Below are 286,560 nucleotides of genomic sequence, written 5' to 3' on the forward strand. Positions count from 1 at the left end.
TGCTAAGAGTGAAAGGAATAGACTGTTCAGTAAAGATTTCACTCTCTGTCAGCCTGGCTACAGTGCTGAAGAGGAACCTGGGGTTGTTTTTATTTTCTTCTATTAGTGAAGAATAATAGTTTCTGGCATTATCAGGGGGCTTCTTGTATGTAACTAGACTATTTTTCCAGGCTAAATTTAATATTCTACATTGGCAGAGCACCACTTCCTTTCTAACTTACATGAGGTCTGTTTTAAAGCATGCATTTGTGCATTGTACAATGAGTTATCCTCCTCTGTTTAACTATCTTCTTTTTCCGAGCAGCGACAGTGTCGAGTGTGGTACACAGTGAGGCTGCTGTACTGTAAACAAGACAGAGTGTCCTCCACCAAGCAATTATTACGACCTATGTGGTCGTTTTAAAGATTGAAGACGCTGACCTCTAGCGGCCGCATAAATAACGACCGATAGAGGTCAGGTAGACCTGCTACGTCTGTGAAGTTTGTGTATGTAAATGGTTTTGCTTATATTCTGTAAAGTAATTGTGCTAAATCTCTGTCATGTAACCCTAACCATCCCCCTTACCTTTACAAGCTCTGACCAAATGGTCGATTCGGTCGTTTTTACCACATACGACATAGTTTGTCGTATGAGTTGGAGTAAAGTTTTGATCGCTGTCCAGAATTCGACTGAAATATTGGCTGCTCTAATAGAAGCGCAGAGAAGCATTCAAGTTCACAACTTTGCCAAGATCTGTGGTGACAGAGCCTATCTGAGACAAAAGGTTTAGGTGTCAGTAAAGAATGAGTGCAGTGTCATTAACTCTCCCTCCCCTGAGTGACAAACTTTTACAGAAATAGTATCATCAAAGTGTTAAATCATTAAATAAATAACTCCGTTAGTATCTCAAATCCATAAAGTTAGTGGACACAGTAATAGCTCTCAATTATTCTGTGTGTGTGCATGGAAACTCCATCATATTTTTCAAAAAATTTTGATAGCATTTGTTAGATCCTCTTCACCTAGTTGTAATAGAAGCTTAATTTGTATTAAAAGTCTGTAGTTTCCAAGTGCAAGCATCATCAGGGTTATTTTCTCAGGGTTGACAAAGCTCCTCTAGAATGTGTGTGTGTTGTTGTTGTAAGGTATATTGAATAATATTTTACATAACTGTCACAATTTGTGTGTGTAAGTGCCACAGAAAGCTTACCACATCTTCTGAAAAATACATTTTGAGTAAGGCAGCAGACCTTGACGAGCTTACGCCACCACTTTCTATTTCCTGCTATTCTTCTCAAAATGGATTGGGCCATTGGACGTAGTAGTTGACAATAAGCTCTTTACAAAAGCCCTGACTATGAGTTTCCTTATTACCCCACCAAAAACAAGAAGTTAATCACACACACACATGCACACGCACGCACACACACACACACACACACACACACACACACACACACACACACACAGAGAGAGTATTAACAAATCAGCCACAATATATAGACTGTATATAGAGATGGATGACATGACATCTGCTCATGACAGTAAAGCAAAATCATCTGGATCTCTCCCTGGTGGCTGGCTTCTCCAAGTTAGTTATAATCACAGTGTAATAGTGTCTTTACACCATCAGAGGTTAAGTTAGCACTGTAATATGTCCAATTTAAAGTGCTGTGAAAAACAAAATCAGTAGCTCAGTTTGTGTTGGAGAGGAGGATACCTCTGAGACTGATTCAGAGGTAAAAACCTCCCAAACGATGAACACTGAAGGAATTCTTACCGGGACGAGCTAACTGCAATGGTGGTGAAGGCAAACCTCCCATGCAACGACAAAACTCAACTCTGTCTTTTGCTTTTGCATTGATTGAGAGACCCTTTTGGAGGAGCTTCATGCGTTTCCACCGCAATTATCAGGGCATTAAACTGAGTTCCTGGGAAATCTTTTTACTCCCTTCACAAAAGTACAGGGAGCTTTGAGGCAGAGTTTTTTGCAGTGCTGAATATGCCTGATTGGTTTATTTCTGCCGGTTAAGATCCGCTGCTTTTTTGATCAAGGTGGAAATTCAGGTGAAGAGCATTCGGGAAGAACTTTTAGTTCCTTGAAAAAAGTTGCTTGGATTGAAAGTTCCAGGTTCTTTTGGTCAAAATGTGAATGTGTTTTTAAAAAGGCTGACATGAATGATCATAAGAATGCTCACCATTGTGAGGAGGATGCAGTTTCCTTTTTAATGGTTGCAGGACCATTGTAAACTGAGAACTGGATTTGGCTCATTGTTTTCTTATTGCTAATTGTGGAGCTTGTCATACTGAACACATTAACCACTGGTTTGGTCTGGCATTCATGTAAACACATTGATGTTCAACAGCTGATTTAGCAACTGTCAACAGCAGTGATGTTTCATTAGAGAGAAAAGGAAAAAACAGGAAGAGAGGAAAGCAGATGTGACACAGTGTGTGTGTGTGTGTGTGTGTGTGTGTGTGTGTGTGTGTGTGTGTGTGTGTGTGTGTGTGTGTGTGTGTGTGTGTGTGTGTGTAAGAAATGGTATCATACTCTGCCAATGGCCGGAAATGTTCAGTTCGACATCCTGTCCTTTAACTTTCCAGTCTGTTCCTGTATTGTTTTCCAGTGAATTAATTTTATGGCTTGAATCTTTATATCATCCTCTTTTAATGCTTGGTACTGTTGAGTCCAAGCTCATTACGTAAGGAATGAATAGGCATGTTTAAGGTTTGATTTGGTTATTTCTTACATATGAGTAGAATTTGAGGCTAATCAAACATCTGATTGTCCATGTGACAAACCCTGGCAATACTTTCCTTTTGCTATGATGTTTCAAACCTGCATGATCATTATTAAGCACCACAATATCCAACCCATTCAATTTATGAGTCAACTTTGGAGAAAAGGATGATAAACAATTCATATTGGGTAATAATATGTGTTAGTGTCCTGTTATGGATATATGGATCACAGCAGTGAAGGTCCACTGTGAACTATCACCCATTCTGCTCTCCGTGTGCTTTTCCTTTCCATAGTCTGCCAGCTTCCTGCCAACTTCCTGAGTCTGTCTGGGTTACAGGGTCCTAAACAACTGCTGACCTCCATTGTAAGTTACTCCCTTAGCAAATAAAACTGAAGGACGTCCGGCGTTGGGATAGGGACAGTTCACTGCTGTAGCCATGGATGTTGTCCAGATGTTTCAGGCAAGGCCAGGGGCCCATTGGATCACATTTTAAATATTAGTCTTTCCTTACAGGAAATATTAATAATAATACAAAAAATAATATAAGACTTTGCCAACACACTTTTTTCTTTTCTTTTAAAAACCTCCAAGGTGTGTTAAGCCTTGTTTAGCAACAAGGACTGGAAGCAGGGAAATGTGAAACATTTTAGCCTCTGGTTAATCAATACTAAGACCTCCTGTTTTATTTTGAAAATTGTGTTTACGATTGTTTACTGTGAATTTTTCTTCCTGTCTTTGTGTAGTTTTCCTCCAGTTTTCTGTTGCATCTGTGTCTCATTTGTCAATTAGTCCCCGGTGTATTAATACCCCTGTGTGATCCTTTTTTTTTGCCAGAATGATATGTTAGATATTGTGCTTTTCTGGACTCCAAACTTCTGCCACCCCCTTTTGGATTTGTTTGTTGAAATTCTAGCTGATGAGGTTTGTTTTCTTCACATGAGAGGAGCGGGATGATAAGGGAAGGATATGTCATGACTGATAAGGCCCAATCAGGAAGCGGATGTGGGTGTCTGCATCATCATTTGCTAAAACACACTCCCAGAAATATTCAAATTAAAAGACATTAAGATGTCTTCACCTGAGAGAAAAACTAATGTAGAAGCACTACAAATTAAACAACTTAATTGTTGAATATGAGGCAAGTAGGTGGCAAAATGCTCGGTGGTATGAACAGTGTTTGTATAGACTGATAAACACATTTTCATTATATTAATTATTTTTCATTATATTGCTCACCACACCATTGTTCCAGTAGTAACTCAGAATTCTGAATTTTATAAATACATGCGAGGGACACAATATTAGGATTCTGAAAGCTGAAACAAATGAAAGGAATTAGAACTTTATCAAAATAATGAATTATGAATGTCCTGTGTGGGATTGTTGGAATCAACTTAAGAGCATAAGTTGATTCCAACAATCATTTGTTTTAGCTGCAGTTAAGTTCCAGCTGCACCCCATCTAAACCTCAGGTAAGATATTAACAGAAAGTCCCCCACTACTCGCTATGAGGACAGGCAAGTTGGTAAGAAGACACTGAGGAAGACGAGGGGACAGAACAGCAGCTTGAGGTAACACTGGGGAGCTGAGCAGACACACTGACAAGGACGCCTGGAAGCACAGAGATTAAATACACAAAGTAGGCAGGGGTATTTTGACAAAGGTGAAACACATCAGACAATGACAAAAGCAGGAAAACTAGACAATGACAGGAAGTAACCAGCCAACAGGCACACATCGTTAGTGATATCAACATAATACAGGAAATAATAAGACTTCAGAAATTCCATAACAGGGGCAGATCATGATATATCTGACCAATCATATTTATGCCCATATTCAATGATCCAACTGCTTGTTGAATGCTACTCTTTGAATACCACAGTGATCCTGCCACTCTGTTTTGCAGACATAATTCTGCCCGATCCATTACCTCCCCATTACCATCATGATCTTCTGATTGCTCTTTGTCTCCGAATTCCCACCTCAGCTACGTGCTGTTCCCCACATATCTCCTATCTAAAAAAAAAAAGAAGACTTTTCATTTTAATTTTGAAAATAGAAAATTACAGTTTTCCTCCTCCCATACCGTGCTTGTTTGTTATTCCCTTTACATTCTACAAGGTTACCATCAGACACCCTTCAGCCCATAAAGCAATTACTGGTAATAATGTTGTTGCAGATCAGTTTATTATTATTTACATTCTGAAAAATCATTGTCCACCACCCATATGAAACATCTTAACTCAGCTGAGTGATGTTGAACTGCAGAGGGAGCCATAGAGCGTGTTCAGAGCCTGCTGGCTCTCTGTGTCTGTATAGTGCTTTTAGTAAATATAGATTTAAAGACACAACAATAAACTAAAATCCAGCAGGGCTTCATTTGTATACATACAGTTGCGCAATGTTAATATTGACCCTATTATCTATTTGAATATTTTTTATATATATATATATATGATTTTAGTTTGTGTGTGTAACCTGCAACAAAGCTATTTACTAAATAAAAGTTAATTCTATTGCTTACTCATACAACTTGCCTTAACAATATAATATGATGTACAATACATTGGAGTATAATAGAATAATAATAGCTTTACTCTGCAAAAAAAATTGAAAAGATTTCTTCCTATTTCTGCATTGCAGTACTGAAATATCTATATCTATATCTATATCTTATGAAAATAAACACATGATACATAAAGTAAACACAGAAAGTAAACACTGTTGGCTGTGGTCCTATGTACCCACCACTCCTAAGTACACTCCACTGAAAGGCAGCTGAAACAGTACTAACTCTGACTGCAGCCTTATGGACTTTAAATAACACAGAAAAGGACTGCAGCTGTAATTTTAAAAAAAAGATACGTTTAGAGTGAACTGATTGTGGAAATAAAAAACAATACTGAACAACAGTTTAAATAAATTAATTTAAATACATCATGTTCTGAAAGGAGCTACTCGATTTCTTTCGGTTGGGGGTAACAGTCATGGACTGTGGGCTTCAAAAAGTTGTTGTAGGTGCATGCGTGTCTCGGTAAAGAGCTCTTGTCAGCAGGACAAAAAGCTGTGATGGGAGTTTGAGTGTCTCTCAGTGTCTAGTTTACTCAGCTACGTTCACCACTTACACTGGCTTGCTCACACACACACCAGACATGCATGATTATTGCTCAGCAGACATAAACCTCTCAGAGGATGTAGGCTCTCTACTCTCTCCTTCAAGTGGACACGTTCTTTTCTGGAGTACAAGGAGGAATGTTAACATATGTACACACCTTTTCTCCCTTCATCCCCATTTCTCTTCTTTTTCTCATAGTCCTTTTCCTCTGTAGACATATTTAGGAGATCACATCTCAAAGTTCTGTTCGATAACTTTTCTATTTTTGACCAAAATTCTGTTTGTTTCAAAATGAATTGGTATAAAGAAAGTATCACATTTCTCTGAATGGATTTAAGGGGTTTAAACACATTGAACTGTCCTGATGCTGAAAGTGCTCAGTGGTTAGTGAGGAGACCATGGTGATTGTTAAATGTGTGCAAGTGCGCACATGTCTAACAAATAAACATTATACTGAAGGACACCATTTTACCAAATGTATGATGATGCATAGTGGAGCTGCAGTCTACCTGCTGAATCATTACACATGTCAAATGTGATTGTGATTGTAATGTAGTCTCTCTATTTGCACGGTTGAGGCCTCTTGACATCTCTTTCTCTAAAAGTAGAAGTCCATCTCATTCTGCCACACAGGTTTATAAAAAACAATATTCTTCTGTCTTGTGCAGATTCGTGACAGGGTCTAAAACACTCTCACCTTGTAAAATGACATTCAGGTGTAATTTGACAGCCAGTGGCATATCACTGTTTGTGAAACTGTAAAAAAAATAGATTTACAGATAAAATATATCAAATAAATATTAGTTATTTATAGCAAAGGAATCATTTAGAGAAAACAACGTGCACACACTATGCAACAATTATGTTGTTTCAATGTTAATCTTAATAAAGAATTCTTTTGTGAATAGTGGAGCTTATCTCAAGGTCCATTTAGTAGCTGTTATTGGAACAACAACCAGATGGGATGTTTTTGAAGCAGAGTATTCTAACTTATGGGGTCGTTTTAAAGACCGCAGACCTCTAGCGGCCATGTGCATGACAACTGCTAAAGTGGTCAGGGCCGGACCTGGTAAGTCCTTCACATTTGCTTATGTTCTGTAATGTATTCGTGCTGATTCCCTGCCATGTTACCCTCAACCTCACCATCTCCCTTACCTTTACAAGCTCATCAACAATGCGTTGGTAAAGACAAATGCAGACAAACGATGCTCTGAGTGCCTTTGTGGCTCACCTCCTGTCACCGGTAGAGGCGTTATTTTAGGAAACGTTTGTTTCGGTCCTTTTCTCAACACAAACATCATAGTTCTTTGTATGAGTTGGAGGACTTGTTGGTTTTGGAGCTTTCATATCACAGGATTTCCATCAGATGAGGATGGAGTTTGATATTTTGGGGAAGACAGCCGCTAGATGGACTTTGAGGTGAGACTGTTTGTTACAACCAGCCTAGGGGTAACCCGAGCGCAACATAAAAGTCAGAGATGGAGACAGCATTTGCAGTCAAAACAAAAGATATTTATTTTCAATATGGTATTTGGTTTTCAGGGTGCGCACAGCCAAAACAACAAACAAACGTCTCTTTTAATGAAACTTACTTGCCTATCAACAAAAATTGAATAAAATAAAATACAGGATTCTTACCTCTTATTCTTAATCCAGTCCATTTACCTGCCTCCCAAACATTAAAACAGGAGCAAATGGTTCACAAAAACAAAATGGCTGCTCACCACTAATCTACCAGGACTGCTTTGTTCAAAAGTTTTATCTAACACAAAATCTAACAAAGATTCAATACACTTAAGAATACAAATTCTAACTAAATGTAGGTGTCTTCACTGCCCATAAAATGAGGCAATGTATTTTTTAAATTCAATATTAACTTGCATGTATTGATCCCCTCTTTGTAAATTCCTTCTTCAGTAATCCAGTTTATACTTTAGGTGTTTCATATTCTTCTGAAGAAAATGTTTTTTTGAAGCCAAATGTTTGAGACAAACTGTAGCTCTACTCAACACAGAAGAAATGATGACAGAAAATATTTTACTTTTATCGCTGAAAGAACGTAATATTATTCATAATACTAATGTAAAGGGGAAATAACGTAGAGAAAATATTTTAAATGAAAGAAGAAAGTCGTTAATGGTTAGACCTGCTTAGTTTAACTAAATGGTGAATCAAAAAAAATGGTTCTATCATTGATCTGCTAGCAATGTGGATTCAGATCAGTGTCCAGTCAATACTAAGTTTGTAATAATGGGGCTGTTGTATGTCCAGTAAAAATCTCTCTAGCACATAGTTAATGAATATGCCTGGAGTGGGAGCTCTAACTCTGATAGTACTCGCGTTACTACTGTGACATGACTGTTGTTCACTTTTGTACAGTCTGTCAGAAACATGCTGCCTTCTAACCTTCTCTTTCTCTGTCCAACCTCCACCAGCATGCACCCAGAGCCCAACCCCCAGCATTCCTTCATCTATTAATGTCCTTTCCTGTCTCTGTGGCCATCACTGTTTTCACAGTCCTTTACCGGAAACTAAACAAATTAACACTGCATTGTTCTAGCCATTACATTATAGCTGGAAACATCAGTGCAGCAATAGTTTCCTGAAACCCCACATTAATAAGCAGAGGACAGAGGTGCGTGTGTGTGTGTGTGTGTGTGTGTGTGTATGTGGTTTTAGCTTGTATGAGGTCTGGCAAAGTCTGTATTCCCTGAGTTTCTTACCCTATTGTCTCTGTCTGTTTATCCACTGCAACTAATCACACCTAAGTGTACTGATTTTTTTTACTTCGTCCTGCTGACTAAACCTATCCAAGGCACTTTTCAGTGAAGGAAGAATTAGAGCCAAAGCCAATCAGGATCACAGTGAAAATATATTGTCTATAAAAAGAAAATCCTCTCCCGTGCCGACATAACTTGATGCATTAGCAGCATCTACGCTGGACTCTTTAAGAACTGCCATCGTTGTTTACAAGAAGTCACCTCTCACTGCCGTCACACCTAAGATACAGGGACTCTTACTCACAGCAACACAATGCAAGAATTGCTCTCGTCTTCACCCAGGGTCCCCCTACAGGTGGGAGGCATAATTCACTACCGTAAATATAAGTTACGGTTTGAGCCTTCCCATGCACAGTGGTGCTCACATGCATTTAATCCGGCAAGTTCAGAAGCCAAAGAACCATGTGGACTGACGAGGTAGAGTAATGTTACAGGATTTTACATGAATATTTTTATATATACATTTATTTGCTGTAACATTGGAATTTTATTTTATCACAACATACATTAACTCAAGACACTTTACATAGTTAGGTCAAGACTTACAATATTACAGAGAAAATCCAACAGTTCCCGCAATGAGCAAGCACTTGACCTTTTAACAGAAAGATATTTCTAGCAGAGCAAACATAGTGTGGGCTGCCATCTGCCTCAAAGGGTTTGGTTGAAATAGTGTAGTAAATGACGTGGTGTGCTGGGGAAGGAGGTAGAGGAGATTGGAATAAGTGATTGTACCTGTGGGAAGCAGGGTTGGGTACCGGTATCTGGTGACGCATGGGATACATTTGAAAGCAGAGGGATGTATGGTGATATTTGGCCTAAAAATTCCTGCATGTAAAAACCATGCACATACATACAGTATTGAACAAGAGCACAGAACAATATCCACCAGCAAAAAGGCGAGAGGCTGAGACGAGCGCAAACTCGCCATTCCCTATTTGCTCGCGCTGCCTCACACAGGAACATTGTCCTCAAAACCTGCTGGCCATCTTCACATGCCGGCAGCGCAAAGCGGCGTGTGAACAGCACCCACCCTAGAGTATCCCATTATATACACTGCTTTATCCATTAAAGCTGCAGTCGGTAGGATTGAGAGAAGTGTGGACTTAGTCTCAGAATTCAAAATCCAACAACTCCTGCTCCCTCCCCCTCCCTTTCCACCGCACTTCGGTTCTGCCCCCTAGCTCCTCCCAGCCCGCCGAGCCTGCGCAGGCTACCCTGTCAATATAATATTTGAATCAATTGAAGGCATTACAAATATATTCATTTGAAGTAATCAGATTCACTGGTTCAGTACTGCAGATGCAATATCTCAAAGAAAAGCATATCAAATTTACTGAAGTAGACAATGATGTCATATTTTCAATCTTTATTTTGCACATGAATAAAATAGAAAGTAGGTGTGCTGAATATTACTTCCTCAGCTGTGCCCCCAGCAAAGTCAGCATCTTTGTAGAGAAACAACATGAGTATGTGAAACTGATTCAGGAAAAAATATTCCTCCTTAAAAATTACAAAGTCATGATTATCAGTGTCGAACAAATGTGTAATTACATGCTAGTTAACTTTTAATGCTTGGTTTCATTGTGCATTTTACTTTTCCTCATGGCCAAAGTGGAGTCTTTCTTCGGGAAAACACACACGGGAACTTCACCTTGTCTTAAAACGCTGCTGCGTTATTGACAGACACAGGAGATTACACATAGAAAAATAAATAATTTGACAGGCTGCTCTACAGTGATGAATAAATACGTAAGTGATGAATGTGACTGTAGCCACAGCTGGGAATATCGACACATACTTAGCATTTAGAATAGCACTGGATCCCACACTGGTGATAAATAGTGATGCTTACTAAATAGTATGACACCGAATGAGTAACAGGATTCCTCATCATTGAGGGCTCAAAAATGTTAGTGGTGTAACTCAGTAGTTTTTGTCCCAAAACAGGATGGCACTATAAGATTTTGCATTGATTTCATATACCTTAATTCTGTTTCAAAGTTTGACTCACATCCAGCACCACGAATTGATGACATGATTGAGCGCCTCTGCAAAGTAAAATATCTGACTACCATCAACTTGTGCAAGGGCTACTGGCAGGTGCCCCTTGCTGAACAGTCCAGGGAGCTGACGGCCTTTCGGACTCCTTGGGGGCTGGTCCAATTTAAAGTCCTGCCATTTGGGCTGCACGGCGCTCCGGCAACCTTCCAGAGGCTAATGGATCAGGTATTGAGTGGTTTTGATGACTATGCTGGTGCTCATCTGGATGACATTGTAATTTACAGTGCTACTTGGGAGGAGAATCTGCACCATCTGAAGGAAGTCCTGGAGCGCATTCATTTTGCAGGCCTTACCATTAACCCAGCAAAGTGTGCCTTCGCCAGGCCTGAGACAGAGTATTTGGGCTTTATTACTGGCAATGGATTGATCAAGTCGCAAGTCAACAAGGTCAATGCCATGGAGTCATGCCCCCAGCTTCAGATCAGGAAGCAACTGAGATCTTTCCTGGGGATGGCTGGCTTCTATCACCGGTTCATCCCCAATTTTTTAGCTAGAGCTGCTCCACTCACAGATATGACCGAGCAAGGCATCCCAACCAGGTTCAATGGATGGAGGAGGCAGTAGCAGCATTCACGTCCAGTGATCACTGGGTAAGAACCCAGTCCTTTATAGCCCTGACTTAAAGCAACCCTTTGACTTGCAAACAGATGCCTGCAAGAGAGGTATTGGACCTGTCCTGCTGCAAGGACCACCGGAGGACCAACATCCTGTTGCTTTCATCAGCAGCTAGCTGTTCCCAAGGGAGCTTCGCTATGCTACTGTGGAGAAGGAAGGCCTTGCAATCAAGTGGGCCCTGGACTCATTCAAGTACTACCTAGTTTTGAAGGGGGGGGAGTATGTAATGGCTGCTCCAACAGCCACACACTGAAACACAAAACATGGTGGTAAAACTTCCTTTGTTTTGGTTACTTACTGATTTAGCACCACACACAAAATGCACAAACATAAAATAACCACACACAAATGTTAGTTATATACTCACTTTAATTTGGCCACACTTTTATCTATTTGGAGTGCACACATTTAGTCAACTTTCTTTGTCAATTTTATTATGAGTTTTTTTTATTTATTTATTTTGTGTGAAGTAATGCAGTTTTCTTTGAGTTACCAGTTCCGGGGGTTGCTGCTGGAGCTGCCTGGCTGTTCATCCAAAAGGAGTCTCAACTGCATTCAACCAGCATTAATACAGATTGTTGCCAGTTGGACCGTACCATATTGTTCTTGTATCATGGGGAGGGGCTATATTTCTATTTAGTTCTTTTCGGATTTATATCTTCTTCACTAATTGCGTTTTTGATATGTTTATTTTCAGTATAACTACACTGACATTGTTCTTGTTTATTGTTGTTAATTTAAATAATTGTATATTGTATTGTATTTTTGTCTCAAGCCTTTTTGGCATTTGTTTATTTTTGCAAATATTTGCAAATTTTTTCTAGAAACCACCTGTGTCTCTCTGCCTTGACTGCTTGGTCCCTGACACAACCGCTGGTCCAGCACAGATTTACGACTGAAGTCATGTTTTTTTTTTTTTTCTTTCCTGTGGCCTGAATGTTGGCATTAGGTGTGAATGAGTGCAAATAGAGGTGTAACAGGACAAGGATGTGTTGGAGGACAACATCAGATTCTGCAGACGATTAGCCCTGCCTTATTCATATATAAGGAGCCAAGATCGGGCAGTTGAGAGGCACACAAAGGGGGAAAACTCCCCCCTCTGTCCCAACCAACCACAACATCCTTTCAACATTTTATCTTGTGCCATATTCGTGGCTTGGTTGTATATGGGAGTTGGTAGGGGTCGATTGTCATTTTCCTTTTACCAAATTTTTTGGTTTGTTGTCTAGGCCTTTGTCCACCCTAAAGCTGAACTATTGCTCTCAGTTTTCTGGTAAAGGATTTCATGAATAAATACTGCAGTTAACATCAAGTAAGCTGTTCACTGTGGCTACTTGGGACTTGGGGAAGATGGGCGCTCATGTTGTGTCTCAGCCACCCCTAGACGGAACATAATAGTAACGCGTCTCCACCAGCTAGCTCCTAACTTCAACTCTGGTTGGTTGGCATGTGACATTTGCCTTAAGGTATGTCGTACGGTACAGTTACATATTGCAGTTCCAGGTGTAGCAGAGGAACTGTGGCAATGACAGACATGCCATTATCCCTATTATACGTTTGTGTTCCATGAAAAGGATTAAAAGGTTAAAATTATATATATATATATATATATATATATATATATATATATATATATATATTACTTTATTCCAATTATTGACATATTAATATCCTTAATGTTGTTGATAAAAGTGGGGCTAACTGTATGTTCATTTCCACTCATTAAAAGTCAATACATTCTTATCCTTAACAAAAAAAATATTTGTAGGGCTAGCTTCAATATTCTGAAGCTAACAGGTAAATGTGTTAAGAAGTACAATATTTCTTCTGAATTGTCTTTGGAACAGTACTTGTGCAAATTAACTTGATAACGTTTCATCACCGGCACTGGTAACAATGATGTCCTTAGGGGTACCAGATTCTAAAATACTTTCATGGGTAATTTGCATTGGAGGACTTATTGGTTGATGATTGAATTTTCATATCTCACAATATTTTAAACCTACATCATAATTTGAACAAGACAATCAGTAGCCGTGTCTTTAGTGTGGTATCTATGACTACAACTTGGTGACAAGGCACAGGCTTGTGAGTGGGATTGACTTGAACTGATACTTTTGACTTTTTGGCACAGGGTGGTATGAACGACTTATTGTAATAACATATGTATGATCTGCATGTCTTTGGCTTGGCACTTGTAAAGCAAAAAATGTCCTGTGTTCACGGCTGTGGGGTAAAATGCCCTTGTACCAGTGAGGGCAGGACCTGGTGGCATGGATTTACATGTCCTCCTGGTGATGACTCTTTCCAAGTAACAGGTGTATTAGGGTGAAGAACTGTGGGTTTACCCAACATAATCCCTGATCTATGATAACAGAGTGATGTGTTTCACAATAGGAATCGCTTTGGTGTGACCAATTAAGGCGGCTCTCGTGAAACTTTCGAAGTCAAACTCTGCTAGTGACATACATTATAGTTGACCAGCCCCTGCTAAATCATTCTTCTTTCTGCATTTCTAACACCGTTCTGTGTTTCATTATGGTACATATAGAACAATCCTGCATTGCATGAATTTCCTTAAACCATCAATGATCTTTGAGCCAGACAGCAATCATTACACTGGCTCTGGTTTGTTTACCACTGCAGTGGTGGTGGTAAACAAAATCTCTTGTGCCAGAGATAGCCCTGAGACTTCCAGACTTTAAAACCTCACAAAGAGTGTGACATCGCCCAGCTTGCTGCAACACAAATGTCCTGTACCAAATCTCTCCTGATCAGGGCCCATTGAGTGGCCATGTCCATTGTTGCAGTAGGACAGTCTCTGGCAGGACAGAGGGACAAAGGCTTGTCCTTATGGGGAATAACCCAGGACACAAACATCTGATTAACTGTTCTGAACCCTGCTGTCCTATTCACATAAACATGCAGTCTGGACTGGGTACAATGTGTTGAGCCTTTGCTCCTCCCCAATGACATGATGTTGTCCCATAGGCTTATCCCCAAAACATGACAAGCTGTAATGGCTTCTAAGTACAGTTTAATTGTAAAAATCTGCCACTTAGTACAACAACGACAGTGAGTAGAGGAGGCCCTTGCACTCTGAATGGTATCAATAACCTGTGTGGGCAGGCCTGCAACGTCAGTATGCGTTCTAGGTAAGGTGGTTTATCTATTTGCACACCTGGGACAGAAGATCACTGCATACAGGAAGAGGCCACAAATCACCTACTAGAAGCTGTATTATTTGTGATACCCAGTGCTTGGATGACCACTGTGGTGCTATAGGGATTAATCACCAACCCTGCAAGGTGAAGGGAGCTACGACTGCCTCGCCTTATCTTTGATCCTCCTGTGTGTGGAGAGTCCATTCTCAGTATTCTGATCCAGCTGCTTTTTAATGGAGACAGTTACTTCCACACACTTGCTGAACACCCATGGAGCATATGCAGACTCTTTGCATACCTCAAATGAACTGCTGCCCAGTGGGGGAATCTTGTCAGATGTACCGGGGGTCTTCATCTTGTCTTGTCAAAGACAAAGACTAATTAACCTGACAAACTGAGACATGAGGGGAACATATGGATGGCATTGCCCTCTGCATCCTCACAGCCCGATTCCCCTTCCAGGAACTCCTCAGACAGTGGAGGCATGTCCGGGCACCATGCTGAGTTCTGAGTGCTGATTGAATTACAAATGAAGGAGCATGTAGCTGAGGGAGCATGTATAGTTTCTTCAACGATAGGATGGTAGAATTATTTGGGAGGGGTTGTTGTTGACTGTGATAAATTGAGGGGTTGTCCCCATTGCACCCTGACAGGCATGGTGTAATTGGAGCTTCCTTAGTTGTCACACCAAAGTGACCAGGGCTATTTTCAACAAACTGAGCTGGCCAGCATGCACACGCTGCAGGGATGTAAGCCAGATGTGGTCATAAAGGAGTGATAAATGTATCATTCTGACAAATTTAAGTTCAATTGTATGTAGTAATTGTGAATGAAATATAGACAGTTGTGGTTGTGCTGTTGTTACCATGACAATGAACCACATTAAGTTTAAAAATAGATGGACGATCGATGGACCAATTCAGTTACATTTTATTATATTTTTTTAGTGTATATTACAACATACACTATCTTAAGGCAATTAACAGAGAAAATTGGAGACCTTAAATAGAGAAAATCAACACCTCCCACAATGAGCAATAACTTGGCAACAGTCGAGAGATGAACCATATAATAACAAAATAGAACATTCGTTAAATTCAGTTTGTGATTATTTTCTGGCCAAATGATAACTCTGTTGGAGGTCGATAAATATTCATCCATCCATCGTCTACCGCTTTATCCATTTAAGGGTCGCGGGGGGGCTGGAGCCAATCCCAGCTAACATTGGGCAGGGTACACCCTGGACAGGTTGCCAGGCCACATACAGAGACGGACAACCATTCACTCTCACATTCACACCTATGGGCAATTTAGAGTCTCCAGTTAACCTAACCCCATGTCTTTGGGGAAGCCAGAGAACCCGGAGAGAACCCATGCATACACGGGGAGAACATGCAAACTCAAAACAGAAAGGCCCTGGTTGAACCGGGAAAATATAAAATAAATATTCAATTCAATGCACTTTACATAGTAAAGGTCAGTATTACAATATTAAAGGGAAGCCCCAACAAATCCCACAATGAGCAGCACTTGGCGACTGTGGATGAGCAAAAAACACCTTTTAACAGGAAGAAATCTCTGACAGAACCTGAGTCAGTTCTGGGCGGCCATCTGACTCGAACCGGTTGGGTTGAGGAGAAAAATGGGGGAGAGAAGAAAGGTGGGCAGAAAGAGGGGATAGGAAAGACAGGAGGAGAGAAGAGAAGAGAGAGAGAACAGTTGTACAACCGCCGTGTTAATCTCTACCAGACTGATACTTATAATTCTGGAAATAATACTGACACTAATAAATGCAATGATGTTATTATTAATAATATTAATGATAATAATGACAGGTTTGGATCCTGCAGCTCCTGAGTGAGAGATACACTAGGAGAGAGAGAAAACAGATTTAGTGACATGTAAGGTAAATACATGGGGGCAGAGAGAAAGGGAGAGAGAGAGATAGGGAGAGAGAGAGAGAGAGAGAGAGAGAGAGAGAAAGTTCCCCCAGTAGTCTAAGCCCATAGCCCTCTAACATGTTCAGCTGGTCATGGCTTGTGTGAGCCAAGGTTGGTTTATAACATTTATAACATAACTTTAATATATATCATGAATTTCAGCTCCTTTCCTAAAAAAATTAGCATGTGGTTTATGTATTGTCCCCCCTTCAAAGTTAGTGATCTGATACTGTGCAGGTAGTGGTCAGTGCCCTTTTGAAGATGTTAAGGGCTTTTACACAGACACCTTGTTAAAAAGCCTGAGTTTTATAGTTTTATAACAGTGGAACGTTTGACAGGTTTCGACTTTCCAGTACACAACCATTTACGTAAGGAGATTTCCTTTTCATTGTTTCTGAAATCACTTGTGCTCTAATAGCCGCTTAATTCAGTCGGATGTTTGCAACATTTGGCCATAGCTATTTATTATCAGTGTGTGTGCCCTGCCAGGGCAGCTTGTTTGAGCAGCTAATTGTGCAGATGGACTCTATCTAAATTGGATGGTGAGGCAGAAAATCCTGTACTCTTTTAACTAGCATGTGAATACTTTTAAAACCTCGCTATCTTCCATTTGGATATGGCCTAATTGAAAAGCAAATAGTACACTTGAGTGCACCCATGAATCGGTGAGTGATATCTCCTTAGCTGCCAGAGGAATGAATCTCTCCTGCCGGCCCCCTTGTCCCCTCTCCTGTTTTCCATTGCTTCAAATAGCCTCTCTCATGCATTATCTATTGAAACATTGTTTTGGGGATTAATGTCTCAATGTGGATCCTTTTCACACACACACACAGTAAGTGGTTTCTGGGACAACTCCAGTCCTCACTGTTGACTCACCATATGGGATGCTGAACAAAGGCTGGCAGATACACTCAACATCCAAAGTGAATGTGAAGAGGGAGAAACTAATTTAAAACAAATGGATGATAACGGGTCAATGAAATAATTATAATACTGAGTGTTACTTCTTATATTGGAGGAATATAAATGGGTAGCAGGGTTTGGGTTTATGTAGTATATTGTGCAATATCAACCAAATGTTAAATGATTAGCTACGCTGTAGGACACTAGGAAAGTAAGCCAATGCTACATATGCTTGTGTGCAGGGCCAAAGTGGGGCCACTTCTCAGCCTGGGAGTTTCAGACCCAAGACCAACCCACTTTTTCCATGGTGGTGGAAATTGAATAAATGAAGCAACAGTTGAGCTCTCACTATTGTGTACTATCGTGAATCATTGTACCATCATTGATGGTACAATGATTCAATATTGTTCCATCTTACAATAATTCTTTTCAACTCTCAGTGTTTGATTGCATGTATAATTAAAAACAAACAGGTTACATATTACATTAAAAATCTAAACACAAGAAAAGTGATCACACCTGTCATTTTTTGGGCTTAATGAACGATAAGATTATTGAAGAACCTGTGTCTAATGCAGCATGGCTCCAAATGGAGAGTAACTGTCTGAACAAGTCAGAAAACACAATGTGAGACTAAAGATGGAGAGAATACAAGAGTCAATCAGCAGGCTACTGAAGCTAAACAGAAACAAAGCAGTGGTAGGGAGGAACAGGAAGAGCCATACTACCATCAACTACCAATAACAGAAGGAGCAGGGAAGAGCATCCTCAAAAAAAATACAATTTAAAAGACCAGGTTTATCTGTGAAGCTGAGGCAGAATCCAAGAAAAAAACCACGGCTCACAAAACAACACACAAATGCAGAGACCATGAAAAGAAGCTTGTTTGGGATCATGTCCACCACATCACAGCTTTGAGTGGCCATGTGTGCAGAGTTTGGATTTTTGTCAAACTCTCTTTTATTCATCAGACTTACAAAGAGAAGGAAGGTTGTGTCCTTTTTATGCACCATAATATTTACTTAAAATTAACAAAAGCTTTTTTCCCCCATACTACATACTAATTATAAGCAGGTTAAATAATAATGTGTTAAAAAAGGGACAATACTGGGTATACAAAAACAATGTGTATACTAACAAGCACTGTGCATAGAAAGAGCTGCACATAGCCGCAAGACATGAGAATAAATTGTGAATGACAAGACAAGGAGGACAGTGTTTCTCTCTGTCATTCTGTGATGTCTTTTACTTTTTATAACAAATGTTTGTAATGTGACTAACAAATCGTTAGTCACATTACTGTACTGCTCAGCCTATGAAAACTAATCTTTAACATCTACCATGCATTTGGAAGAGCTTTCTTTAGTCTTTTGAAGCTTTTGTTTATTGGTTAATATTATGTACACACACACACACATTTGTGGCTCAGGTGTCGTCCACTAACCGGATGGTTGGCGGTTCGATCCCGGCTTCCCCCGGTCCGCACGCCAAAGTGCCCTTTGGCAAGACTCTACTGCCTCTGACAGCTCTTCCAGCAGTGTATGAATGTGACAGAAAAACAAAGTAAACGGCAGCGCTGCATGAATGTGTTTGAATGGGTGAATGGGACTGTAAAGCGCTTTTTTGAGTGGTCAATAAGACTAGAAAAGAGCTATATAGATACAGTGAAGTTACTACATTTGTAGTATTTGTTTTAACATATTTGTCATTTGAAATTTCTCAAGAAAGTCTGAAGCCGAGTGGGATGACACACACGCCGGATTAACTGGTACAGAAGGCTGTTTTTTAAGACCAGGCCTGACAGCTGGTTTGGACTGTGGAATAGTTTGCCTGAGGTACTCGGGACTCAAAAATGAACTCACTTATTTAATTTGTAACTCATTTATCTGTTACTTTGATGTGCTGCTTTTATCCATTACTTACCATTACTTTTAACTGTTTCATGCGTTATTTTATTTTTTGATACTGATATTATGATTTCTCTCACTTGTTCTTCTGAGTGAATCACTCAATGTTTTCTCTTAATATACATTAAATAAAAATAAAATTAAATGTGGCGCAGAGCAAGGGGATGGTTGTGGACCTCAGGAGGAAATGATGGAGGTGGAAATGGTGGCGGGACACAATCACCTATTCCTTTAACAACAGACTGGACAGGAAATGCAACACTGAGGCTGTGAACATGGAGTGAAAGAACAGACTTTGCCTGAGGAAGCTCAAGGTTTTTTTTGTGAGCAGCAACGTGTTGCAGATCTTCCACTAGTCTGCTGTGGCCAGTGTAATATCCTCTGCTGCAGTCTGCTGGAGCAGCGGCATCAGAGCCTGTGACCCCACAAACAGAACACAACGATCAGTGGTTATATATATTTAGATTTTTACATTCATAAAAAATGAATGTCCAACTGTAACATTGGTCAGGTGAACCAAATGAATGTAATAAATTGCACAAATGATACCTGGGTATAAGCAGCACAGTGACCTTTAATGGGAGGTTAATTGCGCACTCTTTTCCTCATGGTGCTGTCCATTTGTTATTTTAAAAGTCCAAAAGACTGTTTGGTCCTGTGGTCTGCTACAGAGCACATGGGTCACTGTTTGTTCTCTTTCTACAAAAATCAGTGCTCAGGCAATGACGGGGCCCAGTCTTACGAATGCTCATTAATAATCAGCACTGGAGGCTGTGTTCTCCTTGGCTCTCTATTTCAGTTTCTATGAGGCTTTGTTAGCATGATGTTTTGAATAAAGACATTTCGCAAGTGTAGCAGAGCATCCAATAGCCCTCGCACTGGATTGCTCTATTTCTGAATAATGCTGCTGCTGGAGCCATTTCACACTCGTGAAGGTAATCAAGTCCAATCATGATTCTTTGGTTTTAAAATCAAACCCCAGTATCAGGTCTACTCTTAATTTGTCTAAATATAAGGCCCCTTTTAAGGGGCTTAAAAAGGCCAAAACAAAAAGCTGACATTGGGCGAGATGCGGGGTTCACCCTGGACAGGTCGCCAGCCTACTGCAGGGCCACATACATAGACGAACAACCATTCACTCTCACATTCACACCCATGGTCAATTTACAATCTCCAATTTACCTAACCCCATTCTGCATGACTTTGGACTGTGGGAGGAAGCCAGAAAACCCGGAAAGAACCCACGAAAACACGGGGAAAACATACAAACTCCACACAGAAAGGCCCTGGTTGGTTTGAACCAGGATTCAAACCCTGAACGTTCTTGCTGTGAGGGGACAGCGCTAATCACTACACCACTGTGCAGCCTCTTTGACTAGTCTCTTGACTCACCTACAGTACTGCAACAGCAGATATGTTTTCTATAAAAAGTAATTACGATATGTTGTTAATTTAGGTGTTTGGCAAGAACCTTGATTATGAACATAAGTAAAAGGTTCACAGACTGTATGTTTATTTTTCACTTAGATATGACGTGTTGCAGTTTAGTTACTCCAGAATGAATGTGTCCACCTGGGTGTCATGTTCACATAATTGCTGATTGGAGCTGGAGCTGTTAAATACATGTGAGTGTACACTTTAAAACTGAAGACACCAAAAGACGCTGGACGCTGTACTCTGCCGTCTTACTTTATAAGCGTGGGGAGGGCAAACAGTTTCACAGGAGGGACTCAGATGCACTAACATGAACATGCAGCAAGATCTTATACGAAACCAAAGAACAGAGAAGCTCGGATCCAACACGGGGACTGTCCTTCAATGTGACTTCATTCTCTGCTCAGGGCGCCGTGTGTGTATGTGTTGTTTAATGATTTGTTTATGCATTTGTGTTGGTGGACACCTGGCATAAATTATTTCACTTTGGAATTTTTTACAACATAGACATATGGATTTAAAACTAGCTTTTGGACACAACTATGTTAACACTTCATGCTCAACCTACAATATCTTAAGCTGACTGATCTAGTCCTCTGCTGACTTGCTTCTCTAGCTCCTGGGTGGTTTGGGGAGGGACACCTTACAGAACCCCATGTTGATCGTCTGGCCTCATTGCTCTGGTCTGTCGCATCCCCGACATAGCAGACAACCTTCAGTGTGTATAACCTCCAGGTCCTGGACTTCTTGATGTACAACTTGCCGTACCTGGCATAAGAGAAAGGATGTCAACTAAGTGAAATCTTCATACCTTACATTGAACAGTACTACATTTCTTTATGAAATGCCATCAACACACAAAATCTCCACCATGCATTTTGTTCTCATTACAAAAACAAAACAATGTAACTGTATTGCTTTGACTCCGAACCTATAACTTGTTATTTATTAAAATGATAGGATTACTTATAACACAACATTTGAGAATTCCTCCCAATGTTGATGAATTGAGTCATCATCCTTATTCTTGGCTTGTCTGTGGATGTGGTGATTGTAGTCCAGGCCAGCCTGGTTTCATTCTCCTCCAACGATGACACAGACTCTGTCTCCTGATCAGGACCCCATGTATCATCTTCCCAGTCAATACTGGGTAAGAAAGAAAACATTCAGAGAGTATTATTCACGCAACATAGTCATTTCCTGAAAAAATAATTTTACTATTTCTCACAACTGCAATGAAGACACCCGGCGAACACACAGGCAGCGTAAACTACAGATTACACATAAGCCGGGTCCAGGGTGGGTAATTGGGAGAATTCCCGGTGGGCCACTTAACTTTCACTTCACTTTTGGCGACTCGGAAAAAAATGCAGCGAGGACACTGCCAAATGTGCCAAACTCACAGAATTTTTTTCAAGAGGACAGACACAAGTGTCAGCTGGTAAAGAGAGATATAGGCCTATTGATTAGCAGTGTAATTAGTAGGCTAATATCAGACATTATAGTGTTTTCAACCTATTCGGAAGCAAAATGTCAAATTAATTAAAAATATTTGCCTATTTGTTTGGCCCAATATATAGCAAATCACATAATTTGCAAATATTATGCAAATATTGATTAAAAAATGAACAACCTCAAGCTTGATCTGTGTATACAGAAAAATTACCTCTTAATGATTTTTTGTAGCCTTTGAGCAGCAGATAAGGCAGTCTCCTGTTGTTAGTTTAAAAATGGAATTATAACTTATCAACCTATACTTGAAGTGGGATATTTTTTGTTTACTTAGTGCAATATTATATAACCTCTATACATTTGTTGAAACATATTATAAATAAAAACTACACGATAGTAAGAGCTCAACTGTTGCTTCATTTATTAAATTTCCACCACCATGGAAAAAGTGGGCCGATGTTTACTCTGTTTACTCCTTGCGGTATGCAACCTCTTTTTGTTCGTAGCTGTCTTAAATGCTGTCTTTCTTTTGCAACTGAAAGCTGTTGTAGGGACTTTTTCTGCCGTTCTGCAACTCTTCTTCTTCTTTAGTTTAGTTTAGCTACAGCTTCAGCCTTGTTTTTTGCCTTGTAGGAGACTGGTCAAGCCCCCCAGTGTGTGGTGCATGAGCAATCCAATCATTTTCTTCGGGCCAAACTTTCTGATTGGACATATAATTCATACATTAATTGCTATCGGTATGTTACGAGAGTTTCAAGTAATATGACAGAATATGCTTCTTAAATTTTTTTAGATACTCCACCTTTAAGGTTGAAATGAATATACAAAAATAAACAGCTACTGTTTTCCCACTCATTCTATGTACCTGTGTTTCGTCAATTATGTTTGCCACTGATATTTGTCTCTATCAATGTGTGCCTCTCTGTTTCCTCCTCAACCTTTCTCCCCCTCCTCCTCCTCTCTGTGTCTGTGTGGCTGCTGGCGACACTAGTATCGATGTAAGCAATGTTTTCTCTCATTAATTTATCAGCTCGGAGGAGGAGGGAGGCCTCAGTGGGGGGAGATAATGGCTTCCATTTGGCCAAGGTCAACAGTCAACACATTCCTCAGTCGTTCAAATATAACCACACATTAACTTGTGTGCACCAATACCACAGGAGTGGTTGCACACACACACACACACACACACACACACACTGAGAGCTACTAGATTGCAGTAACACTGTCCTGTCAATGAGGGTTTCATTCTATTAAAGAGGTAATACTCTGATCCCTGATCAGAAAATCACTTGGATATAAGAATGGTTAACTTCAGATAACATCTACAGACAAATAAAAGTACTTTACCCAGATGACCCCGGATAGCTGTGTCTGTTTAGGAGCTTAAATGTTGTTACCTGTCAAATATTTTGAAAATGTATTGGCTCAGTTCTTCAGAGTTGTAATCAGATAACAATATTTTTGGTCAGGATAATTGTGAAAGGGTTTTATGATCCTCAGAGGTTAGAGAATTTATTTTCAGTTAACAGAGACATCTGTATAATCTTTGAAGATATCTGAGAACATAATAATCAGTAAACCTGGCACACTACTGTGCCCTTAAAATGTTCCTGTAATTTACTGCTTAATGGTTTATACATTATAGAGAAAATCCAGACCAACAGGAAAACACAAGACAAACTCACAAAACAGAAACTGTAATTACAAAGTCAAAGACATGACATTACCTTCTACCTTAAAAGGTATGTACCTGCTTGGGTCATTGCCAATTGGATGGATGGACTGTCTTTCTTTTCATCAAAAACGAAGGGCTCAATGTCAAGAGTCTCTTGAAGCCTTTTGCCGCAAACTCTGCAAAAGTTCGGCCGTAGGTTTTGAGTGACGTTTTTGCAGTAGTGAGTGCAAAACTGTTTTCCCCAGTTGGGTGCCAAATGAAGGTTTATGGTGCATTTCCTTCCTGTTAAAAAGACAAACAGCGCATCTGTGCAATCATTAATGATTCTTGTCGATAGCAGGTACGTACCTTTTCTGGTAGAAGTTGTTGTGAGTCCCTACTTTCTGCTGTGTTTTGTGGGTTGTTGTTGTGATTTGCATGTCACAGGCCATCATAGAATATAAATGATCATGTTGAATGAAGATAAAGCCAATGCGGAAATATCTGAAGCCTGTATTCTCTGGAATCACCAGCAAAGGGTGACTCCCTGGTTGCAAAAAGAAGTCAGTTTCTATATAAGTTTATGAGAAAAATGACTACCTCTGACTTGATTTATAACATCAGTAAACCTTTTCATCTGGACTCTATGGTCTCAATGGCTGATTTTAAGTCTTCTTCAATATGGCGTGATGTTCATTTTGTAAGTTGTATTTTAATTTAGAGTAAAAAAAGACAATAAAGCACCATAGCATGGATATAGCTTGATTGATAGCTGGTCTGTCTAATCGGTGCATGGTTGCAGGTGTAGGTGGGCGCGCAGTGGACAAGCTCTCAGTCAGACCCACCCCAAATTCTATATCCGGTTTCAAAAATCCTTCAAAAACATGGAGCTGGTCATAATGCGAAACTTGAAGCTTCAAAACAGTAGTTTGTGACAGTGATGTCACGGTGGTCTATAAAAATGGATGCCATGACAGCTCCCTGATAGCATTTAATCGCCTGAACAGAACAAATAAACATTAACACGATTTATTTTAAATTAGAAGATAATGAAAAGTCTGTAAGTGTTTTACGGACATGTCTATTATGAACAGTTTGCAACCTTGCAGATAAATTGATGAAAAACGTTTCCTCATATATTTGTGACAATGCTTTTCTCTGAATACATATTTACTGGGGACAGTGTTACCTGACATAATGATATTAAATCCTCCTAATACACAATTAAAGGGCCTTTCTGAATGCCACACAACTGTTCAGATTTACCAGGTTTTCTTGATGACTCTGAGTAATGAAATTACCCAGCATTTGCCATAGTCTCAGTCACACATTGACATTTATTGCCAGAAATGACCCATGATTTTTTGTTTTCAAAAAACAACTAAAAAAGCCAATCAGGGTGTTTGTGTGCGTGTGCGTGTGTGTGTGTGTGTGTGTGTGTGTGTGAGTGTGTGAGTGTGTGTATGAATTGACCTGATCAGACAGGCACTCCGAAACCAACCGGCTATCTGCTGAACATTTTACCCACCAACTGTGTGCGCTATTCCTCCCAATGTTGACTTTACCCTGCACAATTTGTGAACCATTACACAATACAGAGGCTGAGATCAATGTGCATACTGTTGGTTTTGGAATAGTCTTGTACATGTGAGGCCATTGACACTCAGTAATGCAACTCAAACAGGTTGTGGGAGCAATGAGCTTTCACCTTTATAAATGACACACATGGTTAAAATGAGTTTTCTTTCATTTCCAAATCAGCCCCATAAGTCACACTCAATAACTACAATCACCACTTATATTAAAAAGTACTGTGAACATATTGTAAGACCATCAATCAGTGGCCTGCTATCTGTCTGCTGTCCCTGCTGTTCTGAAGGTTCACTCAATCATTAACCTAATCTACTTACTGAAAAACACCCACTCACAATGTCTGCATGAGAGCTCAGTGATAAGCTATTTGAAGATGAAGGTGGTGATGGGACAACGATCGACATGGACTAAACTGTTTGCTAATCTGTGGCTGCCTTTGATTCCTCGAGAAATCAGGAGGCAGGGAAAGAGCAGAAGGAAGAGCAGCAATCATTAAGTGGGAAATGTATGTATCCAGCAACATGTGTCCCAACAGCAGATTTTAAACTCATTTATTTGGACATCATCACACTCAGTTAAAGGCAGCTTTACCATTAACTGTCCATCAGAGCAGTTTGGGGTTCAGCATTGGCCCGAAGGTAACGTTCTGGTTATCTGATGTCAGGTGGCTGCTGGAGTCACCGGACATCCATCAAAGCAAAATAAAATTAAAACTAATTAATAAAACTAATTAAGTGGATGTGCACATAACAGAAATCAGGTTTTTTTTAAATGATTAGTTGGTCTTGTTCGAATATCCATAGATAGAACAGGAGCTGCTGCCAACAGGCTCCAGAGTTTCCTTCACCAGTCAGAATCTGCTGTTCAGGTTATGGATTGCTTCGGTAAGGCCCCCATGTCCAGCAGGCAACTTGAAATAAAACAAGACTATTTTGGTGAATTATAACTCCAACATTTGGATAAGTAGTGTTACATTTTGAATTTGAAAGATTTCCCCGGGAAAAAAATCATAAACTTATAGACTTTGATGTAGTTTAACATTTAACTGAGTAATTGATTAAGTAGTTAATATTATTTTCACACTGACTGACTATACATAAAGTTATTGACGCATCAATGATATTAGGCTAATCCAGTACCATAAATTATATAATATATAATATAAACCGTGAAAGGGGGCCAGTTAATTGCTATTAACTGCATTTACTTTAACTATAGTTTGCAAATAATACCATTGTTTTTTTAGAAAAGTTTTAAATATGTTATACTTATATTTGATTTGTGCTTTTATCTAAGAAAATAATCTAATTACTTACTCTATCATGGCTTTGTATCCTGATTTTAATGCCTAAGTAAAATGAATCAGTGGTCAAAAGCAACATACTCAAAAATCTAAAACACTTGCTTGGTAATATTGTTTTAAATTAAACTGGATTTTTAGTTAATGGGATAAAATATTCAAAACTATCAACAGGATCTGATTAAACAGTGGGAAGAAGGGAAATGAAACACCCAACATGTCAGAAATACTTTTACTGAATTCAAGCAAAAAGTCAAGTGATTTATTATTCTGTATAATTAAGTTGCAAGATAGTAAAACTACAAAAATCTTTGAACCCAAAGTTTACAAAAATGTCAGGACAAAGTCATAGGCTATACTCATAAAAAATGAATAAGAGTGTACACAAAACACATTTCATTCTCATTTAAGAGTGGATATATATACTGAATTGTTACACAAGCAGCCTGCGTTACCACTTTTTTTTTTAAATAAATTTTGTTTCCCAATGTAAACACAATCATTTTGTATTGGAAAAAAAATTCTCAGACTCAATATGAACTTTATGTAATTGTAGGCTACAACCCTTGTTGTGGCTATTTATAATATTATAGCCTTTTATGTCGATTTATTGATTTGTTTGAATTGATTTTTATTTTCATAATTTGCCAATAATTTAAAACATAACCGGTAATTTATCGATTTCCTTTTTTCTGTAGCTACAATTTCACAAAATAAAAAATAATGAATCACAATCAAATTCCAGCTGATCCAGCTACATCCAAAAGTGACACATTTATTCTCACCACAAAAAAAACATATTATTATCATTATTATATTACCAACCAAATCATAATTTCGTGTGTATTGATTTTAGAATGGAATATTACATTTTAAGGCAAAGGCATATATACTCAAGAGCGTTTTCAGACGACATACAGTACTATTCATTTACAGTGGTCGACATAACATAGTGACAATCAACACGACTATATACTTTATGTACAAAAAGACACGTCATGGAGGATGGTACGGTGGTGTAAACTTGAAGTACATGTCACGACAGGAACTACTTTCTTCAGCCTGTCCACGCGGAGCTGCGTGAACGGGCCCCGGTGTGTTTGGCCTTCGTCTTCCAGGTGCCAATGTCCAGGGGCTCCGGCGTCAGCGCCTCAGAACTGCGGCTGCCGCGCGCACTCGTCGTCGTCCTCTATGTCCAGCTCCTGGTCCGTGTCGTCTGACACGTCAGAGTCCAGCTCCGTGTGCGCGTGCCGCGGGGACACGGAGCGTGCGCAGCGGTCCGCCTGCGCATGCTCGGAGGCCGCGGGTGTCTGTCTCCGCCCGGGGCTCTGCGTCCCGCTCGGCTCGGCCGCGGTGTTACCCCGCCCGACGGGACTGTCCTCCTCCAGCTCCCTCTTGCCTCCCTGAGGATTCTCCTGGTGGGAATGGGACACAGGGGGTTTCGTGGACTGGTCGGGACAACCACATTTTAACATTTATCTCTGGTGTAAAAAAAATAAAATAATAAGAATTGATTTGTCGTCTCACCTGTTTCAGTCTTCGCCACTTCGCGCGTCGATTTTGGAACCAAGTTTTAACCTGAGAGACGAAATTAAAGGAGAAATGAATTATGCTCCTCTTGTCAGTTTTGCTGCCTATTTTTTCTTATTTATAAATGAAGATAAACAAACAACAGGGAGCACACGGGACAAAGTCACGACATGTTACAATGATGATGAAGCACAGTGGATTGGCCTCCACGTTAAAAGTGCTGGGCCGCCGGTTAATTGTCTAAGTGGGCTAATGGCCAAGTCAAAAATGTTTTTTTTTTTTTTTTCATTTTTGAAGTCAAAATGTGGAAAGGAGCCAAAATCCCGCTCCAGATGAATTTCTCATCATGGTCCTGATTTGCGGCAGTTATTTAACCAGCGCGAATAAGAATCTTTTTTTTTATCCGAAATTAAATGATTTTTTCGTGACGGATTTCAGTGGGTCTCTTGGATTTAGTCAAACGTAATTATTAGGAATTATTATAAACTTCCCAACGACCATTTTGTCGCCAAGACGCACACACGTCATTATATCGGGCCTGTTGGCCTGCAGCGCAGGGCTACGCGCATTTCTAACCAAGTTAACTGGTGCGAGGCCCTGGTTAAGAGGTGGATTTGAATTGTCCCTAACAGGTAAAGCAGCAGACGTTTTCATTTGTACAGTTTTCCAAATTGCGGCCAGTTATATCAATTGCTGATAACTAATTGGCGCTTTCGTTGCTTTTGTTGCGAAGTGGATAATCGGGTTCGGAGGGAGAAAACGAAAGGCACTGCATTCATTGCGTAAGGGGCATTTTAGCCGGGCGGGGAGAAGACGCCGACAGAACAACGATATAACAAATGGGAGAATTGCAGCAAATCCGGGATGTGCGGAGGACGCACACGTCGCCTCGCGTCATGGACGAAGGCCTGGGTCCTCTGCTCACCTGTCTCTCGCTGAGCTGCAGCATCTTGGCCAGTCTCTTCCTCTCCGGCGGCGAGAGGTACTTCTGCGTCTCGAACTTCTTCTCCAGCTCAATCGTCTGGTCGTTGGAGAAGCGCACCTGGCCGCCCTTTCTCTTGTGCAACGGTCGCTGGAGGAAGGGGGTCCACAGCAAGGGCTTCCCTTCGGGGGAGAGAGGGGAGAATGACGATGGAGTTAGTCAGAGGCAAAACTTGAGGTTCAATAACTTGATTCATTTTTTTTGAATCATCCAGGCCTCCCGCCTAAATAGCACATAAATAAAACCCTTCAAAAAAAAAACCCGTAAACAATCGACGGATAGTGGACGGACAGAAAATTTAAAAAACAACAACAAATAAAACATGGAAAAGCAGATCAGATCATGCAGACACTGTCCCCTGAGAGCGCACGCTGATTTATGGTTCATTCCCACATTGTCTCTCAATAACCAGTTGCTCTGCCATCCTCCTCTTCACGGTTCATTATAATTATATTATAATTCCATGTGGGGATCAAAAAGTGAAGAGTCGCGATGGGCTGCCTTAATGGCCGGGAAGCCCCCCCCCCCCCCCCCCCCCCCCCAGGCCCGCTGCTGCTGCATGCTGTCTTTTAAGGAAGGTCGTGACGGAGTGAAAACGATGGCCAAATATCCGCTGCATGTGCTTCCTGCTTTGTGGCGTGATTATAGGCGATGGCATCCAGCAGACACCCACGTCCCCCCCCCCACTCTCACTGACACAATATACATGTGCTGCGGTCGAAACTGCTGTCAAAGACCTTCTCTCTCTCTCTCTCTCTCTCTCTCTCTCTCCCTCTCATCTTTCACCCTGTTTTTATGACCTGATTTATTCTGTTTTTTTGTTGCCGTGTGTGTGTTTTTTCCCCATTTCATTTGTAGAGGACCGTGATGTCCTCTGGTGAATCTTAATAAACATGGTGTTTTTGAAAAATCAAAAATCTCTCTCTCTCTCTCTCTCTCTCTCTCTCTCTCTCTCTCTCGCTCTCTTTTTCCAAAGGAAGTTAGCTAATCCAGGCCCATGTGATTTGTTTTTCTCGAAACAGAACAACAGAAGAAAGAAGCCATCACTTTCGGATTTCATCTGATTGTGTTCCTTTAGTCCTCAGAGGAATGCACCGATCCAGTTGGAGGACTGACCCCGGTTATTAGCCCGCTCAAATGAATCAACTGTACACCTTTACCTTATATGTCTGCTGAAGATCATTTACCCCCCCCCCCCCCCCCCCCCAGACGACTTTGATTTACCACACTTTGCTTCACTTCGATGCAAGTGGAATAATCCTGATAAAAACAGATGAGGGGGGTCCATGTGAACACATGGCCCCGCGCTCTGACGCATCACGTCACGTCGTTTTTCTGAGAGGATTTTCTTTCTTTTTTCTTGTTGTTGATGTCGATGTGCCTCTCGTCGTCTCTTCATGCGTGACGCTCGTTTACATCACCCCGATCCTTCCTCTTTCTCTCCGTCTCTCGGGCTCCTCTCTTGCGCCACCCCGCTGTGCCCGGCGCGCTGCGCCGCTGGCCCGCCTCGGTCTTCCCCCGCCGCCCGCCGTGAAGAGAGTCGGCCACATCCCCGCCGGGCAGCCGGAGGAAGTGCAGCAACATGTGAAAAACGGATCCCGGGCTATCAGAGGCCGAGTGTTTCCTGAATACGTCTGTATTGAGGATGTCGATAAAATAATCAGCAGCGTGCAGCGGGCTCCCGAGGAAGCGGCTGGCCGGGGTGAGCCAGGAAAACATTCAACAGCTTCTGAAACCAGATTTACTCCTATCGACGGGCTCGCGGCTTCCGCTGCGAACGGAAAGGGCCCAGCTTGATCAGCGCAACACAGAGTCCGCCTGTCACACACACACACACACACACACACACACACCACAGGGCCACAGGCAGACAAATATACCCCCCCCCCCCCCCCCCCCCCCCCCACACACACACACACCACCATCCAAAAAAAAGAAAGAATCTGAACCAGTTAACGCAATTTCTGGCCCTATAAATACTCAACCGTCTCCACCGTGCGCAGTTGGAGCACTACATTTGAAACATGGCCTGGCAGATTTTTTTTTTCCCCCCTCATCTCTGAAATCTTTAAGGCTTCTCAGCAGATTTTCAATAGAGCTGGGGTCGTGATGGACGGTGCCTCAGCTCCGAATCCGAATCCGCGCGCGCAGACACACACACACACACACACACACACACACACACACACACACAGAGAGGGGGGGGGGGGCAGTGAAATAACAAGTGATTTAGAGACCAGATAGGTTTTAGTCACCGGCTGACTTGCTGCTCTGATGTTTCAGAACAATGGGAGTCAGGAAGACGAGTCAAGGTTGCCATGCACCCCGCGCACCAGCCCTCGCCCCTCGCCAGCGCCAGCAGCAGACCGAATGGAATGGAGAAGCCTGCTGCTATTGTGGAACCCACACACGTCTGTTACAGAATCACTCGTACACTCGCGCGAATCAGTCACAACCGTTCTCCAGGGTTGACATGAGCCGGAGACTTAAAGTTGGGCGCACAATGACTCCATAGTGTTTGTGCAGGCCTCATGTAACCGTGGACGGCCGCGAGCTCGATGTGCATGCATGACCAAGCGTGATACACTTATGCAAAATGGTTTCGTTGGCACTGAAACGAAGCTTGTGGGGAAAAAATAAACACGTACAGTGTTTAAAGTGCTCTCACTTCATCTGTGCAGGCCTGCCTATTTTTTTGTGTTAACGTGTGCTATATACACGTGCCTATCCATTTCCCTCAGAATAAAATAGAAAAATATCCAAGGCATGATATAAATGAAATCAAAATATACACTCGTGAAAAGTGAAAAGACAGAGTGCATAAAAACAACAGCTACTGACAGTGTCATGAGGACAACAGTCTAGACACGGAACTGGGGTCAAACTGGAGAAACGCAAGACACGATTATGTTGTCCTGGGCAATTTCATAAATGACATGCACTGCGGAGAAGATCCGATATCTACATGTACACCCCCACACATAGGACTTTAAAGTCGCCCGTGAGTTTTACGCACGTCATTTGCCCAACTCACCGAGGGGATCGCGCCTCAGCAGAGCCTGTGCGTACTCCCCCATGGAGCGGTGGTGCTGGTGGTGGAACGGGTAGATGGGGCCGGCGAACGCCCCGGCGGAGGCGTACGTCGTCGTCAACGTCCCGGCGGCGTGGTGCGACAGTGCCGGGTGGATTGGCGTGGGTTCATAGATCGGCGTCCGGTACGGCGAGATGAGACTCGTGAAGGATGAGTTGGGCGACGCCAGGGTCGGCGTGGGGACAAGCGGCGCGGAACAGGAGGAGGATGAAGAGGCGGAGGAGGAGGAAGGAGACGGAGAGAAGGTCGTGGAGGTAGTCCTCCCGAGAATGTCCTCGATGTAGAAGGGGGTAGGATGAGCCGGCTGGATGGGAGTTGGTGCGTAAAGCGGGACGCTCATGGTGCCGCCGCTGTGAGCTGGGACTGAAAGCTGCGTCGCTCCCCCGTCTCCAAACAGTCTTCCTCTTTAGCGACAGTCAAACAGGACGCGTTTACATGCTACCGACCACATGCAGCAGATGTCAGTCTTCCGACTACTCTTCGCAGACCAAAGACAGCACCTCTGGGTTAGGAGACCGTTAGAGTGCCGTGTCCATCAGGCTGCGGCGGCGAACAAGCTGGCACTTGGTTCAACTGTTGGAGCTGTTATCTCGCTGCAGGCGGAGGAGGAGGGTGGAGATAAGTGCACGGTCAACTTCCTGCAGGTGGACGGCGGCCATCCCTGATTGGCTTACTCGCCACCGCGATGGAGCCACAGTGAACAGATGACAGCGGAGAAGAGATTCTAGTGTTTCAGGAGAATCAGCAGCACACAGACACATTCAATTATATAAGAAAATAAAACAAAGGAATGAGAAAGTCTTTTTAGTATATCTGATAGATGGATAGATAGATCTTGTAGTGAGTTTGTTGTGTAGAAACTTCTACTATAGCTGTCTAATGAATTCAGAGCAGCATTAAATGGAAACATCACATACAGTTAAAAAGTAGCTATACTTTAATAAAATGCATTAAGATGCAATATACACCACATGATGCATAATGTGAATACTCAGTGATAATAAAATAACAATTCTTTAACCTTAAGTCAATATCAAGGTGTGCGAGTGTGTGCGAGTGTGTGTGTGTGTGTGTGTGTGTGTGTGTTTGTGTGTATTGGGCCCCTGGGCACCGACATGTAAAATGACGCCTCGTACCCACAACTTTATTTGGTGTTCTGTTGTAGGTCGACATTATTTTGTTCATGCAGAGAGCTGATATACAGGCCACAGAGCAGAGCCCCAACCTGCTGCAAGCTGCAAAAGAAAAAAAAATGAACAAAATTAAACGATCACATTTGTGACCAGACTCTGTTACAGTAGATATTCTACATATAAGACTCAGAATCAATGCATTCAATGACGACATGTGCAGGCTCGCCTTTGATAATAAACAAAATGTTTTGAACAGTCACTTTCTCCAGAGGCTCGGGTGCCTCTTTTCGGTGGCCCCTTTGTCCTTGTAGTGTTTTAAAAACACAATCAAATAAAGTGTGAATAGGTGTTTCATATTCGGATTCCATGCCCTTTACATTATAAACACATTGTCTTTAGCTGTGATGATGGACTGCATGCGTTTGAAATGCTGGTGGACGGGGCGCCTTGAGAAGGGTTGCAGGGATCTCACAGGTAGTTCACGACCTGCATCTATCTGTAAAATATCCACGAGGTGTGAGTTTGCACTGCAGAACACGGGGCGCAGAATTGTCACAAGAAAACAGACAACAACAACAACAACAACAACAACAAAAAGCCCCGCCCGGGTGACATGACCCCAGTGTCCTCGGTGCTGCCCTCAGCGGTCTCCATACAAATGGCTCTTTGACTAATCAAACCGTTTAGAGTGTTATCTCACGAGGCAATACAAGTGAGCTGCATTTCACAGGCCCGGCGGCGCAGCTGAATGGCGAGTGATTAACTCATGATTTGAATGTTTGGAGTTTTCCTGTAAAATCCGACTATCAGTGCGACGGAGGTGATACATTTACGATAGGGCCTGCTAATGCAAATCGCTGTAATAGCTCGCGCTTATCTCCTCGCACACGTTTCCGCACACCGTTGGACAATAACCGCCGGCTCGTGTTTCACGAACGCCCGCCGTTACGCGCGCGCCACGCGTAAAACAGCCAAGCGCGTAAACGGCCATCTCCGCGTTTTGTGGCCAGCTCAACTCGGTTGGCCTCGTCGTGTGCAGGGAGCGCGGACTATTGCTGCTGGCTGATAAGCGTGTGGCCATAAGAGGAGCCGATGGCTCGATTCTCGGACGCGTCTTCGGAGCGCGCGCCACTGCCGGCCAACTTTCTAACGGCTGTAATTTAGATAAAGTGGACTCGGAGAGCAAACAGGGATACGCGCAGCCTTGAAGACATGAAAGAAGTCCCCAAACGGGCCAATGTTTGGACCGAGACAATGATTACAGCTCATTGATCTAGGCCAGCGTCCCGTGGCGTCAGACTGCTGTCCACAGACGATTGATAACTTCACGGGCTGCTCCGTGGCAGCTGGCGCCATATATCTGTCTATTAACACATATTTGTCTATTAACTATATATATATGTATATAAACATATACATATATATATATATATACACACACACACACACACATATATATATAAACATACATATACATAAACATATACATATATATATATAAACATATACATATATATATACACACACACACACACACACATATATATATAAACATACATATACATAAACATATATATATAAACATATATAAACATATATATATATATATATATATATATATATATATATATATATATATATAAAATTGTCTATGATCAAATCCAAAGAGCCTGCCACGGTTTCTCGGTGTCTGCTGCCCATTACACAAAGCTATCCCGGACAGGCCTATATAATATCATAGCCCTGATATTTCGGTGATGTTTGATAATGTGGGACATGGCAACGCATTCTCAGCCCACGACGAACCATTATATAGACCAGCATCCTCTGTTTCTCCCTCGTGGCTTCCATAACAGCAGTGATTTCATAATTATGGAAGTCAATTACTCTCCAGAGGGGGAAAAAAAAACTGAACTAAAAAGTTTCGCTGTATAATTATAATATAGAAACAGTCTAACTATTACATTATTAACTCAAATGACACGGTTTTTGTCCTTAGAGTTGGGTGACATCATGTGATGTGCAGCACTCACTCCAGGCCTCATCAGGCAGTGACTGACAACTGTTTGTGCAGAATACCGGTCATATGGCACAGGTGCAATTACTAACATTAACAATGGCTCAGTTCCATTTAGTGTCCCACTAAATCATCTGACCTGTTATTGTTACTGATTAAACCTGTGCCTCTCCTGCTATGACCTGTTCAAATGTCTGCTGCCCATGCAAAGACCAAATCATGACATAAGGTACCATGTGAGGTTGTGCAAGATTCTGACTCAGTCCTTTATTTGGACATGAAAAGTATAGGCCTGAATTTGACAAAGTATATCTTTTTGTTTAGTTTCTTGAATTTTTTGACATGCCGAATCAGAATTCTCATAAAGAACCTTAAAACCTGTAACAACATAAATTGTCCTTTGCTGTTTGATACAGGTACAGGTTGGCTGAAGTTACTTTTAAAAAAAACAGCTCTTCACTTCAAACTGTTTGATTAAAGGAAAGAAACAAAGAAATATGTAAATAAAATAAATAAAGTTTTTCACAAATAAGACATTTTATTAGTCTCACTTCAATCATTGTGAAAATACAGAACAAATGATATTACATAAAGTCTACATACAACATTGCTGCAACAACATTCAGATGTGGAGCAGATAAGAAAAATAACTGCTCTACACAGTTTTGTATTGGAAGAAAAGATTCATTTAATTTGCATATGAGATTTTCCCCCCCCCCGACCATTTCCACACAAACTGATGGATATATTTCTGCTTGGTGAGGAATGAAGATAAGGTAATATAACGGAAGTCAATATTTCTGATGCTCATCAAAACATCAGAACATTTATTTTAATAAAGAAATTCTACAAAAATAAAGAAATATTTTAAACCTTCTCACCATAAATCATGAAGTTATGCTATTTTCTCAAAGTTTTGTTTAATATACACAGTTAATCTGTTTCATGCGTGTATTGCAATGCAGTCTTTCCCAACACATCCTAATCATTCTCGGTTTTAAATTGTGATACATATACTGTATATACTTTTGCTTTCTATTACCTTGCTCTTTAATAAGGGGTGATTAGCAAATGAAGACAGAGGCTGGAGTTGGAATGAGGTTGCGAATTTCAAATCTAGAATTATTTACAAGTGTAAATAAACTTTAATTGCAGGAAAGGCAAAATAATGAGACTAAGTCCGTGAGTCCGCCCAAAAAATTATGTTACAATCTTATCTGTTCATCACATTTATAATAGACACACCCTGAAATAAGCTGGAGAAACAGTGAGAGACCTACACTGAGACCTGCTGTTCTCTTAATTGAAAAGCCAGTCAGGTGAGTCATGCCATGTTTTCAGTCTGTGTGTTCCTTGGATGGTTTTGTTCCCGTCTCTGACTCTGAGCAGGGCTGCAGCGAGCGCAGGACATGCTCCAGTGTCCACTGGCCCTCGTGTAAGGCATGCTCCTCCAGGGTGAACTGGCCCTGCTTGGTCCTCACCAGCTCCTTCACATGTGCACAGGATGACAAAGCTGCAGCACACGTGCGCCGATTATTCCCACAATTAAGTGTTGGCAAGCTGATTTCTGATCTGTTGGTTTAGTGTATTCATTTTTCCATAACTACGTTGAGGAGGAAACTGAATTCATCTCACCTTTCCCCAGGTCATCCACCAAGCTTCTGACATAAAATCCACCACCACACTCAATATCTGTGGAGGGAAACACAACAGCTGTGAGTTGTTTTTCATGTGTACTTACCATAAAGAGAATATGGAGAAAGCAGGACATTTCATCCAAAATGGTGTAGAAAAATGTCAGTATTCTATAGCCGGAGAAGGAAATACTTCACAATGCAACATGTACTAACCCAGGGTGAAGAGGGGAGGTTTGAACTCCTGCAGAGTCAGGTTGTACACAGTAACTGGTCTGGCAGGTTTGGCCTCAACCTTGTGACCTTTCTGCAGCAGGACAGACAGACGCTGACCGTCTTTCTTCAGAGCCGAGTAGCTGAAGTGACAAAAATCAATAAATCACACCATACCCAAGTTGTAGGTTGTTTTCAGTTGAAAAGAAGGCTTCACAGACAAACATTCAAGTCCCGCTAGCAGCCTCTAGAGGTTGCATGGTTCACTACACCAAAATAAACAAATTGCAGCACACTGGATCATTCAATAGTTCTTTCACAGTTAAGTTGCCCAAGCCCCAATGACTCTGCAAACGGCTTTACATTTGAGATAGTTCACAAATTTTTCTCACATGAAATCTCAAACATGTTTAGTAGCATAAAACATTATAAATATAAACAAAAGACAAATTTACATAGACCCTGAATGTTAATTCATTTGCATGACACAATGAAACAACACTGGCTCTGCGGAAATGCAGCATTTACCCTTTTTTCTTCAAGGACAGTTAGCTGCTGTTCTTGTCTGTGAAAAGATAAACTGGGTTGCAACCAGCAGTTAAGTTCAATCAAACCATTAATCTTCCGATTAATTATAAAAATGATCATGTTCAAACATCTTGGTTTGCCCAATAAACAGAAATATTAAGTCCACTGTCATAGAATGCTATGTAAACAAGCAATTATCCATTACAACCTCTCGGCCAACTTAAAGGTGACATTATGCTCATATTCAGGTTCATAGTGTTAATTTGGGTTACCCCTTGAAAAGGTTTACATGCTCCAAAGTTCAGAAAAGGCATCAGTGTTCTCATACTGCAGCTCCTCTTTTCACCCTCTGTCTAAAACGCCTGGATTGTTTTTAGCCCTCCCTCCCGATAAACCCCAGTCTGCTCTGATTGATAGAGCAGCCTTTACAATAGAGCAGCCTAATACATTTTCCCCTTTAGACACACCCACTGAAGAAACAACTCAAACAATTGGCGACTCTATTTTGAGGAACGTGAAGCAAGCGAAACCAGCGACCATAGTCAAATGTATCCCTGGGGCCAGAGCAGGCGACGTTGAATCCCATTTAAAACCGCTAGCTAAGGATAAACGCAATAAACGATATGGTAAAAATAATTATTCACGTCAGTAGTAACGACATCCGATTATGCCAATTGGAGGTCACAAAGATGAATATTGATTTGGTGTGTACTTGTAGCAATGTCTGAATCTGTAGATTTCTCTGGACCCTTGCCTGACTTTTACAGTGATGACATGTATAGCCGCATGTCATCAATAAACCGCTGTTTGTCGAGATGGTGTCCAGATAACAATGTGGGCTTCATAGATTACTGCTGCACCTTTTGGAGAATTCCTGGTCTGATGCGGAGAGACGACATTCATCCTACTTTGGATGGTGCAGCTCTCATTTCTAGAAACCTGACTCAGTTACATAGATGGTCAAACTGATGACATTTCAGAACTGGGACCATGCTTCTCTGCGCTTCTATTACAGCAGTCACCCCCACAATACCCCATAGAAACTCTGTCTGCCCAACCACAATAACTATCTAAACCAAAAGTAAATAAAGGAGGTGTGATTCATACAAACCTTATAAAGATCAACAAAAATTATATAAATGAACTTAAAAATAGAACAATAAAATGTGTATTATTAAATATTTGGTCACTCCATCTAAATCTGTTAGTGAATGATCTGATAATTGATCATCACATTGACTTATTTTATATGACTGAAACATGGCTACAGCCAGAAGTATATGTTAGTTAAAATTAATCAACACCTCCCACTTACAAATAATACTCATATTCCTCGGACCACAGGCCGACACCAATTGTGTCTAATTCACTAATAGACACAATTGGTTTTATTAAGCATGTGAATAAACCCACTGTTTTAATCACACCCTCGACCTCGTTCTGACATATACGGCATAGAAATTGAAGATCTTATAGTATTTCCTCAAAACTAAGGCTCGTTTGGGTTAGGGTTCACAAATCACGTTAAGTTTCCTCCACATTTTTCATACAGGAATGAGGAATAAGGTGTTTAAGGAAAGTGACCTGAAATGACTTCTGCTTGACATATGTAAAATACAAAAACCAAAAAAAAAATAAATTTTATAAAAATCAATTTGACATTTCAGGGGGGGCGGGGCGCCCTCCCAATTCAATGGTAGGGGAACCACTAATATTAGATAAGATTAATTTATCTCTATTAACACGCTATGTACCAAAGGCCTTTTAGGTGGCAGTAATTAAACCTCTGCTCAAAAAGCCAACTCTAGACCCAGATATCGTAGATAACTATAGACCCATATCAAATCTCCCTTTAATCTCTAAAATCCTTGAAAAAATCTGTTGCTAACAGTTATGTGACTATTTACACAGGAATAGTTTGATTTTCAGTCAGGATTAAGAAAACATCAAAGTTCAGAAATAGCACCGCTGAAGGTTACCAACGACCTTCTCATGGCCTCAGACAGTGGACATGTTTCTGTTCTTGTCCTATTAGATCTTAGGTCTGCATTTGACACCATTGATCACAAGATTCTGTTACAGAGACTAGATAACATTGGGATTAAAGGGATAGTTCAGTGTTTTTGAAGTGGGGTTGTATGAGTTACTTATGCATAGTTAATATGTTACCTTATGGAGATGGGGATCAGCGATGTCAGTTAACGGAGTTTGGAGGGGAAATGGAAGTAGCGTAAGTCTGAATCGCACTGTTTTAGAGGGGACCACCGAAAAAAATCTTTTTCACCACATTTTAAAATGCTTACCTTATTGTACGCTGAAGGACGTTTTGAAAAAAACATGCAAACTTAATAATAATATCACTGCATTTGTAAGTGTGGTAGAGATTAAAACAGCGGTTGTAGAGCTGTTCTCTCTCTCTCTTTTCTCCTCTCCCCCTCTTTCTGCCCTACTCTCCTCTCCCCCCCATTTTTCTCCTCACCCCAACTGGTCGAGATAGATGGCCGCCCACAACTGAGTGCGGTTCTGCCAGAGATTTCTTCCTGTTAGGCACTTGGCGACTCCGCAGTCGCCAAGTGCTTGCTCATTGAGGGATTTGTTGGGTTTTCCCTGTAATATTATAATATTGACCTCACTATGTAAAGTGCCCTGAGGCAATGTATGTTGTGATTTGGCAATATACCAATAAAATTGAAAGGAATTGATTGGCCAGCTGGCCCAGTCTGTTGTGATTGGTCAACCAGAGACGTGGAGATTCTCAGATTGCAGGCGGGGTTTCCCCAAACGAGCCTTCTGTGACATAACAATAAGAGAGACATCTGAACCAGCTGTTCAGAGCCAGACTGTAGGGTTTAGCCAGCCTACTAAAAAACAACAGGCTGTTTTTTTTCCCCCAGTTTGCGGGATGGCAGGCACCCCAGATACCAAACTTTATGTGCACAAACACAGAAAAGGTGATTTTTGCATAATATGTTGTCGAAACCAGCACCTGTGTGGTGCAGTCTGCACCATTTTGAGTTTTTGTGTTTACAATACTTTGACCTGATGGATGGGATAAAAACAGAGAAATCTGTGAGTGAAACGGTTTACTATTACACACAAGTGTAATTGTCCCAGAAACATTTTCTCAGATTGGAGGCCTTACTCACAGTGGAGGAACCTGCATGATGTCACCAGTAAAGGATTTCAGCTTCTCCTCAATGTCCACCCTGGTTATGTGTTCTGTTGTAAAAAAACAAACAAACTGCAATATTCTGTTCATGTTCCAACAGAAATGGTGGCTTGGACGAATACATTACAGACCGAACAGAACTGTTAAGATGTGTGATTTGTGCTCGCTGTATTACCAAAGTCTTTCTCCAGAACCATTTTGCCAGTAGCATCAAGCGTGTCAGTTGCTTTTCCTAGTTCCCCCACAGCAACATATTTCTGAAAAATAAACACACTTTGCTTTGGCCTTGTGAAAACCCTTATCTATAAACATCACCATCAAATGCTTCTAACTTCAGAAAAGTGTGTGTAAATGACCTGTGTAAAACATGATGAATGCCTCCTGTGCGTATTCTGGTGAATGTGCACGAGGATAGCAAATTTGCATAATTATCGCACCAAAAATATCATTCATGCCTACGCTTCCTGCCCCAGGTCAGGAAGTATGACAAAGGCTTCAAAGAATAAAAAGAAAGATAGATACAAGTCCTTCTTTCACACATCAAAAAGCAGAGCTGTTAATGCTCAGTCACCTATGAGTTTCACTGAAATTAAGAAAAAATAGTTAAAGGGCCCATATTATGCCCCCTTTTACACAAGTTACATTGGTTTTCAGGTGTGTGAACTACAGGCCTTTGCCATTCCATGTCAAAACACCTCAAGGATCAAGCCACACAGCACCCTCCTCTTTCTGTATAAACAGCCCTGTGAGACTATGGTCGATTCCAGTACTTTCCTGCTCACTCCTCGCCCCCCTCCCTTCGTGTTCCGCAAAGCTCCTCCTCGCTCCTCCCCGCGTCTGCTGCCATGACAACAGTCGCACGTAACAAGGCACAAACATGACGTAGAGACCCGGGAGGCCCAGCGAACACGTTCTCCATAATTACACACAGAGCACAAGGGGCTGGGCGATAGAACGTTAACGACATCCAGGCCGCGAGTCTAGCTCCGCCGCAAGCCGGCAGCCGCGACCGACCGCCGGGAGCCGGGAGCCGCGACCGACCGCCGGCAGCCGCAACCGAACGCCGGCAGCCGGGAGCCGCCGCAAGCCGGCAGCCGCGACCAACCACCGGCAGCCGCGACCGCCGGCAGCCGCGACCGACCGCCGGCAGCCGCAAGACGGGAGCCGTGACCGACCGCCGGCAGCCGCGACCGAACGCCGGCAGCAAGCCGGCAGCCGCGACCGAACGCCGGCAGCAAGCCGGCAGCCGCGACCGAACGCCGGCAGCAAGCCGGCAGCCGCGACCGAACGCCGGCAGCAAGCCGGCAGCCGCGACCGAACGCCGGGAGCCGCGAATTGTTTTTCCGCACTTCAAGGGGGTAGGTGCTGCTCAGGTTGGGGGCGTGGTCACCCCAGTAGCAGGAGTCAACTTACGTCACTTGAAGCCCGGGCTGTGAACGGCTCGTATACAGACCGTCTGCACAATCAACCCAAACCACGAATCAACGACTCATTGTTTTCTTTTCATTCTTCGTGGGCTGGCAGACACCCCAGATAACCAAATATACGTGGAGGCAGGCTGAAAAGGTGCCTGGAGCATAATATGACCCCTTTAATTAGGAAAATTTATTTAATTTTTTGGAACAGGCAGCAATAACCTCAATTAAGCGTTTCCAGTAGCTGCGGATCAGATGTTGTTTCATCACGGGACACAAAGGAAACGGCACCAAATGGAGCCCAAATGACTCCAACTCCCAGAATGCACCACGGCTGTATTCTCTGTAGGGGTCCGTGGTACAATCCCGAAACCCGCCGCTCATTGAACAGATGGGCTGGAACTTATGCAAGTTCCGGACATTACGCCAGGAGAAGCCCAGTAAACAAAACCCTCTGTCCCCATCTTTAACATTGCTCTCCGGTACTTTCAACAAAGGATGCAGACGCGCGTGGAACCAGGTCCCGCAACTCATCCCCCACCTCACGCCAAAGGTTAACACACCGCAGACCCCACAAAAGGAAATGGCTGACAACAAATTTTCCCCCTTCTTTTTTTCTTCAGGTCAACCTCGCAGGCCCTTCGCTGCCCAACAAAGTCTGCTCAGCCGCTGTTCACTCTGCTACACGCCGAGACAGCAACAACCACTCCACCAAGTGCAAAATCGACCGTCACTAGACCTAGGAAGCAGGACGGATCGTCAACACAACAGATAGTTTACCTGACATGTGTTTATTATAAGAGAATCTCACGGACCTCAGAGTCTTTATCTGTGTTGCTGTCAACTGAAGGACAAGAGTCAATTTTTAATGCTGCAGAAACCTCTTCATGGTATTTACTGGAATGCAAATTTTTGATAGCCACGTGTCTGATCAGTATTGCATTTTATCTGCCAGAATTCAGACACCAGCACGTAACCTGCTGAACAGTTGCATACTTGGTGATGAAATTACAATATCTAAACTTCACACCGGTGCTCTTAACCACGTGTAAAGTTAATCTGCACTGTTAGTTAGCTTTGCCATTGTGTGAGCATAGTGGGTTACTTATAAAACCTAAACAAGACTACAGCCCACGCTTTGGTCCTGAATGTCTCAATGATAGGTCCACCATGCGGCACACATGCACACAACCACACACATGCACACGCATTCATGCACACACACACACACACATCTGTAGCGCAGCATTGGCATGCATCAGGTTGGATTAGCGGTCGCTAACAACACCTAGCCTATGCGGCCCACACAAACACCCACTTATATCAATTCATGTGGTTTGGTGTTTAGCTTCTCTTGTATCGTTATCAGTTTAGAACTGAGATAAATGATAGATTTGTATTATTATTTCATTTTTGACAGTGAAGCATGAGATCCCCCTCTCCACCCTCCAAGAACTGGGAGTCTCAGGCTCGGCACTCTTCCTGTTCGCATCCTACCTAAGGACTGCACTTACAGGGTTACTTGGAGAGGATCTGTGTCTGAACCCTGCAACCTCACTCCTGGGGTACCTCTGGGCTCTGTTCTGGGCCCCATCCTCTTCTCTCCGTACACCTCGTCATTAGGCTGTCATTCGGTCACACAGCTTTTCCTACCATAGCTATGCAGATGACACCCAACCCATCTGGTCCTTTCCAAAATCTGAAACCTATGTGGCAGCACAAATTTCTGCATGTCTGACTGACATTTCTCAGTGGATTTCAACACACCACCTGAAGCTCAATATGGACAAGACCGAGACACTTTTCCTCCCAGGCAAGGCGTCTCCCATCAACGACATCTCCATCACAATTGAGAACTCTGTGGTGACTCTGCAAGGAACCTGGGTGTCACACTGGATGACCAGCTGTCCTTCGCTGCCAACCCACTCCTGCAGATCCATCCTCCACAACATCAGGAGAAACAGTAGGGGAAACACAGTAGAGTACTGAACACTTTGTTTGCACTGTTGTCAGAAATGTTCAAAATGTCTCAACTATGACAATCAGTATTAGTCTTAAAAATCCAATCTGTGCAGCCCTTTCAGAGATGCGCTGGTAGTAACAAAGACTCCAGAGAGTTCAGCATCCTGGGATCTCTGTCCCTACACTGAAAACCTCAATCAGAGCTGTCATTCATGACCTGGTGAAGGTAGTTGGAAAATTAACAATTTTGCACTACTGCCATGAAGTTCCATTTGGCAAATTGGTCAAATGTTGTTAGTAGTGTTCAATATCTTCATCTTCATGGTATGGCTGCATTTTCTGGCCCTTCCACTGGGGAACGTCACCAGAGTGGAAGAGTGTGCTGCACCAGAGGCCTCCTGGTAGTCTTGTCTAGGCAGAACAGGTTGCGGTGCTGATTGACTCTGCAGTGGATGTTTGGAGTGTTCCATCAGCTGCTGGCATGCCCAGCAATCTGTTTGCACCTCCTGCTGGAACTGGGTGAATTGATGCTTGATTGTCTTCCAGCGATCTTCCTAGTGATGCCTGTCTTGCTCCCATTTTGCCTCCCTGTCCATTTGCTGCTGCATCAGGCCCCGTAACAGATGGGAAAGTTCAATCAAAGTCATCACTGCCTCCTACTGGCACTACTGCGACTATTTGTAGAATAGTTTGGCTCAAATGTCAAAAGAAGGTGGTAGGTAAATTCAGCAGATATCCTGACTCTTCAAGGTGAATGATTATTTACAGTGATCTCCATTACATGGATAACTTTATCAAAATCAAAGAAAAAAACAAGGACAATAACTCTGAAAATAAACTCATGAAAACTAAAACAAAAGGCACTTGTTCAAGGCAGCATGGCCTCATCATGTCCTCCCTTATTTAAGAAACAAAAATGCTACTGAATAAATAGGGTGTTCAATTAACACCTACACTCCTTCAGTCCATACCAGCATTTACTGACACAGGGACTTTAATACAATAAAATACAATTGTGATTTAAGTCCTTTCCCAAGCTCATTACATTACTACATCACTATCTGAAAAGTTAAGTATGTAAACACATTTTACTAACCAACAATAAACTATCGGAATAAACATTCCCACTAAAAGAAGAAACCCTGCACCAGTTGGTTTAACCTGTGATGTCAGCAATGACATCACCAATGTCATAAAAACCACGAAATTCTGGGCGGGCCTCACTCAAACAAAAGACCTACATGGTGGCTCTGAACAAAGAAACTAAACAATTAAACAATCTCCAAACCTGCAACTTAATAAAGACAACTGAAAGTAACTTATGGCTGCGTTTGCTTTAACTTACAAATGCTTTGATGTGAATTTTAACAATGCTAACACAAACAAAGTAAGTGAAGCAATGTTACCATAGCAATGGTACATTATAGCAAAATGAACACATGTAGAAAATAATATGATAATGTGCAAGATGACCTGATAATAATCACTATGCCGGAAATTGTTGCTACTTCACAGCCTGACAGTATAAATATTTTCCGGAAGGATCAACTGGTTTAATTGTATGTGAAGAATGTGCATCACTACGTATGGCATTAAAAGGCTAGTGCACACTATCATTAGCAGACATCAACCCAACGGTGAAGCAGGGCAAAGGGAGCATCAAGATTTGGGACTTTTCCATCTAAGTGGAAATTAATTTCAGAGTTTATGAGTGTATTTTATAGGATAATCTCAGGGTGTCTGTCCACCAGCTGAAGATTGAGAAGACATTGGTGATGCAGCCAAGGGAATGAAACGTGGAACTAAATCTAATAAAGAACGACTATAAACAAATAAAATCCATCTAAATGCAAGGGTTCGCCAGCACTTTAATTGTTTAATGGAAGTTTTCAAGACATTTAAGATTATCATTGTTTGTGTCTTAGCATCTTAAGTGCTTGTCTATACTTGTGAGTGAGATGAAGATCTGATCACATTTATTACCAATTAAATGAGGAAACCAAGTTATTAAAGAAAGATTCACATAGTTTTTCTTGCCACTGTAGTTTTGTATAGCATTTTTACTTTAAAATCAGTGTAAACAAACCTTTGAACCAGCTAACATGGTGCTGAGCATTTTTGTGCCATTTCCAACACCGACAACTGAAAGGAACAGAAACAGTATTAGTCGTGCTGGCACATCCCTAGAGGAGGCACTGTTCATTACACCTAAAGACAACATTGTACTGGAGAGACCAAACAACATTTTGCTTATGACATTTTTTTATAATCTTGCAGGTAGACAGCCTGGCATAGCCAGACTTATACTCAAATGAGTATTAGTCTGGGACCTCTCGGATCATTTTCAATTTCCAAGAGGCGTTACAAACGGACGCAGCCGAATCATGTGACGTTTGTTGAACGACGCAAAAATAATAGACTAGAGCGTGCAGAGAAGAGATGCCTGTGATGATGATTTCACAATGTCTGTGAACCTATGTTGGAGAAATTTGAAATTACATATTTTTTATTTTAGTTTGATGCTATCCACTTTAGTGTACTATACTCTACATGCTTTAAATTTCCAAGGACTTCCATCACTTCAAAAGCTGTCCTGGCAATGACACAGAGATTGACATTCATTTTGCGTTATTTCGTTTGCGTCATTTTTTGATTAGTAAATAAAACACATACAATTTATGGCACAGCTGTTGGATTGTATAGTGTAGGTGTACCCAGAGCCCTTGAGAGAGAGAGAGCAGCGACATCTCCATTCACTCCAATGGACCAGTTTTTTTCCCAGCAATGGCAGATCATGGAGCCTCTCAATAGTTCCCAGAAGTGAGCAGCAGCGCATTAGAGTAGCAGCAGAAAGGAGTCAATGGACCATCTGTGTTGCACTTATGAAGGGTAAGATGTTTAAATAATCAGATTGTACATTATCAGCACATCTGAATCAAATCTAAATTCATATTAAATCATGTAAGTGGATTATGATTTATGATGATTTATGATTCATTTATGATTTAAGAAAATGTATTGACTAACTACCTAGAGCAAGACATGTCGGGCTGCTTTATTGTAAATCGATACATTTATTGACTGCTAATTACCAAAAATCGAAAACACACAAAAATCGAAAACACACAAAGAGGCGACTAGTCGCCTCTTTGTGTGTTTTTGGACCGTTACATCAGCAGAGCAGCTCACAGTGTTTCCCCACTCAGTCTGTCACCTGGCATCGCACTGCTCCAGTGCTCCTTACGTTGTACGTAACTGAATGAGGATGTTGCCATTAGACCTTTTTGGTAACCTTGTCTGTCCTGTTTTTGTTGAAACATTTTATTGATGACTGATTGGTATGATTACTGAGACCCACCAAACTTGATTCTCTTTTTGAGTCCAAGTGTTTACCACTATGGTGTTGTGAGCTGAAAACTTCTGAGCAAAATGTATTTATTATATTTACCAAGTCCATTACCTATCCTGATTTAGTGGATCTTGCTTTTAAGGACTGAGGTATTTGATTGCACCCTTTTGATTGACTTCAGGCTGTAAATATTGTTAAGAAAAATTTGATGGGAGGATTTCACCAGGTCCTCACAGACTGGTTTAATAAGGACCTTCTTAATTGAAGTTGCAGTTAGGCCTGATGAAGACTTATTGTTGTACTCTGCGGTTTGTTATTTCCCCGCACTACGCCGGAGCACCTTTCTTTTTGAATTCTAATGTTATCATTAAGTATATGTGACCGTGATCTCTGATGTACCTGCCTCCTGGAAATATAATAAACCTTTTAACATGTGTTAACAAGCGTTTGAGTGGAACCCTCCTTTAAAAAGCTGCCCCATCACAACCCAGTCAGGGCAGGAGTTACACCAGTCCACTCACCTAACACCCCGCTGGCAGCACTATCCAGAGTCCCTCCGTGGCCCAACTTCAGGCTCTGCTTCTTTCTCTTTCGGGGGTTCGGGTTTTTTACACCAGCTTCTGAAAGACACGACACACACATTTCACTGACGGCTTCAGCAATTGAAAGCAGACTTGTTTTCTTGATGCTGTCCTCTCCCGTTACCCTTGAGCAGAGCCTCTTTGAGCATATTCAACACGTCTGCAGACGTAGGCCCTTGTTTTTTATGAATGGCAAAGAGCCCATTCAAAGCCTGCAGTTTAGACAGCGAACTAGTTAACGGAGCCGCACTGTTGCTTAAGTTCCCGGCCATGCTCCTTTCTCTCATCCGGCAGACACGCTTCTTCTTCTTCGTCTTCTTCTTCTTCTTCTTCTTCTGCTGCTTATTTGCCGACTCGTTATCATTTACTGCCCCCTACGGGTTTGAGACGGTAAATGTTTTTGAAACTACGCGGACCAAGATGCTTTGCGCGAAAATACACTTCCTAGTTACTTATCGTTTGGCTTCCTGTAGCAGTCAGCTGTGCTGGCTAAACGGCGCAACAACAGCCAGGAACCTATTTGTGCTGAGGTCTGTCTTTTTTCTTGTCTGAAGGTATTATTGTTATTAATGTTATTGTTATCATTATTACTGTTCAGGAGAGCTCTAGTCAAACACTCACTTCATTTGAATAATAACAATTTGACAGCCTTGCGCGAGCTGTTGACTCGTGTGGAGATACTTTAACGATAACGAAACTCCCATTCAGAATTTGTCAATAACACTATATCTTACTTATCTACGAGATACATGTTTTTTAAATTGCAAGCAAATTAATCATCATAAGCTATACTCTGATTCGGCAAACATATGATCCATCAGGCAGCCTTGTTTCCTTAAATTTCTCTTTTTTCCCCCGTGTGTTACACTGCTTCAATCCGAAAGCAAACATTGGTGACAAATCCGTTCCTAAAGGTAAAATTGATTATAAATGTTCTTAATCCAATCAAATCGTATAATCCGTATTTTACCACGGTTTCACTAAACACTGCAGTAACAGGTTTGCTGCAAATGATTATTTTCAATATCATTTCAGCCGTCTATTATTTTTTTTGATTCTTCCTTTGTTGAGAATTGTGCATCAGGATTCCCTATATTTCACATTTTTGCTTGGAATGACTTCAAGAATTAATCAATTATCAAAGTAGCTGATTGTTTATTTTCTGTTGATTGATTAATAGAGTGATCCTCTCTGCTCTAGTTTGTCAACAGGTCAAGTCCAAGAGGAAATAAAGAAGAAGTGATACCATTTGCATCTCAGATGAAGAGGATAGACTGCTGACCCCAAATGGAGGAGTTCAGGCGGACGTACCTGCGACTGTGTAAGGAGGGAGGTGTGGCGCCCCAGGAGAGTGTTGTAGCTCAGCTTCAGGAGAACAGGGCTGCTCACAGCTCCAGGTTGGACCTAAGTGGAAAGAGCCTGTCTGTGGATACCTGCTCTGTGCTGGCCAGGTCCTTCCAGACAGACACCATCTTTACAGAAGTGTGGCTCAGTGACTGCATGCTCAGCGAGGAAGGTGTGTAAGTTTTCAAAGTCAGACAAACCGCCTGTATGTTGCCTGATATATTGGTAGTTGATTAGTATAAAAGTAATACTAATTAGCATACATACAATTACAAATAGATGCCTGATACATCTCTTGTTTTTCTGTGTGGTATACCATTACTAAAACTTGGGTTGACTGTTACCCTTTAAAATAATTCACTGTAGTGTGGTTACTTAGTACTGCTTGTGACCTTCCTCCAAAAACTGCCTGAAGTGGTTGCTGCAAACTCATCAAATTTCAATTAGTCTGACGTTTTTAAGGGTAAAACTTGTGTTGCTCTATTTTGTTCTTATCACAAAATCTAATTAAAAGACTTTAAAAACAGCTCATAAAAATATAGTTTCATATTTACACCTTAAACAGGTGGACTGTAGTTTTTATCAAATGTTTCTCAAACAGGAGGAAATTTATCTCGGACAATTTTTTGCAGTGGATTAATCTACATTTTGTCCTCTGGTCTGTATTTCCAGCAGCAGGACGGTGTGTGTGGGACTGGGTCAAAACAAACTACAATGTGTGTGAAGGAACATGTCACACAGTGCAACAGTGTGACTGATGTGTTTTTATACATTTTTGGAAACAATGGAGCTCTATATTGTAAAATACGATTCAATTCTGTTTAAATTTTATTGTATTTGTATAGCGTCAAATCACAACATAAATTATCTCAAAGCACTTTACATAGTAATAGAGACAATATTACAATGTTGTAGAGAACCCCAACAGTATATCAGGCTTTGGATACACGAACAGTACTTATTGATAGGACACATTCATCATGTCAGTGCTGCACATGAGATTTGATGACAGTAACTATAACATGTGTAACAGCATCTGCTTTGTGTGTCTCCCAGGTGCCAAAGTTCTCCTGACTGGACTGTTTGGCAACACAACTGTGAAAATCCTGGATCTGAAGGTGCCACCTGCCAAATTAGACTGATGACTCTCTCAGACACAGATTTTTTATTTCATAAAATGTGTGTTGATATTCAAATAATGTGAAATTTTGTTCACAGGGAAATAACCTGAGATCAGGAGGGGCTGAGGTGTTGGGAAAGTTGTTGGCACGCAACCAGAGTCTGCGCAGGTGAGAATGATGCTCTTCATTTCTCAATATTGTCTGTCGCTGTAACACAACACATGTATATTTACAGTGTAGAGATAAAGGTTGAACCCTTTAGAATGATCTGGTTTTCTGTATTAATTGGTCATAAAATGTGATCTGATCTTCATCTAAGTCACAACTATAGACAAACAAATGTACTTAAGCGACTAGCCCTCAGACAATTATCATCTTGAGTGTCTTTATAGCATTTTATCAATTAAACGTTTACAGTGACTCATAAAAAAGTAAGTGAACTCTTTGGTTTAATAACTGGTAAAATCTCAAACCAGCTCTTCCAGTAGCTATGGATCAGAGCTGCAGTGTTCAGGAGGAGTTTTGGACCATACTTACTACAGAGCTGCTTCAACATGTCTGTTGTCAGGACGTCTGAAGTGAACGTCTCTCTGAGCTCATTCAGCTCCTCTGTTGTGTTAAAGTCTGAGCTCTAAGCAGGTGGATTCTCTCAGTTTGGAGTCGTTCTGTAGTAGATTTACTTTGATGTTTCGTGTCATCGTCCTGCTGCTGCATCAGCAGCTACTACTGATCTTCAGCTGGTGGACAGACACCTTGACATTATCCTGTAAGATACACTGATTAACTTGTATTTGATCTAGTTGTCCCCTTGATGATGTCGAGTTGTTAAGGCCATCACTTTTCGGATGATGTTTTCATGTTGGTGTGCAATATTCTTTTTACACCACTTTTACTCAGTGGCGGCTGGCTTCATCTGACCCACAACAAATAAATAAATAAAATACATACATACATTATTCATATACATTAGGGTTAGAACAAAGAAACAGAAACAATTTTTCATCCATTGTGGAGCGACCAAAAATTTGAAGCTGTGCTATTAGGAGGGGGATCTGAATTCTGGCTTTGGTTTGCTGTAGTTGGGTGAGAGTGATTTGCTTCTCTGCCAGAGGAATGTGTTTCTTCTCTTTCTGTTTCTCATTTAAGACGTTCAAAATGAGGGACTGACTGGACATGTAACAAGGGATGTAATTTTTAGACACACTATTTTTAATTGTGTGGTTTTATTAAAATTAAGTGATGAATGAAAGTTACAAATTTAATGTTTTTTATTTGATATTGAGATGTTTGGAGGATCATTTCAGGGGGACAAAACCCTTTTTTTTAACCTTACTGTGACCGAAAGCCAAATTTGAATCTGAATTAACCGTATCACTGAAATGGCTAAAAATGTGGTGCAAAATATATTAAAAAAAAAAAATTAAATGAAGTATGAATCCACCCTTCTGCTGAAATCAGAATAATCCATTTAAAAAAAAAAAATCCAAATCCCACCAAATAGTGAAGGTTTAGTTTTTGAACAATTGAAGGCTCTATCTGGATTAAAACCAAGATTAGATTATGTGATCTAAAACAAATCCATAATCCATTTTTAGTTTAGTTAACAACCCACTTTCAAGATTTGATCCAATCTATTATCCAAAATCCTGTCGGATAACAACTGGGCCCATGTTTAGCGGTACCTTTAAAATAAGCTGAAAACCAGTCAAAAGCCTAACTACTGAGTTTAATGGTGTATGTTGCAATTTACACATTTTCCCATTATTACTTCAAGCACTTTACCTGAAGTTAACACTGGATTGAATTAATTATTGTTTTCAAGCTGCCCATATTGGCCTCATCATTTACATGTATTTGTTAGTTTAATTCTTGCCTATGTAAGATGATCACTTGGTCTTCCCTTCGTAGTAGAGTTAGATAGACTTGAGACCCAAATGAATCATATGTTGACAGATCTACTCATAGCTCAGAATGGTCAGAGGTCAAGAAATAACTTGACATTGCAACGGTGATGTCCTATTGGCATACATAATCAACATGCTAAAAACCTCTAATTGGTGTTTGCAGGCTGGTGCTGGAGTGGAATGCATTGGGAGTGTGGGATGAGGCCTTCTCACTCTTTTGTGAGGGTTTGGCCTCCAACAGCATGCTGACGCAGCTGGACCTGAGCAACAATCAGATCAACCAGCACGGAGCATCTGAGCTTGCTCTGGCACTCAAACACAACACCACGCTGGAAGTACTAGGTGATTCACAATGACATCAAATATGACCCTTTCACATTGTCTGTAGTCTACAAGAAATTGTTCAGCATTAAGTTGCATGATGTTGCTTTTTTATTTTTATTTGACAAGCTCTGTAGTGATGTAGAATATAATGCCCACACTAAGCTGCTAATCAGTTAGTTTATTAGTTCAGCCAGAAGACTCAGCTGTAGTGTTCTTTGGTCTTTGAAATTAATAATTTTGGAAAGAATGTTCAGAATACAGCTGAATGCAATGATCTTTCATCCTGTAAAATTAGTGCCGCAGTAATAAAAACCCTCCATGGATAATTTTCATACAAATGCAAAATCTGTGCATTAAATAAAAAAAAACAGCCAGCTTTTCTGTTTAAATAGACATTTCTGATAATAGCTGGAACGGCTGGTTTATGTTTCCTCCTCTTTGCTTTCCGTTTCGCTCCCGCTCTGCCCTGTGCGTGGCTCTACGTTACCAGGAGTAACGAAAGTAGCAGTGAAACAGAGAGAAACTTTCTGAAACAGATACCAGCCATTGTTATTGTCACTATTGCGCTGGTCCGTAGAGATTTAGTAATTAAAAGTACAAAAAAGGCAAGAAAAAGACAAAAAAAAGAGGCAATCACCTTCGCCTATTAAAGCGGGACTAGGGGATTTTGGAAAAAGATTTTATTTTTGACTGCACTGGTTGGGGCGGAACTGGGTATGGGAGACGGACGCGCTAACCACAAGGCCAAAATCCCTGAGTCCTAGCATCTGATGCTAGCACATCTTTTTAGGTGTCGGGGAATGATGTTTACAAACTGCAAACAGTGTTGTGTGGTGCAGTCTGCACCATTTTTTTTTAAATTTACAGAGCCACTGCTGCATAGAAATAACTGATATTTTTTTCCGGCACAAAGACCGTGAGGAATTTTACAAAAAGTGTATTGGCTTAAAATCGCTTACTGCGCCTTTAATACTAAAAACACAGTTTTTATCAGAACTGCAGAAAACATTAACACGAGGACAGGAAACATAAAGAGCTTGATTTTCTATCACAAGATACAATTTTAACTCGCATGAAAAAATTATAATTCTTTTGTGTTTGGTTCTGTCATACTGACATTGTTACTGTTTTGATGTACATACATTTCCATGACTGAATGGTGGTCCACTCTAGTTTCTCTTATTGACTGTTACTGTCTGTTCACAGACCTGAGGTGGAACAACATTGGTCTGCTTGGTGGCAGGACCCTCCTAGAGGCTTTTCAGAAAAGCAAGTGCGTTGTGCAGCTGAAGCTGGCAGGGAACAATATTCCCAGTGACACACTCAAAGCACTCGGTAGGTCTTTTATTCTGAAGGAATAATAATTAAAGCTGCATCCGTCAATGTATCTGTTACAGAATGGATTCACCTTATATAATAACTTACTCATTACTCATTACTTGCCTCTCATTACTGTGAAAATCACAGTAGCATTATTATAATTTGTATCGATTTTGAAGGTTGTAAAGTGATACCTCTTACGTGGATGCTGTTTCGTCTGTACCCAGGTTTCTCTCTCTTCATTAACCACAATTTTTCTTTTGTGATTGTTTATTTAACCCTTTCAGAGCAGACTGCAGGGCACAACTCAGACAGACAGCACACCCTGAGAGAGAGCCACAGGAAGACCCAGGTCCTTTGCAAAGAGATCCAGACACTGAAGGACAAGAAAAGCAACCAGGTAACCTTCTCTCCTGTAGATTGTAGATTCATCTGATCCAAATGGGAGGGAGGAAACAATATTTTTCTTCCTTTTAATTCTGATCTGGTTCATGTTCATATTTACTTTACATTAATGAAACAAGGAAACATGAAGTCAGATGATTTGACAGGATCTGTAGCGTAACATCATTTTGATTGGCCCTGGTGCAATATTATTTTGGGCCCCCCTCGTGCCCCACACATGAGCACATGCTCATGCGCATACACACGCATGGACATACACAACCACTCCAGACAATCACAAAGCAGACAATCACTATATTATCATCAAACCTCCAAATAGCTGATGCCATACAAATCAACAGAAGGTTAGCTTAAATGGTAGGCTATGTTAATAAGCATAGAACAAATAAAAGCACAGCAACTCATTCTAGGACTAAACAGTATGAATGAATGCACGGCACCTGATGACATAAAACTTGTGGCCACCAGGAGGCATCGGTTAGAATGCACTCCAGACAAGATGTTCCTTTTTACTCTTTATTATAGTTAAATGAGGACGTGTGTGGTTGGGTTGTTTGCACGCACACATATCTCAAAGGGAAACTAAACAACGGGGAACAGCATACACTTTCAATGCGTCGTTAACGGTAACGTTCCAACACCGGCACTCTCATCTGAACTTTTCACACACTGAAGTTCGGCCGAATCCCTCAGCCAGCAGGGGAGCATAGTCCTGATTGACTGAGACAGGAACGTTTCCTGTCCGCGGTACTCATCCTTCGTCACAGTAGTATTGTGAGGTCTCGACCTTACTATGTAAAGTGCCTTGAGACGATGTATGTTGTGATTTGGCGCTATAAAAATGAAATTGAATTGAATTGAAATTGAATAACTCACAGTTGCTCCTGCTCTCATTCAGTACCTGAGCCTGATGGAAACCATAGACAGGCAGCAGGGGGAGATAGGACGCTCCAACAGGTGAGAGAATATAGTAATATGTTAAGTAATTTGCCATAAACACGGTTGTATAACTCTTAGGCATGATCTCCAGGTCTGTCTTTAATCCTTTATATTTGCATTGGAAAGGAAATCTACCTTGGGAGATCTAGCACATTTTAATGCATCTTCATCACAAACAATGTTAACATAAACACATACTGTTTATAGCATATATATTAACATATTTGTAAGAAAATCTATTTCTGTATCCATGACCTCATGGCAGTGATATTATTACCTACCTTGTGTTTCATAAGGTCGACTTCCATTCAGATAGGCCAGCTCCAAGAAGCTCTGAATGAGAGGAAGTCAGCTGTCAACTCTCTCACTGCCAAGTAAGCATTTTATCTTCCTTTATTCCATGTTCACGGTACGAAGACCAGCACAGTCTGGGTTCTCTGTGTAATATAAGGGACTTTAATCAGCACTCAGTCAATACATCCCTCCATTATTAACACTGCTTATCCTTTGAGGGTTGTGGGGGTAGAGCCCGTCACAGCTGATATTGGGGAGAGGAGGGGTACACCCTGGACAGGATGCCAGTCTATCACATGGCTGATATACAGAGAAATAATCATTCTCACTCGGTTAACTCCAGTTAATCTACATGTCTTTGGACTGTGGGATGAAGCTGGAGTTACCACAGAAAACCAACAGATACAGAAAGAATGACCAAAAAACTCCACACAGAAAGGTGCTGGTCGGGAGGTTCAAACCCTCCTTCTTCTTAATTACTTTTCCTACATGAACCTGAAACATGAACTACTGCAGTCATTGTGTCTTTTTTTTTGAACCACAGACCAAAAACCAAAGATACATAATTGACTATCATATATGATGATGAAAAACAATTTATTTCATTTGAGAAGCTGGAATGACCAAAGCGTCAGCGTTTTTGCATGAAATGATTCTTCGATTATCTAAATTGTTGCTGATAAATTTTCTGAGGTTCTATTAATCATTAGAGCTCTAACTATTACTCTGATGCTTCTATGATTTGATGTGCAGACTGCAGATGACGGAGGCAGCTCTCGCCCTCTCTGAACAGAAAAATCACAACATGAAAGAATTGCTGACTAGAGTGAAGGCTGAGAAAGAAGAACAGAGGGAGCAACAGAGTAAAGAGAGGAAGAAAGAGCAAGAGGTAAGGCTGGAAACACAATTCTCTCAATCAATGTCCTACTGTGGTGAGAAAACACTGTTGAGCAGTGATCGGTTTTAGAAGTAAATGGTATGAGTCTAATCTAATAAATAATCAAATAAAGTGTTATAATGATTATGTAAATAAAAGCTACACTGAGTAATCTACCTTTGACTTCAACATGCAAGAATATCTATACACTGTCACATAAATCGAAAGTTATGGATGTAACTACGGTTCTATGAATCCTGGATGACCGCCAGAAGCAGTGATATCTTCCACCTCGCGCATGCGCAGGTCGAATATTAATATCAACAAAGTCACATGTGACCTCGGATGACCCCCGGCTCAGGTATAAGTTCCGGTGTCATCATGAGATCGTTTCTTACATTATCTTCTTGCGGGTTCACGAGATTCTTAGTGACTCGGCTGAAAAACCACGCCCAATGGATGCGGGGTGGCAACGGATTGCAGAAATCTAATGATAGTAGGCACAAAGCAGTGTACTGGATCCTCGTTTTCAGCTGTACACCACTCAGAAAACAGCTTCTACCTGTTCTCATATTGCAGATGGGTAGAAGGCGCTCTGGCATTTAAAATAGTACTTTTGACAGGCCCTATGCAATCGCTCAGCAGCTGGTCGGTCCCTGCAGCGGCCAAACCCAAAAAGGCGGCAAGGGTCGAAATGCAAAATATGACCCCTCAGTTGAGACAAGAGGTCTGTCCTGTCTGGAAGGTGCCAGGGTGTCCCGCAGCATAGCCTGTGCAGCAATGAAAACCAAGTCCTGGCAGGCCAGATGGGGGCCACCAGAAGAAGCCTGTGGCCCTGATAAAGCACCCTGAGAAGCGTTTGGAAGATCAGAAGAAACGGTGGAAAGGCATAGAGAAGTCCCTCCGGCCATGCATGAGCCAGAGCATCATGACCAAGAGGGCTGATCGTCTCCATCAAGGAGAACCAGAGGGGGCAGTGGGTTGACACCTCCGAGTCAAAGAGGTCCACCTCCGTTCTGCCGAAGAGACCCTAGATGCTGTGTACCACCTCTGGATGAAGTCGCCACTCCCCGGGTGGAGGCTTGTGACAGGAGAGGAATGCAGCAACCTGTTTCTGTTCTCCGGGTAGACGCATCGTCCGTAGGCTGGTAAGGCGTGGGCAGCCCACGTCAGGAGGTCCTGGGACACCCGCAGTAACCCTGCTGATTTGGTGCCCCCCTGATGATTTATATGGAAGATGGCCGAGGTGTTGTCTGACCAGACAAGCCCATGCTTGCCTCTCAGGTATGGCAGGAAGTGCTTGAGTGCTAGGTGCACGGCCCATAGTTCCAGCACATTGACATGCTCTGTGCAGTCCTGAGCAGATCACTGCTCTTCTCCAAGTTCACCTTGAGACCAAACTGGGCCACGTGAGAGAGAAGGTCAGCCGTGTCCTGGGTGGCCTGAAGCCGGGATGGCGCACAAATCAACCAGTCATCTAGGTTTGGCAGAAACTTCATGCCCTGTGACTGCAGGGGCGAGGGGGCTGCTGCGACGCATATGGTGAATACACGTGGGAAGAGGGAGAGTCCAAATGGGAGCACCCTGAAAATGATGGACCTCTTGGTGCCCACTTCCATCCCATCCAATGGGCTCTGAGCTGGAGGAACGAGATCCCCCAAGTCAAGAAAGTGAGTGGCAGGAGCTGCCACTGAAATGATATCCTCCTCCGGAACCAACTCGGGCGTGGGTGGTTCGGGTGCATTACCAGCATCAGAATGGAGGGACAGGAGGAGAGACTCCATCTGGGCCAGTTCTGCAGTTAGCAGATCCACCTTAGAGGACAGCTCTAGGGTAGGCTGGGCTGGAGTCAATTGTTCCGATGCGGAGCCAGCATCATCCATCAGCCACTTCCACCAGTCTAGCAGCTCTTACTGCGCGAAGCACATAACTGCAATTCATACATGGGTCTTCTGAGAGACCCTCCCTCAAATGTCCGAGGCCAAGACAAGAGGGGCAGAGGTCATGGCCATCCTCGGGCTGGAGAGGAGACATACAGGTCCTACAGGCATGAGGGCCCATCGTAGTAGTGGCTTCTAGACTGCATAGACTGTGTTACAGTCAGCACCATGTGCTTGTGCTAGTGTCCCATCAGGTAAGACTGAGCGAGAGCACGCTTCACTGACACAATATCAATATCTGCTAACTTCTGCTAGCATAATATCAACTTTAATTGATCTTTCCGATTGAGAAAGGTGGTCTCACGTTGGTGATGACCTAAGATCCGAGCATCCGTCAGTCTGGGCGAAGAGCCGAACAACGAATCCGCTCATTCCTCTCTGGAAAAGAAAGAGCTTGTCACAGCCTTCGAAGGGCGAGCAACCTGCAACTCCCACCGATGAGGTTATAAGGCTACAAGCGACGAGCTGAATAGCTTATAATTTAGCCAAAGCTCATGTCATCATAGAAGATGGAAAGGAAACAATCTCGTGATGACACCGGAACTTATACCTGAGCCAGGGGTCATCCGAGGTCACGTGACTTTGTTGATATTAATATTCGACCTGCGCATGCGCGAGACGGAAGATATCCAGTGTTAAGCACCTCCTCTGGCAGTCAGAAAGGATTAAATAGAACTTCTTCAAGCTTTTTCTTTCAGTATTGCTAACAACACCAACAGCACAGAGAAACACACAGAGCATAAACTGTCAAAACGTTCAGCATTATTCACTTAAAAAAAAGAAGAAGTTGATTTTAATACACACAAGGGTGAATCCACTGTCCTTTTTTGTGGAAATGTATTGCCTTTTGAGACTCTTCCCTGTTGTTTTCAGCGCTTTCCTATTCCGGGCTGGTAAAACATTAAAATCTAATAAATATTGTATATTGATGAAAATTTTTAACACCATGCTTTTATCATTTGGTTACTGTATTATTTTCTACTGCTGCTTTCTTTATCCCATCTCTAGTACTCTCTCCTTTAAGAAGGGCCTAAAAACCTTTCTTTTTAAACAAGCATTCCCCTAAATTCTTTTTAACTTTTCTTAAACCGATTTTTTTAATATTTATTTTATCTTGTTTTTACTCTGTAGCACTTTGAGATGCTTTTGGCAATGAAAAATGCTCTATAAATGAAATTAATTATTATTATTACTAGTAGTACTACATTTTTTCTACTGGATCATGGATATTAACTGCTGCAATGAGGTGATTTAACCTAAGAGTTAACTCAACTAGTTGGTCACCAGCTCTGTGCAGGATTGCCATTGTTAGGAGAGAGCTTGAGGAGGTTGAAATTTCTTTGGGTGAAATAAAGAAGTCAACTTTGTAATATCATGTCGAACATTTTTACTGGTAACCGTATACAGCCTAACATTGCAAAGACACGTAGGATCAGCGTAATGTTGAGTGTTTTGGAAAACTACATTAACTTATGTTGTCTGCTTCCAGCTATTTTCTGACTCAGTTAGTGGCTCAGTTACTGAGTCAGTAACCTGAGCAATGAAATAATGTAAAACAATAACATATTATTACAGACTGACTCAAAATCAAAATTGTTTACCCTGATGTGACTGCCCAATTAAATTTGTGCTTAGTTTCACATGTTTTCCATCCTGTAGGACTGTGTGCAGAGAGAGAGCAAACTCCTCAGAGAGATCCAAAACCTGTCCGAAACCAACATGCAACTCAGGAATAAAGTAAGAGTACTGTCTGTTCAGAACGTTGTGAAGTTATGTATTTAGTATTTGCACTAAAATGGTTCACGCCGATACCGAGCAAGACACAAACAGACTAAAGTTTGATTGTGAGCCATATTAATTCAATTCTGTCCAATTTTATTCAAATAACTCCAAATCATACCATAAGGCACTTTACAGAGCAAAACACTTTCTCACTCCCCTCACCCACATTGCTGTTCTGTCATCTCTTCCCAGAAGACTTAACAACCATTTATACTAGGCCTCATGTAATTCCAAATATGACTGTCATTTCCACACATTTACTGTCACATCCACACTCATACCTTTTAGTATACTGTGTGAATCACTTTGCTATGTTCACGCCTGGTGTGCACATTACTATTCAAGGCCCTAAAGTAGAGATATTTGGAAATGCTGTTGGCCCCATTTTAGTTTGAAAACTCAGGGGTTGCATTTTAATCTGGTTTGGCACAAAAAGACTTTTGTTAACAATGACAAAGACATTGGGTCTTGTGAACCACAACTTAACTCCCAGTTGTGAATGCAAATATTGAACTTGTCGTCGGTCCAAGAAAAGAAATCCCTGTTATGACTTTTCGCCAATTTCATTCCTCACTATACGTAGTATTGTCCTGAATTAAGCAACCAACAGCAGAGTAGAAAATCCGCTTCTTGTTGACAGCAACATGTGCATCACCCGTCTACATGAGTGGTCATGTGATATATTTATTAGTATTGTCTGAGATTATTTTTGATATGGAGATTCAGATATTATAGAGACATGTCCATTGTCTGAGGCCATGAGAAGGTCGTTGGTAACTCAGCTGGCTGTATCTGTGCAGCTACTCACTACTGAGAATCTGTCTGTGCAGATAATCTTCGCTTTTTAGCGAGATTTATTACTGCAGTCTTAAAAGCCTGCAGTACGTAGCCTGTTCATAAAGATGTGTGTGTGTGTGTGTGTGTGTGTGTGTGTGTGTGTGTGTGTGTGTGTGTGTGTGTGTGTGTGTGTGTGTGTGTGTGTGTGTGTGTGTGTGTGTGTGTGTGTGTGTGTGTGTGTGTGTGTGTGTGTGTGTGTGTGTGTGTGTGTGTGTGAGTGTATATTAGGTCGAGGAGATGGAGCGGAGGAGTAAGTCTCAACAAAACCAGATCTTTGAGTTGAAGCAAGAACTGACCAACAGTACAGCTGAGCTCAAGCTGCGACTATCACAGACAGAAGGTAACACACACACACACACACACACACACACTCACACACACACACACACACACACACACACACACAATCTTTCATACAGAACCCAGCAGAGATGTCCCATGTCACCCTCTGACAGACCGTCTGGAAACAGAGAAACGAAGGTCCAAGCAAGCCCTCGAGGACATGGACAGTCTCCGACAAAAAGAGGTACTCTCTATGGTTTGTTCTATGTAGGTGCAAGCGAATGCAACAATATTTTAAATGTGACATATTATGCAAAAATCACTTTTTCGGTGACGTTGGTATCTGTTGTGCCTGCCAGCCCACAAACTGTGAAATCAGACCACACTGTTGTTATTTTGTGAGCTTGCTAAACCCTACAGCCTGGCTGTGAACAACTGGTTCAGATTTCTCTCTTATTGTGATGTCACAGTCGGACCCTTTTGGGGTAATCCCACCTGCAATCTGAGAATCTCCACTTTTCTGGTGAAGGTGTGTGATATTTCCTACACATTTTGAAAGTGGTTGACCAATCGCAGCCTGGGACAGCTGACTAATCAGAGCAGGCTGGGGTTTATCAAGAGGAGGAATTCTTTATATTGATGCCTGATATAAATTGATGAGTTATCATAACCAGCGCAAATGATGGACAATAATAAACTAGACTTATCCTTTGAATGTTTTATCTCAGATTCGCACACACACTCCTTGGAAGTTTACCAATTACATTAATCATACCTGTCTGAAAATTAGGTTTGTGTCATGCTTTTGGCTGACGGAATACACATGCACAATACACATTGTGTACATGGAAACGCTACAGGACCCCTTTGGAAAATGTACCAGTCTAAACCTCAGAAGATGAATTTAAGTAAATTAAAGAAAAAACTAAAAGAAACTACATTTTTGTGTGACATATTAATTGTTGCAGCCTTTTTTATCACTTTTATTTAAAAGAAGTGAAAGTTTAGTTTTCATTTTTTTTTAGTTGAGTTTTACTTTATTTTGATTACATAGATACACAACATCACATACATAACATAAATAGTACAAAACTAAAACAAAAACAGAAAACAAGTGTCATCTTAACTCTTTTATACTCCATACTGACTGAAAGGGTGAGGGTGAAGCATTTGCTAATTACACCTACCCCTTTTACATTATATTTTATTTATATGTTGTTCTTCGGTCCCTCAGGATCTTATCAATCTTATTGATTTTATTATTATTATTATTATTATCTTCACATTGGTTTCTGCATGTATTATCGTAATAATTATCGCTCTCTTTTGTAATATAAAAATAGGCTTAGTAATTTGTTTCCCCATATTTCCACAAAGTATGTAATTTATGGTAATATTAAGGAACAGTACAATATATGAAATGAATTTGAATTAAGCACATCTTTTGTTTTATGTATTATCGCAATGAACATAGATACGTTTTTTTCACTTGTTTTATATGTGGTTTCCAGCATAATTTGTGGTCTATAATCACTCCTAAGAATTTGCTTTCATAGACTCTTTCTATTTCAACATTAACTATCATGATACCAGTGTAGAGATACTTGGAAATGACAGCACCCGACCAAGAAATGGTCTGTTACATGACCCCCGTAAAACTATATCATGTCATTTGTACACTTAAGATTCTGTAATGCAATGTATTTATTAGTGCACTTTGTGAACGGAGGACTTCTTCTGTTGTTATCCTGGGACAGATTTGATAAAAAAAAAATTATGTGATTTACTAAAACTCAATATTCTAATAGATGTAAAAAATTTACATTTCCCTACAGGTTGAGCATGTGAATCGTAATCTAGAAGTGAGTGAGAGAGCTCTGCAAGAACGGATCTTCAAACTGGAGGGACAGAGGATACAACTGGAAGAGGTCAGAGCGCAGGGTCTTTTTTTTTAAACAAGACAGGGATGTCCTGAAAGATGACTGTAACGTCTATGGTGAATTGATCTATGGCAATTAATCGCAAAAATTATTTTAAAAAATGCTCCATTCATGTCATAGCAAAGTTATAGTAATTACGAGTTTCCAACTTGTTGGCTCATCAATGATCATTTACTGTATATTTGACTTGCCATATAATTAATCTTTAATTTATGATGTTATATTGTCAGTGTAAAGACAACAAAGCTTCATCTTTTAATTGTACAGTATTCATCTCCACATCTTTGCCCTAAAATGAGCGAAGATGTGGAGATGAATACTGTACTGTACATTCAAAATTAGTTTTTTGGTTGATTCATTTTTGGGGCTGCATCCTTTACCCAGTTTTATTTAGCCAGTATACAAATATCCTATTTATTTGTTGTTTACACAGGACTAATAAAGTAAAATCCACATGTTGGCATCTCTTTGCAAGCTGTGTTTTTCCCACTTCTGAGGTCACACTGGACAACAATGTACTGTAGATCATGGGAACACCTTAGTGTTGGGGTGTTGAACTTTAATAGTGTTGTTAGTGAAGATGCACAGTTGGTGGACATGGTTAAATGAACATCTATACATTTATGCTGTGATGTGATGTCATGTAAATATGTTATGTGCATGGACTGTAGGAGCTGAGCAAAGCTAAAGCAGTGTGTGTGACAGAGAGGGCCCAGGCAGAGGAGGAGCTTGGAAGAGTGCGAGCTCAAGTGCGTCTGGAAGAGGTGAGTTGATCTGCCTATTCCATCACACCAAAGATACAAATTATATACGCAATTTATCAATACTATACCTGAGTTTCTGTACTAGTACCCATATTATATTTCTTACTCTACTTTTTCATTTTCCGTGTTTGCACTCAGTAAACTGGGCAGCTGGAGCAGCCCACCTCTTGTGTCGTATACTGTGCAATGTGCTCGGTTTCAGGTCATTTAGGTTAACAAATAGACACAGTCAGAAACTAAACCAATACTTGGCGTATAAATAAATTAGAGATGAGGGCTGTAGAGAGAGATGAGAGCTATCAAACACTGCCCATTGTGGTCTCTGAAAAAGGTTGCTTTTTTATATTCATTTTCAGCACACACACTCTTGTGCCTCCATAACTTTACTGTGACTTTGACACTTGACCAAAGATATATCAACAACCAGAATTTGTGATAACCATGAAAGAATGTGGAAACAAATAATGAAAAGAGATACATTTTTTTAAGTGTGCTACTGCAAGTGTGATTTGTAAATAATTTGTAGGTATTTCAGATGTAATCATGGATAACAAAAACAAACCATTTTCTAGCAGAGTTGATTGCTTTCCACATACAATACGTTCCTCCTTCAGTTCCTCTCCATCATCTTCCTTCTTCTTGCTTCCTCTGAGCAGCAGGAGCGTGTGTCAGCCTTAGAGGAGAAGCTTCGCTCAGTGCGCTCCTCCCTGCAGGAGGTCCAGCTTCACTGCTCCCAGCAGAAACAGACCATCTCTGAGCTGCAGGCCAAGACCAGCCAGCAGAGCATTGAGATGGATGGACTGCGACGCAGGATAGAGGAGCTCCAGCAGGTGCACACGGAGAGGGCTTAGCTTTTCAATTGTTAATTGAAAGCCTTCATTTTAAACATGAAGCTGTTTTCATTAGTGTCAGTTGTGGTTTATTCCAGTCAACCATTCGGTTGGTGGACGAACGACTCTACTTCCTGAGCCGCAGCCGCCAGTGTTGTTAAAAGATGTGGTTCACTTAGTCCATACAATCATTGGTAGGATACAGGAGATGATATTGTATATGTATAGCCACTGGTGGCTAGATCACATCCGGAGGTGGTCTGGGACGCATGTGGCCACATTCTTTTTTTTTTCTCACACTCACAAACATCCCAAACATGTTGACAATGTCATAACAACAGATTTTGTCTTTACTAACAGAAACAATGTTTATGAATAGTTGACCTCAGGGCAGACTGTTGCAGTTTTTCAAACCAAAAGAAATTGAAATGGTTAACTTTTTTACAATAACTGCATTGTCTGTTGGTTCATTTTGATACTTTTCAGCACACCAAGTTCAGTATGCAACTCTGTGTACTGTGTCAAATTTGAATAGTAAAGTGCAAATGACCACTAGACCACTATTGTAAGTTGGCTTCTTTTAAGATTAAACATCATAGAAGCATAAAGGCTGCCATTGGTATAATGTAAACATCACAGCTATAACTAATACAGTTGATAATTGGACTGTTAGATTTACAGAATGTGTGCGAACGATCAAGCATTGACAATAGTATTGGTGGTGGTGGTGGGGGGGCCCGAAATCAAATTCTGCTTACGGCCCCATATAGGCTAGGGCCGGCTCTGGCTGACCTCATCACAGTAAGAGAATCAGCCATATGGAAAAATAACTTAATGAAACAGAAGTATAACAGCACTTGTTGGAGGGATCAACAGCCCTTTCCAACCTCAGCATTTTGGAAAGGAAGGCTGTCATGTCACTGTCGCCATCCTACCAGCACACAAGGGAAGATCCACAGTGGTACTAAACACACTGATTACCATGCCAGGATCACAATACTTAGTGACATTAATACATATGAAACACTGAGGCATCATTTCAACAATATCATCTCCTGTATCCTACCCATGAATGTATAGACTTAGTGTACCACGTCTTTTAACCATACTGGAATAAACCACAGATAACACTAATGACAACTGTACCGTATCCATCTAAAAAGCTTTCAGAAGTGATAAGTAAAAGGGTGTTTGTCTGTTAGAATCAACAGGCTGGGTGTGTCGTTGCAGGAGCTGTCGGGTAAGGACCAGGAGAAGGTGGCTGAGGTGAGCCGGGTCAGGGTGGAGCTGCAAGAGCAGATTGGACATTTACAGGCAGAAAGGACAGCACAGGGAGGACTCAAAGAGAAGATCTGTGCTCTGGAGAGAGAGATTAAAGGTACAGTCAGTGTGTCACCTGTTCGAGTGCAAATTACTACTAAAACATGTATTGATGCCAGTAGCGTGAACTTCCATCATGCAATATATTGACAGACAAGCTTTACAGGTGTAACACCTTTTTTTAAACAAATCATTTTCAGTTTTCTTATTCCCTTCGCTCTCTGTTGCTTGCTGTCCTGCAGTGCTGAGCAGTAACCACAGAGAGGCGCTCCTCGACAAAGAGAGTGAGATGTCTTCCATGCTGGAGAAGCTGCGGTTGAAGGAGGCGGAGATCCAGAGGATGAGGGCGGATGAGGCAAACAGAGCCAGCTACCTGCAGAACGCAATCCTCACATATGTTCAGGGCTCGCCTCTGGGACACTACAGCAGCCCCAAGAAATAACCGGGCGAGCTCAACACCTCATCTGTAACCTCTGAGCCACTCACACTGGGATCATGCTCAGGTCAGGAAGGTCTGCAGAATGGAAGTTTTTAACAGTAGTATGAGAGACATTGGTGCTGGTCAGTATGACTACCATAGGCTGTGCTTTAAGCTTAATACCAACATTATCATGTCAACATGCTTACAATGACAATAGTAAGCCGATATGTTTATACCACGTTCACATTTTAGTTTAATAAATTTGCATGCTATAATTTGCTAGCAATGAACACAAAGAACAGCTGAGGCTGATGGGAGAGTCATGCAGGTACCTGGTCATAAATCCAAGTGTGGCATAAACTGGAATTTTGACCTAGTTATGGCTCAAGATGAAAAGTCAGAGGATCAAAGTGATTAAATTCCTTTTGAGGGGAACATGAATGTGTGTCGCTAATTTCATTTTAATCCATCCAAAGGTTGTTGAGACATTTCCTTCCAAACCAAAGGAAGCGTCAAGGGGATTAGGATAGTTATTAAGGTACGCCAATAAGGAACCATGACTGTACCAAATATCTTAGCAATCCATTTAGTAGCTTTTGAGATTTTTTAGTCTGAACCCCACAACAGATTGACATCACTTCTCTGGAGCCATGGCCGAAAAATACTGGCCTCAAGTCCATGAGATCAGCTGTGCATGTCATGATCCCCTTAGAAAAATGAACATTTCACCACCACTTTTAGAGAAATTTTAGAAAGCACATTGTCCAACACTTTTAGATTATTGACTATAACACTTCAGCCACAAGTTCGTTAGAGTTCTACCCTTTTTTGGCAGCTGAATGAGAGAACATGTTTAATCTCCAACTGGGGTCAAGTGTTTGTTTCTAACGACGCATTAATGAAGGGATAATCAGATTGATGTTAGCAGATGTATATTATTTCTCTTTTCAGACACAAATGGAGAAGCCATGCTGTGCATTAAAAATCATAAAAGGAACAGGGTAAAAACATTATCAGGGGACTTAACTTTACTAAATATTCCTCAATATGCCTAAAAGTTTAAGAAGTGCTATTGTTTCAGCATTATAGTCTTATTTTGAGAATATTTGACTTTGTTTGAAATGAGAATGAGCTCCTTTTTTAAGAATTCAGTATTGTGCATTAACTGAGATGAACTGTGCTTCAAAGTAAATGCATATAATAATTTGAATCTGTTGAAGCCATTCTTTGTTTCATCCAGTATCAATTAATACAGAGACTTCCTCCAAAATTATTTTTGTTTTAAGTGTGCTTTAATATTGTAACAGTCAGACCAGACTGCTGCCGCATGCACTTCAGATGCAGAAAACAGGAACATAATTCACCAAAGTTGTCTGCTCTTTTTAATTTTTTACAAATGCTCTTTTTATTTTAATACAAATAGCTGTTTTATATCTTGATATGTTTTCATATGTGTGATGGATATCTTATTTGTGTTTGCGTTTTTTTTACAATTTTGCTTTGTTTTTGATAACGTGTTGTAATATCAGTAAAAATTCAACGTCAGGTGTGGAAAAAAAAGGTGTGTGGTCATTGTTTTCTCCCTGTGTGAAGGTTTCAGTGGTTGATCTGAATAATTCTACATTACAGGTAACATTACAGTATTCCGACTATAATGTGTTATAGGTGTGGGAATGTATGAGGTCACTGGGTCTTACAGCCAAAGATCTTCAAGTGTCAAGATAGTTCACACACATTTCAATTTAATCAAAGTGTTGTCTGCTCTTCTGTACTGAGCAGTACAATTCCTGCACTTTTCAGGCTCTGCTAAGCGCTAATCAAGACTGCATAATACTCTAAGCAGAGTAGTTTTAGATTGAGGCTACCAGTAGCGGATGTTTTAAAATTTATATTCAACATGTTTAAATTTGATTGAAATGGGAAACCTCAATCCTGCCAGACATGTACCTCGTGGGGATCAAGTGTAATAATAAAGTGTATGGGTCTAATTCAGTGCTAGTTTTCACCCCAGTCCATTTGTCAGCAGGATTTCATAAAAGTCAAAACTTAATGAATTTCCATGAAACTTGGTGGAAAGATTGGACATAGGCTATGAAAGAAACAGAGGAGCACGGCATAGGCATGCAATTGGGTCAAATTATATAACACACGAGGAGAAAAATAAAACCAATTTAAGTAATATCAAATAAAAACGAGGAATGATGTCTCAGTGCACCAAAGGCCCCTGGTTTGATGATGGAAATAAAGGGCAGTTGAAAAAATAGATAATGAAAGGCCCAGCAAAAGTCTGAAAGTGGCTTAAATTGTAGCCTTTTGATATGCAGCCCTGCAAGAGATAAAAGATGTGCAGGATGCTGCCAGCTGACTGTTTAAATATCGGAAGGGGCTCCATGGTATATTCCCTCAGGAGCAGACTCGCAAAAAAGAGACACCAGCTATGAGATACCAAATACAATTTAAAAGATTCAATGCTATAATTTCCATGCATCTATAAGAATGTTTTCGTTTATTAATTCCAAACTCCCTTCAATTCGATTTGTAAATTCCCGGCAGAAGCAAACGTGCACAGTAGCTTGATGAATCGTGTCCCCGTCACTTATCAGCGGCATTACTTCTCTTCAGGAAGCAGCTGTCCGGTGAACGGACATAGGCGAAGGCGGAAGTAGACGCAAGTGAGCCCTCCCGTCCTCTCCTTCGACTCCGCCGCCCTGTCCCTTTAAGCACACTCGTCCGTTTCCGGATTCGCTCGGGCGCCGCTCGTCATCGTCCCCTTTCACTGCGGCTCCATCGCCGAAGCGAACTGGCCCCGCTGCTCTCATCCGAGACCTCCGCGCAGACTGTCGGCTCCATTGACCCACCGTCGGCGGCGCCCGGGAAACCCTCAGTTCGTGCACCAATGCAGGCGATCAAATGTGTGGTGGTCGGCGACGGGTAAGGGCTGAGGAACACTCGGCGGCGGCGCGGTTTGCTCGTGTGCGGCTCAGTGGTGTGTCCGCGGACGGATGGATGATGGGAGGATGCTATGTCGGAATAGGGGGGCCGGGGCTCGACGGTCGGATTGTCGGTCGCCCAGGGTTTTCTTTTTGTTCCGGTCCCTTGCGTTCGACGGTTGTCCCGGGCGACGCGCTCCGTGGGCCACATCTGCTCCGTGCGCATCGTCGCCCCGCGGCGCGCGGTGATGCCGGGGAGCGGGCCGCCCCGGGATGCTATGCGGGAGCACCTCGCCCTGCTCGCAGGCCACCGGAGGCAGGCTGAAGTGCTGATGCACGCTGAGGAATTTGTGGCCCAGTCGGTGACAAAACAGGCCCCGGTGCCCTAGTTTGCTGCCAGCGCTGCATCCACAGCCCGCCAGCCACAGCGGGATCCTCCCCACCGCTGCTTTCAAATCTTCATGTCACTGCCATTGGAGATCTGAGGCCAGGACAAAATGTGCTCGTGCATTAATCTCAGTTCGTTGAAAAATTATGAATGGGCCCCAGATTTAAGTCATATGTCTGATTAAAGTCAAAAGAGAAAATAAACAATTTCCAAAAAATGAATTCTGGCTTCTTCCCAGACCCCATATTTTCCTCAGTGGTCGCTGGGATTAGTCTCAGAACTACAAGAAAAGTTTGTGACTTTAATCCCCCACTGTAGCAGAATAGATACTGTAGAACACAAATGTCCAGACAAAAAAAAGATAGTATGGAATTCTCTTATGACAGAGAAGCACATCGCGCTCAGTTTACTGCTCATGTGAAGTGCTGCCCTATGCTGGGAGCTTTCTGAGGGTGCAGTCTTCAAAATGTGCACGTTAACATGTCTAAAATACTACAGGTGTTGGGTTGTGTAATTACATGATCACTAATGTCCCCAGTCATTTTCAAACCCTTGAGAAATATGTTTCAGAAATTCGTTTTTGTCCAATTTGAAGCCACATTTCAAGATATTGGTTGAGTTAGAATAGATGTGGGTGTTTACAAGGCATGGAGGGCCAAAGGTGTGGTCAGACTGAAAGTGTAAAGTAGTTTTTCTTTGCATTATATGTTCAAATATGTGTGTATTTGGTCAGTTTTTGTTCATCCCAAACAGTGATTGTACAGACTGTACACTGACATATTGTAGCATATGTGTGTGTGTAGTGTCCCAACCTTTGTATATAGTCTATGGTCCCAACAATATCCTTCTGCAGTCCACAAGGATTCAAGACAGTTACACCTGCTACAAGACACACCCCCACTATAATTTACACCTGCAAGAAGACACGCCCACGTGATAGATGCCATTGGTTGGTTTTAAAGTGTTAACCCAATTGCTGTTTAGTAAAACACGTCCGACATATTGGACCAGGTAGCACTGACCAGCAATTTTCAGGATAAAAAGCTCTATGGAGTTTACATTTCTCAAAAAATCTTCAATGCTTCATGATCTATAGTACATGGAGTACATTAAATTACTTAGAATATCAATAGATAGTTATAATCATTGCTAGACGCTAAAGAGAGGAGTGTGCACCAAAATTAGGCTATACATGTACTGTATCACTGACGTGGTAGAAAATAATTAATTTTCATAAGGATTAGTTATTTTTGTTTAATAATCTAAGAGAATTGATAATAAAATCTTAAATTTATGCAGTTTAGAATTCTGATCAGTTTTGGATGATGAAATATTTTCGTCTCACCTGCAACATAAGGGTCTGTTACATTTTGTAACAGCTCTGATTTGCTCCTTCTCCATAGCAACGGCAACTGAGGCTCATGGGTATTGTAGTACGTAGAGCCAAGCGTCATCACAACCAGACAGACATAATTTCTCAAAGACCACACTGAAATAATTCACACTGGTGGGCATAACATTAAACCTATAGCATTTTCATATTCAGGCAACCCATTTTCCACTTCAAACAATATCAAGTTGCATTGTGGGAAACTGTAGGATACAGTAGACATTAATCAATATGTGTTCTTGTCGGTACTTGCATTCTTGTGAGGGGTCATTACTTGCGGCCCAAGTATTGTTCCAATTCATTTTGGAGCTTGAGCCAACATGGGTATTGAACGTTGGGATATATCTGTCTCTACTGGGTCAGTTGAGTTCATTTTTATTATAATCAGTCTCTCATTAATCACCTGTTTCTATGGAGGATGTGTGAATGCAAAATTGGTAGAATAGTCCTTTAACATGACGGTCTTCTTCATATAAAATTAAGAGATGAATTTAGGCAGTGTCAGTTATTTTAATGCCATCCCTCTTGTTATTTACTTGTTTTCTATTTCATAGGGAGCCACTGAGTCCCTCAGGCAATATGAATGTAGGGCAGTGTCTGTGTCGCACTCATGGAAAGGCAGAGTAACCTGCTTTTACATGCACACATACAGTCATGCATACACTCTGCCATACAATCTGGACAGAGTACGTTTTGTATATACAGTATGAGTGTGGAGCTGTGTTAAAACATTGCACTTATGTATTCTTCATTGTCCCTCCTCCTCAGGGCTGTGGGTAAGACCTGTCTGCTGATCAGCTACACCACCAATGCCTTCCCTGGTGAATACATCCCCACCGTGTGAGTAAACCAAATACTGCATATGTTCTCACAATTATTTGATGTGAGCAGTGGTTTTATGTTGTAAGACATCATTTAGGGATACATTGCCTGACAATATGCAGTAAATACACTGAGAAAATACAAATGTCATCCGTGAGTGAGACTTTGCCACACTGGTATACCGTGCAGTAAATGATCTACTGTACTATAAGGTATCTCTAATGTGTTGGACCGTAGTGGGTAATACTGCAAATCAATGAAGATGTGTATGCATGTGACAGAAAAAATGCGGTGAATAGCAGCGCTGTATGAATGTGTGTGTGAATGGCGTTCATGAAGTTCATTCCTGATTGTAGGAAAAAAATTGTTTGGCAAAACAAGACAAAAGAAAAGGTTCGGTCTTGACTTGCTGGTCTTTTCCCAGAAATTTCACACATTTTACTTTTCCCCGTCAGTTAAGTTGCCATGCAAATGGACCAAAGTGTGGACCACTGATCATGTCATATTATCTATATGGTATATGCCCTGAGCACCATTTACAATGTACAATATACATGTCACATGATGACAGCTGAGTCAACACCATGGCAACTTAGCAAATGCCATGGGGGTGAGATGTGTCTGAAAACTAGGTAGTAAGTGGACCTTCATTTAAGATTCTTTTTGTTGTGCTTTCCATAGCATAGGCTAACTAAGACAAATCAGAGGGAAACAGTTTAATCATGTTACATGTAGTTTGATTGAACTGTACACAAACTGTGAAAAGCACAAGTTGTGCTTTTGCTGTGGGTTATGTTTTGGACTATTTCCTGTTGTATCAGTAACTGGAGAAATGTAATGTTGTACAGTATGTGCTTTGGCGAAGCAACCATAGTAAAACAACAAAAAAAAAATAGTTTTCACATTTCAGTAGATGTATGTGTTTTCACCCTTTTCCTGAACCAAGCTGGAGTTTACTCAGGGTAGTTTCCCTCTTACAGCTTTGACAACTACTCTGCCAATGTCATGGTGGATGGAAAACCAGTGAATCTGGGCCTTTGGGATACAGCAGGACAAGAGGACTACGATAGGCTCAGACCACTGTCTTACCCACAGACGGTATTCAAACTCTTTCCCCCCGCACAAAAACACACACATACACACACACACACACACACACACACACCCACACCCACACCCACACACACACACACACACGCACACACGCGCACACACGCACACTCAACACACACACACACACACAAAACACGCACACACACACACACACACACACACACACACTCTCAACTAGCCATCTCTCTGGTTCTCTCCCAGGATGTGTTCTTGATATGCTTCTCCCTGGTCAGTCCGGCCTCCTTTGAGAACGTCCGAGCTAAGGTCAGTACGCTGACTGACCGCCTCCCCCCCTTGTCCCCTCCATGCCGAGTCTGACCACAAGGAGGCACATCTTTGGCTCTGCCTGGTTTTTATTACACTGTTGCCCTACCCGTCCAGACCTTGGCTTCGAATGGTCTGGATTTGAACCCATCTCTCCCCGGAGATGGGACACGGACACATGTTCTAAGATGAGGTCTGAACGAGTGCAAACACTCTGCAGAGGGAGCGTGACGGCTGGCTGTGGTTTAAATCTGCTGAGCGTCATGAGACGCTCTCATATGAAATCACACTTGTTTTACGGTCCAGCCTCCCTCTGTAGAGTCTGCATGCTTCTAGTCTGTCGGGATTCTCTAATCATATGATGTGATGCGACGGAAGGTTGCTTCGCCTGAGGACGTTTCGTGCTTTTACAACTGTGCTTCCATTTAGACTGATATATTAAAAACATTTTCTCTATTTCCACAACTCACAGAGTCTGTCGAATGTCACCGTGGAAAGGAACTTGTCACTCAACCACTGCATCCAGCTAACAGTTTTCTTTCTCCCCTCTCATTGACTATGTCCTTTGTACACGCATATGTACGCTTGTGTGTGTGTGTGTGTGTGTGTGTGTGGTGCCCCAGTGGTACCCTGAGGTGAGACACCATTGCCCCAACACACCCATCATCCTGGTGGGCACTAAGCTGGATTTGAGAGATGACAAGGACACCATTGAGAGGCTGCGAGACAAGAAGCTCTCCCCTATCACTTACCCGCAGGGCCTGGCCATGGCAAGAGAAATTGGTAAGGCTGTGCGTGGCATGTGCACGGCTGCATATGTTTAGCATGAAGTTTCAGTCATTGATTGCAACTCATATGCGTCAAACGGTGAGTGATGTGATGTATATTCAATTCAAATTTCAATTCAGTTGTAATTGTATAGGGGCAAATCGTAACTATGTGGTGTGTGTGTGCATGTGTGTGTGTGTGTGTGTGTTTGTGTGTGGGCGGGGGAGGGGGGTTATCCATTTACTAAGCACAACACCAGTGCTACGTTGCTCCTTTTCTTTTAGCTTCGCACTGGCTTGCAGCTGGTTATAGCAGAGAAGTAATGCTGCTAATAAATAACTGGGGCACAATTAATCATTAGTTGTGTAACTACTGGCAACAGCGACAATGATAGCAGTACCAATAATTCAAATCAATTCAGCTTTATTTGTATAGTGCCAAATCCCAATTCATATTCATTGTCTCAGGGCATTGTAAGGTGGAGACCTCACAATATTACAATAGAGTCGTGTCATGTCTTCAGAAACAAAGACTGTGGTCAGCCATTTGATCACCTTTGCTTAAAGGCTCTCAAAAGCAAGTCAGTGGCTGATTTTTTATTTGTTTAATTGCCTACAATTTTTTTTAAATTGAATATTACAATAGAGAAAACCCAACAGTTCGCACACTGAGCAGGCACTTGGCGACCCAGGAGAAAAAAAAAACATGAAGAGATTGCCAGCAGAAGCAGACTCAGTTGTGGGCAGAACATCTGCGTCGGCCGGTTGGGGTGAGAGGAGAGGAATGGGGGAGAGAGGAGAGGTGGGCAGAAAGAGGAGAGAGAGAAGAGAGAGAGAACAGTTGTATAATCAGACTGATTCTGATAGTGACAATAAGAATTACACTTATAGATGCAATTACATTGTTATTATTATTATGAATAATAATAATAATAATAATAATAATAATAATAATAATAATAATAGTAATAATCCCTTAAAAAACAGAAGCCCAGTCACGTGTCAATATTTTCCATCATGCCCTCTTCCTGGTCCTCAGGGGCTGTGAAGTACCTGGAGTGCTCCGCGCTGACCCAGCGAGGCCTGAAGACAGTATTCGACGAGGCCATCAGAGCTGTGCTCTGCCCTCCGCCAGTGAAGAAGAGGGGGAAACGGTGCACCATGTTCTGAGGAGGAAACACTATCACAACACTACAAACAACCACTACTTCTCTGAGAGGATGAGAGAAAAAACTAGTGAGAGTGAGCGTGCACTGCTGAGATTGCTTTCTTTATATTGATGTTTTTTCAAAGCGATATTGGTAACAACACCGATATTAAAACTTTTTTTTTTTCCATTACTGAATAGTTCATAAGTTCTGAAAGACAACGACTGTCCACCTACTTTGTACGCATAGGATCACATCACGTTGTCATGGGGGCTGACAATGGTTTCTATTACTTGTCTTCATACTGTAACATCTCTTCTTTCTCAGCCATGCTTGCTTGAATTAATGCAGTGTTGACTAGATAGACGGTGACGTACAAAATCGCCTTCAGGTTCGAAGTTACCCTTAGCTTTTGATCTACGATCAGCATTTGGAAACAAAAAAATACTACTGCCTGCATTTATGCAATTTCACATATTGAGCACAAGTCTAAAATAGAGATAATGAGGTTGCTCACAAAAAATGACAATGATATATTAAAGCAGAATTTCGGTTCATTAGAACAAACCCTCTTGAATTTTTTTTTTGTCATTTCGGACATCATTTCTATTGCTTATGATTTCACTGCACTCTACCAACACAATACCTGAGATCTTTTGGCAGCAAACCACCCTTATTTAGAAGGGAGAAAGTCAGATTAACAACAACGCTAGATTACTAACTGGCCCCTAAATTCACTGTGTGGTAATTAGTTTGTGGTAATTCGACTTAGTAATTAACATAAACTGAAATGGGAGGAGCTTCAGGTGACTTCTCGGGCCTGTGTATGAGTATTAATCTAGTGTTAATAATGTCAATATAAAACCAAAGTGAGTCATAGAAGAAGTGACCCTGGGCTCTATTGTAATCAAACCAAGCCTTGACACATTAACTTATTCCGTGATCCATGTGTTAATAAATTGCCACACAGCCACTGGGGCCAGGTAGTGTAGTGGGTTAGAAAAGCTGTAACACTGGACTAGGTTAAATGAGTTGTGGTCAGTTAAAGCCCAGCAGCTCATTTCTGCCTTCATCTAGTAGGTTCATTTGGCCATGTCAGACTTTTTTGACCTATTGAAGATTCTTTGCAAACCCTTTTGATGAGAACAAAGTTTCTATGCAGATTAGAAAAATGGACAAAACTAAAAACACTCATCTTCAAAAGGATTATATGAAAAAGAAACTGCTACATGCAGTTACTGTTAACTCATCCCAGATTTTCTTCCTTTTGGCTTTTCTATTTTAGCCATGCACAAATGAATGAAGGCTCATCCTTGACCCTTTCAATACTATTTATTCTTACCTCTGCTTTCAGCCACAGAGTGAAAGGGTTTACTCGGTGGAAAAAACTAAGAGATGAAATAAAATGCGGTTCACAAGGTCAAGAATTAATATTCAATCTCAAATGTTTATCGTAGTTTTACAAAACAATCTTCCACATAATATCTTGTTCCACAATATTTTAACCACTTGTCATGTCTTCAGAAACAAAGACTGTGGTCAGCCATTTGATCACCTTTGTTTAATGACACCCATGAAATGTATTGAAAGGCTCTCAAAAGCAAGTTGGTGGATGATTTTTTATTTGTTTAATTGCCTACAATTTTTTTAATCGATATGTTTCAATGATAGCAATGTGGAACTATCCAGTCTGTGCAGTTTTTTTTTAACACTCCTGTTCTTACTTTCCACAAAAATCTGATCTTAGTCAAGTATCTTTGGGTAACTTTATCTAACTGTGAATACGTGACAGACAAGCATGCCAAACGTGGAGGCTGTACAACCTTGCTGCCTGAGTTCTGCCTCTGGGGGGGGTGGGGTGGAGGAGCTTGCATGGGTCTTAAAAAATTCTGTCTTAATTTATCCCATCGTTTAGATTTTGTCTCTGTTCCTGTGTGTGTGTGTGTGTGTGTGTGTGTGTGTGTGTGTGTGAGAGAGTAAGTGTATGTCACAGGTGTGTATATGAGGTGTATTTGGACAAGAACGTGTCGGTATCAGTGAGACAGTGTAGTTTGGGATAACGCATAAAGACAGTATTGTTTTAAGGCAAGTTTTTAGTGTCCAGTTTTTGGTACTATTTCATATTGTATTGTAGGAGTACACAATACTTTTCAACACTCTGTGGACATGGACAGAAAAAAATGGGTCTCAATGACATCTTGTGATGTACAGAATAATCCTTAGAAAATTAATGCGTTATGAATATCTATCTACATGTACCTGAATATTTAGCTCTTAAAGTTCAAACTAAAGGGATTCTTGTTGCTCATGTTGAAGTTAGAAGTGTTGCTAACAGTGTACGATAAAGGTGGCAGATCGTTGTGGAGTTTGTCTTTGTGGCAAAAGACACAGATTGCACCTTTATGACATGCATTTCTGTATGGCTGCAGGCCTGCAATGTGTTTGTCTCCCTCGTGTGGTGAGACACAGCACTGCAGTCCACTCTGTCATGCTGTCTTTGGTTGGCATTGCAAACGTGTGGTTGAATCATGTCATGTGGTACTGCCTAGCTAAGGTGTTATAATGTAGCTGAGAAATGCAGCAAAAAAAATAAATAATTCTGATCTACTATTGCATGGAAGTTCGCTGGTTATTTGACCCACTGTAATTCTTAGGAGAGGTTGTATGATGAAATGCATTGGCCATGTACGTATGTAATGTAAGACGACTTGTACACTTGTTTTAACTGTCTGTCTTATTTTTTATTACTTCACGTTTGTGTGGTGAAATATTTCAATTTTTTGTATACTAAATACAAATGTCTATGTAAAGTACTAATGCTTTCTGTCATGATTTAGTCGCTGCTCTAGTCTGTCTTTTTTCTCCCACAACAACCACTGAAGGAGCTACTGTAGATGGACATACTCACATGTAATGACAAAAGAAACAGCTGGTAGAACGAAATTGCTTTTGTCAAAGTCATCATCATTATTATTATTATAAGTCTTTGTTGTTTTTAGTTAAATAAATGAGTACAATTTGACACGGCTTGTCGTAATTTTATAGAACCATTCAATTAATTTCTCACATTAACACAAAACTACCACATACTAATTTATATAATGAATACTTGGAAATTGGGTTTTGTTTGACATATTAGTATACACACACACATACAGATGCACCAAAATAACAAGTATTTACACCGTGTTGATAATGAAAGCACAAGCAATAAATATAACCTGCACTAACTAAAAAGAATACTACTATCAAACTAATAGTGTAAAACGAAAACCAAAGAAAAGAACTGCAACCTAAGTGGCACGGGGGAGTGGTGGTTTGCACTGCTGCCTGACATCAAGAAGGTCCCTGGTTTCCATCCACACTTAGATCAACCAGCCAACCAGGGCCTATCTCTGTGGAGTTTGCATGTTCTCCCTGTGTCTGCTTGGGTTTTCTCTCGGTACTCCTGCCTTCTCCCAGAGTCCAAAGACATGCAGATTGGGGAAATGTTATTTGGAGACTCTAAATTGACCATAAATGTGAATGAGAGACTGAAAAGTTGTTTGTCTCTGTATGTTGGCTCTGTGATGGGCTGACAACCTGTCCAGGGTGTACCCCACCTATCAGCCAATATCAGGTGGGATTGGCTCCAGTTCCTCGCGATCCTTAAGAATAATGGAGGGATGGGTGGTTGGACTCCAACCTCAACTGAGCAAGAACTCCACCAGATCTTCAAAGTTGGACTGGAGAAATCCTCGGAAGAAGTATACAATAGGAGCCCTCTTCTTAGGCCTTAAGGTTGTCAACAGTAACAATAATGCAAGTTAAAAATAATACTGACTGAATACATGAAATGTGACACTGAAGAAAAATGAACAAGCAATTCTACCTTTGGTTGCAAAAGAACCAACATGGTGCTGGTCAATGCGAGACTCCAGGGCTCAAAACGACAGCTCACAAACCAACGGGTGAAGTCACAGTGGGTTGCCAATGTCCCTCACATTGGCAACCCACAATATGAGGATGCAAGGAAAGTCCTCCTCCAAGGCCAACAGGTGTCTTCACAGTAACATTAATTCAAATGAAAAGTAATACTCATGCAAGAAAAGTGACAATGCAATTGATAAATATTAACAAAGTCAAGACAAAAGAAGAAAGATATATTTTGACACCAACCTTTAAGTAAGCTTCTAAGAACTCCACAAAACCTAAAGGTCAGACATGAGAAATCCAAAGAGAAGCCAGTCCCATCCTGAAAAGACCAATTGTCCATATGATATTCAGGATGATATTTTTGGGGGGTATTTGGCCCCGGTTACCTTGACCTTTGACCTTGGTGATCTGACATGTATTTGCTTCAGACAATATCCACATTAACTTGTGTATAGATTCTCATAAAGATCAGTCTAATATTGTTGATACGACTCGCTCGTATCTACAATATTGGACTACAGGCAGACACACAAACACGTCCAAAACTTCAGGGATGAAGTAAAAACTATTTTTGAATCGACCCTCAAGTGAGGAACAAAACACCACAAAACCTTTTATGTAAGACTGGACAGATCCTGGGAAGAAGTACACAATTGATACACAACACTTCCAAGGCTAACAGGTGTCTTAACAATGACAAGGCAAGTGACAATGCAAAAAACTGAAAAATTAACTAAATCAAATATATTCATATATCATATTTTTAAGACCATATTTCTGTCTGTAGTATTATTTTTATTTACTTTCCACTATCACACATGTTTTGTGTTCTTCAAAGAAAATATTATATATATATATATATTATATAAGGGCAACGGAGAGGGCTGGAGAAATCTTCTTACCAATCTTGCTTACTATTCAAGAAATCTCTCTGTTGGTCAGTCATATCTCGAGAACCGTTGGACACGCGTCACGCTCAGCATTGATACATTTTGAATAAACAGCTGATCGGCGCTCTTGAGCAGCGGTAGCTGCGTCTCGTCAACGTAAGAGAAGTTGTCGATCAAGACACCGCTGATTCTCCGGTCCGGGGTTCTGTGTACTGAGTCGAGCTTCGCTGGACTTTGATTAAACAGTTGAACAGCAGTTTGTGCAGCAGCGGGGCTTCAGAGCTCTGAGGACTGAGTTCACTCGGTCTTTACTCACTGCGGCTCAATTACTGCAGGTCGCTTTTACAGTTTCAAAAAGAAATCTGCGACCAACAAGACCAAGGGCCAAGCAACCAGCCTGCTCCTAACATGCATGTTTGAGAACGGGCCCTACACTAGTGACGTTGATAACAGCACAGCTCTCTGCCTCCCCCTCATTTCGTTATATGCGCATGTGCACGCGAGCGCATGTACAACGTGAGGGGAACAGTGCGGGGCTGGGTGGCAGACTGAGAGCTGCTTTGCTGAAATAACAGTGCAAAACACACATTAAGAGATCTTTTATCTTGCAATATTTTCGGTTTTGTGATGAGTTCTTATTAGCTATGGCGCAAGACGCTGGAGCATCTGTCTGTTATCTTGAGTACTGCGAGTACACAATTGAACCAGAGATGTTATGATATAAATTCACAGGCGTCACCAGCTTTTTGCGCAATCTACAATGACAAATCGTACCAGCGTACTCTGATGTCAATCTGCGTGCCTGCTACGAAAAATGCGTGAAGTTTGGCCGGTCAGTCAGTGTTTCTAGACCCTATGAATCCTGCTGAATTACTGTCACCAAACCTTTTCACTTCTTAGAGTGCGAAGTAAGAATGCAGACTTTCCATGTGCCTCACTCAATGTGTTGAAGATGAATACAGTGACCAGCAGGTACAAAAACACGGATATTTCCTTTTCCCTGAACTCATTCTCGCATCTCATGTATTTGAATATTTGTAAGTCCAGCTGCAAATGTGAAATAAACCTACTGACCAGCATTGACTTGACTCTTTTTATTCACCATGCTGACACCGTACAGATTGTTCTTGTTTGTGCTCCGAGCGTGTTGGGGTGTCTCATGTTGGTCAGCATGCCAGGAAGCCCCCGTCCACCGGCAGAGTGACTCCGTTAGTCATGTTGCTCTTATCACTCAGCATGAAAATAATACTGTTCACCACATCCTCCACCTCTGCACACAAACACACAGGGAGCTCAGTTAGCATATTTATACAGTTTGTGTGTGAGTGTGTGTATACTGCATGATTGTAGCATTGGGGAGCAAACAGAAATGTCCTTCCATTTGTAAATTGTAACGGCACACAGACTAAAACTTGATAGATTAGTTTTAAGATTTGATTGTACCCTTTGGTTGCATCTCAACATCCTTACTGTGAAAATCACCAAAAGAATAGATGAGTAAACAAAGTCTTGGTGCAGTCCAACACTGACCAAAAACCTTCTAGACTCTCACACTGGTTATAAGAGCAGGCAAGGGTGAACAGCTGCTCCATTGTTCCATAACCCAGATGGAATCCACATTCCTGAATCTGAATCAACCGTCATGCTCCTTATCAGCACCCCTTGGTAGGAAAACACACCCTAAAGTTCCCTCTTTTAAAGTGGACAACCTACTTGTGACGATCAACATTATGGTAATACTTAATTGGGTTCATCATGAGTGAGATGAAAATATTGACTAATCTCATGTCTGTGTATTTAACCTGCATTTTTTTTTCTCTCCTTAGAGGCAGTGGGAACAAGCTGTGAACAATATATCGGGAAGTCAGTATGTGTATACGGTCTGCTGGGTCTGACCTGCAAAGCGGCCTAGGGGGATGCGGGTCATCATGGCCTTGGCTTTTTCGGGGTCGCTCCAGCCCAGACGACCCATCTCAGTCATCACCACTGTGGGGTTCACACTGTTCACACGGATCTGAACACAACGCGGGCACTTGGGTTTAAACAACTCCAACATATAATCAGTGAGTGCTCCACAGAGATCCATTCTTTGTGTTTGAACATCTCATCACTTTAAAGGTAGTTTGTTCTTCTTTAACAGCAGAAACTAATTGAATTCAACTGTGCTCTATTCATACTGTGTTCTATTGAATTGTATAATGCACAATAAGGTACAAATTGAATATTTATCAGTATTTAAAGTTGCAGTAGTACTGGCAGCAGTAATCATAGTGACGTATGTTTGGGAAAACTGATCCCAAATATATGAAATGTAAAGTGGAGATAATTGATTGTACAAAATGAGTTTCAATGTGTGTTGAATTGAACTATATCATATTTGGGCTGCTATTTCATAGACAGTGAATGACTATAAACTTAGATTAGTCCACAGTAAGACCTATTGTAGGGTACCAGGAAATTATTAGGGAACTCAGGAACTTCCTGTTATCGCTGGAGGAATCAAGGTCTGAATTTAGTTAAGGGACCCTGGTTTCTCCCCCCACAACATGACCCTCTGCAGATAGTTCTTCACAGACACTCTGGCATCTGGAGCGTACTGACGACATTTTTTGCTGATTGGTCAAATGTGCTTACAGCCGACAATTTCAGCAGCAGCAAACAGGATGTGCTGCTTTGCAGCTCTTTGCTTTAACTTTGAGAAGAAAACACACAAAAAATGATATGACGAGTGGACCGGCGACACAAAAGGTGAACCTCCAACAGTGCCGAGTTAGGTTCACGTGACCAGGGACCATACAGTAAGTACTGCGTCTGCTGGGACACAGATCCTGCAGAGCAGAGATTCAGCTGCTGCTTTGTCACAAGCTGGTAAACGGTGGATGACACCAGCCCTCACACCCATAAGGCAATGCAGTTGTTTTTTCTGGCGTGCCTGCGTTTAATATCATTATTTTTTTTATGGAGATACTAATTGAGATTTGTTGTAAAGGTATGTTGCTTTATCATTTATGAAAGCCAAATTCATGCTAACAGCAAAAAGTTAGAAAAATGCTCCATGTTTTTAACACTATTTTTAATGATTGAAGGTTGTGGAAATGACTAATGCATAACATGACAGAACACCACAGAACTTAAAAAGCCTTTAGGTCATAAAGGGGTTTAAGACTGATGGTACCTTGTGGGGTCCGAGCTCTAAAGCCATCACTTTAGTCAGCATGTCCACGGCTCCTTTAGTGGCACCTGAACAGTGGCAGGGAGACAGAGGCAAAATCAATTTCAAGGAACCATCACTCAACTATTCCCATTTAGGGAATTTCCACTTCAAACTGGAAATCTTTTTCTTTTCCTGAAGTGTTCTTGAGGTGAATGTTGTCTCATGGGTGTTCCTCTCTTACTCACAGTACACAGCATGGTCTCTGAGGGCACACTTCGAGGCCTGGCTGGACAAGTTGACAATGGAGCCTCCTGATCCTCTGGCCTTCATACCACGAGCCACTATCTACCCACAGAGACAGAGGCTATGTATGATTAAAGGGGGATCATACGAGTCTTTGCCCTCGCCTGTTCACATATTTTTCTTATTCAATTTGTAGTCTTCAGACCTTCTCTTCTTAGGAGACCAGCTTTATCGCTGCTCTCCCACTGCCTATTTACCACTTTGCCAAGAGCTGTGCGAGTGTCAGTCAGAAACCAGATGGATTTTTTTTTTTTCAAATATACAGCTGAAGGTAAACTAATCAAAGAAGTAGATATTTCGTTAAGAAAACTGTTGGAAATTGCACTTGAACTACAGTGTAGCTTCTGTGAATATATAGATATAATGTCATCAACAGACACTCTTCAGAAAGAGCAAAGAGCTAAATGGAGGCAAGAATGCAAATGCATTTAAGAGGCATTATTTTACCTGGGACACATGCAGCACAGCTTTCACATTCACACTGAATGACCTGGAAATGAAAGACATCTTAGAATATAATAAATCATTGCAAGCTGCCAGAGGATTCCATATTGTGCCGCATCCAGTCAGGATTCTGCTTAGTTAGAGAACCTCAAAGTATCTCATATTCATCTTACCGGTCAAACTGGTCAGGTGTGACCTCCAGAAATGGCTGTAGGTTGGCATAGGCGGCGTTATTCACCAGCAGATCGATGGGGCCGATGTCCTGCAGGGCTGCCTCCGTGGCGCTCCAGTCTGCCAGGTCCACACACACCGGAGTGATGGATGCACACTGTGAGAGTAAACCGGAAGCAGACGTGTCGACGCCGACAAAGAAGTAGATGGAAAAGGAAAACAGGAATGTATAAACGTGATTAGTTTAGGCTTTCATAGGCAACCATTATTGATACACTATAAAATGAATAATGTATCTGGTCAAACAGAATCATATCCTTGTTTGTGCAAAACGGTACACTTCTTGATTATTCTATGAAAATCAGTTTTTATATACAGGTAAAAGGACTATTGCAAAGTTGCTTCCTGCCAAATTCATCTCATATCGGACTTTTAAATATTAGTTTTCAATGTCAACATCTAAGTCATAATTAAATTGAATTGACTGCCATTAAATAATTAATAAAACAGTAAAGTAATTTGGAAGCTTCATGTCATATTGTTTCCTATTATACCTTGCCTTGTGATGAAGAAGAAGAGGAGGATGAGGAGAGACAATGGAAGAAGATAAAGCTGAGCAATGTGGTGAAGAGGAAAGTACGGTAAACACTTTAGACGATAATGAGTGGAGAGATGGAATGGGGGCTCAGTAGGATGGATAAAACAGAGAAAGGTATGGGGGGTCAGAGGTCAGGGACCAAGGCCCCTCACTTGAGTGACAGGATGTGTGTGTGTGTTTTCTTTTGTAGGGGTGGGGGTGAGTGGGTACCTCCTGCATTAGAGTGTCCAAGTCAGCCTGTGTGCGCGAGACCGCCGTGACCTCTGCCCCACAGCGTGCCAGAGCCAGAGCTGTGGCCCTGCCAATCCCTGAGACACAAAACATCCATAAACACAAAGACTTATTACAGAGTGGATCTGCGACACCAGAGTTGAACCACACACATTCCACACGTCTCAGGATATGCCAAACTGCCCTCCAAGAACAAAGCGTTGTATTTTTAAATTCCATTGTCTCACAGAACTGACGAGGGCACGTTGATCACACTCAGTTTTAACATTTTGAATTCACATTCATTATGATCACCTCAGCTTTCATCCCTTAATGTTTGTCAACACTAAAATAATAATCCTAATAATAATAATAATTTATAAGAAAACATTTAATAAAATGGTGTATACCACCAACATATATTACATTATGCTTTTTAACATAAATTTAAGTTTGTTTGATTGTTGGTTTATTTGTGTGGAGGATTACACAAAAACTACCAAACGGATTTAACTTGGTGGAAGGATGGGACACGAAAGAAACTATGATATTTTGGCGTGGATCTGGACAAAGGGGCAGATCAAGGATATTTTTTAATCACTTTCTTTAATATTGTTGATAGGGACATAGATTTTTACATTTTGACCAATTTCCCTAAGGAATAATTAATGGATCTTGATGTTAAGAATCATATTCATGGGATGGACTTTTTTTTTTTACATTGTTTACATATAATGCCAAACAGAAGTCATCTAAGGTCGCTTTCACTATACACCTTATTCCTCATTAATTTTGGGCTCCTGTGTAAAAGATTGTGGATTAAACTTAATGTGATTTGTGAAACCTAACCCTAACCCTCCCAAACCAGTAAATCTAGGGGAAACACTGTTATTAATCTGCTTTGTTTGACACAACCTGACACTTTGAAACAGCTTTACTTAGTCTGTTTCTAGCAGCTCCACAGTAGCAACAAGGCTCCCTCACGAATTCTCCTTCTGAAAAAGGTTTCATCTTCTTGGCACGCTCACCAAAGAAACCTGCCTCTGTTACATTGACTTTGTCAGAATGTTTTCTATTGAAAGCGGCTTGTTGAACCCAAACTCCACTGGAGAGCACTGACTTTATCTAAGATCATTGTCCTCGCAACTCATCCAGTTTTGCTTTGTATGTTTCCAGCTGTACTGTGAGTATGTCCCCACAATCTCGAAACACTGACGCAACCCTTTTTCTTGACAGTCACCATGATGCTTGTCAGTGATGAAATATTATAGCTGCATATGTACATAGTTCACCCTGACTGTTACCTGTCAGACACACAGTCAGAATGAATCTCCCTGAAGTACATGTTGGTCTCTGATTTTATGTTAATATATTTGATGACAGCATTTGTATTTTTTTTACAAAATGCTGTCATGAAAATGTTTCATTTATTCATGAATTGTCTCGCAGGCTTAAGGAAGATTAAAAGCGAATGTGTTTGTTTCATATTAGTAATTCATCATTATATTTGAATCAAATCTCACTTTGTGTTGTTGTTTTTTTTTGTCTATTCTTTTTCATTGTAGTCAGCAGCACAATAAGTTATTATTGGTAGATGTTGGGAGTGGGGCAGATGGGGTTGGGGTAAGGTGGGGGCCTGGCAAGAGGTGGCTGGTTGGGGCAGGGGTGAAGTTAAGTTCACCTGAATGTAAAATGAAAAACATCTATCTATCTACTCGTCCATCCATCGATCCCCCAGAATCTCCCATGTCTCGGACTCGATTTCCACTGGATGCGGAACGGCTGCAAAGCACAGAAACAAAAAGAAAACATACTTTAACTGTCAAAATAAAATACACCGTGCTCACGGCGGATCATATTCCCCTGCACTACACCTTGAAAACGTCATAATGGGCGGAGACAGCCCTGAAGTCAACAGGTCAGAGGTTTTCAGCGACCAGTTCACCCACGTTGACACCATGGATGAGGAGATGCTGATTATTCAAGTTCAAAATCACCAAATCATTTATGATGGAAATAACGTGTTGGTTTGTGATTCTCTTTATAGAAACTACACCCTGTTATATCGCGCGATCACACGTGAATTCGCGAGATCTCGTGGGTCCCCGTGACGTCATGGCCGCACCGCAGCGCACCACTGTGGCGGAGGCGGTGGGGATTGGCGGAGGGCGAAACACGCAACCGACACGCTGCGCCGCCGCTTCGCAGCCGTTCCGCGTCCAGTGGAAATCCAACACGAACCATTTCAGACTGTGCCAGAGTCTCAATTGATTCCATAAATAAACTTTTATGAATAAAAACTCCGAATACAAAAACTCCACCGATCACAACATTTACATGGAGTTTCGCGGCGTGTGGCGCCAGACCAGCAGACACGGTGCAGTTCTCCCTGACAACTTGTGTGGCTGCGGGTTGTTTTCTTTACCTTTTCCAGCTCCAGTGACGAGAGCGCGTTTACCCGCGAAACTGATCTCCATGTTTGTCCTGTTCTCACAGACGAGCGGCACTTGGACCTGGACCTGGAGAGATGACAGCCAGAGTTCGAGGAGTGTCACGTGACTCCTTCGTGTTTGTCAGCCAGCGGCGCAGTCAAGGGGGGGGGGGTGGGGGGGGGGGGGGGGGGGCAGGGGGGGCCACGGCCCCCTGTAGGCGCACTTGATTATTGCATTCGATACAGACAAGAGCAGCAGAATTATAGTCAATTCTGCTTTTATCTGATATTTTACATTGGCTAATATTTGTTTAAATCAATAGTGTATTTTTTATGAAAGTTAAATAGTATAGTTGGGTCTAATTTTCACAGGAGCAGTATACAAATGCAGGTAAGGGCAAAGGGAAACTTACTGTCTTTAATGGGTAAAAAAACCAAAAACAACAACTATCCAAAAACTCAAATCCAATTCTCCAAAAAATACTACAACGGCATAATAGAATTCCTGGAATTCAGTTATGGCTTTTGGTTTTTGGTGTGCCACCCTGAGGTTTTCAGTCGCCCCAGTGGCGGACTCAGGCTGTTTGAGGGGCAGGGGAGAAAAACTAAAAAGGGCACCTACTGCATGGCATGGGACCCCACCAACGTGCATTTCCACTATCATACACATGTTTTGTGTTCTTCAAAGGAATTAAGTTAATCCTCAGACATATATATATATATTTTATGAGGGCAGCAGAGAGGCTACTCTCCTGTGCTGGACACATGTTCTTACTAATCCTGCTAATAATTCAAGAAATCTGTCCGTCAGTCATATCTGGAGAATCGTTCATTTTATCAGCCTTACACCTGCCATGTGTAATCAGCGCTGTGGAGCAGTGGCATGAGACTCGTCAACGTTGTCAATACAACAACGGCGCGTCTATGTACTGTCTCGTCAATGTATGGGAAACCCTGACCTATATGTCACCACATCACATTTTCTCCACTGGACGGGGCATCCATTAGGAAACGTCCCCACATTCTCACACATGTAGGGACTCCCTTTGCAGCACTGCATCCCATTTTATCCACTGGATGGGGCACTTCTCTATTAGGGTAGCACCGAAATGGGCACTTCATCATGTTTTCTCACCTGTAGGACTACCGTATACAGTACTGCATCCCATTTTCTCTATTGGAAAGGGTACCATTTGGGGCACTGTCATGTAGGGGCGGCATAGAGGGCACTTCATAACGGCATCCTTTTCCGTTGGAAGTGCACCCATATAGGGAACGTCAAGTTTAGACCATTGTAAGGCCACTGCATCACGTTTTCTCCACGAGAAGGGCACTCTTAAGACACATGATCAAATTTTCTTGGTGTAAAAGGCATATCGTGTCCGAGTCCGCCAGTGAGTCGCCCCATCAGACCACCCGTGAAAAATTTCTGGGGGCGCAACTGCTTTCAGGAGCGCTTATCGAGCTAAACTTCTCTGATCCCTGCTAATTCTTATATAAAAATTTTTTTAAATTTTACATTTTCCTGCAATCAAACACTTGTAGGCAACGTGCGGTTTGAGGTAGTAAGAGCAGCTGGAGGTACTTTCCGGCAGCAGGCAGAACGGGAGCTCGGCTCCAGGCTGCAGGACCATGCCTCTTTGGGCTCAAAGATTAACCCTCCACACTATTAATGGTCACAGCATGTTTGTCTTCCAGGTCAGTCTTGCACAGTCACCGTGAACACACAGAAACCACAGGTGAAGGGTCAGTTAATCCAAATAACAATAAAATCCACATTATTTTAGTGATATATATATACATATCCATAGACACTATATAGGGGGATATCCGTGTATAGAATGTATTTTTTACAGCCCAAAAGAAGGACAACTTTTGTCCTCCCTCTAACAACATTGGGAGAATCCTGGTTAATTCTTATAGATCTCATTTTAGTTCAGTCTTGATTCGTTTGTGTTCACTATCATGATTAAGCATCCGGTCACAGTCATCATTTTTTTTCATCATTTTGATAATTGATGTTGACATTACCTAACGCTCCTGACCTGTATTTGCAGTACTGGATAACTGCATGAACATGCATGTGTTCCTACACACTAATATAATATATAAACTGTGGGGTCCAGATTGCTCACTAAAACACTAAAAATAAAAAGGCAAACTCTGTATCACCCTTCGTGTACAAGGCAAAACTCAGGTGGGGAGACCTGCTGCTGGTGAAAATGAGTGCCTCAAAAACAAAAGAATTTGTAAATGCTCACAGGAAATAAAATACTAGTGATAACTAACAATTCCGTATGTGAGATGGACATAAACAACTTTGATTTCCTACATTTCTATTATTATTATTATTCAAACCTACAACCAATCAATTGATTCGGTCTTGTTTACAATATGATAATAGATTTTCGGATGGGGCGGCTGTGGCTCAGAATCAGAGGTTGTCCACAAACCAAAAGGTTGATTCGATCCCCGCTTCCCCCAGTCAACATGCCCAAGTGTCCTTGGGCAAGACATAATAACCCTAAAAATAACCTTTGATGGCTATTCTGGCAGTGTATGACTGTGACAATATATATATATATATATATATTTTTATGCCCTATATAGCACCACTGTATGAATGTGTGTGTGAATGGGTTAATGTGTATCCATACATCCATTGGTCTGAAGAAAAGCACCATATAAAAACAGTCCATTTCATTTGAACATGTTGTTCCTGGAATTTGCTTGAGCCACTCTCACAGTTTGGGGGTTACAGCCCAGAGTGCTCTGATTACCACTGTTACCTTCGATTTCCACCTCTTTTCTAGCTCCTCTTCTTCTTCTTCTTCTTGATGTTGCCGTCCCTTGGGATCACTGCATCTTTCACTCCCACCTTCTTCTGTTGTTTGTTGACCACCACGATATTCGGGTCGTTAGCCATCACCATTTTATCTGTCTGGATTTTGAAATCCCACAGGATCTTGGCACGGTCATTCTCAACCACCTTTGGAGGTGTCTTCCATTTGGACGGTGGGACTGCCAGCCCATACTCGGCGCAGATGTTGCTGTACATTATGCCAGCCACTTGGCTATGGCGTTCCATGCTTTTATGTGCTGGATGGTTTCAGGGGCGTCTTTGCACAGCCTGCAACCGGGGTCTTGTCTGGTGTGGTAGACACCGGCCTCTATCTATCTTGTGCTCGGCGCTTTCCACTGTGTGATACTTTCCACTATCACACGTTTTGTGTTCTTCAAAGAAAATATTATATATATATATTATATAAGGGCAACGGAGAGGGCTGGAGAAATCTTCTTACCAATCTTGCTTACTATTCAAGAAATCTCTCTGTTGGTCAGTCATATCTCGAGAACCGTTGGACACGCGTCACGCTCAGCATTGATACATTTTGAATAAACAGCTGATCGGCGCTCTTGAGCAGCGGTAGCTGCGTCTCATCAACGTAAGAGAAGTTGTCAATCAAGACACCGCTGATTCTCCGGTTCGGGGTTCTGTGTACTGAGTCTTTTATCTTGCAATATTTTCGGTTTTGTGATGAGTTCTTATTAGCTATGGCGCAAGACGCTGGAGCATCTGTCTGTTATCTTGAGTACTGCGAGTACACAATTGAACCAGAGATGTTATGATATAAATTCACAGGCGTCACCAGCTTTTTGCGCAATCTACAATGACAAATCGTACCAGCGTACTCTGATGTCAATCTGCGTGCATGCTATGAAAAATGCGTGAAGTTTGGCCGGTCAGTGTTTCTAGACCCTATGAATCCTGCTGAATTACTGTCACCAAACCTTTTCACTTCTTAGAGTGCGAAGTAAGAATGCAGACTTTCCATGTGCCTCACTCAATGTGTTGAAGATGAATACAGTGACCAGCAGGTACAAAAACACGGATATTTCCTTTTCCCTGAACTCATTCTCGCATCTCATGTATTTGAATATTTGTAAGTCCAGCTGCAAATGTGAAATAAACCTACTGACCAGCATTGACTTGACTCTTTTTATTCACCATGCTGACACCGTACAGATTGTTCTTGTTTGTGCTCCGAGCGTGTTGGGGTGTCTCATGTTGGTCAGCATGCCAGGAAGCCCCCGTCCACCGGCAGAGTGACTCCGTTAGTCATGTTGCTCTTATCACTCAGCATGAAAATAATACTGTTCACCACATCCTCCACCTCTGCACACAAACACACAGGGAGCTCAGTTAGCATATTTATACAGTTTGTGTGTGAGTGTGTGTATACTGCATGATTGTAGCATTGGGGAGCAAACAGAAATGTCCTTCCATTTGTAAATTGTAACGGCACACAGACTAAAACTTGATAGATTAGTTTTAAGATTTGATTGTACCCTTTGGTTGCATCTCAACATCCTTACTGTGAAAATCACCAAAAGAATAGATGAGTAAACAAAGTCTTGGTGCAGTCCAACACTGACCAAAAACCTTCTAGACTCTCACACTGGTTATAAGAGCAGGCAAGGGTGAACAGCTGCTCCATTGTTCCATCCCAGATGGAATCCACATTCCTGAATCTGAATCAACCGTCATGCTCCTTATCAGCACCCCTTGGTAGGAAAACACACCCTAAAGTTCCCTCTTTTAAAGTGGACAACCTACTTGTGACGATCAACATTATGGTAATACTTAATTGGGTTCATCATGAGTGAGATGAAAATATTGACTAATCTCATGTCTGTGTATTTAACCTGCATTTTTTTTTCTCTCCTTAGAGGCAGTGGGAACAAGCTGTGAACAATATATCGGGAAGTCAGTATGTGTATACGGTCTGCTGGGTCTGACCTGCAAAGCGGCCTAGGGGGATGCGGGACATCATGGCCTTGGCTTTTTCGGGGTCGCTCCAGCCCAGACGACCCATCTTAGTCATCACCACTGTGGGGTTCACACTGTTCACACGGATCTGAACACAACGCGGGCACTTGGGTTTAAACAACTCCAACATATAATCAGTGAGTGCTCCACAGAGATCCATTCTTTGTGTTTGAACATCTCATCACTTTAAAGGTAGTTTGTTCTTCTTTAACAGCAGAAACTAATTGAATTCAACTGTGCTCTATTCATACTGTGTTCTATTGAATTGTATAATGCACAATAAGGTACAAATTGAATATTTATCAGTATTTAAAGTTGCAGTAGTACAGGCAGCAGTAATCATAGTGACGTATGTTTGGGAAAACTGATCCCAAATATATGAAATGTAAAGTGGAGATAACTGATTGTACAAAATGAGTTTCAATGTGTGTTGAATTGAACTATATCATATTTGGGCTGCTATTTCATAGACAGTGAATGACTATAAACTTAGATTAGTCCACAGTAAGACCTATTGTAGAGTACCAGGAAATTATTAGGGAACTCAGGAACTTCCTGTTATCGCTGGAGGAATCAAGGTCTGAATTTAGTTAAGGGACCCTGGTTTCTGCCCCCACAACATGACCCTCTGCAGATAGTTCTTCACAGACACTCTGGCATCTGGAGCGTACTGACGACATTTTTTGCTGATTGGTCAAATGTGCTTACAGCCGACAATTTCAGCAGCAGCAAACAGGATGTGCTGCTTTGCAGCTCTTTGCTTTAACTTTGAGAAGAAAACACACAAAAAATGATATGACGAGTGGGCCGGCGACACAAAAGGTGAACCTCCAACAGTGCCGAGTTAGGTTCACGTGACCAGGGACCATACAGTAAGTACTGCGTCTGCTGGGACACAGATCCTGCAGAGCAGAGATTCAGCTGCTGCTTTGTCACAAGCTGGTAAACGGTGGATGACACCAGCCCTCACACCCATAAGGCAATGCAGTTGTTTTTTTTGGAATGCCTGCGTTTAATATCATTATTTTTTTTTATAGAGATACTAATTGAGATTTGTTGTAAAGGTATGTTGCCTTAACATTTATGAAAGCCAAATTCATGCTAACAGCAAAAAGTAAGAAAAATGCTCCATGTTTTTAACATTATTTTTAATGATTGAAGGTTGTGGAAATGACTAATGCATAACATGACAGAACACCACAGAACTTAAAAAGCCTTTAGGTCATAAAGGGGTTTAAGACTGATGGTACCTTGTGGGGTCCGAGCTCTAAAGCCATCACTTTAGTCAGCATGTCCACGGCTCCTTTAGTGGCACCTGAACAGTGGCAGGGAGACAGAGGCAAAATCAATTTCAAGGAACCATCACTCAACTATTCCCATTTAGGGAATTTCCACTTCAAACTGGAAATCTTTTTCTTTTTCTGAAGTGTTCTTGAGGTGAATGTTGTCTCATGGGTGTTCCTCTCTTACTCACAGTACACAGCATAGTCTCTGAGGGCACACTTCGAGGCCTGGCTGGACAAGTTGACAATGGAGCCTCCTGATCCTCTGGCCTTCATACCACGAGCCACTATCTACCCACAGAGACAGAGGCTATGTATGATTAAAGGGGGATCATACGAGTCTTTGCCCTCGCCTGTTCACATATTTTTCTTATTCAATTTGTAGTCTTCAGACCTTCTCTTCTTAGGAGACCAGCTTTATCGCTGCTCTCCCACTGCCTATTTACCACTTTGCCAAGAGCTGTGCGAGTGTCAGTCAGAAACCAGATGGATTTTTTTTTTTTCAAATATACAGCTGAAGGTAAACTAATCAAAGAAGTAGATATTTCGTTAAGAAAACTGTTGGAAATTGCACTTGAACTACAGTGTAGCTTCTGTGAATATATAGATATAATGTCATCAACAGACACTCTTCAGAAAGAGCAAAGAGCTAAATGGAGGCAAGAATGCAAATGCATTTAAGAGGCATTATTTTACCTGGGACACATGCAGCACAGCTTTCACATTCACACTGAATGACCTGGAAATGAAAGACATCTTAGAATATAATAAATCATTGCAAGCTGCCAGATGATTCCATATTGTGCCGCATCCAGTCAGGATTCTTCTTAGTTAGAGAACCTCAAAGTATCTCATATTCATCTTACCGGTCAAACTGGTCAGGTGTGACCTCCAGAAATGGCTGTAGGTTGGCATAGGCGGCGTTATTCACCAGCAGATCGATGGGGCCGATGTCCTGCAGGGCTGCCTCCGTGGCGCTCCAGTCTGCCAGGTCCACACACACCGGAGTGATGGATGCACACTGTGAGAGTAAACCGGAAGCAGACGTGTCGACGCCAACAAAGAAGTTGATGGAAAAGGAAAACAGGAATGTATAAACGTGATTAGTTTAGGCTTTGATAGGCAACCATTGTTGATACACTATAAAATGAATAATGTATTTGGTCAAACAGAATCATATCCTTGTTTGTGCAAAACGGTACATTTCTTGATTATTCTATGAAAATCAGTTTTTATATACAGGTAAAAGGACTATTGCAAAGTTGCTTCCTGCCAAATTCATCTCATATCGGACTTTTAAATATTAGTTTTCAATGTCAACATCTAAGTCATAATTAAATTGAATTGACTGCCATTAAATAATTAATAAAACAGTAAAGTAATTTGGAAGCTTCATGTCATATTGTTTCCTATTATACCTTGCCTTGTGATGAAGAAGAAGAGGAGGATGAGGAGAGACAATGGAAGAAGATAAAGCTGAGCAATGTGGTGAAGAGGAAAGTACGGTAAACACTTTAGACGATAATGAGTGGAGAGATGGAATGGGGGCTCAGTAGGATGGATAAAACAGAGAAAGGTATGGGGGGTCAGAGGTCAGGGACCAAGGCCCCTCACTTGAGTGACAGGATGTGTGTGTGTGTTTTCTTTTGTAGGGGTGGGGGTGAGTGGGTACCTCCTGCATTAGAGTGTCCAAGTCAGCCTGTGTGCGCGAGACCGCCGTGACCTCTGCCCCACAGCGTGCCAGAGCCAGAGCTGTGGCCCTGCCAATCCCTGAGACACAAAACATCCATAAACACAAAGACTTATTACAGAGTGGATCTGCGACACCAGAGTTGAACCACACACATTCCACACGTCTCAGGATATGCCAAACTGCCCTCCAAGAACAAAGCGTTGTATTTTTAAATTCCATTTTCTCACTGTGTGAACTGACGAGGGCACGTTGATCACACTCAGTTTTACCAGTTTTAACATTTTGAATTCACATTCAACCTCAGCTTTCATCCCTTAATGTCTGTCAACACTAAAATAATAATCCTAATAATAATAATAATTTATAAGAAAACATTTAATAAAATGGTATATAACACCAACATATATTACATTATGCTTTAGGCAGTCGGTCGCGGCTGCCGGCGTTCGGTCGCGGCTTATTACAGTTAAAGTATGTTTTATTTTTGTATTTGATTGCGGCGCAGTGATTCCATAAATAAACTTTTATGAATAAAAACTCCGATTACAAAAACTCCACCGATCACAACATTTACATGGAGTTTCGCGGCGTGTGGCGCCAGACCAGCAGACACGGTGCAGTTCTCCCTGACAACTTGTGTGGCTGCGGGTTGTTTTCTTTACCTTTTCCAGCTCCAGTGACGAGAGCGCGTTTACCCGCGAAACTGATCTCCATGTTTGTCCTGTTCTCACAGACGAGCGGCACTTGGACCTGGACCTGGAGAGATGACAGCCAGAGTTCGAGGAGTGTCACGTGACTCCTTCGTGTTTGTCCGCCAGCGGCGCAGTCAAGGGGGGGGGGGTGGGGGGGGGGGGGGGGGGGCAGGGGGGGCCACGGCCCCCTGTAGGCGCACTTGATTATTGCATTCGATACAGACAAGAGCAGCAGAATTATAGTCAATTCTGCTTTTATCTGATATTTTACATTGGCTAATATTTGTTTAAATCAATAGTGTATTTTTTATGAAAGTTAAATAGTATAGTTGGGTCTAATTTTCACAGGAGCAGTATACAAATGCAGGTAAGGGCAAAGGGAAACTTACTGTCTTTAATGGGTAAAAAAACCAAAAACAACAACTATCCAAAAACTCAAATCCAATTCTCCAAAAAATACTACAACGGCATAATAGAATTCCTGAAATGCAGTTATGGCTTTTGGTTTTTGGTGTGCCACCCTGAGGTTTTCAGTCGCCCCAGTGGCGGACTCAGGCTGTTTGAGGGGCAGGGGAGAAAAACTAAAAAGGGCACCTACTGCATGGCATGGGACCCCACCAACGTGCATTTCCACTATCATACACATGTTTTGTGTTCTTCAAAGAAATTAAGTTAATCCTCAGACATATATATATATATTTTATGAGGGCAGCAGAGAGGCTACTCTCCTGTGCTGGACACATGTTCTTACTAATCCTGCTAATAATTCAAGAAATCTGTCCGTCAGTCATATCTGGAGAATCGTTCATTTTATCAGCCTTACACCTGCCATGTGTAATCAGCGCTGTGGAGCAGTGGCATGAGACTCGTCAACGTTGTCAATACAACAACGGCGCGTCTATGTACTGTCTCGTCAATGTATGGGAAACCCTGACCTATATGTCACCACATCACATTTTCTCCACTGGACGGGGCATCCATTAGGAAACGTCCCCACATTCTCACACATGTAGGGACTCCCTTTGCAGCACTGCATCCCATTTTATCCACTGGATGGGGCACTTCTCTATAAGGGTAGCACCGAAATGGGCACTTCATCATGTTTTCTCACCTGTAGGACTACCGTATACAGTACTGCATCGCATTTTCTCTATTGGAAAGGGTACCATTTGGGGCACTGTCATGTAGGGGCGGCATAGAGGGCACTTCATAACGGCATCCTTTTCCGTTGGAAGTGCACCCATATAGGGAACGTCAAGTTTAGACCATTGTAAGGCCACTGCATCACGTTTTCTCCACGAGAAGGGCACTCTTAAGACACATGATCAAATTTTCTTGGTGTAAAAGGCATATCGTGTCCGAGTCCGCCAGTGAGTCGCCCCATCAGACCACCCGTGAAAAATTTCTGGCGGCGCAACTGCTTTCAGGAGCACTTATCGAGCTAAACTTCTCTGATCCCTGCTAATTCTTATATAAAAAATTTTTTAAATTTTACATTTTCCTGCAATCAAACACTTGTAGGCAACGTGCGGTTTGAGGTAGTAAGAGCAGCTGGAGGTACTTTCCGGCAGCAGGCAGAACGGGAGCTCGGCTCCAGGCTGCAGGACCATGCCTCTTTGGGCTCAAAGATTAACCCTCCACACTATTAATGGTCACAGCATGTTTGTCTTCCAGGTCAGTCTTGCACAGTCACCGTGAACACACAGAAACCACAGGTGAAGGGTCAGTTAATCCAAATAACAATAAAATCCACATTATTTTAGTGATATATATATACATATCCATAGACACTATATAGGGGGATATCCGTGTATGGAATGTATTTTTTACAGCCCAAAAGAAGGACAACTTTTGTCCTCCCTCTAACAACATTGGGAGAATCCTGGTTAATTCTTATAGATCTCATTTTAGTTCAGTCTTGATTCGTTTGTGTTCACTATCATGATTAAGCATCCGGTCACAGTCATCATTTTTTTTCATCATTTTGATAATTGATGTTGACATTACCTAACGCTCCTGACCTGTATTTGCAGTACTGGATAACTGCATGAACATGCATGTGTTCCTACACACTAATATAATATATAAACTGTGGGGTCCAGATTGCTCACTAAAACACTAAAAATAAAAAGGCAAACTCTGTATCACCCTTCGTGTACAAGGCAAAACTCAGGTGGGGAGACCTGCTGCTGGTGAAAATGAGTGCCTCAAAAACAAAAGAATTTGTAAATGCTCACAGGAAATAAAATACTAGTGATAACTAACAATTCCGTATGTGAGATGGACATAAACAACTTTGATTTCCTACATTTCTATTATTATTATTATTCAAACCTACAACCAATCAATTGATTCGGTCTTGTTTACAATATGCTAACTATCAATTTGGAATTCTGATAATTATTCAGATAATTAAATTAATAATTACCACCAGAATCACCACCTTGGTATTTAGCAGAGGTTGAAGGATTTGGAGTTCTACCGGTCAGAGGTTGGCAATACTCACACTTATGCAACATTAAATAGACCAGACTGCATATTTAATAACATTTATTTAAAAGACAAGTTGAAACAACAATATTAAATCTAACAAACGAAATATATATGAGTCTGAGAGAGTGTGTGTGTGTGTGTGTGTGTGTGTGTGAGTGTGTGAGTGTGTGTGTGTGTGTGTGAGTACACAGACTAGGCAGCCGTTAAGGTCAAAGGTTTAAGAAGTACTACAAACAAGATGGCGGTGAACAAAGAAACTACAAAATGGTGGCATCAGAGGTCGGCTCGGCAACACGCTGTGCTTCTTTGATAAGGCCATTTGTTGCAGGACAAAGAGTTTCAGGTTAAGAGAGGGTTAGTCACAGGGTCCGAACATCAAAATAACCTATTGGTAGATATTACAACAACATTAAGTGAACACATTGACTCAAAGCAGTACACTTACAAGGTTAAACATTCCTATGCTTAGCCGTGTTGTCTTATGCTATGCTGGTGTGATAGGTGAAACATTCTGGGAATCAGAGTTTTCCACTCTGTTCCTTTGTCTTTGGAACAAAGAACCAAATGATCAGGTCCTCCATTTTGCAAAGCACTACACGACTAAAGGCCTAAGCCCAACCCTCGAGAAAAAGAACACTCTTGCAGAGCTGCTGAGGTTATAATAGCCTTGGCTGTACCCGACCTTGTTTGTTAACAAAAAATTAACAGCCTAATATAATCCTCAAGTTTGCGATACCAATTTGTGTCCTGTTGGGATGCTGGGTCAGTGGAGTTACAATTGAATACACACCTTCACTTACTTTTTTGATCATTCTTATCCGAGCCAGGGCCTGATTGCCTGAGGGTTGCGCGTTATCTTCTGTAATGAGATTTTCGGATGGGGCGGCTGTGGCTCAGAATCAGAGGTTGTCCACAAACCAAAAGGTTGATTCGATCCCCGCGTCCCCCAGTCAACATGCCCAAGTGTCCTTGGGCAAGACACAATGACCCTAAAAATAACCTTTGATGGCTATTCTGGCAGTGTATGACTGTGACAATATATATATATATTTTTAAATGCCCTATATAGCACCACTGTATGAATGTGTGTGTGAATGGGTTAATGTGTATCCATACATCCATTGGTCTGAAGAAAAGCACCATATAAAAACAGTCCATTTCATTTGAACACGTTGTTCCTGGAATTTGCTTGAGCCACTCTCACAGTTTGGGGGTTACAGCCCAGAGTGCTCTGATTACCACTGTTACCTTCGATTTCCACCTCTTTTCTAGCTCCTCTTCTTCTTCTTCTTCTTGATGTTGCCGTCCCTTGGGATCACTGCATCTTTCACTCCCACCTTCTTCTGTTGTTTGTTGACCACCACAATATTCGGGTCGTTAGCCATCACCATTTTATCTGTCTGGATTTTGAAATCCCACAGGATCTTGGCACGGTCATTCTCAACCACCTTTGGAGGTGTCTTCCATTTGGACGGTGGGACTGCCAGCCCATACTCGGCGCAGATGTTGCTGTACATTATGCCAGCCACTTGGCTATGGCGTTCCATGCTTTTATGTGCTGGATGGTTTCAGGGGCGTCTTTGCACAGCCTGCAACCGGGGTCTTGTCTGGTGTGGTAGACACCGGCCTCTATCTATCTTGTGCTCGGCGCCTGTTCTTGTGCTGCCAAGATTAGTGCCTCTGTGCTGTCTTTGAGAGCAGCCTTTTCCAACCATTGTTGGGAATTCTTGATATTAATCACTTTATTTATCTGTTGGTGGCACATGACATGCAGGGGATTGTCCTTTCATGATGGTTCCACTTCCTCATCAGATTCCAGGATTGTGGCTCTGATGCTCTTTAGTCCTCGGCCCTCCTCCTTCTGTTTAATGTATAGCCTCAGCTGGACTTGGGGTGAAATCCTCCATGCATTGTGAGAAGCATCCTTGTCTTCCATCTCCTCCTTGGGCCAGGTTATCATAACAGCAGGTATCTGCTGACAGGCAAGGGTGTATGTGTTGATGGCTTGGACCTTTATATATATATGTCCCTTTCCTAACCTAAACATAATTCTAAGCTAAACCCTCAAACAGCCCACTGATGTTTTGAGGACTGGTCAAAAAAGTCCTCAAAACAATGGTTCACTCACACACACACACACACACACACACACACACACACACACACACACACACACACACACACACACACACACACACACACACACACACACACACACACACACACACACACACACACACACACACACACACACACACACACACACACACACACACACACACACACACACACACACACACACACTATCCCCAGAGCTCTGTGAGCTCATCATCCTGTCCAACCTCTGTGTTATTCATTAGAGACACTCCCAGCAGGAGGCCTCAAACAAACTCATAGAAATCTGATAGCAATTACATTCCAATTATACATTTGCAATGACCACTTTACTGCCAAAGCATAGTCCCAGTAACACGATGTCCTGCTGTGACCCAACGAACACAGATGCAGTTCAACAAGTAAAGTCAAAGGCTTGAGAATGCAGAAAGCTTTTATTCTTAAAAACATCATAATACACCAGCCATTAACAGTTTAAGAAAAGAAAAACACTTCTCCCCTTCAGGCTCGCTCTCTGACCTGCAGTGAGACACAAGCTAGGCATTTTGAATCTTTGCCTTGTGGGGAAAAAAGAGGGACATCTGTTTAAAACAAATACTTTTACACTGGTACAAATACTGACACTGGTTAGTGTAACGTGAGCGGGTGAAGCCAAAGAACCAGCTAATCAAAGTTAATTTGGCAAATCTGTAATCCAAAGAAGGAACAGTGGACTAGAGATAATGGTTGCTGAAGTATTCTTTCCCCATTATATAATGAGTTTTTGTGACTTTGAGGGGTTGGGCAAGACAAGGTTTGAATGTAGATTTGGCTCGAAACAAAACTAAGGGTCTGCACGCTCGCATGGGACTGAGAGCCTGTAACTTACAAAGTCACACGCCACAGGACCGTTTGCCAAACAGATTTGTTTTGGTCTGACTGCACCATAACGCCTAGTAACAAGTGTACAAAGAGCTACAACTTCAACTTATGAAACAAATAAGTATAAAATAGCAAATAACCCACATTTACTCAAATATACACCAACACTGTAACATGTATCAAGGAAGATCAAAATAGTGCAAAACCATGAACATGGGCCTGTTAAAAATAGGCTAACCAAAGAATGCTGAGAAAATGAAGAGCAGGACAGTCACAACCGAATGAAACAAACCAGTACAATACGCAAACATAATCTTATTTCTGATCATATTCAACTGGAGTTCCTATTTGGAGGAAAATAAATTTACATTTCAATTCATGCTGCTCAGGTCCATTTAAAATACTGCAACCTGTTTTCATGAAAATAAACTATCCTGATGTACGTTGACTTTGAGCTGTCCCGTCACGTTAATCTGACTTGTTAGTGAGTAGGTAATGAGAACACTGTGGCTTCCTTCACATACTGTGGCCTTTGCCAAGTATGAAAGTATTGCATCACAGTGACCCAGTGAGTAATTTGCCACGGATGATAACTAGTGTACGTGTTATTTAGCAAGAGAGCGAGGTTTTGTCTTGTCTACTTCATGCAAATGTCACTGAGCCTCACAAAATGACTTGCGTCCCTCCACGTTGGGTTAACTGAACTTGCTGAGTAGCAAAATGTCCCAGGTACTGTGCACGAACAGCCCCGTGTTAAAGTATTAATAAGCCTATTCATTTTTTTCTCAATAACTAACTTCGAATTCTGTTAATACACCACTGACGGTGGAATGGACCCGGAGCTTTGTAGAACATGTGTATAAAATCCAGCTGCTTCAATTTCACCAGTTTGCAGTGCTGTCTGTGTTCTGGATGTTCTCTTAAACTTCATTACACCTTGTTTACATGAACGGGATAATCTCCCATGATTAAACACACACTCTGAATAATACAACTTGAAAAATAGCATTGTTTCACACCTCAGGATGGAATCTTCTATATAGCAATGACCACTCACAGTAAGTGCAGTATTTAATGTCACATACCAAACTAAGGAAGAATCATGGTTACTTGTGCTTTAAATAGAAACATTTCTACAGTGGACATGACATGAAGTTATGAATTGGCTAAATTATCAAGGAGCCTGTTGAGGTTCTTTTTTGGGGAACACTGGGGTTAGTGTCTATAGTGAACTCTCAAAAGCTTATTTACAAATGTAGCTCCAGACACTAATGGCTTCACCCACTTTCATACTCCGTAAGGCGGAAAATACCTTCTTTGGTTTGACCTGCAAAGTTCTACAAATTCAAAAGCTCTTCACAGCAGCACTGTGCATTCATGACGCATGAGGTGAGGCTACTTTGGATGAAGGCGTCCACTTAATGACACGAGAAGTATTACCACGTACATGTGACCGATCCCAAACGTCGCAGAGTGAGGCAAAGGTGCAGCAGTTCAGTGCTGCAGGATGAAAACAGTGGCTTTCAGATATTGTGCCGAGGTTTGGGCTTTGGACACCAGTCTGTGTCTGGGTACAGAAGGCAGTGGATTGTCTTAAACCTGCAGAAGGAGAAGACACCAGAGTTAGGGAAAGGGACAAATTTCATGTGTTCAGTGTCTCCCACAGTAAATGCCTTGGTAACATCAGACAAAGAGGACTACACACTGGTGGTGAGAATCTTGGGATTCAAGTCCGATTCAGAGGGCTACGATTCGATGATGAAATGATTATAGATGCATCTCGATGCATCAAAAAATGTAATTTCAATACATGATTCTTTAAAAATACATTTTTTATTGATCAATAATGAAAATAAACAGATATATTTCTTTCCATTATATTGTATTAATAATAATCAATGGAAGAGATATGTACACTGGAAGGTTATATTTGCCAAAAACAACAACAACAACAACAACAACAACAACAACAACAAAAGTGTGCCTGTAGCAGCATCTTTGTAGTAAATTAAAGGGGGGAAAAAAGACTTCAATGCGTTCTAAACTTGAAAACATAAAAAGCTCTTATCCACAAATAAACCAACAAAATCCTTCTGTTTTGGACAATGACACAAAAAACAAAACAAAACATACATTTAGCTGTAGCCTATATCAAAATCAAAACAGCTTTCACTAAAAAAATAACAATATGTAAGTTTGTAACAGCTCTAATACAAAAATAGTGCTTTCTAAAGAATATATGTTAAATAAAATAAATAAAGAAAAACAAAAGAAAAACAGGGAAAATTAGATCATGACAATGCATGATTGAAGTTCATAGCAAAGGTGCTGGTAGATGGTGGAACCTGTAAGAACAGGACGTCATAGGGATGTACGTTATGTGCCTCATTCGCTTGCAGCGGTCCAGCATATAGTCTGACGCTGGGTGATGTTAATTTGCATCTTAATGTTGAAAATTTAGTTTTAAAATTCTGATGATAAATTTTTCTGCATCGAGACATAATCGTTCAAAAGAAAATAATGACGCATCTAAGAATCAATCATTTCTCCCACCCCTACTACACACAGCTTTACAGTGATGCAATAACACCGAGTTGGAGATCTTTTATGTTATTATGAGTGTGTCAGGGACAAACTCAGCTGACATGTCTTTTACTGTAACGTGTCCGATGCAATCATTAACTATCTAGCTCAAGGAGTATCATTTAACCATTAAAATAAGCTTTGATCACATATAAGAGCAATAGTTAGGGCTGTCTTTGGAGATTCTCATCTATCCAGGTCATGGCTAGCACTCCTTCAGAACAGTGATGATATGCAATGTGCCAGAGGTTGACAACTTTAATGGTTTTACCTTGTGGGGTCTTCAGCCAGTGAAAGTCCTCCAACAATGCTGACCACATTTCTTCTGTTCTCAAAGCCTCCGTAGCTCAGAGTCACCTGTTGCAGAACAAAAGTACATCAGACTAGATACTAGGGCTTGGCGATAAAAACCATAACGCTAATTATCGCGAAATAACTTTTCCTCGATAGAAATTTGAGACACGGTCGATATCACTTCGACAGAACTAATTCCGTCCATGTTTCGACAGACAACACGTACAGCCAATGATAATGAGAATAGCGCCGTGCCGAACCAATCATGAGGCTGGAATAGAGTGACAGCCACGTCAAGATAGGTAGCAGCTCACTTGTTAATGTTTGTGCTTCTGCAGCCTGCTCACCAGTCCGTCCGGTGTGAGAGCGAGATGAAAGAGAAAATGTCGACAGAAAATGTTAACTCGAGCTACAGCGTTACAGAAGAATACGTCCCGACGGCCACGAGGCTCAAAAGACAAAATATTAAAGTCCGACAAGAAGCAGTAGTAGCGTTTGCTGCAAACTGTGTCGAAAGCATTTGTAGCGGTTGCAGTCATGTTCTACAGCAAATTTGTCATGTTCAACTTTTCACAGAAAATAAATATTACTTAAACCAAAATTAACTTTGGCTGAAATATGATGATATCTTTACATAGGTAAATATGTTGCAAAATGCAAGCGCTTGTAGACTGGATTTGTGAACCTGCAGAATACAATGTGAGAACTTGTAGAAAAAATTTGAACCTCTATGTTGAAATTTTCACTCAAAAATCACACCTGTGTTCTGAGTTTGAAGTCACAAAAAAAATATTCACAAATGTGTAGATTGATATTTACATGAATACAATGGCAGCTGCAAACTTTTAATCTAACATTAACCGCTTTTTTTTTTTTAACAGTCAAAACTCACTCATTACAGCCTCTCGAATCTGCCACTGCAACTTCACAAGTGACAAATCTGCGCCTTGACTTTTGCAACATTTCTTGCAGTTAGCGTGTTGCAAAACTGATCTGCACTTGTAGCCATACATTTTTGTAGCTGAGACATTTATATAAAATAAAATACATTTTATTTTATATAAATGTATTTTATAAAAATACATTTATATAAAATAAATGTATTTTTAATAAATGTAAATAGCAGCGCTGTACGAATGTGTGTGAATGGGTGAATGTGACTTTCCTGTAAAGTGCTTTGAGTGGTCTATATGACTAGAAAAGCGCTATATAAATACAGTCCATTTACCATATATATCGATCAATATGAAAAAAATGATACAGATAAGATTTTTTTCAATATCAACCAGGCCTACTGGATACTGACAGTCATTGGTCAGTGGTCATTGCAGGTATTCAGTCTTTAAATGGACACTTTTTAAAGATATTTTTTAGTCTCTCAATGGCAAAGGTTTTCTTAATCGCAAGTCTTACTACATAGCACATTAGATATACACAGCAACGCACACGCGCGCACACGCACACACACACACACACACACACACACACACACACACACACACACACACACACACACACACACACACACACACACACACACACACACACACACACACACACACACACACACACACACACACACCTGCTCAAGTACAGAGTCAGTTGGCAGCTTCTGCAGGTTCTCCAGGTGAGAATGGAAGAGATGTGTGTGTGTTAGGGAGACCTCCAGCAGTGCCTCGATGATGTAGCCGATGGTGCAGTCGTCCGGGAGTCGGATCTTCTCTGCTGTGCTGATGAAATTCCCCAAACTGAAACCACAAAACATAATTTCAACCAACAAGCCAACAGCCAAATACCCACAATCTTGCCAAGGGCCGATAAAAACAACTAGTTTTTAAATGTGTTGTACGACCACGTCCGAAAACAAGTCTTTGAAGCTGTTCATGTGAAAAGTGAAAAAATATTAAGAAAAATAATCAATGAGTCATCATCAGCTGACCTGTCCCCCCAGAACCCGCAAACAAATATCGAAGGTGCACAGGAAAACTTGAAAATTGCAAATGAACTACAGTATTCGACGAGGAGCACAATGCAGCAGTATGCAGGAGCATTCTGTGGTTTCATATTCAGCCAAATGCATTGGCTGAATATCTTTGGATGATATTTCATCATTGAGCTGGACAGCTGCTGGCTCAGTGAGGTTTGGTAGTAGAAAGATAATAAATAAACTGTTGAAATCTGTGGAGTTTGGCTTCCATATGTTGTTTGCATGAAGAAGGGTTATCGCCATTACCAGCTTATGTGTTTTTGTAAAGTTGGCATGTTTTTGGGAAATGCTGACCTACGTTACTTGGAGTTGGAATTGTGTTTTCTTTGGGAGATGACTGTCACGGGCATTTAGCCGAGCTTCTCCCCGTTAAGTTCATACTGTATGGCTATATTGCTCCATATTTAGTATTCTCTTATATGATTTGTTTCACGATTAGCCACTGGTACCAGTGGCACTTGGTTGTAAAAGAAAAAATCAGATATGCATAGTTTGCAGTCTGCTTAAGTTTTGCCATCCTTGCTCACGTAAAGACAGTGCTGACATTGCTCCTCTCACTCCTCCTGCCACCTACCTGCTCAACTCGACACTATGTTGCTGTAAAGTGGTATCAGGTGCTGTAATATCGGAGTAGTTTTATTATCACAATTATGTGTACATAAGTACAGTATTGGACCAGATACTGGTATCGGTATTGGTGCATTCCTGCCACAAACGGAAGAGCACACTAAAGGCAGAGAGAGCCCACAGCAACAAGAGTTGAATGAGGCTGCACAAAGCTTTGGGAGAGAATCAGGGTCAAACACTTCAGGCAGTCACTGACAGCAATGGATTTTTACACTTCACTGTCTCTGTTCAATTACTTTTCAGCAACTAAGATGTGGCCAAATTACAACAGAGGCTTTATTCAACATTAAGAAAAGCAGGATTAAACATATGAATTGAACCACAAGCCTCTTTTACGCTAAGGGGATATCAGTGCCATTATCTGTTTTTGGAAACTTGTTCTGTTGACATGTCACTGTGATTATTTGTGTCCTTCTTTATTTCATAAAACAAGCCATAGCTGAAAACAAGTTCAGGGAAGTTCTCTGAGGGTTACCTAAAGACATTCTTGGACACACTCTTTTCTCTATTCTTTCTTTGGCTACTCAGGTTTGTGTTGTTCTTACAGTTCATACAAATGTTGGTGCCATAAATGCAGGCAAGTGAGTACCCCGCCGGCTTCACTACTAATTCAAGTTTCGACAGCTTGAATTAGTCCAAAGAGCATGAGAATCCATGACTTACCTGGCCCAGGGGCTCATTTTCAGTGCCAGACCTCTGCTGATACAGAAACCTGCTCCACCTGTGGCGAACCAGAACTTAACCGACACCTGAAATGAGACAGAAACAGCCAGATCAGCCAGTTGACCAGGTTTCTGGAACCTGGATTTAGAAAGACGATGTTATCAATCTCCAGAGGGTTTAACTTAAGAAGGTAGTGGAGTCAGAAACTCCTAACAAGTTGTAAGTTGACTAACTGATCCGTCACTCCTGACTTTCTCTGCAGCCTCTATGGGGTGATCCAGACTGGGCCGGCCCAGGTACACATCCTGGCTATGGTGGTAGGAGGAAAGCACTCGCAGCAGGCTGGGCAGAATTACATAGTTATCATCATCCACATGGCAGAACCACCTGCAGAACACACACATACACAATGTCACTGATGTACATTAGATTGTACACTACTGACCAAGAGTTTTTCTTGAGGAGTTTTCCCCCTAACCAGTTTTTTGTTCCTGAAATTACAGTAGTTACAGCAGTACAGTGTTTATCGCATCCATGCTGAAATCGGGAACAGACCAGGCTTCACTCACTTTTTTTGAGACTCGATGAATTTGTCGTACTCCACAGACATCTTGCAGCACAGGGCCTGGCGGGTGTGAGCTGCTGAGCAGTTAGTGTTGATGATGTTGGCTCCTGTGAAAGAGACAGCAGAGGACAGCACAGTTCAGCTACAAGCTGTTGTGTACTGGATATAACTGCACCTAAACCTGGGCACTGCATATGCTTGTTGCTGATCATTCATTATACAGGATTGTTCATACTGATGTGAAAACCCTCCTTGTTCAAGAAACCACAAACAAGTCAAGTTGCTCCTGATTTAACACCTTCGTGGATAACTATGACCTGGATGAATGACAATCGCTGCAGACAACCTTCCTCTGAGTTTGTCTATGCTGGTTACCCATGGGTGGCGCTTGGGAAGAACCCTCAGTCAAACTGTCAGCACAACAAACCTGCCATTTATTTGACACAAAATGGATTCAATGATCTCATCTTTACCATTTAATTGCTTCCACTCTCATGTAGCAAATATTTACATACTATTCCCAAAATTTCAAGTCCCTATGAAATGAAAAATTCCTCGTCCGGGAAGTTTCACTGAAAACGTATATTTAAAGGGGCAGTAAGCGATTCTAAAGCAAAACACGTTTTGTACAAATCACTGAATATTTCCTCACGTCCCACCACGGTCCATATACAATAAACATTCCTATCTTACTCACAGGTAGGGACATGACTACCTAAACATTTCATACACACATTGGCTCATCCCTGGCTCTGTAAACCAAAAACAAAACAAATGGTGCAGGCTGCACCAACAACACTGCGAGTGCAGGTTGTAAACATCACTTGTCGATACCTTAAGAGACCTGTTAGCGGATAGCGCTGTAATGCCGCGGTTTTGTCCTAGTCCTAGTGGTTTGCGCGTAGGTCTCCCATACCCAAGGACCCTGGTTCACGGGCAGGAAAATCACGACAACAAACTCTCTCCCAGATCACTTACTGACCCTTTAAATCCTTAAAAACAACTCAAATCACCTGTTACCATGGCAACTCCGCCCGCAGAGTTATTATTTTCCTCATGGAGGTGAGTTTATGATCAGATGTGTCCGCCGATGCAAGCGATCCCCTGTCCATGCATGCAGCGACTGGAATGGCACTCAGTAGAGCCCACCTCAACCAAGGAGTTTATGTTTTCACTCCGTATGTTTGTTAGTTGATTTGTTTGTCTGTCAGGTGGATTATGCAAAAATTACTGAACAGATTTCATGAGACTTGGAAGGATGGGACATGGCCCAAGGGGACTGTTGGGCTGTGACGTAGTTTCATTCTAGCCTTCTATGTATTACTTAGTTTGAAATGAAGCCCAGTCAATAATCCATCAGATTTGGTACACAACGATCCATTCAGTAACAAAATGCCACTATTGTTTTATTTTTAGCATTATTTATGCTATTTTGTGCTTTTTTGTCCTAGAATATTGATTAAAATATTTAAAACGAAATGCTACTTCAAAGAGAATAGAGATCTTATAGTAAAGCTACTGGCTGTAAGTATTTTTAGAACAGAGTGATGATGTGTAACTGCTGAGAGACAAATGCTGTTGATGATGTGGTTGCATGAGTCACATCAACACAAGTGTCCTTTTTTTAAAAAAAAATCGGTGATAACGCTCTATAGCTAGACACAATTCAACAACGCCATAGCGAAATAAATGATCTTGTCTCAATATATGTATCTCAATACATAATATGCAAAGTTACTCTGATGTAATTGGTCCATTTGTCCAAAATGTTAAACCCAGTGTAAAATAAATGTTTGGTACTTTTTGCAACTGATTTGTTGATATATTGTCACGACATAATATGTCCGGACAAAAAGAATGAGGACACATTGAACACATCTTCTGTATTTTCTGTGAGACCTATCGGGCGTTTTACCTGTTCTCGTCCGCAGCTCATTTTCCTCACCATCCGTGAACATGAAGGTCTGAAACAGACATGGGCATGATTAAAAAGCACACACATACAAATACATGCTCTGCTGCTAGGACAAAATCACATGATCCCTAATTGTATCTTGTCCATGAGTACAGGAGCGCAGTTGCAGAGCAAAAAAATGACAGAGTAGATACAGTTAAAATACATGGAGAGGATTTCACACCACAACTATGATATGACCACGTTTTTTACAAACAGCTACCAACCCTGGGTTAATTAGTACCACAATCAATCAGTGACTAAATTTGAATTTTACAGAAATAACATGTTCAGGGAAATGTATATATTGTATATGTGTGTACATGTTAAATGCTTGTTCTCCTCTTTCCTTTTCATGTCCTTTTCATAATCATCCATTATTAAGACGATGTCCTAAAAGTGAGGAGCTGTAATCAGAAAGCAGTTAAATGATTTCTGTTTACCCTCGGTCAGAGCAGGAGAGAGAGAGAGAGAGAGAGAGAGAGAGAGAGAGTGTGTGTGCATAAGTCAGAAAAAAAAAACATTAAACCTGATGACAGCTTATGTGTGAGCCTCTGACAGTGAGGTCATTTTCCAAAGAGCTCTACAGCGATGTATGGAGCAGACTGACACAGGCCTGCACAGCCAGCTCAAAGCCCTGCAGTCAGGCTGTAACTTTCACCCACCATCAAATGAGCCACTCTGCCATTTGAGTTGACCTTGGCCTTCTAATGAATAACCATCATCTGTGTTTTTATGAGAGGATACCTTATTCATACACCACATGGAGAACTGCAATGAAAAGCGTCACTGACAAACACAAATTAGTATGAGTAGCTTTTAATTTTACAGCGAGTTGTTAACACAGGGGGGGACTTCATTGACCCAAGAGCAGTAAAATAAGACAGCATCAGTATCTGGGAGTAAATGGTTGCTTAAGGCTTTCAGCTAACACATAACAGACTCAAAGTGCAGCCCTTTCACAACAGACCTAGACTCAGAGACGGTAAGAGACAAGCTGTTGATACTGGGCACACAAACTGAGCTGGAACCTTCAGGCTAAAAAAAAGGCTGTATAACACTGCCCGAATATTAATGCCCATTTTTCTGTTCATTTATGTAAAATGTTCCTTTCCGTAAGTGCTGAAAAAATCTCACCATTCTACAAGTCTGGTCAGTGGCAAAACAATAAATTATATCGGATGGACGATGCACACATCTTTACACGAGTTGTATATTCCAAAAGCAAACTTCTTTATATTGTTAAAATGCCCCGTGAACATATGAAGTCATATGATAACATATGAATATATGTATCTATATATATATATATATATATATATATATATATATATATATATATATATATATATATATATATATATATGTATATAAATATGCTATCATCACCAGATGAAAAGCAAGGGAAGGTATGTCTGCCAGCTGAGAACTGTATGCTTGTTCCAGCAATATGCAGAACGAAAACGGTATCTACCGATGTTATATGTTGACTTCTTCCTCTGTGCAGAAGATGGTAAAAAACCTTATGGATGTTTTAACTGGCTACCGGGCCCCAACGTAATGAGAGAGAGGAAGAAAGAGAAAAGTTATAGATGTTTTACGTTATTATAAGTAGGGCTGAACGAGTACGATTTGCAAATTGCAAAGGCTGCGATTTAGAATACGTTACGCAGCGCATCTGACCCAGGGTTTAAACTTTGCTGTCAATAGTTTTACATATTCATGCCGTCCACCATGTGTGACAGTCATGCCCACCAATCAGAAATGCCATGCTGCGCATATACTAGTCATGCTCACCAATCAAAAGTTGACTGTTACAACTGTTACTTCTTATGAAAGTGGCTCACGTAGGCACTGTGAGGTAACAAACACCATGACTATTCCCTTGCTAAAGAGACGACTGCCTACAGAGATAGAACTGAAGTCTCCACACGCAAATCAAATTGCAATATTTGTCAGAGAAATCGCAATTACTTATTTTCCCCAAATTGTTCAGTCCTAATTATGATGACTGCACAAAAATGTTAATCTTTAGGAAATTGCTGCAGGCAGGCAGACCTCAGCAACATTTTATTATGTCTGCTTTTATCTGTTAGCTTCTGTCTGTCTTTTTATACTGTTGTTTTAACCTGTACTCAACCTTATTCAGAAAAATGGCAGTTCTGATGCGTACATATTTAAAGTTGAGCTCACATTTCATTCTTGATGTTGGAACCAGGAGTTGACAAAATTCTCCATTCAATGACCAGTCACGTGTTTGATCAGGAATTTTCAACTGTAACACATGGTCTTAATCAGCAAACAGACTTTACTCAGCTTTCATGGAACTGTAGTTAAATAGACACAATGGAAAGAGTCAACGCTGCACTAAGGGATGCGAATGTAGGGTGGTGTATGACAGACAGATAGTTAGAGAGACAGACAGACGCACGCAATTCCACAATGACCTCGATAAAGAACTTAATCTGACAGAGGGGGCTGTGGATATGGGGAGTAAAATAAAGATTTATTTTCATAAAAACATGCTGTGGTTCCACTAAATGTCAGTGGGGACTGCAACTAGTGTGAAATCTATGGTGGTGACAAGGCAACACCCCGAACATCACCCAGACATCTGACAACATACATCTGGTGTATGCAGACAAGGGGCCAAATTCATAGCACTAACTAGCTTCGTTAAAAACTAAGATGAATGAATAACCCTGGAAAAGTGTTACAGTCACACAACTATAACATAACCCAGTCCATCACTCCCCATGCTTAGTTCGAGGAAATATTGATAATAATATTTCAATTGCATGATTAATAATTGCATACAAGGCATCGCTTCCGGCCTCATATTAGGAAGTGTTCATTCATGACAATGTCATCAACAAGTAAAAAGAAGAACTTTGGTTGTGAGTGTGGACATGGAAGTCCTGCTTTCACAGATCCAGATATGAAAATCAATAGTTTTTAGCAGCGTCAGCAGTAAAAGGAGGGGGATCGACTAAAAGAGAGCTGTTAATACTGTGTAACCTGTGTGTCGCACTGCAATAGAAATAATGAAGAAATAGATCAATAAGAAAATGGAAAGGCCATAGGAAAAGAATCAATCACATTTTAGGAAGTTTACCACAAATACACACAAATTCTGGTATAAAAAGGGTAATACAGTCCAGCTCTTAAAATATATTCTCTTCATGATAGTAAACAGAAAAAAGCGGTCAAATCTGAGAAGCTGAAGCAGATAATATTGCTATTCTGTTTGATAAGTTACTTAAGTTATTACTCAGTTAATGGAAATGGTTAACTATTTTCTGTCAATCAACTAAATTAGACTGCACAACCGTGCACATAAACCTTCAGCATGGTTCAGCTGTATATATCAAGAGCACAGTGAAGTTAAAGCTACATCCACAACAATAAATAACAGCAACTCTCCTCACCTGTTCTTTAGCTCGGGAAACCCAGGTCTGAATCAACAACTCCAGTCTGGACTTGTGGTACTTCCTGGTGGTCTTAACAGCAATAAAAATGTCTTTCAAATCTAATGGATCATGGGATGTAGATCCTAAGAGTCCACCGGCCTTTCTTCCAGGGAGAGCCCCTCTTTCTTGGCTTTTTTGGGTGTCCACCCCTCTCTTATCAGTCCTGGTAACTTCAGTCTCAACGGATCCGCCCAGGCCCACTGAGCTCCCATTTAGCCTTGTGGCCAAGCCAGTTTCCCCAGCATGGAAAGAAACTGCAGGTACCCTGGTGTGGTGCGACTGAGCCGCCTGTGTGGGTTTGATTTGGGGTCGCGGCTGAGGCAGGTCCACCTGGCGAGCTGGCGGCTGCAAGGCCGGGATTAAGAGAAGCAAGAGGCCACAGAACGCGAGGGAAAAAAGGAAGCAGAACTTGCTGACACCCACTGACGCTATGTGCATCCTGACCAGCCAATGGAGCAGGTTCATCAGCCTCCGGGGCTGTAGTCACTCCCAACACCACCCTGTCCCATCCTCACACCATCACATGGAATCCTGTACAGACAACACACACAGAAAGAAGCACACCACAAAGTCAACCCATTAATACAGAGACAAGAAGGGGCTTCATGCTAAAATTTGGGACGTTTCTGATAGTGAAGGAGGGTTCTTAGGTGTAGTCTGTCATTCCTATAGAAGTAATGGCTGTCTATCTTTTGTCTATCCTCCCCTGAGCAACTGTTAAGACAAGTCTTCTCAGGCACCAAGCAAGGTCAATCTGTCTGTGACATTACCCTGAACTAAATACAGTACAGAGACCAGGAGCAGGCAGATTGTCTTGGGGCGCCATACATTGACCACCTTGTTGATCCGTGTAAACGAACCAGAAACCTCCTTGATATATATTGAGCTCTTATAATAAATACTTCTGCTTGAGACATCCACGGTTTCCGTCTCCCTGAATCAGCATCCACTCCTTCAATTATTCCCCTTCAACGGCAAGGTCACTGTTTTTTTCTTCTTCTTGTTTTTTGCTTTTGTTCCCTTGCTCCTGATAATGTATTACTCAGCATGGCCATACCTTGTAGCGTGGACCAATTTTTGTTGAACAAAAGCACGGCAAACAAAGTATTACTCGTCTTATGGGCAAATTTGTTGCAGTTCCTGTAGCTGTTTCACAATAACAATATCTCACCTACAAAGCACTGATGAATTTCCGTGAAGTAGCCACTTGGTAGTAACTTGGTTACTTACTAAATTATATTGAGAGGCGTTTCAAATATTACCAAGAGTCATCCGTCATGTGTCATTCATAAACTGTCTGCTTGAAAAGATGTTAGAAAACACTGCAGGCAGCACTTAACATGGACATAACTGGACACTACAGCGACCTTTTGGCAAAAAGGTCAAATATCAAGCCCCATTTGACTTCGCGAAGGGTTTAATAGCATCAGATTTTTTTTACTGTCTTATATCGGTCCCCAAAAGTCCTTATCGATTGGGGTCCATTTGAGACGACGTCAAGACCTATTTCTTCCGTTCCATTTCCATTTCTTCACATTCCATACGGGAAGAAAAAGGAGAAAAAACCACACTGATTCTTGCACATTTTGGGTAACACCGTCATGGTCAAAGCACTTGTCGTAAGGCGCTTTGGACAAAAGCGTCAGCCAAATGAGTGTAGCTGGGACAGCCTCCTCGCACCTAGTTTGTCATCAAGTGCAGCCTCCGGGGGGATGGAGCCCGCACACGTGTGCACCGTCTGCACCTGCGGATCGCTACATGACAAAGGATGTGTGCACAACAAAAATCATCACGACCATTTGCCAGTACATAAAGGATGTGGCATAATGACCGTTTGTCGGTACATAAGTGATGTGGCATAATGACCATTTGTCAGTACATAAAGGATGTGGCATAATGACCATTTGTCAGTACATAAATGATGGGGCATAATGACCATTTGTCAGTACATAAATGATGGGGCATAATGACCATTTGTCAGTACATAAAGGATGGGGCATAATATTGAAAGGTGGAAAGTTGCACAACAACAAAAACAACGTACAGGTAAACATATCTCTCAAACTGAAACAAAGAATCTAGCATAGCTCCAAAAAATCAGTCCAGTCTCCATGCAGGTACTTGCAACAACTGCCTTTTGGGGTTTAAAGTCAAAGTGTCAAAGTCAAAACTTTAAGCCTACTCTGGTAAATTTGACCATCAGGCAAATACACTGCTTCAGTTAGAATGATGATTTTCTTTTTGAACCAGCAGATCTGTGTGCTCATTCACATGGTGGGTTCATACAGAGCGATTCTCAGAGTAGCAATCGTCTCCCGTGCGATGAGTCATTCGATTCTTTTCTCGGGGACCGTGGCGTTCTCCGGTGAATCGTGATAAAAGTCGTGCAGCCTGCGGACGAGCGGAGCGTCGTCCTGTCGACGCAGCTTTCGACAGAACAGCGCTGTTGGACGTTTTCTGCGGCACTTACCGCGAAGCGCCGGAGGCCACGTTTGACTCTTCGTCGTCAAGAAACCAAAGAGGCAAACAGCGTTTTTGTCCCCCGAAAAGCCGACGAGCAGAGACGAGCAGAGACGAACAGCGACGAGCAGCTCCGTCTCGACGGGGTGGAGTGACGCGCGCCGCCGGATCCCCCGCGACACTCGGCGTCCTGCTTTTGTTCCGGTGTGTGGCTTTTAAATGTACGACGGTGCCGCGTAGGTCTTCTTCTGCCCTCGCGCCGCAGACCTCTGCTTTTATTTGGCGTTCAATAACTTATTCTCAAGATTCACCCGAACTCGGGGCTTCTTTCCACTTCCAGCCCGTCCATTCCTAGTTCACAAATAAAAACCTCCCAGCGAACACTCAACTCCGCTCGGACGGCCGGGGCCAAAACCGAGCCAGCCAGCACCACATCAGGCAATTTCCGGTCAAGTATTTCAAAATAAAAGGGCCCGTCGCAGCGATTTAGTGTCAGAATGGGATGTGAAGGAATACAGATTTTGTCTGAGGGGGAGACTCCCTTCAGTGTGTGTGTGTGTGTGTGTGTGTGTGTGGAGGGGGGGTAATATACTTTTGTGATATTGTGTTCACACAGGTAAGATAAATTCATCTACATCGACCGATCTACATTGCGCCCATTTTGTTTGTTTCTGTTAGTTTTTGTTCAAGCTAATCACGCCTATGCAAAACTGACGACACGATGCAATTATATAGAAATTAAGTCTCAGACAACTTGGAATGGTCACTGTTAATGTAAGTTGTGATGCTTTTATTCTTAAAAAACGTGTAGATTTGGTGTTACTTAATTTTCATGAGCTTGACGCAGCTGCAGTCGCAGCTCTGTGCTACGATCATTGTTGGTTTCCAGCTGTAGATCAGCGCCCCCTGTTGGTCATGATATTTCACTAGCTGCTCCACTCTGAACATCATATATTTGTACCATAGACTGTACTGTATATAAAGTATAGTACAGTAAAAGAGTACACATCAGATCATCATTCAGTTTTCTTGGATGAGTGCCATGAGCTTTATCGAACTAAAACCTAAACTGTATCATGTGTAGACATTGTAGAAGTAAGAATTTTCTGAAGAATACTAACTTGCCTTTCCAGATTGTTTCAGTCACGCTGAATAATCTAATGCTTCTCATGTGGACTGTCTCTTCAATAGAAAGTATCTTGAATTAAAACATGCAAATTTCTTTTTAGGATAAAGCTATTTTATGCACATTAATTGGGTAAGTGTGTGTAATGATGTGAATTGGATTCTTACTGAGTTAGCTTGTAAGCAACTGCCAGTTACCAGTGTGACTGTGTCCTCTTTATCTACCTGACACAGGGACACTGATTTGTGTTTTTCAGATTTAGATTTTAGCACTGACAGCTTGGAAACGGGACGATCGTTGGAGGTTAAGACACCCATAGAACAAAATGGTTCGAGATCAAAAAAGGACAAACAGAACAAAGAAAACAGATGCTCGGGGAGATCAGGGCCAGTAATCACTAGAGTTTGTGGCTCTCATATGTTCTTATTATGTTCAAATCACAGTCCTCGGCATCTGTTATTCTGATGAATAAATACATAATGCCATCCAATGCAGATCTGTCTGCAGAGTCACATTCTTCTGCTCCCTGTCCCTCAGTTTGTCGGTTCTGTCCGTCTCCCTAATTTGAACTTGTGGTTAAGTTTTAAGTTTTCCGATTTTCCATTTATTTACATTCAATATCCTTCACTGCCACTGATTCCTACCTGCCTTTGTCATTTATTTACATTTTGCTTCTGAAATCCTTGACACACAACAACTGAATTACTCTGGAGGCTCTACACTACACCTGTTGCCATGGCGAATAGCAATATTGCAACTTTATTAAAGATGGCTTTTTTCATTAACCATGCACTCACTTGACTCAGTGAACATACGCCATGTTGAACAAGCCCCAGTTCATGTTATCTGAAAGGGTAACTAAATTCCAGTTCAGAATTCTAACTCAATCTGCTCACTGGAAAACCCCTGTGCTTATTCTCCAATGTCAAGCCCCCCCAAAAAAGAACATTTCTCACAGCAAACATGTGCTCTTTGGGGCCTGAGAGGGTCTGGGGGGTGGGGGCCAACACCATTTGCTTGCTTGTGCCCAGAATGAGAGAAAGACAAAAAAAAAAAAAAAAAGACAGGACACGAAACACTCATGTTGATTCCCCAGGTCTCTGTTTATTACTGATCACAAACACATCACCTTTCATATCACCAGTCACTGTCCAACATCAGCTGCACTTTATGTTTGGCGGTTCTCTTCAGCTTTTCACAAGTGAAGTTATTTTGTAACTTGAGGGAAAAACTGTAAGTGATTGCACAAACATTGACCTTTTACACTAAATGCATCATTTCAGTATTTTTTTGAAATGGTTTGCGACATCCACATTTCACACAGAATGAGCACGAGGAAGCCACAGATCACAGCACAAAGGGCACAATATCACCTCTATTCTCTTTTCAATATAACACAAATTCATGGTCAGACGGTAACAAGTCAGTACATGCAGTTTAAGCCGTACACTGATTCTGTAAACTGGTACATTTTTTGACACAATCATATTGTTTTTACATCTATTATCACTACATTATGTTTCATGGTGAAAGCCGCAATACCCATATTATGGGGATGGCAGATGCTGCCATGCTGCATTAACAGCACAATAAATTATAATTTCAGCCTCTTTTCTTTCCTTCTTTATCGTTTACTGGTCGGTCTTTTGTCAACAAATGTAACCAACAGATAAATATTTAATATATAACATTAAATCTTTAGCATTTATGTCACTGAAAAGTTTAGGTTTCATTATCTATGATCTTTGTTTTAGAAAATTGCCTAAAATTATAATTAATAGTGTGTGTACATTATAGCTTCATAGGTAGAGGAGATCTTATGAAAGTGGTGGAGACCAGTACAGTGTCAGTTGTCCGTACAGTGACAGTACTGAGTGAGTCACAGCTATAGAAGCTCCTATATGCATACAGCTTGGTACGGGTGCAATGGGAAAAAAAAACCTCTTTAAGGATTGCATCACAGCCATTACACGCGTTTCATGAAGGTTTCACAAATTACCAGTAGAGGGGGACAGAGGGCTGCACATGGGCTCACACACAGGCAGACATTCACCGAGGGAGGGGTTGATGCTGGAGGGGTTGAGGTCTGATCACTCGTCAAATCGCCCCTCGAGGATGCTCTCAAATGAGAAGGGGACAAACTTGAACCCCTGGCCACAGTAGAACTTGTTCTGGAACTCGACCCTGAAAGTAAATGACAAAAAAGAGGACATTGGTGGACAGAAGTGTGATTTAATTATGGTAAATATACAGACAAGGTCAATTCTCCATTATTAAGTGTTTATTATTGACCTTTTTTTTTTTTTTTACCAGACTCAACTGAAGAGTATTATTCTCAAGCTGAAACACTTTCTGTCTATCAAGAAAACATATCAGATTTTATTGAATGGTTCTGTGTGTGCGGCGAAAAAACATCTGGGTTTTCAAAAAGGAAACAAAAACTTGGTGCTGACCGCACCTCTCAACAGAGGTGTGTTTGTGTGTATGTGTGTGTGTGTTCAATAATTTAATATGATCCTTGATGTTGTAATTTTATACAGATAGGAAAAAGGTTCCTAAACCACAACTAAATGAAAGGTTAAATCATGTATTATAAATCAAGTTAAATTGTAACCATTGATAAGAACAACTTTTGGGTTTCCTGGTTAGCTGATTTGGATCATCTGACCACTATTCTGAACCAAGCTGTATTTACCAATGACCTATTTAAATCTCAAAGCTGGACTCTGCCCTGCCTGCTCATTTTGGAGACGTTATGTACAAGTCATGCTGAGAATTATCTTTTCAACTAAGCTGTGACAGAGTGCATCATGGGACGTGGGAAACATATGCAAGGTGGTAACGACATGGTTAATAAAAATGTACGTTCTGTTATAATTTTGCAACAAACAGATAAGAAAGAAAAGATGGCAAAAAAAGATCAAAGAAATGATTCTGAGTCTACCACAACCAGTGTGCCCTGCTAAGTGTGTTAGTTTCAAACCACAAGACCCTGAAAAAGACTGGGTGAGTACAAAAAAGCACCACTAGACCAAAACCACTCAGAGTGGGGTCAAAGGTCATCAACCAGGGGTCAGTGTCTCATTCCCATGAGATGCAGTTAACAGCACAGAACAAGACAAAATGAACACAAGGTCATGGAACTTAACATTAAATGAACAGTGACCATTCCAATGCAAAAGTATTTATTTAATCATTTATTTTTTTCTAATGACTTGTAGAATTATTTGATTTGAATCATTTAGTCATTAATAAACACTGCTGGTTTAATGTTATAAGCACTATTAGGCTATTTTCACTGACATTTTTACTTGTAATGGCTGGAAAATAAATAAGCACTTCTATTTTTCATACGGACTAGTTTATTTTTACAGGACTTTACTTGACATGAATTCATCTTTTTAATAATCAATACTACACAATGACATTCTTTGACAATATCAACTTCTTAAGTGGGTGATTTGGATGGGAGCATTTTGTGTTTAAGTAAGTTTCACATGCGTCAGTTCAGTTCTACTGAAGAGATTGGAGGACAAACTTAATAGCTTTTCTAAAAATGTCGCTTCACTTTGTGATAGAATAACAGCACTGCTTATTTTGTATCAGACAGTGTAAACACATATTCAGTTGCATGCTTACAGACTAGTCTTCAGCACTCTAAATTTACACAGTCAGGACAGTGTCATTCTCAAATCCTGACAACCTCTGACATCTTCATCTAGGAGGATTTTTAGTTCCTGCTGGTTCCTGGGCTCTGCAGAGTGGGGAGTGCCCAGGAATGTCTTCTGGCCGTGGCAAATATTTGGCCTGCCAGAGATGTGTGAGAGGACAGCACTTAAATAGAGGGAAGAAATAAGAGATCCTCTCATTTGACTCTGCAGGCAGCCGTGGAGGTGGAAAGAAACGCTTGTTCCTAACGCAGACTACGCTCGACTTACTGGTGTGTGTGTGTGTGTGTGTGTGTGTGTGTGTGTGTGTGTGTGTGTGCGTTCGTGTGGATGAGTCATCAGCATGTGTGTGTGAAGAGTGGACTGCAGAGCAGAGGCTCCAGCTCAACTGATGTTTACTTGTAACCTGATTATTTCCATTCACTCACCTCTGTGAAAAATACTCCACCACTCCTTTTAACCTTAGCGGAGACCTGCTGAGCTGACACGGTGCTGCTTGATCAACAGAGTGCCTCACATTCACCCAGTTACACACAATGGAGCCTGAGGGCCGGTCAGTAGGACCACAACGTCCTACTGTCGTCAGTGGGAGATTATGTATTGACTTGTATTCACTGGCAGAATTCCTTTGCGATGCTGGTGCCCTGAGCGCAGGGGATGCCCTTCCTCTGCAATTTATGCAATTTCATCTTTCCAATTTAAATTCCAATTCCTTTTTGCAGCTGATTTTGACAGATTTCTTTGCTGCCCCTTTGTAAGCAGCTACAGCTTGACCAATATTCGTATTGGATATTTGATGCTGATTTCGTTATCACAGTTGAGCATTTAAAATGAATCCTCTAGTGAGTATTTGGGAAAAATGGATAGTGTGTATGGGAGTGAAAAATAAACTGCCGTGTGTTTTCATGATGGAATAACATGTTTTATTGTTTTTGAAATTTAAATGAGATAAATGGACTATATATACAGTGTATATATATATATGTATAGCATCTTGTCCCGCCGACTGACAGAATTCCTACTAAAGAACAACTATATCAACATCTCAGTGCCAAAAGGCGAATTCCAGGGAAAAAAGGCTGCCTTGAACATTCAGGCGTAGTCACCCTGCTTATCAGAGAGGCACATGAGGGAAAAGGAGATCTGGCTTTGCTGTGGCTACCCTGGCTAATGCATATGGGTCAATATCACACAAGATGGTAGAAACTGTACTCAACCGGCACCGTGTTCCGAGCAAGATCAAGGACCTAATCTTGGATTACTATAATAAACTTCGAGAGTCAATTCGGGGCCAGTTACATCAAGTTGGCACTGACTGGAAAAGGGGTATCCGTCCATCCTTGTCCTGGATGGCAACCAAGATTCAATCTGTCAATGAGAAGCCAGTCAAAAGTTTGGGGAAACTTATTGACCGCAGCCTCGGAGATGTGGCGTCCGCACAGACAGCAGAGTGGACAAGTCTCCACTTCCCGGGAAATTCAAGTCCTGGATAAACCAACATGGTTTATAAAATGTCCATAACATCCAAAGACACAATGGAGAAGAGAATCAGTGGTTACCTTCGCAGCTGGCTTGGCTTACTGTACAGCCTGAGCAGTGCACCACTGTACGGGACGACTCACATCCTGCGGCTTCCTTTAAACAGCGTCACAGAAGAGTTAGAGATCACCTACACTAGAGAGGTATTGGCTGGCACTGATATTCCCAGGGGGAGGAAATGTAGTGTCACTAATGCGTAATATCAGAGCATTAGTAACATCCTATCTCAAAAGGATGCTGAAAAACGAGTCCCTGCCTTTGTCACCTCTGGACTGGACTACTGTAATTCATTACTGTTAGGATGCCCTATTAATTTGTGAAAAGCCTCCAGCTAATCCAAAATGCAGCAGCACGAGTTCTGACAGGAACTAGAAAAAGAGATCATATTTCTCCAGTGTTAGCGTCTCTACGTCGGCTTCCTGTAAAATCCAGGATTCAACTCAAAATCCTGCTCCTCAACTACAAGGCCCTTAATAATCAGGCCCCCATCATATCTTACATAATTCCGTATTATCCCAATAGATCACTTCGCTCTGTAAACGCAGGACTACTTGTGGTTCCCAGAGTCTGCAACAGTAGAACGGGAGGCAGAGCCTTCAGCCACCAGGCTCCTCTCCTCTGGAACCAGCTCCCAGTTTGTGTCAGGGAGGCAGTCACCCTCTCTACATTTAAAGTTAAACTTAAAACCTTCCTCTCTGAGAAATCTTATAGTTAGAGTAGTGTCGACCATCGGAAGATCCTCACTTCTCCATCTCTCACCTCCTCTCCCCCTCACTACTCCTCTCAGAGTAGTGATCAGGGAGCCAGAGCCAAAGCCTAGACAGGCGGGGGTGGATGTCGCCCTAGACCGGGCACGCCACCTTACACTCTGCTTATCTCCTCTCTGTCACTTTTCTGCTCCCCCCCTCTCTCTTCGCTACCCCTCTTCCTGCCCACCTCTTCTCTCCCGCATCTCTCTCACCCTAACCAGTACTATTTTTGTCATTTGCATATCCGAAACAACTGATGAACCCAGGAAACATCTCTGATGACGTGTGCTAGTGAATTCATAGAATGTAATTTTTCATCTGTGCACATTTGTGCTCCATACACATGGTGTCCTGTGGTAAACTACTCTGGGTCAGGAATGTTTCATGATGCTGGCATGCCACATGTACATGTAAAAGTGAAGAGCTACAACTTTGGCAGATAAACTTTGTTCAAGAGCTAAACCACAGTCCACTGTGTGTATGTTTTCAATCAATGCGGAATTCACTGTGTTGGCATACGAGATGAGTGTATGTACGGGTAAGAATGAATGTCTGTGCTTCACCTTGCACATAGACAGTTACTCTACCTATTTAGTAGCATGCATGTGGGCATGTTTGTGTGTGGGCGCTGTATATGAGTGTCTCTAACCAGTGCAGACGCAGGGCATGCAGGAAGGCTGACAGCCCCTCCATGATGAGAAGGATGGCGACGGTGAGGGTGGCAAAAGCCGAAAAGATGATGGCCAGGCCAAAGAACCCGCCCCCGCTCCGGGACGACAGACCCAGGTGCATGACCATGGACCAGAGCACCTCCGACAGCTCTGAACACACACACACAAAGACAACAACATAATAACTTACAGAGGGTGTTTAATATAATAACAACAATAATAAACTTTATTTATTTAGCACCTTCAAAAACAGGGTTCACAAAGTCTTTTGACAGACAAAACAGAGACATTTACTGTCAGTCTCCGTCACCCCATTCAATCACACAGTGCGCAAGCTGCTGCCCAGACTCGGGTGCTCCTTGAGGTTCAGTGTCGTGCTCAACTGCATTTCGAATTGCCAACCTTGCAGTTAGTGGACGATCCGCCTCAACTACCTCCTAAGCATGTTACAGATTATGTATCACAATGTACTCACGTGCATGAGCCAGGCTGAGGGCCCAGAGGCGCAGGTAGGAAGCAGTGTTGGAGATACATCCCAGACAGTATTCTATGGTGTGTATGGCCTGGTGGACTGCTACATCTCCAAAATCAAACTGTATAATGACAGGAAGAACAGACAGAACAGACACCATGGGTACAGTAACATCTTTGTGTATGTTTCTTTTGGTTAAAACTTGACAGTCGGTCCTCCTGTTTAGCACATAAACAGTATAGAAACATGAATAAATAGTTTATACTATACCATAATGTAGTTGTAAGCAGATATAACTATTTATAAGCAGGGGGAGTTTCAGAAAACATCCAGAGCTAGTGGCTGCGAGTGTATGTACTAAGTGCCAAAAAAATGCTGAATGGGGGATTACAGTAAAGTTAGCTGCTTGTTTTAATGGGAGAGACTTATAAGATAAATGATTTGAGTATCTTGTTAAGATACCATATTCCCACAGGGTAAAGCTTATGCAAAGCTATGGACTTCTCGCTCCTTTTGTGAAAACTTTATTTAACCAGAACCATACAAACAAATCAGTACCTTCACATGCACGCGAAGGAATCAAGGGTACCCAGAAATGTGGTTAAACTGCACATGCACTGTAGTAAGATAGATAGATAGATAGATACGTAGGTACTTTATTTATCCCAAGCTGGGAAATTCCGGCAACCTCTGGTAACCTGATTGCTGAAAATCCATGTGTACATGCTGTGAACCGAGGACATGACCAGGGCTCAACACCCATCTATCCATCATTAGACCCTTCCTGCCCTTTTTAAACACATTTCGATGATATCAATTTTTTCCGTCTGTTTTCCGTCTGAATTCTGTCTGCTACATTGTTCCAAACTTAATGAAAAGAGGTTTCTGTTTGTCACGGGTCTCAATTCTAGTGTTTCTGCCAGTTCTGTCTTCATTGCCACAAACTCTTATGTCATTCAGACCCAGCCACTGCCTGGTTACTGCCTGGCAGCTCTAAATGTTTCCAGGAAAACAGTGGCCTCAAAAGTTGTGAAATGGAAGATTCTTCCTAGAGTCGGGCAAACTGAGAAACTGAGCAAGAAGGTTTTGAGCATGAGGACAAATGGGAATAAAAGTGAACCATTCGAGCAGATCTCCAGATACTATAACCGTTGAACCCCAGGTTGATTCCATCCCTACGGTGAGGCATGGTGGGGGCAGCATCATGCGCAGGTGGTTTCTCAGCACCAGGGGACGGGGGACCGAAGAAAACCTTCTCCAGAGTCCAGGACCTGACAGGATAAGTATCTGTCTGAGTTTCTTCAGGACCAGTTTGTCCTGAAGTCTGTCCTGACAGTGTGCAAAGACTAAAGGGGTTTAAATACTGTTTGTACGGTTTGTCCACAGTCTGTTTTAATGAATCAATTGTGTAAATATGAAAATAAAAGTAAAAATTAAACAGCACTTGCTTTAAACATGCTCACAATCATATGTATGTACGATGTGTAACTAACACTTAACCTTCTCCTTGACACTGAGAAAAGTGGCCAATAATAACAAATCTACTGTAAATATAGGCATGAACAATAGAACTGACTTGAAGTGGAAATTATGTTATCATCTGAAAGATCTCCTGCTTTCACCTTTGACTGCAGGCTGAGCCTCCGGGCAGAAAACAAAGAGCAAAGATGTCTTGTTTTTGGTTTGTTTCTTCTTTTTCCCCCAGGCGGATCACAGCGCAAGGACTTGTTTGTCTATTGTAAAGCCAACAGAGTTCCTCCATTCTCTCCATCCTGGAGCAAGACAAACCTTTCCTGTACGAAGTGCAGGCTGGGAGGGGGGAAACATGGGAGCCTCTTGTTCTATGTTGCTCTTGTTGGGTTTGGCTTGGCCCAGGTCTTATTTCCTCTTTCCATGTTTCAATTTTGTCCTTGGACTCATGGAATAGAGGTCACGGAAGTAGTCCTCATTGTTCCCATTCAAAGGGTCTATGACTCAAGTGACTAGCCCTAATGGAAACAACATGCTGTAATGGCAAAGTAGATGAAGGCGAGTGTCCCTGATTAGGAAGGTTGTGATAATATTTCAACTGAGTAGAGTCACGTGTTTTCACAACATACATCCATAACATACCAGAGGGAACACTTTGCCAGGGTTTCCCAAAGTGCATTGCAAGCCATGTGGTAGGGCTCGACAGGCGTATGCATTTGTAAGATGTGTTTATGATTACAATGACAGTGGAGTGGCTTGGTCAGCAACACAGATATAACTTGTTGGAAAGCTCAACAACGACCTCTGTTACTTAAAAATGTGAATGCACTATGGGAAAACCGCTGGTTTGAGATAAGTGTCCTTGCCGCGTCCATTGTGCGTGGAGTGATGCTCAAGAAACATTCCCTTTGTGACATTTAGGGATAATGTCAGGGAGGAAAAATGAAAGCCTCCCAAAAAAAACCTTAGATGTTTTGTTCCGATGGTTAACACTGGGCGTGATAGGAAGGGACTCAACACTGCCGGCTCCACTGGGTCAACAAGGTTAGCCCAGCCTTGGGTTGAAGGAGCGCAGCTGGAAAGCACCTCATCCTTCGTAACACCCAGTGGTGTAGTGGGGGTCCAGTGGACTGACAAAAATATTTCTACTGTCTCCTTACTGGCCTTCTCTCTGTGCCTTTTCCAGGACTGGGCTCACTGGCCAGTCATTGTGTAATATGTAATCAACCCCCATAGATCAGCTTCATCTCATCACTCAGCAGAACGCCTGTGCATATTAAACATCTCTGCTCAATTTGATTACCTAAGACATCCTTGCAGATGCACAGTCACAGAAAGAAGTGAGATTACAGATCACTGCAGCATCTTCATCTCAGTTCGAGACTATAGCAGCTCAAACCAACATTAACTTGATGCTACATTAGCCACTACTGGCGCAACCTGCATGGACCGCCAAGCAGTGGTCCACAGTGACTGAGCTGTCTGTTATCCAGGTTCCTGCATAATGGGCGTTACACCAACGGCAGCTGATTCCGTATCACAACCCTGCATATGCACACATTCAGGCCAGCACAAACCAAATTAAAAATCAGTAAGTGACTCTGACAGAGGAGTTATTTCTGGACAACCACCCGCAATGAAGGGCAGTCGCCTACGTCAGCTCCACATCTGGCTAAAGGGTTACTGCAGAAGAGGAGATATCTTCTTTGTCGATCATTATACTGCCTTTGTTTTTTACATCGACCTCACCAGATGGCCTCCATCGTTCCCTGGAAGGCTCACACCTTTTATCAACAAACAGTGAACTGAACCTGCATTCCTCCGAGGCTTCTTACCGACGGTGAGAAAAGCCTCAGTCTCTGGCCTTCTCTTCATTTTTCTTATTCTAATGGCAACAATTTAGCCAGTAGTGCATCGTTAATTACATCATCAATCCTGTTTTCAATCTGATTATATCCATAGTTACTTTAAATTTCATAATTCCCTGTGACACTTTAAGAAATGACCCAGGCCTGCCTTGAGAAATTACACTACAAATCAATTTTGATTGCAAATCATTGAATTCAGGTCCAATTCTGATATTTGAATTCTAACAGAAACCTAGAAAACTGATACTATTTGAGATTGTGTCATTGCACTTCCACATGTTCATGTCCATGCTTAGTTTAAAATGAGTGCAGTTTATATCTTGTTTGGTACTCTATGTTAGTTTAAAAACAATGTTAAAGTTCCCATTTTAAATACGCATGGCTTTGAAGCTATGTAGTTTGTTCAGTCGGGATTCAGGAGCGGACCGAGCCACATGGATTCTTATGTAGCATACTTCTCTGTACAAGGAATACTTGGCTATGGATACTCATGTAAGGTTCCGCAAAAGGTGGAATACATGTTTTCGTTTTATCCTCTACACCGGAGTCCTGTGAAACTTTTTCCTTCTACAAGGTGTGCACAAGTCGACCCAAGGAAACCGACGAGTCTCAACTCCCAACACTAGTCATAATATAGCGGTGTAATGTATCAAACTGCCTCAAATAAACTGGTCTATCTTTATTGTTTATCTTTTTATATACCCTGACAGATGAAATCCTAATAGACCACATAGATTCACAGCCCATGTTGTGTTTGCCATAGACTTCAGTGATCCTCGTCAAATTATTATGCATTAGGAAAGACTTTAAACATTTTGCTTAGCAGGCTTTTCTTCGTGATTTGTTTCTCAGTGATAACACAAGGCAATGTGCTATTCCTGATGCCGACTAATGGTAAATGGACTATATTTATATAGTGTTTTTCTAGTCTTATTGACTGCTAAAAGTCACATTCACCCTTTTATACACATTCGTACAGCGCTGCTATTTACCCTGCTTTCTCCGGTCACATTCATATGCTGCCGGAAGAGCCATGAAAGGAAAATCAGGGTTAAGTGCCTTGTGACACATGACACATTACTGAAGTAGTAAGATGTTTGATTAACAATTAAGTCACTAAATCATGGCCATGTTTACTCCTCACCTACAGTAAGCATTTCCTCTAGGTTTTGTCCTTGTGTCAGAACCTTTTTCACTCATTTTCTTCTGGTCAGCTGTCTGAAAATGAAATCTTATCCATGATTCTCCAGAGGTGGATTTGAGCATTTGTAATGTAAAGTCACCCTTTGTTTAAAGATTTTCATTTAAACAGTTCCCTGTTGAGGAAATAGCCACAAATGTGTCACCCTCTATCTGCGCATTGCATCTAAATCCCCCATCAGTCTGGTTTCAGAACAACACATAACACTGATAGGGGGGGTAATGATTCTGACACCGAGACTGAGATAAAAATGTCCACCCTCTCGTATCTTGATATAGGACGACGATCAATGCTAACCCATATGCCACCGCTGCAGAATGCAAATGACTTTTGTATTCTGAATGATTTTTTTCATTAATCAACACTACAAACCAAAATAATCATAAATATTTTAAATCAGGAAAACCTGTTTATTTAGTAAAAATTTTAACCTATTTTTATTTAACAGCATGTGTTAACTGACTATTTTGGTCCAATCATAGCAATTTAAATCAGACAAGTTTAAATAGTTTAGTTTACTTCACACAACATAAATACACAATTACAAAAGTGAATAATAAAAGTATGTGTGGGGTGTGGTAGAAACGGATAATGGATATTGAGCCTGAGATTGCAGACCCAGCCTAGGACACATTCAAGCCAGCATTGTGAGAACTTTTGGGGTATTCCCCGGTCCCCAAATAAAACAAATAAATAAAATGAGGTATGAAACGGACAGTGGCTCCAAAGTTGAGGTGTTATCTTCAACTGGATTTTGTGATTGCAACCTGTCATGTAGTAATGTTGTATTGCCCTGAGCATACTAATAGAGTCATTCTAATGTTCAACTCTGAGCACCTAAACTGACACAATGGTCATCTGAATAGGCAAAAGTATTGTCTAACCCTAACCTGTTCGCACTGTGATTTGTCCCTGTCTTCACTTAAGTATCATTAAAATTAAAAGTTGTTTTCGCAATTCTAGCAAAGTGAATTGCTTGTGTCTTGTTTTGATAAAATGCGGTCGCAAAAAAAAGGCTCCTTGATAGGACGTTTGGACACATCAACCACAGTACAAAGAAAGAACGACTGCCACTTTCTTCTAAAGGCACAGAGACATCAGCAAGACGACATCCAGACATGCTAAGAAGATACCAACTCAGGCTCTTACCGGTTCCTCCTCCGAGTGCTTGAAAGAAAATGAAAGCCAACAGTTAGTAGCAGAAACTGCATCAGTCCACACATTTCCATCCTACTTCTGGATAATTGTTTTGCAGTTTTTTCCCCCACCAAAATACCAAAGTTCAAACAGCTCCTGACACGGTTTCAGATTTCAGGTAAGATTTGGGCCATGTAGTTTGGTAAAGCTCTGGGCTCCATCTCAATTACTTTCAATTGCAGTTCATTTAGAATATTCTGTCTTTCTCCCTCTTAGACTCTTCCAATACTCTTCATCCTTTTGTGTCATGTGTGACTAATAGATGCATTTCCCGGTGTGAAAAGGGTAAACGTGCAGTGTGTAGCGAACAAACTGCCAATAAAAATGTCCCTCACATTTGGTGGTAACAGTTCAGTCATATCAGATCTTAGATAAATGGACAGGCTCAGACTTTTTAAATGTCAATTTAATACAATATCCTCATGCCATACACCATAAGTATGCTGAAAGAGTTATGGATCTATTTATATATATATATGAATATATGAGAATAGATGAAAATAACTGTTATCCAGATAAATCAAGTGTGTTTGTTCCAAAGCTACAGTCTTTCAGTATGATATTGCCCCTTGTTTAGCCAGAAATGAAGCACATGCTAGTAGTCACATGTCGGTTTGTAGTTGAGCACACATGCCAGAATGAAGACTCCCACTTCATAAGAATACTTTAGACTGCAGTTGCTTAGACTTAAGCTGAACTCTTTGAACATACAAATGGTATATGAGTATTGCATGAAGATAACCTTTACAGTGTGGCGTCAAATAACCAGCACTGCCAGAAACCACTGATTAGAATTTAAAAAGTCAGTGATCTTACTTGAGAATACACAATTGCGACGAGCTGAAGTTCGGGTATTTTGAATAAACCAGTTTCAATCACATATATGTGGATGTTAACATGATCTGTCGCCCCGCCTGATACTTTCACAGTCACTTTCTGCTCTCAACATTATGCAATATGAAATTCCACAACCCTGCTGATAAATCATGCCTAAATAGAATATCATACACTTATATTAATGATAACGAAATGCTATTCTTTACAGTTATGCAATATATTAAACAAACATAAACTCAGATTTATTATGCAGGACAGCTGTGAAACACCAAACTTCTGACTCACAGAAAGAAAGAAAAAACTAGGTGGTGTTCTCAGAACTCAGAAATTCCACTTGCTGCCTCTCATGAAAAAAACACCTTGCTGTTTATGTTTCTGAAATGGAAAATCCATCTCTTATCAGCTCTAGTCCATACCAGCCTTCCCTTTCCCTCTTGGGCCCACATTACACCCTCTCTCCTTACTACCCAGGAAAAGACTGTTCTCTCACAGAGAGATGGTGAATGGACTGAGAAAGACAATTTTGAATTAAAGATTGCTTTTAAAGGAGACTACATTATGTTTGTTAGTGAGCCGAAAAACAAGTGCTGTACTGCAAAAAATGGCATGTCCACCCTATTACTTTCATATGCAGAGACAGACAGAGTCAGAGTCTGTGTTATAGTTATAGTAGTCATCATATCATCATTATATTCCTACTAAAACCTATGAAAACACCTCAAATAGCGTGTGGTGACGTTTAACAAGCTCACCTCGTCTCCCTCCTCTGAGTGCTGGGAGAGCTGGTCGTGGTCCATGATGCCAGCCTCGTCCTCCGTGGGCCCGTTACCCACCCGGACACCTCCGAACTTCTCCGTGCCCTGTTGGGTGAGTCCGGTGCATGATGAGGACACGCCTGTTTTCTCTAAAGACTGCTCTAGATTCTCTGCAGCGGTTTCTTCCCTCTTCTGGGACTAGATACAAAAGCCACAAGAGCTGTGTCTAGCTTAAAGCAAGCCTTAGGTTGAACGCTTTCTTAATTTGTTAATTTGCTTTTTCTAGTAACAGAGGAAACCCAGTACAGTCAGTGAAGGCTTTCATTCCTAAATGAAATATATCCAACAGCACAAAACAATAATGTGAAGGACATTAATTGATTTACTAACTTCTGTATAATCACACAGTAACCTCTGTCCCTCAAAAAATATATTTTCTTTAGATGTTGATTTAGATCATTGACCTGCGGCACTAATAGGCAGCAGCATGTATTTTAGAAGTTATTTCTGCCAATAATGTTTACTAATACAACTAGTTTTCGAAAAAACTACCAGATTTATGGACTAGATTTATCTGCAACCCACTGGTAACTGTAGCTGGGACAAAATATGTAGACAGCACACCAACATCTTTAAATGCTAAGATTATTTTGACTTTATCAAGGGATGCAGATTTAAAAAATGTTTGAAAATGAAAATCAAACAAAAAATTGTTATAGGCCAAAGGCCTCATAAAGTTATGAATTTCATTCAACAGTGAAATGTTTTTATGGATATCTCCATAATTCCTTTAAAGCCTTTAACTGGTTTTACACAACAACAAGGAGCAACAAGAATTCCAGGTTGCTATATTTCATTCATGTATTCCATGGTTGGTAACATGAATTTGTTGGATACATGGCATTTGGAAATGCAAATATACAGGGAAAACTAAAATAGTAGATCATACACTGTTAGGGTGTCCTCAGTCTGTTAAGTATTTTTTGCAAATTTCCCAACAAAATATCAGCGTTTCTAAGGCAGGCTTAAAGCATTTTTTCATGGCAACACAACCAACCACATCACACAATACAATGTCACAATTGAAATGAATGGCAGAATAGGATTGGAGAAAAAAAAAAAGGTTATATCAAAGGTTATAATTGTTACTCATCAAAGTTTGCATTGAGGTTATAGCTGGGGTCAGATCCACATACCAGGTGCTTTTTCCATAGGTGCTGACGCCGAAGCACCATAGTTTTCACAATCAGCATACAGGGTACACATGCAAGGGCAATCAGCACCAACAAAATCTGGATCCCCATCTACAGATTCAAACAGAGAGAGGTTAACAAGGTGCTGGTGATGTGTAGCAGTGATCTGAAGAACGCTAAATCAGAATGAGTCAGTCCTCTCTCCCACTGCTAGTACAGAAAACCCACATTGATGCTTTATCCCTGAGTCTGGTGTTGAAGGGACAGTAAGCGATTCTAAAGCAATACACGTTTTGTAGAAATCGGTGAATATTCCCTCACTTCCGTTTGAACACACCACACAACAATGCGAGTGCAGTTTGTAAACATCACTCGTCGACACCTTAAGAGAATTGCTAGCAGGTGGCGCTGCAAATCCGCAATTTTTTGGCCAAGTGTTTATTGCGTCCGACTCCCAACCACAAAGAGAGAAACACGCTTTCCCCAAAAATAGCTCACTGCCCATTCAATTCAAATACTCTATTTGCTCTCTTGCAACAAAGGTAGTTGTTACAGTTATTTGGTGTTTGAATGTACAATAATAATAGTAATATGCTGATCTGAGGACATAACAAATGTATCAGTAAACCAAGAATGAATACTGACTGAATACCTTTAAGCCTACACTATACCCAGTCAAGCTGTTGAAACAGAGCAGACTTTCCTGCAAGAATGTTTCCAGTAGTTTCATTAAAACTTCATCTGGCAAAAGGGGCAGGAGATTTACACTAACTACAGGAAGTGCTGATATATTGTTAGCAGGGCTGAGCAGATGTGTTCCTCTGGGATAAATCTCACTTTGGCTGACTCACACTCTGCTTTGTACCACTATCCTTTCCAATTACGGAAATCGCTTCAAATGACAAAAGCTCTTCTCTCTTGACAAAAGCTGAGCAATAGAAACAAGGAAAATACTAAATTTGAGAGATAACAGATGATGCAGAATGATGTTCCAATGACAAATTGCAGTACAGAAACATCAACAACAGACAGCTCATTTTCCAATTAGGCACAGCAGGGTGTTCGTTCATCAAAAGCATAACAAGCAGGAGAGATGAGCGCGTCAGCTGTCAGAACAGAAAGCGAAACAATTACCTCAAATGTTAAGAGACGGATAAACAATGTAAAACAGCCCCATGTAACCAGGCATGGATGAGACTTTCCAAAAACAGGGTTACATTACCTGTAGTCTTACTCAGAAGTAGGGAAGTTAATCATAGTTGTATTTTCGCTAGTTCTCATTCTCAAAACCTTTTCTCATGTAAAACCGAAAAACATACTGTTTGAAAGCACTTACAGTAAAGCAAAACGAAAAAGATCACCCAAAATCTCATCTGATAAACTTATCCGGTAGGTTCCCCAATAACATTTCCCTTTGGCAATGGAATGTTTTTAAGCTTCCTTTCACATCCCATGTGCTGGAGTCGAGCCTACGCAATGAAAACCATATAACTTTCCTTTTACTGTGTGACTGCACTGTAGGTCTGGCCAGCAGAGTAAAGACTGCTTTGAGTTCAGGCCTGAGTGAGAGTAACTTCTACAGAAAGATCCTGAAGTAACAATACACAAAATCCCTGCTAGATCCAGTCATACTGCATGCTGAGCCTCACCTCTGACCTCTCTGAAGCCACAAGAAAATAAAGTATATCTTATTGTCATTGTGGGCTTGTTTGCCATTAGCTGCTGTGCACCTCTCTATCAATGTTCAACCATGTTAGTGCAAAGAAAGAGAGGCAGGAAGACGGGAAAAGCAGAGGGGTGGATGAGGGGGGGAGCACCTGTCCCCTGTACAGGGGCTTGTTGGTGGGGTCATTGTAGTTGAAGAGACACATGTTTATGAAGTGGATGAGCAGGCTGGGAGCATCCTTGGAGGTGAAGGCGTCATATGCCGTCCACTTGTAGAAGACCAACAGGACAAGGTATCCAAACAGGCTGGTCATGAAGACAATCTCTGGGATGAATCCAAGAAAGATGTTGAGTGGCTTCTTGAAGTACCTGCGGTGCAATGAAGTGAAGAACACACACAGAGCACATTTTTCTTTGGTCGGTTTCAGTTTTTTTTCTCCTGGTTTTGACCTACAGCAAAAATATCATTAACCACTAGGTGATGTGAATTTGATGAAGTTAAAAAGCACTGGCACCGTCAACCACAAGAGATGACTCAGAAACAGAATAGCAGTGACTTTTGAATTGAGGCATATATTTCATAACACTCATTTACACACACACACACGCACGCACGTAGAATAGCCATATTAATTACACACGAATCGACAGTCAGTATTAGTCTTAAGTGCAGCACTTACAGGTGGTTAAAGAGACTAAGAGAAACTCCGAACACCATGTGGATGACACCCAGGATCACAGACATCTTCATCTTGAAAGAGTTGAGGAAAGTCAGCTTGTTGGTGGCAACATTCCAGATCTGCAGAGACCACACAACAGGGTCAACAGAGACCGAACCAAAGCAATCTGTTCCTTTTTATTCCTCTTCATTTCTATTAGGGTGCAATGATATATTCATAAAACATCTGGATTATTTGTTCCTCAGTGTTTGCTATTGTTGTCACTCTGACCCAAGCCCACTGGTTCAATACTTTTATAAATGAAATAGGAAAACAGCACAGTTAACAAACAGCAGTTAAATTTTGGACTGTGGTTTTAACCCTGAGAAAATAATGGCCAGCTAATGATTTTTGTTGTTTTTGTGAGGTTTTACCGGGTCGATTCCAAGGGGATAGGGCCCGTTGAACACACCAGGAACAGCTGGATCCAACTGTAGAACTGCATTTGAGTCAAGCATCTCAAATCTAGGAAACATCAGGAGGAAATTAATGAACCTTACTGAAATGAAGCATATTATTTTCATGCAACTGACATTAAGCAGATTATCGTAATGCTACAACAGCCATCTATACATTTTAGACCCTGATTCGACCACATACAATATATCAGTGAGATAATTGCATTATTTCACTTCTAAACCACCCACACAGTTCTTTTATACAATGTCTCTGGCTATAGTGTAGATAGTGGGCAGGTCAATGAGCACAGGTTTTAGTCAAGGTCTCTATACAGACAAAATGGTGCTGAGAACCTGTGAGAACTGTGAAAGCAAGACTTCAGGTAGTCACTGCATCTATTTTGATGACAGCTCATGGTCTAAAGTACCTTTGGGATGTGTCCAAATCCCACCTTGGTAGTGTAACAGTGGAAAAGGGGTCATGGTTCAAAAGGGTTGCACTTAGTCGCTTAATTAATAATAATATGTGGGTTTTAGGTGTAACATGCAATAAAGCATCATAGTATAATCTCACATTTCCTTTAAAACCCAGGTGCAGAGGAAATGGTTTCTCTTTGTGTATGAGCAGACCATCTGTGTGTATAACAAGCAGAGTGTAGGTGCACTGTGCAGCATGTAACTCACATGCTGGAAAAGTATGTTTTTAAACAAATGCAATTTCTTGGTGTAAGATGTGTTGGCAGTTGTATTTTTAAATTTCGGACAGAAGAAACAGTTTCCAATATCCAATAGGACTTGCAGTATATATATATTTAAGAAATTATATATATATATGTAATTTGCATGGCATATATCTAAACAAATTAGATATAGTGTTGAACTCTATTTGTTTATTGGTGGTAAAGAAACTATAAGACAAATCACTAGATTCATTTAAAGTATATGTTTATTCTAGAATAAGGAACATCATGGACAGTACCCGTGGAAGAAGATTTGGCTGACTTACGTCCAGTTAGCTCCTTTGGGGCCAAACATGGGCCTGACGCTCCATCCAGAGCCAAACATATTCAGTGATTTGGAGAAGCAGTCATTGTAAATGATGCCAGTGTAGATAGAGAAGATCCCCATCAGGAGGATGATGTAACGACCGGCAAACACCATGTTAAACATCTACAGAGACACAAAAAAACTGTGTACTCAATATGTGTACTGTGGGATTAAACAGAGGATCTTTTTATCACTGGATTACTTGTTTATGTCTTTACTTGTACCTCATTATCACTCTTCTGGGAGAGGAGGCGACTCTCTCGGAGGACCAGGTAGAGGGCAGCACAGGTCATCAGCACACCGTGACCCATGTCACCAAACATCACCGCAAACAGGAAAGGGAAAGTAATGATGGTGTAGGGAGCTGTAACAGGCAACACACAGGATGCGGCCATCACACAACAATGTATAAAATATCAGTAATCATCAGTAATGACTGTTGAAATTTACAAGCTGTAAGGAACTTTGAATGTTTCTCCAATCCAGGCCTTTTTTTTCACATGCTGAATCTCTGGCATACAACTGAACTTTATGAGTGAAGTTGAATTTACCAGCTTTTTAAAAGCCTAACAAGGTAGTAAAGATAAGGAACCTCAACATATTAAGTCCATATGTATAACAACTCACTTTGCGATCATAATATTTGGAAATTATATTCCAGATGATAAATTCAAAAAAAGAAAGTTATTTAAATCACATCTGAAGAAGAAATTAGAACATTTGTGATCATAACTTATAATAAACAATTATGTGAGGATGGTGAGTGGCAAAAAGATTTTCCTTGTAAAGCAATTTAGATTGAGGACCACAAATTGTACAAATAAATCAAATATCTCACAAACATTAATAATGTTGGTCACATAGTAAATTTAGCTATTATGGAATATTTCCACAGAACAGTAATCGATTTAATTGTTTTTTGTTTTGTTTTTGAAAAGTATTACAAGAGTCTGAAAGCAGCAGGGTGGTGAGTATAACTTCGCTCAGAAGGTAAATAGGTCGACAATAAACTCGAAGATCGGTAGTTCAATCCCTGTTTACCCCAGTCAGCATGCCAAGGTGTCCTTGGGCAAGACACTTAACCCTAAATTGCTTCTGAAGGCTCTACCGACAGTTTATGAATGTGTATGAATGTGACAGAAAAAGTGTGGTGAATAGCAGCGCTGTATGAATGGGTATGGGTGAATGTGACCTACTATTAAGTGCTTTGAGTGGTCGTTAAGACTAAAAATGTGCTACATAAATACAGTCCATTTACCATTTAAAAATGGAGGAAGCGTTGAGTGGGGAACAGTGGTAATTCAAATATCCTATAATGTGATGACAAATGAAGTCAAACAGAGACAAAGAAATTCCTGTTTGACCTGGATTGATCTCCCGGTAGTTCCCGATGCCATAGGCGTCAACAATGTTCTGGAAGCCTGATGTAAACTTGTTGGTCTTGTTAAAGGTGGGTGGAGTCTGCTTGGTCTGCATCCTGTTGAGGATGGATGGCACCGTCGATCCACTCCTCTCCTGCCAAATTATGCCTGACATATCAGTAACATACTGCTGTAGATGTATGACCAGATGAGACCTCCATATACTGTAACCATGACTTTACCTTACCTAATGTCAGAAATAAACACATAAACACATTATCCAGTCACTTAACTCCATATGTGACCTCAGCAGTCCATATGTTACTCAGACACTAAGTCATTTATTCTGTAGTTTGGATCCTGAAGGAACGAATGAACAATGAGGTCAATGGATGTGGTCACCGTGTCTCTGAGAGTTCTCAGGATCTTTAATTCAATTCAATTTTGCTTGTATAGCATCAAATCATAACATACTTTGTCTCAAAGCACTTAACATAGTGAGGTTGTCCAATGCATAGACTAGTATTTCAGCATCGTTTTGAGATAGGATGTTTGTAATTTTCTTAATATTGCGCAAGTGAAAAAAGGCTGTGCTAGAGACTTGTTTTATGTGTCAGTCAAAGATCATGTCCTGGTCAAAAATAACTCCATGGTTCCTCACAGTAAAGCTGGATGCCAAAGTTAAGCCATCTAAGGTAACTAAATGCTCACATAATGTTTCTCTGAGGTGTTTACGGCCAAATACAATGACCTTGGTTATATCTGAATGTAAAAAATTACAGGTCATCCAGGCCTTTATATCTTTTAAACAATCCTGAAGTTAATCAACCTGCTTGGTTTCATCTGGCATTATAGATACATACAGCTGGGTGTCATCTGCATAACAATGGAAATGTATGTGGCGCTTTCAGATAAATTCACCTAGGGGAAGCATATATCAAGTGAAAAGTATCTTTACTTTGCTATCACCACATATGTCACACTCTGAAGTAGAATATAATGCCCACACAGAGGATAGTGGCTTACAGTAGATGCTGTTTCTATACTTGGTGCCATTAAAGTGGCACAGATAGTTCCAGAAATGTAATTAATTATTCGAATTTCAACCAAATCTTTTTATGAAAAACAGAATAACAATAAATTGTGTATGTGTATGTTTCATAGCACTAGGGTTATCAGTCACTGCATTATTCACAGTCCATTGCATGGGACTTTTTGTGGATATCTAAGACAAAACACCTGTGCGTTTTTAATGGTGCCAAGTATATATACATTTGCAGACATAGTTTAATCCTTTTTTGAAAATCAGCACAGCTATAATATCTTGTAGTTATATATATTTTCTCGCACAAAAAGTTCATCTCTAATGTCGTAGAGACTCAACATGTTTGGTTCTGCTGTATGCTCAAAAATCTACAGCAGGAACCTGTATAAGTATTCTGTATGAACCTGTATGAATAGCTCTGTTTTTCAGCAGGAGAGCTGTCCAGACAAAATAACAGTATAAGAAGAAAGAGATGTAAAAATACAAATACACAGACAAACTAACTCACCGTCCCTCTGCGCAGAGCAAACTGGATGGAGTCTAGGTCAGAGACAGGACACCAGACCTCAGCGATCAGACACTTCTGGGTGACGTCGATGTTACAGAGGTTGAGCGTGTGGTAGATGGCCTTCATCTTCCTCACCTTGATGAACCACACCCGCATGGTCTTGGAAGCGGCCTGCAGCACGCGCTGTCGGTGGTCCTCTGTTTGGTTCAACACCTAGATTAGCAGATTTGTTTAAGTTTGTAGATCCTGGATGTCTGGATGGTGTAAGGCCTGACAGCTAACAGCTGATCTAAGGTGAGTGCAATGATAGTAAGTCAGTAGTGCTTTCTTTCTTTTTTTACCAAGAGGAAAAATTACTAAACTTTAGAAAGAGAGAGAAAATACATTTGACCTCTTTACTCTTGGTGCATTTTGAAATTCTTTAATTACACTGCTGTACTCTGGATCAGAGTGTCAGCTGGAAGTTTATAATGTACACAATTTTGATTAAACATTAAAATGCATTAGAAAATAATGCAGCTAAACTGAATTTAGGTTCATGTTAATACCAAGAATTCAGTTTTCCATGTCAACCTGAGTAAATGCTCTAGTGTCATAGAGTGTAATACATTGTATGAGGTTGGCAGTCTGGAGTAGACCTGTCAAGCAGAACCAAGGTTTTTTTTTCCAGGCTTAATAAGGGCAAACCTTGAAGAACCACAACACTATGAGACAGGACAAAGGTCTTTCACAGATAAGAACTAATGTAAAATACAAACACCCACATACTCTATGAGGTCTTTTGTAATTGGATTGGAAAAAACTTTTTTTTATCAAGGAAGACAGAGCAGGTGCCTGAACACGGACATCCTGCTCTGGAGAGATAAATCATTTTCTTGTTGTTTAGTCGGCAGGAGTGTAACAAACACTACAAAGACCCATTGAAAGATTTATCAAATTTAAAAAATGAACTGCACCGCTAATGGTAATGTGACTTAAACAATAAGCAGGCTTTACTCCAAGTTCAACTACCCTACCCTGCGTTTTCTTCATTTCAAAAAAAACTTTCCTTTGCAGTTTATTCATGGGATTCTGGCCAACGTCCAACGTCCAACGTCCAACGTCCAACGTCCAACGTCATACTTGTTTTTGATACAGTAATGCTAGCAATGGGAGGTTAAGCTCCATTACAGTGACAAACCCACCATCTGGAGGTCATCAATGCGACTATTGACTCCAGCCAGCATTTCCTTCCTCTCCTGTGGGGTCTCTGGACACGGGTAGAGAGAGGCGCGGAACCTGAAAAATATACCCACCAACAGATTCAAACTCAGAGCATCTAACATTCATCCTCCCCCAATGTGAAACATGGGCTTTCTGTTATGTCATGTCTACTCCTGCACAGTGATACGACCACCGGGAAGGTAAGTCAGACCTGCAGTTCTTTCAATATAAGCAATATTTGGTGAGAGGTATGTAAAAGTAACTGAACATTTGCTAAGCTGTTTAATGTGGAACAAGCTGATGTACCTCACAACCTACAACATGAAATCATTGTGCTTCAAAGAAACAACAAAAACCTTCTAGTTCTATAAACTACATGTACGTCCTGAGTATGTCCTATTATCAGGAGACAAGTACTAAGGTGCTATTTGAATTCTAAAACATTGACACACAATAGTATTAAGTTGAGCCAGGAAGGCGGAATGACACCCACCCCTCACATATCTTCTTCACCCTGTTCTTCAGCTGGTCACCTTGGAAGAAGATGATGAATACCGATTTGTGGACTTGGTCTCCCTGTCAGAAGAGGGTTTCAAAAAACACTGTGTTATGTTTTTGATTACAATATTTAAATAACAAAATCATCCAAATTTCCCACATCTGGGTTTGCTGCCTTGTACTTTTGTACGATGTTGGTGACAGTGTTATAATTCTATTCTCTTTACTACTTTCCACGACTCCATCTATGTTTTGTGTGCTGACCGTGGCTGGGTCCTCCAGAGGATCCTCAATCTCTGCCTTCCTCAAGAAGACGTTACCACGACACACCCTCCACAACATCCTCTCAAAGGTGGGAATCCTCTCCCTGCTGATCACTCCAGCCACAAACCTGTACAGACAAAACATACAGCAGCTCAAAGTACATTGTGCATAATAAAACAGAGTTCAACACTTACTTAGGAAGCCCTTTGAGTGGCAATGAACAGCTAAAATTGATAATTGATATTTACATTGTAATTATATGAGCTGCAAAGACTATTTTCTCATTCAATCCTTGACTAGAGGCTAGCTTACTAGCCTATATGGATACATAACAGCCAAAATGGCAACAACAAACACAGTAGACCAGGGTGGATCACTTACAGATCATGTGCCCAAGAGACTGCTATAAATTTAATTTGCCTTCAGGGCTGTCCCCGCTTACATAAGTCAGCTGACAGGTTGAATGATTGTCTCGGTTTTGTCAACAAAGAAATTATAGTAAAATGGTAAATATACTGTATATATACTGACAGGTAGCGCCATAAGAATTGTCAAATCCCGATGTTTGTTTTGATGATGAAGATTGTGACCAGTTCGTGAGCCATTTAAATTAGGGACAAATGGGTGTGAATTTTGATGTTGGCTGGGTTAAATGACACGATCAAAATAATTGCAATAATTAATTTGTCTTCATTCATTTTGCTGTAGTGTTGTTTAGGGTGCGATTTGTGAAAAATAAGAAAACAGAAAGGAAATTGAGTCTTTCATGCGTTGCGGGGTAGCTTCGAAATCACAACCTTCGGTACTTGAGTCAGGCACGCTAGCAATGATGTTAAACTTAAAGACTCTCAGCCTGGTTGCTCGCGCGACTTCCAATGTTGCTGGCGAGCGAGGATTACACACAGCGCAGCACAGCACTCTCGACTAGCAGACCACCATAACACGCGCACAACAAAACATGCAAGACTTAAATTGCCCTTCCAAATACCAGCCGGGCCGATGGCCGTCTGGCGGATGGTCGTTCTGGACATCCCCATAACATCGGGATGGCCAGTCCGCCCCTGAGTACGTCACATTCACCAATTCACACACACACATTCATACAGCACTTCTATACACAGCGCCTTTTCTATCACGTCATTCATACAATGCGGGCACAGCCGTCAGGGGCAATTTAGGGCAAGTATCTTACCCAAGGACACAACGGCACGCGCCTGGAGGAGTCGGGGATCAAACCCTCGACCTTCTGGTTAGTGGACAACCCTCTCTATCTTCTGTGGGGCGACTGTGTCTTATGAGTCATTGTAATTGTATTCATTTAGAACAAGCTACTTGTCTTTACTGGATAATAAATGCATTTTTTGGACATCGTAACAGTATTAAAAATACTTTAGATGTGTAGAGTTTTGATGTTTAGTCCTAACCATTATGATGAAGGATGCTGTGATCTGATTTCCTGCTTAGGGACACTAATTAATTACGTAAACTGGGCCAAGATTACAATTCAATCAGCCTTTTGATTAGTACAGTAAAAACTATCTTGTGATTTTTTTTCTTTAATCAAGGACATGTTTGCTGACGACTGCACTTTCAAAATGGAGTTTGCCTGCATGTTTTACAGTTCATGTGATTTGTGTCTTTTTTTAAAGAATATGATTCAACCCTCATGCTTTACCCTAGTCTGAGCGGTGCCCCGCGGCCCCCCTCGCTGCCCTCCATCAGGGCTGATGACTCCTCCAGCAGGTTGGGATCTTCCATCTGTCAAAAGAGGATTTGAAATTATTTATTTATTTGCTTCCTTAGAGACTGTAAGAGAACATGTTCTTCTGACTGAATGCTTGTGGTACTGCTCTGTGGTATTAGACCCAGGAATAAAACTGACGCAACTAACTTCCAACAATTAAACCACGGTTCACTGATGGCATAGAGATATATGGCCAATATGAATCGACTGCATGGTATTTCACACATCTGTGTGTGTGTGTGTGTGTCTGTGTGTGTGTGTGTGTGTGAGGAAGAAATAGTCCAACCTCATCAAAGAACTGCTGTGTTCGACGGAGAATGTGTTTGAGCTCCGTCAGCTCCAGGAAGTTCTTCTTCAGGGCTTCCTGGTTGGTGTTGATCTCCTTCAGTTCGTTCTCCAGCTTCTCAAAGGTGGCCTGCCAATCACACACAACAGACACTCCCTGTTAGGGACTCACGTGGACCTCATGATACATATTATATGTAGGCTTCTGGAGTTTGAACTGAACTGACTGATGATTGTTTACCTCTAGATCAATCATGTCCCTGGGAAAAGGCACCTCCGGATTTTCTCCAGTGTCCACAGTTGGGATGTTGGCCTTCTTGATCTCCTTCTCCACAAACCCTGTTCAGCAGAGAAAATCCATGTTTCAGCAAAGTACAATTTTTTTCCCGAAAGACGTGATGATTAATTTGACATTAAGAATTGGCTAGTTTGCAAACACAAATTTTTAGCTACGGTTGAGGCCGTATTCTTGGGCCACAACCAGCTAAGAGGTCGCAACATGATCGGTTGTACAATCGTTTTGTCGTCTTTAATGGCGATTGGAAACCAGCGTAACAGGCGCATTTTAGGAACCTTCTGTTTTACCTTTCCTTTGACAAGTGAAATAACAGAGTTATTCATTGTACTGCTGTCATTTTGATAGGTTCGAAAGAAGTTGTCGTTTGATGTCACCTTGGAACAAGATGATGAATACTTCTTCCATGTGTACAACGACGACGAACCCTAACCAAATTAAACGCAGCATTTAAATGCTTTAAAAGTGTAAAATCAGGAAAATATGTGTGCTGTTATGTCATTGCCCGCCATCTTTTGAATTCCAGGAGACGCATGGGCGTCAGAAGCAAAAAAAATGTGGGTGGGTCCTCCCCAAGAATTTTTTTACTAGAGTATATGCCATTTCCTGTATTCACCCTCGTTACATAAGACATTTATTTTATAGCACAAAACATTTACCACATACCTGCTATGGTTTCCCAAAAACTAACCGAACAGCATCTAATATTACAAGATGCATTTAAAAGCAACAGGCGAACCAATTATGAAAATTCATCAACATGCCAAGCTTCTATAGTGACAGTATGTGAGCACACAGCTGCCCCGGAGGGAGAGCGGTCTGTGTGTCTCGGTGCGGCCGGAGAGGGGAAAACGTGGTACGGAGATACATTTATATGGATTCAATGAGCAAAGCAAGCAGGATGGATTTGAGGGGTGTAAGAAAGCAGGAGCGTGGAAGGCAAGCGAGTAGCGAAAACGCGGTACGGAGTTCAACTTATTGGGGCATTCCACAAGCCGAATGGATTTGACTGACGGTGCCCTGAAAGTACCACCGAGAGAATAGACAGATGCGCTGAATTAGAGACGGTAAAAGTGGAGGGGTTGGACATTATCGGTCTTAAAAAGTGGGTCTTGTCCCACCCACGTTCAATGGGTCCGGCGCCGATGAGGAGACGTAACAACACTAGTCAACTAGTTCATTCTTATCTGGTTCCTGGTACCGTGTTCTCGGTAGCAGACATACCTCCTCATTTTAGACAAACATAGAAAGACAAATATAAACATGAAATTCCTCTGACAGGAGATCGTAGAGGGGAACCTGAATTCAGTCCCCGTTCAGAGCTTTGACTTTGTCTTTGTGTGATTTCTGTGGATACTTACTCAGTTTCCTGTCCATCTCCTCACATCTCCTCACTTCATTCACAAACTTGCGCTGAAACACGTTGACATCTGGATTCAGCTGCCAGTAAAAAGAGAAGAGATTTATTTTTACAAGGAGATATTTTGACACAGTAATTATTAAGATATTTGACTAAACCAAAATGCAACCAACTGAAATAAACTGAAAAAATCTAAGTATAAATAAATGAATAATCACATATACAAAGGTCAGTGAAACCCCCCCCCCCACCCCCATTTCTTCTTGCAGTGAATTTCATAGCTTGAGAACATTTGTACTTACGTCTCTAAACTGGACCATGCCCAGTTCTCCCAGCTCACTGACACAACAGTAGGCCGCCTCTGACTGGAGAAAGAGCTGGGCCAGGGTCATCTCCTCACTCCTGAACAGTTCTCCCATGATGAACACCACACTCCACCTCAACTAAAAGGAAAAAATGCTGTACACAGGACAGGAAGACACATTTTTTTAAAAACATGTTTGATTAATCTGCACACTGGCACGGGTACTGTTTTCACCCGCTGTCTGTGAGCGTGGAAAATAACTCAAAAATGCATGGACACATTTTCACCAGTCTCCGTGGAAATTTTACTTTGAAGGGTATCTCCAGAGGATTCACTTTTGGATCTTATCGAGCGTGGTGGTGGTGGTAGTAGTGGGAGTGTATAGTGTAGAGTATACTAGAGTATATACTTTTAATTTGTTCTAATATTATACAATCCTATAATATAGTTTACTGTACTATTTAATTTTATTCAATATTACTATTCTATTCTATACTCTAAACTACTATACTCTACAATACAATACTGTAATTTACTACACTATATGATTCTACAATTCTATATAATACAATGCGATTCTACTATACTTTACTCAGTTTTACTCTGCCCTACTCTACTACACTACTATTTAACAGTACAATAATATTGTTTACTATACTTTACTTAGTATTTCAGTACAACACAACATAGAAAATAGCATAATAGCATGCCACATTACTATGCTACAGTGTCCTACATGATGTTGAATTGGAGTCAGTGCTTAGTTGCCAATCTATTTTCTTGATTGATCAAATCAAGTATCAAGAATCAGTCCCTTGTAATATCTTAGTGGTGCATGGTCCATGGTGACGCCTTTAAATGCTTGCCTAACAGAAAAAAAAACCCAGAGTTGATTGTTATATATGGAAAAAGGATAGCAGGAAATCCTCACAATTAAAAAGCTGAACGAAAAGACTTTCTGGGATATTTTTGCTTTAAAAAAAAAACTAAAATACATTAACTGTTTACAAGTTCTAAAATACATCTCCAGTGCCCCAGTCTCAAAGCCCCTGGTTAACTTGTTACTTAAATGAGCATTCAATCTGATAAAGGCCCTAGGGTATCTCCTGCATTTTTACCTGATCCTGAGACTCTGTCCCTCAGAGGTGAGTGGACTTGATATTTATCCTTTTTTGTTGTACATGTTTACACATCATCTGATTACATTACTGTGTAAGCTCTGGTGAGCTATAAGCGCTAAGGCTTGAAGGATTTCCCCCAGACATTGCCTGGTGATGTCTGGTTTAATGATGCACAAGCACAACAATATCTATTAATATATGAGGTAATACTAAGAAATTCTGGAGCATAGTTATGAGATTTTATTAAATAAAAAGTAATAAGAAAAGAAAAAAAAGAATAGAAAAAGAAATAAAAGTATAGACTGCTTTTTGTTGAGACGAGTTTATGAACTACAGCTGATCTCTCTCTCCCTTGAATGATGTCCCTGTTTTCAATGAATTGATGTATTAGCCTATAGTGTCTGATGTTCGCATATACATGTATATGTATATGGATATGGATGTTCCACTTATACAAACGTCACAACTTGCTTTGTCGGCATTGAATTGCTTTAGAACGAAGGACAGCAAACCTGCAAGGCTTTAAAAATAACAGCTCACACAGCCAAATGAGGTAGCCAAAATGTAAGGCTGCTGAAATACGAGGCCTGGCGATAAATGTCACTGTAGAAAAAGGCGTCTGCAAAGGGCCGAGGAGTGGAGCATCGCTGGTGTCACAGCATCGCCCCTCCTCCCCTCCTCCTCCTCTCCTCCTCCCCTCCTCCTCTCCTCCCCTCCCCCCCTCCTCTCCCCCCCCCTCCTCTCCTCCCCCTCCCCTCCTCCCCTCCTCCTCCTCTCCTCCTCCCCTCCTCCTCTCCTCCCCTCCCCCCCTCCTCTCCCCCCCTCCTCTCCTCCCCTCCTCCTCTCCTCCCCCTCCCCTCCTCCTCTCCTCCGCTCCTCTACTCCTCCTCTCCTCCCCTCCCCCCCTCCTCTCCCCCCCCTCCTCTCCCCTCCTCCCCTCCTCCTCTCCTCCCCTCCCTCCTGCCGCTGCATCCGTGCCCTTCGCTGCTCAAGGACGCCATGATGCTGCTGGGCTCCGGCCTGCAGCTCCGTGTCAGCATCTGTCGCCTATTTTTTCAGACACTGTGTCCACCGTCATGAACGACTCTCTGTTCGTCGCACACGGCAATGCATGTACTGTTTCAATGTTTCCCCCTCCGTTGTAGCCATAACACAAACACCTTGCGCGCATCATAGGCTCAGTGAAAACGGTTTCGGTGGACAGGCTCTATCTGACGTCGTGGGTTCATTCTAGAACGGGAGAAACTCGATTCATGTGACGATTACACCTCGGATTATCTGCATTTGTGAACGTGAGGCGTCAGGTTATCATCAGCTACCCTCTCCTCCTCCTCCTCCTCCTCCTCCTCATCATCATCACACTCGATATGGGGATTCATTCAGTCCCCCAGTCCCACACAGACACGGAGAGTGAAACACTTACACCAAACATGGCTTTCAAATTGCAACATCCCTCCACTCACCTGTCTCCGGCCTCTCCAGCCCTCCTGGATGCTGGGTGATGTGGTCCTGGGCGGTGCGTCAAGTCACATATTGTCCATTGGAGAAACGACGGAAATAGCTGATTTCAAAATAAAAGCATGTTGTCTTTACTTGACGGGCGTCTTGCACATTTCGAAACCTATTCCAACTGCGATAACGATGCCAGTGAATTTAAAGAGTATTATGTTATCAATCACTACAGTTTTGTCTTCCAGTGTACAAGGCTATGCTGATATACTTGTCATCTTTTAATTATTTTGAAAATCCCAACCAGACACGCGTTTAAAAAAAAAAAATCGTCAATTTCAGTCGGATGAGCAAAGGGATAAAGGATTACAATATTACATGTTTTCACTTCATACATCAGCAATTACTTACTTGTAGGAAATGTGACAAATAAAACACAGTGTTGAAAATAAAAAGCAATAAAGAACAGGATTGGAATTTTGAATGATAATATAAAAGGTAACAATTAAAACAATAATTCAATAAAAATAATTAACTGAATAAATGACATTCAGAAATAAGTGTACAGAGCTGCCTGTCATGGGTACTTTTACCTAATTTTCAAGTATTGAAAATTAGCTTTTTGGTGCATTCCCCAATGGATGGGATTTAGTGAAACAAAATTGATCTATATAGTATTTTGTTATGTTGATGATATTATTAACTACGAATTCAATATGTTCTTCAATATGACTCTGATACATATGAGAGAAAATAAATCTGGATTTGGATTTGTAGCACAGCCAACCATGTGAGGATCTCCATACATTTTAGGTTGAGTCACAAGCAGAAAATCTCTCATGTTGTTTCTATATTTATGTGGGTCTGTCCAGGTGTAACTACTGTTCTCTTTTCTTGCACAGTTTAATGCATGTAGATTATTCTTTGTTGCACATCGTGTCATCCACTCTCCTCACATTAATCATGTTCACAGACAGAGGCCTCCTGAGTACGATATGTACAGATTCTATGGCATCTGCTGTGAGTGAGTGGGTAAGTCTTTCCTCTGTAGGTTAGTGGAATAACTACAGGCACCAGTGGTCTTTGGTGATGAGTGAGGGTAGTTGTCCTTTTGGATAATGGTCACATATCCCCCTGCGTCAATTTGGAATTCCATCAGTTTGCAGCATCTCAACAGCCGTTGTCCAACTTCTTTGCGATTGTGGCACCCAGTCTAGTGCTCGCCCTTTCACTTGGCGCACGCCCCCTTCCCGTCAACTGGACACACAGGAACCCTGCGGGTATGAGAGGCTCCTTCGTCTCTGCGCCCCATCTTTGTGTATCTTATTGATTATTTGTGTAGCGTATTTATACCCTCTCTTTAGACTATCTCGTGCCTCCACTCATTCGGGCTCCCCGCCTCCATAGAATCACAACGACGCTGGTAGTGGCGGTCAGGTCCGCAGCCTTTCGGCACCAAGAGACGGTCCGATTGGACAGACAACAGCTTGGCCCAGGAGCTGCCATACCACGCCGCAAACGCTGCTGCTTTGCTTTGTATTTTGTTTTGTTTCTGTTTGTATTTGCTCGCTGCTGCGTTGTTCAGCCACGCTACCCGGCGCTGCACTTATACTGCGCTGTTGATCCCATTTATTGTGTTGGCGTAATGGATTTCAATTGTTTTTAAACTATCGCGGCCACATTCAAGAATGGGGAATTATTTTCACGAGTTTATCATTCATTGATGATTTTGTTTTGTAAAGTTTCGTTCACCACACTTGGCAGGAGGCGTTTTGTTTAGCTGTGGATCGCCAGTGTGCCTAACCAGTGATTGATATTGTTTTATTGTTTTCGTTTGTTTTGTGGTGATCGTGTTTCCCCTGTTGATTGATTTCCCTTTTTCTTTTCCAGGAACTGAGGGCCCAAAGTGGTGGCAGCAGGCCTTCTCCGGATGGTGGTGTCCGCCGCCATGCTGGTACTATTAAAAATATGAATTCTCCCTTGGACATTCCTCCCCAAATTTGATTATTAATTATCAGTCTTTATCCCCTGTTCTATAAAACCTTGCCTGTCGCACATTTATTGGATCTGGATTTGCTGGCTTTTTTGTGGCGCTCTATATCACACCTTCCATTATTTGCCCCTTTTGGCTCACCTTGGCGTTTGCTGCGTTTGCTGCGCGTGAGAGACTTTGTGTATCACCCCTGTTACCTCTCCTTGCATGCTGATTTACAAGGCAACCTCTGACACGAGAGACAGTCAAAGTCTTAGAAGTAGGGTTAGTCCTTTGTCAGCTGGAACTCCTGTGAGACATCTCTCTCAAGTATTTCAACAACATAAAATAAAAGATATTGATGATTGCAGCTTCATGTAATGGAGATTTATTCCCTTTTCATTATTTAGTCTGTACAACTTTAAGCTCTGACCACCCTGAACTAATATGTGTCTGTTAGATGCTTATGACACCTTATTTCTTGAGAGCTCCAAATTAAGTGAGAACATTAAGTGCTACCATCTCCATTCTGTAAACGTCCTAACGTTAAGGTCTACCAGATGTGGTGGAACAGTCCACAACTGGCCAAGTATTGAGTCAGTCCTAACAAGATCCTGTTGAAATTTTCCTCTTACAAACAGCCACAGTAGCGTTTCACCTCCTCTCAGTTCCACATGGTGCAGGGTTTAAACCAGGACGCTGGCCAGCAGCCAGTGAGCAATTTTGGAAACATGGAACTCCCATAATGTACATAAATTATAGACAGCTTTTCAATGATAGCTTTCGGACTCGTTCCAGGGTGCCATGTGGTTTTCATAACGCACATGCATCAGAGTGTTTTTTCCAAGTGTTTGCCTGCTGTCGGAAGACTACAGAGCAGTGCCACTGAGATGCCTATGGAATAAAAATCCAAACGTAATGACTGGAAGCTGCACCTTGGAAAATAGTTGTCCACAGAAAATGACACAATGAAATCTTATCCCGCAGACATTTACTTTCCAATTTTCACCAGGTACCTGTTGCATTTGGAATTGTTTGAATAATTGTTTATGACAAGGTAACAATGGAGGGATTAGTCTAATGCCCTGCAAAACAAACCTTTCTTCTATACTTTAGAGATGTAACATGTTTTTAGTAAGGGCTGTAATCTCCTCCTTCCATTTCCTTAGTCTATTTTGGTCTCTGTTTGCATTATATAACCCACAATTTCTCAAGTTTACGCACACTCCATTGTTATAGACAGTGTAGTCTATAGCTTGTTACTTAAACATTTTATTATTCAGTTTTACACAATGATTGATAGTGCAGGGATTTTTCAGAGAGAACTAAATATCGATTTATTCAATGAGTGTGAGTGTTTTACAGTATCCTTTAAAATATATGTGTATTACTTTCTTTAATCTTCCAATCAGGAAGGATCAATGATCAGTTTATTAAATGAATACTACTGAGCCATTTGCTAAGGCTTCGTTTTGATGACGGTGCAATGACCAGTGCAGGCAGCACCCCAGCAGTTTAATGTCCTGATCTTTTAAATTCACTTGGACCATTTGTAGTTTGGTGCCAAACACAGAGCAGCATGAAAATAGAGCCTGTGAAAGCAAGAAATAGTTGGAGTGTGTTCTATGGCTAGAACAAACAGAACATGGGTCTAAAACATGAATTCTCAGTAAGATACATTCACTATCAAAATACAACTTGTCTGTGTTACCTCATTTGAAAAAAACTCTCACATGTTTGCATCTGTCCTTCGACTTGTGAACCCTGTTGTCTATGCTTGCTACCACAGAAGGGCTATGTCATTTTCAAGGTCAGGAAAATACAGAGTGCTCACTTTTGCTGGTCACTCTGCCACCTCTGAAAGTCAAGATATCTTATCTATCTACTTTCATTTTGACCAATCTTCTGTGTCTGCAAGTCGTCCTCTAAATTAATGAAAGTGCAAGATTTAAATGATCTCAACCATGTTAAACAGGAAGGCACTCTCTAACCATGCGGCCAATCACTCTTGCTTGTAAATCCAAACAAAGTCATCAAGCACTTAAATCTCCTTCAAAAATAATAACCAAAAAACTTTAAAGGACTTCATGGTTTAGGTCCATGGTATATTTTTGACCTGTTTATTGATTCAGTCCAGAATCTGTAGAAATCCTCTTCCCGAACCTAAGGATTTGCACTCTGTAACAATGTACAGTGCCCGTACAGGAAGTAGTTTGTCCTTTATGCGATGAGGCATAAAGTAAGGTGGTGAAGGAAAACATCACTGAAAGTAGACTGAAGTTGTTACTCAGCTCCAGTACTGTTGTTCTTGTCTGGCCATCAGGTTTAACAGTCCAGCCCAGTCCATGTAGAATAAAATACAGATCTGGTGAGGGAATATTTACAACAGTGGATATGATTTTTCATTGTCTTTGTTCGGACGTTTTGCAAATTCCTTATAACCATGTAATTATTTGTGATAAAATGTGATAAATGAATTGAATATCCTTGCTTTGCCTCACTTAATCACTTGTATATTTCTTTTAAAAATGGTCTGGACATGGGCTTGATCCTAAACAAGGCGACCTGATACTATATGGGCTCATACGCCTTGAGCAGCAGGTTTTTGGTTTGACTCTCAGTCAGCCAGTGTATTTACTGCATGTCAATCCCTCACTCTTTCTCTTATTGTCTGTGAATATCAAGTTAAAAAGGCCAAAGCCTCCCAAAAATGTAGATTTGAGCTTGTGTTTTGATAAAACTAAGTAAGTCTGATGGTAATTGAAGCCATGGATTTAAATATAGTTAAATATGTATCATTTTTTTAGAAAGCTATGCAAATCGACATTGAGTTATGTTTTGTAAAAATATGCATGTAGCATATATGTATATGGAATATAAAGATAATGCAATATAAAATGTTGACTTTCACAGCAACACTATGGCTAGAATACATTAAAAGATAATTTTGGTCCCAATCTTTGCTTGTTTACATCCTTTTTTTGAGACCCAAGGAGGGCTCATTTTCCTGCCTGGTCTCATCCATTTTAAATCTGGCCCTGCGTTCCATGTGATGAAAATATTCTACAGAGAAGGGAGAAATGAGTGGAAACAGGAACAGATCCTGCCTGACATTCCTCCTTCTGCTGTGCCTGAGCTTGTATACAAGCAGATCAGCACAGTTCTCCATTAACTATTCCAACCATGCTAGACTAAGGGGGTGTGTCAATGAATCATCAACGGGCCAGACCTTCCATTGTAGGTGGAGTTGTGCTGATGTGCGCGTGTGTACGTATACAGGGAGGAGATGAGGGAGGGCTTTGAAGAGAGGAGGAGAGTCCAGTGGAAAAAAAAGGGGGGTGGAGAGAAAAAAACAACCCTGCCAGCTCTAGCTTGACTGGAGGGTTTTCTCTCCCTGGTGTTGCATTCACATTCTAATGCTCATGTGGTAACATCCAGCATTGCTTGGCTTCCCCTGCACATTGGCTTGATTCCAGGGATTTGCAGTAGACAGGAGAGGCGGACAGAAAGAAAGAGATAGAGATAAGTGAGTTTAGAAGTAGGTGGGAAAAACAGTTGTCCAGAGAAGGGGGGAAAAGACAAAGCAGGTGAGAGCAAACACAGTTGAAAAGGGGATCTAGAAGTACCAGTAGTGAAGAAAGGTTGATTAGCTGACTGTGCACTTCAAATCCACCAACATGGCAGCCATGGAAGCACTGGAATCCTCAAGTGGCCACTTTGAGCCTCAAACCCTCACTGAAATCTCAGACGACGAGGTCAACCTTCCACCCTCAGATGACGAAGACGATGCCCTCGTATCAGCCAAGAGAGAGCTGTCCATCATGGGCACAGAGGGGGATGCCGCCGAAGACAAGAATGAGGCGGCAAAACTGGACCCGCAGGTGAACGGGGTCATGGTGCTGTCTTTGCTTGACAAGATCATCGGCGCAGTGGACCAGATCCAGCAGACCCAGAGCGGGCTTGAGGCCAGACAGCAAGAGATGGAGCGCTCTGTCACCAGCATTCAGGGTGAACTCACCAAACTATCCAAGAGCCACAGCACCACATCCAACAGCGTTAATAAGATGATGGAGAAGGTGCGCAAAGTGAGCGTCAATGTCAAGACAGTACGGGCCACCCTGGAGAAGCAAGGAGGCCAGATCAAGAAGCTGGAGAACAACGAGGCTGAGCTGCTCAAGAGACGCAACTTTAAAGTCATGATCTACCAGGTGGGAGTGTGTGTGTGTGTGTGTGTGTGTGTGTGTGTGTGCGTGCGTGCGTGTGTGTGTGTGTGTAAATACAAGTATCAGTGTGTGGTTGTAGTTTGTGTGTTTAAGTGTAAAGTGGTTTGTGTAAAATACATGACACTTCAGTGGTGTAGGGCTGGGTGTGGCACATGGGTGAATCAAACAAATGTTAAGGTTCTTGAATGGAATCATCTCCCTACCACATGACTTTCTGAAAATTCTTCTGAAAATGAATGTGTGGTGGAATGGGTGGGGTTTTTCCAAAGATGTTTCTCAGATTGCTGAATTAATGAGTATTTCAGGGAGTGGTTACAGATTACCTTTCAGTGCTGCAGTGACAGGCCGTGGTATCTCTCATCACTGAACCTACAGTACCAAAAACATTGAAACAAAATAATCATTTTTCCCAGGACAGGAGATTCTAAAGATATAGAGGTATGCTTTATTTCTTTTTTACTTCAGGAATATCTAATACATTAATTGTCAAGGTGCTGCTGCTTTAGTACTGCTATACCTTGTTGTGGCGCAAAAGTGGCGTTTTGTATTACAAACTTGACCACAAACAGGTTGTATACATGAATTTCTACTTTCAGACTACTGCAATTTGCCTGCCAACCACCCACCCTGAACACCTCCCTATACAACTTTTCCACACCAAGGAACAACTACCTTAGTTCAGGCAGAAATTATGTTCCCTTCAAAATGGTACTTTTTGCAAAACTAATTTGTTTTATAAAAGTTTAGATGCAGAACTTATGCTGCCATCTAACCAGAAAATGCCAATATTAGCAAAGTGCATATGGAGCTTTAATCAGATGAATGAAGGCACAAAGTGAACAATAAACCAACATTAAGTATTATACCAAGAGGGGTTGTAAAAATGGTGACGTACAATATGAACAGTACACCAACATTAAATATATAAAATATGGGTGAATGACATACACCAAATAAATCAGCAATGCTAATTACCAAAAACATCCCATATAACTTGACATACAGACACACACACACACACACACACACACACACACACACACGTTTGGCTTAGTTTTAATCTTACTGTTAGCCCACAGCATCACAATTTATTTTCTTACAACAAACAGAAGCACTGATCATGGGCTTACTGTATGTGTGTGACTCTTATTATCACAGATGCTATACTCCCAGATGTTGTCCTACCCCCCACCCGGTCAACTGTATATTGGATCAATAAGCTGTATCCACCACAGATGGCTTCCAGATATTTTCCTATCATGGCAGGCTATGTACAAGACTAGAATACGAGCCTTTACGTGTGAGCCAGGCTTGCTGGCTGCCCAAGTCATATGGAATTAATTCTGAGTCATTTCACTTATCCCCTTTTATGCAAAGATGGAAAATACCACAAGTGAGTGCAAGGTCCTGCTAACGGCAGAGAACTGTTTAATTTGAAGGATCAGATCAAATTTTTAGTTGTTTGTTTACTGGGAGGAGTTGAGGGGAGCCCGGTTCCTTTTTTTAGCCTTTTCAGTGAAATGTATAATAGCTTTCAGCTTTTTGCACAGTCGTGAAAGAACATTCAGAGTTTCCACCCTTGACTCACTCATCATGGCTTTTACCAACCCCCCTCTCCCTGTTTCTCTGTCTCTATCTAGCAGCTGGGCAAAAGTCTAATAAGAGCTCCATCTTAGGCAACTCAGACTGTCTGAGTGTGTGCGGTTGTGAATTTGTGCTAATCTAACATACGTACACAACATATTTGGCTTCCTCATCTGGCATACCTGCAAAAGAATTCATATATAATGATCCACAGATGGGCATGGCAGAACTCTCAGCGAAAAAATAATATAATCTCAAACATTTCATCAGACAGAATTCGCTGACTGAACTGTTTATCAATCTGAAAGGATTATAAATCAAAATTTCAATTAGAGAACGATAGAGTCCTGAAGCTGAGGTTTCCAAGTTTCCAATACAATCTAACAGAAATACCACACAGTTGAAAACAAATGCGATGGGATTTTTGTTGGCATTGGCCAAATGGTTGGGCCCTGAGCAACTCCCCCTGAAATGCCTATCTCTATCTCTGGCACCCTCGCTAACTCAAAACACTGGCTCTGTTTACGGTTGCCAACTATGACATAACGTCAGATTCATCTTCATTAAAAAAAAAAGCAAACCACAATGTGCTCTGTTTTCAATTTTCTGTGCTATTTTGTTGCCCTTCAAGGGCAGAGGCTTTCAAAATCAGCAGTGAACACCCCCAATGAACAGCAATACTGTCTAACACTTGTCTACTCAGGACAGTGTGTACACAAATACTTGGCATTTGTTAGGACTTATTAGTGCTGACAACTTATTTCTCCTTGCACAATCACATTTCCACAACAATTTCAAAACTACGGAGGTATGGGAAGTATTGGCCAGGTGATATTATAGTCACAAAGTGGACACTCAGGAACTTTTATTCCCAGGCTTGACACACACACACACACACACACACACACACACACACACACACACATGTTTGGCTTGGTTTTAAAACTGTCTTTATATGGGTTTCTTTTTATAGCAGCAGCAAATGTACATTTTTACATGAAATTAAAATAAAAGGAGATTTTCAACAGTCTGTTCTCTGAGATGGGCCACTTCCTTGAGATGCAGTCAAAGGGGGGAACCCCCGTCTTTACCCTGATAGTAGGCGGGGGAGGGGGGCTGGTGGCACCGTGTCATCCAGCCGACTTGATGCGACCGTGCAGTACCGGTGCGGCGATCTGCCCAGACGTCCTCAGCACATGTGCCAGTCCCACTGATGCGTCGTGGTGCACACCCGGCGGCGTCTCAGCTCTCCACCACCATATAGCTCCACACTACCTCAGGTCCTTTCCACATTTCGATCTTAAAATCCAGGCTCTGTTCTCCCCCTTCCCAAAACATATATCACCTGTGCCAGGCAAGCAGAGAAAACATAAAAACCAAAAGAAAACACCACACATAAAAAAACGCTAACTGCCTGACTACACTTTGTGACACTATCATCCAATTTTATTCCATCACATATATATTGGTGTATTCATTGTGTGTGTGAAAGTCAGGGGAAAAATCAAAGAGCTATGTTTCAGCGTCCCTATAGTTTGTCCACCAGAGAGCTGCTTAATATGTATCTTGATCACATTTAAGAGATCAATATCAGAAAAAATAGATTATGCTATACATTTACGTTAAAAACTAATATAGAGAGATATGTCATTATCAAAATGTTCTACCTCAAAAGTAATGATATTGATTTCACTGTTTGTCTTCTATTCAGAATTCTTATTGGGATAAGCAGGATTAGAAAAGTAATGAAATTTGATTTATTCCATTTAGGGTAGCTGCAACTCAAAACAGTGTACAACATTAAAATAAAAAGAGATATCTTCTTCCTGCTTTATTCCTTTCCACATCATTTGCTACACCATTGGTTATCCAATTGATCGAAATACACTGGGTGTTAATTCCCCTGGTATTTCTTTAGAGTTCATAAGAATATTCTGCTCTAAAAATTGTCACTCCCACAATTTAAATTTCATGTGTGTGAATAGTTAATCATAAAATCAACATCAGCTTTCCCTTACATGGATTGCTATTTAATAAGCTTATCCACTGGGGGATGTAACCTAATATGAGTCTGTGTGTAGGTTTTTGAGTCATTCAACCTAGGAACAGATAATGTTTCATTACAATTTCCAGACATGTTTTACAGACTGCTTCTCACCTGTCAGTTTGCTTGATGTGGGAGTTTAGATACAGAACTAATGCTGCTTGTGCCACGAGGAAAAGCCCTATCCTGGTGCTCAGTGGATTATAAAAACACACTGTTACGGAGTGGTGTTTTCTCTTTACATAGGGTCAGCTCCCAAAGGGGCGGCACAGCATGAGGGCTTTGTAGTGGAGTTGGGTGTTTAATCTCTGCTTTAGTGGCCCAGCAGTCTGTGCACCACTCCCCCCCCCCCCCCCCCCCCCCCCCCCCCCCCCCCCCCCCCCCCCCCCCCCCCCCCCCCCCCCCCCGGCCCCCCTTTCACAAATGTGGTCCTAACAAGACTTGGGATACTGAGATTCACAACTAAAAGCCTAAAGAAAGACTTACAGACCTGATTCCACAAAACTATCCACCAATACGTTTCTTCCTGGTTTCAGGAGACAGTGTTACCATTATATGAACTTATTTCGCATGACATGAATCGGATTGCGTTATATTTCATCCAGGCACAAATCACTATTAGTCAAAAACTGATATCAGCCATAACCCACCTGTGGTTAACACCAACAACATAAACAATACCCCATAAAGTGTGTGTGTGTGTGTGTGTGTGTGTGTGTGTGTGTGTGTGTGTGTTTGTGTGTGTGTGTGTGTGTTTGTGTGTGTGTGTGTGTGTGTGTGTGTGTGAGTGTGTGTGTGTGTGTGTGTGTGTGACTTTGGCTCATTTAGGCCTCAATGTCCAGCAAGCCTGACATTTTACTCCCTTACATCTGTGTTCAGTTCCTTGACAGTTGAGTCCACATGGTGTCAGAGATCAGAGCTTACTGCACTTACTGAGGACCTGATGTGAAATATGACACTATGTATAAGAGAGAAACAGAGAGAGCAATCAGAGTGATGGAAATGTTTGCTGATTAAAACAGCACCAATTCATGCATTCAGTGCATATAGTGTAGTCTTCAAGTGAGTGGAACATTTAGCAGGTAAAGTGCCAAATACTTTTCTCGGGAGGTGGTGGAGACCAAACCAGAGCTAAAAGCAAAGTGGATATTGGACTGGATTCATCAGTTGGACACAACTATGAAAAAAATGTAACCTGAATGGCAATCTTTTGCTAATTTGATCATAATAACTACTTTATAATTACATGTCAATGTTGTTTCCTGCTTGGTCCTCTTTCCCCAAATCACTTTTTGCAGCTTAATTCAATCCAGAGAACTAATCATTGAGATTTTGTTTTACATTATGAATCTACAAGCCAATTCGAGAGTAGATCAATGATTATAGTATATGGGAGAATAAGGGTGAAAAATGGAAAAAGAGTCCATCCACTGGTTTAGGGAACAGATGGGTCTATTGCGGTGAAGAGCATATTTAGACAGCTGATTCATAGCACAGGCATCCCCAGCTATCCATGCTAACCTCCCCTTGCCTCCGCTTCCTCATGTGGAACCAGTCACAGCCCTGTTCCTCCCTCTTCCCAACTCCTCCACCCACTAGGAATTCACTCCACACCCTGCCCTGCCCCACACACCATCACTCGATCATTTTCCTATCTCTCATCTCATTCTTTTCCTCATTTCTTTTTTGTTTGGTTACTTTACAATTACATCGGTTTTTGAAAAATCATGTCTTCCGAACTGACTTTGTCATGTCAAATTCAAAAGAGATATGAACTCAAATGTATTTAAAATCAGCATGTTCATGAAATGAGTGAGTGTAGAGAGAGAGAGTGATTGAGTGTAACAGCCTGCAGTGAATCATTTTAAGTCTAAATAAAAAGGGATAAGGAATCATCATGTGAATTTCTCAAGATACATTTCAGTCTTGGAATGTTCTGTGTTTTTTTTAGCAAGTCATGAGCCTGAAGAATTTCAGTTTGTAGTGTTCAATTAGTAGTGTTGCATTTGTTGTGCATTCATTCTTTATAGGACAAATTAAAGACAGGAACATTTGAGTGAAGTCATTTTAATTTCAATTCAGTCACTGAAATCAGCTGATTCTGATTCACTGGCAGAAGCCAAACAAATGAGCTTTTGTGTAGTGAAAACTTTGGTAAACTTCGTCATCCACATTTTCACCACTGACACAATGCAAACCATCTTGGCAGTTCTGGTCTTTTAAGATAGAAAGACGCAGAGAGTCTAGAAAGGAGAATGCCATGAGATGTGTCACCCCATCCAACGTTTTGTAGGAAGCATTAAAGTCACAGAGTAGGCTATTGCTTGCAATCCTGCATGTAGCCACTGTGTAAAAAAGGCTTAAAAGTCCACGCTCCTTTTCTCTACTTCTCCGGACTTTCAAGGGAATCAAGATCTTGGACGGTGGAAAGGAAATCTCACAAACAATCTGTCAGAAGAGGGGTTTTTTTCTCATCCTTCTCTTTTATGTTGTTGTTTTATCTACTTTCCACCACCACCACCACCAAAAACACATGTTGCCTCCACACAACAGCTCAATAAGCACCACACTGTCAAACTGCCATTTTACTTTACTTTAATAATTCACAAATGAGCTATTCTGGATGTTTGGTCCTCAAAAGATTTGAGTACAACACTACTGCTACTGTTGCTCTTTATGAAAATAGTCCTGAGATAAATTGTGCTCTTATTTGGCACCACATAAAAAACAATGGATTTGACTTGACTTGTAAAGTACATTTCACCAGCCTGGGAGCAATGGAGCTCCTAATAATTTTTTGTGTGGAAGTTCATCAAGCGTGAACCTTTTCTTCTCACACAGTTCGATCTAGTACCATATATGGACATGTGGGCCAGAAATGTTCCCAGCTCAGTTTACAGGCCAGATTGTGTCTAACATTGTTTCTCCTGGGAGCCGGGCTCTTCGGCGGAGTGCTTTATTCCCTGGTACAGTATGTAAGGGTGGTGTGCATGTCAGAGAACATATTGGAGCCATTGTCGAGCTATTGTTGACAATATGGGGAGGAGGGCAAAGAGAGGGAAAGGTGGAGGGAGAGAAGATAAAGACAACAGAGTTAAGTAAGAGAGTGCTCTTGGAGAAAGAGGAGAGTCATCTAAAAATAGCAACTATCGCATACTTGTTTGATTGTGAGAAGGAAAGGGCTTTCTGGAGATCGTGTTCCTGTTTGGATTTGAGCACAGGCGACTGCTGCTGAAACGACGGCCACAACACATGTGACATGCACTTACTGTACATGACTTTGATATCCCTGCAGGGTACTTTTGTGACCTACCGGCGTCTGTTAGACATCGATGTGCTCCTATTTTTATTGGTTGATTGGTTTGTTTGTGCGTCAGGCGGAAACTTGTTGGAAGGATGGGACATAAGCCGAGAAAGGCCCCTTTTTGGTTTTTTGCGCAGGTCCGGACAAATGGACAGGAATTTTTCAGCACTTACTTTAACAGATGATGTTTATTTTTTATTATTTTTTTATCTCCCAGAAAATAATGCTTGGTTCTTGATGAAAAAAAAATCTGGCATGATAAGTGAACTATATGCGTGCATCCAATTTGGTGTGACTTTGTTTTTCTTACTTTGTCCCCCCTTGATACCACCCTTCTTCCACACATACACTACAACCAACTGCTGGTTGCCAACTTTGAGGAATGGAGAATTCATGTAGTTCTGAAGCTGGTTAAAAAACTTCAAATTCAAACTAGCCCTGTCTCGGCTGTTTTAAAAATACCATCTTCATTTTTCAGCCGTGGGGAAATGCATGACAAATCTGCTCTAATGCTGCTCACTTGACATCAATACAGAAACAATCTTTTCGGATCAAATCAGTTTTTATTTCTAAGGTGAAGCTTTTCCACATGACTCATACGGGGATGACTCATAGTCAAAAGCTGTGGGTAGTGAAATAATTAGTTTGTTTCCTCACATGATCAACTCAGTCATATGACTCCAACTTTGAATGCTCTCATGGCTAGTTAAATCTTTTGCCCCAAACAGAGGAACATTTGTGATAAGTTACCATATCATCTAGTCCTATGATGAGTTGAATATTAGGATCACTTAGTCGCGTCTCTTTGTGTCCAGGCTGAGTATTAAATTCTTGTTTTTGAAGTTTTTGTTCAGACAAAGGCATAAGAAACACTACAGATAATAAACAATGAAAAAGTACTTTATTACTTCCTCATTTTTGTCGCCATTTCTATATTGCTATCTATATCAGTAGCCTTACATTGTTGTATGGGTTAGCAGAGGACACATTGCACCGAGCAGGACAGGAGCAAACAGTAGAGGAAGAAGCCACTTCTTTTGCAGCCCCATAAACACCAACTTCCTCCATTGTTATTGGAAAGAGTAACACAGGGTAGCCATGGGAACAACCACTGTCATCCGCCGCGAGTCCAAGTCCCTCTTAGTCAAGCATGGGAAGCTGTTCATAGAGTCAGAGGGGGCCAGAGGGGAGGGGGGCAGTCTTCAGCTATTCGTCCTATCATAAGAATAATTATATCTCTTCGTTCAGCTAAAACTTGTAATTAGAACTTCAAAGTGTGAAAATTAAAATTCATCCTGTATATTTGGGATATGGCAATGGAATGTTAAACTCATCGTGTGACAGATGGATGTCATCACTCACAGGAGGAATTATTAATAATGGGGTTCTGAGTTTACACGTTACAAAAGATTGTGTGCCTCTGGGACCACAATTTGCGTGTGTGTGCAAGTAAATGTGTGTGTGTTCCCTTCTGGTCCTACATGAAAGTACATGATCAGAATGCCCACGAACCAAAGTATGACGTAAAAACAACCTCCAGTGATAGTTGACAATGGCAAGCTGTGTCTTGCAGTGAGAGCTGAAAGGAGTACGAATGAAAACAGCACAGAAGTGCCTGACACACATGTGTCTGCAGCCATGGAAACACTACAAGAAATCTTTATTTCTACTTCATTCATGTGGGCTTCCTTACAAAGCCCCCACGTTTCAGTGGATGGTGTATGCAAACAGGTGAAGTCTGAAGTTCCACATCCTGAATGCACAGAGAAACACGTAGTACTGCTTTTGAGTACTGTAGGAAATATTGTCATCACACGTTGGCTGCAAAATAACACAACAAGGAGACACATCTTGCCAGAGGAGGAGAGGATGTGATTATAATTGGTAAAAAATGAAGTCCACATTTTTCCGACATATCCATGACTTAGATATTTACATGGAGACATTTGGGGGACTGTTTAAATTGACTGTAAATGGACGGTACTTATATAGCGCTTTTCCAGTCTTATTGACCACCCAAAGCGCTTTACAGTTCAGGTCATATTCACCCATTCACACACTGCCGGAAGAGCCACCAGAGGCAACAGAGAGTTAAGTGTCTTGCCCAAGGACACATTGGCATGGGCAATTATTGTTTCTCTAGACATATATCCCATGTTAAAATAACAAAATACCAAAATACAAAATGGACCAAAATGAAATGTCAAACCTAAAACTAACACATTTTGTCTCATCGTCACTTTCAAGGAGGAATAGGAGACAGGGAGATGGGGCTTGTTCTTTCTGAATTCTCCACATCAATGAGTAGACCTTAGGTTTATGATTTTAACTTGGGGGTCTAATACAATGGCTTTAAATACTGTAATTTTCAAAATACATATTATCGGCTGAAGTGCTGTCTGCTCTGTGTGGTCAATTGGCCCCAATCCTTTTATGAAAAAAGTTAGATTCTCTGATACAGGAACATTTGTGCCATGGAGCTGTGAATGCTGATTCATTTCTCAGTGATCCGAGAATCAAATTCAATTCTAACTCGCGATAACTGTAAGGACGCTGCAGAAGGTAGAGAGAAACTAAGAAGGGGTGGGAAGGAGGTGAAAGACAAACTAAGAAAAAACTAAGACAGACAGAAAGAAAGAAAGAAAGAAAGACATAGGGCTGCTGCAGTGCTTCTACAAGGCCAACTTTCATCCAGTGCAACTACAGGCCTGGTGACTCACCCCCCCTCAGGGACCCACAACATGCCATCACTTTATATAGCAATCTCTCTCTCTCTCTCTCTCGCTCTGGTCCCGTGTATCTGATTAAAGGGGAGGAGTGGAAAACAGGAGAGTAGAGAGTTCTCTCCCCAGAGGTTTGCTACTTTGTGGTACCATTGCACTCTTTCCCATGGCACCCATGTTAAAACTGTTCACACACTCACTCTCTCTCTCACTCTCTCTCTCTGTCACACACACACATACACACACACTCTCTCTCTCTCTCTCTCTCTCTCTCTCACACACACACACACACGCACGCACATAGAGCGAGAGAGAGAGAGGGAGAGAGAGAGGTTTGAGCAGTGTATGCCCACACATCAATCAACCAATGAACCCAGTTTGACATTGGGCATTAAGATTCAGAACAAACACAACCAAATTACAGTAAATTCAACAAACTCCAGGTATTGTTGTTATGGGCTCACTTGGTCTGGAATGACTAATACTAATTAATGGTGACTAATGTTTCATTGAATAAATATTAGGCCTTTCTCTGTCTGCAGACTTGGCTATCCAATTGTTTTAAATGGCATTTCGGTGTGCTATGTAATCAATTCTAAAAAGTGGACATGCAATGCTCTTTTGTGTATGAAGTGTGAGCTCTGATGCTTATGAATTAAGTCGGTTGAGGTTCGTTCTTGACCTTGAGAACAGCAGCTGAGAGAACATTCTCACCACAAGGTCCAGTTAAGTAGCTGTTCTTCAGCTCTCAATCACATCACATAGCACGAAATTCATCCGTTTTTGAAGCAATTTCAGTTTCCAGTTAAAAAGTAGTATTGACTCTTACCACACAACTGTTCAAAAGCTGCAGAATAGCTACTAAACCGACCTTGTGGTGAATCTGTTTTCTCATTGTATGGTTTTGTAATTTGAAAGCTGAAGAAAAAGAAGAAAAAAACTGTGTCCTCATCTGACTCTCACTTCCTTTTTAAATCAGCAGTTGTTTCATGGGCATTAGCCATTTTCATCCATTCCATCAAGGATTTTCTGGAACATCCCCTCACATGCATGCATCTAGCTTTTCCACAGCAGTAGGGGAGTTCTTAGTGGTCTGAGTTTAAACAGGAAAACAGAAACAGAGAGGGGTGTGTTACAGCTCGATTCCTCTCCCTCTCTACTTTGGGCTGATGAGTGGTTGCAGTGTGGGCTCGGAGTGGAAAGCTTCCATGGTGTGTTCCATATCCTACACACACACACACACATACACTCACATACCTCCAGCAGCAGTAGGTCTGTCCCCTGACTCAAATGTTTTCTAGTGGAAACATCCCCCCCCCCCCCCCCCCTTCCTCTGGAAGCATTACAGTTAGGTTCACCACTGTTACCATGGAGATACAAGTACAACTAAATGTTATTGACTGAAAAATAGATGCAGTGAAAGTGAAAATGTTTTTGCTCTGGCATGAGTTTTATTTGTTGCTTTTATATGAAACAGTCACCATAGGCCAGAACAAGTCATTTACTGCCCTCTTTTGGCAGAAGCAGGCTGTCGTCTCTGGAAGCTAGCTCGACCAACAGCCGATGGTACTAATCCTCACTGGGTGTGATCGGAGACAAGTTCTAGGGCTGGTCAAGTGGAGAGGAGCGAGGCATGTTTTGGACTTATATATTGGATAATCCTCTGGAACTGCCTGTAGTTCCATTCTGATCCACTCTCCATTTCAGAAGGTGGCGGTAATGCACACCTAAAAGTTGTTTGCCAACCGCCATAACACCGGAAAAGAAGAAGAAGAACTGGCTACAGACCAGTTTGCTTGTCAAGCAGCTTTTGACTAAGATTCTACTGTAAGATCAGTCATGGTAATTCATGCATTATCATACACATACTCAGATGTTTGTGGAAACTGTATCTGTGCACAAAAAACATTTTTCTTCCTACGCATAGCAGTAGCAGTATCAAGCAGAGCAGATTACAATGATTTATCATTTTAAATGAGTATAAATCGTTATACTAATCACTGTGGTCATCATACATGATGATGAGGAGTCAGAGTGGAGCAGCTTTTAACTACTTCTTTTGCAAGGAAAGTTCTTACAGACTGTCACAGACATAGTGTAATATTCAATTGACATATTCAAAGTTAATAATGTAATCTATCTATAAATGTCACTGCATGCCACTGCCAGAGAGTAGGCTGTAATACAACGAACGTGAAGTTCACAAGCACATTCCAGTTATCGGTCTGAGGCAGGAAGTGTATACAAAGACTTGGCTGAGGTAAGTGTTCTGGCATTGTTAGTGCTGCAATGGTTTCCCTGTGCTGGTTGATGGCCTGTGGCTCACTACTGCCTACACCCAGAAAATCCAAATATGCCAACATAAAACATCCCAACATCTCTGATTGGAAACCTTCAAGAAACACACAGGTAAAGGCATGAAAGCAGAAGTTGAGATGTTGAAGCACGAGAGATTTATAGGCAAATGGAGATGATAACAGATAACACAGAGCTCATCTCCTCCATAGTTTATTATCTTCTATATCAGGACCACAAGACTTTACTAATTAAAATATGAAAAAGCCTTTGATTGCTTTTAGCCACAATGCCAAGCATGGGATGACACTGTTTGTTTGGTCCAGACCGAACTATCACAACAAGTATCATATCATTCCTTATAGATGTATGCAGATGTGGCAACTGTTGGATGGATTATAGTAATATTTTGTTAACCTGCACTGATATGCATAATTGTTATTTGTATTGGCCACACAGCTATCGACTCTTACTCCTTATTTTTCCAAGCCTAAACGGCAAATACTTATGCTGACCACAGAAAAGGACGGTTGGCCAGATTCATCATGCACACTCATCATGAGATAGGGACACTGCATTCTGCTGACAACACAGAACATCGCCCAGCTGATCTCAGCAACTGACACAGACACACACACATACTAACACACACACACACACACACACACACACACACACACACACACACAATGCTAGGCTTTTGTAAGGACTAATACCAGCTATCTCTTCTCTTTCTTTGCTGCAAAATCTGTTTTCCAGAGATGTGGGTTGCAAATTATCTATCTCTGTCCCTGTTAAATTAAATAATTGGATTATTTTATTTAGTTGGCTGTGACATTGTGGAAACTGTGCCGTGATATGAAACTGAACTTATGCATGATTGAGAATATGAGTGTGAGTATGACAATATGAGTATTTATGCATTATATATAGTGAGTGGTGCATTAGAAGTAGAGGCAGAGTAAAAGCATTGTAAATTCCTCTCAGATGAAGGAGTTTTCCACCATGAGCATTGCGTCACTGCAGCAACATGTCCACCACCGCCGACGGAAAAAAGAGAGGAACAAAGACAGCTGCAAGAAAACAAAAGAACAAAGTAGGAAATTTGATATCAACAATATGATAATGTGGCCTATGAGTGCGTGTCGATTGCACTGTGAACACACGCGGACGCACACAGATATTGTGATGAAACAAAGTAGGAAATAACCTCATCCTTTGCTTTAAGACTTCAAGACACATTGTGTGTCTCTCTCTCTCTCTCTCTCTCTCTCTCTCTCTCTCTTCCACTCTCAATTCAATTCAATCCAAAGGAGCTTCATTGGCATGGAAAACAGAAGTTTACATTGCCAAAGCAAGTGTGAAATAAACTTGTTTTTACAGACCTTCTGCAATGTTGTATTTAAATATACATATACATATGAAAATAGTTCAAGTTTAATTTAGAAATATGTCTTTAAAAAAAGTTATATGTACACAATTGGGTAGAGCTAAATATAGAAAAAATACTGTGTGGATATTGCAATAAAGAAAGGTATTTACAGTACAAAGTAAGTGTTACATATCAATAAGGACTGTGTAAACACTGAATCTTTTGAGGTGGGGGCTGTTCGACTCCTCTTCACAGCAGTACACGAATCGTGCTGCTGTGTTTGCACATTGTGGAATTTCACCTAGCAGGTATGGACTTTTTTGTCGATGGTCATGTTTAAAAAATCCTTTTAAGTGTTGGCAATCTGGGGAAAGTATGTGTCTCGGATATCTTCGTACAGTTGGCAGTTGGTTAAAAAGTGCAGCTTGGTTTCCATCTGGTGTTGTGTGCAGTGGCTGCGTAGTCTCTCTCTCTCTCTCTCCCTCTCTCTTGACACACACAATTATAAGTGAGTTAGATCTCATTGTGCATATTTTGTAAGCGCTAAGGGCAAAATGTATTCACGCTGCCACACACACACACACACACATAAAAACACACTCTTACTCACAGAACCATTAGATATCTCACTCGTCTATTTTCCATGGCTGTGAGTGTACCTTCCTGCCTTTACCCCAGCAGCCTCATGGAGAACAATGTCCTATTAAATTAGGAGGGTCAGGAAGTCAACACACCAAGGTGAATGCCTCAACTTCCCACTCTTTCCATGTACTTTGGACACACACACACAAGCACACAGCACAGCTTTTCCTCTGCACCCCTAGCTGATGAATCCATCTTATGCAAACACATGAACCTGTGACCTCCTACACTCTGAGCTGACACACTGGGCTTTCCCAGGCACACACAGTGGCTCCTCAAACATAAGGGAACAGTCCGGCAACAGCTCATTTCAAAAGCTAATGGACTTAAGACATTTTACCCTTTGTCTGCTGTGCACAGTGAATATATTACATGAAACAAAAAATAATACTCTCGAATAGTAGGGCCAAGGCCCATTTATTTTAGGTTTTGTTCTTTGTAAATGTCAGTAGAATGCCATGATATTTGATGATCGCAAGAGGATGAACCCTTTTCATTTTTGGCAAATACGATTTTCAATCACCACTCCCAGGAAAAAATCTCAGTTATGCATATGATCTATCTCCTAGTCTAATGGGTAAATATTTAAAAAAATATTCTAACCATTCCTTTAAGACACAAAAGGAAACCCCATTATCTTTAGTCCCAGAAGAAAAGGCAGCATACAAACTCTTTAGACAAACTGTAAGGCCTTGTCAGAGACCTGGACCACATATTGCTTAAGTGATTTGCCATACCCACTGCATTGTCCTTGTAATCAAAACAATCCGGTTTGATTAAACCTCCCCCTCCCCCTCCCGCCTGTCAGCACAGCTGCTTGGACCAAGATCCCTCATCCAAGGTCAAGTTTACCCATGATACTGCAGTACAATACCTTTATAAAACTGCCATCACATTGAACAGCAAAAGAAGACAATAGGCAAAAGGCCCTCACCCCTCAGCTCTCGTACCTCCTCCTTCCGGCCCATACTTTGATGCTATCATCTTCCTGCTGAGCAGATGGTTTTCCAAGACTCTGAAGCATCATCCCACTCGTGCTATTACTGGGTTCATACGACAGCAGAAAAGTATCTCTCCTTTCCACACCTTACAGCACCCCCCCCCCCCCCCTTCCACTCTGTGGCCCTTTGTTCTGGCTCTGCTGTGTTCCTGTTTTGACCATAAAGACGTGTAGAGGGAGAGGAAAAGACAATACGTGCAAGTTTTGGCCCTCATGCAGACATTGAGGAGCCCAATTGGATGAGGATTTACCGTGATGGGAAAATAGGAAGTATTTACGAGGTGAAGGGGACACAAGAGAAAAGGGAAAGAAAGGCTCGTTCATCTGGAATGCTAATGCATGAAAGGCGAGACACAGACGTGTGGGAAAAGGAAGGGCTGAGCGAATGGAGGAATAAATAATGGAAGAATTGTAACAATATGCAGTGGTGCTGTTTAGGAATTCTTTATCAGGGTGGGCTGGGGTCAAGTGGAGTCAGATCATACATCTGTACAGGAGGTGTGAACAGCACTGACCTAGACATTTACGTTGGGATTCAAAAGTCTGACATGTTTTTGGTTGTGGGGCTCGTTGGTCCTGAAAGGGTTGCTTTAAACATCACTCCTTTGGCCTGATATCATGTTCAAGTTGCAGATTTGTTGTTAGGAGAGCAGTTTCAGTAGTAGTTTTCAGTTTTATCATTATCTCTCTTTGGCCATGGTTCCAGAGCAAAACTACACCAAATTGCGCACACTCATAGATGCCTGATTTTTTTCATCAAGATCCATGAAATATTCCCTGGGAAATTGGTGAAAGTCCCACATCTAAAAGTGATTGTCATCCCTCAAAAACTGATTATCATCCTGTTTATGTCGTCTAAAGCTGCTTTTATCTGGATCAAACAGTTTTTGTATTTATGTCCGTCCATTGTAATAGCCAAGCCGAATAAGTATTTGCAGTTTATAATGTTATCAAGCATGATGTGTGTGAATACTAAAGTATATTTTCAATGTTTATTTGTTTGGTATATCTAATATCCTCATTTAGACCACCTATATTTGAAGACTACACTGTAATTGAAATTTACAGATCGCAAATATATAAAATATAACTCAACAGCAATGAAGGATAGTGTGTTACAGGTCCCAAATGAAGGTAGAGCAGCAATGACAATTGTAATGGCGACTGTGGCTCAATAGGTAGAGTTGTTCGATCCCAGCTGCCACCAGTCTGCATGCTAGTGTGTCCTTGAGCAAGACACTTAACCCTAAATTGCCTCTGGCTGCTCTTCTGGCAGTGTATGAATGTGTATGAATGTGATAGAAAAAAGCGCATGGGTGAATGTGACTTTCCTGTAAAGCGCTTTGAGTGGTCTATATGACTAGAAAAGCGCTATATAAATACAATCCATTTAAAGATAGAGGTATGGCTAGTAATAGTAGTAGCATATGCATATGGGCACATTGTATATCTAAACAGTCCAGTTGTAATCCTTATCCACAATCAGATGCCATGATCCACACTGTGACTGCAGCTGTGATCCTGGATCTGCAACAATAAAGCTCGAGGAAGAAGTCAAGTCAGTAACATGTATTGATGGGACAGTAATGTGATGGAGACGAGGAAAATCAAATCAAAATCAAAATCTTAATCAAAAAGGAAAGTTTCAAGCCTACTCTTTAATTTGGAGAGAGTGTGACTGTGACTGTGACTGTGAAAACGAGCATTAGTAAGTCTGGGAACGCAGTACTTTAGTGGGGTAACATGGTTCTATGAGCTCTCTTAGGTAGGATGGTGCCATACCATTGAGGGCTTTGTGAGGAGGATCATTCTAAATTTAACCGGAAGCCAGTGTAGTGAAGCTAATACAGGAGAAATGTGATCTCTTTTGCTGGTTCTTGTCAGTACAAGTGCTGCAGCATTTTGGACAAGCTGTACAGTCTTTAAAGACTTACTAGCGCGGCCTTATAATAAGGAATTACTATGGTCAAGCCTGGAGATAATAAAGGCATGGATCAATGTTTCTGCATCTTTTTGAGACAGGATGTGTCTGATTTTCTAATGTTAATTCAATGAAAAGGCAGTATTTAAAATGTGTTGTTTTATATGTGAATCAAAGGACAGGTCCTGATGAAATATAACTTCCAGATTCCTGACAGTTTCACTGAAGGCAAGGGTAATTCTATCCAGGGTAGCTATGTTATTAGATAATGTATTTGCGTTTCAGACGTTAAGGGCCAAGTATTAGAAGTTCAGTTATGCCTGAGTTTGACAACAAAAATTTGGGGACATTTTGGATTTTATCCTGAAGACATGCTTGAAGTTTAGTTAGCTCATTAATTTAGGTAAGTTTAATTTATTTATTTATTTAATAAGTATAGCTGGGTATCATCTGCATTACAATAAAAGTTTACATTGTTTCCAAATAATGTTTATTAATGGAAGCATATATAACGTGAAATGAATTCGGCCCTGCACAGAACCCTGGGGGTCCCCGTAATTAACTTTGGTGCTCACTCATTAATTTGCACGAACTGGAATCAATAAATAAGACTTAAACCAGCGTATGGCGGTTCTTTTAATGCCAATTAAATGTTCCAGTCTCAGGATGTTTTGGTCAATGGTGTCAAATACTGAGGTAAGATCTAACAAGACAAGGACAGAGAGGAACCCTTTATTTGAGGCAATAAGTGTGGGGCTCTGGGTGACAAGGCTTGACTCAATTATACGACAAAGGTCTTGGAGTTCAAAAAGAGTCTTTTAATTACAAAAGGCAGGTCTGTGCACGTGCAGTCAATCAGATACTGTAAGGCAGACAAAATCCAAAAATGGCTAAGGCTTAAGACTAGGTCAAAACTCACAAGCAGGGATTAAAAAAACAAACAAGTAACTACACAAGGAAATGTAATGAAATTACACTAACGCTTTAAATGAAATACGAAGACGAAATGGCAACAAGACATGGAAGCACACAGACTAAATACACAGGAGGATGAGATGATTGCACTAGGTGAAACACATTAGGGCGGGGTTGGCAATATCAGTGGCGGAAAACACAATGGCAGGAATTCAACACCTGAAACAAGAGAGCTGAGTGAGCATGAAAAACTTAAACAGGAAGTGAATTGAAATTTCAAAATAAAGGAAACATAACTTAAGAGCCAGCAGCAGACATGAGAATAAGAAGGTCATCTGCTACTTTCGCCAGAGGTGTCTCTGAGCTGTAATGAACTCTAACTGAAAGTCTTCATGTACAATATTGTTTCTGAGGAAAGTCACACAGCTGCTTAGCAACAACTTTCTCAAAGATTTTAGAAAGGAAGGGGAGGTTACATTGGCTTCAGTTTGCTAAAATCTTCATTACCTCCGCCAAGGAGGTAATGAATGATTATGTGTGAGCTAGAACCAAAATCCATCCATTCACTGTTGGAAAGATAATCAATAAAACATTAGGACATACATTCTATAGATTGCATATTAGTTGTATAAAGCAATGAAGCAGATAAAGTGTCTGAAGTTGATATATGGCAGCAGCAGCGTCTGTGGTGATCCTGAAGCGATAGTTCCTTCAAAATCAAAACATTATTTCTCTTTTTTTCTTGCACATTTGTGAAATTTGTGAGTTTTTTCTCCTAAATTGACCACTTAAATCTCAGAGAATTTTCGAGTCTTCTGTGGGTTTTTTTTCGAAATATTACCCTGCTCCCCCGGCCCCATTTTTTTTCCTCCCTACAATGACCCTAATACGCCATCGTAGACTTGCTTCCATACAGGTGTTTCCAGTAAAACCACTGTGATATTCAGCAGACAGATAAACTTCATACTGTGAGTGTGAGTGTGAGTGTGTGTGTGTGTGTGTGTGTGTGTGTGTGTGTGTCTTGCAAAATGGTTGTTTCTGCACTTTCATTGGCTGTCCTGGACCATTATGATGATTTTGAATTTAAACAAGGCATTCTTGTTCTTATTTACTGAACTCTGAGAAACTTGCAGTAACAGTTCTTCTTCTCCCTTGTTCTGTTCTTTGCAGGATGAAGTGAAGGTTCCATCAAAACTCAGCATCTCTAAATCCATGAAGGTTTCTGAGTCTGTGTCAGGAAGTAGAGGTGGCAGCTTGCTAGAGCTAAAGGAATCTGTGGAAGAGCCTGGAGCAGAAGATGGCGAGGGAGAGAAGACAGACAAGCCCCATGTAGACCTCTCATCAGATGAGGAGGGGTTGGAGATTGAGGAGGCCATTGAGGAGTCTCGCGCTGAACGCATCAAGCGCAGCAGCCTGCAGCGCGTACAAACCCTGAAGACGGTTTTCTCTAAGGAGAAGATGGATAAGACCAAGGCAAAGACCAGAGAGAACCTGGAGAAGACCAAACAAAAAACCAAGGACAATCTGGAGAAGACGAAGCAGAAGACAAGAGAGAACCTGGAAAATGCCAAGCAGAAAACCAGACAGAATTTAGAGAAGACCAAGCAGAAGACTAAGGATAACCTGGAGAAGACACGTCACAACATTGAGAAGAAGATGGGAAAGCTTGGAACACGCATGAGTGTCAACCCTGAGCACAAGCAGAAGATTCAGACATCCCGTGACAAGATGAAGAAATCCCTCACACCAGACCACGTTGTTTACGCCCGGTCCAAGACTGCCGTGTACAAGGTGCCGCCCTTCACTTTCCATGTCAAGAAAATCCGCGATGGCACTGTTGAGGTCGTACAAGGCACTGAGATGGTGGAAGTGTCCCAGGAGGCTGAGCCCTTCAGCGGGGTGGATGAGGCAGTTGAGGAGGGCCCAGAAGAGGTTGAGATGGAGATGATGAATGGAGAAGGGGATGAAGAAGAGGCTGAGGAGGATGAAGAGGAGGACAGCCATGATGCCCTGCAGGAGAATGAAGACAGAGATAGAGACAGCGATTAGACAAAGAATGATGAATTCGCCAAAAAAGTCTTGTAAACTGAAAACAAAAAATTATGATAGGGATCAAGACGATTTCTACAAAATGATCAAAATTTTGATCTTACTTGTATTATTTTGGCCACTATTCCTATCAGTTATAATAACGTTGTTCTCACCAAAGTAATTGTTAAGATCTGGTGATATTGCTACAAAGGAACGATGAATAAATCAATAGTTTATCCAAATTATCCAAACCTTTATTTGGAGGCAAACTGCACCAAAATGTCAGTAATCATCCGTCATTGTACAGTTGTTGCTGCTACCTTGAACTAATTGACTTTACTTTAAAAAAAATCTGAAACAACCAATTGCCAAAACAATATGGATACATTAATCGAGGGATTTGTTTGAGTGTGATTGATTTGAAAGCTAATAGATTGGAATATTATTATTAGTCTTCAATACACTAAAATCCAAATCATTTGCACTTAAAATTTGTAGAAAAATCAAACATTGTTGTTGGTATAAACATACACAACAATTAACATACTATTTTCATCCCAAAAATTACTGTGTCTACATTATGCCAGAGCAGTCTAGTCTGCACTTGGAATCTGTTTTTTTTTTAATTTTGGGTGTTACCCCACCTCTACCCAGGTTCCTCATCACCTGTTGAATAAAGTTAAATGTTTTTTGATGAATTTTGGGTACTCCAGGAGGCACATTGTTCATCCATGACAACACTGGCAACGCATCCAAGATGATCCCTGCTTTTTATGGGTTTATGGGTTGTGATCTTAACCCTACTGAAGACAGGGGAATCCAACCGAAATAAGGTTGAAGGACTAAGAGAAACAAGAAAGAAAGGACAAAATGTCAATTAATTTTGGATTTACCAAATTTCACATTGTATAAATGGATTAACATTAGCCTGTCTATCTCTATTGTAGTCTTTTAAACAGAGAAACGGGCAGTGTTTTTGACTGAAGATAACATGGCTAGATCTTATCTACTGCTGAAGAGAAAGCAACTTTGGTGATACAGACAGACCATATGAAAAACATGACATTTGTTTTCTTTGTGATTCAACAATTCCTCATAATGCCCAAGAGTCTGAGTGAATTAGCCACGGGCTGGCAAATTAGTGCAGATGAGAGAGTGTGGTCAGGATAAAAATTGATGTATTTAAGTCTGTTCAACCCAAACATGCCAGAGAAAACCATCCATCAAAAGTCCATCCATAATAGTTCCATATACTGAGACTGAATAAATAATGCATAAAGTATTTTGAGTTAATTCCAGGTGAACAGTATAAATGCATAACTACGTTAAATATTGTACAGTGGGTCAAAGTGGAACCAGGAGCCTGGAAATATTTCCCTTTGTTTTCTCTTCCAAAAAAGTTTGGCTGATATGTGAGGTGTTTTTTTCTATCCTGTCTGTTGGTCAGACTGCTCATGTCAACACCAACTTTTCAGGAATATGCTTCATTGGCCCCAGAGCTCCACTGGCCCTAAAAAGCTTGAGGTCTAATGTATGTCAGCTGATTTGTGCTTGTTTAATTCAAGCTTTGTATTTTGAAATACAACACACAAGTGCCTTATGGAAGGTTTTGCTGTGAGTCCCCTGAGTATGTAGAGAATTATCGACTGGCTGCTGTATAAAGTTCCCCTGAAATGTCTTTTTGCACCTTTCAGCTCATTGTTTTGGGGGTTTCAGCCCACAGCCTCAGTTACACCAATCTCATTAACTTTCATACCAACAACAATAGGCAGCAGTTTTCAATTAAAATGTTCTGATAAACCAACTGTACGCTACCTGCCTAGCAACTCCAAATGAGTGATAATGTTGCGTCATGTCTGCCAGATGTGTAAATGGGCAACTCTTTGCTCACACATTCACCATGTCAACTATACAAGGTGATGTCAGTGTTGTGTTTACAGCATGTTGTACTTTAAAATTGACAAAAATACAAAAGACCAAAGCTAGAGCCCGGTAGTATTGTTGCTTAGAAAAACTGTACACATTGCACAGAGAGTGGTAGGAATGGGGAGTCAGGTGCCTTATACCTCATTATTTCCTCACTCCCCCATCAGTATAATCTGACTGAGTGTTGCCATATTCCCATGTCTCAACAGTTAACTTAGTCAAGACTATAATTATTACTTATTATCAATAGGAATGATGGACACTATTACAAAACAGGACCCAAGATGGGGAAAAGCAATTTTCATTTAGCTATGTAGGTTGTATTTTATTACAACCTGTGCTTAAAAATCATTAAGGGCTTAAAAAAAAATCCCATATTTGCACCAGCACTTAAATGAATAAAGAAGAAGAAAACAGAAATAGCTAAACTTAAACAATTAGGAGGGGACGCCATCATTCCCTGAAAAAGTTTTTTCCCCAGTATTTCATTTCTTGTTTAATTTTTTTAGAATCAAGAAACTACAAAAAAAACGTAGTGGAATGAGTAAACAACTCACCTCCTGTCCATTGAATTTCAGTTCATGGATTGAAAAAAATGCAGATTCCCACTGGCCAAATTATTAATAAAAATCTGAGTACATATTTATGCTTATCAAGAAATACCTTGCTTTAGTAATATTACATATCACACATGCAAGTATTTTCCCACCGACTTTGAGTTGTTAAATGCTGTTATCTCTTTTTAACGTATACCCAGTGTTTAGAATTAAAGTGATTTATGAGTTTGCATGTTCTCTCTGTGTATGCGTGGGTTCTCTCCGGGTACTCCGGCTTCCTCCCACAGTCCAAAGACATGCAGAATGGGGTTAGGTCAATTGGTGACTCTACATTGACTGTAGGTGTGAATATGAGAGTGAATGGTTGTTCATCTCGGTATGTGGCCCTGCGATAGGCTGGCGACCTGTCCAACGTGAACCCCGCCTCTCGCCCAATGTCAGCTGGGATTGCCCCCCCCTTGTGACCCTTAAATGGATAAAGTAGTGATGATCTGTTTTAATTTCTAAGTTTTCATGAGCTCACAGTTTAGGTATTTGTGTATGATTTTGTATGTAATCAAACTTTTCACCAGGCTGATACCATCTTGTTTTCACTGCTGAGAGTATTTAACCCAATCATTGTCTTTACAATGCACCTATTTTCGTGCAATATTCTTTTATAATATTTCTCTTCCAGTGTTGCAAAGAATAATCTACACCCAAATGAAGGTCTACAAAACTCATTCATAGGTCCATTACCTTTCAGTCACCAATGGTATTCACTTTGATAAATTTCTCATGAGAGAGTTTTTCTCCTGTAAAACCTACCGTGTGTTATTTAAACACGTTTCATAAATAAACTGAGACAAGGACCAATTCTTAAAGCAAATCTTACAAACGTCTGGTCGAACCAGTTTGTGTACTTTAAGGACCTGTCTACTCACAGGACTAAGTTTCAAAAAACGCGTGTGTTATTGCTACAGTCTGACACTGACCCCTAGTGTTCTGTCATCTTGCTATAATTTTCGGTGCTCCATATTATAGGTGCATCTCAGAAAAGCCTCCAACTGTTCTCTTTCAGATGACCATTTCGTTTAAATATTTCCACATAGGTTTGTTTTATCGTCCACATTTGCTTCTTTGTAACAAGATGTAAGAATGTGTTTTATTCTGCACCACTATTGGTGGTATTTTATGAATGCTCAGCAAGAAAGAATTCAAGAGTTAACGTTTTTTAATTCTTGATTTTTCTTCTCTGATGGCAATTATCGTAGTAAAGTCAGATTAACTTCTATATACCTATTCATGGTCAGGTTAGTAGGGGCTGGGGCCTATCTCGGCATAATGTGGGCTGAAGTGGTGCACATGATGGACAGGTCAGCAGTCTGACGCTAACACAGAAGCAGACACATGTAATATATGAATCCAAAGTAAGTTTTAGAGTTTTACGTAACACTTGCAAAAATGTACGTCGCCATAGTATTTGTACTGTCATAGTTTAGTTTCTATTTAGCCAAATCACAATTTTATTTGTGTACATTTTTTGTATATAATGTGAATCACCACCAATGCAGATCACCATGCATACTGATTTTATTTAGCAGAGAGGCTTATGCCTTCTGTTGCCTGCCCTTCTTCAGCATTTAGAACCGCTTCTTGGGCCAAATAATTTGGATGTTTGCACAGATTCCAAAGCACAGCAAAGGTCACTGGCACTCTTACATGTTGGCAAGGATAAAGTATTCCAGTTTTTTTGATGCACATTTGTGGTGCAAATGTTTAGTGGTTTTAGGCTCAGTCCTAATTAGATTAACAATGCCATGTCTGTAAAGGCAGTAACAAAATGCAGCCATGTGAGGCCTTTGTCAATGGAGCACAAAATGTAGTTCACATGTAACTATTTCCTTGCTTTTGATTTATCATTAACAGATTCTCGTTTGATGTTTAATTTCTATTTCTTAACCACTAATGATTTAATCAATAAAAAAACATTTGGTTCACAGAAACTGTGTTTTTATTTCATGTTAACAAAAAAATATACTATTGTTGTAAGGAGAGTCACTGTCAATCAGCAACAACTTTTTCCAGAATTTCAGAAAGAGAGGGGGAATTAGATATCAGTCTGTATTTAAGGAGAGGTTTAATTACAGCTAGTTTAATGGATCGCGGTGCATAGCCCAATAATTATGATAGATTGAATAGTCTGAATGACAAGCTGCTGGTTTAAACAAGGAGATTATTGAAGTTAGCTGATCAAGGTTGAGAAGCAGTTTATGCAACTGGATTTTCACCTATTTCTGAGATTCCTGTGCTTAAAGACAAGTGATTGTGAATTGAAGGCAGGAGATGATGATGATGATGATGATAAAACTCATGGTCATTGCTAACAAGTGTTGGTGAAATTCTCTGTGCAATATAGCTGTGACTCTTTCACTCTGGCTACAGTGCTGAAAAGAAATTTCCCTACAGTAGATAGACATCTAGAGGGGGAGTTTTTAATTAATGGCATGTTATTAAATTATCGTTGGATATTGGTAAAAGGAAAGACTATTAAATGTTCAATTCTGATGCCGTATTTAGAACAAGGTCAAGACAATAAGTATGTTGATGTACATATGATGTATATATACCCTATATATACTCAATATATACACATATATACATACATACATACATACACACACCCTGGTCAGGTTGCAACTCGCCAGCCCATCACAGGTCTCATACAGAGACAAACAACAATACACACTCACAATCATACCTATGGTCAATTTAGAATCTCCAGTTAACTTAACCCCAATCTGCATGTTTTAGGACTGTGGGAGGAAGCACGAGTACCAGGAGAGAACCCATTCAGACACAGGGAAAACATACAAAATCCACAAAGAAAGAAAATATATACGATAAGTGGGTTGATGTACACGCTGACTGAAGAATGAAGATAAATAAATAAATAAAAAATATCATCATTATTAAAAGGACTGAATTAAATGTATTTGGCAGTTAGAATATGTAAATCATAAAAAGCATTTTACAATATTAGAGGGAGAAATCTAACCCATACCCTTATCAAGAGAGAGCGAGACTAGGAACAGTTGTGTAACTTTTGTATTTAAGCACTGTCCCACTGGTTATTGTTTGACAATAATAATAGTGATATTTTGTTAATAATAATAATAGCACCAATTGATAATTGCACCAATTAATTATAGTTGATAACGATAATAATATTATCAATAATCATGATAATAATAGTTGAGTTGTGTCATATTATACAGAATGAGGACAATGAGTCGGAAGGGCAAAGTTAATGACATAGCAGTGTGATATCAATGCATACAAAATATGAAATATAAACAACAAAAGTGGAACAATAATGTCAAATATAGTGTTTTTTCCACATTTCCTGATATTTCTTGTTTTTTTTTATCGATGTAGTTAAATCATAACTTTTTTTCATCTACTCTGTTGCCTTTCTTAACGCTGGTTTATTAAGACAGGCTTTCCAAAGCTCATTAGCAGTATTTACATGCATCCATAAGACAGATTTGTGTTCGTCACACAGCTGGGTGCGGGCTCGGGGTGGGGCTCATACCGGAAATGGGACTGAACCAAGTTATCTGAAGTTAGGACGGACACGACCGGATATGGAGGCCCTCTGTACCTTAACCACATACGTACAAATACTATCACAATCACGAGGCAAAAACAACAAGCGTGTAAGTTCACACATTCTATTCATGTCGCATATTACCATGCAGTTAAACCACAACACAATACGTATCTGTTGAATTGACACGGCACACGTCAAAGTGATTTAACCTAAAAAAAAAAACTTTTAGTGTGAAATTTTAAACAGGAAGCCGGTTTTCAAATCCATCCTTGACTTGACGCTGGTCAACAACAGCTGCTTCAGCAGAAACCAGAAGGCGTCGAAGTTGGCGACGCGACGAGCGCGTCCACGAACTATGTGAGGTGTAAGTGTGTGCGTGCTGTGCGCTGCGTGCCCATGGTCCTGCTTTGAGGAGTGCCGCGGTCTGCGAAGAAGGTGAGTCGAGGACGCAGCTGTTACTACTCTTGGAGCATGTGAACGCGAAGGTGTAGTCCCGCGCCGCACTGGATCACTGCGCTAGCTCGCAGACTAGCGCTCTGTAGCTAGCTGGCTGGCTAGCTGGCTAGCTGCGCGCCGCCGTGCTGCTTCGCCGGTCTCCAACACAACGTCAGTCGGTTCAGCGAAGTACAGAGGGCGCTATGTGTGCGAGTGGCTCCATCCGATCTTGCCAGCGAGCCAATCTCAAAGTGCAGTCACGCCAGCGAGCGAGGTTATCTCCCGAAGTTTTGGGGACGCGCGGGCGTCCGTGCAGCGCACCGATGCCTTCCGATCGCTTGTGAAACGTGTATTAGTGTCGCGTTTTCAAAACTATGCACACGACGGCGTGTGTGGTGCTGTTAACTGCAAGTGAGTCCGAATGGTGTGTCGCCAGCATGTTCATGTTTGGACTCTTTGTTCCATGAGGTGTCGGTGGATGATATGCTTGAGAGAAAGATTGTTTTTAAAGACTGTAAAGGTACATTCATTCAAATGCCTCCACTTTGTATTGGTGTGTCAAACGAAGCACCTAAATCACGACTTTGTGGACGTGCCGTGGTGAGCACAGCGTTCAAAGTGGTGTGGGTGTAATTTGGTCAGGATTGTGGCTTTAGAACTTCATCCAAAGTCATCTGAGGAGATCCTGAGGAGCACTCGCATCCCTTTGGAACGGTTTACCAGTTGGCCGGTATTGGCGTGTATATGATTCCCCTGTGGTCATCCTATTCATTTTTCCCCATCCTGTCTCAGGCTTCTTTTCCTGCCATCCCCCTGCCTCCACAGGAGGACCATGGCAATGTGGATCCAGGCCCAGCAGCTGCAGGGTGATGCTTTGCATCAGATGCAGGCGCTGTATGGCCAGCACTTCCCCATCGAGGTGCGACACTACCTGGCCCAATGGATTGAAAGCCAGCTCTGGTATGCAGTGGACCTTGATCTTCATTTATATTCCAGGGGCTCCCAGCCTCTGGGTATGTCAGTGGCGGTATGGCTAAAGATGAGTTTAGCTGGGTTTTTTTGTCATCCATCCATCGTCTACCGCTTTATCCATTTAAGGGTCGCGGGGGGGGGGGGGCTGGAGCCAATCCCAGCTGACATTGGGCGAGAGGCGGGGTTCACCCTGGACAGGTCGCCAGCCTATCACAGGGCCACATACAGAGACAAACAACGATTCACTGTCACATTCACACCTACGGTCAATTTAGAGTCTCCAATTTACCTAACCCCATTCTGCATGTCTCTGGACTGTGGGAGGAAGCCGGAGTACCCGGAGAGAACCCACGCATACACGGGGAGAACATGCAAACTCCAAACAGAAAGGCCCTGGTTGGTTTGAACCGGGACTCGAACCCAGAACCTTCTTGCTGTGAGGTGAAATTGCTAACCACTATGCCACCGTGCCCCCTCTTTTTTTGCCATTTCTTATATAATATAATATGATGTAAAGTTATAAGATATTCCTTAATTCATCCCACAACAGGGACATTTAGGAATATACTCTAAAGTATATATTTTGTTCAGTACTCTTAGTCTTGGTGAAGCAGCTTCAAGCTTGGGATTTATGGAATGCCATTTTATTCAATATTAAATAAATGAATAAATACATAAATATGTCTGAGAGACATCCTGAAATAAATAAGGCAATCAATGAATAGGTTTTACTTTAATATATTTCATGGTACTTTTATTGAATAAGTCCACATTTATTTATTTCCGGGGACTTTTATAATTACTAATGTCACAGTTATTTATTACCCTCTCTATTTATTTCCATTTCTTATATGCAAATCAGGGGGCGTGGCTATCTCTCCGATTCAGACTATAGCCGGGCAAAAAAAGACCACTGAAGCGCAAGAGAAGAAGAGTGCAGACATTGTGGAAGATATCGGTGTGCTCCGAGATAGCATGCTATCCTTAGCAGATAAAATTGAACAACATGTTTTATCAGCAGATACTCTTTTGGCCCGTATTGAAGACTTTTTGGAAATACTAGGGCGGATAAATGCTCTAGGTGGTGGTTACTGCGTTTCCATCCCATCGAGGTGGTTGGCAGCCACTCTCAATAATTTTGAGAAGCCTTTCTCAGACATCGCATGAAACATGTAACGTTAGCCTACAACTGCCCTTCCTACTGACAGCATTTTTTTGGCCACGCTTTTGGTCTGAATCTGAGAGATAGCCACGCCCCCTGTTTTGCATATAAGAAATGGAAAAATATAGAGAGGGAAATAAATAAATGTGGCATTATGAAATAAAAGTCCCCGGGAATAAATAAATGTGGACTTATGAAATAAAAGTACCCTGAAATAATTAAAAGTAAAATCTATTTATTTATTTAATCAACTAATTGACTCATTTATATATTTATATTTACCTTTATTCATATATAAATTTATGTATTGCCTCATTTATTTATTTCAGGATGTATTTCATAGACATATTTTTTTATTTATGTATTTATTTATTTATTTAAAATTGAATTAAATGGCATTAGGGATTGGCCTTGAATTGGTCAAAATTATATGCTTGTGTTTCAAAGGGATTCAGTGGAGTTGGACAACCCAGCAGAGGAAGCCAAAGCCAAGTGTCTGCTGGACAACTTGGTGGCCGAGCTTCAGAGGAAAGCCCAGCTTCAGGGAGGAGAGGACGGCTTTCTGCTCAAGATCAAGCTGGGCCACTATGCCAACCAGCTCAAGGTACCAGTCAGCTAGTGTAAGAGAGAGGAAAACCTGTATATGGATTGGCCTGAATGTAAAGCTGTTTCCAAGAAGGCAATACAACTTCGAAGAAAAGTTAACTGTTAAGAAAAATGATAAAAATTCAATGAAATAAGAATGAAATATAAGGTCAAGCCTACTCTCACATAGTAATCAAGAACATCATGCTTCAACCTAGTCTTTATACTGGTGTTCGTAAAGAAGAAAAAGAAATGGCCCACTTCAGGAGACAGTTTTATGCCCTGTCCTGTGTCCGTGACATTTATTCCTTTGGAGCAAATTTTTGTAATTCAGTCACACAGTCCTGAAAGGGAGGCTCTTCCAGGTCATGGGTAAGACTTGCCGTCAAAATCCAGTAGCGGCGCAACGCCTGAATACATGTAGGAGAAACACTGGATGAGCGAGCAGTTGCAAACTCTCGTAACTGGCCTGTGCTCGCAGTACTACATCTGTGCAAGTGGAGCAGAATGTGCTGCAAATGTGTTGCAATAATTTCTTTTTTGTTTAACGTGTGCGTGTGTGTGTGTGCGCGTGCGTGCAGAGCACTTATGATCGCTGTCCTTTGGAGCTGGTGCGCTGCATTAAACACATCCTGCACTCAGAACAGAGGCTGGTTCAAGAAGCTACAAATGTAAGTGTTGAAGAGGTTTCTGATGTTGCATTATTTGCTGGAATCCTATTAAGTGGTGGTGGCTGAGGTTGAGATTTACACTAGTTGTGTGCTAGAGGCAAATTCTCAAAATAAATAAATCCACAACAAATGACACGAATTAGCATGTTGATATTGGTTTTTCTTTTTGTCAGTGAAGTGACAAAAAGAAAAACAGAATTTGATCTTCTAATTTTTTCATTGTTTGTGTGTAGGCCAGCTGTGAGACTGGTGGCCAGACTATGGACAGCTTGTCACAGCGCCACCAACAGATCAACCAGGCCTTTGAGGAACTCCGCTTGGCAACACAGGAGACAGAGAATGAAATGAGAAAGCTGCAGCACAGCCAGGAGTACTTCATCATTCAGTACCAGGAGAACCTGCGCATCCAGGGTGAGTGGACGAGAGAGAGACAGGCTGAATTCTGTCTGCCTGCCAAGAATGGTATCAAAGATTATTTAAGTAGGCTACTGACACGGGCAGGATATCTCCCTGTGTTGCTGTTGGTCAGTCTGACTGTGACCGACGTTTGTGTGTATGGGTGTGAAAGAGTGAGAGACTGTGAGGCAAAGATGGCGCGGGCAGCTCTGCAGTGAAGCAATGGCGCAAAACACTAAGTTTGGTGTGTAAATCCATTTTGTATCATTAAAAAACTATGGTGGGACAAATACAGTATATGTAGTGTATATTGTATATTGTAGCCTGCTTACATCAAAAGCAAAATATGCATCTGCTCTCAAATGCTTTTATTTGTGTTTGTAATGTTCTGTCTGGAACCTGTGTTCTGCTTTGTTAGCCCAGCTGAGCAGCCTGTCTTCACTGACTCCAGCCGAGCGCACCCAGCGGGAGACCACTCTTCAGAGCAAGAGGGCCACTGTGGAGGCCTGGCTTACGAGAGAGGCTAGCACTCTACAGAAATACAGGCTTGTATGGAGACACTGCACTCGCACACACACAATATAGTGTAGCTCTGCAATGAACACAGGTCTGCAATGATGTACAACGCCGGCTTCATTCACACTAGGGCTCTCACAATATCCAATTTGTTTTTCACAGTTTGTGAAAAAAACTGACGATAAATGATAAATTGACGCGTGCGTGTGTGCGCGTGTGTGTGTGTTAATGTTAATGTTAATGCTAGGCTACAAACATGTGTCTGCACGTGGTTCTGCGTGTGTGCACAGGGGCGCCGCATGGTGGACCACGTGGTTGATGGAGCATGTAGCATTGTGGAGATAGCATTAACTACAGCTAGCTTACAGTGCGACAACACGTCGGTAATTGTGTGTTTTGGTTGCTAACAAGCGATCTGGAAATGGACGGCGCGGGTCAGCTTTAGACGTGGTACGAAACACTGATGTGAGATTCGGATATTGTAATTTTATCACTTGGAGACTGGGCGTGCAACAACTGGTGTCAGAGTTTTGGCAGATAAAATACAATACTGATCAGACACGTGCTATAAAAAATTAGAATCACAGTAAATACTTTGAACAGTATCCCGCAGCATCGATTGACAGCATTAGTTCATTTATTTGTGGACACTGCCATAATATTAACACTGATCAATACATATTGATTTTAACAATTTCAATGAGTAAAAACATTATTTTACAGCTAAGCTATCTCTCTCTCGCTTTCTCTCTCTCTCTCACAGACAGACAAACACAGACACACATTGACAACACACCTGTCTGAATAGTCTGACTGTCTAAAAACAAACATCATTTGGTCTTTCTGACATAATAATGAACATGTGTATTTGCATCGGATTTCACAGTGACCTTGTGTGAAATCTGATCACAAGTGGTCACTGGAGAAACAGTCTAATGCCAGTTGTGAACTGATGAAGCTGTCCACTTGTGGTCATATCAACCATGCTCAAACAATGTCTGAACAGCTTCATAATCCTGTGGGAAACTTCCCTTGTGGCAATTTCCTTTCACCTTTAAAATCACTCTACAGCCGAGCAGTTCACACAGCACCACACATACACCGAAAAGCCATAACAAATCAAAGCCAAATATTGTGTAGGTCCCATGCCTCCAAAACAGCTCTGATGGGTCGAGGCATGGACTCTACAAGACTCGCGCAAATAAGGGGATAGACAAGAGAGAGAGAGGGAGAGCGAGAGAGATGCGTTTTTCTGAGTACATTGAGTAGCCCACTACTTCACTACTTTACCTTCTTTACTGGTTTAGTATAACTCTATGCCTGCTCCTGACTAGTCATAATGTTTACAACCAGTCTGGATTTAAAACGCCAAGTTACAACCAGCTGTGCTTAGGTGGACTTAAATGTATGGGACTTAGCACCAAGGCAACACAAATAAACACGGAGGAGAGTGGACGTGACAACAGGAAAAAGCTGAGACCAAACCAGAAGCTTGCAACTAAAAGAGGACTTAACTCTGTCACATGGGCGAGGTTTAAGGACCAGAGTGGTCCCCACATCAGACTCAAAACACCACTATCATCTGCTACCACCACATGAGAATCATGTCAAATGAGTCAGAGTCTGCAGATGAGAGACACATGACAAAGAATCATGAAGATGGAAGGAGACAACAGCTGCTGTGACATCTTCACATTTACAAAGACACTGACACAATTTAAATGGTGGAGAAGAGGCTTGTGTCACAATATGTATCGATATCTGGATATGAAATGACCTCTGTGAGGATATGCGTTTTTTTGTCATATCGCACAGCCGAATGTGTTAACACACTGAGTGAATGCAAATGTTTCTCTGCTTGTGGCTGCTGGTGTGCTTGCAGGACCTGTCAGAACAACACCAGAAGACCCTGAGCCTGTTGAGGAAGCAGCAGACTCTAATCCTCGATGAGGAGCTGATCCAGTGGAAGAGGAGGCAGCAGCTGGCTGGCAATGGGGGTCCTCATGAGGGGGGACTGGATGTCCTCCAGTCCTGGTACATGATGGAAATGTTTATTAATTAGTTTGACAAACAATATATATTACAGGGATGCAATTGTATGAAAAGTTTTTTTTGTTATATAGAGAAAATAATTGTTTTCTTTTAATTAAGGCATTCACGTTGATAAAAATATATATTCAAACATCAGCATAAAACATTGGATTTACTGTATATGCATAAACATACTCGCACAGAAAATTATTTTCTCTTCCTCTTTCATTTCCACCCGATGATGGTACCTCCACTTCTCCTTGTCCACAAGGTGTGAGAAGCTAGCTGACCTGATCTGGCAGAACCGGCAGCAGATCCGGCGCTGTGAACATCTAACCCAGCAGCTTCCCTTGCCGGGCCCGATGGAGGAGCTGCTGAGCAAACTCAATGGTGACATCACTGATATCATCTCTGCCCTGGTTACCAGGTGAAAACTAGACTTCACCGCTTCAGTGTTGTGTGGGTGTTGCCGAAAAGCTGGCTCAAGCCAACTGATTCAATGTGGAACAATAAGTTGGTCTTTACTCATCTGAGGATGGTGGTGTGGTCAAGGGAGTTCTATATGTGCTTTTTTTTAAATTTGGTAGGTTCTCAGTTGGCCATAGCCTATGGCAGGTGAGTGTTTTTTTTAGGATGACTCCAGGATTGCATCTTTTGCTGTTGTAATTTAGCTGGTTTTATCAGATTGCACCTTCCATTTGGATTTGTGAATTAATTACTTAAATTTTTTAATAATTATGCATTTATTTGCTTTGCTAATTGGTATTTACTAAAGTATTGCTATCAATTCAATTCAATTGTATTTGTATAGCTCCATATCACAACATACATTGTCTCAAGGCACTTTACATAGTGAGGTCAATATTACAATATTACAGGGAAAACCCAACAGATCCCACAATGAGCAAAGCACTTGGCAACGGTGGAGACAGATAATCATACAAGGACAGATAAAGTATGACTAGGCAGGTGAAAACTGTGCATTTGGTGAAAATGAAAATGTGCATTTCTACCAGCTTTTTGTTTGTGCATAATGAAAATGTTCATTGTTGCCTCTTCTCTTCAGCACCTTCATCATTGAAAAGCAGCCACCCCAAGTGTTAAAGACCCAGACCAAGTTTGCGGCCACTGTGCGCCTTCTGGTGGGCGGAAAACTCAATGTTCACATGAACCCACCACAGGTCAAGACTGTCATTGTTAGTGAGCAGCAGGCCAAAGCTCTGCTAAAGAATGAGAGCACACACAGGTGAGGGGCACATGGCAGCATGCAGACAGATGCATCCTAAAGGTTTCTCAAATACACTGGTTAAAACACATTGTGAACTGGGCTTAAACAATGGTAGTAGGTACTAAGTTGGATATTGAAAGGGAGTTAATTGATTAATTGGCAGTTATGAAAATGCTTTAGTCATTATGTGAGATTAACAGATTAAATGTGTGATCCTAGTGCTGCAGCCATTGAGAATATGTTGAATTAATTCTAACTTCTTTTTTTTAGTGAGAGCAGTGGAGAAATCCTCAACAACAACTGTGTGATGGAGTATCACCAGGCCACTGGCACCCTCAGTGCACACTTCAGAAACATGGTAAACTCTGTTCGATATGTTTTAGTTTGAGAGTGATACAAAAAAGCCCCCCATCATTACAACATTTTTATTCACCAAATACAACTGTGGCTGGTATTATCTTATATTTGTATCAATTGCAAAATGTGTGTGTGTGTGTGTGTGTGTGTGTGTGTGTGTGTGTGTGTGTGTGTGTGTGTGTGTGTGTGTGTGTGTGTGTGTGTGTGTGTGTGTGTGTGTGTAGTCACTGAAGCGAATCAAGCGTTCTGACCGTCGGGGTGCTGAGTCAGTGACTGAGGAGAAGTTCACAGTTCTGTTTGAATCACAGTTCAGTGTCGGGGGAAATGAGCTGGTCTTCCATGTCAAAGTAAGGAGATGCAACATTTGACTTTCCATTCATTTGATCACATTTATGAGTGAATAACATTTAAGGCTTAACCATGAATCATCTTTCAGTAATTTCTTCTTCGTTGTGTTTGTAACCTGCAGACCTTATCACTGCCTGTGGTTGTGATCGTCCACGGCAGTCAGGACAACAACGCCACAGCAACAGTCCTGTGGGACAATGCCTTTGCTGAACCGGTAGGTTTGTGCTGCTGCATGCTGTATGTTTCAAAACATTCCAAAACAATGATGATGAATATTTAGAAAGCTAAAAAATAAAACTGACAGAGTCAGGATCTGAAAAGGGCTGTCCTTCTTTTTCCGTATATTCCCACGGCACCCTTCTTCTCTTCAGGGCAGGGTCCCGTTCATTGTGCCAGACAAGGTGCTGTGGCCCCAGCTGTGCGAGGCCCTCGATATGAAGTACAAGGCGGAGATGCACAGTGGGCGTGGCTTGTCAGAGGATAACCTGGTCTTCTTGGCACAAAAGGCTTTTACAAGCAGCAGCAACAACCCTGAGGACTACAACAACATGACCATTTCCTGGTCCCAGTTCAACCGGGTGAGGCCAGGTCGTTTTACACAGCTGACAAAATATTTATTTTTTTACATATTTGCACTATAAGGAAAAAGCTTTGCCTTCACTACAGAGTGTCAGCGGCAGCATCATATCGTTAAAGCCATTGTTGAAAAATAACAACAATGTTGGTGAGAAAACCACTGCCTTGCTGTATGTTCACGTAATTTTATTCCCCTTTTCTTTTCTTTTTTACATTTCTGATACTCAACTGGTTTTGTGTGCATGTAAAGTAAACACACCGATCTAATTTGCTTTTTTTGTTCAGGAGAGCTTACCAGGACGCAACTTCACCTTCTGGCAGTGGTTTGATGGAGTTGTGGAGCTCATGAAGAAACATCTCAAGCCTCACTGGAATGATGGGTAATGACTCTGGCTGATTCTTAAAAAAAAAGGGGTTTGTGATCACTTCTAAGATGGCAATATGCGAGACAAAACGGGAGCATTGGAAAAAGAGAGGAGTGAATATTTCCATCTATAGTTTATTGTTTCAAATCTGGTTCTTTGCTTTTTTACACTTAATAATGTAATGTAATCACACTCAATAGTGATGTCATGGCATCCTTATCTTGTACATCACTGCAGCCAGATGAGATGTAAATCCCCTGGAGGTCACCATATACAAGATTTCCAGGGAGTTTAAGTAACTCTTGACAATCGTCTCTTAAAAATTATGAAACAATGGTGGATCAACATACACATTTCTGTCTTGTCATCTGCGAATTGGAATTAGAGTCCAAGAATATGTTCCATAAGAATCCATGATTTTGTCTTATTTTTCAAACTCAGACAACTAACAGACGGATACAAAAAAATGCTTGAAATGCTACACAAACTAGAATGGCCCTCAGGAGAGAGCATACCTTCACTAAGTCCCTGTATAATAAATAAATCTGTAGCACACGCACTCGTAGAAAGCAAATCACTGAATATGCCTGTTTTTTCCATCAAGGTCCATGAATTATTCCCTGGGAAATTGTCGACAATGACAAAAAACTAAAACATCTCCCAATGTTAAAGAAAGTGATAAGAAAATTCCTGCTTTTCGTCATTGCCAAACACATTCTCAGGTCTATTCAGCATACAACAGTGTTTCCCCTACATGCATTCAGGAGCGACAATGCACTGCTACTGGATTTTGACTGCGGCTCCTGAATTATTATTATTTATACATTTTTTTTAACGAGAGATGATTGGGCTCCGCCTTGTCTAGGGGTGGGAACAGAAAACCGCGATTGAATTATGAAAGACTGTAGTATCAATAAGCTCAATTCGATCAATTCGTCTGTGATGAAGTCTCTGTGTTGAAGCCTGCGCTGTGCAGGGGGCGTGGCCAGGTCTCACTGCGCGACACACGCAGCACAGAGAGAGACACTCACTTGCTCAGTGTGACGGTGGCAGAGAGTGAACGTTTAGTTGAACTTGAAAAAATATAAATGAATGGAGAAAACCCTTGTTTCCACAAGTGTATGAATGTTTTGCAAGTAAATGGGGTAACCCGAGCGATCTGTGAAATATCTAGTGGAAGTGACATTTTCCCCCAGCATGCGCGCTTCAGCTCCGCTGCTACAACTCCATCCCAGGGGAAACACTGGTAAATATGTGTGTGTATGTGTGCTGTTTACAGGGCAATCCTCGGCTTTGTAAACAAGCAGCAGGCACAGGACATGTTGCTGTCCAAACCCAACGGCACCTTCCTGCTGCGATTCAGTGACTCTGAGATAGGAGGCATCACCATCGCCTGGGTGGCTGAGAATCCCAACAAACCAGGTAGTAAACTGCTTTTAAAGTCTTTTTTGCTCCTAGGTGGATTTGTAGGGCAATTTGTGATAATGTTATTAGAATAACATGAAGCTGAATAATGCTAGGTAAAAAAGATTCTCTCGTCAACATGTGTATGTTGAAAGAGTTAATAAATCGTCCTTCTCTCAGCAATATAAATAATATATTTATTATTTGGTAAATTCAGTGATAGTAATGTGTGCCTGTTACTGTCTTTGATTAAGGGGAGAGGTTGGTCTGGAATCTGTTACCTTATACAACCAAGGACTTCTCCATTCGCTCCCTGGCTGATCGCATCAGTGACCTCAACCACCTTCTGTTCCTCTACCCTGACCGGCCCAAAGATGAGGTTTTTGCCAAGTACTACACCCCTCCACTGTGTATGTACCAGCCCCTACTGTTCATCTCAATAAATCACTGCTACGAGCTAATTACACACATCGGCAAATAAGAAAACTTTCCAGACATGTATCAAGAGTTTAAAAACCAAACCTGATTTCTATGCATGGATCAGAGCTGTCGCGATATCATATTTTCACAATGATTGTAGCCAAAAGAATTCATGATAATGATATTATCACAATCTATTTAAAGTTTAAAAAAATATAATAATAATAAAACTCTGTCAATTTTATCTTTTACTTGTTTATTGTGTTTGATCAAATTTCTGGAAAATGAATTATGATCAAAATTCTACAAAACAGAATTAAATCAAGAGTCAAATACAAAACACCAATTCTCCCATTGATATACTGTATCATAATTATTCGTACTGTAGAAGGAATAAATTAATATTAAATTTCTTTTGTATCCTCCACATATAACAGATATGCACACCTACACGCACAACACTCTGTCTGCACACACTGTGTGTAGGTGCCCTGCTGATATAGAAACGGAGCCGAGAGAGGAATTTTGCTCAGCACATGGTGTAGAATTAATAATTATAACGAATAACTAGCATCCTGGTTATTGCATCATGACAGGAAGAAACGGAAAAGAGACTTTGGATTTTACACAACATTATTATCACGTGTATTATTAATATAATCATGATAATTTAAAAAAATATTATTGATTTTTGATGATACCACGACTCCCCTAACATCACAGATGAGAGGAGAAGAGGGATTATTTTTGAGTTGGCTGTTTTGTTATATGTTCTGTTTTCAAAACGCATTTTCCCCGTCACTTCTACTAATGTGATATTTTCTCAAAATTGTAGGTCTACTGACATTGACTTGATATTTCAAATCAACTTGTCATTACAATGTCAATTTAAAAGTTTTTGTCTCTCTTGCAGCAAAAGCAGTGGATGGATACGTAAAACCGCAGATCAAACAAGTTGTGCCAGAGTAAGTCCCCCCCCCCCCCCCTTTTCTAAAACTGCTTAAACGGAGCTCACCTTTAAACAATCCAGGGAATCTGACTGGACTGATTAAAGGGACAGTAAGCGATTTTGGAGAAGCATGTCTCTCCCTTTGCTGCTGTTATGATTTTACTGCATTGGCAAGGCCTCAAACCCGTAGCTTCTGGCATGGGAGACCTAACCACTAGGCCAAAAACCCTGATTCGTGCTAGCATGTCTCTTAAGGTGTCTGGGAGTGATGTTTGGTAACTGCACACGCAGTGTTGTGTGGTGCATTCCGCACCATTTTTTTTGTGTTCGATCTACAGAGCCAGGACTGAGCCGAAAACCCTGATTTTTTTTTTCGGTGCACACACAGAACCGAAAGCTAGCAGAACGTGAGGAAATATTTGCTGATTTTTACAAAGCATGTTTTGCTTTAGAATCGCTTAATACCCCATTAAGTAGCAGGCTCCTGAATCTTAATTTGCATGTGTTGTACGAGTCCCAGAAATATGATGCACCATTCATCGATCTAAAGTAGAAATGTAAAGCATTCAGATTCCTAATAGATGGATTTGGTTTTGTAATGCTCTGAATAGTAAATGGTAACCAACTTTCTAAGGAGTGAGTCACTTTTACTCCAAGAAATTGGAGTCTTCTGAGATAGGTTGAATTCCCCTGAGGGCGTATATACAGGAAAAATGAAACCAAAGTTAAAATTGTGATTGCTTGTAGCAAGAAAATGTTTTTCATTGAATTATTTGGGTTTATATATATATATATATATATTTTTTTTTTTACCAGCAATCTGGATCTGAATTTCCCCCGAAAATATACATTTAGATGAACAATGTTCGGATTTGTGTTGGCCATTACTGTCAGAGAATACCTGAATACTTTGAATATTGTGATGAACTATCTAATGTTCATGTAAGAAATACACAGTTATGGACTTAAATGTGTCAACTCCCATGAATATCATCAAACTGTGAAGTATCACAGTGGGCTTGATTATCTTGTGAAAAACATGTGTGCAATTAATCAATTAGAATTTTTTTTTTTACATTTGTTCACATTTTTGTTGCCAGTTTAATGATTTAATAGATGACTTTATTAATTGAAACTGCTGAAGTAATGTGTGTTGTGTCTCTGCTAGATTTACCACCCCTAACCCTGAGCCCAGTGGATCAGCACCTACATTCATGGACCAGACTGCTTCTCCCTCTGTGAGCCACCCCAACAACTTTTACCCTCCGATGTAAGCTCACTCTTTTACCCCATGTATTTATTTTATTTTACCTTAGTCAAGATAAGATCCAGGGAATGGTGCAGTGAGTTTCCTTCACAAACAGCACCTTTACCTATGATACTTAAGGTACATTTAGATGATAGGATCCAGGAGTAAACCCCTTCCATTTACTATAAACTAGGAATTAAATTTTGTTTCTCCTCCGTTTAATATTTAAGGCAACAGTCAACTTAGGGAGCAAAGGGACATACATAAGATGCAGAGACAATAACAAAGATAAGTGCAAATTGGGGCTAAAATTTATATTTTTATAACTGTCTCTCAGGACTACTACTGTAGCTGTACGTTTAGGCACAGCTAATGGGTATAAAATAAATTAAAAAATTAAGAAAAGCAGGGCGCTCTAACCAGTTAACATGTGTGTGTGGCGCAGGCAGTATGTCTTTGGCCTTAGAGACAAAACCAGAGCTGAAGGACAGTGAACTGGACTCCACGTGAATCATTATGTTGGTCTGTAACTACTGGATGTGGAAATAGGAAACTGTTGGCCAACATGCTTGTCAAATCAACTTTGAAGGTAATGATATGTTGGTGTTCTGGCCAAAGAAGATCTATTCTAAGTTTGAGTTAAGGTTTGCAGTCCTTATTCACATGTGCAGATAGCACATAGCCATTGAAGGTGTCCACAAAAGTAGCTCAGTGTTGTACAAACAGAAAGATCATTCTTTTCTGAGTGTTGTAATGAAGTGTTCTATTGTCTCTCTGAAGAAAATAAATATGAACCATTGATGAATCTTAAAAGTTCCATGTGCAGCCTACATAAAAAAGGAAAAAAGGCTTCTGTTGATTATTTTCTGTGAAGGTATGAAGATTATATTTAATTTTGTTGAGGTAGTTGCGACTGAGTCTATCAGAAATGTGCTTGTTTTGAATTTATTTTTTACCTACAATATGTCCTTGCAAGTTCATCATAGAGCACCCTACATTCATCTTCAACTGAAAATCCTTTAAAGTCTATCTCTGTTCTTCTCTTGTCAGGACTGACACCATTTTGGACACAGATGGAGACTTTGACCTGGAGGACACGATGGACGTGGCCCGTCATGTGGAGGAGCTGCTCCGCAGGCCGATGGCCAACCAGTGGAGCAGCCAGCAGTCCTGAGCCTGCTGCACTCCTCCAGGTCTTCTCCATCTTATCCCCACCTGTAATTCTCTCTGAACTGCAACCAGGGCAAGAGGTGTCCTGTTTTCAACAGTCATACTGACAGATCCACGATACAATTCACCATTGATTGAATGTTTTTAGCTGCCCACAGAATAAGAGAACAGGTCTGCTGATGAGTATCGTCTCTGTAGAGCTAGTAAACCTGCTTTCAAGAGTCAGAGCTACTCCCACCTATCATAGTATCTCAGGACGGTCATGTGGAGCTGGTTTGGGTCAATGGGGGTTTAAATAAATTGAGACATAGAGTTTTTATGTGAGCTTTGCATTCAAATGTGCCTGATGAGCGTTTAGCCAGCACCAAGAGACACTTGCATAATATGTCAGAGTAGACAAGTGAGGCTGTGTAACTTTTGTTGAACATCAGCCACTGTGAATACCAGTTGTATTGACAGGATAATGGGATGCTGCATATTCCTTCCTTTCCAAAGTTTGCCTTAAAGGTGTCCTCATGAGGTAGGAAAAGAAACAGAAACTCCCCAATATGTCTCCGGGGTAGGTGCATGAGAGCTGCTGCGGTGTCCTTGGCTCAAGACCGGTTTAATGCTGTGCTGCTGGAAACAAAAAGAAGCGGCGTCCTAAACCGCAAAACAGTCTCCTGGGAAGCTGAAGCTCTGTGAACATAAGGTTTGACATAAACTTGCTCCACGCCTGCTTGAACTGATGGAACAGGCGTGTCTGTAGAAAGTGTGTTCTTCTGGTTCTCACACTCATTCAATCACCTGGCACCAACAGAAGGGTCTGGGTGTATGTCAGTCAAAGTAAATGTCATTGGGGGGGGGCGCACACACCCGCGGAAGAGAGGTTTACAGGGTTTTATTTTGAGATTGGCCTCAAATATAAAGACATTCAATTAGTGACTGGCGGTTTTAACATACGTGAGAGAGTTCTGAAGAGCCTACTTCGCTCAAGGGGACACACTCGTCGCAAAGTGTGTTCACCTGGCAGTCGTGGTTGATCAAGCAATGGTACAACCTTTGTCCCCCCCCCCCCCCCCCCCCCCCCCGTCCATTTCAGTGATGTTTCCGAAGTCTGTCCTCAGCAGTTAAGTGACATGACCTGAGTCTCAATAATCCTAATTGACAAAGCAATCGGTTTCAATGCAGCAACTCCTCATTTAGCTGAACCAGTTCAAAACCTCAGCTGAGTTAGTCAGAAGTGACACAGCGACAGCCTCTGTGTGTTTACTCTAAGTTCTGTAACATAGTTACTAGCAGTTCAAGCCATAAAAAGTCATAAAGACAGCAAACTGACTAAAGTCAGGTACAGGGCAATATTTACCTTTGCTCTGCTAACATTAGCTACTACAGTATAAGCTTCTGGTCTTACTAGACCAAGTATGACTGTAGCAGCAAAACCCCAACTAGTACTGAACTAGACAAAGTGTTGTTTTTTTTCATGAATTCAGTTGTTTGCTTTTTTTTGTCAGATAATTTGTATTATTTCTTTTTAAAATATTACATAGTCCAACTCCAAGTACTGAGAATGTCATTTTAAATCTGTAACTGTGGTGGTGGTGCTTTTTGTATAATATGTGTAATGAATTGCCCTTGTTAAAGCCACTCTCTGGTGTTCTTTTAGCACACTGCTTTAAATGCTATAGATGCTTTGGTCTCACAAAGTCAATAACTCAAATAGTAAAATAATTATTGCCATCACTTACCAATGGGTCAGGTCATGCATCTGTGCTTCAGTTTACTCACAACAGATGTTGAAGTCTGTAATTAGCAAATGCTTCGTACCCTGGTGAAAGTTTGTCCAATATTTTGATTCTGAAAACATGGAAGGGATGCCAGTCCACAGTTAGTAGGAATCTATATTCTCACCAAGCACGTACAAAGTAATGTTAAAGGAGTATTCCGGAAAATTTGTAATTCACTTTTAAAAGTTGGGTTGACTAAAATCAGGCTTAAGAAATCTGTCTCCTATATTTGCCATAATGCAGCTTGTTAGCAAAATGGTAACCCAGGTCTTGCAGACTCCACATCTCCAGTCATTAAGGCAGAGAGTTAATTTCTCAGACTTGAGTGTCTCCAGATTCATAGAAGACTTATATTTGTCCTCACAGGCTGCATAGAGTAAAATAAAATTGTGAAATGCATGCATACAGATCATAACACAAAGAGATGAGTAAACTATTTTAATTTCCACACATAAGCATAACAAATGTACGGGGATGATGTGCTTTTTTGTCATTTTTTATTTATACTTCCATATTAGCAGGTATTAATAACCCCAAGAGATTCTTTATCTGTAATCGATCAGAAAAATATAACACGCAAACACCTGTCCTCTCCTTTTTACTGCACATGAAGTGACCATCTGCCAATCACAGCAAAGTCGAAATTAGACGCTGCAAGTGCATATGAGTATTTAGACATCATTTGTGTGTATCTGAAGGTCAGTGGATTTTTTTAATATATATAACAAAAACAACTGTGCGGTGGCTAAAATGCTGTGACAGCACAAAGGATACAATAGAATTTTTACTTTTTTACTATTTTTCTGTTGCACTTCATTTGGCTTGTCTGACTGGAATTATTAATCCCCCTCTTTTCCATATTCCAGAAGTTCAAAATGTAGTGTTCATTTTTACATTTAACAATCCCGTTATTCATCTCTTCATTCACTAAAATAAGAATGTCATGTTTTAAAATGGAGGATATGCTCTCATTGTACACCACAAGCTTTTCATCATGATTTAAAAGAATTACTTGAAGTGACCATTGTGTTGTGTTGACATTTAACCTAAATCTTAACTTTCGCTCATGTTCAACACTTTATTTTGAAAGGAACTCCAGCAACTATATCCAACATCTACTGTTGCTTTCCAATTCCATTGAGAAATGCTCTGCATCGCTTCACACAGTCTTGCTTGAAAAGGGACTCAAACTATAAATTAATTATCAGATTAGTTGATTTGCTGCCGCTCTGATCATTAGTGCAACATTGCTTATGAAAGCAGTGTACAAGTATACCACCAACCTCGGCTGGATTCTGTCAAATGTGCAGTTTCATGATGACTGCATATAAATATTTTTCTAGCTTCTCCATTATCATGAAATAACCTTCAGTCATTGTGTCTGTCTGTACCTTTTGGGATGTTGTAGGGACAGTACTGTCCATCCATACAGGACATTTTCAAGCCAATCTCTTTAACGCCGCATCAGTCTCAACCAAGGAATGTTGAATCTCTTTTAGAGAAAACACAACTCACCCACAATGAAGTTAAAACAGTAAACCTCAGGAAACGTCACTGTGAAATAAAGGTTCAGATCAGCCAAATAATACATGGTGATTTGAGTGTGTATGGTATACTTGGTAACTGCTGCCTTTGCCTCTCATGCTTATGTTGAATAAAAGCTAAAACACAAACTCTGATTGTGTGCTAAATCTAAAGAAAGTGATCAAGCACTTTGTCGCTCACACCAGCAGTTACAATGTTATGCAAATGCAGTACCTGGGTTTGACCTTGAATCAACTTAATGTATGTATGTCATCAGCGCTGTACTGTCTGTGGCCACTTTCTTATGTACTGCCACATTGTGCCATATCTTGCTGGAAGTTTGATGTCTGAATTGGACATGGAAATAAAAGTTGTTTTTTTATTTTTATTAACTGAATTAGATTGTGTTTCTGTCATTGATTTCTATTTTTCTCCTGTCAAAAGGTATGGTATTTTATTCTAATGTTTTTTTGGCACATCAGTAGCAGGGCTATGACCCTGCTACTGATGTGGCTGATGTGACTGATCAAAGCGACACTTTGGTCCCGACTGAGCTATCTCAGAATCTATTATATGTGGTCATGTTATTTTATACAATCGGGATGAATATTTATGACTTTGGTGATCATCCTGATTTTCCTAAAACATTGCTGTAATGCCACCAGCAGTTAAAAGCTTGTGCTTTTCTTCTATCCCATCCATCCATTATCCATTCAGCTAACAAAAGCAAACCCACACCAATAACCGAAAAAAGGAATAGGCCTATCCTATACATTAATAAAATTACCCAGAATACCTGCAATACTAAAGAAAAAAATATATATATTTTAATCCTTAATTATGCTACATTTTAGAACTTATTTTGTTTGTTCAACCCAGAGCTACAGTTTCAATTCATCCCTAAGTCTGTTTCATTTCTTGACTCTGTAATTTACATCAGTTCTCACTTCTCACAATGTTTTTAAAGACAGAATATCTTTCAACTTTAGGATGCAGGGCTCTATTAAAACAATTAGTAGATGTAACCTGCTTTATTTATTATTCTAACACCTCTTCTGGAGTTTAATTAATGGGTCTATATTTGTTTTATATGCATTTCCCCAAACCTCAACACAATATGACATATATGCCATTAAGAGTGAGCCTTGGAATATATGCAGCCTTTTTTTTTTTTTTCAACTAGTCCCTTGTTTTTTTTTAAGATAGCAGTCGTTTTTGATAATTTCCGTTTGATATTCTCAACATGTGGCTTCCTAGAGAGTTTATGATCTGTAATTACCTAAGATTTTGATTCATATACTTTTTCAAATTCAACTCCATTTAACTTTTTCATGCCACTGTACCTACCACTAGTCAGACCTAAAGCATAATGTAAAGGCAAAGAAATTTAGTAAATTGGCCAGAAAGCTGCAAGTTAATCATCTGGAGATACCGACCCAAGGGTCCATATAGCTTCTCGGGTACAGACAGCTTCACCGTCTCGACGGTAGAAAGAGGCCGGGAGGGGCTGAAGAGGCCAGGTTCAAGAGAAAGAGGGTATTGGAGGAGGGCGCTGCCAAGAGAGATGGTAAAGAGAGATATAGGCCTAATGATTAGCAGTGTAATTATTGCATTTATTAACATTTTAGGCTTAAATATTAGCCTATTTGTATCGCCCATAGTGAATCACATAATTTGCTAATATTATGCAAATATTGCGAAAACAACAACAACAACAACCTCAACCTTGATCTGTGTATACAGTAAAATGACCTCTTCATGATTGTTCTTGGCCAGTCCCCTGCAGAAGGGACACGTAGAGAGAATAACAGAGCAAACAATATCCATTAAAGTCATTTCATGTAAGATTAGACAACACACACATCAGGAGTGGTGCTAGATTCTATATGATATCCAGATATTCAGAATGGTGTCAACATTAGACTATAGATTTAGAGTTATGCTGGACAGAATTCATTGTGCCGCATAAATGCATTACAGTAAAATGATTGAATAAATAATAGGTTAAAGTCGTTTAATCAAGAGTTCCTGTCTGCGGTCATGACATCACAGTGTCTATGCCCTTCTGCGTTTTTAATGCCATGCAATACAGGGGAGTCCGATGCTGAGAGAGGACATGAAGAGACAGTATCCAGGGAGACAACAGCAGCCCAGCAGAAGATCCCAGTGGTACAGACAGATGCAAGTGTTGACGAGGAGACCGATCATTTTGATTATTTTGCTCATTCTCAACCACAGGATTTAGACGCGTTTTCCATTACCATCCTCAGCAACCCACAAAACACCCCCTGCTTGCTAAAGTTTTTCACAGCAAGCAAGTGGCTGACATACAGTGGAAAAAACACAATCAGTATTGTTCTGTGTGTTTGGCATTTGCACCTGCATCAAGTGATAGTCCTTTCATAAAGGGAGGTATGAAAACATGGAAACATGTTCATCAGTGGATAGAGGAGCATGAGAAAAGTAGATCCACAGAGATAGTGCTGGTGCTTACTTTCTGCTGGCTCAAAGGGCAGATGTGAAAAGCCTGCTGGCTGACAAACGTGTCTACATCATGAGCAGGTGAGAGAGAAGCGTCAGGTGATGGAACGCATCATAGATGTGATAAAAGTCATAGGCAAATGTGGACTTAGTTACAGAAGGGGTCAAGCAGAGGCGGCTTATACTCTAGAAAATACTGCTCAATACAACTGCTAATGTGCCTTCAACAGCACATTAGCAGTTGTATTGCGCAGAGCAAGACGCTTCATGACACTGGTGCAAAAGGTAGAGGTTCTCTTGTGACTCAACTTTCAAAGGACATTGTTGGGAAAGTTGTGGATGTTCTCAGCCAGGTGATAAAGGACACGATTGCAGATGAGGTTAGAGACGCAGGAATGTTTTCAGTTCAAATTGATACAACCCAAGAGGTCACATCAAAGGACCAGTGTGTTATCATTGTCAGATATGTCACAAACCATTCATGAGCGGTTGGTCGCTGTGGTGGACTGTGAAAAATCCACAGGCAAGTATTTCACAGAGCTGCTGAAACAGACATTAGACAAACTCAGCATTGACATTGGCACGTGTGGGCAACTCCACTGATGGTGCAGCAAATATGCAGGGACAGAAAAAAGGGTTCTCTGCATTTCTCTCTGCCTTGAGACAATATATGTTGTGATTTGGCACTATACAAATAAAATTGAATCGAATTGAATACATTTGTTAGAACATATTATAAATAAAAACTAAACGGTAGTAAGAGCTGAACTGTTGCTTTGTGTATTCTATTTCCACCTCACCATGGAAAAAGTGGGCCGGTCTTGGGCCTGAAACTCCCGGGCTGAAAAGGGGCCCCACTCCGGCCCTGGCTATGTCCACACGCAGGGTAACTATCACCCGACTTTTACCATGAACAACATCCTGAATTAGCCATTTTACAATTCGGGTCATTTTCATGGACAAACTGAGTTAATATTTTTCAACTGATCTCAGTCCTGACATATTCACAAAAAGGTCAAAGTCAAAGGAACAAAGAGTTCACTTTGACACACAGGAACAAAGACACAGGAGACACATTTCAGCCACAGTGCAGGCAGTGAATTCTCCTCATGCCAGGGTCACGTGACCTCGACTAGATTTCAAAAAATAAAACAAGCCACAATTATCAATTGTACTCCTGTAGTCAGGTCGGGTCATTAGTAACGTTGCCATCACATGACAACGTGTCAAGCAATGACCTCTCACAGAAATACTTTTTACAGAAACAGCCTCTTCTGATTGGCTATAGGAGTTCTAGCGGCGGCAGCGCCGCTCTCCCTCTCTCTCTCTCTGTGATTGGCCGGCAGCCTTTCCTTAAACCCAGGCTTCCGGGTTGTCCGCGATTGTTTTTTAAAACGCCCGCAACGGTGGCAAAAGATCGCGATGTGGCTCGGCAGCGGCTGCAGCCTGGTGCTGGCCGTCGTGTTCTACCTCTTTGCATCGGCACATTGCGAGTTTCCCACGTTGGACCACCTCCGGCCGAGTGCCAGCGACGGGGCGCAGGGGCGAGCGGTGGCCGCCCTGCTCAAGCGGCTGCTCGGGAGCAGGTCCGCGGAGTTCGCGGTGTCGGTCAACGGGAGCCTCTCCGACGACAGCCGGGATGTGTGCGAGCTCAGGTCCACCACACGCAACAGGATAGTCGCCACGGGCAGCAGCGGCGTGGCCGTGGCGACTGGCATTTACAACTACCTGAAATATTTCTGCCGCTGCCATGTCTCCTGGTCCGGCGATCAGCTGGATCTGCCCCGCACGCTGCCGAAGCTCGCCGGCGTCCTGCGCATCCACACGCCGCACAGGTGAGTGGGTCACCGGTCGGCCCTCGAGGTCGGGCTGCCCGGGAAGTGACCGATGGCCCAGGGGGAACTTCCAAGTCGCCCAACCACTGCTTTACACTCATGAGTTGGACCAAGGTGTTCAAATTATTATTATTATTATTTATTATTTGGTTTTTTGAAGGAATTCATTAGGAGTAAGCTACACTTCGACCATTGCGTAATGAGAATCATTTTGTTGGACATTATACTCTAGATTGTCCATTATATTATGCTGCTCTGGTTATTAGTTGATGTTATTATAACATCTCAGGTTCAAATTTAAAAAAACACACACGACATAAGCTTATTATTATTATTATTATTATTATTATTATTATTATTATTATTATTAAGTCTCCAATAATATATAAAGTAGTTAAAATGATGGTGACTGTGATTTCTCTCATTTTGTTGAGTGCTCAATGTAGAAGCCTGGTGGGACTGTATCATGATATTGAAGGTTGAGGATACGTAGGTGTCCCTTTGTGTGGCTTGTGTGTAGAATGCATCGACAGTGCCGTTTCACTGACCTCAGCAGAACTGCTTCTTTGGAAAAAAGCCGCCGCACCAAATCCACTGCACGGCAGAGTAGCTGGTCGGCATGCGAGCCTGCTCCTCCAAAGGAACATCGCTGGATGAAGGAGCCTCCTGTTCACTCAGAGCGACCACAGCTGAGAACTGCAAATGACACACAGTTCAATGATCGAACTGTCACACTATATCAATAAGACTGCCGTGGTATGTCTAGGTCTTCGAATTCTATGTCGGCGGTATTCGGGGGGGATGTAACCCCCCAGCCCACTCCTCTGCAACGCAGCACCTAAAAAACCATGGGTGCATGACAAATGGAGCGTTGTCACATGTTATTTATCATTGTTTACTGTGAGCACTATGGACACTTGTACCAAGGCCGGGCCCTTTGAAGGATCATTCCTTTCAGCTATCTGTTGTGCATTATACCCGCATCAGCTCACTGCAGTTATGTCATGTGCACAGTAGTTGGACTGAAAAGGCCATGGCACACACATGGGTCAGTTCGGTTTTCATTTAAAATACAGTTTATTTTGCTTAGCAATATGCATATTGCAAATGCACTGGCATTTATTTTAAAAAGAGCATGCAAAGGATTTAGACTTAAATTGTGTGGGGAAATGACTGGATCTGTTTCTGATTTTAACACACCGCACAGTCCATAAATATCTGGATGGAGAGACATTTTTTTTATTTTGTCACCTGCACAGTGGATTTAGAATGAAACGGCAACAATAAGGTGAATATCATTTAATCGAATTTGAGTTATTTTGTCAGACGCAAGAAAGCAGCTCCGAAAACCACAGAGAATGGTCCGACTCTCGTCCAACTCATTTTGACAGTTTTAACCTGCGCCCCCTTCCGCTGACCCTTCCAGCTAGATCATCAGCACACAGGCTTCTTCGCAAGACTTTAAAAACATTCCCAGGCAATGGTTTGGGAAGTGAGAAGTTGTGGGAACTCCCGAGATGCTCCGGAGCGACGTGAGCCTCGTCTCCCTCGACCCAGGGTGGCGAAGCCACGGCCTTGGCCATAACCCCACTTTGACTAAGACCTCAGATCAGACGAGACAACCCGCTGAATTTAATTCTATTTAACTATTAAATTGAGGGAGCAAAAGTAGTATCGGCTCCAAATATCGGCTCAAGAAAATCGGCAGTCCGTATCGGTAAAAAATCGGTATCGGCATCGGCCCTAAAAAACCGGTATCGGTCGATCCCTAGTTGCGCCACAGCATCGCGACTCGGCCGTCCCAATTCGTCGGCTCATTCGACAACGAATGCGCCCTTCCATCCCCGGACAACAGCGGAAGCAGCGGGTGGATCCTACCCGGCCCAGGGTATCCCAGGATTCATTGCGCGCCGGCTTCGAAGAGAGGCAACGGCGGCCAACGATAACGCAAACGGAGAAAAAAACTTTTTTAATGTAAGTATCAGGCTTCAAAAATATACAAATGTGATGTTTAGCTAGCTAAAGGTACATATGTTTCGTAAACCGAGCGGCTTTGAAACATGATTATTGCTCTTAAAAATTGTTTTTTTAGGTTGTGTGACAGTTGCGGAGCTGCTGTACAAGACAGATGAATATTCCCAGCACATTAGAAACGTAACGTATTAATAAGTTTATTACTGGTAAACCAGATGTAGATGTTTTGCTGCTTTTGTTGGTGATATAAAGTAAAACGGACTGCTGTGTTTTGTTTAAGGGAGCAGACTGCTCACTTCATACAACTAGGCTGCAAGAAAAACTGTTAAATTTAACTATAGCCAGGTATTAATTTCTCTTTTTTCACCTGTGCAATATATCTATGTATGGTAGTGTATATGACTACATGTAGATATGTGTGTAAATACATATTTATTCTTATTATTGTTTTACTGCACATCCATACAACACTGTACTTATTTGTCATATTTTAAAAAACAACAACTGCACAGTTTAGCCTCTTTTCCAATATTAATGTATTTAGCTTTTTAGTCTTTATAGCTCTTTTCTATTTTTATTGTATTTTTTATTTTATTTTTGCTCTATTTTTATTGTCCACCTCTTCCCTGATGCCTTTGACTCCTGCTGCTGCTGTTACAAGTGGATTTCCCCGGTGTGGGATTAATAAAATTTATCGGAAAGTTTATCGGAATGCTCATTGTGCAGTAAAATGTCATATATATATATATATATATATATATATATATATCTTTTTTTAAATAATATTATTTATACATTCATGAGCATGTTGCAATTTACTGGTGCTGGTGTTTAGAATTTTAACTGATTTTAACTACTTTCTACTCTGTTGGTACTTAATCCTACAACAATGCAACATATTCTATAAAATCATCATATTAAGATCACTACATTTTGAGATATGTGGCTTTCAGTGGACATGAAAGTAATTCCCCACACTACTTGTAAACAGTGCACATATTTAGTTTTCACACTGAAAGAGGTCCATGGAAGTGTTAACCTTTCCTGTACTGCTACCAACATCCCAGTGAGAGTATCACTTTGAATAGGACTGTAAGAATGGCACTTTTATTTTTGTTACTATTTGTTTCTTTCTTTTAGCACATTGGTTGTTGTGTTCCCATCTTATGCTTCCACTAGCTGCATGACTTTACACAGATATTATAGTCTGTCTTAAAAACAAAAAGTATAACTGTCATCTATATTCTGAGGTGTAGCTCTTTTGTTCCATTTATCCTACAATTGTGACATAACAGTGTTGTCAACATTAAAAGTGAGCTTAACTTTATAGAGGACTTTGTATTTTCATCATCTGATGCATTATCACATCCATTTATTCATTTTTATTCCTACAGTCACAATGCGGACATGGTGATGAATTTGTCCGTCAAGGTGTCCAGAGAGCTGCAGAGACCTAGGCAAGTTGGTTTGGCTAGTGGACAGTGGTGGAAAAGCTTTCTTCACCCCTTCGGTCCCACACCGTATCCCCTTCTCCTCACCACAGGGACTCTGCAGCTCGGGGGTCATTCTGCATGGGCACAGCTAGGACCACTTGACACAGACCCAGTCTGTATTTTAATTGTGTTATGTATGTGTAATGTATTTTAATATCTACCGTTCTGCATTTTGTTCCTTTATTAAAAATAAATCTGAGAGTTGATCTATAACTTCTGGCTTATAAATTCTGTTTACATTTTTCACTGTTTGTCTTGAATACAAATGAATATGTGCGATTTCACATTCAATTCTGACTTAATTGAGTAATAACTCATACAGTACAGATGAAACATTAAACAGGAACAGGTTTAGAAGAATAGAAATCACATTTCCGCTGTAACGGTGGTAAGTAGGTGTATAATAGGTGCATATTAGAATTTGTATACATTTAAGAATGTACTGTAACTGTAAAGAATTTAGTCTGATCCATTTTATGTATCAAAAAGGACTGATTACTATCATACAAGAAACAGTTTCACGGATTCAAGTGAAATTTGTATTCATGAAAATATCAATATTAAATGCTACAAATGGTTTGTGTGATATAAATATATTCTTAAAGCACATGTAATGATAACAACCGAGTGTTGAACTTTGAGACAGAACATGGTTTTTCTCTGCCAGTCGCCAGTGGCGACCATCCAGACGCAAATATACAATACATAGAAATAAATAGTTGAAATAGAAATGGCCCTATAATTGGTTTGTGTTGCCCGCTAACCATCTCCTTGCGCCTGCGTCTACCTGCCCCGCTTGAACGGCTTGGGTTTCAGTTTCACTTCGGTCTGTAATGTTACAGCCTGAAATTAGGAAGACAGCGGGAGTGCTGGTGTCAGAGGAGGAGAAGGAAGGAAGCGGTTAGGAAACCGCAGCAAACAGAAAACACAAGGCAAAAAAACCCGCCACATGAAGTTAAACCTCAACGGGGTAAAAACTCCAGATCATCCAGGAGCACAGACAGCAGCCACTCTTACGTTGGCTTCTCCACCGCCATGTGTGTCCCCCATGGTGGGCCAAACGTGGCCCTCAGCGCAACACCGGGAGGACGGATAGAATCATGTTTCATTTAAAACTTTGAAGTGGTATCATGTGTTTATTTCGGCTATTTCGATGTAATGTTCGACAGAGATTTAATTTTGAAGTTAAATGTAGCTGACGACATAGTTTGATAACGTTGGCCATTTAGCAGACGCTGTTGTCCAAAGCATAACCATTAGTGCATTCAACCATCAAGATTAGATAAACATTTGTCAAATAAGCAAAAACAGCTTCAAGTGCTCATTTTAGTATGACATTTTTGTATTTATGGTAACAAGATTTAAGCACATTGGACATGGCACATCCTGTGCAAAGAATACATTGCATGTGCACACTATGGGATGAAGGCATACAAAGGCAGACAATACAGAGGGGGAAAAGGGAGACATTAGATATTGTACACAAACACACACAAACCTATATATATATGTTTGTTTGTTTGTTTGTTTTTGTTTTTTGGGCTCCTGAAAATTTCATTTTATGTTATGTATGTATATGAGTATGTGAGTATGAATGTTCTGTTTGTAAGCTTATGTTTTTGCTGTACTTTTGATGTACTGTGAGTATGAAAGTTATGGATGGATGTAATCTATTTTATGTTATATTCTTATTAAATAATAGAGACCCCAGGAAGAGTAGCTACTGTTTAAGACATAAAGAAGCTAATGGGGATCTTAATAAACTAAACTAAACGACATGTTATAGTCAACTTCTTACAGCTGCTTGAATAACCGACTGTAATTTTTCGGCCTAATATTAAAAAGTCTTAAAAAGATTTTCCTTTTCCCACTTACTGTAGGTTATTTTGTTATTTTTCATCTTCATTGTTTTAGTTTGCATACCTGTTTGGTATTATATTACACGATGTACTGGCATAATAAACAATATATTTGTGTGTTTGCTTCTAGATTCAGGTATTACCAGAACGTCTGCACTTTTAGCTATTCCTCTGTGTGGTGGGACTGGCCAAGATGGGAGAGAGAGATCGACTGGATGGCACTTAATGGGATCAATCTGCCGCTGGCTTTCACTGGCCAAGAAGCTCTGTGGCAAGAGGTTAGAGCAAAACTGTTCACATGAATCTCTTAGTGTCTGTGTTTGCTCCGTTAATGGCACCTTTAAAGCAAGATTTAAATATACTTTATATGATTTGGAATAGTTGTAACAAATATGTTTAAGCTCCTAAAATGATCATTTTTGACAGAAAGGTGCTACATATTGAATCAGGAGTTGTGTAGATGAATTCCATACTCCTTGTAATTGTAGCTAGTTCAACAAGATAAATGACTTGCAATAAGTGGAGGAAGATAAAATTGAAGGAGAGGAGATTCCAAAAGATGGGAGTCAAACTTCTTTTGTATGACCTTTTGAAATGACAACCTCTGAGAAGCAGATACATGATACATACCTCGACATGTGCAGCAGCAGCTTATTAACGTGGAATGTTTCTTTAGGTTTACCGCGCTCTTGGATTAAACCAGTCGGAGATTGATGAGTTCTTCTCTGGCCCGGCGTTTCTTGCCTGGAACCGAATGGGAAACATGTTTAGGTTTGGTGGGCCTCTGCCACAGTCCTGGCATGTGAACCAGCTCTACCTCCAAGTACTGAAACCTCCATGCTTGTGATATTTTTCAACAAACAGACACTTCTACCATCCGAATCATTTAAAGATTATATAATTACGACCATTCTCTGAACAATGGCTTCAACAATTAAAACTATTATCACTAGTATTTGAAGAGACCATCTCAAATTTAAGCCTGAAAATAATTTGTGCGTAAATTGTTACTGTTTAAAGGTAGTCAGATTTCTTAAAGGACCCATATTTTTGAAGTTTAGTAAGTAGTAATTTATGATAACACTACTGACTAAAGTAAATGGTGAGACCTGCATGCAGTGATGGAATGTGATTAAGTACATCTTACTCAAGCTGCTTTGGATTGAATCACCTCACATGACACTTTCTCTCCTTGTGCAGTTTAGAATCCTGGAGCGAATGAGATCCTTTGGCATGATTCCCATACTTCCAGCCTTCTCTGGGAACATCCCCAAGGGAATCCTCAGGTAAACATTGATCTTTATGTTCAAGATTTTCATGATTATACACTTATCTGCTTTATGTAGAAGGTATTAAATTATTACCAAAACTGGATTTTTGTTATTGAAAGAAAAAAAAAAGATTAAATATTCTTTTTTTTAAAACACCTAGCATAAACAACATTCTTGTCAGTATTCTCTGGTGGACGACTGAAAAGTTACATCCTCCTGCAATAGGCTCGCGCCAGCTCCCACCACACTGGCATCGACCTCCAGTTTAAAAGGCTTGGAGAAATCAGGAGCCATGAGCAGAGGAGTGTGGCTTAAGAGAGATTTTACACTTTTGAACGTATGTTGAGTCCACACAAAGTCCACACTAGGGCTGAGTAAGCTTGTTAAAGGGTGAACAACAGTGTAAAAATTCCAACAAAGAAGAAGCTCCTGTAGTAACCTGCCATCCCTAAGAACTGATGAAGGGTTCTCCTAGTGGAAGGAATGGGGCAATCCATTGTGGCAGAGACTTTGGCATCTACTGGGCACACTTGGCCCTGCCCCACCTGTCTCCCTAGGCAGGTGACAGTGGCTTTCCCAAAGTCAAATTTTGCCAAGTTTAGCGTGAGAGACGCTTGAGCAAACTGTGCGGGCACTTGTTCAAGGACCTGCATGTTCTCCTCCCATGTATTTGTATATATTCTCAGATCATCTAAATATGCGTTACAGTCGGGCAAACCGATCAAAACAGTGTTCAAAAACATCTGAAAGGTGGCAGGAGTGTTACACATACCAAGTGCCATAACGGTATACTGCAGAAAATGGTCAGGAGTGACAAACACAGCTATTTCGGAGGCAAGGTCTGTTAGGGGAACTTGCAAATAAGCTTTGAGCAGGTCTAATTTACTGACATATTTGGCGGATACCCTAAATAATCGACACAATCGTCCATCCGGGGCAGAGGGTAGGAGTCTTGAACTGTAACAGCATGTTAAACGCTTTCACTACAGCGCTGGCGGTAGCCAGTGGCACCACACATGATGGTGAGTAAATATTGACTTCCGCTTTTAGTCCGGGGCAAGGGCCCAACACAGTTAACTATAACACGCTCAAACGGCTCTCCTATCGCAGGTATGGGATGTAGTGGTGTGGGAGGAATGATTTGGTTTGGTTTGCCTGTGACAGTATACAACAGTATTTAGTAGTCAGTTTTTAGCCCTGGCCAAAAGAAATGTCTGAGAATGAGTTGATAAGTTTATGCTACACCTAAATGTCTTAACCACTGACCCTCATGTACTACGGACAGAACATGCTGTCGATTTGCTGAAGGAACCTGGTAGATGACATTCCAAATCAGAATCAACAGTTACAGAATGAGACCATTTAAGCACAAGAATGTCTTTATTAAAAGATAGGCTGCTTTTTCACCACTGGCTTTGTCGGCACTCACCGCATTGGAGAAGCATATTTTTAATGTTGGATCAGCCCCTTGAGCGGTGCACCCGAGAGCGCCGTGCCGCCAGGTGACGGCAGGTCTGGACTGGTAGGGCGCACAAGCTCAGCTGCACCGTCCGGAGGAGTCGCAGTAGAGATCTCTGTCCCTTTCTCCAGCCCCGTTTCCTCTGACAAGGCTGACATGAGCACACTATCAGATAGAGACATCACCTTCACTTTTGCACACTATTGCAGAATTCAGGGGTTGTGTGTGATTCAATTTTGATTAACCGAACGGCCTTATGCCAACCTTACACCTAACGACTTTCAAACGATTTCACTGTCGTGGACAAAATTTCCAATGTTGGTATAAAATTATGAGAGTTTTGCTAGAGTTGAGGCGTGATCCCGTCATCTCTATCGTTTGGTGTAAAGTGGTGATCTGCGCTGTTTTAAGTCTTGTTTTTTCGTCTTGACGCTCCGATAAAATCAACCGTGTTGAACATGCTGCAACATTTTATGGAGACTCCGGTGAGGCCCTGAACGCTGCAGTTTCAAAACTACCTGGTTGCCTGAACGGGGACAGTGCAGGGGACAGCGCAACCAGGTAGTTTCAAAACAGTGGAGACTCCATGCGATTTTGAAGCATGTATTCCCGTCGTCTCCACATTCTGCAGTGTCGTCTCTTTTTCTTGTTGGCCTATATTTTCTGTACAGACCATTGCACACACACACTAGGACAATTTAGGCAAAGTAGGTGGCAAATGGAGATGGTAGAAGAAATATCAAAGGCAGTGGAAAATGATGAATGTTCTGTTGATATTTATATTGATCTACAGAAGGTGTTTGATACCATAGATCACAGTAAATTATTGGCAAAATTAGAGATGTATGGTATAAGAGGTATCACTCACTCTTGGCTGAAAAGCTACTTAGAAAATAGAAAGCAGAGTGTACAAATTAATAATACCTCGTCAGGGTATAGGAAGGTCACCTGTGGAGTACCCCAGGGATTGGTGATTGGTCCAAAACTTTTTATACTTTATATTAATGACATATGCAATGTTACTGATTTGTTTAAATGTGTCTCCCAGTGTTACTCTGGGAGAAATTTAAAGAATCTTTTGGATAAAATTGAAGTGGAGCTGAAAATCCTCGAAAGCTGGTTTGATGTAAATATATTGTCTCTCAATATCAAGAAAACAAAATTTAAGGTTTTTGGAAATCAGAAAGGAATAATGAGGACACTGTTATTATAAATTAAAAATGTGATGTTGAAATTGAAAGAGTCTTTGGACAAAAATTGTAGGGGTTGTGACTGATCATAAACTAAATTAGAAAAAGCATATTGACTCTATAAAAGGAAAACTATCAAAGACTTTTAATTGCCGACGTGCTTTTTCTTATATTTCAGGTTGTTTCCAGCAGCAAATGTAACCAGTCTGGGGCCTTGGTCTCATTTCAACTGCAGCTTCTCATGCTCCTATATATTAGACCCGCGGGACCCACTTTTTCTCCAGATTGGTTCCCTCTATCTGTCCCAGGTGGTGCAGCAGTTTGGGACAAATCACATTTACAACACTGACACCTTCAATGAGATGACTCCTCCTTCCTCTGACCCAGCCTACCTGTCTGCGGTCAGTCGCTCTGTCTTTGCCTCAATGACTGCAGGTGAGTCTCTGGATGTCGAACATCCTTTTCACTGCCTGAAAGCTCTCTGAATGCAGATTTTGGAAACAAGTTCAATAATTGCCCTAGTTTATAATGACCCACGGATGACCTGCTGTCCAACTCTCCTACAATTTTCAGCCATGTTTGAGAATTGTCCTCTTCTTGTTACTCATCCAAATCAATTTTTTTTTCTCCCCAGTTGATCCTCATGCAATTTGGCTGATGCAAGGCTGGCTTTTCTTCAGTGATGCAGTGTTCTGGAAGCCAGCCCAGATTCAGGCCCTACTACACGGAGTGCCCCTTGGACGAATGATAGTGCTGGACCTGTTTGCCGAGACAGAACCAATTTTCTCCTACACCAAGTCGTTCTATGGACAGCCATTTATCTGGTGCATGCTGCATAACTTTGGTGGTAACAGTGGTTTCTTTGGCACAGTAGAGAGCATCAACTCAGGGCCCTTTGAAGCCTTGCGTTTCCCAAACTCCACTCTAGTGGGCATAGGAATGACACCTGAGGGCATAGAGCAAAATCCTGTGATGTATGAGTTGATGAGTGAGCTGGCTTGGCGTAAAGAGCCTGTCAACTTGTCCAAGTGGGTGTCGCTGTATGCAATGCGCCGTTACGGCAGCACAGATGAGAACCTGACTGCTGCATGGGTGCGCCTGTTTGCCAGTGTCTATAACTGCACCTTGCCACATTACCGAAACCACAACCATAGCCCACTGGTACGCAGGCCTTCCTTTCACATGAACTCTGGGCTCTGGTATGACCCGGCTGACTTGTATAAAGCCTGGAAACTGATTATAGAGGCGGCGCCTTCCCTCATGTCAAAGGAGACCTTCAGGTACGACCTGGTGGATGTGACTCGTCAGGTCCTGCAAGTCCTGACAACATACTTCTACCAAGATATCGTTGATGCCTTCAAGAATCAAAAGCTGCCAGAGCTGCTGACTGCAGGCGGTGTTCTGGTGAATGACCTCCTGCCTGAGCTCAGCCGATTGCTGAATAGCGATCGCAATTTCCTGTTAGGGACGTGGCTGGAGCGTGCAAGATCCTTAGCCCTGGGTGAGAGGGAGGCACAGCTCTATGACATGAATGCCCGAAACCAGCTCACATTGTGGGGTCCCAGTGGTGAGATCCTGGACTATGCCAGTAAAGAGTGGGGAGGCCTCATGGAGGACTACTATGCCCAGCGCTGGGGACTCTTTGTCCACATACTAGTAGAGTGTTTGGACAGTGGACGACCATTCAAGCAGGATGCCTTCAACCAGGCAGTTTTTCAGGTAGAAAAGGGATTCATTTACAATGGCAGAAGGTACCCGACCAAGCCTCAGGGAGACACATACAACATTGCCTACAGGATCTTCCTGAAGTATTACCCACAGGCCTTAAAGAGACTAAAGTGAGCAGAGGCTACACTGTGGAAAAAAAACCTGCCAAGTGTTACAGCAAGAAGAATGTCTTCCTCCACCTCCAGTTTTTCATGGATGTCCCAAAACATTTTGATGTAGAAAATGTAAAAGCCTGAATATAGAGGAACAGTATGTTTCGCACATGTAGTACAATCATTGTACATGATACAAAATGTTCTCCTTACACTCACACTAATCAAATATCAAACCATGCCTTATAAAAGGGGAGAGCAGAAAATTAAGACACGCGAGTGAGCGAGAAGCTGTATGTGTGTTTATTTTGTACAGACAGAAATGTAAAAATGACAGTTTGTGGTTTCAGGGGGCGTGAGATGGTAGAACAGTTCCCTCCGAATAACAGTTTATCCATTTGTTCTTTACAGCGTCTCCAGCTGATAACACGAAACAGTCGGTGAGCACAGGTTTGGCCTTTGGTTTCTCTACAGTCACAATGGTACCAAACCTGGCAACCGCACCATGGACAACAGGAAACTACACACAGTCACTGTGCTAAGCTGTTGTTCACAGGAAGATAGTTTGCGTGTGGAATCACAAATTGTCATTTTACATTTCAGTTGATCCATTCATCCTTTATGCTTGGGTTGTGGGGCTGATGTGGGACAGGTCACCAGTCTTTCAACTGTCAGTCTTGGAATATATATATATATATATATATATATATATAGCACGCGCCAACTGTGAGTGGCGGTCGATCAGAATAGAAAGGGGCTATGTAAATGCGGTCCATTCACCAATCACATGCCGTGTACAGACGTGTATGCATTTAACCCTGCATGCCTTTGGACTGTGGCAGGAAACCCACGCAGGCACAGGGAAAACTTACAAACAGAACAGGTTTGACTCCCCCTGCACCACTGTGACATGTTGTTTCAGCTTCTCCATCACTTTTAAGCTTTTAACTTAGGTCAGGTAACCGTCCCCAGACTAACCACACAGATTTTAAACTGATTGTCTCAGCTCTCATTCAGAAATAAAGCAGAGCCATTCCTTCATTGTGACTACAGGTAGCAGATTGGCATTGGCATGTTTGACTGCCTGGGAAATGAAATGACATTTAAATACATGGAAACAGTCTGTCTGACATGGTTCTGAATATTGTGCCTTATTGTGACCAAAGTGATAGACAGGACTGTTTGCTTCTACTCAAACGTGTATTAGTATGGAACGTCTCAGTTCATTTTCTATTTCCAAGAGGTGTTACCAACTGACTCAGAGCAAATGCCTCCGAACGCAATTGGATAGACCTACAACCAGTGAGGGCAACGAATCAAGCGACCCAAAAGTTTTCAACAGACTAGAGCGTGCAGAGAGCAGATGCCTGTAATGAAGATTCCACAATGCCTGTGAACGAGGTGTGTCATTTTTGTGGGGGAAATTTGAAAATATCCGGTACTTTAAGTCAAATGCTCGCTCATCAGCGGCAGCCTTGGTTGTTTTCAAAAGTTGCTTCTCTCGGTATTAACCCCGCCCATTATCAGATAATCGGTTGCGATTGGACCGGCAAGTTTTCTGCTGGAAGAAATCACTTCCCGATGGAGGGGATTCACCCCGAGGGCGGATTCGGATTGTCCTTCCTTTCTACTTTTCCTTGACCTCAGTTGATAGCGTCATGAGGTCAAGGAAAGGCTGTAAAGGAGGATCCATAGGACTAAAGAAAAGTCGTCAGCGGCGCTCAGAGAGTCTGACGACTTTCACTATACTACGTTTTAATGCGACGGCGGATGTCGTTGACGTGCGTCTGCCGTTGTTAAACTAAAAATATCCGGAGATGGCCTACAAAAAAACGCAGCGGCTCCGTCCGTCAATTTTCAGTGTGTTTTATCACCGTGTGACATCCGATGTAAATGCTTCATGTGCAACAGTAACTTACATGATGACCTGCATCCCTTCTGGGTCATATTCATACTCTTCTTCTTCTACTTCAGATCGAATCGTTTACATTCGTGCATGGCGCGTCGCGTTAAATATCGCTGCCGCAATGAATTGTGGGGTGTCGATTTCTCCGTTCCTTTTGCATAGGAAAGTCCAGTGTACCCTATGCCAAAGGAGATAGGAGAGGAAGCATTGAAGCACCTTTCCTAAATATTCTGGGAATCCAAACAGCTCTTATCATGGCTGCCGATGAAATAGTTCCAGGTCATTTCAGGATTAAGGAAACCTCAAAAAAATGTACAATTTGACCGCACCCCGAGTCTGACAGATCAAATGAAATGGGGCTCCCATAATTCGTCTGGGTTCCAGGCTAGTTCGCTTCATGGTCACTGCATTAAGCGTCAGAACAAGTAGGTCAGCAGCAGTTACCAAACAATGTTGATTTTTTGGATCTTGCATAGCGATATTCTACTTAACTTACAATGTCATGTAGAGGTTTTATGAACAGGGATTGGTTTAATGTTGAGAAATGTGTTGCACCACAGCAGGTAACTTGACAACAAGAACTGTTCAACTAAGGACCATCACATGTACACCAACTACTTCTGAGGAATATTATTTTAGCTTTTATGAGTCACCTTATTACCTTGATTTTGGATCACCTTAGTGTAGATGAGGTCTTTCCTTATGATAGATTTAGTTGTACTTATAGGAAAGTTGTAATATTTTGGGGAAATAGCGATGTGTTTTAGAAGTCACTACATAAGCACAGCTGAAATTCATTATAAACCAACAAGCATTCTATGTTGCACAGTATTAGTTTGTGTATTGCATAAATGGTATTTTGTATTTTGATGCATTTAACTGTTTATTATTCAACTCAGGCATGTCATCAAAGTCTTAAGACTAGGTGACACTGATTTCTTTCTCGACCCTTTATTGTATGTGTGATTGGGCTGATGGCATCAGTAACCTGACCACTGTACTACACAAATCCATTTGTCCGCTCAAAATGTATTGGAGAAAAAAAGAGTTTAAAGTCCCAACAAAGTGACCTCAAAATTGTGCAGTATAGTAGAAAAAAAATAAGGTATGTTGTGAGATTATATAAATGTGGCAGAGGTTGGTCGCTCTGGCTTTAACAGGAATATGGTTTTGTATAAATACTTCACAACACAACTATGTTATTTATATATATATATATATGTGTATATATATATGTGTGTATGTATGTGTGTATATATATGTATGTGTATATATATGTATATATATACATATATATACATGTGTGTATATATATGTATATATATATGTATGTGTGTATATATATGTATATGTATATATATACATATATATATGCTGCATCCTTTAAAGATGATCAGTTATCATTAGGTCCTACTGCTGCATCTCCACAAAATAAGACTATCATGAAAAGGTGCACAAGCAACAGCCTTAAGAAGAGTGTCAAGAGTGAAGAGCTTGGGAGAGCTTCACAAGGAGTGTACTAAGGTTGTAGTCCACAAAAATGGTATATTGTTGCAGTCCAAAAGCTCCCACCACAGACATCTTCAGGAAATTGGCTACAACTTTCCCACTCTTAGATTCAAACTCCTCCTGAACCAGAGACAGTGTCAGGAGCGTCTGACCTGGGCTAAGGAGGAAAATATTTGCCATGTTGCTCAATGGTCCAAAGTAAAATTTGCAATACATTTGGAAATCAAGGTCCCAGAGTCTGGAGGAAAAGTTGGTTGGAGTCCAGTGTGAAGTTTCTGCAGGCGGTGGCGATTCAAAGTGCTGTGTCATCAACTGGTATCGATCCACTGTGTTTTATCTAATGTTTTAAGTCCAAAGTCAACGCCGCCGTCTACCGGGAGATTTTAGAGAACGTCATGCTTCTGTCTGGTGACAATTTTTATGCAGATACCTCAGCAGTGCCACAGGCTGATCGCCTCCATGCCACGCTTAACGTGCATAAATGAATATACTTTTCACAAGTTGAACATTCCTGTAGTGTGCCACTTTTTCGACTGATCTTTCAAATATTTTGAAAAACTGGATTTTTTTATTCTCATGAGTTGTAAGCTGTAATCATTTAGATTAAAACAAGCTTGTTTACTATCTGTTGTTATTGAATCCTACACTGAAATTAATTTTTTGTAAATTTACAGCCAATTTTCAACACAAATACTGTTGTCATATAAAACGGTTTTGGACTGTAGTAAGCAATGCATTGTGGGCTGCTTAATAGAGGCAACAGGACAGAGGCCCCAAAATTATGCAGATGTTTTAAATTACAGAAAACTACGACTATTTTTTGAAAACTTGGTGATGCCTGGAGAATTTGGAGCATGGTCACACATTTGATAAAACGTTAAGTCTTTTGATTCTAAAATTAGGCTTCTGCTTTTTTCACAGTTTCTCAGTTAATTTTCTTTGTGAAAAATACGGAAATAATTTGCCATCAACTCTTGACGGGATTTCAGAAACCAGAGGAGGACATGTTCTACGCATCAACTAGTCCTGCTTCATCAACATCCATCGGGTCTTGCATCTACAAATTAGACGGTAATTACAATTTCATTTTCTTTGCCGATATGTTATTCATAATGCCAAGAATGTTTGATATCAAACTGATGCAGGAACTTGTTTGTCAATTATCTGTAAACCTTAGATTTGAATAGCCCAAACAATATTACTTCTGGGCGTTTTCAGTTGTTTTATTTTGTTAACGTTATTATAACTTAACGGTCTGCATCCGAGGAACGACGCTTGTTAAGAGGCCAACATCACGAGGGAGACAGCAGGGAAATCTAATGTTACTGAAATATTTTCAAATCTAGCCATATCTAGTATGATACAGTTACATTTTTTTCATAAACAAATGTACACAAAATGGTATATTGTTGCAACGCTACTCTACTATCGCTCAACTATTTTGATTTCAGGCACTTCGTTGGCATAAATCCAGAGAGGGGGTCAAAGGCCACCATCATCCAGTGTGATCGTCCCCACGCTGCTGAAAAAACTTGACTTTGATTGGAGCTTCATTTAGGTCAGTGAGCTCTTAGTGCAAGTGTTGCTTTTACAGTCTGACATTGCCATATTAAGCCACAAAAAAATTGGTATCCTTCGTTTTATAAGCATTGATTTGCAGGGTTCATTGTAAATTCCTTATTCTATAGTTATTTATTTACATCATTAAAAAAATATTGGTAAAGGTGCATTAGTAAATAACCTTAATAAACCAAGACACAAAAACTAATAAACTTAATGTCTTGATTTCTTCAGGCTCTTTTATTGTGGTTACTTTATGACCATTAACCACATTTATAATTTTTTAAAATGTATTTATTATTTCTTTGTAATGTAGGACTGAAGCACATGAAACCAAAAGGTGTGCTGGTAGGATTCTTGCTATTTGCTGGTAATTTGAAAAAAGTTTCAGTTAGTGGTTATTTTTAAAAAAAGGACACCAGAATTAATACAGCTCACTAAACCCTTTGATTAATAGTTTTATTGTTGAAAAAATAATGATTATCAGGCTTGTCGATGTTGAGGGGCGTTCCTCACCTTATGTACACCAATAATATCTTCGGCTCATTTATAAGATGTGTTAAATCCAGTACATCAAAATTCAAAAACACACTGAGATGTTTAATCAGTGCAGACCAGGTTCAGCTCCTCACTGGACTTCACGTTGGACTGGAGTTTGCGAATTCCCATAAATCCAACAGTTGCAGAGAACCTGAACCTGTTCAGGCGCCACTCTATCCATCAATAGGTTTGATAGTTTGTGCAACAAGCATTCACACTCTGCTAACCTTTTACCCTTTGACATGAATGGTATTCCACAGTCAATCATGCTAACTAGAATTAAGTTAATATCAATGTTTTGGGGGGGGAAACATTGTCTTTTCCTCTTTAAATTTAACTTCTATTAACTATAATTTTATCATCATCTCCATCATGTAACTTAATTTCGGATGATAAAAGGGACACTTTAATGACAATTATAAAACAAATAAAATCCAGAATCTATCAAAGCCTCTGAATCAAGCTAAAGCTTTAACCAACTAACCATCTCAATCTATATGACTGGACTATGATTTAAGTGGAACTAATTTGAAAATGAAAACTGTATCCAAACCACAATGATTACAAGAAAAAAATCCATAAAGCAGATCAACCAGATAGTCTGCAATGTATGATAGAAAAATGACACCAAAAAAAAAAAAGAACGTAACAAGCTGTTTAAGTCATGGAGTCAGAGAATATACTATAAAACGTGTTCTGCTCTCCAACTGACTCCTGGTCACGAGGAGATCAGCTGAAATGTAAAGAAATGAGAAGAGTTTAAAGAACCAGACAGGTTCACTTTGACTGTTTCTAATCACGGTGTGATCGATAATCTGATATTCTGCATCTTAAAAGGGACAGTTCAGTGATTTTGAAGTGGGGTTGTGTGAGGTACCGATGCATAATTAATATTAACCTTATGGAGATGGTAATCAGGGTAATCAGGGACAGTTCAGGGATTTTGAAGTGGGGTTGTATGAGGTACCGATGCATAGTTAATATTAACCTTATGGAGATGGTAATCAGCGCTGCCATTTTACGGAGTTCGGAGGAGAAGTGGAAGTAGTGAAAGTCGGAGCCCCACTGTTGGAGAGGGGACCACCGACAAAAAACATCTTTTTCGCCACATTTTTAAATGCTTACCCAAAAAAAAATTTCCGTTCATTGTACGCTAAATAATGTATTTTTTCCATTGCTTTAGTTTGCCCCCAGACAGCCGTTTATTTTTGCACTTTTTTCCAAGCGTACTTCGGCCATCTATTACTACACCGACTCACGCAGGTTCAGAGGAGCAGCGTATCATTCCGCAAATCGGCTGTTCGACGCAAGAAAACCACGGAAATGAGTGATTGTGAAAGCGACGAAGACGTGGCATTCACTGTGGACTAAAGAGGATACCTTTGTGAACCACAGTATACAGAAGAAGAGCTGCTGCTTTGCGCCGGAGTTGGTGTAGTAATACATGGCCGAAGTACGCTTGAACAAATTTCAAAAAGAAACGTCTGTCTGGCGGCAAACTAAAGCAGTGGAAAAAATACATGACGTTTTTCGTTGGTCCCCTCTGCAACAGTGGGACTCTGACTTTCAATTCATCGAGCTCTTCTCAGAAAGTCCGTGGGATGACAACGCTGATCACCATCTCCATGAGGTGACATACTAACTATGCATAAGTACCTCGTACGACCCCAATTCAAAATCACTGACCTATCCCTTTAACGGACTGTACGCAAACATCAGTCCCCTCTTCCAAACATGCGACATTCACATTTAACATAACTAGTTTGGCTTGGCTTCAAATTATTATATGTAGAAGTGGTCAGTTCTGTCACATGTCTGTGCTGCTGACGCCAATAAAAGTTTTCATGCATGTTTCCACCCATTTAGCACAAACTTGATTTACTTTATTTAACTCCTGTGTTTTGTCCTCTTCTACCTTCTAGGCAGTCACTGATGTTTATCCATTCCACCATTTTATTAAATGTACATACTTATCCATCTCAGTGAGCCTGCAGTGTTCAATGGAATAATTATAGACCTTTACAGGGTTTCATTCTAATCAATTGAAAAATCATACATGCTGTATTAGAAAACATGATTTAAATATGTCCTGGCTGTCCTGAAATGATGAAAGATTACATTTTAAAATGGAATAACATTGAATGAGTTTAATATGAACATTTTTTTCCATTTTCTTCCATGCCACCATACATTTGTTTCCTGTGCTAACATTAAAACTGTCTATGTCATCACTGCATTTAAAAAGAAAAATGTCATCTTTAAGAGTCAAAAAATTAAAAAAAAAACTGTGATTGAAATATTAGGCTGGATATATGTTAGACTGGATGTGATAGTCAGCTAAATAAATAAATGGAATAACAGACATATAATTTAAAAGCTTGGAGTTTGCTTTTTAAATCCAACAATTATATTACATCATTTAAAGACAGAATAAAGTAACAGAACTATTAATTGACAAATTTATTTATCTGATTTTTAATTGATAATTTTACAACTTGATATAATTATTGCTCATTATTCCACAGGTTGAACACTGCAAAAACCTATGTCTTCTATAAATATATATAGTATAGAACCCTTTGTTATTTCACTGTGTAATCAGTTATGGTAATTCAGAGAGTTTCATAAAAATGACCACAAAACAGTTAAGTTGGATGGACACCAATGGCTGCCTGAGAGGAAGCTGGAGAAACATATTCAGTAATCTAAAAACACTCTAGGTGATTGGCTGTAATGTAAAGAAGGAATGTGATGTAATATGTGGGATTAGATGTCAAACCCCTCCTGTGGTCCTTGAAAAGGAAACATGCTGCCATTTAATCTTTGAACATTCATGTGATCTGGGGAACAATGTTGTAATACAAATTCTCAGTAACATTGGTTGATTGAGGGGAGTTAAAGTCAAATGTTGCATTACTGCAAGTCATTTAATGATCAAACCAATTCAATCAATAATGCCCGGTATGCAAATGCATGATATGCTTTTTGTTAGTTAGCCATTATACAGCTGACAAGAAACAGAGACGAGATTTAAAAAACTGCCAGAATGACCAATAATCAATATTTCAAATACAGACAACTAGGAGACATGGACAGAAAATAAGGCAGTGATTAAAAAAATAAATTCTTCTCTAACTCCTGATAATATCCCTTAAAATACTCCTCAACTTTCACATTGATTCATTCAGACAAATGATCTAGTGTCTTAATAAAAACATTAGAGAAAATATATACTAATCAGCAGTCTCTTTTGATTTAGATTAAAATCAAAACACACTTAATAAAGGTCATTTGCTGAAGACAAGTGTTTTCATATTGTTTGTTGTAGTCATCTATTAAAAGCTTCAGAGGCCTGTGCATATCATAGGTTAAAATCAAAGCTGTTTTTTGGCGTACTGGGGCAGTGACCTTTAGCATCATGTTGTAAACCAGCTCCATTTTAAGTGCAGAGAGCAGAGGGTGGATTCAGTAAAGCTATTCAGAAACCTAAAGACAGAGACAGTGGCACAAAGGCAACTGCTCAGCATTGAAGAATGATTTAGGTATACTATTTCCATCTTGAAGATACACAGTTAATTAAAAGGTATGTTGCATTTGTCCATTGTTGAAAGACAGAGAGAGGAGAGACGGAACATTTCATAGGCAGCCATCACACTGGAAAGTGGGGTCAGACTAATACATGGGTCAGACTGAGGTGAGGATGGACATTCACTCACACATCTTCAGTGCTGCTCGTCTGAAACGCCCACACTAAAAGCTGCATTTCCTTTTCTATTGTGATTAGAGGTGCATGTTATGAAACATATTTGCACTTTTTAAATTTCTCTGTGTGGAATATAACTTGAAACTATTCAACGGACTACAAATCTGACCATGGATATGCATAGGGCCCCTGGGAGTAATCCTGCCTTCATCCTGCCTTGCAGTCTTTACAGGTTTGTTTCACCATGGACATCCCTCATTTTGACCATGACATATGAGAGTAGAGATTAAAAAAATGTTCAAGAGTTTGTACAAAACTTTTTCAAAGTAAATAAAGTAAATAAAAATTTACAAAAAGATCACAAGGTAGGTTTTTAGTGGGTGCATTAATAACTGAAACCCAATCTGCTTATGAAGGCCGTGGCATGTGGCTGACGTCTCTGGAATATGGTGTTCTGTTTTGATTTCTTGTCAAACTAGGCTCATTTTGTTTTCTAGAGAAAACAAGACAAACGCAAGTGACGTAAGTCATGTTTGCAAGACAAATTTTCTAAAAAAGTAAAATTAAATGAGTTGACTCCTTCTTTATTTAGAACTGTTACTCTGCCCCCCCCCCCCCCCCCCGAGAAAAATAAACAAAACCATTCAGTTGCTGTCTTTCCCTTTTAGCAGCGAGTCAGTCAGTAGAATCTCATTAAAGCAGCATGTCTCAAATAACTTTTTACTACAATCTTAAAATCCTTAAGGAAGTTACGCGAGTACATCTTATGTCAACCAATCACAGCACATCTGTCATCCACTAGAATATGCTTCTGTCAAACCCCACAAATCCTCCTAATGATCATAACTCCAGAATTCAGGAAGGAAATGGTTGATTTTCCAATTGTTGCCTGCATAAAAATCAATTCATGACATTATGATAACTTGAAATCACAAAGCGACTAATGGTTAATCCCAGATCGATGTCTAGTCACAGCAAAGAGCACAGGCTTCAGAAAGAAGAAGTGATTTGGCAGCCGAACATGTACAACAACAATTAAAATTGCCATAGTTAAAAGACAATACACTGGGTGTTAGTTAATTGTACGGTTAAAAGGATGAGATTAGGTCAATCACGAGTTAAGATAAGACTATATAAAACATTCATTTAGAGCTGAACAACCAGACAGCATGAGGATCATCTTGTAGGACAAAAGTAGTAATATCAAACATTTTCTTACAGTAAATTTACCTGAGTTAAATACCTGTAGACAGTGGTTTAAACCAAACACAAAATGACAACCCGACTTAAACTTCAACATGCTGCAGACTTCAAGATTTATGCAATGCTCGTACAGCAAATCGGTGTCAACTTACCTTCAAGACGTCATTATGATTACTACTTTAACTTATTCAACAATAAAAGGATGTCTGTCTCTAGGTTTGAGCGGGTGTGATCTCCTACGAAAAGTATCGTTGCGCTTTACGGCACTAAGTCACATCACCTATAGGTCTTCAGCTAACAGACAAAGAGAAATCCAAGAAATTCAATTGAGGAGAATAATCTTGAATAAGATTATTTGGAATCTGGAGAAAAGCATCTGAAAAATCTCAGTACAGGATTCCCTTTTTTTTTAAAACACATGTAAACCCATATTGCCTGTGCTGCTCATAGATTGTAGCATTCCCCACAGTGGTCTAACCCAACAAAAGATATTAAAGGGTGTCAAATGTACTGATATCTAGTTTCAAATTGATTTAAATGCATTCTAAATGGACTACAGTTGAATTTAGGTTATGACGAGCTTGTCTGAGCATTAGTAAATCATGCAGCTGCATATGTTGTGTTTAAGTACAGGGTTGTAATGCCTTCATTGGATTAGTGCATGTGTTTGCTGCTGAACACAGGGATAACACAGCTGTCAGCATCAACCACCTCCCCGCTTCAGACAGGCACACACACACACACATGCACAAACACAGACAGACCATCACAATTACGTGAGATGATGATGACAACGATGGTTCAATTTTAGTTTTCACTTCTTTGATTCTTCCCTCTCTCCTGCCTTTTGAGAAGAGGAGCAGGTAGACGGGGAAGAGAAAGAGTTTCACTGTATGCAGGTCGGGAGCTTCAGGGGGAGTGAGGAGGAGTTAGAACTCTAGGCATTGTCACAGAGGATCTGCTCCAGCACTGTCAGCAGGTGTTTGAGGCCGAAGATGTAGCCATGATCGTGGCTCTCGCTCGGGAAAACATGGGCAAAGTCAATCATCCTTACCTCCACCTCTGTGTCTTCTCCACTCTCCTCTGTTGCCTCGTTTCCTCGTCCTTTCAGCTCCTCCACTTCCTCCTCCTCTCTCCCTCTGCCACATTCCTCCCTCTCTCCTTCCGCAACCTTCCTTTCCAGTTGTGATTTGTTTCCATTGGCATTTGGTGGTTGCTGGGCCTCACCTGTTTGTTTCCATGTGGAGTTGTCTTCTTGACACAGTACTAAGTTGTTACCTCCGGAAAATGAGCTCACCGTCGTCTCCACGGCTTCACCAGCTCTACTGTTGCCTTGTAGATGACCCTTTGCACAGTGGTGGTGGCCAGGTTTCCTGTGGTTAGTGTAAATGGCCTGACTATACCAGGGCACCACCGCCTGAATGTTGTTATTGTTGTACTCGGCCACCTCCTCTTCCTGCCCCGCCCCTTCCTGTCTGGCTTCCTCATCCTCCCTCTGACAGCTGTCAACCGCTGATGACAACGTGGCACTTTTCACCATTGTCTGGCAGACGGATGGGGTGCTGAGAAGGGAGGAAAGGGAGGATGAGGAGGAAGAAGAGGGGAGACCCTCGTAGACAAAGAGAAGGGAGCTGGCGTAGAAGGTCAGCTGGTGCTGAGACTCAAACCAGTGGAGGATTTGCTGCACCCGGCGGATGCTGGCTGACACGGCATCCTTTCTCAGACAAACACCGTTATGAAAGAATTTAGCCAGACCTGGAAAGGAGAGGAGACGTGGTGTTTATTTTACAAACCACATGTAGAATCTGATTTTGCAGGAAACACTGTATATATGTGAATATATAAGATTAATATTTTTGTCAGATGTTGTTACAGGAGATACTTAAGATGTCACAAAAATAAAATTTACTCAGACGTTGACAATGTAGGGTTAGTAAACTTCTTCACAGCATATTAGACAAGCGTCTTCACTATCAGTAGTAGTAAGTCACTTGTTGATAGTGTCAGTTACAAACACATACCATCTTTAATAGTATCCATAATCAGTGCTCTCCCATAGTGCTGGTCGTAGGAGTCAAATGTGTCATTGCACACCTTATAAACCTGAAATACAGGGGGGAAAAAATTATGTTAGTGAGTTGGTCCTTGTCCCTAAAACACTCACATTATGATTATATCTTTTTGTGTTTATACATAGACGAGCAGTGTTTAATTGTGTGCTGAGAGAAAAATAACAGAGCCCCTTTTGCTCAGCTTAACCCTCATACAGCATTGTATCATTGAAAACAAGTCCTATTAAATTCACACTAAAGAAAGTAACTCACATCTGCAAAAAAACAACAACACATAACATGTCACCTGGAATGATTGTGACTGAAGACTTTCTCCACCTAGTGGTCAAAACAGGTACACACGCACACACACACGCACACACACACACACACACACACACACACACACACACACACACACACACACACACACACACACACACACACACACACACACACACACACACACACACACACACACACACACACACACACACACACACACACACACACACACACACACACACACACACACACACACACACACACACACGCGCCTCCATCACATCAAACTCACCAGCTATAACTCTGGATCGAACCATAAAAGCTGCTGTAAGCCTACTGAGCCCCAAACCTAGACCTGCCAAAGTGCAGTTTACTGACCCTTGACTGGCTTGTGACCAAGATGTGAATTAATTTCCAGATACACATGGCTAACTTTCTATGGCTAAGATCTATAACCCCAAAATGTTAACCCTTTTATGATTTTAGATGAGAATGTGCAGATTACTGAGAATGATTTGTTGGTGCATCTATACTTTAACAACAAAATAAAAGAAGCAATCCAAAGACAGTTAAGGGAGAACCTTACCCATTCATGCACCAACATCACTCACAGCATAAGCACATTTACTATACATTCTCTATCTGTGTGTTTAACTGTGTGTGGAAACACTGTGCAGCAAAATAAGCAGTAATGCAGCAACACACAGATAATGAGACAGTACTGCCCCAGTGCATGCTGGGAGATACCTGCTTCATATAACAACATTCACATCAACAGTTGTCAGCCAGTCACATGAAAACTGATACATGATTTCGTACGAAGAGTGCACCATTATTTCATAAACCTGGGATGAATGAACCAATGTTGGATACAAAGAACTAAATCAGCGAGAACGAGAATGAGTAAGATATTTTGAGCCAGATAACAGCATGTTAACCTGAATTAATCAAAGCACATTTAAAGTTTTTGTTCCATGTGCTGTAGCTGCTCTTCAAAGTTTTTAATATTTAGACCAGAAAGATTCTCTCCTAAGCACTTCATTTAATCATTTCTTTTCATCTTTTCCTTTCAGTCTGTCTTTGACTCTCTCTTGCCCTATTATCTCTCCAACAGGAAGATCATTACCACTAATGAGCCTCCTTTCCATCTAAACAAACACAGAGCAGAGATTAGTAGTCTAAAAGCTTCAACAAAAGGGCTTTATAAATGAATAACATGAGATGGCTATTTCTTTTTGACTGTAAGGAGGTCCTTCCAACCAAATGATACACAGAACAGTGATGAGTAAGAAATGTTTCATTTGGGATAAAACGTTAAGCACCATGATTCACCGGGTTTAACAGCTGAAGTGTTGATGGTGCAGCATGACAATACAGAATATCACCGTAGTCAAGGACAGACATGAAGGTCGACTGCAAAATAGTTTTTTCGGCTGGAGGTAGACAGACAACCTTAAATTCTATATAAGAAGCCCAGTTTGATTTAAAATTTTTGAGTTAACTGTTGCATATGGAACTTGAATGATAGTCTGCTGTTAAGCCAAATCCCTAGATACTACGTATGATTCTACAAGGATGATATCGGTACCATCAAGAGTTTTGATGGCAAGAAAGGCAGAATCACTAGTGGAGGTGGAGAAAACCATGTACCATGTTTACGTAGTGAAACTTGAAAGGCGTCAAAAGCAGAATTGCAGCTTTAAAAGTATCTTGATAGTACGCTGGAGAAAGGAACCGCTTACCTTCCCACACATCACCCTGAACACCTGTTCTTGCACCATGTAACATTGGTATAATGGCCTGTGAGAAGTGTGAAACTGACTGATAGTTGCAGCTTACATTGCCAAAATCAGGCCCAGTAAATACAAAAGTAATGCCGAAGTATAGATCAGTAAAAAATAGACCCCCATTTATCTCCAATACAATGAGGAATATTTAACAAAAATATCGAAAATTCTAAACAGAGTTTGGTGCATTTGTAACGGAAGCGCCTCCCATCATGAGGAATATCCACGGTTCACTTGTGTTTCAGTTCAGTGAGTTGGACTACACAGTCAAAGCTCCAGTCGACAGATTGAAAGGCTTTGTTTTTTTTCTCTACATGACAACAAATTGCTCGGACATGGAGCACAATATAATTAATCCCCAAGTGCGGCTGCAGAGGGCGCTGCTGCTCAGTAAAAGTCACAGTTTTGCTACTCTTAAGCTTGAGGCCCCTTTCACAGGTCCCTGCACGAAAAATGACATGCACAAAATTAAAAAAGTAAACACTGTCCAGCTCAGGTAGCAACAGTCCCCATGACGCAGGCGCAGCATGCAACGTGGGTTTGTTGTGGATCCAAGTTAGGCTTGGGAGCCGTTCCTTTTATATTACTATCATGCTCTGAGATTCAGTCACAGTAAAGACACCGTTGGAATCAGTGGATTCCTAATTGGGTCCCTGAGGAGTTTTTCCTCTCAAGCTAACGAAAAGATGCTGGTTCATTTGTGCTCCCTCCTCAGTATGCCTTACTGCAAGATAATGTTGCATTAAAGAAATTCAGTCAACCTCACTTCCATTGGTCTTCTTAAAGATCATACGAGCAAACATCAAGTGCACAGGTGCACGGTGCCTTTAAGACAGGTTTACAAAAGGTGGGGACATGCTGCCATAAAGCTGCTGTTCCATCATGGACTGTCATTTACACTGAGGGCCTGGTTAAACATATACATCAGGCCTTTCAGAAAAAAACATCAGTCAGAAAGCTGTTTCCTCATCTACACAAAGACTGGCAGTTCCACTATGTATACTCCTGAATCCCTCAAAACACAGGTGAATCACATCTTCATGTACTACTTCCACTGGGGAGGCAGTTATTTTCAGCAGGATGATGCAAAAACTACAGGACGGATTTTCACAAAACTTGGTGGAAGGATGGGACAATGGCCAAGGCAGAAACCATTACATTTTGGGGCAAATCTTTAACAATGTGAGATAGGTTGTTTTTTCTTATTTTCTATAATAATGCTTGGAATCTTGATGGAAACAATCAGGCATATTTAGGGGACTATATAGGGGACAATCTATATACGAGTGTGTGCAATTTGGGTTTGATTGAATTCAAGGGGACCGGAATTAATGAAGTTAAGTGACCATGGATACACGTGGATGTTCACATCCTTGGTAGTATGGATGTCCAGGACTGGATTGTCGCACCATGATGTCAGGGTTTGATGGAAACATTTCAGAAACAAGACTGGAAAAGATGAATTCTCATTGACCCTGTAATTAATTTTCTTCTGTTAAAACCATGATTTTCAAATGCATAAATCTCAGTTTGTTGGCTAATTGAGTTAGTTTCTCAACTCAAACCACCACATACACTCCCCAGAGTCAAAACAAAACACGCAGAAGCAGCGTTCAGGTTTTATGCACCAAATATTTGGAACCAGCTTCCAGAAAACTGCAGGATCACTCCAACTCTTAGTTTTTTAAATCAAAACTTGTAACTTTCCTATTTGCTGCTTCCTTTTACTAGATCAAATACTTTTCTTAAACTGCACTGTAACGATTAGTTTTGTTTTTATACTTTATTTTAGCTTCTATTCTAGCTTTTATTTCTAGTTTGTTTTTATTTTCTAATCATTTCTTAATTTTTATGACTGTTTTAATTATGTCTTAATGTTCTCTTGCACTTTGTTGTTTGTGTAAAGCAATTTGAATTGCCCTGTTAGTAAATATTGCTATATAAATAAAGCTGCTTTGCTTTCACTGATGACGATGATACTGACTGTGGGTTGTAATGGAAACTCATCAAACTGATAAAGGTTTCGCAATTTTACTCTCTTCCTTTCCCACAGATACGATGTTCTCTCTCTTTCCTGTCATTTGTCTGTCTCACCCATGAGGATTAAATAATGAGACACTGACGTGACGTATGTACTCAAACGCATGATAAGATGAACTTTGTGCGGTTCAGCTTAGGCAACAACCTGAACAGTATAAATCACATTGGTTATAGATTGACTTCTCTTGTTGTCACTATTGTTATGATATTTGTATAAAATTTATAATTATCTAACTATAGACTTGATATCATCTAGTTAAGATAAGTTGGCAGGTTGGTGGACAAAAGAGTTCATTATTATCCATCTGTCTGTGCTATGACGATTTGTTTTGTGAATTTTCAAGTTAATGACATACATCTGAGCATTGAGCTAGCTAACCTGTGGCCAGATGGTTGGATGTGGGAGATGGTTACAGAATTTTTTTAGCATTGTATCAGCATTGGCCCCAAAATATCCATATCGGTCGGGCTCTAGTGGCAACTGCTCTAATAGCATTATAACGGCTATAGTTATGATGTTATAGGGGAAGGAATAATCAGAACTTCAAAAACAAATCAGTTTTTATTAAAGTCACTATGAAAACAGCTCACAAATTAATTGACCTGTCTGTCGTAGTCGCAGTGGTCATTGGAAGCACTGGAAGAAATCCTGAGGTGTCTATGGGCCATCAAAAAAAATCCATGAAGTCTGGGACTTGGCTCACTTGCCAACCACATTATTTAATCTACACTCACTGACCCGACCTTTGTTGTTGTATCTGTTGTTCAGTGATTTATTTGTTACAAAGTACATGAAGAAAATATTTGCTGTTTTCATAATAGTTTAAAGAAATGTAATTCTGTGAAAACACTGAAATGTAGCTTGCGGTATGGATCAAACAGGATGAAAAGCTTGTTTACGTGCACAAGATTGATGGATTGCATTAGAAAAATACTTCCACACAGAGTTTTGAAACCATTACATCGCTAGATTAAAGATCCTCTGAACAACAGGTCAAACTCACCCTCATGCCGAGGACCAGGAAGCCGATCTCCTCCATCAGTGGGTATTTTCTGATCTGCTGCTCTCGTTTCTCCTGCGAGGCAAACGGATCGTAGCTGCGCTGACCCAGTTTCACATCCATGATGCATGGCTTGACGAAACGACGAGTCACATCCTCCAGCTTCAGGTACATGTCTGACACAAAAGTGATGCGATGAATTAAAAATTACACCCAACAGTAAAAATCATGATATTATACAATTCACAGCATTTGATGTGTTGCCTGACAGTGTTTCAATAAGTTCATTGGTACAAACACATTTCATCTGAGGTTTTTTTTTGTACGAGTGGTTTAGGAGAATCATAAATTTTCTCATATTTTGAATTTTCTTTCAGGTACAAACACAATTTATGTGACCCCTATATTTCATAACTTTAAACCAATTCTGAATAAACATATAAATTGCACCTATTATTATTTTTACATTATTCAGTTTAACTCTGCAATTTCAATTGCAATATAATTTGTAATGTATTTATATACCTGCTAAATCCCGTTGCGCAATGGTCAGGGAGCGCACAACTCCTTTGTGATGCAGAATAGTGCAGTTGGCATGCATCTTGTCCAAGTTGCGCATGGAGATGGCTCGACTTGTCATTTGATAATTGTTTTCAGATCATTTACCTAAAATTCCCGTTTTCCTCCAGGCAATTGGAGTTATGCTTAAACTTCGAGGCTCAATCATACAATGAGCATCATATGCACATTGTGGCCTTGTAGAGCGCACAGTGAAGGCAAGATGGATGTGCCTTGACACAGCTAGTGGCAAGGCTGTTCTTTACTCCAGAGAGCACACATCATATGATTTTAGCATGCTGCATATTGTATTATACAGGTGACATTCATCATGTTTACACAAGTCATTTACACACCAGAGCCTTTGCTGAATCTGACGTGGCATGTTCATACCAGCTCACCATACAAATAAACAAAGATTTTGTGGAAGAAGTGGATTTAGTGGAAGAGTTTTTCCACCAGAGAGCACAGGTTGATTTGTCCAATAAGCCACTCAGTGTGGATACATACCAAGATGATTTGTAAATTTTTTCAGATTTTTTTTTGTCAAAGCTGCATGTATTGTGGACTTGTGAATAAGTCTTTGCCTGCAAAAAATCTCTTCGCCTCTCATTATCAACAGAACTGGTCTGAGAGAGACTGACTAGCTTCACAGTGTCTTACCACTGGGACTGTCAGGAGAGGACCAGGTTCCATAGTACTTAGGAAGGTGGTTCTGGAGCTCCAGGAGACATGGATCACAGCAGTCCTCTTTATATACCTGGGAGACACATACCTGTCATCATCATCATACTACATTGTACATACATTTAAATACTCCATATTTGGTGCAGGGCTAACCCTAACATTATTTTCATTAGAGTTTCACCTAAAGCCAGAACCAGTTACTGTAGCATTTTTACAATATAAATAACTTAATGTCTCAAGCATCAAAGCTGTGGCTAGTCAAGGTATGTGCAGCATCATTTCAAAGTAATGTTTATTTTTTCTTTCTCTGGCTTTTCTGATAGAAACTGTACAACTAAAACGTACTTGCATCAAAACAAAAGGTTTGGAACAACATACAGTATTACAAGCAGTCCATATTGTTAAATAGTTTCTACTGTTCCAAACCGGATTTAAAAATAAATAAAATACATTTGTATATCTTGAAATATATTGCTTACTGGTGTTTTAGAACAACTAATAACATTTTTTCCCTTCCAACCGTGTGTAGACCTGCAGCCATTTGTGTGGAGGATGGCGGCTCAGTGTGTGACATGCAGGGTTCAAAATTTACTTTTCCGTCCACCAGCCAAATGACTAGTGAGTGAAGCAAATTTACCAGCCAATATATATTTTATCAGCATTTGGCTGGTGGATGGTGCTAATTTTGAACCCTGGTGACATGTGTCACAGGGATTGACTATGGTATGGTTTTGTGAAGACACTGACAGCACAGCTAAGCTCTGAAGAAAACACTGAAACTCTGAAGTTGACACGTTTGCATGTTCACATATCTAATCTAATCTTTATGGATTAAAATATCCATCCATCAATTCATCTTTGACTTCTGCTTAGACAGACTGACAGTCTTCATTGTCCCAGTTTGATTCATTCAGTCAGTGCAACCCAGCTCAATATTATTAAGATGTTAGGACAGATCATGTCCCAAAGTTGGTTTCACATGTCTACCTTTATTTTTGTTGATGAGTTTTGATCCTCCTGGGATTGGATGACCTCATTAAAGAAGACTTAATTTCTGCCTTAAAATGTTCTTAAAGTGTTCTGTTGGATTTAAAGGGGCAGTAGCGATTTCGGAGAAAGCTTGTCTCTCTCTTTGTTGTTGTTGTTATTGTGATTTTACTACACTGACCAGGCCTCGAACCCGCAGCCTTGGGTATGGGAGACTGATGCGCCAACCACTAGGCCAAAACTCTCGAGTCGTAGCGTTAATTGCTAGCACGTCTCTTAAGGTGTCGGGGAGTGGTGTTTACAAGATGCACATGCAGTGTTGTGTGATGCGATTTTGTTGGGGACACAGAACCTACAACTAGTGGACCGTAAGGAAATATTTGCAGAATTTTACAAAACGTGTATTGCTTTTGAATTGCTTACTCCCCATTTAAGTCAAAGTAAACACTGTGACAGGCCACATTTCTCAAGCTTTCTTCTTAACATACTCTTGTGTGATCGTTTGGTGTGTTTGGGGTCATTGAAGCCCCCCATCAGCAAATTCCCACCTCCATGTTTCACAGTCAGCACTATGCAGTCACTGTGGTGATCCTGCCAACATTTTACCCGGTGGTTTTCATGCTCTGATTCATGCTCTGATCATGATTCCCTCTGCAGAGTTTGACTTCTGTTTTCCAATACAAGCTTGTGTAAATACTGAATTGGAGTCATTTTTCTGAGGATGCTCTTCACTGATCTTTCTGTTATCGGTAGTTGTTTGTAGAACGGCTGTTCCTGTTCCTCCCAACCACTACTGCAGGTAGCCTGCTTATTGATTCTTGCATCCTCTCCATCTTTAGTCTCAGTCTAGTTTCTGACTTGTTCAGACAGTTCCTCTCCATGTGGAGCCATGCTGCATCAGACACAGGTTCTTTTATAACCTAATTCATGTAATATTTTTAAGTTGTTTTTTTTTGAAAGCTTGACTGGTCTATACAGATATTCACCTGGTTAGCTTATGTGGGCATAGAGATGCAGTTACTACACAACTACACAACATTACCCTCCTACTATCATCCTATTTTTCACATGGATTTTGAGTTTGAATTGAGTGTAAATTTATTGTTACCTCCATCAAGAGGTTATGTTTTCATTCCTGTGTATTTGTTTGTTTGTTTGTTAGCAGGACTACACAAACCTCCAGAAAGGATTTCCACCAAACTAGTGGATGGATGTGAGAGGATGGGACATGGGCCAAGAAAGAACCAATCAGGAGAAGGGAGGGGATCCAGGCTTTTTTTTTTTTTTACATTTTGTTGATTTAAACCATGTAATTATATAACATGTAATTATATCATATTCAAAATAATAAATTAATCAAACAAATAAGTAAAAACACATTTTATTTTAAGACAAACTGAATGCATAGGTATTACCATGCTGTAAAACTGCATCTCTCGAGGACCTCTTGGTGGAGGCTGAAGCTGTTTCAGGACTGTCCCATCTGGATGCTGCAAAATGCCTGCAACAAACACAAAGATGGCACCAAAAATCAACACAAAGAAAAGTTTTACAATGCAAGGAAAATAGAAAAGAAGTAGGAGCTTACAGCATGACCCAATCATCTGGCTTTCAATCCCTATGTGTATGATTTCCAGTCGCCTAAGTGTAATGTTCATTATCAACTGATTTACAAGTGAATCATTACCTTCACCAAGAAGGGTTATGTTTTCACCTTTGTCCATTTGTTTGATTGTTGGTTGGTTGAATTGTTTGTCAGCAGGACTATGCAGAAACAAATAGATGGAGCATGGACCAAGATAGGACACATCAAATTTTGGTGTGGATCCAAACAATGATGCATGGATCTTGGTGAAAAAAAGCTGGCATATTTAGGGGAGTGATATCTATGACTGTGTGCAATTTGGTGCAGATTCAAAGAAAATGTGTAATGTATAATACTGAATTGATCAAACATACACTGAGCTCAGACAGAAGCAATAAAACTCAAATGAAGACAATCTGTCAATATGTGGCGATTACGTTTTTCAGTGAGAGAACAAAAATGAGAAAGTGAGCAGCATGAGTGACTTTGCCCTTGATCGTGTGTGTGTGTGTGAGTGTGTGTGTGTGTGTGTGTGTGTGTGTGTGTGTGTGTGTGTGTGTGTGTGTGTGTGTGTCATGAGAAACTTCACTCTCCCCTCATTACCCAACACACTGGGTTTACACTACTCAAAACTTTTATCTGACTTAAGAACATGTGAACGGGGAAAATAAATTGAATCTGCTGCTGTCAGAAGTAAAAGTAGAAATCCGGGCCTGTAGCCTTCATCTACCTTAAGATCTCAGTGTTGGAAATTAGTCCTGACTGATCAAGAGTTTTTCTTGGTGCCAACAGCAGACCTCCAGAGGTGTTGTAACCTGTTAGGAGTTACTGGGTTTGGGGAGTCGTGTTCTTTAAGGCCTTGGTGGGAAACACAATCCTAGAAGGGCCGTGTGAGTAACTGATACATGAGTCTGGAGGCTTACCAGACACCACAACACTGCACAGTGGTTTATAATAAGATTAGACCAAATTTGATTACCGTGGAAATTTACCACTGTTTTGCACTGCATCAAAAATTGGTCAAGAGGACTTTGTGATATTTTCTCCATCACTGAGCATCGACTGCATTTTTCACGTACGTGCTAATGACTTGACTGAATTACTTTATTTGATTAATTTATTTATGTTTACAGTCAAATAGCTCTGTTAAAACATTGTTTAATTCATGTTGCCAAACTTTGGCTTAACAAGTAACAATTAATATCCTATGAACACGAGCAAGCTGTCACAATCTAAAACACATTTATGAAGGGTGCAAAATATCATGTCCCTAACGTTATTGACAGATATAATTTATTGTCAGCATCTCACACTCCTTGCAGACTATGTGCAAATAACATTTAGCCAGCTCATGAGAAAAGATAAACATTATCATCACAACATCATGTCACCTTCTTTGCTAATTTGCAGTTAACGGCCAATACCGATGGTTGGCTAATAAATCAAATGACTTAAAGTCATTAAGTTGTCTTTTAGCTTTTTTGGAGTTTTTTGATTTTGAGTAGGATAATCATTTAAGGTTAAGCAATAATTTGGCTCCCTTTGCAAGCCTACTTGCAGTGTAGAAATAAAGATGTTGAGTCTCCTGTTACATCATCACATACTGAACACAGCTGATTACAGATTGACTGAATGAAGCTGCGGTGGAGAGGATTATAGTGTTTTGTGGCAGATCTCTAGATTCCTCTAAGAACACAAAGATGTTTCCACACACACACACACACACATGCACACCAAATGCAAATACGCCAAATCCAAATACGACCTACAAATAGTAAAAACAACCATTAAGGTTATCAGTCTCAAATCTGAGAAAAAGCAGGAGCCAGAGCCTCAACAACTACTCTCGCACTGCCTCTGCAGATAGTGGAAGATCAAACCTGCTGTGTATCTTCACAAAGGACAAACACAACAACACTGCAATATCCATAATAAGTCCAACACACATGCCTTCAAACACAAAGTAATGTTATACCATATCTGCACTGGCGGCGCAGTGGAAGCAGCACACCAGCAGAGCAGCAGCATCAGTGCTCTGTCTGTGGTGAGTATAGGTCAAACAGTACAAGTGAAATATGTTTCAGGACCCATGTAGACAGCTGGATTAAAAGAGTGCGACAACTGAAAACAGCTGGTACGCCTCCTGTCTGGACAATCTCTGTTCTACCACAAGACATATAGATAGACAGACAGACAGATATATACATTGACATAAGTCTATCTAACTGATGGTACAATTAAATATAGTTGCACTCTAAATAGAGCTTAACCATTGCTGATCAAATTGAATCGACGAGTCATGATCAATCCCACTAATACTGGTTTATTACAAGTAGACCCCTTGGTTTCAAAATGAAGAGTCAGTGTAAAGCAGCTGACAGGACAGGACTCACCTGTCAGCTGCTCCACATTTATGACTCAGCTGGACTTAGACCTTTGCTTTCCTTCTTTTATCAGATGCTGTAACTACATTATGATCTAACCACACACACTAGCAGTGCTCTTATTGGAAAAAAAAAACAATCTCCGATTTGCATATTACATTTCCTGACAATGTTGAGTGATTTTATTAACCCATTCTTCTGTCTCATTAAACCCAACTTTTTGAAACTGACCAGGGGTTGCCAGGGAATTCATCTACAGCTTCATATGGATTCCTTATCAGCATTCATGCTTTGTTTTTGCTTGGAAATCTACTATAACTGTGATATTTTAGTATGAAAACAGCAGCTAGTTGCCATCTTTGACTGATATGGAAAATCATCAAACAGCTTCACAACCCAGTGCTTAAATCTAAAAGCATGTCTACCTATTACATTAGACATTATAGCTCAGGAAATAATGTTAACGAAACGAGGCAGAGTAGAAAAAACTAGGTAATAATATCAACCAATAGTGTTGTTTATTTAAACATAGATGAGAAAAAAAAATAAAGAATCTTGATATCAATCTGTTAGAATGTATTCTTTTTGTAAAAATGTGTGGGAGATGTTAGAACTGAAAAATCCCTTTTAATAGGAGGAAATTTCTAGCAGAACCGGACTCAGTTGTGGGCGGAACATCTGCATTAACAACAGCTAACGTTGACCAGACTGATTTATCAGTCTTGCTCTATTAATAATACATTCAATTTAATCACCAAGCACCAAGAATTTAATGCATGGGAATCAAGTAAGCCCCCCCCCCCTGACCCTGGCTGGTTAACAGCAGACATATAAACACAAAATCCCTGTTAAAGACCCAACCTGTCAAATAATGATCATCCCTTCTGGATCACAGAGGGTCATGATATGACCAATGAGCACATCAGATTACTTGTGTTGGAGAAAATGAAATAATCACACAGTGGTAAGTGAAAAATGACTGCTCATCAGTAGCTCACATTTTAACAGAGAACTATGGTGGAGCAGGAGACTGGAAGCCTGTGGAAACAGTGGGAGGAGTGAGCTGGATTATTTTCACTCAGCTGCAGTACAAGCTGAACAGGATTCCAGAGCTCGTTCTGCAACTGTCATGGAGACTAAAGGACTGTTTGGTTGAGTCTCAATACTGTGTCAATACAAGTTTCTTAGTTTAAACTCATGTAGCCTGTGTTAATGATTATTCACTACCAAGCCCAAGGCGGGACTGAGATAACATTGTCATTGCTTCATTGAATGCTTCATTCTACTTTAGTTCGAGAGGAGACTCAAATGATCATCACACAAATATTTTATACAGTACATTGGACTGTGTGGTCACTACGTTCCACCCAGTTTTTTTTTTTTTCTAAAGAACTAGTAAGATAGGTGGTAACATGAAGTATGATAAGGTGAACAGCATAATCCTTGTTTAACTTTTTTGCTTTGGGTTGACACAATAGTAGTTCAGTTTTGGAATACATGCTGAAACACATAAAAACTACTGTCACACAGTCCTGTTGTTGGTTTGCTTTTCTTTTACATCACAAATGAAGCGCTTAAGAGACTGGACCAACTTAAATAGTGGTCTCAGTTTAAAATGTGCTGTTATAGTTATTGAAAATGACAAGATCTACACTGCTGCTACTTTTCTAAAAAAAAAAAAAAAAAAAGCTCAATGTCTGCTTCACCCACAAATTTTGAGTGGCATAAGTTCCCAGGTAGAACCTGTTCTAGCAGTAGTAAAATCTATCAACTTACAGACATGAGATTCACAAACATCTTCTTTACCATTATTAAATAGGTTTCTATGACACTTCTATCACAAGTCACGACTGACCAGGGAGCCAGAGTGAGGGCTGCTAACTTTAGCTGGCGTGTGTGTGCGTGTGTGTGTGTGTGTGTGTGTGTGTGTGTGTGTGTGTGTGTGTGTGTGTGTGTGTGTGTGTGTGTGTGTGTGTGTGCCAATTCATCATGCAACTGCAAAAACTTTAGCACACCACAGGACGGACCTGTTCTCACTCCCTTAGTGTGTCTAACCTAATACAACGGCAATTGCCAAAACTCTGACAAACTAAAATGGCAACAAAAAAACACCAAAAATCTTTAAATCAGTAGTTTTGGCAGAATCCTGCTCACAAACAACAAACTAGAATGGCCCTCAGTAGGGCGCACGCTATACGGTGAATATGAATAAAAACGGCAGATCTCACCAACGGCTATGTACACTGTCTCAGGCAAAACATGAACACTGTGGAAACACAATGGACAGGTCTGGCTGGGCTGCAACCTGGCTGACTGCAGGCCATAGAGGGACCTCTTGAAAATGTCTCGTCTGTACAACAACATTCAAGTCAATTTTATTTGTAAAATGTCGAGACCTAACAATATTACAGGGAAACCCAACAGTTACCACAATGAGCAAGCACTTGGGGACCATTGTGGGTGGCCATCGGCCTTGACCGGTTAGGGTGAGAGGAGAGAAATGTGGGAGAGAGGGGATGATGGGATAAAGAGAGTGAGAGAGAAGAAAGAAGAAGAGGAGAAAGAAGAGAGAATGGGGACAGGTATTCCAGGAAGTTGCCTTTCATCAAGGTAACTGACTGAACAGCAGTGGCTCATCTACCTGAGACTGTACTGTCATACCTGCTGCTGACTACCATGCACTATCAGTTCAGCTCCACACCTTGCCTAAACACACAGTGGAGGTTTATACAAATGCACACATGGGCAAACAAAAATAGATCCGAGGTACGGTGAGATTAAGTGAATTGGTGCCTGTCTTCAGAATATTAAAGATATTCTACATATGCATAAACCCTACCTCATTCAAATTCTCACTATTTCCTGTTCTTACTGACAGCATCAGGTCCAAGAGCATTTTCTGAAATGTCCCTTTGTCATCCACACTTTCAGGTTCAGGATACATCACACAGTAAACTGGAAAATTCCCATCTAGGTTGAATGGTCTTAACAGTATCTGATAATGCATCACAGGTGGCAGGAACAAGAGGAACCAACAAAGTTGTCTGCTCATACTGAGAATGAGAGATGTGAAACTCGATGCATTATTGGCTTATTTGCAGGTGGAAAAGTTGACACAGCAATGGCATCAGTCGCACGACAGTGTGATGAGCAGGAACACATTTCATTTTCCAGAAAATTGAGCGACGGGTGTTTACGTTTCGCGAGACACGTTCAATTTGCAGGGGAAATGAGGAAATGTCGTTACCAGTTCACTTACCCACTTTGTCCACGCCGTACTTGTGGCCGGCCACCTGATGTGACAGCGGGACGCAGCCGTTCAGATGAGCCGGGCCTTGTTGTCCCGTCTGCCGCTGGCCGCCCGATAGCCTCGGGGCCAGGCTGACCCCAACAGCGGCTGGGCTGGGGGTCAGCTCCAGTCTACCGAGAGCTAGAGACGACTCCATCATCCTTTGATGCTGAGTTGTTGACATTTGTAAAAAAAAAAAAAAAAAATGATATATGTGTATATATATATATATATATATATATACACACATATATATAATAACACGAGGAAAAATAGCAAAGCCCTTGGACCAAAACGAAAGAATTAAATGAATAATAAAAAACAATCCACGTGACTGTATCGATTTACATGCTGTTCTCACATCAGCACCGAAGACGGCCCATCACGCCAATTCAACAAAGTGTCCGGGCGAGAGGGTGAGAAGCACTTCACGGAGATGGTCCGGTCGGAAGCCTCGGTCGTGTTCGTCCAGATACGACGCCCGCTGTGTCCGGAGGAGAAGCGGGGCTCCGGCGCCGACTCAGCGATGTTCATGTCTCCAACAGCAACTTAAATACATCATGGCCACATCCCCTTTCCCACCGGTCTCAACAACAGTGCAACCAAAAACGGCTTCCGTTCCCAGCTTCGAAAATAAAAGGAGTGGCGAGGTACAGATAATGCAGTGTATTGGGGTAAAACGAATGCCACAACACTTTTTTGTATTAAAATAGTCGCCTGTCGTATTCCCTTCGTTTTACTGCTCTATTAATCCCAGAAATTCAAAATGCAAGGTAAAAATAATGTATTTTGCGCCTTTATTATGAAGGCAACGTAACCAAACGTCCGGCTTCAACCTTATCTAGTTCAGCTATTTTGACGCAGCTCCACTTCCTCACCCGAGAAGTAAATACTGTCGTCTCCCAGTAATGCTGACGTTACGACGTAGTCGGGAGTCATATCCAGTTCCAGTCCAGCACGTCAGAAGCAAACGGAGACAGTAAAGCACCCAAACTGCCCAAAGAGGCTACTTAGTCCAGCTTTCAACCGACAACGTACCGATGCCGTCCATTCGGCTGCTAGCGCGTCACAGTTCAGCAGACCAGGGGGATACCAAACTCGCCATGTTACCGCTTTCAACACGGAGATGTGTGTTGAAAACGATCATTACCATTCATCGCCATTACACGAGAAGAAGCCTGTGGAGTCCCCCTCAGCTTCACACATCCAGGTCACAGTGGACGGCTCTCTACGTCAAGAACAACGCCCAGAGCACCCTACACGTTTGCGACTATCGACCTCAATGTCGTAAAAATATACATGTTCATACCTTTACGGCAGCACCTTTGACTTACTGCTTAATCACAGAGGCACTGCCCTTAAAGAGACAGTGCACTCTAAAATGTGATTTTTGAGCCGTAAATTAAATGATAAGCGCACATAAGTGATGAAACATTAATGGTGGCATAGATATCAAATTTCTTACTTAATGCTTTAAAATTGGCCTTCCATGGGTTTAACATGGCTCTTAAGGCCATCTAGTGTTTAAAAACCTCTTGGACCTTGCAATGCCAATGCTGACAGTCAACAGTTTCAAATATGGGTGGGTAAATGCCATTTATAGAAAACATGTTTGGTTTTTTTGCCATTCCAGTGACCTGGATCGCATTATATGAAACACATTAATTAATGTATCAATGATAGATCAAAATGTCTGCTCTGACAAAGATCTATAACAGAACCCTGGAAGTGGCAGTAGTATCTCTGCAACCTTTAAGTAAAGAGTCTAGACGTGGTGGCAACCCAGCAGACAGTAAGAGCATTATAAGCAGTCTTACACAGGTAAAAGCTTGATTTTCTGTGTAAGCAGTTCACCTCCAAATGTTTAAAAGAGAGAATAGTAATCGGAATTCACTGAGCAGTGTAGCTCCAGTAAGCAATGGATTGTCTGGGACACTGGATCTTGAACGGTGTGAAATATCAAAAGGCACCTGTGCAGCAGAGGGATCCTAGAAAGCAACGAGTCATCATCAGCAGAAAAACATACTGCTGATCCAGTGAGGATTATTTTTTTCAGCCTTACCTCAATGTGACAGCTTTGTTCCTCATGGAGGATTTTCTTTCAGGTCTAAAGCATGCAAAGAACGGAGCATCTCCATACTATATGCTCCATTGCCAGTCCGTAAGATTTGCTTAAAAACAACAGTTCTTAGTTTTACATTGGTAGGTGCAGGTCAGAAAACTTGATTTTGTTTGAAATGAAGAGTTCAGCAATTGATATCCTGAAGCTGATCACAGTTTAACAGACGTCAACTTTAACCATCTGTAAATGAACAAAACCTTTCCAGTATAACAACTTAGTGTGTCATTTTGTACATGGTGGCACAAAACATATTAACTGTATGATGAGTTCATTTATTTAGCAACTTAGAACATATCTGACAGCCTTTATTGACTTTACACTTAAATTCCTGTGTATTTTGACAATATTATACAAATATTGAATGTGCCTGTGATGTTTCTGCATTTATAGCCTATATTTTGACTATATCAAAGTTTATATTTGATCATTTTATCTTACAAAAATTGTAGCTACTCAACAGTAAGTCTAGATATTTTGTAGAGTATCAGGATTACATTATAGTAACTGTAAACTCTTGTTAGGTCTCTCAGTGCCATTTGAATATCTTTTGGATGTCGTGAGGGAGCATAAACCTCTATTACAAATTATGTGCGGGAGACAGGATTTAAAACTTCTCAACTGTCTGACTCCGGTTTATCTTTTCCTTAAACTAACTATTGCACTGTGACGTTACCCTCCAGTCTTTTCCTCACACTATTATCTTAAAAATCTGATCATATATGGGGGCGTCGGTTAGCTTATTTAGTAGCACCGGCGCCCGATGTGTGGAGGCTTGAGTCGTCCTGCAGAGGCTGTGGGTTTGATTCCAACCCTGTCCCCCCCCCACACACACTTTTTCCCACCTTCACAATGAATACTGTCCTATCATTAAAGGCTTGAAAAATACCTCCAAAATATATACTTTTTAAGAATTGTGATTATATTTAATGGATAACAATGGTATATTAGATTTTATTGCTTATCTCCCACATAAAATATTGCAACAAAATGTGTGTACATTTTTTTTATTGAAATGCAGCACATCAATGTTAAGTTTTCCATGGCTATCTTTTAGGGACAGTAAATCCACATGATATACATGATAGATATTATACATGATAGATATTATTTGAGTGATTCCTTGTGGAAAATTCTCTGTCATAACAGCCTCCTCTACCATATTTCCGGATGATTCCATGTCCGTTATTGCCCTGACAATTACACTTATCTGTTGGAAAATTTGTGTTATCACTCTAATTGGTTAAATGTCCCATAAACACAAATACATAAACAAAATAGGGGGACCAGTAAACAGATTGCAGCTCTGTTTATATGGAGCTGAGGTTCTGTCCAGACTGTTCTCTTGCTCAACATTAGTGTTTATGCTGTAGGCCTAATTACATAATTCACAAATAGCAGTAGCACTGTTCTACTTAGCACACAATTTCGATCTGTATTATATTAGTTTAACATACAAGCCAAGACCTGCATGTGCAATAGTCATCATATTATTTTCTTTTTTAATTGACCTACGGTCTCAAGCCCACCAACTTGTGTCATGATGGAGACAGATATTATTCAAGAGAGCACTAGTCACTAAGAACTAAGAAGCAAGAACTAACTTTAGAAAATTAAATTGTTAAATCAGAATTATATATATATAAATATAAATAAATATATATATATATATATAAATAAATAAATATATATATATATTAGGTAACCAACAACAGTGTGTGGGTGATACAAATACAAATACACACAAAGCATCATAAAAAGACAATGGATAAGTGTTCATAAAGAGCAAAAGATACTTTGGAATTTTTTTTTCCTTTTTTAAGCTACTAAATAGTAACGTGTACACAAATATAAATGTTATGACACTAAGCATTTATTAATAAGGTCTCCAAGTCAAATTCACCTTCACATAAGCGACACTTAATATCAGCACATTGCTCAAATGGGGTGATTTTAGATACCCACTGCATACAGTGCATTCCTAGAGTAAATCTGTGTATACACAGTTTTTGAAAGTAGTCTCAGAGAAAGACTGCAGTTACAGTAACCAGTGCATTCACAAAATGAAGAGGTTTAATAGTATAGAATTGATTAATAATAGGGCCAGACAATACAGTGATGCATTGTACATCTAGTTTAACACTGATAGGAAATCTACTAAGTGTGTCTATGTAAAATGTATACTTATTGTGTCATACTGGAGATCTCTATTCATTGGATTTTCAAGGCTCTTATTACCAAATGACTGTAACGCTGGAGTCAGACGCACAGGGAAAGGAGCTAAATCAAAGAATAACACATGCAGGTAGCAGAGACACACCTTGCAACAAATGCTGGAACATGAGCAGCAAGATACAATAAGACTCACTGGAATAGACAAAAGGGGAACATATATGCAGGAATCATGGGGAACAGGTCAATCTAATCAGGCTGGTGTACATCCCAAACAAGGGCAGGAAGTTACTCCTCCAGTAAGTGTGATCATATTTAATGGATAACAATAGGATATTCAATTTTGTTCACATGGAAACGCGCAGCAAAATTAGGTTTTATTGAAATGCAGAATGTAGGTCTTACGTTTTCCTTAAGTCTTTCAGTGACAATGAATCCAATACACATGATAGTCATCCGGTTTTCCCTTGTGAGAAAGTCTGTGACATAACAGCCTCCTCTCCCATAATTCCGGATGAATCCATGTCCCTAATTATACTGGAAACAATCACGTTATCTGTCGGAAAGTTCATGCTATCGCTCAAATTGGCCTTAAGTGCCTGTAGGAAAACCGTATTATCTCGAATGACCAGCAGAATTGTAGAAGTCAAGGAGAAAATGATCATACTTCTCAGTCGGTTTATAACAATAGTAAACCTTGGAGTTTATGGTCTCACCCGGTAGTTTTAAGTCTTCTTCAATAAAACATGATCTTCATTCTGTAAATTATGGTCCAAATTAAAGTAAAATAGATGTCAAAGCACAGTAAGCATCAGGGAGTCGATACAACATGATTGACAGCAACCACGGTTCAGTAGGTGCATGGTTGCAATTGTAGCAGTTCACAAACCAAAGGATGACATCACCGTGGGCTGCCACTTGGTTGTACTACTAACCACGAACCAAAACAAAGATGCATTTCTAAAGTGACGGCGCTGCGAGAATGATATTCTATATATTATGAAAAGTTCTATATATTATGAAAAGTTGGATATTATATCACAACTTCAACAGTTTCCCTTTTGGGGAATCAAAAATTGAAGATGTTTAAACTTCCTTTTTTCTAGTTTTGTTGACCACTCAAAGCACCTCACAGGACAAGTCACATTCACCTTGGCACACGCGTTCATTCATTCACACGGTTTACGCCGCTTTTGATGTCACATTCATACTCCATCAGAGGCAATGTAGGGTGAAGTGTTAGATGTCACGTTCGTACTCCATCAGAGGCAATGTAGGGTGAAGTGTTAGATGTCACGTTCGTACTCCATCAGAGGCAATGTAGGGTGAGGTGTTTCATGTCACATTCGTACTCCATCAGAGGCAATGTAGGGTGAGGTGTTTGATGTCACGTTCGTACTCCATCAGAGGCAATGTAGGGTGAAGTGTTTGATGTCACGTTCGTACTCCATCAGAGGCAATGTAGGGTGAAGTGTTTGATGTCACATTCATACTCCATCAGAGGCAATGTAGGGTGAAGTGTTTCATGTCACATTCATACTCCATCAGAGGCAATGTAGGGTGAAGTGTTTGATGTCACATTCATACTCCATCAGAGGCAATGTAGGGTGAAGTGTTTGATGTCACATTCATACTCCATCAGAGGCAATGTAGGGTGAGGTGTTTGATGTCACATTCATACTCCATCAGAGGCAATGTAGGGTGAGGTGTTTCATGTCACATTCATACTCCATCAGAGGCAATGTAGGGTGAGGTGTTTGATGTCACATTCATACTCCATCAGAGGCAATGTAGAGTGAAGTGTTTGATGTCACATTCATACTCCATCAGAGGCAATGTAGGGTGAAGTGTTTGATGTCACATTCATACTCCATCAGAGGCAATGTAGGGTGAAGTGTTTGATGTCACATTCATACTCCATCAGAGGCAATGTAGGGTGAAGTGTTTCATGTCACATTCATACTCCATCAGAGGCAATGTAGGGTGAAGTGTTTGATGTCACATTCATACTCCATCAGAGGCAATGTAGGGTGAGGTGTTTTGCCCAAGGAGATGGCGTGCAGGCCAGCAGGAGCTGGGATCAGACCGCCAACCGACGACAGACTCTACCTCCAGAGCCACAGTTGCCCTTTTTTTTTTTTAGAAATAAGACATGTGCGATACACACATATTAAGCCTATAATTTAAGCCATGGAGTAAAGAAACATTGGACGTGTCATAGAGAGAACAACATAAGAAATGATCAAATGCGTCCTATTCGAGCATTCCACTTTACGCCCAAAGGCACCATTCAGAACTACGTTACCCATGATCCACTTCCAAGGAGCAACCGTAAACAGAAGAGAGCGGAAACCGAGAGGGTTTTTTATTGGAAACACTAACACGTCCCCGCTTGTGGAGGTACTCGGGGAATAAGCTCCAGCTCGTAACTTCTCCAGCCGTGACGCTAAAACGGGACATAGACAGCGAGCCGGGCTGCGCCGAGAAGCGGACTCCGCCAGTCACCATGGCGCTGAAAAGAATACAGAAGGTAAGTTCGACTAGCCGTCTTTGGTAGCCAGCTAATGGTCGCCTACTGGCCCCCGCGGTGTCGAAAAGGGGTCACTCGCGGAGACGCCGACGCCGCAATGAATCGACTGTCGACGAGCTCCGCGACGAGTCTCGGGGTGAACGGTTCGCTGACACCGTCCCTGAACACACCACAACTTCCAAGTTTCGTGCTAGCCCGCGCGTGGCTTCGCTAGCCCCCTGAGGAACTCGCCTGCCGTTGCCTCCACGGCAGATTGGGGGCTGATTCAAACCTGTCATTCAGGAGCCGCCTGCCGGGAATGCAAATGCTGAACGGCCCTGGTACTTTACCACGCCATTCGCGTATTTCGATTCATTGTGCTCGTAACGCCGGTGATGTGACGGCCTCAATAGATGATTAAAATTGAATTGACGGTACAAAAACGCCGTGCATCTCGACACTCAACAAGCACATGTTTTAGGTCCAGAATTTGGATAGGAAAGTGTGAATTATAGTTTTATGTAGAGTCGACTGAGGTACCAATATTAGGGATCATAATTTTGGATCCTGATTTATATATATATATATTATTTATTATTTTATTTTACAGGTGCATATACTCGTAGCTCGTGGTAAGTCTACCTTGGATGGTTACGACATTATGCCTAATAATCAATCATGTCAATAGAGAATATAATAGGGATTTTCATCTTCCGGAACCTCACTGTTGCGCTCTATAGGTACAGTGACAGGGCCACCTAGTGGTGACATGGAATATCCCTTGTGTTACTATCGTCATTTAATTTTCAGGATTATTTGTGGGCTTGTAGCTTTCCTGGCAGCATGGCGAAATTTGATCCTTCGCAATGAAACAGCAAGTTGCTGTAACTCCAACTCTATACAGTATACTAGCTGCCCAAAACCACATGTTAAATAGGAGTCCCTGCCTGGAAAGAGCCACATGCCAATTTTCAGGGTGACTAATAGTGCCACCTACTGGCAACAAAAAAGTACACATTTCATTATTATATCCTTTTTTTTCATCCTAGGGTAGGGGCCCTTAAAGGGCTTCTTGCAGCTTTATTTTTTTTATATGTTTTTGTGTTATGTGGTACACATATTGTGGAGTCTTGAGTTTTGTGTTTTTTGTGATCTGTACAAACAAAAATGTGGATACATTATCAACTGTGGCAAATCGAATAATAACAGTCTCACTCAGAGAAACCCACACTTCAGTCATCTTCAGGTAAAACAAGAGAAAACATTTAAGTTAAAGTGATTATTACATTTGAGCAGTACCTTTTCATCAGAACAACTACCTGCAGTATTTCTGATATGTTGAGCAGGAGCTGCAGGATCTGCAGAGAGACCCTCCTGCACAGTGCTCTGCTGGACCAGTGGGGGATGACTGTAAGTACACACACACACACACACACACACACACACACACACACACACACACACACACACACACACACACACACAGAGACACGTATCAGCTACCCCCCTTACTTTTTTACATAGCATTGCCGGTGTTCCAGAATACAGGTGTGAGGAACTGTAACCATTTTAAATAAAGGAATAAAGGTGCAACATTCCTGCCTGGAATTCCTGAGTATATTTGAAAGTGGAAGCTACCTACTGCTCTACTGCCTGTGGGCGGTTTGATGGTTGATAAATGGTAATAGCACACAATTATGACACCATTTCATCTGATTTGCATTTAATCAACAAATAAGGCAATTGTAGGAGTATACTTTGTCCTAGAAATAGAAACAAGACTATGAATGATGATTGTTTTTAATCTATTTTGACAAGAGGAAAAAGCATAGTTAGGTAAGGAGGAGTTGGAGTCCAGCCCAGATTTTAAATCTTTGCAAATAGGCTCAATTGTAAAACATACTTATATAAAACTTGTTATAAAAGTGATTGCAGTACTACAACTAGGAATACATCACAGTCCCAGAGGTAAACTTGTCTACTATTCTTCCTACACAGCAGTGCTGATAGGTATGCACAAGCGAGCAAAATCCAGCAGTCACTTTGATTGGTTACCTTAAATAATCCAGACACAGAAAGTCACTGGATGTAGGAGTGACCGAAGCTGTAGATCAGCTGGTGTCAGTGGTAAGACTAGCTTCCCCTGAGCCGAACGGCGAAAAACCTAGTAAGAGGCATGAGCTTCTGTAGACCAAGGCCCTGTTGGCCCCAATGCATCTTGGGTGCGTTTTCACTTTCACTAAGAGTTCAGATCACCCGAGATGCATGTTAATACCAGGTCTGAGCAAGGTTGACATAAGCAATGACTGTTCCTCAGAAGTGAAGCCAAAACATCTTCTATATAAAAATTAAAAAATCGAAAAGAATCTACTTAAAACCTGACCCCTCCATCTAAGCAGATGGGACACGAACCAAACTAAAAGTATGGCAGATGGGAGATTGTATTTTAGGTTTCATCACACTAATGTATGATTGTATGTTCAAGTGTTCATCTTTCTGATCTGAAGTTTGGTTTGAATTAGTTATTTGAAGCTATAATAACAGGGTGAGACGTCATCAGTTGACAGCTCAGATTGACTCGTGATTGGTGGGACCCTGATACCATGGCTGTACCTGCCAATCACTGCACACTGGCTCAGAATGAGGCCATTAGCGCAAGATGGCTGTGCCCGTATCCAGAATATTTCAGCTACATTTTTGTACAGTGGGAGGAAGTGGGGATGTGTTGTTCAACTTTATATTCAGTCATTGTTTGTAATGGATTAATAATGACTGATAACAATTGTGTCTGTGACATGTACAGCTTACATTCTTCTGCGTTTCTCTCTTTTCCCCCTAATTGCTTCTAGTGTTTCATTGGCAGGCGACCATAATGGGTCCAGTAAGTACCATGTAAACACTTAAACCTTTCAGTCTTCTCATATTCTCCTGTGCTGTTCTTAGTAGCTACTGTATACGGACTTTGATTGTTTACCATTGTTGTACCTACAGTACCTGTCAAAGGTTTTAGAGCACCTCCGTTTCTCCTGCTGTTATTTAACGTTACGTAATTCAGTGTCTCAGTGTTTCTGAAGTTAAAGCACAAAATAGATATACAGTTGTACATTTTGTACGTGAAATGTAAGATTCTGTTTGATTGGCTTGTAATGACTAACTTCACTTCTTTAGTTTGGACCCTAAGCTATTGAGACCAGCTTCATGACAGCAGTAATCATCAGTGTAACATGCTGCTTTCAGACATGCATTGAAGTGCGGACATTTTCAGGAGTTCATGTCTGAAATCAGCATCAGAGAGAGCTTGAGTAAGCTGAACCTTTCGATAAAGGCCCCTGTTCTCTCTGAGGGAGGCTTTTGGTTGCAGCTGAATGCTTCTGTGGGGAATGACGGTCACTGACGTGTCTCATCTCTTTCTACACCAGGGTGATAGTCCTTACCAAGGAGGAGTTTTTTTCCTCACAATCCACTTCCCCACCGACTACCCATTCAAGCCACCAAAGGTAAAAGCTGGTGCGTTTATTCTAATCTTTGTTCTGTCATACTGTCACATGTATTGTGGTGGTTGTGCTGGTCCCAAGAACCTCTCATTTCATAAACTATGTAAGAGATTATATCCAACAAGTAGAATCTTCCATGACTGTCAAGGGGATCTAAAACTCACTTGTTAGCTGTGTGATGAAATTCTACCAGCTGGATAACAAATACCAACAGCCTTTGGTGTACTGGCTGTAAAATTTGATGTTATTGGAATTGACAGCAACTATTTGTTGTCTTAAAGCACTTAAATGGATGATACGGAGGCCAAGGGTACGTGAAAGATGGCTTTCCTCTGGAATCCATAACAGTCATGAAAAATAGAAACTTATACAAATGTTAAAATCCATTTAAAAGGCTGTATCTCCCACCGTTCTTTCTGTATTGATAAAAACCTTCTCAAATTAAAATTGACACTACATACAAACATGAATGAATAAAACTGTCTTTTCTTACAGGTAGCATTTACAACAAAGATTTATCACCCAAATATAAACAGCAATGGCAGTATTTGTTTGGATATTCTACGGTCACAGTGGTCTCCTGCACTTACAGTGTCTAAAGGTAATATAGGTCTATTGTGGCTGTCTCTGTGGCTCTATGTATTGTAAATATTCTTACTGCCTTATATATTTTATGTATGTGTTGAAACGTGCTTTACAAATACAGTGCTCAACTTGTCTTGCCTAAAAATTCTTCATGTTCTCATTTCTCCTCATTGCAGTTTTATTGTCCATATGTTCATTGCTTTGTGATCCAAATCCAGACGATCCCTTAGTTCCAGACATAGCGCAAATTTACAAGAATGACAAAGAAAGGTGAGTGTACACACAGGCTCAGGTGATACGTCATTGTCTGCTGATATTGTTTGTGGTCTCCTCAGGTGACTGTTATTTTCTCTCCTTAGATACAACAAACTAGCAAAAGAATGGACACAAAAGTATGCCATGTAAAGAAAATATCATCCCAGAGAAGAAGGGAAAAAAAGACATGCTGAATTTATTTTTTTTTGTCCTTCCTTTTATAAAGTCACAACACACTGTTAATTATAGAATGGAATCATGAAGTAATCCTCGGTAACTTCCATCAAATGGTAATGTCATTGTTATTAATCTGAGACCATGTCATACTGTATACATTATTTGTTGTTGAAGGAAACAGAGGGCTTTACTTTGAGCAGGTTCAGAAAGATTTCCTGTGATGATTTAGTGGATATTTTGACATTTAAAGTTTGTCATGTTTTTTGTTGTTTTTTTTGTATCAAGGACGTTTTATTTATGAAACACAATTTTATTACAAACAGCTTTACAGCATTCTTCATTTTTAAGTAAAACTAGTGAATTATACGGCACAAATCCCACCGTGTGTGTTGCTGTCATGTTCAGTAGAATAACAGGAGCTGATTAACAGCAGCAGGAGTAAGTACTTACCATACAACCTGCTCCATAACTGGAAAATCCCAGCTTCGGTCTCTGCTGCATCCATCAACAGCCAGCAAGTACCACATTGACCCATGGAAATACTGAAGGGTGAATACCAAATATTTAAGGCCCTGATTGTAACATATGTCTGTAGAAGAATACTGAAAATATTGTAATGTCCCCTTTAAAATTACAACTTTGCATCATGTTCATATAGTGGCTGATGGAGGTTCTTGTTAAAGTCTTATCTTGCAGATTAAGCTGACTGAAAGAATGTTCTGTTGCAGTTCCAGTGGAAATGGGAGCAGTTACGTTGTTACTGTGTTCTTCATATGTAATTATTATTATTGTTATTGTCATATAGTATTAAAATCCACCGAAACTATATAATTGTATTATTATTTTGTTTTTTTGGTCGAATTTACACAGGTACAAAGATCAGATTTTTAACTCAGTCAATCGTATACTTAAGGGTTGAATATATTCCTCTGCTTGACCTGTCTGTATGCCAATTGTCCTAAAAAAATCTTGTTTCCTGTTCCTGTGTAAACAGTCTCTAACTTTTATCTGAGGCCGGTGTGGCACCTTTTGTACTGAAATTAAAGAATGGTACGTTTTTTTATAATGACTGGTCTAGTTCAGTTTTTCTCACTGCTCGATGTTGATGTGTGGGGGGCCCTTTGTATCCTTTAGTGATTTTGCTCTATTGACATGGTCTAATTTAGCCATCATATTGTTTGGTATTAATGTTAGTCTAATTTATTTGTAATTACTGCCTATAATCATCAATTGTGCAGATAGTGCCTTTACAGTAGATTAAAGTCTGCCCTATAACCCCTCTATAGAGGATTAGTTGTATTCCTACCTATGACAAGCAAACACCAATGCAGTAAATTACAGAAGCTTTTCAGGGGAGAATACGGGGTTTTAAGTTTACAGGCTGAGGCAAACTGGATAATGGATAGGCTATAATGCTTTAATTTCTCTGCTTCTGTTGTCATTGTTTTAAATCCCAACGTGTTTAAGAAAAGTGAACAAAAACTTAACCCACAACTTTCAATGTACCAATATGGTGTGTTAAGTTTAGCACAAATAGCCAGTGTACTGTGAATTAAACAGTATGTTTATATGCAGGCCCCTGTAGCTTGCAGGTTTCAGATAATGTGTAAGAAAGATTTTGATAATGTGTAAGAATTGTCATGTTCTTTGGGAAAATTATTAAATGAGACTGAAACAACTCACGCAGAGACTGAAACCTTAAACAGTCATCACGCCTATTGCCTAAATTTAACCAATCTAACCAACGAAAAACCACAAGTAAGATGATGGCAGTTCTGTGGGCATTAAGGTGGGTTGAGGTTAATAAATGGGCATTCAATCATATGCAGTGAGTCAGCAGCAACATTAAATACAATTAAAGAAACCGAATCCAAGTCCAGGCCTGACTTACTTGCAGAAATTGTACAGGTGTTGTACAGACTTCATAAGGCAGGGGTTTGAGGTGGGGTTTCTCCTGCTTCTGGCACACATTGGTGTGGAGGGGAATGAGGTGGCAAAGAAGGTGGTGCAGCAGGAAAGGGTGTAAATTAATTTACAGTATGGGTTACCAGATTACGCAGAAATAATAAATACGTCAGTAAAATACGTGGCAAAATTCATGGGAGAATGAAAGGAAGGAGGGGCATATTTTTCAGTATAGAGAACAGTAGAACAAGAAAAATGCACTTTTAGTTGCAAAAGGAGAGATGCAGTGGTGCTATCCAGATTGAAGTTTGGACACTGGGGGCTAAGGAGTGGACTGGCTCTGACTGGAAAAAGCCCTGATGGAAAGAGTGAGTGTGGAGACAAGGAAACAGTGAAGCATGTACTAGCCCAGTGCAAAAAGGTGGAAACTGTTCAAGGACCTGTGAACAACTGGAGAAGCTATTTTTAATCTCTACCTCTGCTCAATTTGGAAAGCTGGCCCAAAATGAAGAAAATGTTGGAATATCTAGATAGTACTGGATTATGTAAGAACATATAGACAATTGACAGAGACGTGGACAACAAACAATGGAGGGCAGCAACACGCCGTAGATGCGTCTAGTCTGCCGAATAAAAGAAGAAGAAGAAGAAAGCAGCAAGTACTAGCCAATCAGAGGCAAGGCTTTCAATCTGCTCTAGCGTCGACCTTTACCCACAATGCACCGGTAGAGCACGAAGGCGCCCTTTGCAGTTCCTGCATGTCAACAAGGAGGAGGGGGGAAGGCGCTGCTTCATTTGTGACATCCAGTGAATAGATATACTAGCACGCGCGTTTTGTGTTACAGTACGCCTGGCTCTCATTTTCTATTCAGCGGCCGTTGACGTAAATGTACATCGACATGGCTCCGTTCAGATTATTAACAGCAAGCGTCAGCCTGCTGGCGAAGTCCTTCAGCGTCTTGTCCTGCACAAACACTCTGGCAAGGTAGCTAACCCAAAGTTGCTCTGTGTATCAGCTAGCTTAAGTTGTGGCTGTTAGCTAACTAGCTTTATCCTGCTCTCTTGGCATTCAGCATACTGAGAGTTGATACGTTGTTTTTTGTTTTTTTGTATTTAAGTAAAGGCAATTGAAGGAAATAAAAAGTGAATTACTGCATGAGCCAAGTGTAATTGAATACCCAGTCAGTTGCGTCGGCGATTCTATAAGTAACACATATTTTTGTTAGAGTTCTTTGAACGTTCTTGGGTGACTTTGTGCCACTGTCTAACAAGGAATATGGAGTATAGGTGTGTTGATAGAAAAGACAACCCTTTAACCCATATTCAAATAGACTTGTTACATTGTAGTATCACGTGTGATCAGGGCCTTAAATGGACTGAAAATTCAGTTTACCTTGTTCAGCAGTTAGTTTCTCGCGGCGTATTGTTTTCTGTATTTTTGTAATGGAGAAGTGCTGCTTTTGATGTGGGGAATATATAAAGAATACATTAAAGAAACTTGAAATAATGTGTTATGTTGCTCTTGAGTTGGCAACATTATTTGCCACATGAATTGCTTGTGAAGTGAGAATGGATAATATCATGTTTATATGTACGGTATGTATGCTCTAGGTTTACCAGTGTCCTCCCTGCGGCATACGTCGGAACAGTGAAATGTCTGACGTCTCAGGCTAGTGGCCCGCCGAAAAGGCCTCTGAATGGATACATGAGATACGTCCAGCAACAGCAGCCAGTCATTAACAGACACAACCCAGGTAAATCTGAAGGGCAAATTGATTTATTGATTTCCTAAATCTTCTGCACTGATATGACATAACAGCTTGTAGTGCTTAACAAAAAGCAGTGTGAAGGATGCATGATGAAAAATCACTTAGAATTTCACAGCAAATGCCCGGAGATTTAATCTGAGATGGTCCTGTCCTTAGACCTCCGTTGTTAATTATCCTCTTGTAATTTTTGCCTTAAGAAATAAAGTCGGTGGATATCATCAGGAAGATAGCCCAGCAGTGGAGAATGCTGAGCCCAGAAGAGAAACAGGTACTTCTATCCCTTACTTGTTGGATAGTATAATCTGTCCAGTAGGTTAGCAGCAATGTCCGGTTTCACGGTATACCACGGTATGAAATTTGACGGTTATCATACCGTAAACATTTGCTAATTACCGGTTTTGAAAAAAATGTAAATACCAAACGGAGAATCCCCGGCATGCGCATCTGCTTGGCAACTCTGCATACTTTGTATATCCCAAAAATGAACATGGTGTTGTCCTGGAGGATGGAAATCAAACTTGTAAGAAATGTGGACGCAAAATGGCCGCTAAAGGAGGAACTTCAATAGCTAACGAACAAATGTGTGAATGTCTAAACGTCGACCATTAAATGCGCTATCAAAATATTTCCACATCCCAGCTCTATAGCTGTTTTGTCTGTCTGCTCGGTAAACTCACTCCGTAAAAACTGTGATATTTGCTGAGACGATTATCGTCCCGTGAAAATCTCATACCGTTGCAACCCTACTGTCCAGTATGCTCTTTAGTCTATCCTAGTATTGAATATTGCCCTAGGTGCATACATTGTCGGCTAATATAATGGTAGCATGTGGCAAATAATCACTGTGTTAGAAATGTAAAACACAAAGTCCACAAAAGTCACTGCCCCTCATTGTTTTGACAGTCTTGTGACCAAAATTTTCATCTCCTCTAGCCGTTTGAGGAGGCTTCTCTGCGGGCCAGGGAGCAGTTTAGGGATGACATCCAGCGCTACCAGGCCCAGCTGACTCCAGCACAGGTCCAGCAACAATCACTGGAGAAGAGGCAGAGGATGGCCAAGAGGAAGGCCATCCGCAAGAAGAGAGTAAGATAAATAGTAGTAGATGGGCATCAGATAAAGGCTAAGGTGTTCTATTGTCAAAGAGTCTCCGTATTTTATTTGAACAATAACTTTGGCTCCTCTCTTTGTTTGTAATCCAGGAGTTAAACAACCTGGGGAAGCCTAAACGTCCTCGCGCTCCATTCAACATCTTCATGTCAGAGCACTTTGAGGAGGCCAAAGGAAGTTCTTCACCGGTAAGTAACCACAAATATTAAATATAAGGGATCCATATTATTTGGAGATTTTTTACAACTCCATAATGTGAATATCTTTTGGTTTTTTAGCATGTATTGTTAACATCCATTTTATCTAGCTTGCAGTCTGTCTTTTGCTGCATTGGAGATCAACAGAATACTGTGAAACCATTTGTAGGACTATACACCTCTCGGTGTGTGTGGGCATACTTGAGACAAACCAAATAGCGACCTTCTTCTTTTTTGTGCAACTAAATGTATATGGAACAATTACCTCATAGTATCTGTGATAGTATGGCTCTGTGATGTCATGGTGTTGACAACTGTAGTTGGGATTTATACTTAATCAATCCCGCTCCCCCAATGCACATTCTGAAGTGTCCTTGGACAAGACACTTGTGTCTGACGGCTCTTCCAGCAGTGTATGAATGTGATAGAAAAGGTGTGGTAAATATCAGTGCTGTGTTAATGTCTATGTGAATGGGTGACTTGTACTGTAAAAGCGCTTTGAGAGCTCGATAAGACTAGAAAAGCGCTATGTAATTACAGTCCAATAACCATTTAGAGTGTGTAGCCTCATAAATATTTTTGGGGTATTGATTAGGACTGCAACAATTTGAAAGGGAGACTGAAACCGCTATACAAACGTCCACAATCTCGTATTGCAATACAGGTGACAGAACAGCCATATCCCAAACCCCTGCCCCCACTGCAGCTGCTGTTTGTTGGTGTCACAGGCTCTGATGCTGCTGCTCCAGCAGACTGCAGCAGATGATATTACACCGACCACAGCAAACTGGTGGAAGATCTGCAACATGTTCCTGCTCACAAAAAAAACCCTGAGCTTCCTCAGGCAGTGGAGTCTGTTCTTTCCCGTCCTGTTCACAGCCTCATTGTTTCACATCCTTGCCAGTCTGCTGTCAAAGTGTATCCCACCATCAGTGGAAGTGGTGTTTCATATCGTCCTTGTACTGGGTCATGGTCCAGTTGATGGGTGACATGATATGTTCCTTGGATTATGTGCTTGTGTTGAAAGGATAATTTCCCTGGCTTAGCACAACAGTCACTTATAATACTTCTGCTGTTGTTCATTCAGGCAAAGATGAAGTCACTGTTGGAAGACTGGAGGAATATGTTCAGCAACCAGAAACAGGTTGGCCACACATTTATTTTTACAGATCATTCATTCTTGTAATTTTGAGGCTGTCATGCAGATGTTGTATGTCCCACATGTCAGGTCTACACACAGCTGGCTGAAGATGACAAAATTCGCTATAAGAATGAGATGAAATCGTGGGAGGACCATATGGTGGAGATTGGACGAGAAGACCTGATTCGAGAGCAGACCCTGTCTAGCAAGAAAAAAGCTGCTGCTCAAACTGCAACAGCCAAGAAAGGATCAAGGAACCCTAACATGAAGAAGACCACTGCCGAAGGACAGTCAAAAGCAACCAGTAGTTCAATGAACAGTAGTTTAGCAAAAACTGTCAGGACAACCAAGAAGACATAAAATGTGTGTATCTACTGAGTCCAGAGGGAAAAAGTGTCCATGACAACCGAAAAAGATGAGATGTGATGACCCAGGACCTGTGCCCTGCTTATTGTTTTTTCCCCCTCAAATTTGAAATTCATAGCAGTTGTCATTAATGCTGCCTAGGTCCAACAGGGAAAACTTTTCACAACATTCATACAGATTAGGATAATACACAATGTCTAAATGCCATGTCAGTTCAAATGACAACCAGAAGCTGTTTTTTCCAGGCACAATGTGAGCTTATTCTCAACCACTCCACAAATTCACATCTGGCTTTGTGTTTGAATGATGTAGAGTGGGACTGTTCCTGATTTAAAACGTGAGTTACCCAATGAATTGTTGATTTTAAAAGCTTAGACATTTGAGTGAGGTGTTACGGTGAATATCGGAGGCGCAGATACAGTGTTCCATCTGCAGTGTTTCCATAGCCCTGATTGTAATCAATGTAAACCTAATGGAAATAGTATAGTTATTGTTGCGGTCTCAAAAACAACCACTCTGTGCTGTTTTTTGGTATGGCATGCAGAGTGACTATTAAAGTATATATCTGTGACCATGAAAAGTCAAAAATAGGGTGCAAGTCTGCCAATATTTCCTCACTTCTCTGCTGTCTGTCTGCCCATTCGTACCCACTGAAGAAAATGCCAAAAAAAACAACAACTCACAAATATATAGTTTAATTTATGAAAAGGTTTGAGTAAATTTCCTTTGACAGCTGGTTGCTGTAGTTTTAACAATGACTTGATGCATTTGTTGGGGACTAGACTCAACGACAGAATAATCCACCTTTGGTTCTCTGTATTTGTGGCAGCAGGACAGTGGGTCTGAATAAACAACTGTGCGAGTTCATGGTGATGAAGGAACATGTCAACCAGTGCAACACTGACTCGCTAATGTGTTTAAATACTGTTTGGAAATGACATGAAGTGTTGAGAGATGGACACACATTGATGCTTTAAGGATTTGTTCACGATAAGAAAGCCTTAACCATGTTACCTGCGGAACTTTGCACTGTGCAGAAAGTTGTGAACTTGTGCCATTGGCTGCAAATTTACAGACGGCAACTTAGTGTTCACACAGTAGCTCGGTTCCCATTAATGCAACCTGACTGAAAATTATTTTTTGTCATCTCTATTATTAGTGTAGCATAAGCTTGTACATTGGCACTCTCAAACTGAAAATGTGTTGTTGTTTTATGTCATAAAGGGCACATCTAACATTAAGACTGACATTTTGTTTTTTAAACACAAGTTCCAAATTTTGCAATGTTCCTTACAAGCTGTATGTGAGATCATTGTTCTGTTAACAGCTGTAATTTGTAATAAAAAAAATTCAAAGCACTCTGATCAAAATAATTATGTTTGGTTGGAATAAAGGGCCATTATTCCATCACATTTAAGTGAAAAATACAGATTTGTCCTGATTATACTGTATGAAGTCATGAGCTACTCAGTTATGTCACAAAAACATCCAGTATGTTTTCAGAAATTGAGATGGAGGTCCAAATTTGCATTTATTAGAGAGGCAGCCATGTCATTTAGAACTTTAAAATGGCATCATCACATCCATAAACTAAACACAGGACAAAATGCTTTAGATAATAGCTGCTTGTTGACAAGTTCCTCCAAACTCAAAATTAATACAGGCCTGTAGCAGTTCAATTTAGCTTGTTTTTTTTTTCAAGAGGATTAGACGGTACAAAGCAGCAACAGAGCGCTCATCCTCTGTACTGCACAGCCCTCAGTCCAAATTGTATTGTATCAGTATACAGAAAATGTCCAGAACAGCGAATTAGAAATGAAACATCTTAGTAGTAACACCTAAGTAGTCAGGATAAAGTTCAAATATGTGACCAGCGATACTTAAGACGCCATAGTCTTTGTCAGTTTAAAAACCTTTAGAAATTAATTTAGTTAGTTTTACTTAGAACCTGCTAAAAAATAATGCTTAATTTTGACTTCATTGTTTTAATGAACCATAAAATGACATATCAAAAAGTGATTTTGTTGAAAATCCATAAACAATTTTATTCAACCAGAGACTATCTTGCAATTGGATCACACCAGCAGCAACATGTTTATATTCTGATTCATGGGCACTATACATCCTATATTATAAAATTGTATTCATTTTTGAGTGCTCAGTTGTCTTTGGTTGCACCACACCTTTTTTTGAGGAAGATTCCAGCCCTGCGGATACGGCTGGCAATTATTGCCCAATATTAGTTCAGATACTACAGAATCAACCTATTGTGTTATACCTGGCAGAGTCATAAGAATCTTGAAATTACAGTTATGTAGGAGCACAAGTGCAGAATCTTTACAAGGGCTTGTTTCACTGACCTCTTTGGGGTAAAAGCTTACATTTGTTGTACCAGTATTTAACAGGGATGACAGCGTACTCACAACCTGAGTGCATTTCCTGGATAATAATCAGTCCCAAACCCAGAATGTCGAATCAGATGTCCTCCCATACCCACCCTGAGTCTGGTTCTCTTGGAGGTTTCTTCCACTGTCACCAGGTGTTTCCTCATTTTCAAAATGATTTCTGTTTAATATTGTAAGGTCTTGACCTCACTCTGCGTGCTTTGATATAATGTTTGTTATGATTTGGGGCTATAAAACTGAATTGTCACAACTGCAAAGGATTGGACTGAATAATTATGTTTATTACTCAAAACCAATGTAAAAAACTTTACACATATTAAGAATAACAGATTCAGAAATAAAATGAAGGCAGGGAACCAGTAATAGACATTTTAGAAATCTACAGCTTTTAAAACATACAGACTTATTCCTATATAAAACACATTGGTAGTAAATCCTTCCAACGTCTACTGCTTAATCCACTTAAGGGTCGCGGGGGGGGCTGGAGCCAATCCCAGCTGACATTGGGCGAGAGGCGGGGTTCACCCTGGACAGGTCGCCAGCCTATCGCAGGGCCACATACAGAGACAAACAACCATTCACTCTCACATTCACACCTACGGTCAATTTAGAGTCTTCAATTTACCTAACCCCATTCTGCATGTCTTTAGACTGTGGGAGGAAGCCGGAGAACCCGGAGAGAACCCACACATACACGGGGAGGACATGCAAACTCCACACAGAAAGGCCCTGGTTGGTTTGAACCGGGACTGGAACCCAGAACCTTCTTGCTGTGAGGTGACAGCGCTAACCAGTACGCCACCGTGCAGCCTCGACATTGGTAGTAAATAGAAAATAGTTTTCAGAGGTGATTTAAAGCAATGCAAGGTGAGCCTGAGCTCCTAAAAAGCACACACACAAAACATGAAAGTCTGATATGAAAGTAATAGTTTAAACATAAGCACAAGTTTGAATATGAGCTGCAACCCACTGCCCAGTGCTGCTTATTACAATAACTTGACCCACTGTATCAAGAGCTGAACCTCAGTCGACCAAAATAAAACTAGAGCTCCAGTAATCACAGTCAATCAGTGGTTTTGTTGGATGAAATAACCTCAGTCACATGATAACAGGGCCTTGTATGAGGTAAAACCATAACCAGACGTCCACTTTGACTCTGGAAATCCTGGGTAATGACCTTTGACCTCTTCCAAATGAATACTGCAACAGACCATTATCAGCTACAACAGTTGATGTTGCCTTTTGCTGGTGTACAGTCAGTCTGAAGCTCAATGCAGGTGTATGAAGAAAATGATGGAAAGCCCTCCTCAGTGAAAAGTTGCCCATCTGGAAATGGGTTATCAGTCTCAGGTAACAGTTCATAACTGAGTCCTTGTGGATGAATCTGACATTTTCATCGTTTTTACAAAACATCTCCTCTGGCAGTGACTTCACAGCACAGTGACAAAATTGTTCAAATTCTGATGGGTGGTTTTGCTATCACAGGATATACGGAAATCACAAGCATGACTCATTTAAACATCACAGATTAAAGAAAATAAATTAGCCGCCTTACAATCCTCAAAGCAGACATATGGAGAGTTAGATTGCTTGCCAGTTTTCCTCCACAGTGCCATCAGATCAGGAATCTTACAGAATTCAAAATAAATCTTTACTTGTGTCAAAGAATCCGTAACTTTCCGTAGCGCATTATCTGGTTTCTTTTTGCTGCTCAGTTGAAGCTTGTCTCAGTAAAGTGTGGAAGTCAGGAGATAAGACCAGTTTATGGTGGACATTTCCCAATACCATCATGTCTCCAGTCTTTCCATCGGAAAGCCGCACAGACACCAGTTGCTGCAGAAGAAAGGGAAGAAGAGATTTTTTCTACATTAAAAGTGACACGGTAGCACCTCATTGGTCAGGATTATTGGCAGCACTCCACAGCTTGAAACACAATATTAGACAGCAGTAGTTTGGTGTAGCAGTTTCGAAGAGGAATAAATTAAGGATATTCAAGGATGATTGCATTCTGCAAGAAATTATAAGGTTCAATTCCAAGATTTTGGTGGATAATTTACATATTTTTTGGTAACTTCTTTCTTTTTTTCCTTAAAAAAATGTTTCCATGTTATTGATAAAAATTGAAAAGTCTGTGATTCATCCCTCTTTTTGCTGGCCACCTGAGCATTTCTGTATTTGTAGCTATTAATCCATCCATCTATCCATATGCGTTGTGAATATTTGTAGCTATCTTTCCATCCATCTATCCATCCATATGCTAGTTCTTCTACTCACTTTTGGTTACATTGCCAAACATACAGGATAGGAATGTATTGTCAGCATGTCAAAATGAACTTTGGCAAGACAACTAACCCTATAAATTGTCTGTATAAATGTGACAGAAAAATGCAAGGTAAAATAGCAGGCTGTGTGAATTTGACTTGTAATGTAAAAGCAGTATGTGTGGTCGATAAGACTAGAAATGCACTATATGAATAAAGTCCATTTACATGGAAGAACAATAATGTTACATGCAGTCTTTTAAGGCACATTTGCTATGATCTGTTATATTGTCAATACAGATAAAAATATAACATTTACAGCACTACTGTACAAAATCACAGGTCTACATTTATATAGCACTAGTCTTATTGACCAATCAGAGCGCTTTACACTGCAAGTTAAGCATCGGACCCACTGGTTGGCGGACGATTGACCAAAATTTTCATTTTCATTAGGAAGTAGAGGTAATAGTATACTTATTATATAATAATAAATAGTATATAAATAAAATGATATGTGATATAATTGATGGCAATGGTGTGGTGTATCACTTGGAATATCACCATATACTTCCAGGGAATCGGTATATGCCACTGAAACAGTAATGGTGTACCATCAGCCACGAGTCAACATGTTCGGGGCAGAAGCCCTGACACACTGTTACAGTGGTGTCAATAAAGTAGCAAAACAGCCAAGCTGCTTTACAAAGAGCTGAGGGTTTGGTGTGAGTTCAAGGTGATAGATAATACAATGACACCCACACTCGCAGTACCTGTAAGAAGGAGAATGCAGCTCCTTCGGAGATGTCCATGACAATGTCGCCCAGCTTCAGCTCAACCTTTCCTGACTTCCTGATCTGCAGTTTACCCAGAAATCCTTCTGGCAGTTGTGACAGCACAGGACAGCCCTCCTTCATTACAGCCTGCTGAAGAGAGGCAATGATGCATAAACTGTTGGTAACTGGATGTCCTAGCATTCTCAGATTGAAAAGTCAAGGAGCTGATGTAGCTGCCTGACTGCAATTCAGTGTCAAGAACCACAAACACACTCCCATCCTCCACTCTATTAGAATGGCAGCAGAAAAGTCAGACACAAATGTCTTAAACTGAGTAAGTAAAACTAAAATTAACTTCAAGGAGAGATACCACAAGCAGAGAGTCAGCTAATTCAGTAAAATGAATCAGGACTGACACAAAGTTCTGGAATTGAAAAAAGGCATTGGGCAAATGCCTTGGTAATAACACAGAGAGGAGAAGATACAGATATGGAACAACATGTTATATATTTAATCCAGACACTTAATAACATAACAGACAACATATTTGAAAAAGTCACCATCCAAAGTGTATTTTTGAATTTACATGTATTGTATAGATGCAACAAACCAAAGATTATTGTTGTTGCCATGGAAACAGCACACTTTTAGTTTCACTTCAGCTGACTCACTTGTGCTTGTAGATGTGCGGGCCTCTTGTCTTCAGGCCTGCTGTCATTCTTGGCTAATTTCTCTGATGTAGATCTGACAGTGGGGGCCATCACCTTCTGTTCAGACGCTCGGCCTGGCATACAGTCAGGTAACTGCATAAAGAAGAGCTCCTCTTCTCCCGACAGGCTGAGATCCTGCAGCAGGTTTACCAGAGATGGTTCCTCCGGTTTGGGTACCTCTGTCCGGCCGACTCGATCCTGAGCTGCACAGACCAGAGGTCTGGATGGAGGAGGTTTCTCTGGACCTGGCAACACCACAAACACTGTAACAACGGAATGGCCTGCAAAGCAATGCTTACTGGTCACCAACAAACATGGAGCTTGCAGTTGTTTTGCAGTTTCATAGTCACATGCTTTGCTTCATGTAGACATTTATCCTTGTGAAGTGCTCAGTGAGTACACATGAATTTTGTATGTTTCTGTAACGTGTTTGTGTCCAATAAATTGTGTGCATTTCAAGCACTGCCCGGGAAGTTTGTGAACTTCTGTGTCAAGCATCTCTCTCTCACCAGAGTGTGACTTGAGCAGAGTCACACTGCCAATGAAATTTTTATTTCTGAAGTAACTGGCCTGATGGTCCAAACTTAAATGAGCACCTTTCTAACAGGTTTTTACATATTACATTAGTGTTCAGACAGTATTAGTAGTGGAAGAAGTACAACAAGGTTTTTCTCACATGTTGTGCTTGACAGAGGCAGCTGGGTGGGTTTCAGCTTAGCATCGTTCCTTAGATCTGGATCATCTATGAACTGTAGAAGGTGTAACACATTAGATTCATTATGAGCTGATTACTTATAAGTGATGATGGTAAGGACAGGTATACCCTGGACACGTCGCCAGCCTATCGCAGGGCCACATACAGAGACAAACAACCATTCACTCTCACATTCACACCTACAGTCAATTTAGAGTCTTCAATGAACCTAACCCCATTCTGCATGTCTTTGGACTGTGGGAGGGAGCCGGAGAACCCAGAGAGAACCCACACATAAACGGGGAGAACATGCAAACTCCACACAGAAAGGCCCTGGTTGGTTTGAACCGGGACTCAAACACAGAACCTTCTTGCTGTGAGGCGAAAGTTATAACCACTACACCACCGTGCAGCCCCATTATAATCAGTGTTAAATGTTATCATCATTTATGACTCCGCACTGCTTCAGCTTACCATTGAATGGACAGATTTTTTGTTTCTTGTACTGCACACAGTACAATGTTGAACACTGAACGGCACTATTCAGAACAAATAACTTATATGAAGTACATGATGTTATGTTATGTTATGTGATGGGACTAACTCCTCAGTAATCCTCCCACTAGCTGCAACTGTGAAGGGCTTTAGGCTTGTCTTTGGATCGGCAGAAGTAGAGCATACTTTCAATTCCACTAAATGTTTCGACAGATTTCAACGTGTTACCGCCTTAACTGGCCAAACATGTGTTACACTTGTGGCAAGAGCGTTGTCTCCATCGATTTTGGTGAAGTACAATCAGATTTCGACCAGTCCGCTCTGCTATCGCCACATGGTGCAGGCCTGTTGTCTCTGTATGTACTGCTTTGAGAACTGCTCCCACCCCTGCACCGGACAGGCTCCGCCACAGAAACAGATCTCTCCTCAGGATTGGAAATAGCGAAAATCCATCATAGACAAATGCATTCATTTCTTCAGTTGCACCATTTACCATGCCAAATGTGGAAAAGGTCAGAAGTAAAGAAGCCTGTAAACTAGGGCTGAAACGATTCCTCGAGTAATTTGAATAATTCAATAACTAAAAATCATTGATGCAAAATGATTTGCCTCGAAGCTTCGTTTAATCAATGTTACTAACGTTGTGCCGCTCACTGTGTCCGCATGCAGTGAAGATTTACAAGCCGGCGCGGATTTATCAATGTTTTGAGTCTAAACATTGAAATCTACTTCAGTGTTCATATGCGCAAGGTTAATAATTACTATTGTTTTACAGACATAAGAATGTATGAAACTCTTGCAGAAAGTACTCACGTCATCCCTCTGTAGTTTGCTGAGTATCTCGTCTTCATCCTCCTCTGAATGTTTCCTCTCTTTCTTCACCAGTTTACACACAGGAGAGGTGGTGGAGTCACGCAGGTGTGTAGCAACTTGCCAGCCTGAACAGAGAGGTTGATGGTGAGCGAGGGAGAACTGCACCTACTATGCATCTGAAAGGGAACCTCTGGTGTGCAGGCCTAAATCCCCTGAAAAAGAAAGAGGGAAAAGAAGCACCTGTTTTGCATACAGTGTCAGCGGGACCCTGTTCAAAGATGGAGTGAGATTGGATGGTCTGAGGCCTCTCTCTCCTCTTTCCTCTGTTTTCCTTTACTCCTTTCTTCTCATCCCTCTCTTTTTTCAGAGCCACATTTGTCTTTTCCTTTAACCTGGAAAAAATGGTACATATACAAACACATGACATACACAAAATACAGTATTCAGTGCTTTCTTTATGGGACAGGAGACTGGAATATCACTCACTCATCTTTGCTTTTCCTCACAGCATGGACATTTGGCTCAAAGGTCTTCTTTGAAAAAAAAATAGGAGAGAAATATGTTACATTGTTAATGCCAAGTATTTCTTTATTGGGATTCAAAAAAAAATTTGCTACAAATACATGGTGTGTTTAATTGTGCTATTATTATCCCTTTCTGTCAGATTGCATATTATATACATGACTATAATCATGTTTACATGATAGTGATGATACAGTTGTCTATCTCACGAGCAGATTATGTTTCTTTCTTCATATGTATAGCATATTGTTTATTTGCAGATTAGCAAATGCAAGCCACCATCAAATCAAATGAGTTTTCTTACTGGTCCTGACCATGAAGTTGACCCTGACGAGTGTCACACTATCAGTTTACTCCATTAGGAAAGAGCAGAACTGGCCTTACACGGTCCTAATTGCCTTCAACTGTGGAGCCTGTGGGTTTAAGGGACTCTAAATCATCACACTTTTGATGACCATGGAGGTTATGCACTAATGTCATATGTGAAGAAAAAACAGAAGAGCCCCAGCACATTACTGAGACAAATATCAAACCAATTCCAATGGAAAAGGGATCCTCTTATTGACGTGTGTTTTGAACGGGAAGCTGATTTTACCTTTATGCATTGACTTTTGCTGTGTATAAAATGGTCCCTTAGCTGTCAAGTACGTGTGTTCTGAACGGGAAGCTGATTTTTAACTTCATGCGTCGACTTTTTCTGCGTATAAAATGGTATGCGATGGGAACCGTGTGGCGTTAGACAAAAGGTGGCGTGCTCTGACTGTGTAATAGGCTAATGAACGTGCCTGACAACAGACTATTATTGAACACTGAGGAACCGGCAATAATTGTCATTTTCAACCCTGTCAAACTTGTGACGCTCTGGTTGTGTGTTTTTGACTAGGCTTCACAAAACATCCACAACATGAATGGCAGGGGGGGGGGCATACCTAGTGGCAATTAATATCACGTAGCTTTTAATGTTGTGTATTCCATCCCTTTGTTGTGTCATTGATTACCTTTGTTTTTTTGAAAGCTCCCCCCAGAGTCAAGTCCCTGGTTCTGAGGGACGTCAGCCTGCCAGGTGGAGCCGGGGGGGCCAGACTCCTGACCGTGCCCGGGAGTCCTCTGGCCGCCGTGAGCGTCAGGCCGGCCCTGCTGCCGAGGCCGGACGAGCCGGGGGGACTCTTTGCATCCCCCGAGTCAGACATTATGTAATATCGTGGACGTGATATTACGTAATTAATGTTTCACTTTGTTAGCGTCTGTGAGCGACGTGGGGTTTTTTCCACACACACACACACACACACACACACAGGCTGATCAGTAGCGTTACGGTTCAGTGTGCACTTTTATTTTGAAGGTGGAGGCGTCACAAATCCGGCCAATCTCGGCGAAGTCAAGTAATGTTATTCAAGCGAACAGTCGCACGGAGAAGACAACGGCGAGCAGAGTCTGAGCAGAGCCCGGGTCTTCACATGCAAGACAGCCCATCAGATCGCTACCCTCCATCTTGTGCCACCAGACGGACCGCGTCCGGGCGCAGAACCGCGCGCTCGCCGAGACAAAGACGTCGCGGTGTTCTCGGAAGAGAGCACAGCCGCCCCCCCCCCCCTTCGGTAGTTGTACTCGGCCTCGCAGATTCTCGTGGTTGCGATTCCCGTTGGCTGCGTACAAATGACTCCCCGTCCGCATCTTCTGGGTCAGAACACGGCGGAGTTTCCGGGCAGCAGCGGTAGCAAAACACACAGTGCTGAGTCAAACCGTTCCATTTACGGAACCAGTGAGATTGGTCCTGCTGTTCCCGCTGTTCCGTCCGGCGGCAGTGGTTCACCGGGTCCGTTTAGATGAATCTATATTGTCTCCGTACTGCGCTAACAGTCTACTGTCTACTGTGCATGTTAGCGCTGCTATTGTTTTTGTTTTTCTTCTTCTTCTTCTTCTTCTTCTTCTTCTAATGAGTTTCCGGTAGGCGGTACACTTTAGAGCGCAATGCTGCCCCCCACAGTCTGGAATGGCTATTTAATCTAAATTCTTTCATGCAGCCCTGTTCGGTTCAGAAACCTTAGGACTTGCGCCACCTGCAAGTTGACAATTATTTTCAGATGAAAATATTGGCTTGAGCGAGAAAGATGAAAAGCCCAGATCTGACAACTCCCTGAATAGCTGTTGTCGTTCACTTCTGTATTTGTTACATTCAAAGACCACATGCTGGACTGATTCCAAGTTACAAATACGAAATAATAAAGACACAACTTAGCAATAAATAAAATAACAACACAGAATAATCAACACTAATATTCTCTTTAAAAAATGCGTAGCTTTTCCCCCCCAACAGGACACGTGCAGAGGTTTGCGCAGCTGAATCATCATTTGTCCTTCGCCATGTGGTTTTTCTGGAGCTGATGTGAAACCAGCCTTCAGCCTGTCCAGGAACAGCAACAATGGAGGAAATCCTGCACAGAGCGACTCATTTAAGATGGAGGAGGTGGGGCCTGTATGCTCGCCTTGCTGGTAATGAGGCATTCTACTGTGTTGCTGGTGCCGTCGATGGTGCAAGGAGGATTTTTCCTTGGTGCCTGCTGCATCCTCCAGAGCACTAGTGTGGCAGCAGGTGATATCCTGGAGGAGGAGAAGGAAGGCCCGGACCCAGAACTCAGAGGCTGATGAGAGGGACCTGTCCAGAAATGGTGTCAGGGAAAGGCTTGCTGCCCAGCTCTCTGCTCCAGAGGGACTGTCTGGGTGAACATGTCTTCATATAGACAGTTACACTCTCCAGATTATGTCATGTTCTCTAGAAGTTTAAAATATAGTTCAGATGACAGAGATATATAGATGCATAAATAGACCAGATGAACACAAATGAAAAGGTTTTGGATAAACATGCAAGACAATAAAGTAAACTTTTATCATCTCTGATGCTGTATGGCCTTTTGTCAAGTGCCCATGTTCAACCAGCTGTAGATAGAGAAATATATTACTTATATATTTGGTGTAACTATGTTGTATATGTTAACATTTCTTTTAATTTTCTTTTTCTTGATCTGACTCATTTAAATTGAACTGCATTGCTTGTAAATAAACATTACAAATTACATCACTGTAACATATAGAACTTTGGGATTTATTTTGTCTGGTTGCAAATATACACAAATAAACAGCTGCTGTAAAGAATGATTACTTACCAACATTAACAGTTTATGTTTAGGACTTATTTAGTGTCAGACAGAGACAGGTACAGCTCTGCTCTCTCCCTCTCCGCCTCCTCTCACCACAGCTTCTCTTTATTAAATAAACATCTAAAACTATAAAGGTTAACTTTATTTATTTATTTCAATTATTAGAACAAATAATACCTTTAAGCTCTGAGATAGGGATGAAACAGTTGCCCGTTTCACAGCAAACCGGACGGTTACGGAATTTCACTGTGGTTTACTGTGAAATTACGTTTTCAAATTTTATTCATCATCTAAGCGGCAGTTTTAATTACCACTGTAGATTTTGTCACAGTCTGCTCACCTCCATACTGGCTCCAGTACATTTCCACTCACCCCACCTCTGCTCCTATCTGCCAGCCGGCCACACCCACCTCATTAGTTCATTGCCCTCACCTGGTCTCTCAGCTGCATCTCATCCACAATCAGACCCAGTATATAAGCCTCTCCAGTTCACAGACTCAGTGCCAGATTGTTCTTCGCGTCGATGACAGACTTTCTGGCGTTTGGACTGATTTCCCGGCTTCGACCCTGCTTCACATCGACCTCCCTGCCTTGATTAAAAAAAAACCCTCTGCCTTCTGTCCCCGACTACGAGCTTTGTCGGTGTGTTTCTGGAGCACTGTCTGCCCGTCTCCTCGGCGGCCTGGCTTCTCCCCGTACCTGCTCTTCGTGGTGAGTTTCCAGCCATCAAAGCGGTGGGTTGCCTCATCTTACAGACTCTAAGTCTTCCGTCTGGACTGCTCTTGGGTCCCTGCTCTTCCGCCTGGTATACGCTACAAGCTGCCTTTAGCCTGTTTTCTCTGCCAACCTGCTGGTCTGCTGCAATAAAGGACATTGCCAACTCTCCCCGTGGTGTACTGCTCTTGGGTTCAATCCCCCCCCCCCCCCCCGTTACCGGAATGTATCTTACTTACTTTGTCACAAAACATTTTTTTCTCAGCAAACTCAGTCAGTTTGGACACAGTATCATTGAATTTAACTTAACTTGTCACAAATGAGCGTTTTCTCAGCAAATTACGTCAGTTTCGACACAGTATCATTGAATTTAACTAAATTTTCTCAGCAACAGTCCAGCACAACTGTATATGGTAGTGACATCCTCTCCCGTGTGGACCACATCAAGGCGTGCATCACGTCCACATTTGGTTCCATCTTAAAGATGCACGAAGCAATATCTAGGCAACTACTGAATAGACTGTCATTTTACTCATGGTGCCCAGGGGTGAGGTAGAATTGTCAAATTGGCTTAGAAAGTTGTCATAACCCGGCTCATGGCCAATGACAAAAACGGAGAAAGGACACAGAACTCGGACAAAATTAGGCTATTTATTATAGCAAACGTAAATAAATAAGAGTAACAATGATATGAGGCATGTAAGTCAGTGGTATTCATGTGTGTTTGTGGATCATGTGGTGTAAAATATACAAAGCAAACATCTGTGCTGGTGCTGGCAGCAGGAGGGGGCGATCAACAGGAAGCTGGGACTTTTGTATCCTGCAGAGCACTTGGCACAGGTGCTCCAGATCCGGCTGTGATTACCTCCCGACCTTTGACCTGAGCAGACAGACAATACTGACAGAACACATACATATAGACAGGGGTCGTCACAAAGTTTCCTAAATCTTGACATGACCCGGAAGTATTTGATCAGCAGCCACAATAAGAGCTGTTCGGATTCTCTAAATGCATAGGAAAGGAGCTTCACTGTTTCCTTTCCTATCTCCTTTAGCATAGGGTACACTGGACCTTCCCATGTGAGTGTGAGGAGATATGCGGCAGCAATATTTAACGTGACGCACCATGCACGGACGTAAACGATTCAATCCGAAGTAGAAGAGTATGAATATGACCCAGAAGAGACGCACATCATCATGTGTTACTGTTACATATGAATCATTTACATCTGATGCCACATGGTGGTAATACATGCTGTTGGAGCCGCTGCATTTTTTTGTAGTTCATCTTCGGATATCTGTAGTTTCACCACGGCAGACGCACGTCAACAGCATCTGCGGTCGCGTGATGACGTAGTATAGTGAAAGTCGAGTCGGAATTCTCTAATCAGCGCTGTCGGCTTTTCCTACATCCTATCAGTCCTCCTTTACACCTTTCCTTGACATCATGACATTTTCCACTGAGGTCAAGGAATAGTGGGTAGGAATAGGAACAGTAGATAGGAAAGACAATTCAACCTCATCCCAGATGGTGAATTCTCGAGATTTAGGTAATCACCTGATTTTTCTTACTCTAGTGTAAATGTGTGGTTTTTGGGTGAAATGAACAAAAATCTTACCTTCACTGCTTCTGTAGCGATAACACTTTTCAGGGCAGATAATATCAACAGAAGATGAGAGCTTCACATTGACAGCTGGAAATGTAGGTGAATATGACAAATATAAATGCATTATACAGGTAAGGAAAAATGATATCAACATATATATATATATATATACCTGCTAGTACTTTGGGATAGTGCTCATCAGCTCAGTGTTTGCTTGCTAACATGATAAACAGATGAACATGGTAAACATCAGCATCTTAGTATCGCGTTACTGAAATGACAGAAGAGCATGCAAGCGTTGGCACATGAACATGAGGCCCGATAGCAGCTTTCACACACACACACACACACACACACAGACACAGAGAGAGACACAGAGTCTGCAGATCCTATGCTAGAGTGGACCATGTATCAGTCGAGCCTGGGACAGTCCTGATCAACTGGGGAGAAAAGCTTTGCTGATGGCTCATGACTATAGACTATGTAACCACAAGGGGGGCAGACGGTACCATGTGCCCTGCCCCTACAGCCTGCACCACAGAAGGGGTCATCTGTCTTGAAATTCGAGACAAGGGAGGATGAGTGAGTGTTCATTAGTAAATATGACATCTACAGAGAGGAAGAAAAAAGCTGATGCTCTTTACATAGACACATGTATATATGGTAGGCTACTCTGCTGTCTCGATGTCCCTTGTCTTGTCTGCGGATCATATTTGCACCCCGCTGCCTTCAAGGACCCAGCAGGTACAGTACACACTGCAGGCTTTCACACTGTAGCTTCACCACACTTGCCCACGTTTTGGTGGAACTCTTAATCTTATCACAGTTTTTTTTCTGTCAGTAAGTTTGTGATGAAATGGATGTGTTTAGGAATATGCATCATTCACGAATAATAATAATTAAGGTAATGTAATCATATTTTGATACTAGGTCCAGGTAAAAATGCTGCTACCTACCATTTCATACTGTGCTTTAGATACATTTTTTCAAACTAATGTTCAGTAATGACTATCATAGAAGATACAAAATAAAACGGAAAATATTTATACTTAATTGATTTCCACTTGCAAAAATACTACAAAACAATTTTCCAAAAATAGAAAATGTCTGTCCTTTCTTTGTCTCTCCTGAATGATATGAGTGTTCTCTTACTGCTCTGAGGAAGAGAGGGTCCCCACAAATACTGTTTAATAGTGTTTTCTTTGTCTGGGACGCATCCGATTGGCGCTATATACTTTAAGTGAAATGTATTATTTACCTTGAAATAATGTCTTTTCTGTCTGGGCTTTGTGTCACGCTTTGGAGAGAAGGAGGACGTGTGCTGCTGGACACTGCTGGCATTGGCCACAAGCATCCTCACATCCCTGCTGTGGAAAAGAATGGCTTGGCCAGCACTGCCACCTACTGACCATAACCACAAACTCTGCCACATCTGTGGCTGCAGGGGCACTGTAGTTTCTTCAGAAACTTGTTCAGTGTTTAACATAGATGCAGCTCAAAATATTTTAATTTCAATTCAATATGTAATGAGTCTAGGATATGATACATTTTCACTTTTACATAACTGATGAAAACATTTTTCACTACATTGCAATTTTTGAGCTGCACTATTACATATTAGCACGTCATATACAAAACTGATTCAAGGGTCTTTGGACTGTGATCCAGTATTATACTTCTGTCCTTGTCAGCTATGCAGCCTGTAGTTGGTGGATTGGCCTGGCTGATGCGCCATGTGGACAGTATTTATAGTTTGATCATGTTGCTATAGATATATAAATCATAATCTTAAACCACTCACTAGCTTCTTGAGGTTACAGCATGTGCTCAAATAAAATTGCTCCTGGTCTACTATCATGTACATGAATATGAAGTCATTATAACGTATCGAGTAATCAAAACCATAGGCAAAATTGGCATATGTGGAACTTTATTTATATACACACTCAAACATGGAACGTTACTTTACAATATATTCACACTTCACATGACCATTTAGGCAAGATCTTCCTCGCCCTCCTCCTCAAACTCGCCCTCCTCCTCAGCAGTGGCGTCCTGGTACTGCTGGTACTCGGAGACCAGGTCGTTCATGTTGCTCTCTGCCTCGGTGAACTCCATCTCATCCATGCCCTCGCCGGTGTACCAGTGGAGGAAGGCCTTGCGGCGGAACATGGCGGTGAACTGTTCGGAGATTCGCTTGAACAGCTCCTGGATGGCTGTGCTGTTTCCGATGAAGGTGGCGGCCATCTTAAGGCCACGGGGGGGGATGTCGCAGACTGCTGTCTTGACGTTGTTGGGGATCCATTCCACAAAGTAGCTGCTGTTCTTGTTCTGCACGTTCAGCATTTGCTCATCAACCTCCTTCATGGACATGCGGCCACGGAAGATGGCGGCCACGGTCAGGTAGCGGCCGTGACGTGGATCGCAGGCAGCCATCATGTTCTTGGCATCGAACATCTGCTGGGTGAGCTCTGGCACAGTGAGGGACCTGTACTGCTGGCTGCCTCTGCTCGTGAGGGGAGCGAAGCCGGGCATGAAGAAGTGCAGACGGGGGAATGGCACCATGTTTACAGCCAGCTTGCGCAGGTCAGCGTTGAGCTGTCCCGGGAACCTGAGGCAGGTGGTGACACCGCTCATGGTGGCAGACACCAGGTGGTTGAGGTCACCGTACGAGGGGGTTGTGAGTTTGAGGGTGCGGAAACAGATGTCGTACAGCGCCTCGTTGTCAATACAATAGGTCTCGTCTGTGTTTTCTACGAGCTGGTGGACTGATAGTGTGGCATTGTAGGGCTCAACAACAGTGTCTGATACTTTTGGGGAAGGCACCACGCTGAAGGTGTTCATGATGCGGTCGGGGTACTCTTCGCGGATCTTGCTGATAAGCAGGGTTCCCATACCAGAGCCGGTACCACCGCCCAGGGAGTGGGTGAGCTGGAAGCCCTGTAGGCAGTCGCAGCTCTCTGCCTCCTTCCTCACGACATCCAGGACGGAGTCCACCAGCTCTGCACCCTCGGTGTAGTGACCCTTGGCCCAGTTGTTACCGGCACCACTCTGGCCTGACGGGGAACAATTAAGATTCAGAACCACGAAACTCTGGGTGCATTGTGAGTGGGGTTTTTTAAAGTTTAAGTGTTTCACTTACCAAACACAAAGTTGTCTGGTCTGAAGATCTGGCCAAAAGGCCCGGACCTCACAGAGTCCATGGTGCCAGGCTCCAGATCGACCAGCACAGCACGGGGCACGTATTTACCCCCTACACAAATTGGGAGAAAGAAAACATTTTAAGTGTTGACACTGCTATTAAGAACGATTAAAATACATGCGGAACTGAACTTACCCGAGGCTTCATTGTAGTAGACGTTGATCCTGTCGAGCTGCAGGTCACTGTCTCCATGGTATGAACCGGTTGGGTCGATGCCATGTTCATCGCTAATGACCTCCCAGAACTGTAAACCAAAAAAGTATACCAACTCTTTGTTAGCTCTAAAGAAGAAAAAAATAAATGCATTTATTAATCAGTCAAGTTCAATTTTTCTGCTTTGGAGGTTTCATGCTTATTCTGCTTCAATTACTATTAAGATAAGATATCCTTTTATTCGTCCCACAACGGGGAAATTAGTATCATTATTACAATTAGATAAGTATCACACTAGTGACTGTACAAATTAAACTCGATTGCCCACCATGCTGCCTTCCCCGATCCCCTATTGGCTGCGACTTAATTTGAAGGACAAAAAAAAATGTCTCACAACGTAACCGACAGTCAGCCAGGGACTCGGCGCCAACGCCCGCCCACTCCAGGCACAAAGCGTCGCCATGAAGGCCTCAATGATCCGGCCGCTGCTTTATTCGCCTTGTGTATTCATCACGAATACACAGCATACCGCTTGTCCAACATTACAGGAGCCAGCCGACGAGGCCCGCTTCCCCTTTTCCGCATTGCGCTAAGGCTGGTGAAGAACGATGGGCTCGTTGGAAGAACATTTTGTCGTTTGATCCCGCAAGTAACGTTAACCGGATTTTTTAAAATTTATTTATCTTTTTCTAGTTTCTAAAAAGTTGTCTGTTTAAATCATTAAAAAAACCGGATGGAATGCACGATTTCAACAGACATAAAATAAATGAAGTGTATTTTATTTGTCCATTCTTCGACACATTCGGGTGCTTTACTTTAATTTATTGAGCGTTAAAGATTAAAAAAAAAAATTTTTTTATATATATATATGTGTTTTCTTAGGACACATTGACTCCCGGGGTGTGGTTGTCTGGAACGCGTATGGACACAAAGCGCCGCCTCCCAGAGAAGAAGAATACATCGTTTCTACATAAAATAACTCCGTTTGGTACTAAATGGCAAAAACGTTTCACTGACCTTGGCACCAATCTGGTTTCCGCACTGGCCGGCCTGCAGGTGCACAATCTCTCTCATTGTTTTGACTGGAGGTGGCGAACACTACTACAGACACTTCGGCTTTTTACTTTAGAATCCTTGCACAAAATGGCCTCAGCTCTGCATTTATACTACTGTCGAAACCCGCCCTTTGCCGCGCAACTCCAATGCCTATTGGCTGATACTCACAAGGATTCCTTACAGACACAAACTTCGACCAATCAGATGTTCAAATACTTTACTGCCATTGGTCCAACCGGTCTGTCAGTCACATTCGTCTCCAACGTATGACCATAGGGTTAGGGTCAGGGTTGATTGTCCAATCTGTGATGGCGGAGTAGATATACGACGATGACTGATAACAGAATAAACCAAAACATTAATGTCGACTAGGGAGAGCGGTGAGCAGAGTTTAAGATATACCTGCAAACGAACACGTCTTACGATTTTCGGGTGTGTGGTTTGATGCCAAGTTAACATGAACAGATATAACTCAATAATAAGTGTAAAAAGATACTGAAATGTAACGAGATGTCTAACAATGGTTTGCCGTGTTGATGGCTCTAAAATGGAGTGAACTGGTTAATTGTAAAAATATCTAGTGACTCTATCGGTTACTCAAGCATTAATATGTACAGCCAGAAAAGTATGAAGATCAATTGTATGAAATCTTGTTTATACATTCAATACTAACATAGTAATTTACACAGCACACTTCATATTATAGGTAAACATCCAACTGGTCTTTTATTGTCCGATACCAGAAACCATGGAACACATGCTAGTTCTCCACAGAAAATATGCATCAGAAAGAAAGGACATGATAGAGGGAATAAAAAAACCAGGGCTGATAGGAACCTGTACAAAGGGCACACTGTGATTTAAGGAAGAACAATGTAGGAAGGATAGGAAAAAATAAGACAATCCGGACACTACAGGAGTTAAATAACTCCGGAATAGGGCAGTAATGCAACACAAAGGATGCAAGCTTAAAATGCAAAGAAGAAGTAGGAGGGGGGGGGGGGGGGGGGTGGAAGAGGAGGAGGAGGAGAAGAAGAAGAAGAAGAAGAAGAAGGAGGTTGCTAAGACACGAGTTTGTTGTGCCAGAATTTCATCTCAAAACAGGGAAAAGGATTAATAACTAATCATCATTTTACATAGGAGAAATGCTTGCAATAGTGTCAGCAGTGCAGTGGGTAGAGGATACAAGACCATGAGCTGTTCAGACTCAAACTCATCGATAGCCAGTGTAAAGCAGTCATTCTGACAGCAGACCAGACCTTCTGATAGAAGTACAACAAAAATACAGAATTCAATGGCTCTCACAGTAATTATTTTTCATGGATACCAGCACATAAATGCAATGGCAGATAAGGTTGCAAAGGTGGCCGCAAAGAATAATTACATTGACTTAGCAGTGAACCTATAACCAAGACATAAACCATGAGAGTATTTTTAAACAGCTATGGAAGGAAAAGTGGCAAAAGCAATGGGAGAATGAAGAGAAAGGACGATGGTTCAAAGGGAAGTGGGATACATGAGCTGTGCAGGAAGGAACAGGAGACAAGATACAATATGTAGACTCAAGTTTGGACACACTGGACTGAACAGTATTTATTATACTATTCAGAATATGTCAACATAATAAGGAACAATAGAGCATGTTATCCAACACTGTCAAAAATATGAAAATATAACCCCTCCTAAAGATAAATGTGCAGTTAAATCTAATGTACATTCTAAAGAAGAACCCAAATGTGTGCATTTTTGTCTGTGTGTGTGTTTATTTAATTTACTTTGAATACACAGTAAACAATAGCGATGCCGATCCACACTCCGTACCAGTTGGTGGCGGTAATGCGCCAATTTGTTGTTTGCCAACCGCCCAAAAATAAAGTCAAGAGGAAGAACACTGGGCGGAAGAAGAAGAAGAAGAAGAAGAAGAAGAAGGTCGCTTCGAAAGACAGTTAGAGTTTGTCTGTGAGTGTTTAACATTATAACATTATGTCCGGTCAGTATAACAAGCAAATGGAGTAGCACCAGAGTACGTGTGCACTGTAAGGTCGCGTAGCTTCTCTTTCGGAACGTTCGACTCCCTCGCGTTAACCAGCAGCTAGCTAGTGATAGCTTGGCGCGCTCAGAGGGAGAACGTGCGTCTGCGGTCGCTTCGACTGGTCGCCGGTGTGGTGGCGGCCCAACGGGGTTCCGATTTAACTGGTTCCCGTAACCTAGCAGCTTCAGGTGTTATCCGCTTCAGTCGGCAGATTCGTCGCTCCTTCACAAACACATTAGTGGCAATTTGCACGTCGCATCGGGTCGCATCTCATTCCGACTGCGGCGAATATGATGGTATGAGTGAGCACTAATTTCCCAGCCGCCTACGTGAAGAAAAAAATAAATTCTTGCAAGATCGCATTGAGCTGGATTCGATCTCACCACAGCAAAAAGTCTCAAAACCGAGAGGCCTCGATGATCGCCGTGAGCCACGACGACTCTCCCGGCCGCGCGTGTCCGTCACACATTGATAGATGATGTCATCCTCCGGGGAACACGTTGATTTTGAACCAACTGGTGACCTGCGGCTCCTCTCATACACGAACGTATCAAGACAGTTGTGTCGATGGTTCCGCCACATTTACCACCACATTACAGTACACACTATGACAACAATACTTTCAAATTGTAACGATCTCACTCCGACTATATACTGTCAAAACACACTAAAATACGAGTTGGAATGATTGAGGCCTTTGGAAATAAATTCAAATTTGTTTTTCTCGTGTCCTTTTTCTTGTAATAAATGCTTGAAAACTGCTAAGTAATGATTGTAATCTTGGTCACTTAGTTTGGCGTAAAGCTCTTAAATAACACGGTATTGACGAGCACTTGATCTGTATTTTTACAACCCAATATAGCGAGACAAAAGTGACAGTATATCCTCACTGTAAGTCCATGCCTTCAGTACTGCGCTGATAGGAAAGAATATTACCAACCACTCATATTTTACTCTTCCTGCGGCTCAGCGTTAGCAAGTCCTTCTTGAGTGTGCTTTGACAGTATATAGTCTGAGTTGGATCGTTACAATTTGAAAGTATTGTTGTCATAGTGTGTACTGTAATGTGGTGGTAAATGTGGCGGAACCATCGACACAACTGTCTTGATACGTTCGTGTATGAGAGGAGCCGCAGGTCACCAGTTGGTTCAGGTGAACCCAGATCAAAGTGTTCCCCGGAGGATGACATCATTTATCAATATGTGACGGACACGCGCAACTTGAAGAGTCGTCGTGGCTCACGGTGATCATCGAGTTCTCTCAGTTTTGAGACTTTTTGCTGTGGTGAGATCGAATCCAGCTCAATGCGATCTTGCAAGAATTTTATTTTCTTCACTTTATTTTTTACGTAGGTGGCTGAAAATTAGTGCTCACTTATACCATCATATTCGGCGCAGTAGATATGAGATGCGACCCGCTGCGTTGTGCAAATTGCCACTAATGTGTTTGTGAAGGAGTGACGAATCTGCTGACTGAAACGGATAACATCTGAAGCTGCTAGGTACAGGAACCAAATCGAAAACCAGTTGGGCCATAACACCGGGAAAAGGATATACATTCCTTACCGTTTGGAGATGTAGTGTGTACTGGTCCACCGTTTCGTCCTGACTAAACATCTGCTCCATGATCGTGTGTGTTGTTGAGTGTGGAAGAAAGGTTATCTAGCCAATGGCGTAGGTGATGTTTGAGTGGTATCGAGAGCTCAGTTACAGCTCTGGCGCATAAAAGTTATTGAAAACATTGATAACAGTGAAAATATTTATTTGTAGGAAAACTCACCCACCCACGTTAACTTAACTAACCCACGCACGTTACATTTTTCAATAAAAGACAGACAAGGGAGTCATTAACACAAACATTTCAGTCAAAGACACAAATCTATTATTTTTTACAGCTTTCTTATTTTACTAGTCAAATGCAAGGAATACAAGTTTGGAATGGAAGGATTTATGAATATGGTATTTTACCAATTTAATGATCAAATTGATTACATAGAGGTGTTTTTGGTTCGACCAAATGCAACATTTTCCCAGAAAAGAGAAAACTCTTAGTCTATGTTATCAACAATAAATCAGAACACATCTTTTCTAAAAGTGGTGAGTGAGGGGGGATCGCCAAAGCAGCTGTTACACGGTCTGTGGGCGTACATCTCTGAAACTTACTTACTTAATAAAAACCTTGAATGAACCCTCCCGGTTCATACATATGAAATTTATTTATTACAAAATCCTGAGATATTCCATTTGGCTGACGTATTTATCACTCATAACGACTGTGTGTGTGTGAGTGAGTGAGTGAGTGAGTGAGTGAGTGAGTGAGTGAGTGAGTGAGTGAGTGAGTGAGTGAGTGAGTGAGTGAGAGTGAGAGTGAGAGAGAGAGAGAGAGAGAGAGAGAGAGAGAGAGAGAGAATTCCATCTAGGTAACTTTGGCGACAGTAACAGATGGCTGTTGATTGCCAAAACACTTGAGCAAGTCCAGAAAGTCTTACTTCATGTTTTCAGAAAGAAACGCCTCAGTGCGATTTTGTGAAATCCAAGAAAGCGATCGGTCATCCCATGGTGTTACGGTAGGCCTTTATTGCCATGCTCAATGTAGAACTTTAGAAGAAGAAGCAAGTCTGTGATGATTTCTGTTGAAGTGTGAACTGCAACTGAACATTTTCTGTCATGTAGTGACTTGAAATGCTGCCACTTTGTCCCCCTTCTGTCTGTCAGTAGTCTTGACCTTGGATGTGCTCAAAAAACAGAGCCTGGATTGGAGAAGACTTGAGTCTCACTGTCACGATTCTTTTGAGATGGACGTTGGTGTGTCCAGGTCCCACGTGTTTCTCAACTGCAGCCCCAGAGCCCTCTTTTCCCAGTGAGACACGCATCTGCATGGTGGTGCTGCGTGGTCCCAATACTCTTTGCTGTTGGCTTACCTCCACTTGATTCTGTTCCCCTGTTTGAGCCGGAGCTTTAGCAGTGTGAAGTGAAAAGCCTCGGAAAGAATTTGGTGCAAGTATTCAGTGGTCAGTTGACTTGCTGGAGGTGGCCAAAATACAGTAAATTGTATTCAATGTGTGCAGCAGCAGCTCCCAGTGCTTTATGTCCTGCTGGCAGCGTCAGGACAGATGCTTTGTGCATTCATAGGAGGCACAGTGCTGTGTGGGTATGTACAGTATACACTAAATGTTTCAGCATTTATGGGACTATACTGTGTGTATGTTACTGCTTGTGCATGTGTTTTTTTTGTTGTTGAATGAGCAACAATTTTGCAAGAGATATAGTCTTGAGATTGCGAGGCTGTAATCTCCTGCAGTGGTTCTCAGTGGGGGTCTGAGGACCTCCAGGGGTCCCTAACAAAAATGAGGAGCCCTTACACTCACTTTGATTTGACTTTGATTTGAAGTAGAATTATCTCAGTAGTAGAATCACAAAATAGTTAGATCCAGTTTCATAATCGCCAATGATCAAGTCCATTTTGCACCAGTTCAGGAGCGTTCAATCATATCACATGAAGAAGTTTGCTCAGCAGCTGTTTCCAACATCAAGAATGAACTTTGGCCCTCAGCAACATGACCGTTAAAACCTTTTATAAGTAATCAGAATACTTGATTATCTACAATTCTTTGACAGTTGAGTAAATTCTGTCTGCTGATGAAGCTCATGTGATATGATCAACAGCCCCAGAGCAGCTACTAAATGAACCATTGATTGAAATCGTTTTCACTACCCTTTTTTGCAAGTGTCATTTTTTTGTTATACTATCGTTCTCATGATCGAGAATAAACTTTCATGTCAACTATTGTTCACCTTGTGCTTGTACTGAATAAAAACAAGCATCTCCTCGTATACAGTTATCTGCAAAAGTTTGGGTCCACTGTACAAAATTAATTGTTTAAAGTAATAAGAAGTAACTACAACCTCGGCACCTAACAGACCGCCCCCTGATGGCTGGTTACAGTATAGGTCATAATCCCTGCCTTTTTCAATTTCCCAAAGATGATTTCTGTCCCATAAGGTAGTATCACAGAGATGTATGTTCAACTTTTCATAATTTGGAAATGTTTTTGGTACAAAGTAATACCACATTTACATTTTAACAAAGGTATGTTTTTAACTATTACCTGCTGGATTTGTATTTTCTTACTTTTCATTTAATAAAATCAACAAAACATGCCTTAACTTTTGCATTTCACTGTTCGCCAGTGGGACAGGTGGTCTGATATGAAAATGTTTGAGAACACCAGATTTGCAGTTTTTAATTAGGCTGGCTAATGCTTCAAGTTTTTGCACTGCATGGCCATACAGCTGCCCTGGTAAGCTGACAACACACCAAGGGTTGATGACACCGCTAGTAACATTCTGATTGCTGTTATTGTCATTTTTTTTCCTTTTAATTCAAAAGCAATAGAAGACAGCCGACTTCCTGTTAAGGAGCGCGACTGGACGTAGAAAGAAAAAATTTAAAGGACAGTTGTAGGAGGCCTAACATCAGCAATGGAAGGAGACTTGAGCTATTACTGTGTTTAGGTGGAGCGTCCTGCTGGGTGCACAGCGTGTCATGGATGCAGTGAAGGAGGCCCAAAAGAGCTCCCTCAGCTCAGGCAAAATGGTGGCCCTGGCAGCGGGGCTCTCCGTTGGGGCCACGGTGGGCTACATCGTCTATCGCCACATGAGCAGCACCAACCACAGTGAGTATCTGCTCACTATAAAAGCCTTCTTGTTCGAACCCCAGTTTGTGTGTAAATGAAGGATACATTTTATTTTTATGTTTGTCTCTTTCCTGATGACTTCATCTGTTATTGTAATTCAACAGGTAAGGGGCCCAACGTTGAGAGTTCAAAGATGACACTTCCTGTTGACGTTTATAGGAACATGTCCAGATACCAAGCAAAGTTCTTGGATGTGGTGGGTTCCTAAATTCCTAACAGTTGATATGTCATTTGTTCAAAGACGTTAAAGTGGTCGACGATATTATAAGAGCTTCTAAAAAAGGCCTAAACATTAATTTAATCAGCTGCCTCCAGCTGTTTGCCTGTCTGTCAAGTTTGTTGTCTGAGTTCATTCTGAAACAGCAGTAATGCGATTTTAAATTTAATTTTGTAATTCACTTTGTATGGCTTCATGGTTTGACTAAGTCACAAGTACATCATCTTTGGGTTTGGGAAACACGATCAAAATTTTTCACCATTTTATGACATTTTATGGACCAAACAACCAATCGATTATGAAACTAATCGTTAGTTGCAGCCCTAGACAATATGAAAAAACGTTTACCAGGGTCACTTGGATGTATGAAATCAGTCATCCCTGTCTTCATGTTTAGGTGACCCAGAAGTCTGGAGCTCATGTGAGGGTTCTGGCAGATTCCGGGGAGGTATGTTTCCTGCTGCAGGGCTCTAAGGAACAGATCTTGCTGGCCCACTGTGTCCTGGAGAACCTGGTCACAGACTGTGAACCTGTCACCGTGGCGTTGGAGGTTCCCCAGACCGCCTTCGGACGTATTATAGGTAGCTGCTTAATGTTCGGGGTGATTGGATTAATTCCTAGACCCGATTAATTATTGCTTTCAACACTGATTCTTATATTTTTCCGTGTGTGTGTGTGTTTGGTTTTATGCAGGTCGGGGAGGAGAGAGTTTGAAGCTGATCACCAGGACCACAGGGGCCAAAGTAGCTTGTTCCAAAGAGAGGACACATGGTCCTTCGGCAAAGGGTGACATCACAATCACAGGGACCAAAGAAGAAGTGAAACAGGCCAAGGTGAGTATTCTATTTATCTGCACAAGATTGTATTACATCTGCCACTTTAACGGGATCTGCACCAAAAGGCAGTGGGTTCTTCCCTGGCCCAGGCCCCATCCCTCCACCAAGTTTTGTGAAAATCAGTTCAGTGCTGAGTGTGTAATCTGACAAATAAACAAACAGACAAGGGTGAAAACATTGGCTGAGGTAATAAACGTAACCCCTACTGCTGTGATCTGTTTGCAGGAGCTGATTCTAGAGAAAGTCAGAGAGGACACGATGGTGAGGACGAAGATCTCACAGTCATCTGCTCTGCGCCAGAAACGTGGCAACGCCATTATAAATCAGAGAGTGGACAGCACCGAGACTGAGGCACCAGCGGGTTTAAACAACAACGGTCTATACTCTCAGACAGAGAAGAATGGCCTCATTCATGCCTGTGGACCCGCAGGAGAACCAGAAAATAATCTTGACAAGATGGAGGAGCTTAAATTCAGCAGCACAGACAACAACAAGGAGGAGGATGAGGAGGAGAGTCTCTCCACAGACTCGCTGTCTGAAGTTTCCAAGTTTGAAAGTTAGTTCACTGTCTGTAATAGAGATTTGACAATACTTTTTCCTCAGTACAACTGCACCACTATAATCTGTCCTTGAACAGGATCATATCATACAAAGCATATGTTTTATTTGGTGTGTTTGTGTGTGTGTGTGTGTGTGTGTGTGTGTGTGTGTGTGTGTGTGTGTGTGTGTGTGTGTGTGTGTGTGTGTGTGTGTGTGTGTGTGTGTGTGTGTGTGTGTGTGTGTGTGTGTGTGTGTGTGTGTGTGTGTGCGTGTGTGCGTGTGTGCGTGCGTGCGTGCGTTAAAGTTCCCAGTCCAGACCTGAGCTTCCAGCCCGACGAACATCTGGAAGTTTATGTTTCTGCGTCAGAGAACCCAAACCACTTCTGGATCCAGATCCTGGGGGTTCGCTCCCTCCAGCTGGACAAGCTTACAGAGGAGATGACGCGCTTCTACAACAGCGGCAACCCCACAGTGAGCATGTGTCCTGCCCTCTTTTACCTGATGTTATTTTTCACGCAGAACAACAAAATATTACAATATAATAAATTGTAGGATAAATCCCAGAGTGCAACTATCCCTGTTTTCTGCTCTCCAGGAGCAGAGAGTGGAGACCATTGTGGTGGGGGACATTGTGGCTGCTCCATACCGAGACCATGGTACGTGGAACAGGGCAAGGGTGCTGGGAGCTGTGAGTTCTGGACTAGTGGACCTTTACTATGTTGACTTTGGGGACAACTGGGAGCTGCCCAGAGACAGCCTCCGCCATATGAGGTGAGAG

The 286,560-nt window shown here is 41.1% G+C and overlaps 17 protein-coding genes and 3 long non-coding RNA genes across 46 annotated transcripts in view; 10 read left to right on the plus strand and 10 right to left on the minus strand.

Moving 5' to 3' along the window:
• Positions 1-26,866: 26,866 nt before the first annotated feature.
• On the minus strand, positions 26,867-32,844 carry hhex (hematopoietically expressed homeobox). Of its 2 annotated transcripts, none has more exons than XM_035613529.2 (4): positions 32,195-32,844; positions 29,104-29,282; positions 28,176-28,226; positions 26,867-28,063 (listed from the first exon to the last, which is right to left on the minus strand). In XM_035613529.2, the coding sequence occupies exons 1-4, from the start codon at positions 32,589-32,591 to the stop codon at positions 27,800-27,802; spliced, it is 891 nt and encodes a 296-aa protein (XP_035469422.1). In that variant the 5' UTR covers positions 32,592-32,844; the 3' UTR covers positions 26,867-27,799. The 2 variants fall into 2 exon arrangements, with proteins under 2 accessions (XP_035469422.1, XP_035469421.1); XM_035613528.2 differs by having other exon boundaries at positions 26,867-28,096.
• Positions 32,845-35,919: 3,075 nt separating this feature from the next.
• trub1 (TruB pseudouridine (psi) synthase family member 1) lies at positions 35,920-48,604 on the minus strand. Its single transcript, XM_035611672.2, has 8 exons — positions 48,377-48,604; positions 48,193-48,291; positions 46,409-46,464; positions 41,121-41,202; positions 40,923-40,995; positions 37,252-37,391; positions 37,037-37,093; positions 35,920-36,914 (listed from the first exon to the last, which is right to left on the minus strand). Exons 1-8 carry the CDS (start codon positions 48,537-48,539, stop codon positions 36,739-36,741), a joined length of 846 nt encoding a protein of 281 aa, XP_035467565.1. The 5' UTR covers positions 48,540-48,604; the 3' UTR covers positions 35,920-36,738.
• Positions 48,605-48,682: 78 nt separating this feature from the next.
• Positions 48,683-68,106, plus strand: lrrc45 (leucine rich repeat containing 45). 3 transcript variants are annotated; one of them, XM_035611669.2, is made up of 18 exons: positions 48,683-48,782; positions 49,453-49,768; positions 50,653-50,714; positions 50,815-50,885; positions 52,785-52,963; positions 54,152-54,280; positions 54,553-54,665; positions 55,569-55,627; positions 55,906-55,983; positions 56,657-56,792; positions 60,380-60,457; positions 61,568-61,679; positions 61,795-61,865; positions 63,457-63,549; positions 64,233-64,325; positions 64,982-65,155; positions 66,386-66,533; positions 66,718-68,106. In XM_035611669.2, exons 2-18 carry the CDS (start codon positions 49,540-49,542, stop codon positions 66,915-66,917), a joined length of 2,025 nt encoding a protein of 674 aa, XP_035467562.1. In that variant the 5' UTR covers positions 48,683-48,782; positions 49,453-49,539; the 3' UTR covers positions 66,918-68,106. The 3 variants fall into 3 exon arrangements, with proteins under 3 accessions (XP_035467562.1, XP_035467563.1, XP_047183575.1); XM_035611670.2 differs by having other exon boundaries at positions 48,710-48,806; XM_047327619.1 differs by lacking the exon at positions 66,718-68,106 and having other exon boundaries at positions 48,710-48,806; positions 66,358-66,527.
• A 1,490-nt stretch (positions 68,107-69,596) lies between these two features.
• rac3b (Rac family small GTPase 3b) lies at positions 69,597-78,740 on the plus strand. 2 transcript variants are annotated; one of them, XM_035611678.2, is made up of 7 exons: positions 69,597-69,827; positions 72,373-72,444; positions 73,407-73,524; positions 73,741-73,803; positions 74,427-74,586; positions 74,799-74,802; positions 75,610-78,740. In XM_035611678.2, exons 1-7 carry the CDS (start codon positions 69,793-69,795, stop codon positions 75,848-75,850), a joined length of 693 nt encoding a protein of 230 aa, XP_035467571.1. In that variant the 5' UTR covers positions 69,597-69,792; the 3' UTR covers positions 75,851-78,740. The 2 variants fall into 2 exon arrangements, with proteins under 2 accessions (XP_035467571.1, XP_035467570.1); XM_035611677.2 differs by lacking the exon at positions 74,799-74,802 and having other exon boundaries at positions 69,608-69,827.
• Positions 78,741-81,602: 2,862 nt separating this feature from the next.
• On the minus strand, positions 81,603-87,984 carry LOC118286997 (L-xylulose reductase-like). Of its 2 annotated transcripts, XM_047327589.1 has the most exons (9): positions 87,829-87,966; positions 87,085-87,185; positions 85,404-85,501; positions 84,598-84,752; positions 84,428-84,470; positions 83,923-84,022; positions 83,699-83,763; positions 82,420-82,537; positions 81,603-81,793 (listed from the first exon to the last, which is right to left on the minus strand). In XM_047327589.1, exons 2-9 carry the CDS (start codon positions 87,104-87,106, stop codon positions 81,690-81,692), a joined length of 705 nt encoding a protein of 234 aa, XP_047183545.1. In that variant the 5' UTR covers positions 87,107-87,185; positions 87,829-87,966; the 3' UTR covers positions 81,603-81,689. The 2 variants fall into 2 exon arrangements, with proteins under 2 accessions (XP_047183545.1, XP_035467569.1); XM_035611676.2 differs by lacking the exon at positions 87,085-87,185 and having other exon boundaries at positions 87,829-87,984.
• Positions 87,985-91,820: 3,836 nt separating this feature from the next.
• Positions 91,821-96,462, minus strand: LOC118286996 (L-xylulose reductase). The gene is made up of 8 exons (XM_035611675.2): positions 96,304-96,462; positions 95,621-95,718; positions 94,815-94,969; positions 94,645-94,687; positions 94,140-94,239; positions 93,916-93,980; positions 92,636-92,753; positions 91,821-92,011 (listed from the first exon to the last, which is right to left on the minus strand). Exons 1-8 carry the CDS (start codon positions 96,353-96,355, stop codon positions 91,908-91,910), a joined length of 735 nt encoding a protein of 244 aa, XP_035467568.1. The 5' UTR covers positions 96,356-96,462; the 3' UTR covers positions 91,821-91,907.
• A 4,894-nt stretch (positions 96,463-101,356) lies between these two features.
• rfng (RFNG O-fucosylpeptide 3-beta-N-acetylglucosaminyltransferase) lies at positions 101,357-116,823 on the minus strand. 3 transcript variants are annotated; one of them, XM_035612969.2, is made up of 9 exons: positions 116,416-116,823; positions 113,904-114,476; positions 110,437-110,485; positions 108,526-108,628; positions 108,190-108,343; positions 107,957-108,042; positions 106,262-106,427; positions 104,657-104,742; positions 101,357-103,401 (listed from the first exon to the last, which is right to left on the minus strand). In XM_035612969.2, the coding sequence occupies exons 2-9, from the start codon at positions 114,408-114,410 to the stop codon at positions 103,326-103,328; spliced, it is 1,227 nt and encodes a 408-aa protein (XP_035468862.1). In that variant the 5' UTR covers positions 114,411-114,476; positions 116,416-116,823; the 3' UTR covers positions 101,357-103,325. The 3 variants fall into 3 exon arrangements, with proteins under 3 accessions (XP_035468862.1, XP_035468863.1, XP_035468865.1); XM_035612970.2 differs by lacking the exon at positions 116,416-116,823 and adding an exon at positions 115,626-116,402; XM_035612972.2 differs by lacking the exon at positions 101,357-103,401 and having other exon boundaries at positions 104,653-104,742.
• A 1,787-nt stretch (positions 116,824-118,610) lies between these two features.
• atp6v0a1b (ATPase H+ transporting V0 subunit a1b) lies at positions 118,611-148,514 on the minus strand. Of its 4 annotated transcripts, none has more exons than XM_035613596.2 (22): positions 148,432-148,514; positions 145,846-146,002; positions 145,545-145,623; positions 144,130-144,227; positions 143,890-144,018; positions 143,535-143,617; positions 141,860-141,986; positions 141,591-141,673; positions 141,079-141,172; positions 139,895-140,107; positions 138,345-138,495; positions 137,205-137,344; positions 136,940-137,103; positions 135,910-136,000; positions 135,497-135,615; positions 134,969-135,185; positions 133,155-133,262; positions 131,956-132,063; positions 130,319-130,336; positions 124,634-124,751; positions 124,137-124,308; positions 118,611-119,715 (listed from the first exon to the last, which is right to left on the minus strand). In XM_035613596.2, the coding sequence occupies exons 2-22, from the start codon at positions 145,960-145,962 to the stop codon at positions 119,622-119,624; spliced, it is 2,523 nt and encodes an 840-aa protein (XP_035469489.1). In that variant the 5' UTR covers positions 145,963-146,002; positions 148,432-148,514; the 3' UTR covers positions 118,611-119,621. The 4 variants fall into 4 exon arrangements, with proteins under 4 accessions (XP_035469489.1, XP_035469487.1, XP_035469490.1 ...); XM_035613594.2 differs by having other exon boundaries at positions 131,956-132,156; XM_035613597.2 differs by lacking the exon at positions 130,319-130,336.
• A 5,245-nt stretch (positions 148,515-153,759) lies between these two features.
• On the plus strand, positions 153,760-176,772 carry cavin1b (caveolae associated protein 1b). The gene is made up of 2 exons (XM_035612539.2): positions 153,760-154,597; positions 173,583-176,772. Exons 1-2 carry the CDS (start codon positions 154,067-154,069, stop codon positions 174,459-174,461), a joined length of 1,410 nt encoding a protein of 469 aa, XP_035468432.1. The 5' UTR covers positions 153,760-154,066; the 3' UTR covers positions 174,462-176,772.
• Positions 176,773-180,796: 4,024 nt separating this feature from the next.
• On the plus strand, positions 180,797-199,039 carry LOC118287490 (signal transducer and activator of transcription 5B). Of its 2 annotated transcripts, none has more exons than XM_035612749.2 (19): positions 180,797-180,953; positions 181,746-181,913; positions 183,535-183,691; positions 184,254-184,343; positions 184,577-184,754; positions 185,158-185,288; positions 187,138-187,289; positions 187,558-187,713; positions 188,353-188,532; positions 188,785-188,872; positions 189,096-189,218; positions 189,341-189,433; positions 189,591-189,797; positions 190,081-190,175; positions 191,440-191,582; positions 191,819-191,974; positions 192,898-192,949; positions 194,102-194,203; positions 195,233-199,039. In XM_035612749.2, exons 2-19 carry the CDS (start codon positions 181,786-181,788, stop codon positions 195,354-195,356), a joined length of 2,355 nt encoding a protein of 784 aa, XP_035468642.1. In that variant the 5' UTR covers positions 180,797-180,953; positions 181,746-181,785; the 3' UTR covers positions 195,357-199,039. The 2 variants fall into 2 exon arrangements, with proteins under 2 accessions (XP_035468642.1, XP_035468643.1); XM_035612750.2 differs by having other exon boundaries at positions 180,802-180,953; positions 181,779-181,913.
• Positions 199,040-202,468: 3,429 nt separating this feature from the next.
• naglu (N-acetylglucosaminidase, alpha) lies at positions 202,469-215,154 on the plus strand. The gene is made up of 6 exons (XM_035612754.2): positions 202,469-202,958; positions 208,415-208,562; positions 208,961-209,107; positions 209,485-209,570; positions 212,383-212,639; positions 212,839-215,154. The coding sequence occupies exons 1-6, from the start codon at positions 202,546-202,548 to the stop codon at positions 214,044-214,046; spliced, it is 2,259 nt and encodes a 752-aa protein (XP_035468647.2). The 5' UTR covers positions 202,469-202,545; the 3' UTR covers positions 214,047-215,154.
• LOC124849430 lies at positions 204,604-206,635 on the plus strand. The gene is made up of 2 exons (XR_007029855.1): positions 204,604-205,277; positions 206,327-206,635. It is a non-coding gene; the product is annotated as an uncharacterized LOC124849430 (long non-coding RNA).
• A 921-nt stretch (positions 215,155-216,075) lies between the features above and the next one.
• Positions 216,076-220,185, plus strand: LOC118287497. The gene is made up of 2 exons (XR_004785672.2): positions 216,076-218,510; positions 218,891-220,185. It is a non-coding gene; the product is annotated as an uncharacterized LOC118287497 (long non-coding RNA).
• Positions 220,186-221,601: 1,416 nt separating this feature from the next.
• Positions 221,602-242,403, minus strand: ipmkb (inositol polyphosphate multikinase b). 7 transcript variants are annotated; one of them, XM_047327789.1, is made up of 7 exons: positions 242,250-242,403; positions 241,070-241,268; positions 235,257-235,342; positions 232,831-232,927; positions 231,613-231,785; positions 226,467-226,548; positions 221,602-226,200 (listed from the first exon to the last, which is right to left on the minus strand). In XM_047327789.1, exons 1-7 carry the CDS (start codon positions 242,250-242,252, stop codon positions 225,383-225,385), a joined length of 1,458 nt encoding a protein of 485 aa, XP_047183745.1. In that variant the 5' UTR covers positions 242,253-242,403; the 3' UTR covers positions 221,602-225,382. The 7 variants fall into 7 exon arrangements, with proteins under 7 accessions (XP_047183745.1, XP_047183748.1, XP_047183747.1 ...); XM_047327792.1 differs by having other exon boundaries at positions 242,138-242,388; XM_047327791.1 differs by having other exon boundaries at positions 241,978-242,388.
• Positions 242,404-245,069: 2,666 nt separating this feature from the next.
• Positions 245,070-246,729, minus strand: LOC118287496. The gene is made up of 2 exons (XR_004785671.2): positions 246,280-246,729; positions 245,070-246,148 (listed from the first exon to the last, which is right to left on the minus strand). It is a non-coding gene; the product is annotated as an uncharacterized LOC118287496 (long non-coding RNA).
• A 665-nt stretch (positions 246,730-247,394) lies between these two features.
• ube2d1b (ubiquitin-conjugating enzyme E2D 1b) lies at positions 247,395-253,476 on the plus strand. Of its 2 annotated transcripts, none has more exons than XM_035612758.2 (7): positions 247,395-247,920; positions 249,225-249,309; positions 250,749-250,780; positions 251,319-251,396; positions 251,889-251,994; positions 252,155-252,248; positions 252,338-253,476. In XM_035612758.2, exons 3-7 carry the CDS (start codon positions 250,772-250,774, stop codon positions 252,381-252,383), a joined length of 333 nt encoding a protein of 110 aa, XP_035468651.1. In that variant the 5' UTR covers positions 247,395-247,920; positions 249,225-249,309; positions 250,749-250,771; the 3' UTR covers positions 252,384-253,476. The 2 variants fall into 2 exon arrangements, with proteins under 2 accessions (XP_035468651.1, XP_035468650.1); XM_035612757.2 differs by having other exon boundaries at positions 249,246-249,309.
• A 1,564-nt stretch (positions 253,477-255,040) lies between these two features.
• tfam (transcription factor A, mitochondrial) lies at positions 255,041-260,253 on the plus strand. Its single transcript, XM_035612537.2, has 7 exons — positions 255,041-255,300; positions 255,927-256,069; positions 256,282-256,352; positions 257,018-257,167; positions 257,284-257,379; positions 258,476-258,532; positions 258,617-260,253. Exons 1-7 carry the CDS (start codon positions 255,203-255,205, stop codon positions 258,887-258,889), a joined length of 888 nt encoding a protein of 295 aa, XP_035468430.1. The 5' UTR covers positions 255,041-255,202; the 3' UTR covers positions 258,890-260,253.
• A 1,307-nt stretch (positions 260,254-261,560) lies between these two features.
• On the minus strand, positions 261,561-269,491 carry zgc:171971 (uncharacterized protein LOC569690 homolog). 5 transcript variants are annotated; one of them, XM_047327614.1, is made up of 8 exons: positions 268,570-269,491; positions 267,536-267,579; positions 267,290-267,441; positions 267,050-267,174; positions 265,724-265,796; positions 265,009-265,328; positions 264,335-264,484; positions 261,561-263,133 (listed from the first exon to the last, which is right to left on the minus strand). In XM_047327614.1, the coding sequence occupies exons 1-8, from the start codon at positions 268,759-268,761 to the stop codon at positions 262,990-262,992; spliced, it is 1,200 nt and encodes a 399-aa protein (XP_047183570.1). In that variant the 5' UTR covers positions 268,762-269,491; the 3' UTR covers positions 261,561-262,989. The 5 variants fall into 5 exon arrangements, with proteins under 5 accessions (XP_047183570.1, XP_035468427.1, XP_035468429.1 ...); XM_035612534.2 differs by having other exon boundaries at positions 264,335-264,487; XM_035612536.2 differs by having other exon boundaries at positions 264,335-264,487; positions 265,009-265,292; positions 267,536-267,582.
• Positions 269,492-274,963: 5,472 nt separating this feature from the next.
• On the minus strand, positions 274,964-277,573 carry LOC118287399 (tubulin beta-1 chain). The gene is made up of 4 exons (XM_035612532.1): positions 277,423-277,573; positions 276,388-276,496; positions 276,193-276,303; positions 274,964-276,106 (listed from the first exon to the last, which is right to left on the minus strand). The coding sequence occupies exons 1-4, from the start codon at positions 277,477-277,479 to the stop codon at positions 275,046-275,048; spliced, it is 1,338 nt and encodes a 445-aa protein (XP_035468425.1). The 5' UTR covers positions 277,480-277,573; the 3' UTR covers positions 274,964-275,045.
• Positions 277,574-279,273: 1,700 nt separating this feature from the next.
• The window catches only part of tdrkh (tudor and KH domain containing), a 10,792-nt gene continuing 3,505 nt past the window's right edge, over positions 279,274-286,560 (plus strand). Inside the window, exons 1-9 of one of the 5 annotated variants that reach the window (XR_004785661.2) lie at positions 279,347-279,420; positions 282,208-282,352; positions 284,008-284,168; positions 284,294-284,385; positions 284,804-284,987; positions 285,100-285,239; positions 285,468-285,798; positions 286,087-286,253; positions 286,378-286,553. Coding sequence is in view for 3 of the 5 variants with exons in the window: in XM_035612528.2 (XP_035468421.2) it covers positions 282,288-282,352; positions 284,008-284,168; positions 284,294-284,385; positions 284,804-284,987; positions 285,100-285,239; positions 285,468-285,798; positions 286,087-286,253; positions 286,378-286,553 (1,316 nt within the window). In the remaining 2 variants the exon portion in view is untranslated. Of the gene's footprint in view, positions 279,421-282,207; positions 282,353-282,379; positions 282,644-284,007; positions 284,169-284,293; positions 284,386-284,803; positions 284,988-285,099; positions 285,240-285,467; positions 285,799-286,086; positions 286,254-286,377; positions 286,554-286,560 lie in introns of those variants that run through there. The other 4 variants (XR_004785660.2, XM_035612528.2, XM_035612530.2 and 1 more) reach the window with 4 other exon arrangements.

The sequence above is a fragment of the Scophthalmus maximus genome, chromosome 16 (assembly GCF_022379125.1).
Source record: "Scophthalmus maximus strain ysfricsl-2021 chromosome 16, ASM2237912v1, whole genome shotgun sequence".
Taxonomy (NCBI): domain Eukaryota; kingdom Metazoa; phylum Chordata; class Actinopteri; order Pleuronectiformes; family Scophthalmidae; genus Scophthalmus; species Scophthalmus maximus.

What these genes read in the sequence shown, in the direction of transcription:
- ipmkb (XM_047327788.1), bottom strand. Translation starts at nt 241,349, where the DNA reads ATGTGTGTATATATATATATATATATATATATACACATATATCATTTT. An exon ending in GTACGGCGTGGACAAAGTGG is followed by an intron (nt 235,343 to 241,069) that starts GTAAGTGAACTG and finishes TGTTTGTTGCAG; the next exon opens with GCATTTTGCAGCATCCAGAT. An exon ending in AGATGCAGTTTTACAGCATG is followed by an intron (nt 232,928 to 235,256) that starts GTAATACCTATG and finishes TGTGTCTCCCAG; the next exon opens with GTATATAAAGAGGACTGCTG.
- trub1 (XM_035611672.2), bottom strand. Translation starts at nt 48,539, where the DNA reads ATGAGAGAAAGGAGCATGGCCGGGAACTTAAGCAACAGTGCGGCTCCG. An exon ending in CAAAGAGGCTCTGCTCAAGG is followed by an intron (nt 48,292 to 48,376) that starts GTAACGGGAGAG and finishes CGTGTCTTTCAG; the next exon opens with AAGCTGGTGTAAAAAACCCG. An exon ending in ATCATGCAGGTTCCTCCACT is followed by an intron (nt 37,392 to 40,922) that starts GTGAGTAAGGCC and finishes TTGTCACTTCAG; the next exon opens with CTACTCGGCTCTGAAGAAAG.
- LOC118286996 (XM_035611675.2), bottom strand. Translation starts at nt 96,355, where the DNA reads ATGGAGATCAGTTTCGCGGGTAAACGCGCTCTCGTCACTGGAGCTGGA. An exon ending in TGGACACTCTAATGCAGGAG is followed by an intron (nt 94,970 to 95,620) that starts GTACCCACTCAC and finishes TTACTCTCACAG; the next exon opens with TGTGCATCCATCACTCCGGT. An exon ending in ACACCTGACCAGTTTGACCG is followed by an intron (nt 94,688 to 94,814) that starts GTAAGATGAATA and finishes TTTCATTTCCAG; the next exon opens with GTCATTCAGTGTGAATGTGA.
- tfam (XM_035612537.2), top strand. Translation starts at nt 255,203, where the DNA reads ATGTACATCGACATGGCTCCGTTCAGATTATTAACAGCAAGCGTCAGC. An exon ending in AGGCCATCCGCAAGAAGAGA is followed by an intron (nt 257,168 to 257,283) that starts GTAAGATAAATA and finishes TTTGTAATCCAG; the next exon opens with GAGTTAAACAACCTGGGGAA. An exon ending in CCAAAGGAAGTTCTTCACCG is followed by an intron (nt 257,380 to 258,475) that starts GTAAGTAACCAC and finishes TTGTTCATTCAG; the next exon opens with GCAAAGATGAAGTCACTGTT.
- ube2d1b (XM_035612757.2), top strand. Translation starts at nt 247,897, where the DNA reads ATGGCGCTGAAAAGAATACAGAAG. An exon ending in TGGACCAGTGGGGGATGACT is followed by an intron (nt 249,310 to 250,748) that starts GTAAGTACACAC and finishes AATTGCTTCTAG; the next exon opens with TGTTTCATTGGCAGGCGACC. An exon ending in TACAAGAATGACAAAGAAAG is followed by an intron (nt 252,249 to 252,337) that starts GTGAGTGTACAC and finishes TTCTCTCCTTAG; the next exon opens with ATACAACAAACTAGCAAAAG.
- rac3b (XM_035611678.2), top strand. Translation starts at nt 69,793, where the DNA reads ATGCAGGCGATCAAATGTGTGGTGGTCGGCGACGG. An exon ending in TGTGTGGTGGTCGGCGACGG is followed by an intron (nt 69,828 to 72,372) that starts GTAAGGGCTGAG and finishes CCTCCTCCTCAG; the next exon opens with GGCTGTGGGTAAGACCTGTC. An exon ending in CACTGTCTTACCCACAGACG is followed by an intron (nt 73,525 to 73,740) that starts GTATTCAAACTC and finishes GTTCTCTCCCAG; the next exon opens with GATGTGTTCTTGATATGCTT.
- LOC118287490 (XM_035612749.2), top strand. Translation starts at nt 181,786, where the DNA reads ATGGCAATGTGGATCCAGGCCCAGCAGCTGCAGGGTGATGCTTTGCAT. An exon ending in ACTATGCCAACCAGCTCAAG is followed by an intron (nt 183,692 to 184,253) that starts GTACCAGTCAGC and finishes GCGTGCGTGCAG; the next exon opens with AGCACTTATGATCGCTGTCC. An exon ending in TGGTTCAAGAAGCTACAAAT is followed by an intron (nt 184,344 to 184,576) that starts GTAAGTGTTGAA and finishes GTTTGTGTGTAG; the next exon opens with GCCAGCTGTGAGACTGGTGG.
- naglu (XM_035612754.2), top strand. Translation starts at nt 202,546, where the DNA reads ATGTGGCTCGGCAGCGGCTGCAGCCTGGTGCTGGCCGTCGTGTTCTAC. An exon ending in CGCATCCACACGCCGCACAG is followed by an intron (nt 202,959 to 208,414) that starts GTGAGTGGGTCA and finishes GTTTGCTTCTAG; the next exon opens with ATTCAGGTATTACCAGAACG. An exon ending in ATCCCCAAGGGAATCCTCAG is followed by an intron (nt 209,571 to 212,382) that starts GTAAACATTGAT and finishes CTTATATTTCAG; the next exon opens with GTTGTTTCCAGCAGCAAATG.
- LOC118286997 (XM_035611676.2), bottom strand. Translation starts at nt 87,880, where the DNA reads ATGGAGATCAGTTTCGCGGGTAAACGCGCTCTCGTCACTGGAGCTGGA. An exon ending in CTGTGCTGCATGTGTCCCAG is followed by an intron (nt 84,023 to 84,427) that starts GTAAAATAATGC and finishes CTCTGTGGGTAG; the next exon opens with ATAGTGGCTCGTGGTATGAA. An exon ending in CAGAGACCATGCTGTGTACT is followed by an intron (nt 83,764 to 83,922) that starts GTGAGTAAGAGA and finishes GCCACTGTTCAG; the next exon opens with GTGCCACTAAAGGAGCCGTG.
- rfng (XM_035612969.2), bottom strand. Translation starts at nt 114,410, where the DNA reads ATGAACCTGCTCCATTGGCTGGTCAGGATGCACATAGCGTCAGTGGGT. An exon ending in AAGTCAGGAGTGACGGATCA is followed by an intron (nt 108,043 to 108,189) that starts GTTAGTCAACTT and finishes GTCTCATTTCAG; the next exon opens with GTGTCGGTTAAGTTCTGGTT. An exon ending in AAAATGAGCCCCTGGGCCAG is followed by an intron (nt 106,428 to 107,956) that starts GTAAGTCATGGA and finishes TTGTGGTTTCAG; the next exon opens with TTTGGGGAATTTCATCAGCA.
- cavin1b (XM_035612539.2), top strand. Translation starts at nt 154,067, where the DNA reads ATGGCAGCCATGGAAGCACTGGAATCCTCAAGTGGCCACTTTGAGCCT. An exon ending in TTAAAGTCATGATCTACCAG is followed by an intron (nt 154,598 to 173,582) that starts GTGGGAGTGTGT and finishes TGTTCTTTGCAG; the next exon opens with GATGAAGTGAAGGTTCCATC.
- atp6v0a1b (XM_035613594.2), bottom strand. Translation starts at nt 145,962, where the DNA reads ATGGGAGAACTGTTCAGGAGTGAGGAGATGACCCTGGCCCAGCTCTTT. An exon ending in CACAGCAGTTCTTTGATGAG is followed by an intron (nt 143,618 to 143,889) that starts GTTGGACTATTT and finishes CTCTTTTGACAG; the next exon opens with ATGGAAGATCCCAACCTGCT. An exon ending in CCCAAAGGAGCTAACTGGAC is followed by an intron (nt 136,001 to 136,939) that starts GTAAGTCAGCCA and finishes GATGTTTCCTAG; the next exon opens with ATTTGAGATGCTTGACTCAA.
- zgc:171971 (XM_035612533.2), bottom strand. Translation starts at nt 268,761, where the DNA reads ATGTCTGACTCGGGGGATGCAAAGAGTCCCCCCGGCTCGTCCGGCCTC. An exon ending in GAGCTTTCAAAAAAACAAAG is followed by an intron (nt 267,583 to 268,569) that starts GTAATCAATGAC and finishes TTTTTTTCAAAG; the next exon opens with AAGACCTTTGAGCCAAATGT. An exon ending in CCGCACATCTACAAGCACAA is followed by an intron (nt 264,488 to 265,008) that starts GTGAGTCAGCTG and finishes GCCTCTCTTCAG; the next exon opens with CAGGCTGTAATGAAGGAGGG.
- hhex (XM_035613528.2), bottom strand. Translation starts at nt 32,591, where the DNA reads ATGAGCGTCCCGCTTTACGCACCAACTCCCATCCAGCCGGCTCATCCT. An exon ending in TGCAGCTCAGCGAGAGACAG is followed by an intron (nt 28,227 to 29,103) that starts GTGAGCAGAGGA and finishes TTCGTCTCTCAG; the next exon opens with GTTAAAACTTGGTTCCAAAA. An exon ending in AGTGGCGAAGACTGAAACAG is followed by an intron (nt 28,097 to 28,175) that starts GTGAGACGACAA and finishes TGTCCCGACCAG; the next exon opens with TCCACGAAACCCCCTGTGTC.
- lrrc45 (XM_035611669.2), top strand. Translation starts at nt 49,540, where the DNA reads ATGGAGGAGTTCAGGCGGACGTACCTGCGACTGTGTAAGGAGGGAGGT. An exon ending in AGAGGATACAACTGGAAGAG is followed by an intron (nt 63,550 to 64,232) that starts GTCAGAGCGCAG and finishes CATGGACTGTAG; the next exon opens with GAGCTGAGCAAAGCTAAAGC. An exon ending in CTCAAGTGCGTCTGGAAGAG is followed by an intron (nt 64,326 to 64,981) that starts GTGAGTTGATCT and finishes TCCTCTGAGCAG; the next exon opens with CAGGAGCGTGTGTCAGCCTT.
- LOC118287399 (XM_035612532.1), bottom strand. Translation starts at nt 277,479, where the DNA reads ATGAGAGAGATTGTGCACCTGCAGGCCGGCCAGTGCGGAAACCAGATT. An exon ending in CTACTACAATGAAGCCTCGG is followed by an intron (nt 276,304 to 276,387) that starts GTAAGTTCAGTT and finishes CAATTTGTGTAG; the next exon opens with GGGGTAAATACGTGCCCCGT. An exon ending in ACCAGACAACTTTGTGTTTG is followed by an intron (nt 276,107 to 276,192) that starts GTAAGTGAAACA and finishes GTTCCCCGTCAG; the next exon opens with GCCAGAGTGGTGCCGGTAAC.